The 219525-nt window shown below is 43.4% G+C and overlaps 1 protein-coding gene and 1 non-coding gene across 6 annotated transcripts; one reads left to right on the forward strand and one right to left on the reverse strand.

The window, feature by feature from the left end:
- Positions 1–33284: 33284 nt before the first annotated feature.
- LOC129403748 (small nucleolar RNA U3) lies at positions 33285–33499 on the reverse strand. The gene has a single exon (XR_008629426.1). It is a non-coding gene; the product is annotated as a small nucleolar RNA U3 (small nucleolar RNA).
- Positions 33500–35432: 1933 nt separating this feature from the next.
- On the forward strand, positions 35433–199733 carry SLC8A3 (solute carrier family 8 member A3). Of its 5 annotated transcripts, none has more exons than XM_055132015.1 (8): positions 35433–35450; positions 55394–57239; positions 181233–181336; positions 186461–186478; positions 190542–190666; positions 191228–191327; positions 193587–193862; positions 197531–199733. In XM_055132015.1, exons 2-8 carry the CDS (start codon positions 55456–55458, stop codon positions 197905–197907), a joined length of 2784 nt encoding a protein of 927 aa, XP_054987990.1. In that variant the 5' UTR covers positions 35433–35450; positions 55394–55455; the 3' UTR covers positions 197908–199733. The 5 variants fall into 5 exon arrangements, with proteins under 5 accessions (XP_054987990.1, XP_054987989.1, XP_054987991.1 ...); XM_055132014.1 differs by lacking the exon at positions 35433–35450 and adding an exon at positions 35474–35578; XM_055132016.1 differs by lacking the exon at positions 35433–35450 and adding an exon at positions 35628–36595 and having other exon boundaries at positions 193590–193862.
- Positions 199734–219525: the final 19792 nt, after the last annotated feature.

Here is a 219525-nt window from a genome sequence, read left to right on the forward strand (position 1 = left end):
TACATTAAAAATAATAGACTACTATAAGTACTTTCAGTATATGGAGCCTTTCTACTCCACTTTTCTATCATTGTATTCACTGGTCCTACCCTGAACTGTTTCTTCCATCTACCCCTCACATCTTGCTCAGTTTGGATCTTGACTCATTCTGCAACTAATTTTTACCTTCCGAATTTGGTGCTTAACTATGCAAACATGACTATGACTCTTCTGTACAACAAAGCTACCTTGGGTAATATTCCTCTAAGATTAACATGACCACCAATTTTCTCCCATCACTCACTCTCCCTTAGACAGTGGTCCTACCTGACTTTTTCTGATTAAGCTAAGACTGTGATAAAAGTGTACAACAGGTGAGAATGGTGAGGGTGCTAGTGCAGGTGAGTAGAGAGAGAGAAAGCAAAAAAAAAAAAAAGGATTTGAAAGTTGACCTAATCAGATATGATGTGGAAGTGAGAGAGAGAAGAAAAAAGTAGAGTTCTAAGGTTTCTGAATTGCACGTGTCCATCAGTGTGAGTACGGGGGGACATGAGACCCAGAGGTTGATTTACACATCAACTGTCTGTGTGTCAGATATTCTGCTAGAATCTGGAAATTGAGTTGCCACTAAGAGTGCAGAGTCAGCTGAGTCTTCATTTGAGCCTCACAGTACCTATTGACTCAACTCCAGACGAGCATTTATATTTAATGGACAGGCTCTCGAGGCCCTGAAATGTTCTCACAATGAGCTAATGATGAATCTGAGAGTCAGCTAAAACCTTTTGACTTCAGGGCTTTTCCTCCAACCAAATGAGATGAGATGGAGATGGGAAGTGTGTAAGGCCTTGGAGGAGTGATTTCCCCCACCCCCGAGGTATTAGCAAAAGCCAGAGACTCAAAGAAAAACAAAACACATGAAAACGCTTGGTTCACTATAGCCAAGCCACGATTACAGAATGGATGGTAGACAATGTCCACAAGTTAGCTTTCCCATTTTTTTTGACTGGCATCTAGAGCAGCTAAGCACCAACTCCTATTTTTAAAAAATGTTGTTACTGAGGTCACATGGTTACAATATTGTTGATGATTTTGGTGTCCAAAATCATTTTGGGTGCAATAGTGATAATGCTTTTGGTGTACGTCCACCATCACCGAAACACCAAAGACCCACTACCACTGTCCTTATATCGCCTTTTATTCACCACTTCTCTTTCTGTCTCAAAGTACCTCTGCCCAACTCGGTTCTGTTGTCAAAGTTCAAGGGTTTATTTTCATTGGACGCTGTATATTCCTTTGCTTTATTTCTCTATATATCACATTGTATGAGATTATCCAGTATTTTTACTTCTCCCTGACTTCACTTAATGTAACATACTCTAGTTCTAGCAAAACAAAACAAAACAAAACCTTGTAGCAAAAAAGAAAAAAAAACAAAAGCAAGAATTAATATTTTCTTATGGCTGAGTAGTATCCACTGTGTATCTATACCCCAATGTCTCTATCCATTCATCTGTCATATAGCATTTCTGTTTTGTTTTTGCTTTTTGGGGTCACACCCAGCGATGCTCAGGGGTTAATCCTGGCTTTGCACTAAGGAATTACTCCTGGCAGTTCTTGGGGGACCATATGGGATGCCGGGGATTGAACCCAGGTTGGCCATGTGCAAGGCAAATGCCCTACCTACTGTGCTATCGCTCCGGCCCCTGTCATATAGCATTTCTATAGTTTTCAGATCTTGATAATTGTAAGCAGTGCTGCATTAAATGTCAGTGTGCATTGTATAATTATAAATTAACGCTTATGTGTTTGGGGGATAGATGCCAAAAAGTGGAACCATCAGCTCATATGAAAATTCTATTTTTTGAGAAGTCTCCATGCTTTTATCCATAGATACCAAACCAGAAGGCATTCACACCTATAGTGAGTGAAGTTTCCTTTCTCTCTGCATTCGTGCTAACACTGGTTAGTTCCCTTATTTTTGGTACTGGACATTCTCATTGGTGTAAAATGATATCTCATTGTTGTTTTGATTTGCATTTTCCTGATAGTGATGATAAACAATTTTTCATGTGCCTCTTAGCAATCTATATAACTTATTTGAGGAAGGTTCTGTTTCCCAAATGGGAAACATTCTCTTCATTCTTTCCATTAAAAAAAATTCTTTTAATTTATTTTAATGTAGACAAAAGCCACAGCTTGTTGATACAATTCTAGAGTTGAAATTGATCAGAAAACAAAGCTCCAATATTAAAATCAATAAGTATTAAAAAAACAATTTTTATGTGAAAATTGTTATAAAATCTGATCACGAAGTTTTTAAGTCCTCATCTAAGAATTTATTAAGTGGTTGTTAGAGCCTTCTGTGTTATTGTTCTTGTTTGTTGAGTTTAGTTAGCTTCTACGTTACTGTCCCATCTAATTTGATGTCTTCCTACTGGAATTTCAGTATGGAGCAAAAAGGTATCCAGCCATGTAGTCCGGAAACTTCAGGGTCTCTGGTCTGATGAGTTGACATGACAGGGTTGTGTAAGGCGGGAGTGGCTGTTGGGGCTTCCAGAAGCTGGGCTTCCAAGGCTGCCTGTCCCCACTCCCAGAAGACATCCGATTAATATCCTAAACACTGGGCACCTGAAATTATTTGCAGTCTGGCATCTCTGCAGAGAAGGGGTGGAGTTGAGCTGCTGATGTTGGCTGCAGCAGTGGGGGGTGGGGGTGACTGCCAGGGCTTCAGCGGCTGGGTACTTGGCCTGCTCGCCTCTTGAGAGACCCCAGAATTTTCAGCCATATCAGTGTTTCCATGAATTTTAGCTGCTTGATATGAACCTACTTGAAGATTTAGTTGGAATCGGTAAATCAGAGCCAGTGGGTGAACCAGCCTGGTGGCGGCTGTGGGAGGTGAGCCTTCTCCCCATTTTTTGGATGAGGTTACTTGCATTTTTGTTGTTGTGTTTTGTAATTACATTATATGTGTGTTTGTGTGTGTGTGTGTACAAAAAGGATACCCCACATGCATAGAAGAAAATATTTGCACACCATCCATCTGGAAAGAGTTATAGTCCCATTTACATATTGTGTATGTACACACACAGCAGAGATGTGGGATTTTAATTCTTTCCAGATGGGTGGTGTGCGAATATTTTCTCCTAGGCATGAGGGTATCTTTTGGGGAAGAGGCTTTTCAAACTGTTTTTGTGTTATTGCTGTTTGTAGGTTTCATTTTGTTTAAGCTCAGCTACTAAATGCGATGATTTCTTCATGTATGTTTGGATGAGGTTTTTGTTTTATAATCTTTTACAATAATTTCTTGATTCCATTGAATACCAAAGGAATTGTTGCTTTGAAGTCTTCCTCATATAGTTTAGAAAGTTCTAGTGTGTTTGAAGACCTTTCTGGACTTTTGCCCCAACCCATTTAAGAAGCTCAATTTCTCCATTTTTTCCATCATGCCTGTTGTTATGTGAGGTCTCAGAATAGTGATCCAAGTACAGGCTGGCTTGAACAATCCTCAGATACACAGGTTTTCAAAAGTGACTGGTATGCCTCTGGCTCTGAGTTAGGGTAGACCTATATGGCAGCTGGGGGTCTGTGATCAAACATAGCCCTGTAACTGCTATCACACAAAAGTCTATCTAACTTGGTCATGGATTGCTGTTATCTGGTACCTGATGTGGGTCAAAGTCTGACCTGAGTATTGTGGTCATTAATGATAGCTGCTGAGTGATACACACACACACACACACACACACACACACACACACACACATATTTGTAGCTACTGAGGGATGGACTGGAGTGATAGCACAGCAGGCAGGGCGTTTGCCTTGCATGCAGCCGACCCGGGTTTGATTCCTCTGTCCCTCTCGGAGAGCCCAGCAAGCTACCAAAGGCATGACAGAGCCTGGCGTGTTGAAATATTTCCCCTTTTCCAGCTGCCTTCTGGAGTTTTGTCACAGAAACCTTTTGTCACAGAAACCTAGCTGATCTTTGACCCGCAGATCTAAGGTGCTAGCCAGGCTTGACTTCACATTGTAGATTCCAGGCTCTGGCCCAGCCTAGTCTTTGGGATGTAAATTTCAGGTGCTATCTAGTTTGTAATTGACATGTAGAGGACAGAGAGTGTATAGAGGGAAGACTGGAATAAACTGCAAGTGAGACCAACCATCATGGCTCCGTTCCTTCCTTCGCCTGCCACATCTTCGCCATCAACCTCCCCGGGGTGGGGGAAGTGGCCGGAGGCTACCGAACTCGGTGGTGGGAGAGACAGCTGCTGCCCTAGGCCCTGTGCCTGGCTCGGTGCGGTGAGGCATCCCTTCCCTGGCCCACGCCTTTTCTTTTTATTTTTATACACTGGCGTATATGATATGCCAAAAACAGTAACAACAAGTCTCACAATGGAGACGTTACTGGTGCCCGCTCGAGCAAATCAATGAACAATGGGACGACAGTGCTACAGTGCCACTGGGGGTTTTGCCTTTGTCTGTATGGGCCACAAACATTGAGTCAAAGTTTCACGGACCTCAGTAGCAACTCTTGGTGTAATGTTTGGATAAGTCTGTGGTGCTAGAGTGGCTTTTTGCTTTTGTCTGGTTAACTAATTCATGAGTACCCCCATAGGCCTGAGTGATACATTAATGTAGCACTGAAGGATGACTTGGGAGACACAGTTCTATGTTGAGTTTGGTCAGGTCTATTGAGCTTCCTAATATTCTATTTCTTTAGCAGCCTATGGTGCCCTTTTAGAAGTTTGGGGGATGTGGAAGTGGTGACCAGAGAATATAGGCTGGTGCAGTACTCATATTAGCTATGAGCCAGATTAATTCAGCCTTGGTAGGTCACACAATTTAGAAATCTGTGAATATTTGAGCCTTTATCAGGAGGACCTGATTGGGAGGGGTTCTTTATTACCAAATCTTGGCAGACTGGCATCTGTCCTGCTGTGCTACATGGGACTGAGTGCAAGCTCCTTTCTTTGCTGCCAAAGTTTTGAGAGACCTAACCAGCTCGCTAGCTGACCCTATGGGCTGGGTGGGGTCAGATTAGTAGCTTGGTTAAGGAAGTATCAGTGTGCAAAGACCTTGCTTGCTTCTGACCTGAAGAACAGGGTTCATGTCAGGGATGGCTGTGCCCAGCCACTGTCTGCTGACTTTGACCAATCTCTTTACCAGTCATCAGATGCATCCACAAACCTTCTGTAAAGCCTAAGCACTCAGCACACCCCTCTCAGGGCAGAGGTTTAAGTCTGGTGACGATTTTAATAAGCTTGTCCCTTTCCTCAGTGCAAAGTTCTGAGCTTACATAGTCCATTCTTTCTCTCACCCAATCCCCACTCTCTGGGGACATGATTTTTAACTCTGAATCGGCAACAGTTCTGCATTCCACAGCAGCAAATGTCCCAGAGAGAGGTTTGGGTTCTCCAGTGCATTTTCTCATTGAGAACCCGTGTGAGACTCTGTGTTTAATCCAGATTTTGTGCGTCCCTTTGTGTTGTTGGTGCCACATAAGCAATCTCAGATCTTGTCCTTGATGCCATCTTGACCCCACCTCCGCCATCAGCTTCTCTTACTACTCCCAGGGGCCTGGTTCATTCAAACCTTCATTTCTCTTCTCCCCTCGAAGAGAAATTTCTTAGCTCTTAAGTGGGGACACTGAGGTAGGTATCTGAACCACAAGGAAATCAGACACATTCTGTTCTCTCAAGAAACTCTCTATCATGTAGATAAATGCAGATGTATAAGCCACTGAGTGAAATACAAGATTATGGTGTCATTGAGAAATGTGAGAATGTGGCATCAGGACTACAGAATAAGGAATGGTCGGTTCTCTTGGTATTCACTGTTTATTTTATTTTGGAAGCCATACCTGAATCACTCCTAGCGATATTCCAGCATGCAAATCATATACTTCTGCTCTTTGACGTTTTTCCCGGCTCAGTATTTGTCTTTAAAAAAATAGTGTTGCTTTTAGGAGGATAGTTGAGCAGCTATTTAGGAAAGGAAACAGCCTGAAATAAGCTAGAGAGCAGATAAAGTCTGTAACGGTGGAGAAAGCTTTAGGAAACCTTGCTGGTTTTATAGTTGTATTAGTATGCAGGTGACTATATTGATATTGAAGCCAAACGCATCCCACTGTCCACTGCATCACAAAGTTAAACACTGTCACACATGCTTATGCAAGAAGTGGAAGGTTATTTATTAGTTCATGTCTTTGGGCCACACTCAGTGATGGTCAGAGCTTATTTTTGACGCTGTACTCAGGACTGACCATATGTAGGGCTGGGACCACACCAAGGTTGGTTGTGTGCAAGCCAAGTGTGTTATCTCTCTGGCACCAGGAAACAAGAGGCTTTATTGCAGTGTTGAGTACACGGTGGCAGAAGCAGTGCATAAATCTGCCTCCTTGTCTCTTTGTTTCAAGGAACATTTATAAAACAATATGGTTACAGCCCAATTCCAGGCATAAGCCCTGGTAATATTTTTCCTATATATCTTTGAGTCACACATGAAACACATCAATGACAGCTAGAGAAAGCTTAGTTGGGAGGTCTCCTCCAACTTACAAATTTCTTAACCTTTGGGTCTCATTTTCCTTACCTGATGAGGATAGACAAGGATGCATTTCACATTTCATTCAGAGCTGACCTCTTAGCTCTGGTCTAAAGAAGGGATGTATGTGTGTGTGTGTGTGTGTGAGTGTGTGTGTGTTTGTGTGTGTGTTCACATTTATATATGCCTCAATCAAACATTGATGTACATGCACAGCCACTTCAGTGGACAGATATTTATAGAACTGGCACTGAAAGTTAAACAAAATTTAAATGTTTTCAGATATCACTTCTCTCATTTAGTTTTCTCCTTCTGTCAGCTCACAATAAGAAATATGAGTGCTACCTCATAGGAGCATTCTGCAAGAGAAAGAAGACCTGGGACACTGAGTCAGGAAAGCCCTCTGAGAAGGAGAAGCAGGGAAGAGTTGTGTGCTTATTGCCTAAGATTATTCTGTTTGAGATTGTCACGTACTTTGGACAAATTTGCTTTTTGCACATGGACTCCATATGGTAAGAATAACGAGGCTTTTCAAAGGCAGACAAATGTATGGTAGACAGCAAGAGAACCCTATGAGGCAGAGACTGAACAAAAAGCATCTGTACGTAACCAAGGAAACAGCACTAAATAGCCCCATCCGGGGCTTACTTGCAAGAGGAAGAGAGATAGAGCTAGAGTGCTGGGGAGAACAGAGAAGTGTTTATAGAGTACAGACACTACACTTTTTATTTGCTTATTAACTCTTGTAGGGATGAAGGAAACTATGGCCTGGGGAGATAGTACAGCAGGCAAAGCATTTGCCTTGCATGCAGCTGACCTGGGTTAGATGGTTGGCACCCAGTATGATCCCCTGAACCTGCCAGGAGTGATCCATGAAGGCAGGGCCAGGAGTAATTCCTGAGTTCCACTCGGTGTGGCCAAGAAACCAAAGGGATAAGGAAAGGAAAGAAATGAAAATTGACTTGAGTATATGGAGGGGGAGAGGAAAGGAGATAGGGAATGGAAGAACAAGCTGGGGTGATTTGTCATTTTAAGTATGGCTAAGACTGATAAAAACACTAACAAATCATCATAGTTTCTTCCAAAGATTTATTTGAATTTATAGAAGTGCCCTTCCCTCAGGACCCTCCGTGACTCACACTTCCTCTTCCTCTGAATGCATTCAATTTTTAAATTGCTTCCGTATCTTCACCAGTTTACCTAATTTGCAATCCAGTTTTTCCTTAGTTGCCATGTGACTTTGGACAAACTACTGAACTTCTTTGTTTTCCTGATGCCTCACTTAATAAATGATGGGGGAAAAGTACTGTTTACATATGGATTTACTGTATTATTAAATAAATTTCTGCAAATAATTTAAATATACATGTAAAGGACTAAGAATACCACTTGGCACAAAATAAGCATTTTGATAGTTATACCACTATGGTCATCTGATGTTATTCATCAAACCAAATGTTACGTTTGGCTTTCTTCTTTCTTTTTACCCCAGCTATGTCTACTGCAAGTGTGTGTGTGTGTGTGTGTGTGTGTGTGTGTGTGTGTGTGTATGCGTGTGTCTCTGTGTATAAGACTTTACTATAGATTGGAGATAGTCAGAAATTTGCTTTCAGTTGAGCTAACAAGTTACATTTTCTGGGTATACAATTAAAAAATCCTTAAACATTTTCAGGTTGAACATACGCTTCACTGATCCTTCATGCCAAATCTTCATCAATGTAAAGTAATTTGGTTATTTTTTTTACACCTCTAGGACCACTGATGTGTGCTCTAGGGTTTTATCATACTCACCCAACCTGTTTAAGAATTTTCTTAAGCATCCATCTTTCCTCCTGTGTTATGCAGAAGGTATCGTTACTAATGGTTCTCATAAATGTTTAATATTGAAGCCTGTTGAAAGCAATCTGATTATTTTATCACTTGAACCATCAGCCTAGCAGCAGGTTTTCTGTAAATTCATTTCACACATCAGACTACAAGAGTAATATGAGACTGTAAGTCCCTAAAGAGCAGAGATGAAATCTTTTCCATCTTTATGTCTATAGCTGTACCCAGATAGATGGATTAAAAATCGATGTACACTTGTAATTTATTGTCTGTATCTTTTCAATAGGAATGAAATAATTTCTTCTGGGAGATGGCTTGGTGGTTTGCAGTTAGTGGGTGTAACATTGCAAAATTTCTTCATTACCATGATGGTAAAGCAAGAGATTTCTCTTAGCCTCTGTTAGTAGCAAAGAAAACTTTTTTAAAAAGTATTTATTCTTATGCATGCTCTCAAGAACTCTCAAGCACCACAAACAGTTCTCATTCTTTTCACATTACATAAAAATTTGTGTTATTGTAGTAAGCCTTCATTATTCATTTTCTCCTGTAAAATAGTACATATCATAAATTTTCTACAAATCTAATAATTTGACCATAGTGTCCCTCTAGTATTTCTGGAAGAAGAAAGATAAGAGAAGTCTCTAAAACAGGAGAGGTGACATTCTTTTTGTTTGGGGGCTTACCTGGTGGTGCTCAGAGGCTACTCCCAGTTTGGTGTTTGTAGGTCACTCCAGGAAGTGCTCAGGGTGCAAAGTGATATGGGGAGGGGTGTCAAACCTGGTCCTTCTGCATGCAAAAGAAGTGCTCTAGCTATTGAGCTCTCTCTCCAACCCGTAAGTGACACTTTTTATTCTGCCAACCGGTTATTTTCAAAACGGCAGCTGGACATCGAGATAGCACAGGGCTTAAGCCGCTTACTTTACAGTCAGCTATCTTGGGTTCAATCCTGGTGCATATGGTTCCCTGAGCCTAGACCAGGAGGGATCTCTGAACACAAAGCCAGGAGTAATCCCTGAGCACTGCTGGGTGTGGCCCCCAAACAAAAAGCAAATAAGCAAAACCCTTCCCCAATTATTTTTTTTTGAAGTATCTGATTTTTAAATTTATTTTAGTTAAATGAAGTAAGTGAAGAAAACAAGAGGCTGGAGATGCAGGCTAAAAGAGTTCAATCTTGTTTAGATAATTTACAGGTAAGGTTGCTCAATCTTCTATTGCATCTCAAATGAATTTTAAAATGATTGTCTTTGACAGTTATCAACATGCTTGGGGCACAGAACATTTCCATTCTCACAGGGATCCATAATATAACCCTTTGCCATATCCATTTATTTCCATTTACATCCCTTAAGTTCTGCAACCCTTAATTTGCTCTATATATGTAGTTTTGTCATTTCAGGATTATGTCAGTTCAGTCACACTCTATATAAGTGGGATTTTTATTTTATTTTGTTTTGTTTTTTGGGCCATGTTGTCTCAAGCTTACTCCTGGCAGTGCTGAGTGGACCATAAGTGGTCAGGAATTGTACCATAGTTCCAGGTTTGGCTATGTGTCTTAACCCTGTACTATCTTTCCAGTGCCTGGGATTTTTTATTTTTTTAATTTTTATTAGAGAATCACTGTTATGTACATTTACAAACTTATGGACTTTTGTGTTTGCATTTCACTCAAACAGTGATTGTTTACCCATCCCTCTACCAGTGCCCATTCACCTCCACCAATAATCCCAGTATCCCTCTCACCACCCCCACCCCATCCCCCACAACCCCACCCTGCCTCTGCAGCTGGAAAGGGCATTCCCTTTTGTTCTCTCTCCTTTTGAAAACCCTTCCCAAATTAACCAGACTTCCTTTTCTGGACTTGCCTAGACTAGCAGTTAGTAATGCACAGCTTTTCACTCAGTTTCCTGAACAGCCTATTCTGAATTCAGTCAGAGTCATTTTCTCTATTATATTGGCTTCATTATACCAGAATAGCATTTTCCTGGTGACTGGGGCAATAAGGAGGAAGGGACAAGACAGAGGAGTGTGTAAAAAAGGGAGGAGGTTGTGATAGCCTCGATGCTTACGTGGAAGCATTTTATTGAACTGCCCTGAAATAAACCTCACTTTTTTTCCCTCATTTCAGTATTTCTATCTAGTGTACTTGACCCCTTATTGACAAGGAACTAATCTATAAAGACAATAGAAATAAATGGATAGGCATTTTCGGAGGACTATAAACTAACTTCTACAAGTTTAAAAAAATGTTGCTGCTGGTAGGAAATAAAATTTCAAGTACCACGTTCATGCGCTTCTGTTGAAGTCACATTTTTAAAAAATTATGAGCGTAGAGATAGTACAGTGGATAAGGCGTTTGCCTTGGATGCAGCTGACCTGGCTTGGATCCCTGCACTGCATATGGTCCCCTGAGCACCACCAGGGTGATGCCTGAGCTCAGGTGTAAGCTTTGAGTTCAGCTGGATGTGGCCCAGAACGATTCCACCTCTTTGTATCGTCATCACACTGTCAAATTTCCATTGCCATCCAGTCACTCAGACAGAATGCCTCTGCTCTCTCCTCCCAGCACCTCGAACCGTCCCTCTGGTAATTGCCGAGTTTTTACAGTCTAGGAATTCTGTTTTGTATCAGTTCATTTGCTTTCGTTACTCATGCTGCACATCTGAGTGAGCTTATCTGATAGGCTCCTATCTACTTCTTCCTTATTTATTTTACTTAGCACCTTTAGATGCTTTGTACCAAATGGCATGATTTCATCTGTTTAAGTGGCAAAGTAGTTTTCTATATATCTAGTCATTTGTTGATGGACATTTAGGCTGAGTTTATGTTTTGGCTATTGTGACTAGTATTTTTATATCTTTTGGATAAATGCTTAGGATTGGTATTGTTAGAACTTCCATATTTACCTTATTTTAAGGAATCATTTTCCACAGAGGCTACACTAATTTTCATTCCAACAGTGTACCAGGGCTCCTTTATAAGATGACATTTAGCTTGATTTCAGCACATTAGACTGATACCACCACATTCAGTTTTACCTTTACATATAAAAGAAAGTATCCCAGGGGCTGCAAACAGTCTATAAAAGTATTATTGAGAAAGGGAAGAAAGTAAAACTATAGTTCAGAAAGAGATGGCATTATTATTTTAATTAGACTTAGGTAATATTAATAAAATTAGTCCTTTTGATTTACATGCATGGTTTAAGAATTCTTACATTTATAAATATTTGAATGCACAGAAACAAATGCAATCCTGATCAACTACTTTGTTTTTGGGAGGTGGTGATAATTCAATCTAGAGCTTTCTACATACAAGGCGAGTGTTCTTCATATCGTCAGCCATTCAGCTTATATGGGGGGGGTGGTTGTTAAGGAAAGTGTTGTTGACTCAGGGGGCATTGCCCAGGGCTTACTCCTGACTCTGTGTTCAGCAATCAGTTCTGGTGGAACTCAGAAGTCCATGTGCAATGGCAAGGATCAAACTGGAGTCAGCCATATGCAAGGCAAGAGCTTCTGTAAAAATAGTTTTTTCAACAAAGGTCCCAGGATAGTTGCATAGCTGTATGCAAAAGTGGAGTTAGACCATTATTTCACAGCTTATATAAAAATAAAACTCAAAATAGACCAATATATTAAATGTAAGAGAAAAAACTATAAGACTATTAAAAGAAAATATAGAGATAAATCTTCATGAACTTTGCTTGCCATGTGATTGTTAGACATGATACCCAAAGCAAGAATAACAACCAAAAAATCAAATAAGTTTTTTGTTTGTTTGTTTGTTTTTTGCTTTTTTTGGGTCACACCCAACAATGCACAGGGGTTACTCCTGGCTCTACACTCAGGAATTACTCCTTGCAGTACTCAGGGGACCATATGGGATGCTGGGAATCGAACCTGGGTCAGCTGCATGCAAGGGAAATGCCCTACCTTCTGTGCTATTGCTCCAGCCCCAAATAAGTATTATTTAATAAAAATTTAATATTCCTCCCTCTTATCTTCTCTTCAGACTGTTGTAGTTCCCAGGGGTCTACCTATTTGGTGTAGGTCTCAGTGTTCATACACTTCGCTATGGTGCTCACTGGGGTCACACTCCTTTACTTGTGGTGTGTGCACACTTTCTGGGTGTGGTGCTTGCTGTGGGCCCCATTCTTTTTTCTTTTAATTGAATCACCTTGAGATCAGTTACAAAGGTTTCCTGATCAGGTTTCAGTCATACAATGTTCCAACACCCATCTCTCCACCAGTGTGCACTTGCTGCTACCAATATCCCCAGTATCCCTCTTGCCACACCCCTCCCCAGTTTCTATGGCAGGCATTTTTCTTCTCTTTCTTTTCTTTTCTTTTCTTTTCTTTTCTTTTCTTTTCTTTTCTTTTCTTTTCTTTTCTTTTCTTTTCTTTTCTTTTCTTTTCTTTTCTCTTCTCTTCTCTTCTTTTCTTTTCTTTCCCTTTCTCTTCCTTTCTTTTCTTTTTTCTTTCTTTTCTTTTCTTTACTTTTCATTTCTTTCTTCCTTCCTTTTTTCCTTTCTTCCTTTCCATTCTTCCTTCCTTTCCTTTCTTTCTTCCTTTCTTTCTCTGTCTCTCTGTCTTTCTCAGTCTCTCTCTTTCTCTCCTTCTCTCTCATTTTGGGCATTATGACTTATAATACAGATACTGAGAGGCCATCGTGTTTGGTCCTTTGCCCCCTTTTGGCACACATCTCCCATCCAGAGCGATCCCTTCCAACCATCATTGTCATAATGGTCTCTTCTCTATCCCAACAGCCCTGTCCCCCAGCCCTTGAGGCAGACTTCTAACCGTGGACCGTTTGTCCTGGTCCTTATTTCTACTGTCATTGAGTGTTAGTCTCATACTATGTTTTTTTGTTTCTTTGTTTTTTTAAATCTGTGGGCCCCACTCTTTAGCTGCAGAGCTCACACTCACTTGGCTGCCGTGTGACTGGAAATCACTGTCAAGGGGATAACAGATGGCAGAGTTGCCAGGGACAAACAGCAGAGCTGTTAGGATTGTGCTTGGTACATGTTGGTGGGACCAGGGATTAAACTTGTGGCCTTACCTTGCAATACAGGTGCAGTAATCACTGAGTCATCTGTCAAAACCTAAACCCCAAAATTTCCGTGCTTCAAATTACATGACAAAGATGTGAAAAAGACAATCCACAGAATGAATGGGAGGAAATATTCACAATGAATCCATCAGACAAGGAACTCAGAATTTGAAAGGACATAGTTAAATAACAAAAAAAAAAACCCAGATCACCCAATTTTGATTTTTTTTAACTTAAAAATAACACTGTGATTTACAGAGTTGTGTATAATATAGTTGTTTCAGGTATTCAGTGTTCTGGCACCAATCCCATCATCATTTGACTCAATCAACTATCATTGTCCCTAGTTTCCCACCCACCCCTCCAAGCCTGCCCGCCTCCCTCCAGCAGGCACAAATTAATTTATATTCCTCGTTACAACATATAACTCACAGTGGTGTTACTAAAGTCATTGTCTGAGGATTTGATGAGCTGTTAGGTGCTGCTTGCATCTTCTGTGTCATTATTCTTGCTCACTAAGCTTTGTGGGCTTCTGCACAACATTCCCATCTAATTTACTTCATTTCTACTGAAATAACCCAGTTTTAAAGTGGGCAAACACTCAAATAGTTAATTTTCTAAGAAAGCAAAATGGCCAGTACAACACATGAAAAGATATCTGACATCATGTTATCAAAGAAGCGCAAAACAAAACCACAGTGTGATGCCACTTCATACCCCGGGCATGGCTACTAGACTCAGGAAATCAGAGAGTAACAGTTGGCAAGGATGTGGAGAAATCAGACCCCTCAGGTCCTGCTGGTGCAAACACAAAACAGTTCTGTGCTTTGGAAAACAACCAGGGATTTCTTCAAAAAGTTACGTCTATTTAGATGGCAGATTTCTATTCCAAGTTGGCTGTCTAAAGAGTTCTCCTGGGGCAGAGAGATAGGTCATTCAAGTTGCAAAGCACATGCCTAGCCTGGGAGAGGCTTTGAGTTTTACCCTTGGCCACATGTGGCACTCTGGCACTGTGGTTCCCAAGCCTTGAGCTGTAAACGGAAAGGTCTTCTCCAGTGGACCTGGAAATTGCTAGACCTATCTGGCCTTGGGGTCCCCACCCCTACTGGATAACCAGTTAGTTATTCTTGGGGCTCTACCACAACTGGATGTGAACCCTATAAAGCAAAGTTGGTTATCCCTACAACCTTGGGAAATACAACTATAAGCTCTCCAATTTATAAATGAGAAGACAGTTTCAGATATTAACTTGCTTAAAAAACTGCAACATAATAAATGTTAGGGGCTTAAAAAAAACTTCTCTTCAAATTAAAGGCCATCTACTCAGTTATCTCCTGTTTTTAGGATAACTGAATAATGAAATGCCCATTCTGTTTGATATTTGGGTTTAGAAGTTAGCATTCCCTGAGAGTAAGAGTACATGTATATTTGTGTATACACATATGATTTGGACCAGTATTTTAAAAAAATCATTTATTTATTTATTTGTTGAATCACCATGTGGAAAGTTACAAAGCTTTCAGGTTTAATCTCTGTTATACAATGCTCGAACACCCATCCCTTCACCAGTGCACATATTCCACCACCAAGAATCACAGTTGGACCAGTATGTTTTAAAGTTAGAAACTTCAGAGCTGGAGAGATAGTATAGCAGTTAAGTTGCATGCCTTGTATGCAGCTGACCCAGGTTCTATCACCAGCAAACCCCATGGCCTCCTGAGCACAGTCAGGAAGACTCCCTGAGCACAGAGTCAGGAGTAAGTCTTGAGAACAGCTGGTTGTGGCCTCAAAACACAAACTAAAATATCACACTGTCGTCCCGTTGTTCATTGATTTGCTCGAGCGGGCACCAGTAACATCTCCATTGTGAGACTTGTTACTGTTTTTGGCATATCGAATATGCCATGAGTAGCTTGCCAGGCTCTGCCATGTGGGTGAGATACTCTCAGTAGCTTGCCAGACTCTCCAAGAGGGACAGAGGAATCAAACTCTGGTTGGCTGCATGTAAGGCAAACTAAAATATCATTTGTGTCACTAGTCATCCCGTTGATCTTCGATTTGCTTGAGCAGGCACCACTAACGTCTCCATTCGTCCCTGTCACATGCCAGTGTAGTCCAATGATATATGCTCACTCCAGGAACAGGAAGAGCCTCAAACCATTCATTCAGGGTTTTGACAAAGAAGTCTGACCATCTCGTTGGTGGGCAGCCACGAGGTCTTTTGACATTCCGTGGAATCCAGTCGGTAACAGCTCTAGTCCAGCGGTCGTCTCTGAATTGCATTACGTGTCCAGCCCATCTGAGTTTTGACGCCTTGGCAAATGAGACAGTGTCCCTGATTCTTGACCATCGATGGAGGTAGGAACTCCAGATTCCTTCTCTCACTTGAGTGAAACATGATACTCCAAGCATAGCTTTTGATTCCTCTTTAGGAGACCCAAATAGTGTTCTCATCCTGTTTTCTTAGGGCACAGGTCTTTGAGGCATGTTAGTGCAGGAAGAAAGGTGGAGTCGAAAAGATGTGCCCAGATCCGGAGGTTCTTCATCCTCTTAACCACCTCTTCAATGCTCTTGAAGGCGTTCCATGCTGCTCTCTTCCTCCTGCGCAGTTCTGGCACCAAGTCATTCCTCATGTTGAGTTCTCAACCCAGGTACACATAGCTGCTGCATTCGGAGATGTTTGTTCCGAAAAGAAAATAAATAAAATTAGGAATTTCGCATAAAAATCCAGAATTCTTTTCTGACTTGAAAACTTGGATGATCTAGAAACACTGGTCTCACATTCTTCCATGGCAGCAAAAGTTATCTGGAAAGTGACTTGCAGCTTTAATCAGGATTTTTACCTCCACTTGTCTAGTTCCCCTTTCTTCCTTTTATGTCTATCCCTGCCCGATTTCATTCAAAGGGCGTTATGCTATTCACAAGCCTGGCTGTGGGGTCAGCCTGGGGTTCACATCTCATCTCTGCTATTTGTTGCCTTGCTGTATCTGTGCATAGGTTCTTCAATTTATGAAACTGCGCCAATAATAGTATTTTCTTCAAAAGAAGATACTTCTTCCTAAAAGTGCTCTTAGTATTTAAAGTAATAATTTAAGTAAAACTCTTAGGATACTCCTGGCCCTGTAGAACTCTCTTTTTCTTTTCTTTTTTTTTTTTAAATGAGACACTGTTATTTTACAAAGTTGTTCATAATAGAGTTATTTCAGGCATACAACATTCCAACACCAACCCCACCACCAATGTCCCCTTCCCTCCACCTAATATCCTCAGGTTCTCTCCCCCCCTTGACAGGCATATAACAAATTTATTTCATATTACTTGGTCCAATAAAACTTTAAGGAACAGCAAATAGAATTATCAGAAAATAAAATCAATGAAAGTCAATTTGTGATGATGAATTGCTGCATCTTTTTAATTGAATCACCATGAGATACAGTTACAAAGCTTTCATGTTTGAGTTTCAGTCATACAATGATTGAACACCCATCCCCCCACCAATGTACATTTTCCACCACCAATGTCCCCAATATCCCTCAGCTCCATCCACCCCCACCCCGCCCGCCTCTATGGCAGACAATTTCCCTCTTATTCTTGCTCTACTTTGGGACATTATGGTTTATAATACAGACTCTGAGAGGCCATCATGTTTTGTCCTTTATCTACTTTCAGCACACATCTCCCATCCCAAGTGATCCCTCCAACCATCATTGACTTAGTGATCCCGTCTCTATCCCAGTTGCCTTCTCTGGGATAGAGTTGAGTATAGCTGTCATGAGGGTTCAGCCTCCCATTCCAGATTAGGCCCAGTGATACCAGCCAGAGACAAGCCTCACCTGGGATGGTGGAGCAGCAAGCAAGTCAGGAAGGAGCTGTGATGTAGACCCTTAAGTATGGTGCTGGTCAGATTGTGCAAGCTGCTAGAACTATTTCTCTATCATCATTACTGCCTGTTACTATTAAGTACTTTAGTTTATATTCATGCTGAAACTCCTCCCTCCACTCACTGAGATACAGCTTCAACCAGTGAACTCAGAACACTAGCAACTGTGCTTTCTAGCAACTGTGCTTTCTGGATTATTCTGTTTGTCCTAAATAACCCCATGTATGGCTGTCAATCATTCCACCCATGCTGAGCTCAACCAGGCCTGGCCAATGATTTCTACAGTCTCTATTTTAAAAGGAAGAACCTTCCTCACCTCCTTCCTACAGTGTTCTGTCTCCAAGATATAAATGTCCTGCACAAAATTCACTGTATCACTGTATCACTGTCATTCCATTGCTCATCAGTTTGCTCAAACGGGCATCAGTAAAGTCTCCATTGTGAGACTTGTTGTTACTTGTTTTTGGCATATCGAATATGCCATGGGGAGCTTGCCAGGCTCCACTCTATGGGCCAGATACTCTCAGTAGTCTGCCGGGCTCTCTGAGAAGGACAGAGGAATCAAACCCGAGTCAGCCATGCACAAAGCAAACGCCCCACCCGCTGTGCTATCGCTCCAGCCTGCCTCTCTGAAGGATTATCATCATCATCATCATCATCCCGTTGATCATCGATTTTCTCGAGCGGTCTCAGTAACGTCTCCATTCGTCCTAGCCCTGAGATTTTAGAAGCCTCTTGTTACTCATCCTTCCCATTGGTGCCGCATTAGAGGCTCTTTCAGGGTCAGGGGAATGAGATCCATCATTGTTACTAATTTTGGCATATGAATACTCCATGGGGAGTTTGCCAGGCTCTCCCATGTGGGGAGGAAACCCCCGGTAGCTTCTCCAAGAGGGATAACTAGGCTATAAGAAGTCGAGCTTCTGGAGGAGAGCAGCGCAGAGTCTCTTGCCCCTGTGCCTGGCTGTCTTTGCCGGGGCCCCTCGGATGGGGGTGGGTTGAGTTTCCCTCCCAGCCTGGAGCAGGGCCCCCGCAGCTGAGGACCTCTGGAGCACAAAATTAACCAAATAAATAAATAAATAAAAGGAAATGGCAATGCTGGACAAGGCACTGCTCTCTGGATTCATACAGGCAAGCACCAGCATCGTTTCCATCTTCCCCTTGTACTCCATCCTCCAAAAGCGACCAGGTCTCAGAAACTCAGTACTGCTGGAGTACAGCTGAGAAGGTCTGTGAGCATATCAAATTCTTGCCTCGATCTTAATTATCTGAGCTGCCTCTAACAGTGAAATCAACTCTTTATTTCTCATGGTACTGAACACAAGCTGAAAATTTACAAAAGGTCCCCAAAGAATTTTAAATGCCTGGCTTTAAATAATTATATGTAGGCAGGAAGTGTATCATGAACATAACATACATACTTTATTTTTATCACCATTTTGTTTTGGGGTTTCACGCAGCTCTACTCAGGGCTTACTTCTGATTCTATGCTCAGGGATCACTCTTGGTAGTGCTCAGGGGACCAGGCACAGTGTCAGGATTCAAACTGGGGTCATTGTCTGCAGGCAACTGCCTTAACTTCTATACTGTCTTTCCAGCCCATATACATAGAATTTTAGCAAAATAACTCATCTTGAGAACTGTTCATTTTATGAAGCACTATCACTGTATCACTGTATCACTGTTATCCTGTTATTCATCGATTTGCTCCAGCGGGCGCCAGTAACGTCTCCATTTGTCTCTGTCACGTGCTAGTGTGGCCCAATGGCGTCTGCTTGCTCCAGGAACATGAAGAGTCTCAAACCGTTTATTCAGGGCCTTGGTGAAGAAATCTGACCATCTTGTAGGTGGGTAGCCACGTGGTCTTTTTGACATCCTGAGGAATCCAGTCTGTAATAGCTCTAGTCCAGTGATCATCTGTGAGTCTCTTTATGTGTCAGGCCCATCTGATTTTTGACGCCTTGGCAAACAAGACAGTACTATATGAAGCACTATAGTACTAATATATTCAATGTTAATGCACTTAATAAAATAAAAATTTTAGAGGTCAGAGAGATAGTACAGTGGGCAGGGCACGTGCCTTCCATGCAAACAACCTGGGTAGATCCCTGGCATCCCAGATGGTCCCTCAAGCTCATCAGGACAAATTCCTGAGTGCAGAGCCAGGAGCAGCTCCTAAGAAAGCTGGGTGTGGCTAACACCCTACTCCCATTTTTTTGTGGGTTTTGGGGTTTTTGTTTGGGCCACACCATCTGGTGATACCCAGGGGTTACTCCTGGTTCTGCCCTTAGGAATTACTCCTGGTGGAACCATATGGGATGTCGGGGATCAAACCTAGGTTGACCGTGTGCAACAAGTAGTTGCCCTACTTGCTATATTATCTCTTCAGCCCCTGAAGCTTTATGTACTTATCCTGGAAATTTTCTTGGTGTAGTTCCCTTAAGGCCTCCCTACCTGTGGAAGCAATTCAGTATTTATGGGGGAAAAAACTGAAAATATTCTAATTTAAATGTTTCATCTATTTTCTGTGGGACCTTAATTTACACAGAAGATATTACCACTGTGTACTATATAGTTTGTCATTTGCCTTCTTTACTTAAGTCATCCACTAGCCTTTTGTGATGATGAGTATCACTAACCTTATTTCCTACATGAGAGAGACTCGGCAGTGATGTCAGCATCGTGGCAGCATAAGCTCTAAGGTCAAAACCTCCCACTTAAAGTCAAACTAGCTGTAGAGCAGCCAGGTTCCTCTGCTTATATCAGGGACCCTGGGGAGATGCGTATATCTGTGTGATTTGGGCTCTTGGTGGAGGTGGATGTTGGGAGAACAAAGACCTCTGAATGAGACAGAGAGAGGAGAACAGAGGTGGCTCAGACTGACACACTCCACTTGAAGAGAACTCATGAGTAGTGGCGGAGTGGCACAGAATTCAGTGAGGTTCTGAGTGGGAATCCAACGACAGAAGCGAAACACAGAAACTGTCCTGGGAGCTGCTGGTATTGCTCTCTTCTGTCCACTAGCATTGGAGCTGGTGCCCTGGGCAGTGGGCAGAGCTGACTCTCATTTGGGGACCCCAAAGAAGAGATGAAGCAACAGAGCAGCAAAGGCAAGTTCAAACCTACTACTACCCACTGCAGAGACTAGATCCTTCCATCCCACTTCAGCCCCTCCCCTCCAGCCCCACAAACACAGCTGTGAAAACAGATTAGTGGGACCACCAGGTTATCGACCTGTTGGAACCACCCAGAAATGCAATGGGCAACTTCAGAAGGTGGCCATAGTGACCTTAGAAACCAGTGCAGACACAAATCTAAAGCCATAGCACCACCTAATGGGAGAAAAAAGGAAAAGCGCCTTGTTATAAGAACTGCTGTATTAAAGACAAGTGAGCAGTGAGCAAGCCCACACCCCCAGATCTGCAAACAGAGAAATAGATTTCCAACAAGCACTAAACTTTATGAGATTATATTAAAGAAAAGTAATGCTAATTCCTCAGAGAGAAAATCTAAAGGAACAAAGAGTGAGGTCTACTGACTGGACATATAATTTAAAATATGTATCATGAAGAAACTAAAAAAGATACAAGAAAAGCTCAGAAAAGCATTCAGTGAAGTCAGGAGTAAACCAACAAACTGAAGGAGACCTTTACAAAGGAGAGTGAGTCTGTAGGTAAGAAACTAACAGATTCTAGGGGCTGGAGCGATAGCACAGCGGGTAGGGAGTTTGCTTTGCACGCGGCCGACCCGGGTTCGATTCCCAGCATCCCATATGGTCCCCTGAGCACCGCCAGGGATAATTCCTGAGTGCAGAGCCAGGAGTAACCCCTGTGCAGAGCCAGGTGTGACCCAAAAAGCAAAAAAAAAAAAATAGAAAGAAACTAACAGATTCTAGATGGGCAGAACTCAGTAAATAAGATCAACAGATCAATAGAACGCTTTGGAAATAGAATAGATCCAGTGGATGAATAAATCAGCAACCTCAAAAATAGAAAGAGAAGGGCTGGAGTGACAGTACAGGAGTTAGGGCATTTGCCTTGCACATGGCCAATCCGAGTTCAATCTCCGGCACCCCAATGGTCCCCTGAGCCCACCAGAAGTGATCCGTGATCATAATGAACTATTGTGAACTACTTTGTGAAAACAAAATGGGTGAAAATCGCAAAAAAAATAAGGCTGATGCAAAAAATATTCCTACCTAATAAATTTCATATATATATATATATAAAATGTTAAGGTATTTTATATATAATGTATTATATATAATGGGGGCTGGAGCGATAGCACAGTGGCTGGGCAATTTTTTTTACATTCTATTTTCCAGGCAGTTATTGACAAACAACTAATATTTAGAATATTAATTGAATACATAACAAATTTAACAAAAAATCAATTTAATTATTTACTTGTAATTTTTCGAGATTTCTAAGCATACAAGAAAATGATTTAAAAACAACAACAAAAAAGAAGTGAGCCCTGATCTTAGAGCAAGGAGTAAACTCTGAGTACCACGGGGTGTGGCCCCCAAACCAAAACAAAACATAAAAAGAAGTGATTTGAGTGGAAGAAGAAAGAAATAATATAAACAAAGCACTGCACTATAGCACTGTCGTGGGATACTCTCGGTAGCTTGCCCGGCTCTCCGAGAGGGATGAAGGAATCAAACCGGGTCAGGTGCATGCAAGGCAAACACCCTACCTGCTGTGCTATTGCTCTATAGCTATCCAATCTCATTAGAAAAGGCAGCATAAGAATAAAAATGAGTAATGGCTATACCGGAAGGTAAGGAGAGGGAAAAGGGAGCAGACAGCTTATTCAAAAAAATATTATCTGAGAACTCACCAGATTTAGGAAAGGAACTAAATGTACAGGTCTGTGAAGTTAACTGAGCACCTAGTCACCTAAGAGAACCACAACAAGACACAGAAGTGAAACTGTCCTATGTTACTGTACAAGAAAGAATATTCAAGGCAGTTAGGAGGGAGCATCTAGCAGAGAATTCTGTTCTCACCAGCTATCATCAGACTTCTCCATGGAAACTTTACATGACAGCCCTAGAGAAAGTGAAGCAATATATTTAAAATTACTAAAGATGAAAGTCTTTGGCCATAAACACCATGTTATGCAAATCTCTCTTTCAAATACACTGAAAAAATAATTTACTAGACCAAATAAAGCTGAAGTGGCCTACTACCATTATACCTTCATTACAAGAGATATTGAAAGGAGCTTTTCTGTTTGAGTCAGAGGCTGGGGGATTATGAAGAAAGCTCACAAAGTGTTAATAAGGTAATAAATTGAATCAGGAAGTTGTAGCTTTCTCTGAGAAATATGTATTAAGAACTATTTTATAAAATAAGATTAATAGGAAGGAAGCATCAAAAATTATTATAGATGCTCCAATTTTAAAAATATCTTGCAGTGAAAGGGTATAGGGAAAGTAAAATGACATCAGCAGAGAAAAGAGATAATCTATGCAAACCCGTGGTACCCATAAAACAAGTGGAAATAGAGATGCAAACCATCAGTAAAGGAGAAACAGGAAAAACAGGAATCCATAAAAATAAAATTGCAGATAAAAGGAAAAGGAAAAAAAACAAGGAGGACCAAAAAACCCATAAAATAGAAGAAAAAAGGGCAAAACGTAGGCCTTATATTTCAATAATCCCCTAAACACAAATGGAATGAATTTACCAATTAAAAGGAACAGAATGGCTATAATGAATAAAAATCAAAGCCCACACATATCCTGTTTATACGTATAAGTTTATATAAATTCTAAAGATAAACATGAGTTGTAGTGAAGCAATGGATAAAGATCCAACAAGTGAACAGCAAAGAAAAAAATTTTTCTTATATCAGATAAAAATAAACTGTTGGGCAGAGCAAATTACATGGAGATGGGCATCATACAATGATAAAGGATTCATTACATCAAGATATTTATAAGAATAGTGAATAATGGAGCTAATATAGGAGTACCAAAGTATGTAAGACAAACATTAAGATATCTAAGAGGAAAAATAGGTAATACCACATTGAACTGCATGTTCGAGAGGGTGAAGAAATAGCTAAACTGGCTAAGCTCATAATTTTCATGCAGGAGTCGTGGATTCGAGTCCCAGCCCCATATGGCTTCTGAACACTGCTGGGAGTTAGCCCCAAGTACTGCCAGGTGTAGCATCCCTCAGAAAGAAACAAAAAAATTGCACATTAAACCAATTGGACACAGTAGGCACTTGTAGAATATTCAATCCCCGAAGCAGCATACTGCACATTATTCTCAAGTGCTCAAGCAGCATTCTCAAGTTGAACTATATATTAAGACACAAAAAAACTTAGTAGATTTATGAAAGATAAAATATCAGGCATATTTTCAATTCAGAATAATAGGAAACTAGAACGCAACCATAAGAAGAAAGCTAAAAATATCACAGACATGTGAAGACTAAATAACATGCTACTGAACAACTATTGGATCACTGGAAAAACAAAGAAGAAATAACAAAATACCTGGAGACAAATTAAAACAAAGACATACTTTCTATGACCTATGGTAGGCAGCAAAATTGACATTAGGACAGAAGTCTATAGCAATTCAAGTCTACCTCAAGAAATAGGAAAATTATCAAATAAGCTACCTAACCTTATAACTAAAGGAACTAGAAAAAAAAACAAGGGTCAAACAATGGTAGAAGAAAGATAATAAAAAGTACAGTGAAGGGTGAAAGAGATGTCAGGGTCCTGGCCAGTCGACCCTGGCAAACTGTGGTAGGATTCCCCAGCCACCGGACTTACTCCCTATAGGAGAGAGAGTGGGAGAGGGAGAAGCCTCTGCCCTGACCCTCTGCGCACCGTGGTCACCTGCACCGCCGCCACCGAGAAAGAACCACACAGAGGGGGGAGAGGTGGAGGTCAAGCACCTCTCAGTTTATTAGATCTTACACACTGATATTTAAAGGCAAATTTTCAGGGAGGAGTGGACACTATGGATACCTGGTTATCAACTCTTGAGTAAACATTTTGCTGGGCCCTTTACAGATGTTAACTAATGATTTATGTTCCTCACCTCTCAAGGTAGGGTATGCTAGCTCAGACAGGTGGTGACTTTCAACTTTCATCCCATTATCTCCTCAACCAGGGAGCCTTTCTGGATGGAGTGCTGGCACAGGCCCTCAGGGCCCTGTTTGAAGAGAGCCTGCTCCTGTTTCTAAGGGCAGGGGATTTGGCCAGGGTCTCAGGCTGGCTGCTGAGACCCCAACAGGAGATAACTCAAGGGCTAGAATGCATGCTTTGCATGCGGGAACCCAAGGTTCAATCCCTGGCACTGCCTACTCTGCTAAGCTCTTCGGGGAGTGAACCTTGAGCAATGATCCAGGAATAGTACCTGAGTACTTCTAGGTGTGATTTCAAAACTCTTAGTGGAAATAAATGAGGAAGCCATAAAAAGATAATATTAAAGTTCAATAAAATAAGGAACTGGTTCTTTGAAAATATAAGGAAAGTTGACAAAGATTAAGATAAAAGGAAAAGTAAATAATAAAATAAAAGACAAAGGAGGAAAATTTACATTTTCCTAGGTTTCAGAGTCTTCCCCATCCTCTGTGTTTGCTGTCCTAATAGACCCACAAAGGGGAGAGGGGCCCATAAAAACAACCACCTTCTACATCATAGCTTTTGCCAACTCCAACCCTTCCCTAAACTGTGTCTTTTGCTCTCAATAGCAACTAGAACCTAATTTTGGAAATTTAGAAATTATGTTAACTGGAAAGTTATTACTCAACAATGCTGAGTTTAAAATTAGGATACAAAATGATAGTCACCTAATAATCACAGTATACCCCAATATATTATATATAATTATATAAAATCAAAAATATTAATACTAGTTATATCCAGGTGATGATACTTGGTTGATTTTCCCATACGTCTCTGGTTGTCTAATCTCCCAGCAATAAAAATAATCAGGTAAATCTAATGACCTCCCCCCTTAAAAAATATGTCAGCAACACCCAGGAAGCTATGGGTGAAGCAGTTGCTGCTGTTCGCCAGCCTAAGGTAGGAGCATACATTCAGAGAACTATTTTCTTTCCATCACGGAATGAGTTTTTTACTGGTGAAAGGGAGAATGAGCAACAGATGAAGACCACAAGTTTCATGATGATCTCTCACGGAGAGACTGCACAGTGTGCCTTGGACTTGTTCTATCCGGCTCCCTGCTATTCCTGGCTCTCAGCTAGAATCTAGCTGGTTAATCACTGTGTTCCATTCCAGACTTTGTTATTTTTAGCTCTGTTGACATACAGTAGATACTACTAAATGCACAGTAGATAAAGAATCCTGCAGGTAGGGAACTGAGCCTCAGGGAAGGAAAAACAGCCCTCCACTAGATAGAAAGCTACTGAGACCAAAAGGAAAAATGAAGTCAGATCTCCAGTGACGAATATGTAAAGAGGATGAAATCAAGATAAAAGCCAGAGGGCCAAGTCGGCTTGGCTCCCCCCGGCAACCAAGGCTGCAGATACCGTCTCACTGCCACTCTGCTGTCCACAGCCTCCAACAGGACACTGTGCCTCTCCCTGTGAATCCGCAACACTCATCCCCTTCCTTCACGGAACGCACTGCTTGGATGATGGCCTCATGCAAACCTTGCTGGGAATACAGACATTTAACCTGCTGCCTGCTTTGAATTTTCTTCACATCAATTTTTTAAATTTGAAATTAATATATATATATTACTTGTTTTTTACCCTTTTCTCTATTGCATTAGAAGCACAGTAGGAGCAGGATATGTGTGTGGAGGGGAATAACCACATCTAGGACCCTACTGGAGACAGTGTCAACAAATAATTGTGTTGTCAGTGAGCAAATGAATAAGTCATCCCACCTCGCCTAATTATGAAGGGGATTTGAAGGTGCCATTATAATATTCACCGATAACTGCATGTCTAATTTCGAAGTTCCTTCTCTTGTCCTCATTCATCATGTATCATTCTCAACAGTACAACCTTTACTTTTTCTTACTTCTATTCCTTTAAAAAATTGTTATTTTTGGTCATGCCCAGTGGTACTCTATAGCTATTCCTCACTCTGTGCTCAGGAGTGGTCTGTAGTGGTGCAGGGGACTCCAACTGGGTTATAGTATTGCTGGAATTATGGAAGAAGGGAGCATAGGCAAGGAGGCAATGTTGAAAAGCTGGGAAGGATTCTCCTCCATAGCCTTCAGATAAGATACAACCATCCCTCTGTCCATATCATCCAAAGCTTTGCTCCTACACAAAATAGTTTACATTGTTTGTAATATCAAATAAGTGGTAAACAGAAGTAAACATGGTAGGAATTTGTTTCTTTCTTGATTTTAATGGAACTGCTTTCAATAACTACCCATTGAATGTGATGTTTGGAGACTTGAGAGAAAGTAGGTGGGTTTAAGCTATGGCTTGTGATTTTTTTTTTATAGTCATAGAAAACTTATCATATTTTAGTAAAGAAGGTGTATGCCTATTTGAAAATTCTTCTAACACTAAAAAAAAAAACCTCTCCAGAGACAGATTGGTTTGTCATACACATTTTTTTCCTAGACAAGTGAGGAGGGATACTTCCCGAGTCATGTGGTATAGTTAGTAAAGCTTGACATTAGAATTTGACAAGGAAATTACAAGGACAGAAAATTTCTATCCTGAGTATGGATAATGAAATCTTCGACAAATTATAAGCAAACAAAATCCAGTCACAGACGTTAAAAGATAGTACATCACAAATAGTTTTAGGAATGTAAAGTCAGGTTAATATTAGAAAATAAATGCAGATAATTTGTCACTTTAGCAGATTAAGGAAAAATTCATGCAATTTTTATGTAAAATGGGTGCATGTATGCAGGAAAATAAAATATTTTTTAAAGGTAGAAGTGCTGTTATTTATTCAGCCATTTGATTAAGTTGATTGAACTGGGAGTGAACTCCACATTACTTTTTTAAAAAAATTTTAATTAGATATCCATGAGATAGACCATTACAAAGCTGTTCATAATTGGGTTTCAATCATACAATGATCCAGCACCCATCCCTCCACCAGTGCATGTTTCCCACCACCAATGTCCCCATTTCCCCACCATCATCTCCCAGCCCCCCCCAACCCCCAGTCTCTCTCTATGGGAGGCACTTTCCCTCTTGTTCTCTCTCTCCTTTTCCTTTCATGCATCATGGTTTGCAGTACAGGTGCTAAGAGGTCATGGTGTTTGTTTAGGTCATTCGGTATTTTTATCAGGATGGTAAGGCTGGAATAAGTTTTCAGCTGGGTGGTAGCTTTAGGGTATGGATGTGACTGCTGAGGCTTCTGGAAGTAAGAAGAGGTGAGGGGAAGTAGCCCATCCTGACCCCAAGAAAGCCTGGAGATTTCGATCATGAAACCCACATACCAAAATTTTCAGCAGATTTTATGTTGGCGAATTCCATTCTGAGATGATGGAGTCAGACTGGAGGTATGGTGGTGATTTTGGGTTGTGGAAGCAAGTGGCTGCCGGGGGTTCTGCTTGGGCAGGCATAGGGCCAACCCGCCCCCCTCCAGTTTACCCTGGCTGTTCAGCCATCCATAAGTCTGAACTAAACTGCAGCTTTTGATCTCTTTCAAGATTTATTTGTGGATCTCTGAAGCAAGGTCGGTAGTAGAGCTTACAGGGTGGCACTGGAGTTGGTTTGTGGGAGTGACTGCCAGTGCTTCCATGAGTATTGAGAAGTAGGAGTTCCAGACTCTGAGAAAGTCTGGAGATGTCAGTCACAAAACCCGCATACCAGAATTTTCAGCAGATTATATCTTGGTGATATCTGTCCTGAGAGTCAGGCCAGGGGTATGGTAGCAATTTTGGATTATGGAAGCAAGTGGCTGCTGGGGGCTCTGCTTGGACAGGCCACCAGGTCAACCTGGCCCCCTCCAATTTACCTCAGTCTTTTCAGCCATGTGCAGGTCTGAAATTAACTGTGGCTTTTGACCTCTTTAGAGATTTATCTATGGATCTCTAAAACAAGGCCAATAAATGAGTTTGTATAGCTGAGCTGGAGGTGGTTTGTGGGCATGCCTCCCACATACCTAACTTTTGTCCGTTTAATTTCTTGGTAAACTTGTCCCAAGTTGTTGGGGTCTAGCCAAAGGCACAGTGGCAATTTTGGGGTGTCAGGAAGTCTGAAGGCACCATCAGGCTGCTGATGCACTCGCCCCACAGGTACAGGTTGACCCGTTGGCAGCACCATACCCCCAAATCAAAGATTTTCTATGAAAAACATTTAACAAGCATCATATTTGTGAGAGATGGCAGAGCACAGTGGTTGCTCAGGAGGCCCACGGTGCTGCTCAGGTCCATTGGTGCTGGGGGTACCTGGGACACCCAGTGGTGATTTGGGGGCATGCCTCCCAGGCTAAATCCAACAGTATTTGGGGACCTCCTGGCTGTACCCAGTGATACTTAGGGATGGTACTGGAGTCAGCTGCATGTGTATACTTTAACCCACCCACTTTCTCTCGAGTCTCCAAACTTCATATTCAGTGGGTAATTATTGAAAACAATTCCCTTAAAATCAAGAAAGAAACAGTTTCCTACTATGTCAACTGCTGTTTACTATTTATTTGATATTATAACGGATGCAAAATAGGAAGACATTTGCTAACATGGTTTTGTTTGAGAATGAACAAACAAAACCTACAGCTAGTAAAGAATAAATTTAGCAGTTTCACTATAATCGGTTTACAAAAATCAATTTTATTTTTATTTACCATTAGAAGTATTTAAGCATAAAAGTTTTTTGTCACAAATATAAAATAATATAATTTAGTTGGTATCCCAAGACTTAAATGTATATGAATAAATCTCAAGAAATATGTAGAAGATCTATACAGTGGAAATTTTAAACCTACTGAGAGAAATAAAAGACAAGTAAAAAATAGATAATTCATGTGTATGAGTTAAAAAACTCGATTATAAAATATTATCTTCAGATTGATTCATAGATTAAATGCAGTCTTAAAATCCCAGCAGGGAATTTTGTGAAAACTGATGAGATATTCTGTATGTGTAATTGCAAAGTGCGAATAATAACCAAAATACTTAAGAAAAAACAAGGCAAAAGCACTCCCTCTACTAGACAAGATTTCTTATTAGCTACAGTAATTTAGGTAGTAGTAGGTGAATAAAATAATAGAAAAATCAATAAACAGAGTAGAAAATCATAAACAAATAAACCACAAACAGCCCCATATAAATATTGTATTATATCAAGTATGGCAGCACAGGTGAAATAATGTTTTACAATGAATTATACTGGGCAGTTTGTATATACATATGGAAAAAAATGAAGTTTTACCCCCATTTATCATTAAATGGTAAAGTTCAGTTCCTGGAGAATTGTAAGATTAAAACAATAAGAATTTTAGTATATAAAGTAGAGAAATATTTTGATGTCCTGGAAAAAATAAGGAACAGCACTTAAGATAAAGAAAAAATTAGATAACTATATTACCTTGAAACCAAGAGAATTAATTCATCAAGAGACAAAGTTTTAAAAAGACAAGTTACAAAATGAGTGAAGACGTTTGCAATGAACGTAACAACAGACAATTCATACCCAGAATATGCGAAGGCTAACTACGGGTTAATAAGAAAATGACAATCACATGGTAAAGTGAGCATCAGACCTGAACTGACACTTCATGGAGGATAGCTAAAAGCCAACACAGCCTCTAAATGGTTGCCACTTTAATACTCAAGGAAAATGCAAATGCAAATCACAAATTGAAGTTAAATGTACCTCTACCAGTATGGCTAAAATTTAAAAATCTGACAATTAGAAGTGCTGACATGAATGTGAGGCACCAGTGTTGGGGCAGGGAAGGTATAACTTGCTAGTACAACTGACAGTTGTCAGTTTTTATTTCTTTTTCTTTTGGGGGTAGAGGGGGCAGGGGAGAATTGGGTCACACTCTAGTGCTTAGGGCTTACTCCTTGCTCTGAGCTCAAGGATCTTTTCTGAGGGACCATATGTGGTGCCAGGGATAGAATTAGGATGCTTTGCATGCAAGAAAATTTGTCATTTTCAATTAAAGCTTAATATGGGTATACTTTTTGAATCATCAGTTCGGTCAAAGAAGATATACTGAAGAAAAGTAGGTATGTGAACCCAAAGACATGGATGCAAAAATGTTCACGACGGCATTATATTAACCTGAAATAATAAATTGGGATAACTGATGAAAATAATAACCTGGAAACAACTTAGATGTGAATGAAGAGCAGAGCAAAAAGTTTAATCATGGCATAGGCAATAGAAGCTCTGAAGCAAGGAAAAACAACAAATTACTACCATATGCAACATTAACATCTTAAAAAAATTGTGCAAACACGTTAGTACGTTTCCAGTTCCATAAAGTTCTAATCACATAAAACTCACATATGATTTTAGAAAGCAGGCACAGTTATCCTTAAAAAAGAGGCAGAAATATGATTGATGTACACCAGAGGAGAACCTTGGATATTGGTAATATCTATGGTTCTGAGAGATGAACAGATATTCTCAACTTTGCAAAACTTCATGATGCTATGTCTTGTTCACTTGTCTATTTTTATCTTCTACTTTAATAAACCATTAAAGAAAAAAAATACGTTGTCAAGCCTTGGAAATACAATTTGTGAGAGTAAAACTTATCCTGTCGGGAAGAATGACATCTTACAAAACTTGCTTCTCAAACCTTGATGGTTGAACATCTGTCTCTCCTAGACAGCTCTGTTCTAGAGCTTCACCGACTGCCTATTCCTGCTTCCCTAGATGCTCTCAGCCTGTAGAGTCCCAGGGCCATGGCATGCTGGCAGCGGGGAACAGCAGCACCCGTGACATGGCGCACTTTGGCTTGTGAGGAAGGCAGAACTGGTAGCTGGTGATAGTACCGGCAGGCAGTGCTGTTCCTGGTGAAGTTTGGAAGCCCCAGGACAGAGAGACTCCCTGGGGAGGATGGTACATCAAGAGGCATGATTAAGAAGCCATGTGGCCTTTTCTCATGGCTCACCTCGCTCCATTGAGCTGCTGGCTTCTGGCAAAAGAAGGGTAGCACCACCCATGTGAGACCCTACTCTAGGGCTCATATGCACTGTTCTCCAAGGAGTGGAGGCCTAATTAAATTACTCCTTTTGCTCAACTTCGATCTGAAAAACTGCTGCTTGGCATTTGTTGTAGTGGAAACTTCTTCCCTAAGACACTAGCCTGGTTCCCTCCACCTTCTCTCTTGGGTTGTGCTCAACACTCGCTTCTCAGTGAAACTTGCAGGACAAATGGTAGATTCTGTCCCTGTTAACCTTCTTTCCTGCCTAAATTTTTCCCTTCATGATACTTCCCCTTGGGCATGCTCTATGCATTTTGTCATGTCTCTTCCTTTTAGAAGGTATGTTTCACAGAGTCAAAGCAAACACTCATGAATACTATTTTGTGTTGAAGAAGAGAATTGGTTGTAGAACTAGTAATGGAAAAGAAGCAAGGTTAGGAGAGAGAAAGAGAATGAATATATCTGTAGCGATTACACCAGAAGCTGTATTATTGTTGATTTCCTCCATTTCAATACTTAGGACATGGAGACCATAAGTGCAGAGTCAGTTTTGTTATTTCAGTCTCCCTAAAACTCAGAAAACCACATAGCAATGTAGCACAGTCTCTTATCCACAGTAATCTTATGGGTAGGACTGTCTGTTAGGACCGTTGTCATGTCCCCCTGCACAACCAGGGGTGCTCTGCTTGGTGAATAGGAGACTCCTGCCAGGTTTTTTGTAGTTTAAAACAAACAAACAAACAAACAAACAAACAAACATAAAGACAAATTGTTCTTTATTGTTGCTGTTGTCTTAGTGAATGGGTAATGCCTCATTGAAGAAATACCAAGAGGTAAATCAACCCCAAAGAAGAAAATTCTAGAATAAAAAAATACCAATCTATAGAGATAGAAAACATATCTGGAGTTGCTTGATAGAGTTGCCAGGCGTGGGAGGGTGGAGGTAGAGAGATAGCTGCTAAGGGCCTGGAGAGAACTTTGGAAGAGAAGAAATAGTCTGCAACTAGAGTTGGCTTGTTAACTGGCATATACTTTTTAACTTATAAAACCCAGTACCCTGTACACTTAAAACAGATGAATTTTTATATGTAAACTGTGTGTCAAATGATTAATTTAAGCAAAATACGTCGCTAATAACATGCCACTTCCCCAAAATAACCCTCATTACCATCTTGGTATTTGTGTGCTAGCAGGGGATACTCACACATATAGAAACACTCCATGTTCTGTTTCTTTTTCTCTGTGTCAGTATTAGATCTTTTGTTATCCATACATAGAATGATGCATGGGCATTTTGAAATGGTCAAATACACCACCATGCTAATGCCACATGATCTACTCAATCGGTTTATTTAAAAAATTTAGATGTTTGCTATTTTGACTATTATAAGCAGTACCATGAGTTTCTTCCTAACTAAACATTTCAGCATACCCTATTGGCATCGAACAAATGCCTTCCAGTAAAATTGAGTTACATTAAAAAAATAATAATAAGGGACCACGCCCACAAATGTGACCACACCCATACCAGGGCTAACATGAGTAATTCTAGGAGAGGGGGCAATATGGAGCTGGGGATCAGACTCTGGCCTTTGCACATACTAGGCATGTTCTCTACTACTTAAACTATTATCCTGACCTTGGAGGCACATTTTTGTCAGTTTGGTTGTTGGACTCCACCTGATGATGCTCAGTTTCTGTACTCAGGGATCACTCCTGGCAAATCTGGAGGGATCAACCATATGGGGTGCTGAAGATTGAACCTGGGGTGGCCACATGCAAGGCAAGTGCCCTACCCACTGTACTGTCTAGCCCCAAGTTACATTTTTAAAGGAATATGACCCATCTTTTAAAAATGCCTTCTCAGAAACATGGTATCCATTAAAAAAGACACACCAGCTATCTTTTGATCTTTTTTCTCCTTCAAAACCACTTAGACTGTATCTTCCCCTCTCCCTCTTCCAAGGGAGGAGAAGAACCATCATCAATGGTAAAAGGCAGTTGCAAAAGCAACACCTAGAACTGGCTTCACACTCGGGAGAGGGTGTTCTGGCTCCTCCTTGTGGTTTTGGGTGCTCTACATGATCAGAGAAACTTCTCTAGTGTCAAACTATAGAAATGATCCCTGAGAACATCCAGACTCCACGCCAGTCTCTCTTCATGGGGCAACTCAGAGGGGCCAGGTTGAGTTTCCCTCCCCACCCCAGCAGAACCTCGGCAGCTAAAAACCTCCAGAATCCAACTGCACAGCCATGCTCAAGGCTGCTCTCCACAGGCTCACCCACAAGAGAACCTGCAGAAAAACCCTGATATGCGGGATCCATGACTGAGATCTCCAAGCTTGCTTGGAACAGGACTGAGCCTCCTCCCCCCAGCTCCCCAGTTTTCCAGTAGCTTGGCAGTCACACCCACAAACTGCCTTCGGTGCCATATAATCTCATCAACGGCCAAGATCCAGAGACTATAAAATAAAGCTCCCGGAAGAGAGCAACACAGAACATCCTGAGTGCACAGCCACAAATGTGGTCTTGCAGCCTCTTATACTGTAGCCCACTGATGTACCAAAAGCAGCACACAGTTGTTTGGATTTAACATATATGTTTGTAATCTCTTATACAAGGGCTTAAGTGGCTCCAGGGTGAAATGCAACAATCTTCACACACTTTCCTCTTATGGTGGTGGGAAGGTGCACTGTGGTGGGATTGGTATTGAAATACTATCTGTAATCAACCATTGTGAACAACTTTATAAATAAAATAAAATAAAATAAAATAAATGATCCGTGAAAGTATAGTTTTCCCCACCAGATGTCTTTTGATTTTAACCATAGACACAGGTAAGTTCTATCAGTGGACATATCCCGACACTCCACAACTTTCAGAAGTTATGGAAATAGATTTACAGTCTTTAGTCCTAACTTGAACTGAATTCAGCGCCCACTGAGGTTCAGGGGTACACGACCATTAGGTAAGGAGCATCCCAGGGACTCAACTTTAGGACAGCTACTGCCCTTTGATCTGTTGAGGGAGCAGGAGTCAAGAGACCAGGAAGGAGCTCAGGCCACCACAGCCCAGGTGCTCTAGGCCCTCTTGATCCTCTGTTTGAAGGCCGAGTTTTTCCTCTTCAGTCTCCCAAGAAGCCAGGAGTCCTAGAAGCTGGCCAGACTGTGGTGGTGATCAGCTAAACTCCCACCCCCCATTTCATTATATTCTGTCCTGGAATCTGCATTGTGTCTCTACAGAAGGCCCGTACTCATGCTCTTTTTATTTCATTTTTGGGTCACTCTGGGGATGGGGGTGCTCAGGGGCTACTCTCAGCCCCATGGCTCTGTACTGGGGTGGGGTGGGGTGGGGCGGTTGTGTTCTGTGGTGTTGGGGGACCCCTCCAACATGGTATGCAAAGCAAGTGGTGCGCTTGTGCCTCCCACCCAGACTCCCTGGGGCTCATTTTAAACCATCTTAATGACACCAATAAACTAGAAATGCAAACCGGTGAAATCCCATTGGAAAGAGGTCAGGCCATCCCTCAAGCCTCCAGCACCCAGTCTGACAAATATAGGCAGCAATTACAGGCATCTGATTTAAGGCTACTGTGTGTACACTTCGTCTGCATCAAGCCCCAAACCCTAGTTCTGTTGCTGCATCAAAGGACCATCTCTCTTCCAGGCTCCAGGCTCAGAATAAGCAGCAATTTGGAAGGCAGCCCCCTCTTATTTTTAGCCTTTAAAAAAAAAAACCCAAAGCCAACATACCAGAGCTCACCCAGGCGTCTCTCACAAGCTGTTGTTTGATTTGGGTTGAGAAAATGACAGAGTTCTGCACCAAGAAGAGAAGGAAAAAAAGAGGGGAGGGGGGAAGGAGTTTTATTTTCTCTCTACCGCCAACCCCCACCTCCCTCAACTCCTCCCCCTCGGCCTGGGTGGACCCTGCCTGGGTAATAGTCCCCTTCTATATTTAAAAACCACAGATGTGTTTGGTGGAGACTTAATTTCGGAATTGCAGGCGGCGTCTCCTGAGGACAAGGGGAAAGCCGGTGCTGCGCGCCCGCCCGCCCGCCCGCCCGCCGCGCGGGGCTGGGGACTCGGCAGAATCCAGGTCAGGACGCGCCGCCGTCTCGGAGCTGCAGCTGAACCCGGCGGCGCCAGGCGCCAGGCTCCAACGATCGTGGCCAGGGGGTTCCGTCTGCAGTCAGACCTGGGGGGCTCTGTGGATGCGAGGCGCAGGTTCGACTTCCCGGCTGTTGGTCGGCGGCTGGCTCTCTGAAATTCCTCCCTGGGCGCGCGAGCATAAATATGCGCGACTTGTCATTGCGTGCAATTCTCTCCCTCCCAGCTGATAGGGTGACGTTCGGGTTGGAGGCTTGGAGATTGGCCTTTTGATTTGGCTTCTTGCTGCAGCTTAATGGGCAAAGCTCACGGCTCGCCCAGAAACCAGCCCCTCCGCGCGTCCCCTCGGTGCTCGGCGAGACCAAGACGTCTCCCGCGGTGACGGCGTGCGAGGCGGAGAAGCCTGCGCGCTCCCAGACCCGGGAAAGCCCCGGCGACGAGACAGCGAGCCGGGGTCCCTCCGAGCCGCCAGGGCGCGCGGGACCGCTGGTCCTCCTGGCCCTCTCGGCAGGGATCTCCCCCCCACCACACACACACACACACACACACACACACACACACACACACACACACACACACACACACCCCACACGCACACGCACACACGCGCGCGCGAGCGGGCACAGACACACGCACACACCCCACGGGCGCGCACACACACACACACACGCACACCACCACGGGCGCACACGCACACACACACGCACACCACGCGCGCACACGCACACACACACACCCCACTGCGGGCGGCCAGGACTCCGGCCTCTTTTCGGGCTTAGTCCGGAGCCCGCGCCCCGGGTCGGGATTTTCCGCGGGGCCTTCGGGAGGGCTTTCCCGGTCGAAGCCAAGGGAACCCTCCCCAGGGTCCCCTGCCCCGGGCCCAACCCTCGCGCCCCAGATGCGCTGCCCGGCAGCTCGGTGAAAGCTGCAAACCCCCCGAGCCCCGGCTTGCGGGCAGGCGGCGGCGGCGGCGGCGGCGGCGACTGACATGCCCGGGACGCTGCTGCGGCCAGCGGGCAGCCCGCGGGGGCGATGAGCCGCGGCGGCCGGTGAGGAGCCGGGCAGCGGGGGCATCGCGCACGTCCCTCACTCCCCTCACTTTGCCCACTGCGCTCGGGAGACTGGGAGGAAACGGTGAGTAACGGGGTGGACCTCCGGCCCTTCCCCCTCGGCGGGGCGGCCCAGCCGGGGGAGACGGAGGTTTGGGAGGCTTGGGGCTGTCCCCAAGAGGGTTCCTGTTGTCAGTAGTGGTGTCCATTAAGTTCTGTCTCAAAGCCGTTTCTTATGCACCGCTTTCGTGTCGGTTTAGAGCATGAAGTAGTGTGTGTGTGTGTGTGTGTGTGTGTGTGTGTGTGTGTGTGTGTGTGTGTGTAGGGGGGGGGTGCTCCGGAAAGTGTACGTTGTGTCTGCGGTGCTGGGGTGGAGGGGGTGGGGGATTCCGGCAGAGTGTCTACCGCGCTGCTGGAAAGGGGGTGCCGCAGGGGGGCGCAGAAAGCCGCTTGGCCCAGTGTGTGCAGTCAGTCGGCTGGCGGGTTTGCTGGGTTAGATCCCGGCGGGGCGCCGGGTGCATGCGTGTGTCTGCGTGCCGCCTGCCGGGGCACGGTGTGCTCCTAGGGGTGTGGGGGGTGGGGGGCGGTGTGAGTACCCGCCGGGTTTGGGGGTCGAGGGGGGGTGGAGATCGCGTTACTCACTCGGCGCGCGCCCGCGTGCACACACGCACGCGCACACTCCCACCTCGGGACTCCGCCGCCGCGGCGGGTCGGGAACTGCAGCCCCAAAGCGCCAGCCGGCCACGGCCCAGGGGGCGGCAGTGAGAAGAGGGCTTGGTCCTGGGCTGCGCTCTGCGGGAGGCGGCGGGGGTCCGGGCCGTCCCTGGCCAGGGGAAGAAGAGCCAAGTATGTAACTACGCCCCCCGCCGCCTTCACCCCCGACACACGCGCACACACACAGGGACTGAGACGCGCGCGCGCACACACACACACACACACGCACGCACACTTTCCCGTGCAAAAGGCTAGCGCGGCTCCTGCGGACCCTTCCCTGCTCTACCTGAGGCCCCAGACACTGGGGAAAATGAGAAAGATATGAGGGTGGGTCGGGAGGGGGCGGGCAAAGAGCAGTTTGGGGTGTTTATTCATTGTTCTTTATTTTTAATTCTGGAGGAAGGTGGGGGTTAACTAGAACAAACGCCAAATGCAGTGCCATAAATTTACCGAGTCCCTGCGCTCCTCTCTCTCTCTCTCTCTCTCTCTCTCTCTCTCTCTCTCTCTCTCTCTCTCTCTCTCTCTCTCTCTCTCTCTCTCTCTCTCTCTCTCTCTCTCTCGATACGTGATAGGAACGCTTCTGTCCTCCTGGAGGTGCCCAAAAGGGAAGCCTGGGGCCTCTGGCGACCTGGTGACTCTCGCAGCCGCCTGTGATTAATCTCCACAGCTGTTATGCCCCAGCCACTGGAGCTGAGCTCTTGTTTACCTCTATTTTCAAATATAGCTGCTGCGCCATGCTCTTCCTGAAGCAGGGGGATCCGTTCACTTTGCATGGGCGCTGGGCTGGACTGCAGACATCTTTGGAGCCAGGTTTGAATGGAACCTGCCCCTTCGTCCTCCAGAATGAGGAAGGTTGATGGGGCAGAGTTTGCGGTGGTTAGTGGGGAGGTGATCATGCCAGCCCTTCATGGAATCTAAGCATGCAGTCGCTCCTTGTTCCTTAACGGAAATGCAGACAACAGCCGAGACAAGGCAGATGGAACTGTGAATTGAACTTAGTTGAAGGGACTCCTTAAGGGGGATGGGAGACTGCTGGTGTGGTTTCCTTTACCTGGGCCGCTTACCTGTTCTTCTAACACCCTCGTCTTTGTGGTTCCTTCAGTTACTCCCTTCAGTATAAGCCAGATCCCGCCCCCCTTCTTTTAGACACTGTAACCAGAACACTTGATTTGATTATTTATTTATAAGTAATTTAAAGATGTACAAGATGTTTATGTAAGATATTGAGTAATGCCAAACCACACACAACTTTCAGTTGCACTGACAGAAGGAAGATAACAGTTCTTTATGGCTATCATCTTGGAGTGAAAAAGATCTTCTCTCCTCCCCCCTCCCCCACCAACAACCCAACTTCTGCACAGTGTCAGAAACCCCCATTATCCTCTCTTCATAAAGCGACCCCAGATGCCTTCTCCTTCACCACCAGCCTTCTCCCTTCAATCGTGCATACACTCAACAAACCCTACTCAAAAGAGAATACCAGTTATCCAATTCACTTGGCTCCATTCTCCCATGCCATCTTGCTTTCAATGAAATCTTGCCATTTTGGAGGAGCCATCTGTCTCTATTTTCTCACCACTCATTCATTTGTTAGCCCCTTACTTTGCCAGTCACACCCACCTCTGCTTGTCTGTCATCTACCAAGGAATTCTCTTCCCCCAAAATGTAATCTTAATATGATTTCTTCAGAAATGCTCTTGACTTCTGTTTCTCCCTTTCTTTTCCCTCCTCCTCTTCTTTCTCCTCCTCCTCCTCCTCTTCCTCCTCCTCCTTCTCCTCCTCCTCCTCCTCCTCCTCCTCCTCCATCCTTTCTCTCTTCTTCTCTCCCTCCTTCCCATCCCAACCCCATCAGAGAAAATTGGCCATTAGTTCCTTAACACTTCCTTCTTTTGAATCCTAACACACTGAATTCTCCAGTTCCAGGTAATTGGATAGTTCACCTTCTACTTCCTCTTCAAGATCCTCTTCTCCCTCATATCCTCATACCCTCGCCTTCTCTGTGATCCATCCCCTATTCCCACCCCCACACAGCTCTGCAGTCTCCCCAGTGATGTGTACTGGTACTCCAGTCTGGATTGCTTTGAGTCTGTGATTCTTGAAGCCCAGTGTCTAGTTTCCCGCTACTTACACCCTATATCCCACTTTTTATTCCTACTTTCGTGAATGTGAACAACATAAAGACTTGATAACCTCTTAAGTAACCATAATGATAGTAACTGTAATTAATCACACATAAAATAATTTATCACACATGATACATTATTATAGCAGTCAACATTTTGTGCTTGCCATCTGTCAGTTTCCTGTGACAAAGGATACAAAGATTTTCCTTATTCAATTCATTCCATATCTCTAGAGAGTAGTCACTGCTATTACTATACTATAAAAAGTAGCTTTCTTGCAGCTTCCCTGCTCCGACTGCCTCTGCCTTCCATTCACTCTATTGTTCCAAGCTTCTGATCTTTCTAGGCTTACCTTTTTTTTTCTGCAGGAAAATGTGGAAGGGCCTCTCATGTCTTGTAGCGGTCCAGTTCCTCATGTTCAAGGCCGTCTGTGGCTGGCTTTGCCACTCATTGTCTGGTCTCACCACTTGCAGTTCCTGTTTTGTCAGCTCAGAAAACTTGTCCTTTTCTTTTCCATGCCTTTATGGCTTCCCTTTCGCAAAGAATCCTGTCTGTTCTTCAGGGTCCAATTCAGGGTGGCTTTCACCTGGGAAGGCTGCATGGACAAACAGCTCCTCCCTTAGAATTGTCACAACAGAGCCCTTGTTTCTCACGAGGTCCTGATAATGATTGAAATGCAGGTTCTATATTTAATTTTTGCTTGTGACTTACCTCCTCACCCAGACCAATGCTCTCTCTCCCTCCTCCTCCCTGTCATGTGATGCTGGAAACACAGCGGGAATTCCGCAAACCACTGGAAGAATGAGTAAGTGAGGCCTGTGGAACAAGGCCAACAAAAAGGGTCTGCACCATTTATCTTAAAAGAAGTTGGGTGGAGGCAAAGATCAAAACAGGAACAGGTGTCATGGTCTCATTAACAAAAGAAGACCTGAATTTATGGTAAGAGGTTTATGTTTTAGTTGTTACTATGTCTCAAGCACAGGTAAGATCCGATTCTGCTTTCAGGGCCTCATTACTCATCCAAAATATGTTCCTTTGGATGTGTTGACTTTTTGTTTGTTTGGGGGACACACCTGGCATTGCTCAGGCTTTACTTCTGGCTCTGTACTCAGACATCACTCCTGGCAGGCTCGGGTGACCATATGGGGTGCCAGGAATTCAACCTGGGTAAGCCTTGTGCAAAGCAAGTGCCCTATCCGCTGTACTATGTGTTGACTTTTACGCATTTTCCCTGACCTGGTGATTCTGTGTTCTGTGAGTTTATAGATTGTCTCCTGCTAAGAATACTTTTAGTGCTGACAGTATCTATCATTTCAGAACTGTCCAACTGCAATTTGAAGCCTTGAGTGTGTCTGTTATCACATCGGGTCTAGAGAGGTCAATGTGATCAGCCGGCTCAACTCTCTGGATCTCTAACCTACAAGATGTTCTGAGCTGGAGGGTCGCCCTGCTTGCCCTTGGTTGGCACTCCTGTGTGGAGTCACCTCCCTCTGCAGCCTTCTGGAACATCACAGAATAGCTGGTGGTGGACTAGGCTCTGGAATGCCCCAGCCAGTCCTGATTCAACTCCTATGCTTGTACTTCCTGACCTTGACAGGATGTGTTTAATAGTCCCGTAGGCTCTGTTGAGCATCTGTGAGTCAAGTCTGTTCAGCAGCTGCCCAGAGACTCCACACCATCCCTCTGTACCCACTCCCCTAAAAGACAGGAAAAATCACTCTGACCAGCATATTCCAGTTGGTCGGAAGGAGCTAAATAAAGAATTCACTTATAGAGTGATCACTAGGAAAGAGAAGGGAAAAAGAGGGAAGGGGAGGGGAAGGAAGGGGAGGAGAGGAGAAGGGAGAGGAGGAGAGAGGAGGGTCAGAGAGGGGAAGGGAGGGGAAGAAGAGTGTAGCAGCCAAGGCTGCATCTAGATCTCTCAGGATAATTCTCCCAGTGTTCTCTAGTGAAAGAAGGACCCCGTGCAAAGTCCTCTACTCTCATTGGGTTGATTATACAAAAGACAGATCACCCCCCCTTCCCCTTCCTCTAATCCAGGTCTCACAAAGACGACTTTGACTACATTCAAGAGTCCATTTGCTCTTCATTCAGGCAGTGATGTGGTTTAATTCCATATTTCAACATTTAAGAATGAGGAGAAATTAAGTCATTAAAGTAAATTGCTCCTGGAGAATGAGCTGAGAAGAAGGTACTTTAAAAAATTCACCAGCTTTGCTTGGAAGGGTAGGAAGAGGAGCAGAGGGATGTCAACCTTATCTCCATGGGTAACCCCAAAATCTTGACCCCTACAGAAAAATCAGGGGGCAAAAATAAGGCCCCTCCTAAGGCAGCCATCAATTTCTTGTCTCCCTTAACTCAGCTCACATTTCCTTTAAAACAGGGGGTGTTTTCTCTTGTTCCTTCTGGACATGATACCCCTTTGGGCCTCATGCGAGGAGGCATGTGCAGCTGGGAAACTAAGCTAGATTTTCGTTCTACTTGCTTATTCATTGGCCTAGAAACTCTTGGTTATTAGCAGAACTGTGATTATCTATTGGTCTGGATATCCTCACAAGAAGACTTTAGTGGGATCACTGGAGTGAGAAGAAAGGCCTTTGTTAAGTACTGGCAAGTAGTCTTGTGCATCTTAATGTTTGTGTAACAAACAATGCACGATATGCTATCCTTATGCTTCACACTCTGCAGGAAAGTGGGGTCCAATGAGAGATGAAGAGGAGAAACTGTATTTAGAAAGAGTCTCTCAATTGCCAAATATGATGTGGACCTGTTGATTCTTTCTGAAGAACAGCCCTACCTGCTCTTGGAAACCATTGATTTTAACCATTCGCTGCTTTAGTCCAGAGCTTCCTGGGAGATTTAAAGTTTCTCCTTACAGTTGCATCTTTCCAAATCCTCTCAGTGCTGCAGAGTCATCACTGGCCCTTCCAAGAAACACTGAGCAGTCACTATGTTTAGGTTCAAGATAAGGCCCTGAAAATACCATGGTGACCAAAACGGACAAGTCTCCTGCTACTGTGATATTTATTATCTATTATAAAACAGAAAACGCACAAAGTCAGTGTTCATTTCAGTAAGTGATAGGTCCTGTGAGGAAAAAGCCAGTGGATGTGACAGTGTTAAATGAGGGTAGCATAGGAGGGGGGAGATTAGATAAAATGATGGGAAAGCCTCCGAGAAGGTGGCATCTGAGACCTGAACTAAACGTAACTGGGATAGTTGAGGGTCTTCAGGATAAGTGTGGTCCCCTTGTACAGGGAACAGTCATGGCAAGGTTCCCAGGGCAGATGCATGAACAGTGCAGCCTAGACCCTTGATTGAGCTTTACTCTAGCCGAACTGGGGTGCACAAAGAAAAATCTTGTATTTAAAGGCAGTGAGAGGGGATGAGGGGTTCTGTAATAAAGCAAAGAACATTCTTATCTGATATACTTTTAAATGAAATATTTTGTGCAGTTGTATGGATAGGTGGTTCTAAGTGATGGTGCACACAAGTGTGCGTGGCACTGAGGGTATGTAAGATAGAGAAGGGACCAATATGACAATAATAGCTGCAAATGATCACGCTGGACAATATCTGAGGGTTAAAAGTAGGTAAAGGGATATTCAGTATCAATATTGCAAACCACAATGTCCCAAAGGAAAGAGAGAGAGGGAGAGAGGGGGGGCGGGGAAAGTGCCTGCCATAGAGGCAGGCAGGGAGTGGGGTGGGAGGTAGAGGGGTGATGGTAGGGAACCTGGGGACACTGGTGTTGGGAAATGTACACTGGTGGAGGGATCGGTGTTAGAATACTGTATGACTGAAATCCAATCATTAACAACTTTGTAAGGGTCTATCACAGTGATTCAATATAAAAGTTAAAAAAAATAAGAGATGGTGCAAGATGGGCGTCTATTTCAGTAGCTCAGGTAAGAGATAGGATACTGAATCTCCAAGAACAGAACAGAGTGTGACACATATTTGGCACTCAAGAAATTTGAGAAAACATCCAGACTGAAATGATCTTCAAAGAACTTATAGTGGTGATGGGCACACAGGGAGGCTCCATACATGCTTTCCCCATGAATCAAAAGGCAAAGTGAAGTTTTTTTTATTTTAATTTTATTTTGGTTGTCACTCTAGGATTTAAATGCATCTGGATATTTTGGATCTTTAAAAAAACCTTGTATTTTTTTCATAGTTAGCACTGTCTTGTAGGGAAAGTGTCTTCTAAGAGTTTATTTTCCTCTGTGTGAAAGTTCATTCTCAGTTGAAATGTGAGAAGTCCATCTTTCCCACCTCTGTAATGCTCCCAGTGTTAAATGCTCCTTCAATCCTTCTTCGACATAGAGATGCCAATCATCTGTACTTTTGTGCATTTCTCCATGACAGTCACCAAGCCTGTTTCATTAGTGCATCTACAGAGCCTGTCACAGACTGGACAATTGAATCAGCAGAATCATTGTTTGGCGAGGCTGAGCAGAATTCTAGGTCTCTTTGTTGTAGTTCAGAGGCTTCCTAATCTCATACTGGAGAGCCCAGAGCTCTCTCTGGCTTCCTTGATCTTAAATATTCTTCAGGATGTCCCCCAAATAAAACATTTAGCTGTGTTTGATGGTTTTGTTTAAATTTACTTAGTTTCCATTTCTCTGGGCCTGGAGATCCAAGAATCAGGAGGACCTTGGCAGGGTCAGTGAGGTTGAAAAAGAGTCTGATATGATTCAGTCCTTGATGTGCCTCTTCATTCCTCTTTAACCACCATCTTTGTTTTGTCCGGTCTCCACCATGCATTGATCTGATCATCAAAAGAGCTATTCATTTCACATCTTCCTCCGCAGGCTTCTCTCCCTGCCTCTGTTCAGGTTCTGATCATGTCTTATCCAAATGCCATCAGAGTCTCTGAATAAGTCTTCCAGTCTCTTCTTGCTCTGCATTTGTTTATTTGTTTATTTCCACATTGTGATCACTCTAGGTCTTCTATTTACAGGAAAATATTGTTCTTGTCCCTCATGAAAAACAATCTTCAGTGGTTCCTTACTGTCTACAAGATTCCTGCCCTCAATTCCTTGACTGAGTGTCCCAGGCCTTTTATGAACTATTTTTCACTTCTCTCTGCAGCTTCTCTCTAGTGATCTGACCTGAAGCTACACTGCTTGACCTCCTGCTCACTCAGGCTGCCGTGCTCTTTTGCCTGGGCTTCCTCTTACTTTAAGATGTTCTGGTTTTCATCTAGTTAACTCCCTTTCACTTTTCAAATCCTAGATCTGTAGTTGCCTGGCTCGTGAAGCTGGCTCTGGGCACCTTGATTTCTGTGTTTCTTTGGCACATTGTGCATCCTTCCAAATCTAGTACTTGTTTTGTTGTGGTTGCTTAGTTTTCTGTTGCTTTTCTTCAGTGAAGTGTGTGCTCATCAAAGGTGACTATATTTTGTTCAGATTACTCCATTTGAAAAGCCTTGCTTACTACATTCCTGACATGAGGTGTTCCATTTGAATACCGCCAAGAGTGGGAGAAATCACTGGATGTTATGCCTTCTGTTTTTGCATGTTTATTCAATGTATCTACTCATTCAACAAATAGATACAGAGCACCTACGCACAAAGAAGGCACCAGGGATTCAGAACTACAGAATGTTTAAAAATATCTACTTGAGGGGCTGGAGCTATAGCACAGCGGGTAAGGTTTTTGCCTTGCATGTGTGCGACCTGGGTTCGATTCCCAGCATCCCATATGGTCCCCCAAGTATTGCCAGGAGGAATTACTGAGTGCATAAGCCAGGAGTAACCCCTGTGCATCGCCGGGTGTGACCCAAAAAGCAAATTTTATATATATATGTATATATATATATATACATACTTGATAGGAACTTTTAATACTAATGTCCTTGAGTGTGAAAAAATGAGTGGGTTCAAATCAGAGTAACTTTCTTACCATATTTAGGTAAAAGTCAACCTGTGGCAAGACACATAGACTGGGTTTTATACAAATTTATTTTATACAAATTTATTTCCTAAGAATCCAGTAACGTCTCCCTTGTGAGATTGTTGTTATGTTTTTGGCATATCCAATACTCCATGGGTAGCTTGCCAGGCTCTGCTGTGTGGGTGGGTTCCTCTCAGTAGCTTGCCGGGCTCTCCGAGAGGGATGAAGGAATAGAACCCTGGTTGACTGCGTGCAAGGCAAACACCCTACTTGCTGTGCTAACTAAGATTGGGCTGCTGTGATAGCACAGCGGGTAGGGCATTTGCCTTGCATGCGGCCGAGCCAGGTGTGATTCCTCTGTCCCTCTCGGAGAGTCTGGCAAGCTACCGAGAGTATCCTGCCCACACGGCAGAGTCTGGCAAGCTACCCGTGGGGTATTTGCTCGAGCAAATGGATGACAACAGGACAACCATGCAACAGTGCCAAATTTATTACCCATAGGAATGAATGAAAATCCTAGATCTATAGTTGCCTGGTTCATGAAGCTGGCTCTGGGCACCTTTATTTCTGTGTTCCTTTGGCACATTGCACATTCTTCCAAATCTAGTACTTGTTTTGTTGTGGCTGCTTGGTTTTATGTTGCTTTTCTTCAGTGAAGTGTGTGTTCATCAAAGGTGACTATATTTTGTTCAAATTACTCAATTTGAAAAGCCTAGCTTACTACACTCCTGACATGGGGTGTTACATTTGAACTGCCAAGAGTGGGAGAAAATCACTGGATGTTATGGCCATGAGGGAAAGTAAGAATAAGTCAACCTGTATTATCACCATTGAAAAGGAAAACAACTAAAATATGTCTTGCTAGAAATGGGGAGCACTGTAGCACTGTCACTATAGCACTGTCGGCCCGTTGTTCATCGATTTGCTTGAGTGGGCACCAGTAACATCTCCACTGTGAGACTTGTAACTGTTTTTGGCATATTGAATATGCCACAGGTAGCTTGCCAGGCTCTGCTGTGCGGGCAGGATACTCTCAGTAGCTTGCCGGGCTCTCCGAGAGGGATGGAGGAATCGAACCCGGGTCGGGCGTATGCAAGGCAAACTCCCTACCCGCTGTGCTATTGCTCCAGTCCGAAATGGGTAAGTCACATTATTTTCCACCAAAATAGAAGGGACTGTGTGTCTTTTATATTTCCTTAGTAAAAGTGTAAACATCAGGTTTAGGGAATGACAAAGGGAAAATCTACTTCTGAGGGTAGGGAATTGATGTTGACTATCCTTGGCAAGGCATGAAAGTAAGTTAGAATTCAGTAGGACGGGATGTTTGCCCAGGGCATAGAAAGGTTTTGTAGTACCTACTTGTGAGCCAATTCATGATACACGAAGAGATATTCTTTTGGTCTGAAGAAAGTCTCTACTAGTTAGACTCCCTGGGATGAAAATATCATTGTCAACTGTGTTCTTTGTCTTCTCTCCTAGGATGCTTAGTCTTACCTCAAAGTCAGCCACTTTTTTTTAAAGAAGGAACTTTATAAAATAACTAGGCCACAGAGAATACAAACTGAAGTCTGGAATAGAATCCAGACCTTTGTATTTTTCAGAGCTCCAAAGTTATTCTGATGCACAGCAGTCTGTAGCCTCTGGTCCTAGTTTCATAACTGCCTCCACCTTGTGGGAGTGACTGAAATGCATGTGTAGATCCAGCAGGGAAAGAAGAAGAATGTAAATTAAACTGGACAAAACCCTTCCTCTTCTTGGCTGTCTAACCCATGCTTATCATTTGTGACTCCAGATCTGCCAAGAACTTGCAGAGGGCAAAAGCCTCTGGATTCACAAAGTCTGGTAGATGTTATGCATCTTTGAATTACAGGATTTTTGAGGCACAGAGAATATCAGATGTCATGTACCTCTGGCTTTATCAATAGAGTTTCACTGAGTGTGACCCTCCCGTTGTTGCAAAAAATAGACAAATTAAGCTTCCTTCCTTGTATTTAGTTGAATCCCTCAGGGAACTTTCATCTGAATGTAGAAGATGGGACACACAGACAAATAAGTCCAGCTTTAGTGTGAAAAGTGTCTCAGTGGTGATTGAAATGAAAGAGAATTACTGAGAGCCATGGCTTATTTTGAAGGTGGGGGAAATGGGTATTAATAGGGAAGACACTTGCTGCATTGAAGCCATTGAAGCCCTCATGAATGCTTTGGGGAATGGGGATGAGGGCCTAGGTCCATGAGTAGGATTATTAATTCCTGTACTACTTTTCCATCATCTCTTTCATCCCTGGGATTAAAGAGTAGATTTCAGCATTGGTCATACCAAATTTCATATGTATGTGAAACTGTGCCACCTGCTCAACTAGTGGGTCTTAGGTGAATTGTTAATCTGTGAGTCCAATTCTCTTCATGTCAAAAGCAGTTAACACTGTCTGTTTCATCTTGGGGCCCCGGGGTATTGAATAGCAGCTGTAAAAGTGAAGTGCTGGCCACAGAGTAGACACTCAACAAACAGATATGACTGTTGTAGCTCTCATTCCTTTCAGTCCTTGGTTTAAAGTACATGGAGAGTAAGCTGCTGGTGCCCCTCTCTGTGTCTCTTTTTCTTCCTGTGCCTGGAAGAATGTCAACAGGGTTCCATGAAATTATCATCTGGTTTAGGTGTTATCAAGGGCTTAAGGGGCTTTAGAGCCCAGCAAGCTAACCGAGAGTATCTCGCCTGCATGGCAGAGCCTGACAAGCTACCCGTGGCATATTCGATATACCAAAAACAGTGACAGCAAGTCTCACAATGGAGACGTTACTGGTGCCCGCTCGAGCAAATCAATGAACAACGGGAGAACAGTGCAGTGCTACAGTGCTATGGGAGGCAAATTATGACAATCAGATTAGAGAAGCAAGAAAGGTAAAAATGCCACCTCATGTACTACTGCTCACTTTTCCTTTATGACACCATGCTGCAATGCAGCCACTGCAACATGGTTTGAGGCAGCTAGGTAGCAACCAACCTGAGAGCTTAGAGCAGAAAGCAAGAAAGATATTATTTTCCATGACGTCAGCAGTGTAATCAGTTCTCATAAGTGCTTGCTTGTTTTATCTTTCATCAGAAGGTAGATTCATAAGGTTGGGTTTGTGGCGTATTTCATTCATGGCCATACTCCCAATCACTAGTCCAGTTCTTGGTCAAAATTGGGCACTTCCTTGAAGAGTTGTTTTTTCACAAATGCATTTTATCCAATTGCTTTTGGAAAATTTTATGGGCCCATCTAACCACCTCCCCCCACTTAACTCACTCTTACCTGCTGAAGTGTCCTTAGGAGTTTAAATGCATTGTCTGACTTTTATACATATAGCTCTGGGTCAAACTAACAGAAAAATGCCTCTTCACTTCTTTGCCCCTTCAGATTCAGACTGCCTGAAATCAGAACATTGACAATCACTCATCCCCACCTGAATGTTCTGAATGAGGAAACTCGGCCTCCATGAGGGCCACTGTATCTTCAAAACTCGTCACAGTTTTACTGGGCACAGCTTAAAGGAAAGTTCTTGCCTCCTGCTTTCACATGTGGGACTCAGAACTGCTCCAAGCTCCATGAAAGTGTGTAGAGCCTCCAAGTTTTGCCCTGTCCTTGATAAGCTCTGGGATCCCTTATGGGAATCCCTATAACTCAGGGTACACAGCAGGTATCATATTGAATACCAGGACTATGGAGTCATACTGCCAGAATTCAAGTGCTTCTTTTTTTTAACCTACTCACTCTGATCTCAGACAAATTGCTTAGCTTCTCTGAGTTCTAACTTGCTATATGTAAAATGAGTAGGGTGATTCTACTTACCCTTCTTTATTGTGAACGTAAAGAGATACTGATATATGAAAAACAGTACCATTTTAATTTCCTCTCAGGATCCAAGTTCCATTTTGACAATGAAGCTACTAAAGTAGCTAAGGCCACAGCTTTCCTCTTGTGTCTCTGGGAGACTGTTTGCCATGGAGAAGAGTCTGTGTCAACTCTCATCTTCTATAAGCGGAAACGTACAGGAGATGAGACAGTGCTCTTGGGCTAGGTGACATGTCAAATCGAATGTCGCTTGGCTTCACCTTGAACTTTAATGCAAATTGGATCTGATGCATGTGCAGGGGTCCAGATTTAGAAGAGAAGATGACTCTACCCAGACTGGTGACAGGCCCAGAAGTGTTCCCGTTGAGAAAGTGGAATGTGTAGCAGAAGGGTTTGCTCAGTCTAGCTTGGTGGCACTGTTTTATTAATGATCTGGACGAGCAGAGGAACAGTGACTTTAATTAAATTTGCCAGTGATATTAAAAGATGTCAGGAGCTACTGCTGAGGACACAGACACCTCTGCAGATGGCCCCAGGGGCATTAAGAAAATAATACAAGGAAAAAGTGAGAGGCAGTGGACTGGACATCATCAGATCAGCTGAGAGAGGGGAATATAACTAAGGGGTCCTTGCATGTAGAAGATGCCCTAAATCTACCACACTCCTCTTTACAAAATACCTGTATATGTTCTGTTTACACTAAATTTCTACCTTTATCTTCCTTTACCAGTCTTGTTCCTATTGCAGTCAACCCAAACCCTTTAGCCAAATTAGTTTTTCTGAAGTACAAATCAGACCATGTCATTTCTCTCGTAAAAAAATGTATTCTTGGCTTCTCCCTACCCTTAGAATAAAATTCCCCTCTAAATTATCTGGCACACATCTAAAACCGGCCATGAATTGAATTCTTCCTTCCTCTCTAGCCTTGTCTTTTGTGCTTCTCGCTTCACATGGATGCCTTATAATCACATGCACACACCTGCTTTTCATGTCTCTGTCTTTTCTGGAGTTGTTCTCTTTGACTCAAATGTCCTTCCCACTTTTTTCTCTCTTTTATTGACTATAGCTCACTCATGCTCGCAGACTTATTTCAGAGACCATTTCCTTCAGAATGCCTCCTTGAATCCCCAAATTGGCACAAGATCTACCTCATGTCCCCACAGCATTCTGCCCTTACCGCCACTCATTGTAGTAAAGGTGTGTCTGTATAGCTGTATACCTAGATAGTCTATACCTTTGAGGGAAAACCTTGCATACTATTTTTTTTAACCTAACAGCATAGAGTCTCAACAAAATAATAGGTTTTTGTTAATGTTGGTCAAACTGAATGGATGGGAAGAATATTTGGGTGTGAGACTGAGCACTGATAACCAGATGACACCCCCATTTCCCTGCCCATCTCAGATTAACCTTCCCCAGTAAGCCTGGGGACTAGGCAGTTGACCAGATGACCACCCTCTCCTGTGTGGGTTTTTAAATGTCTTCATTTTAAAATGTCTGTTTAAGATGTTCTGGCTCTGCAACTTCTTTCCTTTATACTCTGAACGTCTTAGCTAAGATTCACTTTTCTAACAAGTAAAATAAGAATAAAAATAGTAATGGTCTCATAGGGTTGTTGTGAAGATGAAGTGAAGATGTATTTAGCAATTTTCATGCAGTCCATAATTAGAAGTGTTATTATTATTTTATTAACATCTTAATTATTTAGGGTGGTTTGGAGAGTCTCATGCTGAGTTATATTCTTGAATAAGCCCAATGGGATAAAAAAGCCTTTTTAGAGCCACAGATGACCATTTTGGTCTCTAAGACACTGGGTCAGAATTTAGAAGATTGAAGTCAGTCTCAATTGATCGCTAGAATTGGTGCAATGGAATAGAAATGACCACTGGCTTGTCATGAGCGGTGAACTCTCTGCCTCTAGCTTCTTAGTCAGAAACTGTTTCCTGGCAGGATTGGAAAAAAATGGTCACAAGTCATTTTCTATGTTCTATTTTAAAAAAACTTGGTGGAGGCATATCTTAGCTGCCTACTTGCCTTGTTTTCTGTTATCCTTTTCTCCAGTTTATCTGTTTACTACGGGAACAGTCTTTCTAAGCTCACCACTAATTCTGACTGTATGATTGTACATCCTCCATAAAAATCTCTTGCCACTGGTGTCTGCAACATTGAGAAGAATAAAGACTACAGCCACAGCCTTCCTTCATTCCGTTGGTAGGTAAGAGAAGTGAAGCGTGCCCCTCCTCTGTTAATCAGGTTAACACCACTTTCTCAGTGTTTCATGTCCTTTGACAGCCCTTTCTCCTCACTGTGGATATCACACTCCATCAACCTGGACTGGCCTATATTGCTGCTACCTCCTGTCACTATTTGGTTCTTCATTAAAGAACTGCTCCAGCTGTGCCCACCTTCTGTCTTCTGTGTGGGACTTATCTGAATCCACACAGCGTCAGGGTTCTGAGGTTGAGGCCAGGAGTCAATCCTCTGATGATCCTTCTTTCCTTCTTTCCTTCTCTGTCCAAGGTGAAGTGGTGATTGTCAAATCTGAAAATGGGGTTTTCTATCTCCATGGAATTGTGAGAGCTCTTCCCACCTTTGAACACTACTGTCTTCCTCTCAACGTTTCCTTTGAGTGTGTTCAAAGTCCCATGTACCTGCTGTGGAGGTCTCTAGAGCCCAGCCTCCTGGAGTTTGTGGGCTCAGCACTTGGCTGGTATCCTAGGGAATAGGAAACCAAATTTAATTAACAGAGCCCTTGGGATTGCAGTATATGTCGGGTGTGCTTTGTTCCAAAGGGACTTTCTCTTTGAATAGAAGCCTTGTGACTTTAAAGAAGTCCCACATGGCCACTAAAATTTAGTCAGGTTTTATCTGGGAAATCTATATATTTTTCTAAAGCAAATGGCTATGATTCAGAACATAAATTGACTTTAAAGAAAGCTAATGTTGGAGTGTATCTGTCAGCTTGGGCTACCACAGCAAAATAATGATAGATTGGGTGGCTTAAACACTAGACATTTTTTTGGTCACCCCTGGCTGTATTCAGGACTCTGCACTCAGGGATCACTCTTGGTGGGATTTTTTGAAACCATATGTGGTGACAGAGAATCAAACCCAGGTGGTCTATGTGCATGGTACTACCTCTGTATTTTGTTCTATATCTCTAGCCTAATAGACATCTATTTTTATCACAATTCTGAACACAGAGAGGTTCAAGATCAAGGGCCGTGTCAACTTAGTTTCTGGTGATAGCTTTCTCCCTTGATTGTGTAAGGTTTCTTTCTCACTATATTCTCACATGCATAGAGAGATCGCACTTCCTCTAGGGTCTAGAGCCTAACCTTTTGGCCTCATTTGATTTTAATTTCCCCACCAAACCTCTATTTCCAAATAAGTCACATTTGGAGTCACAGTTGCTTCAGTATCTGAGTTAGTTCCCAAGCACCACTAGAATGGTACTGGTGGTTCCTGGGAACAATGAATTCAAGACGTCCACATCCTTGTGTCATACATCAAACTGTCAAATCTTCTATCTCTGAAAGTAGTCCATAGGACCCCTCAGCACTTTTTGGAAGCTTCTACAAACCATATAAATTCGGAGTGGGGTAACAATTTATTTCAGGGGCTGGAGTAATAGAACAGTGGGTTGGGCATTTGCCTTGCATGCGGCTGGCCTGGGTTTGATTCCCAGCATCCCCTGAGCACCACCAGGAATAATTCCAGAGTGGAGAGCCAGGAGTAACCCCTGTGCATCGCTGGGTGTGACCCAAAAGGCAAAAACAAACAAATGAACAAAACCCCAATTTATTTCAGAACTCTAAGAATGCTTCCTCAGTGATTGCATTATTAACTTTAAAAACATACATTTGCTGAGCACCTAGTCACTGCTCACATGATAAACCAATAGTCATAGTCCTTTCCTTTTGTCACTCACAGTTTAATGGATAATGAGGCAGTAATTCAATATCACATATAAACATGAAAGTTTAGCCAGAAGGAAAAGTACAGTGTGAGAAATGGATCTAACAATGTTTCTAGGGATGAAGGAAAAATTTTCTGAGGTAGTGACATGAACTGAAGTCTAAAACATTATGTATAATAGAGGGATGCGAAAAGGAAATACTCATTTCTGGCCTGGATGCTGTTATGTGCAAAGGTCTTGAGGTGTAAAAATAGTATGGCATCATGCAGGACCCAACATGAAGGCCACTGTTGCTGACACGGGAGAGGGAAAGTGGTAGGAGAGGAAGGCTGAAGAGGAAGAATGAAAGATTTCACAAGTCACAGTGGTCACTTTGGTCTTCATATTAACAACAAAAATAAGTTGACAAAGGGCTTTAAATAGGGAAGTGATAGCATAGCTTTTATTTTCTCTTTCTTTTTTTATTTGCGTCACACAGGGCAATGCACAGGGGTTACTCCTGGCTCTACACTCAGGAATTACCCCTGGCAATGCTCAGGGGACCATATGGGATGCTGGGACTCGAACCAGGTCAGCTGTGTGCAAGGCAAACGCCCTACCTGCTGTGCTACTGTTCCAGCCCCATAATAGGTTTTATTTTATTTATTTTTTGCTTTTTGGGTCACACCTGGCGATGCACGGGGGTTACTTCTGGCTCTGCACTCAGGAATTACTTATAGCGGTGCTCAGGGGACTATATGGGATGCTGGGAATGAAACCCGGGCTGGCTGCATGCAAAGCAAATCCCTACCCGTTGTGCTATCGCTCCAGCCCTCATAGCTTTTTAAAAGAATTCTTAAAGGATGGTTATGATTATATGAAGAAAGTAGAATAGAGAATAGCAGAAATTAGATTAGTTGGAAGTTACTGCCACTGATGCATCAAATTAGGAATAGCAATAGCTGGGCTGAGATGAAGAGGGGTTTAGTGCTTGATTGAATAGACAACAGGAGGGAGAGAAAGTATAGACTAATATCTGTTACTGAGTGAGAACTAGGCGGATGGGGTGCTGTTTTCCAAAATGGGAAACAGTGGAGAAGGGAGAGGCAAGGACTCACTTCAGGTGCTGTGTGGGTGCAGACCAGCATTTCACTGGTCCTAACAGAACCCCACATGGTTGTAGCAGAGATGGAAGATGATGCTTTATATTTTCTTCAACTATTGCATAGGCATTTGCAATCTTATTCTACCTGAATGAGCTTGTGAGTCAAAATATAAGTCTGTGGTTTCAGTTGGGTTTCTTCCCGTTCTTATGAATTCATGCTCAGCTTTTGATTGAGGTCAGCAGGCAAGGCTGCATGTCACCTCCTAATCTTGTCAACAGCTAAGAAAGACTTATTTGAAAGCACTTGCATGTTTTATTAATAATGACTTCTACCCCTTGGCTCTCTAAGTGTTTGTGTTTGGAATCTGAGAGGCTGACTGACTGATCTTCACCTTACTGTAAGAGGATGTCTAAACTTTCATAAGCGTGTTTTGCGGGAGGGCTGAGGACTGCTTTGGATTGGGTCAAGGGCAGAGCTTATGGGGCCTCTTTTAGCTACTCTTCAGACAAAACATTTGCTACAGAATCACCTCTCTTGGCTTCATAATTTTCAGAATTACAGCTTGTCTCTTGAAGTTTTTTGTTTGGGGATGGTGTTTTTCCAAAGTTGTCTCAATTGCACACAGAGCCAGGTGTTCTATTTGGGGTAAGTGGCTCTTATTAAAGGTTTAACTCAATGTGAAGACTTGCCAAGCTGTGGTATATGAGATTCTTTAAAAATGTTTTGTTTGTATTTTGGGCTATACCCAGGGTGCTTAGAACATTCTCCTGGACTTACATTTAGGTATCACTCCTGGCAGAGTTGGGGAACCAAATGCAGTGCTGGGGACTGAACTTGCATCTGCTGCTTGCAAGGCCAGTGTTTTTACCTACTGTACTATCTCTGTTAAAATTCCTGACTATATTACATAGGGTGGAAGGGAGGTGGAAGAATGATGGAAATTCTAGAAAAGGTTTGAATGGGCATGAAGATTTAAGTCGTACTTTGTCTATTTTAAGTTAATTCTTGAGAACTCTTACAGACAATAGTGGGGTTGGAAGATAGGGCTGGAAGAGTCTCACTTAGGTTTTATTACTAGTATTCCAAGCTATTTTAAGTCATTTTTAATGGAGTCTAAACCAGATAGTTCTGAGGACAGAGCAGCACCTTGTAACTTCCATTGTTATCTGTTTTTTCTATTTTGAAAGGCTGCCCCATATGTTAATGGGACATGGCATTCGAGGTGAAACATCAGGTTGCATTGGTAGAGCAGCCATCTGCTGCCTCTATCTTCCTCGTGCTTTTTCCTGACTCTCTGGTCTTTTCTAGGTGTCTGGCCCATCAGGAGGACCATTGGTGCTGCCGTGGAAGCCAGCGGCTAGATCTCGTGTATGGCGTGGTTAAGGTTGCAGCCTCTCACTTCTGCCTTTCTCCATTTTGGGCTGATTACTTTTGTGCTCTTCCTGAATGGACTTCGGGCAGAGGCTGGTGGCTCAGGGAATGTGCCCAGCACAGGGCAGAACAATGAGTCCTGTTCGGGGTCATCAGACTGCAAGGAGGGTGTCATCCTACCAATCTGGTACCCAGAGAACCCTTCCCTTGGGGACAAGATTGCCAGGGTCATTGTCTATTTTGTGGCCCTAATATACATGTTTCTTGGGGTGTCTATCATTGCTGACCGCTTCATGGCATCTATTGAAGTCATCACTTCTCAAGAGACAGAGGTGACGATCAAAAAGCCCAATGGAGAGACCAGCACAACCACAATCCGGGTCTGGAACGAAACTGTCTCCAATCTGACTCTGATGGCCCTGGGCTCCTCTGCTCCTGAGATCCTCCTCTCTTTAATTGAGGTGTGTGGTCATGGGTTCATTGCTGGTGATCTGGGACCTTCTACCATCGTGGGCAGTGCTGCTTTCAACATGTTCATCATCATTGGCATCTGTGTCTATGTGATTCCCGACGGAGAGACTCGCAAGATCAAGCACCTACGAGTCTTCTTTGTCACTGCTGCTTGGAGTATCTTTGCCTATATCTGGCTCTATATGATCCTGGCAGTCTTTTCTCCTGGTGTGGTCCAGGTCTGGGAAGGCCTCCTCACTCTCTTCTTCTTTCCAGTGTGCGTCCTTCTCGCCTGGATGGCAGATCGGCGAATGCTCTTCTACAAATATATGCACAAAAAGTACCGCACAGATAAACACCGAGGAATTATCATAGAGACAGAGGGTGACAATCCCAAGGGTATCGAGATGGATGGGAAAATGATGAATTCCCACTTCCTAGATGGGAATCTGGTGCCCCTGGAAGGGAAGGAAGTGGATGAGTCTCGCAGGGAGATGATCCGGATCCTCAAGGATCTGAAGCAAAAGCACCCAGAGAAGGACTTGGATCAACTGGTGGAGATGGCCAATTACTATGCTCTTTCCCATCAACAGAAGAGCCGCGCCTTCTACCGGATCCAAGCCACCCGTATGATGACTGGTGCTGGCAACATCCTGAAGAAACATGCAGCAGAACAAGCCAAGAAAACGTCCAGTATGAGTGAGGTGCACACGGATGAGCCTGAGGACTTTATCTCCAAGGTCTTCTTTGATCCATGCTCTTACCAGTGTCTGGAGAACTGTGGGGCTGTGCTCCTGACCGTGGTGAGGAAAGGGGGAGACACATCCAAGACACTGTACGTGGACTACAAAACTGAGGACGGTTCTGCCAACGCAGGGGCTGACTATGAATTCACAGAAGGCACAGTGGTTCTGAAGCCAGGAGAGACCCAGAAAGAGTTCTCTGTGGGCATCATCGATGATGACATTTTTGAGGAGGATGAACATTTCTTCGTGAGGTTGAGCAATGTTCGTGTAGAGGAAGAGCAGCCAGAGGAGGAGATGCCTGCAGCTGTACTTAACAGTCTTCCCCTGCCTCGGGCTGTCCTGACGTCCCCTTGTGTGGCCACAGTCACTATCCTGGATGATGACCATGCAGGCATCTTCACTTTTGAATGTGACACTATTCATATCAGTGAGAGTATTGGTGTCATGGAGGTCAAGGTTCTGCGGACATCAGGTGCCCGGGGCACAGTCATCGTTCCTTTTAGGACAGTTGAAGGGACAGCCAAGGGCGGTGGTGAGGATTTTGAAGATGCATATGGGGAGCTGGAGTTCAAGAATGATGAAACTGTGTAAGTAACCTTTGCATACTCTACATCCCCTCCATTCCTTACCATCTCCTTCTATCCTTCTGTCCCACTCACTTTTCCTTGTATTCGTGTTAATGTCAAACTTTGGTTCCATCACAGGTATACAGGATCAACAGATACTGCTGGCAGGTTCTGATTCCAAACCTTCTTTTCATTTTTCTCTCTTTAAATTGTTTTGGGGCGAGGAACCTGGTGGCAGGATCTAAGGACACAGAACATCTTGACCATTGAACCTCACAATGATGGCTGGTGGAGGTGTGAACTGACTGAACTTTTAATATCAATTTTTGGCAAATTCTTGTGACTAATCAAGAACTAGGTGAACATCTGGTCACTCCTTCCTTTCTTCATGCTAAGGGCTTGCTTGTGTGTGAGTTTTGAAACTGATTAATATAATTTTGAGGCACCAATGGCCCACTCAGGATGCAATAAAGCAAATGACATTAGCTCCCATCCCCCCACCCTTCATTACTGTATCATTGTTGTAGAAACAGATTTCAGGTCCCTTTCCTTCCATCTGAAAATTGCAAAATTGATTGAAACTCTGAAATCTCTTTCAAGTGCCCACAGGCTATTTTTCAGTGTAAGACTTACCTAGCCTAGGTAAGGTGAGTCCATATGGCCTGGGTCTTTACAGAAGCAAGAGTTCCCAGGTCAGTTGCCAGCTGTCTCTAGTCTTAGGTCTAAGCACCATAATCTGAACACGCAGTGAGGGAGAAGCCTCTGAGGAATCAGGAGAGGAAATATATTTGCATTTTTGTAGCCCAGAATTCTCCTGGATTATTTCCCAGGTCATTGCTTATTTAGTCCTTCGAATTCTGGGGGGTTGCATGTATGTGGCCCTTATCCCCCTTGGAGTGAGTACTGGGTGTCTTGTCATTTTCTCATGTAGGCAGCTTTGAAGAAGAAATCAGAAACATTGTCCTCCAGGTTTGCTACTTCTAAGATAATTTAGAGCAGATCAACTAGGGTGGCCAACCAGGATGTGAGTAAGAGAAGAGAAACTTGGCTAAGAATTGCTGTTTATGTCCACAAACAATAAACACTAGTAGAAGAAAGTGTGAGTAACAGAAAGGCAATATAGGCAGAACATGTCAAGTTGCTCCAAGAACTCATTAATAATACCCTTAGTGGGAAAAGAAAGTATGCAACTTCTAGAAAAGCAACAAAAAGAGCTAGTGGAAAAGGGGTTTATGAATCAGAGGGAGGAGGAGCACCATAGATATGCTTCTCTCCAGGTCTGGCCATGTGACAGAGGTCAAAGGGGTTTGATTCTGCTGACAGCGATGAGTGAATGAGTGTGTGAGTAAGTGTGTGTGAATGAGTGAGTGTGTATGAGTGAGTGTGAGTGAATGAGTGTGAGTGAGTGAATGAATGTGACTGAGTGAGTGAATGAGTTTGATTGAGTGAATGAGTGTGAGCGAATGAGTTTGAGTGAGTGAATGAGTGCGAGTGTATGGGTGAGTGTGAGTGAGTGAGTGTGAGAGAGTGAATAAGTGTGAGTGAATGAGTGAATGAGCTAGCCATTGTGGACTTGCTACTTATCCTTTCTTTATCTCTTCCTAATAATGTGACGTTGGGCACGTTATGGAGTCTTTCCTAAACTAAACTGAACCGTTTCATTTGTAAATGGAAGTAGAAATACTTTCCTTGCCTGGAGGCAGGGTAAGATCTCTCTGCAACTCTTGCCAGCTGAAGTATTTCCTGAGCTATAGACACTGGTGTTCAATGTTGGTTATATTTGCACTATCCAAAGATGGAACAAGGGATATTGTCTCCTAAAGTAAAATAGTCATTGACAACTTGATTTATTAGAGCTCTGTTTAGTGATTTTGCTGGGAGGGGTAATCATTTGTTAGTATAAGTAAAAACCCGTGCCTTCCAGAGGATACCATCTATTTATATGTGCTCTGGGGAAAGCGCTTATACATACAGATGAGGGACAGATCTTTGCTAGGAAGACAAACTCTATGAAGTTGTATAAACATTGATGGCAGTGACATTATATAAGAGATTGTTGTCAAACTTTAAATTGCATCAAAACCATGCCACGGGGAAGAATTTGACAGATATGAGGGATCTTCAAATTAGAATTTATCTACCAAGAACACTGGAAGGTAGTTTTTGAGAGACTAGAGACTTGACTCTTCCCTCCATACCATAATAACCTATTATACACTTATGATCTATGCATATGACTAAGCCTTTCTCTGCCATTTTAGTTTTTAGCTTGAATCATAGCTTCATGTAAAATGACTGCACTTCTGGATGATACTAGTTTTATTTTAGCTTCCTCAAATCTGAACTTCTCGTCCAGGTAATCAGGTTTGATGAACCAATTTATGTTCCCATGTATTCCTTTGCATGTTTTCTTTTAAACTAATTAAAAAAATCCTCAGCATTGATTTACTCCCTGGTCTTCTTCAGTACAGACTACTGAGTTGAAGAGGTACTGACCTATACTCACATGTAAGTCCTGCTCTTAATACTTCAGCAATTGTAATTTTACATCTAGAGGAAGTGTGATGTAGCATACAAAATAGGTACTCTGGATTAAAACTCTGGTTCTTCAGCTGACTTACCTACGCAGCATTAGAACATTTTATTAACTTAGAGATTATTTTCTCATTGGCACAATTGCAGGACTGTTATGATAATTTAAGATACTGATTCAATGTTCCTAGTACATCATTTATGCTCATTCAATAAGGCAATTAATAGTAATATCGATGGATTAACAGTATTCTTCAGAAGACATTATTGGACAGATCAGATTATTTGGATCTTTGTGTGGCCTAATTCACAAGCATGTAGTTTTTTGTTTTAACTTTTTGGTTATCTTTAAGATCCCTAGCCTAAGTTCATAACATATTAGCCATAAAGGCCCTTAGAATATTTTCTAGAAAAGTGTTTCTCAAATTTTAATATGCTTAGGAGTCATGCAGTGAGTTTGCTAGAATGCAGATTATTATTCAAATGATCTAGAAAAGTAGGGCTTGAGATGCTGCATTTTTAACAAGTTCCTGATGCTGTAGTCCTAAGCAATCAAGCTCTTAACTAAACCATTAGACCCAGTCAGGAAAGTGGCTTTCCAAGTGACTTGCTTAATTGGATCACCAATGCTTGCTTTCCATTCCCCACTTTCAACTCCAACTTCTATAGATCTCTGCTCTTACATGAGACACTGCTAATTGCAATACTGATCTAAAAACTGAAGTTGAAACCTCAGGGTATTTAGGCAGAACTTGTCTTATACCTGGAACACAATTTCCACCTTATTTTTGTGGTTTGCAAAAATACTACTCTCCACAGTGCTCAGGGGTCTCCAGAATTTCGCAGAACTGTTCTTGGGCTCAAACCCAGTGTTTTTCACATATGAGGCAGTGCTCTGTGCCATCTCTCAGGACAAATCTACTTTCTAATTCTTTGCTCTTTGTGTAGCTTTCTTTGCCTTCTGTTCCTGGTAGCAGTGGCAATTTTGCTGTTACCACACTCCTGTAAATCAAATCAGGCTAAAGCATGGCCTCTGCCCTGTCATTAATATTGGGTCTGTAAATTCACTAGCCTGATTTTCTGTTTTACTTTTTCAAAGGTGTCCGCAGTGCTGTGGTAGGATGGAAAAATCTTGCAACTTGGAGTCTAACAAATAGATGTAAATCCATCATTAACCAGAGGTTTAATTTTGAGTAAGTCACTTTTCTGCAATGAGTCCCAGATACTTTGTTGAACTGATAGGAATAATTTTAATATATTAGAAATATAGGGCTATGTTAGAAAATGCATCTATAGCATAGTGTCTGCTCATAGAAAATGCTTAATCATTCAACACTTATAGTATGCCTGCTATGTAGTATGTACATGACTAAGTGCTGGAGATAGATATGTGAATAGACAGGCTGACACTTCAGCCCTTAAGGACCTAATTTCCCATCTCAGACAAATCAAAACACCAGTAGAAAGGGGTATGGTTCAGAAAAGTTCTATAAAAAGAGAGTAAAAACTCCTTGCTATGTGTGACAGCTTTTAAGTTTTAATTTTTATTATGATTGGAGGTTTTTTTGTTTTGCTATTTTACAAAAGGGCCAATCCCAATGTGCTTGGGAGCTGGGGCTATACTCAGTGATACTTAATGTAAAGCTGATGATTCAGTGCTTGCGTTCTAGCAGTGCTCAGAGACCACCAGGGCACCCCTGAAAGTGCTTAGGGGGTCATGTAGTACTCAGAATCTTAAATGTTTTAGGATGTGCTCTCATCACTCAAACCATCCCCAAATATCCTTTATTTTATCTTTAATTTTATTCTTCTTCATATTTCCCCTTTCACTCCATTTTGTTGTTTCAAGGATCATGGGTCATGCATGTTTGGCTTTGGGACTTGCACACTTGATTGTGGTGCTATTTATGGCTTCACACATCTGACTGTTGTACTTACACATATATGTGGGCACTTTATCTGTAGTGTTTGAATACATCTTAATTGTCGTGCTTACTGGGGGTGGCTGGGGTCACACTCTTTAGTTGTGTTGCTTGCACACATATGGTCACTTTATTTAGTTGTGTTGTGTGTTAAGGGCAACTATTGTGCTCACACATGCTTCTGGGAGGGTCACATTCTTAGCCATAGTGTGTACACATCTTTAGTAGCAGAGACCGTAGTGTCTGTTGTGGTGCTGGGAAGTCCAAAGAGCAGGGCTGCTGGGAATATGCTTGGTATGTACAGGAAACTCTGGGGATCAGGTGTGTTTAGTCACTGAGCCCTGAATCAAGCCCCACTGTTCAAGTTTTTTAAGGTAACCTTCCTTTAGGATATAATACTGAAACAGATGATGTGAGAATGACATTTTAGTGTCAGAAAGAGAGGGACAGACATAGAAGGACTGCACTCATTTGTGGAGTATAGAATAACATCACATGAGGCTGACACCCAAGGACAGTAGAGACAAGGGCCAGGAGGATTGCCCCATAGCTGGGAGCCTGCTTCATGAGCGGAGGGGAGAAGGCAGATGGAATAGAGAAGGGATCACTAAGAAAATGATGGCTGGAGGAACCAGTTGTGATGGCAGATGCATGCCGAAAGTAGATAATGGACCAAACATGATGACCTCTCAGTGTCTGTGTTGCAAGCCATAAGGCCCAAAAATAGAGAGAGTATGAGGAATATTGTCTGCCATGGTGGGAAAGGGGGGGTATACCCGGAATATTGGTGGTGGGGAATGTGCACTAGTGGAGGGATGGGTGTTTGATCATTGTGAGATTGTAACCCAAACATGAAAGCTTGTAACTATCTCATGGTGATTCAATAAAATAAAAAAAAAGAATGACATTTTAACATGACTAATTAAAACTCAGGCTATTATAAATTTAACATCAGAGAGACTGCATACTTTGGACAGGTTCATGTCAGTAGAAGATGCCTTTGCTTTGTGAACACTACATATCACTTGGGCATTTTGCATCTTTTTTTTTTTTTTTTGCTTTTTGGGTCACACCTGGCAATGCACAGGGGTTACTCCTGGCTCTGCACTCAGGATCACCTCTGGCGGTGTTCAAGGGACCATATGGGATGCTGGGAATCGAACCCAGGTCAGCCACATGCAAGGCAAATGCCCTACCTGCTGTGCTATCGCTCCAGCCCCTCACTTGGGCATTTTGTAAACAATGTAAAACCTTCCAAAGATATGGCTGCTGCCAACGTTTGAGTCTCCTCACAAAATGTGACTTGCTTCTGTATCCCAGGTTTTAGAAACACATCTGCAAAATAACATTATTGAAGCTCGGGGACCTCTGGGGTTTCTGGTAATAGAGCTTCAGATATCAAGCTTTAGATATGCAATTGCTATGGTTTACTGTGTTCAATTAGCATAGGCTTTATTCAAAGTAGAATTTTTTTTTTTTACTTGTGCTACCACTTCTCAGCAGTTTTAGTGCTTTAAGGCTGAAAGATAGCTGACCTCTCATTTTTACAAACCATGAACTGAGATTTAGAGAGAGAAAGTGACTTTACAGTTCAATATGAAAGAGTAGGAAAGGATCTTTTAAAGGCAACTGAATTCATTTTGCTACAAGTTTGGACCTTTCAATTTTAATCTACCAGAAAAATGTTAAGTTTGTAAAGAATATCGAAATTCTTGAGTGAAAGATGCTTTGGAAGTACAAATCTAGAAATATTAATGTGCTTAATGGAAAGTGAGAATTGGAAGTGAGAATTTCCAATTGGTTGAAGATATAGCTGAGAACTTTCCAAATCTGAAGATTGAGTCAATACCTAGTTCCAGGAAGCTGAGAGTTCTAAACAAAATAAACGTAAATAGAAGAAATTTAAGACACATTCTAAGTAAAATGACAAAGGTCAAAGTCAGAGGATCCTGAGGTCAGCAAAGGCAAAAAGGAAATTTAAATATAAATGAATCTCCTAAGGCTCACAGCACAACTATCAAATGAAATTCTACAGGCCAGAAGAGAATGATTTGACATAATAAATACATCAGATGAAATAAACATCCCGACAAGAATAATCTGCACAGCTAGGTTACATTCAAATTCAAAAGAATAACACCAAGCCTTAAACAATAAAGGAGTTCATGGCCATTACATTGCTTTTGAAAGAATCACTAAATGATCTTCTTTATAAGGCAAAGAAGTCTTTTGTGGTAAACTAAATTATAAAATGGAAGAAAGAAGGAAAGAAATAACAAAGTCTCCTATGATGCACCTGGGGCTTTCTTGATTTGAATTTAACAAGGGATACAGACACAGAATTTTAGAGGTGAATTACACAGTAATCTCAAGGCAGACACTTAAAGGCCATTACCAAGTAGACACTATTGAAACCTGTTCAGTGCATATGAGTTAGATATCTAAATTCAGGGGAAGAAAATAAAAGTTGACTAAAGAAACAAAGACCAACCTCACAAACGATCATAATATATACTAAATGATGGCAGTGAATCCATTTCAATAATCTTACTTAACATTGATGGTCTGAATTTGCCAATCAAAAAAGGGCAAAGAATGGCCAGATGAATCAGAAAACTGAATCCAACCTTTTGCTGCCTATGAGGCTTCTGAACAGTAAGGATAAATACAGGTTCAAAGCAAAGGGCTGAAAAGCAATAGTACAGGCAATTGCTTACCTAGCAAAAGGTCAGATGGCCATATTTTAATTTAAAAAATACTTTAGGCACCATGATTTACAATATTGATAATGGCAGAGTTTCATTCCTAAAACATTTCAACACCAGACCCTTCTCCAAAGTGTCAGTTTTCTCCACATAAGACATGAGACATCAGTGATCCCTCCATCCTCCTATACTTATAGAGATATACTCTCTTCTAAAGTCCAGTTTTGAGTTTTTGTTACCTGTAGGCATTTGCTTTTTTCCTAACTACATTTCTTTATATCCAATATATTAGGGAGGGTATTCTGTATCTGTTTCACTCCTTGTGACTAACTTCACTCAGCTTGATGCTTTCTAGATTCATCCACATAGCAGCAAATTTTATGATTTCATCTTTTCTTATGCTGAGTAGTATTCCATTGTATATATGTACCATAGTTTCTTCATCCAGTCATCTAGTCTTCAGATGGCTATACTGTATCAGACAATATAGACTTTAAAGTTTTAAAAGACTACAAGTGAAAGAAAAATGACATTGTATAATTATCAAGGATCATATACATAAAGAAGACTTAACACTCAACATACTTGCAACACAATAGTTTCAGAAGATTTTTAGTGCCCCTTATTACTACTGTATAAATCAACAGGGCAAAAAAAAAATCAATAGAGAAACATCAACTTCAAAGGAGTAAATGGAAGGGTTGAACTTTATAAACATCTGGAGCTCCCCACCCCTTAAAACTCAAATATACATCCTTTTCAAATGCACATGGGAAATTCTAAGATAGACCAGATATTGGTACACAAAACCAGTCTCCATAAAATCAAGAGGCTAGAAATGGTATCAAGTATATTCTCAGATTACAATGCTTTAAAGGTAGAAATTAAACACATAAAAAACTGGGAAAAACTCAAAGACTTGGAAATGAAACAGTACTGAACAACCAGGGGGCCAAATAGAAAATTAAGGGAGAAATCCAAAGATTCCTTTAAACAAAAGAGGATGAAGATATTAATGAACAGATCATATGGATCACAGAAAAGTCTGTCTATAAGAAAAATTTATAGCAATGCAGGCAGTCATAAGCAAACAAGAAAAGGCCCAGATATAAACCTAATTATACCTATGAAGATATTAGAAAAGAACAAAAGAAGCCCAAAGTAAATAAAAAAAGAGGGAAATAATAAAACTAAGAGTGGAAGCCCTCAATATCGAAACAAACAAACAAACAAATAAAAATTCTCAAAGAGGTCAATGAAAACAAGAGCTCTTTTTTTGAAGGATAAATAAGATTGATAAACTCTTAGCTAGACTTATAAATATTAAACAATAAAACTATAATAAGTTAGATTTGAAATGTAAGGGGAGAAGTGACAACAGGTAGTACAGAAATTCAAAAGATCCCACAAGAGTACTATGAATAACTTTATACCATTAAATTAGCAAACCTAGAAGAAAAAGATAAATTTTTGGACTCCTGTAACCTCCCAAGACTCCATCAAGAAAAAAGCAGAATATCTGAACAGACCAATTACTAACATGTAAATTAGAATAGTTATCAAAACTCTGTCCAAAAACAAAAGCCTGTGCCCAGATGGTTTTACTAATGGGTTCTTCCAGATCTTCAAAGAACTTATTCTATCTTTTCCTGACTCTTAAAAATAAACCCACAAAAAAAAAACAGGAATTCTCTCAGTTTCATTTTTTAAATTATTTTTATTTTATAAAGTAGTTCACAATATTTGATTACATTTAATATTCAAACACCAATCCCACCACCATTACACCTTCCCACCACCGTATTTTGGATGCTTCCATCCCAAACCTCAATCCCTGCCCCAAGGAGAACCGAAATAATATATTTTTGTATTGTATATTTTGAAAAACCACTGAAAATGCTACAAAAAATTATCCTTAGAGGAAAGAGTGTGAAAATTATTGTATTTCACCCACGGACCTTCCATAAGAGATCACTAACATATTGTTAAAGGCTGAGAATTCTTCCAGTTTCTTTGAGGCCAATAATGCCCATACCAAAAGAATAAAGAAACATCGTAAAAATTCACAGATAAATATCCCTAATGAACATATATGCAAATATCCTCAACAAAATTTTAGTGAAGCAAATTCAAGAATACATTAAAAGGATAATATACCATGATAAAATGACACTTATCCCAGGGATGCAAGGATGGTTCAATACATGCAAGTCAATTATTGTGATATACCATATTAATACAAGGAAATATAAAATCACATGGTTTATTAATATATGCAGAGAAAGCAGTTGATGACATTCACACTCACTTATGATAAAACTCAAACAAAATGGTGATTGAAGGAAAGTTCCTCAATATAGTAATAGCCATATATCACAAATACACAGCTAATCTTATACTTAATAGTGAAGAACTGAAAGTCTATCCTCGAAGGTCAGGCACAAGACAAAGATGTCCATTCTCACCAATATTATTCAATATAGTACTAGAAGTTCTTGCCGCAACAACTAGGCATGAAAGAAATACTCAAAGATTCAAATTGGAAAATAAGAAATCAAACAATCATTATATGCAGATGATATATTATGTATAGAAATACTTAAAGACTCCACCTAAAAACTCCTAGAAGCAATGGCAGTACAGTAAGGTGGCAGGTTATAAAATCAACACACAGAAATCTATTGTATTTCTGTATGCAAACAATGAGGTAGAAAAGAAAGAGAAACATTAAAAAAATCTCATTCACTATTGTGTCCTAAAAAGTAAAGTACATAGGATTCAATTTAACAAAAAATAGGTGAAAGAACTATACAAAGTACAAGTAATAAAAATAAATCTAAGGATACATAAAGCAATGGAAATGTACCTGTTTATGGATTGGAAGAATTAACATCTTCAAAATGACCATCTGCCCAAAGAAATATGCAGGTTAAATATAGTCCCCATCAAACTTCCCATGGAATCTTTAGAAACACCAAATGCTACTAAAATTTTATGGAGTACTGAAACTTATAGAGTAACCAAATTAATCCTAGGACCAAGGAGATGGGAGACCTTTATCTCCTATAAGGCAATAGTATCAAAAGAGTTGGTAGTGAATTAAAGTTGGCTCTTTGATCAATTCTCAATCATTGAATTAAGAGCCTGAATGTAAATCCTCAAATGCATGACCAGTACATTTTTGACAAAGGAGCGAGATCCGTGGAGTGGAGCAAGGAACAAATGGTAGTGGGAAAATTTACTAGCAATATGCAAAAAAAGAATCTCAACTCCTATCTCAACACATATACAAAAAGTTATTTCAAAATGAATAAAAGATCTCAATATTAGGTCCAAATCTATAAAATACATCGGGGACAAAACATAGGCAGAAATCTTTATAATACTGACTTCAGAGTCTTCTTCAATGGTTAAATACCATTGACCAAGAAAACAAGCAAAAATAAACAAATGGAACCACATCAAACTTAAAAGTTTCTACACTGTGAAAGAAACAATGACTAGAACAAAAAGATACTCAACAGAGTGGGATAAAATAGTCACCCTATCACACAACAGATATAGGGCTAATACCCAAGATTTACAAAGCACTCCTCAAAATAAGCAACTTAAAACTAACCACATAAAAGATAAGGAGAATAACTGAACAAGCACTTCCTCAAAGACATACAGATGGCCAATGAGGAAATTAAAAAGTCCTCTTTATCACTCACTATGAAAATGCAAATCAAACTGACATTGGATATCACCGTGTACCAGTGACATTGACCTGTCTCAAAAAACCAGAAACAGTGCTGATGAGGATTTTTGAGAAAAGGAATCCACATCCACTGTTGGTGGGAATGTCATCTGGTTCAGCTTCTATAGAAAACAGTGTCGGGATTTCTAAGAACATTAAGAATTGAACTTCCATTTGTCCTAGTGATTCTACTTCTTGGCATCTACCTGAAAAGCACAAAACCATTAACTCAAAGAGATAATTGCATCCTTATGTTAATTGCAGTTCTATTCACAATAGCAAAGATCTGAGACAATCTATGTGCCCAAGAGTAGATGTGTAGGTAAAGAAATTGTGTTATATGTACATAATGAAACACTATTGAACTTAAGAAAAGATGAAATCCTGTAGTTTGCTGCAACTTGGATGAAACTGGAGGGTATCATGCTTAACAAAGAAAGTCAAAGAGAGAGGAACAAATATCAAATTATCTTTCCCGTTTACGGAGTATAAAGAAACTTAGTAAGGTTACGAACAATGGCCAATGGTAACAGATCCTGAGAATTTGCCTATAGAGCCGAGTTTGCTGAGTGTGAGGAAGGAGGTACAGTGAGAAGGGACCCAGAGACAATGGTAAGAGGTGCTAGTACTTTGGTGTTGAGTGTGGTGTAGCAACATTTTATTTCTAACACATTAATATAAATAGTATTGGGAATAAGAATGTCTAATTTATTTTAGGAAAACTGTGTAAACATCTGGGCTGCTCTATAACACAATTACACTTTTTGGGTTTTTTTTTGGGGGGGATCACATCCAGCGGTGTTCAAGGATAACTCTTAGTGGGGTTTAGGGACCATATGGGGTATCAGGGATTGAATCCGGATTAGCTATGTGCAAGACAAATGTTCTTCCTGCTGTACTATCTCTCTATCTCACAATTTCATATTTTTTACATTCTACAAAAACAGCAGATTCTTTTTTTTTGTGGCTCAGTAAAGTTTTAGGTGGTCGTTTTTCAAGCATCAAGAGAAATGATTGGGCTCTAGAATGCTTTTTCTGCACTTCAGGTTACAAACTATAAGCTTAGTGAGGGTAGGCCTGGGAAAGAGGCAGTGCTAATTTCCTTAGCTCTCTTCTTTCCCTTTCTCATTTCTTCTGCCTTCAGTGCCTGACACCAGTAATAAGATTTCCTTCAAGCTTGGGTTAGTGGCTGGCTCTCCTTTGGCTTTAAGAGATTCACAGTGGAGCTGTATGCTCAGCTCAGAGTTGTTCTGAAGAAGGGAATCCATTTAGAAGTCAATCATTGAATAGGGATGCCTAACAGGACAATGGAACATTTTAAATAGGATTTTTAAACTACATTTTTCCCTCTTCAAGACTTGCAGGCTAAATGAATATGAGTGGAGACTTTAGAATATATATCAAGATATCACTGTATCACTGTCATTCCGTTGTTCGTCGATTTACGTGAGCAGGCACCAGTAAAGTCTCTATTCCTCCCAGCCCTGAGATTTTAGCAGCCTCTCCTTACTCATCTTTCCCAGTGATTGGAGGCTCTTTCAGGGTCAGCGGAATGAGACCTATCGTTACTGTTTTTGGCATATTGAATACACCATGGGTAGCTTGCCAGGCTCTGCCCATGTGGGCAAGATACTCTCAGTAGTTTGCTGGGCTTTCCAAGAGGTGTGTGTGTGTGTGTGTGTGTGTGTGTGTGTGTGTGTGTGTGTGTGTGTATTACTCTCTATGATTTGTTGCCTACTGTCTGAACTCCATCAAATATGGTGTGGTAATTATGGAAAATGGGTAGAAAGTGTCTGATAATGTCCAGAAGGCGCCTGGAACATCGCAGCGGTTGGGTAGTGGAGGTTGGCTGCCAGAGCTGGGTCCCTTGGGGTGGGGAAGGTTCTCACCTGCCCCCCACTGGGGCACCCCAAGTGAAAACAGCCTGCTCGGATTCCAGTGGCATGGCTATGGGGCCTCATTTTATACTCCCGCCATACTTGAAGTTTCTTCAAGTATGCATATGAGTAATGGAAATGGATACTTGGGTAAATTAAAGTAGGTGGGAGGGTAGCTCATTCTTACCCAAATTCAACTCCTCAGATGTATTTGGATGACACATGAGCATTTATTTCTTCTCGACCCTTTGGCTCTGCCCCATCAACTCCATGAGAAAGACCACAGAGGTCAGAGCTGTGATCTTCAGCTTAGTCAAAGTATTGCTGTTTGGATTATTTTGCTTATATTTTTGTTTTAAGAAACTAAAATTTTCTACTACAGTCCAATTGAAAATCCTGGCATAGAGTCAGGAATATATAATAGCTCATTGTAGAGTGGGACTCTTTGATCTACAAAGTCTTATATTTAAATTCTGTATAATATCATAGCATTTTATGGAAATCAAATGCTTTGAGGAGTTTTCTAAATGACCATGAATAAAGGCACCAGTAAACATTCTCAGGTGACATGCTACTTTTCTTTTATAAGCATAATGTCTCCAAAAAAGGCAGTTCAGATAGAGAAGGGAACATCAAGTAAGCTCTGGTTGGAGGACCCACTCGAGAGGGGAGATGTGTGCTGAAAGTAGACTATAGATTGAACACGATGGCCACTCAGTACCCCTATTGCGGACCACAACACCCAAAAGGAGAGAGAGAGAACAAAAGGGAATGCCCTGCCACAGATGGAGGGAGGGGGGGTGGGGGGAGGGGGGATTGGGAGGTGGGAGGGATACTGGGTTCACTGGTGGTGGAGAATGGACACTGGTAGAGGAAGGGGTGCTCGAACATTGTATGAGGGAAACACAAGTATGAAAATGTGTAAATATGTTACTGTACCCTCATGGTGATTAACTAATAAATAAATAAATTAATTAATTAAAAAAAAGAATAATGTCTCCATTCCTACAATCTACCCAGCACCCAAGATTGAAGTTACCTGGATAAATAGTGATGTTAATGTTGGTAGTGGAATGACTGTGAGAACATTTCGTTTTTACAGCACTCAGTGACTGCTAATCACTGTTTAAGTTTAGTGGTCAATATGCACCATCTTTCCCCTCCCTAGGGAAGTATCAGTACGAAGCCTGATTAACAAATCCCTCCCTGACTCCGGTTCAGTTACCACTTGGTGCTCAGGTTCATGAAGAACCAACTATGCACAACCAAACAAATCCCTGTACTAGTTTGTTTAGTTGGACTTTCAAAACGAATGACATCTTGTTAGTGACTTTATACTCAGAGTAGGGCAGCAAAAAATTATGAATTCTGAAGACTGCCATTTCTCCTTCTTCCAGGGTCATATTCTTTCAGGTTTATCTTTTTGGTCTTGATTTATCAAGTTTTTGCTTTTTTATTCATTTATCAAATTTTTGTTTTGTTCCTCCTTTATCCTACACTTATCCTACATGGGCTCAGCTATCCCCCACCCTTGTCTTTTTGAGCTGTGGTGCAAATTCTTTTGCATGTGCTCACTTTATTTCTTGCTTTGCATGCTCTTTTCTTTTAAGCATATCTCTTCTTCCTTCTTCCTCTACTGTGTATGCTCCAGACATGAGATGCTAGTGCTCTGGCTTACACATACTCAGGGCCTTTCATTTCCATTTAGTGCTCTCTTCCCATTTCCTTTAACTCAACTCCTCACTTGCTTGGTTGTCTGGTTCCCCTTCCTTTAAGCTATTATCATCTATACTGGGTTGCTTTCTGCTTACTGTCTCAGCTATATATATATTTTTTGTTGTTGGTAATCAAGAAGGAATTTACATAGAAAGAACTAGCTTCACAATAATATCCAGAAGACTGGTAATTCATAGGAAACAAACTATGCATGGTGGTGCTCTTTTCTTTCTTTTTTAAATTTTATTGAATCACTGTGAGACAGTTACAAGGTTTCATGTTTGGGTTACAACCACACAATGATCAAACACCCATCCCTCCACCAGTGCACATTTCCCACCACCAATATCCCCGGTATACCCACTCCTTTCCCACCCTCCCCTGCCTCCATGGCAGACAATATTCCCCATACTCTCTCTCTCTCCTTTTGGGCATTATGGCTGTTAGGGTACAATTCTGGATCTCCGACCGCAGACAAGGACCACACAGGGATGCAATTAGCAAGCGGGTAGTTTATTAAGCTGGCTAGCCAGGGTCGTGCACACGCACATAGCGACACGCAAGTCCCATGTGCAGAGCTTAGTGAAAACCCGCGCGTTCCCTAGCCAATAAGTTCATAATTCGACATGCCTCTCCCTCCAATCCCATTAGGTCCATCTGCTTGTCCAGCCTATAGATTTACAGGTCACAATTGCATAAGCGCCTGCACGGGTCCGAGGGCTGACCCCGGGCCCGGGAGGCTATCTGTTTATATTATACCCTTATATGGTCGTAGCTCAGGAGCCCGCACATTCCTCTTGGAGCAAGCAGATAGCAGAGGCCTGAGTGGAAAATATACGGTTTTCATTGTCTTTGGCCCCGCCCAGGGCAGTCCTGCCCTAACAATGGCTTGCAGCACAGACACTGAGGACATTGAGAGGTCATCATGTTTGGTCTATTATCTACTTTCGGCACACATCTCCCATTTTGACTGATTCCTCCAGCCATCATATTTTTTTTTAAATTTTTTATTGTGGAAAGTTACAAAGTTACAAAGTTTTCAGGTTTAAATCTCAGTTATACAATGCTCGAATACCCATCCCTTCACCAGTGCTCATATTCCACCACCAAGAATCCCAGTATAGCTCCACCCCGCCCCCTCACACCCCAAACACCCCCACGCCCCTAGCCCCCCCACCCTAAGCCCCCCCCCCCGCCTGTGTAACTAATAAATTTCACTTTACTTTCACTTTGATTGCATACAATATTTCAACAAAACTCACTATTATTGTTTGGAGAGTCTCTCCCCTAAAGTCAGACCTGCTGAAAAGGAAGCATTAGGTAATTTGTTTTCCATTGCTGAGGATGAAGAAGTGTGAGGTCGAGTGACCACACTTAGCGGCCTCTCAGTTTTGGGTTTCTGTAATTTAGTATTTTAGTAACTAAGTCCAGAGAGATATCTGCCAGAAGTTGCATCGTTGCTAACTTGTACTTCTCAGTTACATTATATTCCACATATGAGTGCAATCTTTCTATGTCTGTCTTTTTCTTTCTGACTCATTTCACTCAACATGATACTTTCCATGTTGATCCACTTGTTCCAGCCATCATTTTCTTAGTGAACCCTTCTCTATTCCATCTGCCTTCTCCCCTCCATTCATGAAGCCTCCTGGCCCTTGTATCTACTGTCCTTGGGTGTCAGCCTCAGTTGGTGCTCTTTTCTTTCCTTCACTACAAAGTGTTCATCTGATGGCATATTAAGACATAAATATTGAATTTTAAGGATACTCTATACTGGCTTTCATATCAGAAAGTAAATACAAACTGGGGCAGCTCTGGAGTCTTCCTTACCTTCCTGATACCTCCACCTTCTCCCTCCTGAGTCAAGAGCTCTCTAGCTTCTGCTGCTCCTGCTTCTCTCCATGACCTTTCCCCTTGTGACTTTCAGATCACAAGGAGAGCTCACAGACTCACAGTTCTATCTCCAGGGTTCTTTCTCCATATTTGCATTCAGCGCTTCTATGGAAAGAACTTTCTAGTCTTCCAGCTCAAATCCTCAAATTCTCAAACAACGGAATCTTATATTCCCCCCCAACACCCCTCCCTCAACTGAGTTGGACTATATCAGAGATCATGGGCCAAATATGAATTGACTGTCCAGTGTCAGGCCTAGTTTTCCCTGACCTCCACCCCAATAGCCAATCTGACATAAATGGATCTGGGGAGGAAAAAAAAACACAACCAAGTTGTTATAGAGGGTCTATGGTAAGTTACAAAAGCAGTTGTGTCTATAAGTGTTGAATAATACCACTTAGAAGGAATTTACAGGAGAGTCACATGTCATCCCCGAACTGACACAGAATATGTGAGAATACATAAAGTTCCAAGTGCTCCAGAGATTCTATGGTGGTTTGTTCTGGTGAAATAGATGAAGAATGGGGAAAACAGCCATTTCTGGAATCTGCACCTCTGTCAGATGCAACAAAATGACCACAGACCCATCAACCAAGAGCCGTCCAGATTAATAGAAGATATTCCTGCTAGGTGATGGTCAGTGGCACAAATCTCTAGGTGGCCAGGATCATGTCTTTCCCTTTATCCCTTCCTGGTCTGTTCTCCCCAGGAGACCACAGTGCAGAATAAACTGCTGTCATCTTCAGATATACTCTTTGAGGTCCTGAGTCACTTTTAAAGTCTCTTTCTGGCTTGGTTTCCAGAAAAGCCCTACACTCCAGACCAAAAGCCCTACACTCTTTGCTGCACGACTTCCCTAGGAATAGAGTGGCAGCCCTTCCCTCCTCACCCTTCTTTAATTGACAGTAAGCTGGGCTTAACCAGAACTAGCAAGTATCCTCTCTCATCTCTGAAGATGAGTTTGGTGCCTTTCCCAAAACTCCCCCAGAAGCCAGTGTTATCTCTTCTCCATAAGGCTTATGGTGTATGTCTCCCAGGTTGCCCAGCCTGGCCTAGTTCTGGGTGTAAAATAAAGCTTCCTTTGTGTCCACTCCAGTCAATTGGTAGTGGCTATTGAGGGATATGCCTTAAAAAGGATTTTTAATGTTGTACTTGGGTTTAACTCTACTAAATGTGAGAAGAGAAGGTCAAATATTCCACCAAAAGTCGTACTAGGACTAGAGATGGGAACAACTTCAGGGGATACGTAAACTGAGTGTCATTTCACTGAGAAACATTAGCTGCAATTTCCACTCTCTTGTACAGACTGGGCAAAACTTAAAGGCAGGATCCTCCCAGAATTATGTTCTTCTTCATCTTACATTGGACAGAATCTTCTTATTTTCCCTGCATGAATCCACAGGAACAAAAAAATTGACCAATGGACATATGAGACAGATCATTTCCTTTTCATGCCAGAGCCTCCCAGAACCCCTACTCACCTTGTGGGTTTTATAAACTAAACAAGTAATTCTCAGCAGGCTCCCTGTCACGGACCATTTCAATTATCTGTGCCTCCTCACAGAACCCATGTTTTAGAAGATTGTTAATGGAAAATTACTTTCTTTCTCCCCCCATAAAATACTACATATGATAACCAGTATTACTAGAGGGAGTTAATGTAATTCTAATCAAAGTAGAGAGAAATTACATTTTAATTAACCCATGTGGCCTGTTGAAAGAATCTATGCTTCCTGTTTGAGGGGTTGGGAGAAAGGAGGCTGAATACGAGCAAGGGCTGACTTTCAAAGGAACTTACTGATATAAAATGCTTTGGAAAAAAATTAATCCCTAATTGTTTCAAATTGTTTCGATGAGAATGACCCTGTGGAGAATGTTAGAATATTCTAGAGATTATATCAAGATACAAGACATAGTATTAGATACCTAGGTTTTACCACTGTTCAGACCTCAGGCAAACACTATTGTTATTTTCCTTAGAACAAAATGTCTGCTACTTGTAGGAAAATACAAAGCTTCCCTTTAAAAGCATAAGGATTTTGTCATCTTCTTAGAGCTCCTATTACCTACTTTCTTCAGATTAGGGAGTAGAGTGGAAAAATGGGAAGTACTTCATCCTTACAACACAGGATTTTTATTGTTGTTGTTTTTTGTTGTTTGTTATTTTTGTTTTTGTTTGGCACCTGGCAGTGCCTTGCTTGCACTCAGGAATTACTCCTGGCAGTGCTTGGGTGCCAGGGATCAAACCTGGGCCAGCCACATGCAAGACCAGGGCTCTATCTGCTGTACTATCGCTCTGGCCCCAGGACACATCACTTTTAAGATTAAGTTTCAAAACCCAAGGTCTTCTGACTTTAAGCTACAAGCTCTTCCCACTAAGTTCCTTGTTTTAACATCAGAAGGACACTAAACATAAAGCCAGTTTTTTTTTCTCATATGGAAAAATGCAAAGTGCACAGCCCACACCTGCTTTCATAAATGAGGCAAAAGTTGATTTCTTTTCTGTATAATTCAGCTACATATGGACCAGGGGTATTTGGCAAAAGCCAAATAAACTCTTACCACCCAATCTAGTAAAATGGATTCATTTCCTTTTACTGAAGGCTTGGATCACCTTTGCTTGAGCTGGAACACAAAGGATTCTGGTTTGGGTCACGTCGCTGTAAGAAACTGTGCACAGGTGATGTTATAGTCTGCTGCCTGGGAACTTGGGTGGGGCTGATATGGACCATATGTTCACTCCAGAGAACCTTTTCTGATACCCTGTGTCTGGTCCGTGCACCCAGGACCAACGGTTAGAGGACTGATCAGGAAAGAAAACAGGTGGGCCTCAGCTGCAGCCCCCTCCCCGCCAGGGCCCTCCAAATCAATGATGCCTGAAGCAGCCAGCTAATGGAAAGGATCAAAGCATGTGAGGGAGATTATCATGGAATCTCCCATTGGCCACATTTGGTCCTCTGTTTGGCATTTTGTCACTTTGCACTCATTCACCTTGTATTCACCTTGTCAGGTGATTTGCACATACACTCCAGTCAATTCAGAAAGGCTTGTTAGGAAAAAAATAGCCAACTGGCAAGATTTTATTTTGTATGTGTGTGTTGTGGAGGGAGGCAGTCATACCTGGCCATGCTCAGGACACCATGCGGTGCCAGGGACTGAATCTGGGACTCTTACATGCAAAGCTTGTGCTCTGATCCTTCGAGCTATTGGCTGAACCTAAAATGCACAGTTGGCTTCAGCTTGTGGGCACGAATAAGAGTTGTCTCTAGAGTAAATCGTCCTCAAGCCAGCTATATCCTCATTCCTGACCAGCACTGCGTTTATCCCCATATCTAGCTGAGTGCCTCACACATCACAGCGACACAGCACTTGCCTGCTGAATGAAGGAGTGAGGGAGTGAGAAGTGTGAGTTCCTGGCATTCTCTTTTTCTCTTGATACCTTTCAGGTTGCTGCATCCCAGACTAGCCTGGGTCTAGAAGACACTCTCAGGGTATATTGAAGACTAGAGAGGGCCCTTCACCTCCTACTCTCTCTGCCTGCCTCCTCTTTTCCAGTTTCAGCGAGATCCACAGAGCCATCTGGGCCTGAGCAGCTGTGAACCCCTCCACAGCCTGAGCCCTGCCTGGGGCTGGCTCCCGAGGTCTGTTTCTGGGTTTCTCAGCTACCTCTGAGCCTGGGCTGCCTATTTTGCTCAAGAGACACCCTGTAATTCAATTAGGCGCTCCCTCCAGGGAGCATGTAATTATGTCCTATCGGGGCCTTGTAATGACAGCCCCCTGCCACCGCTCAGGGAGCTGCCCTGCTCAGCTGTCCACAACCTTTCACGGGGAGGAACTAATCTGCTTAGCCCAGCTGGACACACTTCTGGCTAGCTCTCCCCCCAAACCTCAGAAATGAAAAATGCCATCTTTTCACTCGCAGAAGGGCTACTTCCTGGAGGAGCCTGAGGGTTTATCCCTCCTGCCTGGTCTGTGCCCTGAGCCCTCTGCCCAGGATTGTTCTCAGCTGAGAGCTTCACTCTCTTCTCATGTCCAAGTCTTCTCATCCCCTAGCCTTCTTGGGCGTTAGCAGGCACATAAAAGGATATTGTAGTCAGTTGCCTGTTCTCTGTGTTAGCTCGAGGGAAGAGGCATTGGTAGAAGATAGACTGAGTTATCTGGCATATTGGATACTTCAAATGCTGGTTTTTAAGGGGCAAGGAGTCTGCTCTGTTTGGAGGGAAGTTGCTCTGGTTCTCTATGTGACTTTGCTCCTTTGAGCTGGATTCCTGTGCGATATTTTAGAGGCAGGGCAGAGTCTCGCTTTAAGAATAAGACACAGCTCAGGGTGTTCGCCTCCGTACCCCCACCCTCCATAGCTGGCTACATGGATTACTTGAGCCCACCCTGAAGGATCTCAAATCTTTTCTTAGTCATTATTGTGGAACCTGCTTAAAATACCATTGGCAAGCCATTGGGTTGAAGAGTGTCCTTGCTTTTAATTTCATGTTCACCCAGAACCTCAGAGATCACTTGAAAATAGTCTCTGCAGATATAATTAGTTGTGGTGAGGTTATACTCTATAAGGGTGGACCCAGATCCTGTGACAGGCATTCTGAGAAGAGGGCTACGTGTTGACAAAGATGAAGACAAGAGCGAGCCACATGGCCAGATATGCCCAGGATTCCCTGTCAGCAGCAGAGGCTAAGACAGAAGTATGGAATCTCCCTCAAACCTCTGAGCAAGGAACCAGCAGCAACTACACTTGATATCAAGACTTTCTTCTCCCAGGCCTGTGAGAAAATTCACTTATATTTGAAGCCAGTAGGTTGTTGGTACTTTGATAGAGCAACCACAGGACACAGAAGCCCTGTCTGGTGCCTTCTCTAGGCTTGAGTTATTCTTGTGAGGGGCTCACACCAGCAGTCCAAGGTTTAGCAGAGAGGGCTGTGTGGCCTGAGAGCTTCCCTGTCCTCAGACACTAGACACTTAGAGACTAACAGTGTTTCTGAGGCAGAAGGAAGCTAGGACCTCACATGATTTGCTACATATATGCTCTAATCATAGACTTTTCAATTCCTGTTTGCAAATTAGGTAGGGGTCCCCCCAAACTTAAACACCCCCTTTTTTCTAAGCCACAGATTCAAATCTATTCTGCTACTTTTATGACCTCCATCAGAGACTCTTCCAGCTCCCAGTCTCCTTAAGTCCTGGTTCATTGGAAGTTGATAAACGTCCCACCAGCTCCATGATGCTCCATGGGAAGCTGACACATGTCTTCTTTCCTACCCTTCTTGGGGCTCACTTCTGCATCTTTGAAAATAATGTCCCATTGTGTAGTTTGGAGTCTTTCATCTGGTGACTAAGAGAAGGACCCATTCTCCAGACCTTCTCTCCCTCTGGATTTCCCTGGTGCCTCACACCTATATCTACAATGGATAGACTTGCTTTCTTCTTCAAAGGGAGGACAGGAATGGCTGAAGTACAAATCAAAATACTCTGAGCAATCTAAAGGTCACCAAACTAGGCCAGTCTTCAACAAAGGAGGTAGGCAGTGCCTGGGTATCAAGGCTGGAAGACAGCATTTTGCCTTATGTAGCAGGGCTGTGAAGAAGTGACCAATAGCATCATGAGAGGTGGGTATAAACCCATGTCTGCATATCAGGTAATAGAACAGCTAGAAGTGGCTGTGTAGAGCATGTATTAGACTGACGGACTTGGAGTCCTAACTCCTCTGCTGATCAGTGATGTGATCTAGGAAAAGCTACTGAATTTTTTTTTATTTGACTCATCTATGTAATGTAGATAATCAGTTTTAAGCTATCTTTTAGGGTTATTGTGAGGCTTGAGGATGAATATGAAACCTTTAACATGGGGTTGATTCTAAATTGCTCCTCTGGTGGATCATGTACTAGTTGTTTGTTGAGCAGTTCATGGAATCTCGGTGCCAGGTTGCAGCCATTGTGATCATGTGGGCTGATGTTTTGCTCAGGTTCTCCCCATCTGTAATTATATTCCCGCCATGAGTCCAAGGTGAGCTTTCAGGAAGAGACAGATGCTCTAAAGATAGATAGTCAAAGAGTCTTGTGTGAAGGAAGGTGGAGGGTAAGGGAAATATTATCTGGGATTTCTTTGAGGATGTCAAAAAACCTGACAGGCTGGTCTCCAAGGAGAGAGCAGCCCCAGGCTGGGGCAGAAGGTGACCTTGGGGTTGATTCTCCTGCATCCTGATGTGGCCTGTATTGGACTTGTTCGGGAGATGAAGGGAAAGAAAGAACCTATGTAGAGAGAAGGAGAATAAAAGGAGAGGGAGGAAGAAGGGCTGGGAGGAGGATGGGCCACATCTTTCTTGTCTTGAGGATAATTACATGTGAAATCACTTGCCTGTGGGACTCTGGGGCTAGAGCAACTGCAGTAATTACAGTACCAGCTCCTGAGGGCTCTTGGGCATGGCTCTCAGCAGCATGTAGGCAGTATTGAAGCCCCTCCTGCGTGAACAACCTCCTGGATCCTATACTATTCCTCCACCCCCAGAGCCTGTTGCTGATCAGGAAGCTTAACCAGAATGATCACTGTTTCAAAGTAAAGCCCCATCTCTGTATTTGTGGACTGAAAACCACAACCCCCCATACCTAGACCCCTTCAGATGAAGAACTTTCCCTCTGATGACCAAGCAATCTAGATCAAGACAAGCTGCACCTCCTAACCTGCCCCCCGCCATGCTTTGCTAGGTGCTGTCCCTTTCCCCAAAGTATCCCAGAAGAGGACATTGAGTGTCTAATAAATCAAATATTTTCCATCCTGGTTCTGCTTTTCACATCTAGAGTCTTGTATCTGTTGTTCTTAATCTTATCTGGAGATGACTTACCATGTCCTCATCTTGCTTCAAAAGCAAGGAGGCTTTCTTTCGTTAAACAGAATACATATTATTATTATTATTATTATTATTATTATTATTATTATTACCATTAATTTGGTATTTGCCATGTGCTGGCACAATGCCAGTTGTGTTATATACATGATTTATGATCCTTAGACTATGGATGGCATAGCCCTGATGACTCTGTCCAGTACTTCCCCTTTCATGGCCGAGGATGATGCTAAAACAAAACCAGGGCATTGAAGAATTAGGCTTGTGTCCAAACTTCCCATGGTGGTGCTGATGACTTGATTGGTGCAGGAAGGGATCACTGCCATTGCTCCTTTTGACTCTGAATATTACACTGCTTTACACCTGCCTTGACAATATCCACATTCACACCCCTCTGTACGGGAGAAGTTTTCTTTGTAGACTGCTTGACTTCTTCCTTACTTCTAGTTTCTAACCTGGCACTTGATAACCATTGGTCTTGCAGATACTGGTTGAATTGTGTGCAATTGTTATTTCTGTATGTGATAAGCAATCAAATTGAAAATTTCTTGTGGTTCATCCAACACACAGGGCCCCGCTAGTTTTTAGGTTGTCCCTGACACAGCTGCCTTTAAATACCTATAACTTATTTTCTGAGAAAGCGGAGAAAAAAGTTCACCTATTCTCATCCTTCACCTCCCAACACTGAAATGCATCTCACCCTTTTTAAATTTTCATGCCTGAAGAACAACCTTTGTGTTCAGACTCATTTCCTAAACATTGTACCTGAGTGCCTTTCACTTCCCCTCTGCTAATACGTTTCTTCCCTTGCCAACTAAAGAATCAAAAGTAAATAAATAAAACACCATAAAAACCAATGAATAATATTCCAACAAAGCAAGGTATTACTTTGTGTAAAGAACAGGATCATCATATTTAGAGGGAGGTGGACCTGTGTTCGAACCCTGATTCTGCTATTTCTTAGCTGATGTATTAGTTTTCTATGGCAGTCTACCACAGACAACCCTGATTTATCTCGAAATTCATTTGGCTCAAAATCTCTTTGAGGTGTCAGCTGAATCTGCTGTTTTATCTGAGATGCAGGGTCCTTTTCCAGGCTCAGATGACTGCTGTCAGGATTCCTTCCAGAAGTCTGGCTGACTTCTTGAAGATCTATCGTAGCACTATCATCGCACTATCATCCCGTTGTTCATCGATTTGCTCGAGCGGGCACCAGTAACATCTCCATTGTGAGACTTCTTGTTACTGTTTTTGGCATGTAGAATAGGCCACGGGTAGCTTGCCAGACTCTGCTGTGCGGGCGGGATACTCTTGGTAGCTGGGATCTCCGAGAGGGATGGGGGAATTGAACCTGGGTCAGCCACGTGCAAGGCAAATGTCCTACCCAAAAAAGTCCCTCTTCTTAAGTGGTTCACTGGGGCTTACCCAGGAAAATTTCCCTTCAAATCAAGGCTTATGAGTCAACCTAGTAGGGACCTTAATAATATCTTAAAAATCCCATTACCTTTGCCTTGTGCTTTAAAGAATATGCATGCAATACAGCCATACTCATCATTTCCTTTCACCAAAGGGAAGAGATTAAACAAGGGACGTTTTCAGTCTTAAGGCCTTATTAGAATCCCATCTACCATGTTGTGTAACCTCTGGAGTTTCCTTAACCCTGAGGAAAAGGGCAATAAACCCAGTCATACAAAGTCATTTCAGAGTCTAAATGACTATATTGAAAATAGTAGATAATAGACACAAGTATATAATAATTCCCTACTTCTCTTTTTTTGTTACCACCTACCCTGCAGTCTCTGTGATCTTAAATATTCTTGAAAACCATTCCAGGTTGCCCAGTTGCCGGAACATGTAATTGACTCCCACTGTTTGCAGGAGTTATGGAACTTGTTTGCATTGAGTTACTGCAAACATGATTTAGGGAGTACTGAAGCACTGAGGAGGGGAGACATAGGACTAGTTTTCTAAGAGCCTCTAGTCACAATATTTTATCAACTTCTCAAGACATAACCTTGTTTAATGTGTGTTTTTGTTTAAAAAGGGCTTTAATATGTTGTATTGATTTATGAACATTAAGCTCGTGGGCAACTGCAGTGTAACTCATGCCTGAAAAACATTTCTAGCCTGTGCATTTTTCTCCAGGAAGCACATCAATTCCTCCTTGTGCTTGAGAACACTGGACTGCTCTTTAACACTATGCTTGGGGCCCATTTTATTTTTTAAATTTTTATTAGCGATTCACAGTGACGTACAGTTACAAACTTGTGAACTTTCATGTTTGCATTTTGTTTACATCTTTGGGGGCCATTTTAAATGGCAAATTCATTATCAAAAAATAGAATATTAGGGAACATGACACTGAATAAATTGCAGGAAGGGTACAGATATGCAGACAGCATGACACTCTTTAACCTCATTTGGGACTGTGCAGTCACACACATGTATGTATATACTTGTGTATGATTATGGGCCACTTACATGTATTTTATATATAAATGGTAAGTAATTTTTCTCTAATTTTTTCTACCATTTTTCTCAATGACTACATCGAGTCGCTCAAGAAGCAAGGTATAATTTATCCCTTTTCCTTTGCTGGGCCTCTGGATAACATTCAACCCCTCAGTACATCTCACAGCCCCTCTAAGATATGGTTGAGAGTGTGGAAGGGAATAGCCACAGATGAAAATCACCTTTGCTAAGCCCTCTCTACTAAGAGGTGAGCTAAGCAGGGGGCTTTTCAGATGTTGCGGACTCTAGTCTCCAGCCTTCTTATAGACCAGGTGCCAGTCAAAGGTAGTTTGGCTTGAACTTCTGGGCCATGGCATTGTGCAACCAAGTCTGCCTGGCAAGGGCTCTCAGACTCACCATTTTCCAAGGGACACCATCCACTGAGCCTTAAGTTCTAACAGTTCAGGCCGACTGTTTGGGGGTCTTGTTGCTTTATTATACTCATCCACTTTAGCACCAGCTTCCCTAAGGTCTGTCTCTGCACCTCCTGGGTACTATTATTCTGTGCCATCAGGGCTCTTTCCTTATTCCTACCCTGCTAATTGCTGCTTCTCATGAATACTCAGCAATAGCTATGTGTGCTTCTCTGGAGATTCAAGGCTGGGGAATAAGAGGTAGAATGGTTTGTCTGGGGCAGGTGAATTTGTTTCTTTCCTTCTCTTTCCTCCATCCCCACCCCCATTTCTACTGCACCAAAAGAAGACAGAAAACAATAATCTGTTTGGCAAAGCAGCTATTTTAGGGTACCGGATCTGCCATCTGTGGGGAACCCTCTGTATAATCAGTCAGCAAAACAAAGCCTTGTGTTTTGTAGCTGGTTCGGTGGGGCAGCATTTCTATGGATGGGACAGAGACATCATTTCCTTCATTTAAAAATTAAACAGAAGACCTGATTTCATATTTATAAGTTGCACATGGGTAAAAATGTGGGTGTGTAGGCAACCAACCCAAGCCAGCTGGAACTACTGTCTTTTCTCTGTAATGACTTGTTGAATGTAATAGCAGAGATGTCTGAGATCCACAGTGATTTGAACAGAAGGTTTAGGGGCTTTGTGTGGGATTGACAGGTGCAGGATTTGGAGGTGGATGATGGATTCCTTCCCAACGTTTCTTCTTCCATTTTGATGCCAAATAACCCAGGTTATTTTTTTTAAAGCAGTAGAGAAATTGAAAGAGGGTTTAATATGAAAATTTCTGTGCCTTATACATGCCATATCTGATTATAAAGAATCATATTCTGGGATTTAGAGTTAATACAGAGGTTAATGCACTTACCTTGCATGCTCTTGACCCGGGTTCTATCCCTGACACTGCATACAGTTCCTTGAGCACTGCCATGAGTGATCCCTGAGCACAGAGCTAGAAGTAAATCCTGAGCACCCCAAAGCAAAACAAAACATTTATGTTTTTTTCTAAATTTCATACTCAGCCATCATATATGATTTGTAAGACCCAAGTGAGATCAGGCCTCAGAATGTCTTTATCTAATCAAGTACTACTGAGTTCCTCAATATAGCCAACAGCCTGCCTGGTGCCACCATTTAACAAGTAGCATCAAGCCCCGTGGAGCTAACATTATCAAGAGATGTCACATAAGTAAACTAACAAAGTCACCTACCATCTTTGGAGTCATCTCTTAATTTAGGGAGTCTAAAGTCTTGTTAGAAAGGCAAAGTATGCTTTTAAACATTAAGACAAAAAAAACCACCATTGAAAATAGGAACAGAAGAATGTACCAAAGAACTGAATTAGACAGACTGTAATGACTGAAAAATTTCCTGAAAGAGATCATTACAAATTGGGAACAATCCAAGAGACTTGCTCTTGAAAATATGTTTCAAGCCAAATCTTGAGGGGTGAATTACTTTTCTTGCTTCCTATAAAAAGCCTTTGAGTCACATGGTGGTAGATGGAAGGAGAGGTGACAACAGAAATAGAAAGGTTTCTCTAAGGATTTTTTTCTGATATCAGAATCCAGCACTGCCACCCTGGCTGTATTCTTTCATTCAGTTTCACTCCATCATCTATCAAGTGCTCTGTCACACAATGGGCAGATGGGGCAGTTCAGACTGAGCTTTTACTTCCCATGCAGCTCACAGTTCAGTGAAGGAGACAGACTTATGACCATATGTGACTTACAATAAGATAGCACTGTAAGAGTCAGAGGATCATGGTATACTCAAAAGAGGGCATGATTACCCATGGGTAAGAGTTAGTAGGGGGTAATCGGGTGCAGAGGAGAATTCATAGAGAAGTAAGCTACTGGGTACTATGAGGTACACACCTAACTGGGTACCCATCGAAAGGCCGTATGGTATTTTAGAGCTCAGATAGCAGAGGTTAGAACTGCTGGTTCTGTGAGGAGGTAGGCAGAGGAAGGCATGAGAAGGTAGAATAGCAATAGTAAAGCCTACAAGTTATAGGAGAGGTATAGAGCTCAGATCAACTAATGGGATTGCAAATCTGAATACCCTCTGAGGTATAAATTTAGTTCTTTCCTGTGGGTGAGTTGTTCTCAGTTTGGTGTATTATTAGAATTATCAGGAAACTGGAAAATTGCTGATTGATGCCTGAGTCCTGCCTCCAGAGAGTCTGATTTCATTGGCCAGAGGTGAGGTCAAGGAATCAGAACATTTTTAAAATCTATCATGTAACTACAGTTGAGATCCATTACTCTGGATCACCTGCTTGTACTCTAATTGTATTCCAATATCTGTCCCTTCGTGAGTGAACAGACATTTTACAGAAAACTAATAGAACTCTATGCTAAAGTTCTGGAACCAAGGGTATCTGAATTTAAGATTTTATCCACACCTCAGTGATCTTGGACATGATACCAAATTGTCTCTACAGATTCTTAATTTGTGAAATGAGGACAATGATAGTACCTTCTCATAGGCTAGGTTTATGGAATAATTGCAGCTTGAAAATAAAGCACCATGACAGTCCCATGGGCTAGATCCTCAAGACTTAATGCTCCAAGCACACAGGGCACAGGAAAATGTAAGAAATTTTATATTACTATTACTAAAATGTATGAATTTGAACTGAAGAGGTAGAGCACAGGGTTTAAGGTACTTGCCTTGCACGCAGTGATCTCTGGTTCAATCTGTAGTAATGTAGCACTGATGTCCCATTGTTAATCGATTTGCTTGAGCGGGCACCAGTAATGTCTCCATTATGAGACTGGTTGTTACTGTTTTTGGCATATCAAATACACCACGGGTAGCTGGTTCAATCTACAACACAATATATGGTCCCTCAAGCACTGCCAGGAATAATCTCAGTGCAGAATCAGGATAAGCCTCTGAGTACCATCAGATGTGGCCCCCAAATAAAACATCAGTGACCAATCTTGAGAAGTGAAAGCCTACAACTCCCATTGAGAGAAAGGAGTTTTAAAACCCCACAGGGGAACCTGGGAGTAGCTGGGAGCAGAATGAAGCTCTGGAATGTCTCTTATATCTGTGTCCAATGATTAAATATTGAACTGTGCACAACTTCTGGTCCAAAATTCTGTTGGTGACGCAAAGGCAATAAATTAATTGGAAATCCGTTGAGGAAAAAACAGTCTAGAGTCGTGACTTCTGTTTTGAAGGAAATGGAAGAATTTACTATATTTAATCTAAATCATTGCATAAGAATAATGCCTTCATCCAATGGATAAAGCCAATGATAGAAAAAAAAAAGAACTCTTCATCAAAATCCTAGCATTCAGATCATTGCTCTTGAGTTAGATGTCCTGGAAAGTAGGTTCTACTTATAAATGAATTGATTTCTTTCTGGTCCTATCATTTTAAGCAATTCTGGACTTAAGTATGAGTCCCCAAAGAGGAGTCAACTTCTCTGTGGCTTCTTGTGTTTATCTTTGAGGAAAATCAAATTGCTTGCAAGATTATTTGTATCCAAGAATGCAGCCTTACCCGAATTCTAGCAGGAAATTAGCTGAATGCCTTATTTTACATAAAGTTACTAGTAATCCTGTGACTGTCACACCGTATTTCATGGAACTCTCTAGTCAAATAAAGCATCTTTTAGTAAAACTGGTGCTCATTCGTCCCATCCCAGTCTCACATGAATCTGGGTAATAACAATCAGTCTGATTCTTTAGGGTTTCGGCTGCCTTTCTAAACTCTGCAAGGAAAAGCTTAGAAAAATACAGTTGGGAAAAAAATCCCAGGATTGATTACATGGGAAAGAAAGAATAAAAGCCCATTCACTCAAAACAGCAATGAAAATTAGTTGAAATTCTACCTTACAATCCTATCTGTTGCTCTCATGGATTTCTGCATCCATCTTGGTCAGGTGATTCACCTTCTGCTTTCTCACTCTCCGCTCTTGTGGCTGCATCTGGACTCTGTAGAGCTAGACTATTGGTGAGTGGAGGGCAGCTTTGAGGTAGACCTACAAATTCCAGGGAGAGCAGTGAGGTGGTCACCTTGTCAGAAAGAAGAACAGATGACAAGGTGAGAGAAAGGCACACAGTGAATTCAGTCAGGAAGCAAGAGCATCTTCATCTAAGAGGCGTATTGAGTCCCCAGGGTGTAAGAGGAGGGTATTGGGGATGGCTCTGCTGGATGGCAATAACCCTAAAATTATAGCATTTAACTTCTGGTGATGTACATGATAGGATTTATGGTCAATTGAAACTGGGTAGTATTTCCTTGGTGTTTCCCCAGAGTCTTACTATTCTTCCTCCTGAGTCTAAGGAGAGATAATTCTGTTGCCAAGTACAAGAGTTTCTAAGAAGGACCTATGAATTTATTTATCTGCTAAAGAGGCTCCCAGAGTGTAATGTACAAGCACTGCATCTGTGAGCTGTTGCTTTGAAGTTTGGCTCTTGTTTGGACTGGATGTCAGGCCCGATTCATCTCTAGAGGCAGGAGTGCTAGTTCCCAACATTTCATTTATTAGCTCCCTATTAACAGCTTTGGCAAGTTTCCTAACCTGTTAACACCAGAGCACAGGAGTTAAGGGTGTGTTTTGGAAACATGTTCCAAGGATTCAAATCTTAGATCTCTCATTTCCTAGCAACATGGCAGTCATCAATCTACTTATGCTTAACATGTACATTGCTCTATTTCTCTGCCTATTAAGTGGGCATATTTTATAGCTTTGTGATAAGGGTTTAAAGGGAGTAAAATACATTGACTATGCTTTGGAAATATTTGTGTATATGGTAATTTCTTTTTAAATGTTAAGATCAACTAAATAACAAACCAACAAAACAATTTATGCAAGGTTGATGGAAGGACCAAGTACCAGGTCTAGACTAAATTGAGGACTAATGAATCATTTATCATTACTGTCAGTATCATCATCACCATCATCATCATCATAGCAGCATCTTCCTCCTCCTCCTTCTCCTCTCTAGTCCTCAGATTCCCCCACTCCCCCATAGCTTAAAAGAGCAGTATTTCAGCAAAAGTATGGATTTCACTGAGCCTCTACTGTATGATGGACTGGGTGCGCCAGAGCATACGGAGATCTGTGAATCTGGCCTCCCCTTAAGTAACTTATTTCTTTTTAAAAAATTACTTTATTTTTTAATTAGTGAGTCACCATGAGGGTACAGTTACAGATTTACACATTTTCGTGCTTGTTTTTCTCATACAATGTTCGAGAGCCCATCCCTCCACCACCAATGAACCCAGTATCCCTCCCACCCCCCCAACCCCATTTCCCCCACCCCACCCCACCCCACCCCACCTCTGTGGAAGGCCATTCCAATTTGTTCTCTCTCTCTCCTTTTGGATGTTGTGGTTTGCAATAGGGGTATTGAGGGCCATCATGTTCAGTCTCTAGTCTACTTTCAGTACGCATCTCCCTTCCCGCACAGGATCTCTTGGGATTTTACTTGGTGTTCCCTTCTCTATCTGGGGTGCCTTTCTCCCAGCATGTGAGGCCAGCTTCCAAGCTATGGAGCCAACCTCCTGGTATTATATACTATTGTTCTCCTACTCTGTTATTTTATATTCCACATATGAATGCAATCTTTCTATGTCTGTCCCTCTCTTTCTGGCTCATTTCACTTAGCATGATACTTTCTATGTTGATCCAAAGTTCATGGCTTCATCTTTTCTAACTGGGGAGAGATGTAATCAGACCCAAACATTTGCAAAGCGGTTTGTGGAAAGTGCCAACTGCTGCAGATACAGGGTTCCTTGAGAAGGTCTTGCAAATGATGTAAGGGATCAAGGGAGTAGGTGCACTTTTTGCTCACTATATGTATAAGAAAAGAGCTGAAAGAATTTGTAAATTGATGTAACCCTAAATTACCTCCCAGATTACTATGTATAAGTGCTCTTATCAAATCCTCATCACACCTCCATTGGTAAAAAAAAAAGTGTGCTGGAGCAATAGCACAGTGGGTAGGGCGTTTGCCTTGCACGTGGCTGACCCGGGTTCGATTCCCAGCATCCCATATGGTCCCCTGAGCACTGCCAGGAGTGATTCCCGAGCGCAGAGTCAGGAGTAACCCCTGTGCATTGCTGGGTGTGACCCAAAAAGAAAAAAGAAAGTGAGGTTATGACTCATGAAGCCATTGATCCAGAATCCCAAGGTGTGAAAATTGTGTATCCATGCCACAACACAGATTCATTATTGCCCTGCCCCCTAGCCCACATTTTAAATCCCCCCGTAGCACCTGCTTACAAACACAGCTGGAGCCCACTCCCCAGGCAAGACTGAGGGAGGTGATGCTCTGCAAAGAGTTTTGTATCCTGCTGCTGTGCAGGTTGTTTGACGTCTTTCATCCTCAGTTTCTATATCTATTCTATGAGGATTGAATATCCATAACTTACAGGGGTCAGAGAGAACAGGGTAAGGCACTTGCTTTGCACATAACAGACCCAGGTTTTGATCCTCAGCACCACATACGATTCTTTGAGCATCGCCAGGAAGGATCCCTGAGCAAATGTCCTGAGGAATAAGGCCTGAGCACAGACAGGTGGGATCCCCAATTAACAAAATAAACAAATATGACAATATCTTACCTTAGGGCTGGAGCGATAGCACTGTGGGTAGGGCATTTGCCTTGCACGCGGCCGACCCAAGTTTGATTCCTCCGCCCCTCTCGGAGAGCCCAGCAAGCTAACTGAGGGTATCTCGCCCGCATGGCAGAGCCTGGCAAGCTACCCATGGTGTATTTGATATGCCAAAACAGTAATAAGAAGTCTCACAATGGAGACATTACTAGTGCCTGCTTGAGCAAATCGATGAGCAAGGAGATGACAGTGACAGTGATACAGTGAATATCTTACCTTAAAGGGCTGCTGCGACTGTGCAATGATATAACAGTAGATATAATTACCTCATTAGGTGGAGTTGTTGGATTTTTTTCCCTCTAGTCACTGTCTACCAAAATGGTGGGCTACAGAGCCCCCACCATTCTCTAGAGCATATACCTAAGCACATACTTTAATGACACGAGAACCAAATCCATGATTTCCTGGAAACCTCTGCTTTTCAAATTATTCTATCAACTAGTTTAGAAAACCAATTTCAAACCTAATGAAACTTCCTCCCCTAGTGCTAGCCAGATTCGTGAATCAAGGGGATCTTTAGGCATGATTCACTGCTTGGTTCCTTTCCCTACTCCCTTGCTTAGTGTTTCACCAGGAATGTGTCGTCCACCTCTGGGACACTTCCACCCTTAGCCCTGATGCTGTAAGTCAGGGGGAGGAAACTGGAAAAAGTGTACAAGATTGTCACTCTCCCTCATTCATGCTGGTCACTTGGGGATAGCAATCAGTTGACCCCAGCTCTGCAGCCAGTGTGGACCTGCTAAGAGAGAGGCAGCTCTGATCTCCTTGGGCCAGGTCTGTTCTATTCTGCAAATCCCTCTCCCACGGTGCCTCCCATCCAAGGTCTTCTGTGGAAGCCTCATGCTCCGCCCCACCTATTAGCCCTTATTTTCTGTTTTATGGAGCCACGAGAGCCTTCGGTTTCCTCTTCCATACTCCTGCAGACCCAGGAAGGAAGGAGAGGGTCTTCATTCTTTCTCTGCTTTCCATCCCTGTATCCCTTCTGAACTGGCTGGCTCCAACAGTCCAGATGGGACAACAGTAGAAGTTAACATTCTGTTAAACGTTGATGCGATTAGCACAGAGCCTGGCACTGTCGGGTCTGTTTGGGCTGGGAGCAATGAAAGACTTGTGGGTTATTTTCCTCTTTCCTTCACTTCTGAGGTCTCCTTCTGGACAAGAAATAGTAAGCCCATGTCCCTGTGTTCTCAAATACTCCCAGACTCTTGGGATCTCTTAAAAATCTCTCACCTGCTCACTTTCATGACAGCACCAAAGGGGTCAGGGAGCAAAATGTCAGTGCCCCTTTATTGGAATAAACCCTAATATTTCTGAACAGCGCTCTTGGTACCCCTTTGGACATGGGGTGGAAGTGAGAGGTAACATTTCTCTGCTTTTTTTCATGAAATCGCTGTGCCATTGTCATCCCACTGATCAACGATTTGCTTGAGTGGGCGTCAGTAGTGTCTCCATTCATCCTAGCCCTGAGGTTTTAGCAGCTTCTCTTTACTCGTTCTTCCCAGCAGTGCCTCATTGAAGGCCCTTTCAGGGTAAGGGGAATGAGACCTATCATTGTTATTGCATTTGGCATATCCAATATGCCACGGAGAGCTTGCCAGGCTCTGCTGTGTGGTCAGGATGCTCTCCGTACCTTGCCAGGTTCTCCGAGAGGGAGAACTAGCTTTGAGCATGGCTGTAGCTGGGTTCTGGAGGTTTTCTGCTGTCAGGGCTCTCCTTGGGGCAGGGAGGGAAACTCAACCTGCCCCCCCCCTCCCCTGAGGAGCTCCGGTGAAGACAGCCAGACGTGGGGGCAAGAGACTCTTCATGAAATAAGAAAGAGAATCCAAAGTCTCTACTGGTCAGCAACTGACTGCTTCTCCTCCCACCTCTGTTTTATAGAGCAGGAAGGGAGGTTGCTGGACTTATAGGTCAGGGGTCGGAGGTGGGCAAAGCCAATTCAACAGCCTTTGTAAAATCCTAAGGGATATTTCTGGTTTCAACTGTTGGCCTCACTGAAGTCTGGGGAACTTAAGGCCTCTTTGCTTCAGCTCTTCTCTCCAGTTGCCAATGCTGAAATAACAGGAAAAGTTCCCTCCAACATCCTGTTAAATATGTATGCATGTTAGCACAGAGCCCGGGGAGGTGTTTTCTGAGCAGTAGAGATGGGAGAGTGACTGTGCTATTTTTCTCTTTGCTCACCTTCCAACGTGGCTAAGGCCATTTGTCCCCACATACCAGGATAAACAGAATACTGAAACGGTAGTGTTCTCTGCCCCATGTCCTTATCCTACCCGAGAGTCTGGAGAGCAAAGCCTAGACATGCTTATTTCACAAGTGTTTTTTGGTGCCAGCTCTCCACGGAGCACTTCCCTAGGCCTCAGAGCCTGTCTTTCCTGAACTTCAAATCAGGGCATGTGACTGGAGAACTTCAAGACTGGGGACTAAGGGTAGCAACAGTGGTTTGAAATAGAGTTCCAGGTTCCATTTTGTCTGTTCTGTGATGGGAGAGTATTCACTTAGCCTCCGCTCTGCTTGATTTGCACGGGTGGTGCAGTACAGAGCCACGAACTTGGAGCAGAAGAAGCTTCACATCTAAGGTTGGCTACTAGGAAACGTGTATGCTCATTTATTCATTCTATATTCCCTTCAGCCAACAAAGAGCTGGAGTCCCTATTATTCTTGGTATTGAAGATGTGAACAGAACAGATAAAGTCCCTGTGCTCTCTCAACATAGTCTAATGACAAAAACTTCCTTTTCCACAGCTACTTTCTGTATTAGAAAAGCTACAGGCTGTATTTCATCCCTAGGGCTGCTTGCTCCATAGTCACATGGTGGCCCCAGGAAACTGTCAACTCCTCACTTCTTGAGGGGACCAGCTGCCAGCAGTGTGAGGAGGGCGCTCCCTATCTTGCTGCCTCCTCTCTCCTGAACACAGTGTCTCAGGAGACATCAACCATCCATTTTATGTCCCTGAAGAGTGACAGGAAAGGCCTGTGAGGGCATGGAGAGGTGTGATGGATTGAGGCACAGTGAAAGTGAATCATTGCCCAACACAAGAACAAGGAGGCTTGCTTAAAAGACAGGCCTTGCTAAGTCATCCATTGTTCTCTGCAGTGGAGGTGGAGGTGAATTGAAGGGCCCATTCATTCAGACAGCCAAATTAACAGCTGGGGAAGGGGATTCCAAATTGATAACACACACACACACACACACACACAACTCTCGATCAGACTGAGACTGAAGGGAGAGAATTTTTGGGAGGGAGCAGATTATTGTCTTTGGCATCCAACCCTGAAAACAGAGTGAAGACAACAAGTTTGTACTGAAAATTCATCTGGCTCTGAGCAGGTGGTACAAATAAACATCTTTGTGTTTTCAGAAACAGGATTCATAATTGCATCTGAAAACCAACTCCCTCAATAATCACAAAGTGGAATGTTCACAAACTATGACTTAGGAAAGTATTCATCATTTTACAAGTTGGTTTACCTCACAATTTCTTTTTTTCTTTCTTTTTGGGTCACACCTGGAGATGCACAGGGGTCACTCCTGGCTCATGTACTCAGGAATTACTCCTGGCGGTGCTCGGGAGACCATATGGGATGCTGGGATTCGAACCCAGGTTAGCTGCATGCAAGGCAAATGCCTCACAGCTGTGCTATTGCTCCAGCCCCTACCTCACAATTTCTTTTAAGGGGCCAACTTCCTTAATACTTTTAAAATATGAATTGATTGTAAATATCTGATACACAAACAGAGTTTTATGATATTTTCAGCATGAGCTAGTAGGAAAGGCTTAAGTTTTGAGTCTTAGAGGTCTGGTTTCCAATGCTATTTATGACTCCAATAAAGCTGTGCTATCACTACGAGGATGTGCCCTTCTGTGCTTTGTGGAGGGTGAACTTTCAACAAAGGAAGCTATAACAGAATGTGCTTCCAGCATGGAATTCATTCAAAACATACTCGTAGGTACCTCCTATGTGCCGAGCACTATGTAAAATGCTCAGGATATATTGTTGCCTGATTTCTGAAGATTTCTGATGCTCATCTTCAAGTTTGCTGATTCTGTCTTCAGCTGTAGACATTCTACTGTTGAGGGCACCTACTGAGTTTTTAATTTCATCTATTGTAACATTTCTTTTTGTAGTTTTCTTATTTCTGGTCTCATTTCTTCCTGTATTTTCTCAGCTATCCATTCCCCCATTTCTTCCATTTCTTCCTTTTATTTTCTGTATGTCTGTTCCATTGATTCTTTGAGTTCCTTGAACATCATCAGCATTTCATCTCGGAATTCTTAGTCAGAGAGATCATATTTGTGGGTACCCCCTGTTGAGGATTCGGGACTCTTTTCTTCATCCTCTACTTGTAGTGGAGATTTGTGCCGGTTCTTCATGTTGTTTTGGACATGTAGAGGTAAAACCTTCAAGTTCACTGGCACTGTTCCCTCTTATTGCAGGAAAGAATTCTGAATAAGCTCGGTCGAAGGTGGTCAACCTTCTCCTCATCAAGAGTACATTTTTTTGCCTTCAGCCCAGTAATATTGGATTGGGGCCCTCTCCCTCTCCACTGTGCTCACACCAAAACCTAACCAATCATCTCTACAGCATCCTCATTCCAAATAAGGATACATTCTGAAGAGGGTCTCAACCTCTACATTTCAATGGGATTCAGTTCCAACTCATCACACTATGGTAAGGAGTTCGAATTGTAGATGATTTACAAGTCCTGCGTGGTCTTAAGCAGGTAGATGGCGTGCTTTGATGTGTGTTTTAACACTCTGGTAGAAGGAAGGCTGATGGAGGAAGAGTGGTAAAGGAACAAGTTGGTGACATGTAGGTGACTTTTTAAAAATTTAGTCATCACGATTTACAGAGCTGTTGGTAATAGAGTTCCAGGCATATGATGCTCTAACTCCAATTGTAAATGACTTTTTTTTAACCCAGCACCCACCAAGTAAATGACTTTTTCACCGTTTCATTAGGTACCAAACCAAACTTGCCTGGGCTTTGTTGTCACACCTAGAAGAAAGCTCTCCTCTCCCTCGTTAGCTTCTAAAGATGTCTATTTATTTGGGGAGTTTGAAAGAGGGTGTTGTAGTTGGAGAAAGAATTTCCTAACTCATGTCTTCTTGACTTTTACTGAGTGTCAAACCTGGCAGTAAATTAGAATCAGGAAACAGTGCTCCGTGATAAGCAGAGGTGCAGTCAGGGTCAGGCAGCAAGAGAGAGAAATTGGGATTTGAGGCTTTTTATTCTGTAATGTGGTGAATCCCCAGATGCCCAAGGATGGGCTGTGATTACCTGAGCTCCTATATCCTCTATCTCGTCTCACCTCCCTGGGGACTAACATGTAATACACTCTTGCTCACACAGGCCAAGTATTCAGCAGCCAAGCAAGGAGCTGAATTGATCTGGTTAATCTGAATTGATCTGATTAACCCCTTACTGAACCCCATGTTGTCAGGATTTTTTGTCTCATAAGACTGTCCTGAGATGCACTAGAGAATGAGACTGAGGCGCGCGTGTGCACGCGCGCGCGCACACACACACACACACAAACACACACACACACACACATATACACACTCCATAGCATTACAGAAATTCTACCCTCTGCCTCCTCTCCTGCATCGTTTCAGCTCTTTTCCCTCTTTCACCTCCACCTCCCATTCACTTCTCATATTCAAAGGTCTCATTATCCCCAAGCCCCTGTCCCCTGCCCTGTGGTTCTTCACAGTCTCTGCGCTCCTCCAAATATCCTTTGCCCTGTGGCTAGTGCTGACAGCTGGCCTCTCTGGACCCCCTTACTCTCCTGCACTGCAAGATAGCAACTTATTGATGATCTTTTCTTTCTCTGAGTCTAATCAGTAGCTTTTCGCTATGTCACATCTTTTCAGTGATGGTGCTCTAAAGGGTCCCTCTTATGGTCCACTCTATCCTGATAGTACAATCTCCTTCATCTGTTTCATCCTCTTAGGGCTTGTCTACAAGCTAAGTGCTGGGAAGACCGACGCCACATCTTTAGCCATTTATCCCGGGGCCCGCTGGGCATCTCTGCCTGAGTGCCATACAGCTATGCCTCACAATTACATTCCCCACTGAGCGGGTAGTGGGGAATTCTTTACCTTACTCGTGGAGCCAGTAACCTGGGATTCCTTAAAGCTGCCTTTGCTCTGCTCAGTATCCAGTCAAACTCCATGTTCTTCTTCCTCGAATCTTTTCATCCCTCCTCCACCCTTTTGTTTTTGCAATATTTCCTTCCTTCCTTTACTTATTTATTTGAGGAATTTGGGGCATACCTAGTTGTGCTCAGACATTACTCCTGGATCTGTGCTCAGAGATCATTCCAGCCAGTGCTTAGGGGATCATATGTGTTGCTATGGTTTGAACAGGGACATATAAGGCAAGAACCTGAACAAGGACATATAAGGCAAGAACCTGAACCCCTTTATTATCTCTTCTGCCCACAACTTCTGCAATGCCCCCTTTTTTTAAAAAAAAGAATTTGTTTTTTTAATTGATATTATGTTGTTTACAATACTGTTACTAATGGTTTATCATGCACATAATTCCAACACCACACTCATTACCAGTATACCCTCCTCTCTACCCCAAGAACCCCAACACATTCCATCTTTTTCTTATAGACAAACTCACCTCCCTCTTACCATTGAGTACTACCCCTACATTAGGTCTTCGTCATCTCTGTTCTTTTAAACTGCACTCATCTGTCTGAAATGATTTCTGTCTATAGTCCTTGTCTCTTCAAGTTCATTCTTCACTTGTCCACCAAAGTAAACTTTGCTCTTGAAACTCTTTAGTAGATTCTCCTCACTGATAGAATAAAACCAAAGCTCCCCCTCCTCCTCCTGAAGAAAAATGTCCTCTGCTTCCTCACCCATGTCTGCCTCATCAAATCTCATCTCTCTCCGCTTGCCTCATGTTTTATGCCTCCACAGTGGCAGACTCTGGTTCTTTGCCCAGACCTGGATGTTTCTTATCTCTGTACCTTTGTGATAGTTCACTTCCTTTGAAGACCCTCACCTCTTTTCTTTTTTTTTCTTTTTGGGTCACACCTGGCAGTGCACAGGGGTTACTCCTGGCTCTGCACTCAGGAATCACTCCTGGCAGTGCTCAGAGGACCATATGGGATGCTGGGAATCGAACCCGGGTCGGCTGCGTGCAAGACAAACGCCCTACCCACTGTACTATTGCTCCAGCCCCTCATCTCTTTTCTTATCCAGAACCACTACCTATTATTTAAAAAAGCAGCTACAAATTATCTTGCCTGGGAAATCTCTGTGTCTCTGTCTCTCCCTTCTTCTTCTTCTTCTCTGTCTCTGTCTCTCTTTCTCTCTCGTATTCTCTCTGTCTCTGTCTCTGTCTCTCTCTCCCCCCTCCACTCCTCCCCACACACATTCTCCCCACAATCCAGGCCACTAAAAGTATCCTTTTCTTGGTTTCCCCTGAAATACTTTGTACAAATTTCCATTCTTTCACTCTACATAACAACCTCTTCATGTGTCTGTCATCCCTGTCAGAATAGGAGGAAAATGAGTCATTCACCTTGGTGACTGTCCTAGAACACAGAAGGCACTAAACAAATCATCTGTACCAGGTGCAGAATCAGTTTTCAACTTTGATATCAGGCCATTATTTTATTTTCCTCCCTCCTTTTAAAAATCCTTTGTTGTCTCATTCTAATAACCCCAAATGCCTAAGATGACAGGACCTCACTCCCTTGAGAATCAGTCTTCAGAGGAGAAAGGCTTTAAAATGCATTAGGCCTGGGAGACTATACCAACTGTTTTTTTTTTTTTTTTTTTTAGTTTATGTGAGGAACATTTCTAGAGCTTAGGTTTTTTTTTTATAAAGATAACTTTTATTTATTTAAGGTATTTATTTATTTATTATTTTTGTTTGGGAGCCACATCAGGCAACGCTCTGGGTTACTTCTGGCTCTGAACTTAGAAAGGAATTATTCTTGGCAGTGCTCAGGGAACCATATGGGATGCTGGGGATTGAAGCTTGGTCAGCTGCATGTTAAGGTAAATGCTCTACCCACTATATTATCTCTCTGGCCTCAAGCTTAGGTTTTCTTAAACTCATTTTTATTTTTTTTATTATTTTTTTAAAATTCTTTTATTGATTCACCATGTGGAAAGTTACAAAGCTTTCAGGTTAAACTCATTTTTACATAATACCTTCTTGGGATACAGTCGTTTCCCCACCCATCCTCTCATGGTGAGATTGACAAGAAGCAGAGAATAATAGTGATAATAGCACCAGTAATAAAAATTAATCTGTATTTATAGTATTTACATAAACTAGGCACTGTTGCAGGCATGATATGTTGATCATGATTATTTACTCCTCAGAACAACCAGATGAGTCTTTTATAGTTCCTGCAGGTGACTCCTTTATAGTTTTGTAGATGAGGAAACTGATACAGAGAAGTGTTATTGCTTAATTAAGGAAGTGTGACCAGTAATTAGCATGCAGAGCTTACATAGCATTAAGTGCTATGTGAACAATTTTGCAGGGTGCTGAAGAATGAAAAGGAAAGAGAAGGTGAGATACTGAGCGCCTATTAGGTATCAAGAGTCACCTTACTGGTTTTACAAAGGTGGCCTTATTTATCTCAACAGTCTAATGAAATGGATGGACTTATATTACAGACAAAGAAACTGAATCAGAAGGGCTAGAAGACCCGTCAAGCTTACCCAATAAGAACCAGAACCAGAACTGAATGTAGACCTCGCTGATTCATTAGTATTGCTCCACTGCTAAGGGTGTCAGGGCTAATACACAGGATCATATCAGGTTACCAAGTACCAGGACACACAATTCCAAGAACCAGCACCAGAGATGGTGGTTATGTGGTGGTTCAGGATAGGCTTCAGACTATGGTAGGAACAAAGAAGCATGGGAAATCTCAGTAGCTTAAGTAAAAAAAGTTTTATTTTTTATTCACTAGAATACAGAACCTATGTTGCTCTTCTTCATCATCTCATAGGTACTCCAACTGGAACAATGAAAGAGAGAGAGAGACAGAGACAGAGACAGACAGAGACAGAGACAGAGAGGATCATAGCATCATAACCACCTTAACCTTGAAGTGATGCATTTCACATTCAGTTACATAGCCATGCTCTCAAGCTGGTCACGTGGCTTCATCCAGTGGCATGGTGGCTGGGAAATAGCACCAAAGCCTGGGTGACAAGTGAACCCTGGCTCAGTGGCATCTGCCTCTTATCCCCAAGCACAGGTACAAATTGTTGCTTTGTTCAAAGAGGCTGATGTTGTGAGCTTAGAAAGTGTGTCGGCAGTCTTTGCAGCACAGTCCTCAGAGATCCTTCTTCCATTATAAAAGTGAATCTTGTGTACGAGAGAGACCGGAACATTCTCAATAGGACAGTTGAACAGATGCCCTTTGAACCCACTGTTCTCTGGTTCTAGTCTTGTGAAATTCAATTTATGCCTTTGCACGACTCCCAGGAGGGAAAATGTACTGCCGTGAATTCTGCCCATGAAAATCGCTGCCTGGTCTTCATTGCCCAGCAGGCAGGCAGATGTGGACGTGGAGAGGGGCAGGGAGGAAGGGAGGGGAGTGGGGGAAGTGGAAGCTCTAGCCACCCTCCTTCCACAGCTGAGTCCAGACTCTGCAAGCAGAGAGCTGTCCTCCTCCTATTAAGGCATGGTGCCTCTCTCAAAATAATTTACAGCACACAACCAAGCCTGCTGTGCGGCATTACAATTTGTCATTAAAACTCCATTCCTCTTGCCAGAGGAAATGAGCCATTTACAGCCAGGGCGCCAAGATGGACTGTTGTTATTTTTTCTGCCTTTGTTATTATGAATGTTCATAGCACATCTCAGACCAGCCCTTGGGAATTCCCTGAGGATTGCCTTGTCATTCAGGTCAATTATGAACTTGGAGGTGGTTTCCTGGATACAGGTACCACCCGTGTAGAGCACTGCTGGAAACCAGGCTTGGACTCTGTCATTGTAGTTGGGGAATCCTCAGAAATATAACTTGCACTTCAAGGTACTATTTCATGTACACACATGGGTGCTCACATGTGTGTACACAGGACAAGTGGACACTTGAGGGATGAGACCAGCATTTCTCCCTTTTCTCCCACCCATCAGCATTTCCCCCCTCCATTAAGAGACACACGATCAGCAAGGGAACTTCAGGAAAGTTCTGTTATTATTAAAAAATGTTATAGGGGGAAACAGGCAGAGGATCTGGTGACCCAGGAGTCATGCCCATAAACCACCTCTGGCTGGCGCCAAATAATCTTGTCATCAGCCACCATCCAGATCTCATGTCTTTCTCTCCCGGAAGGGAACATAACATGACGCTCGCCATAGCCATGCCACTGGACCTCACGCCAGGCTGTTTTACTTGGCAGGTACCAAGTTGTTTCACTTGGGGCGCCCCCCCAGAGGGGCGGGTGACAGCCCTCCCCATCCCAAGGGACCCACCCCCAATAGCGGAAAACCTCTAGAACCCAATTGCTGCCATGCTTAAGGCTGCTCCCCACATGCTCGGGCCAAGCCTCACAAGTGAACCTATTCCTGGACCGTGTGGCCGCATTCTCAGTTGCATGACACATCATAAGACACACCCTACCTTCTTCTCCAAGAGTACCACTCCACATTCGATGGGGTTCAAACTGTAGGCAACCAATCATAGAGGGAAATATATATATATCTATATATACACACATTTATATATATTTACAGATACATATATATACACGAAAGTTCACAAGGCTCAACCTTTAACAACATGTTAAGTGATATCTTATAGAAGGTCTTAATGGCTCCTACCAAAATAGAACAATCTTTACACTCTTTCCTCTATGGATACTTTTTTGTAGTATTTTCAGTGGTTTTTCATAATAAACAATACAAAATATATTATTTCAGTTCTGCTTTGGGACAGGGGTTGGGGTTTGAGATAGAAACATCCCAAATATGGTGGTGGGAAAGTGTAATGGTGGTGGGATTGGTGTTTGAATATTAAATATAATCAAATATTGTGAACTACCTTATAAAATAAAAAAAATAAAGAAAAGAAAAGAAAAAAAGAATGTTCTTAAACTCCAAAAAGCCTGCAGTCTCAGTAAGTGAGCTCCGAATATTCTTCCCCCTGGTGTTTCAGGCCCCAGTGTTGCAGCCCTGGATAGAGCAGAGCACAGTCAAATAGGCAGGTCCATCTCGTATTCATTGAGGGAGGGCGTGAAGGGTTCTTTGGGCAATGAGAGGACTGAGATGGAGGTGGAGGAAGAGCTTTGTCTGTGTTGGAGCAACGTCTTTATCTTATCTCTTATAGCAAAGCCTCAGGTACGCTAATATTCATCTTACTTCTTTGTAAAATAAGGATGATGATGACAACAATCACATTCTCAGGAAGGGGAAGTGAGCTTATATATCTACAAAGTTCTAGCACAGGCACCTTGGTTCCCAGTGGTCATAATTACTGGCATGGAGGCCTCTGGGATGTGTTCTCTGCATCCTTGACTCTCTTTTGCAGTCAGGGTCCAGATCTGAGAGGTTAGAATTCAGAACACCACCTTTTTTGTACTTTTTTGTATTTCCATAGGAAGTAAAAGTACATATTGTAAGTTTATTTGGAAGTATATATCAAGCTATTCAGGTTCGCCCCCTGCTCTGGTGAGTTTTCTTCTTCACACACTTTCCTCCCAACTTTCTTCCTTGGCCTTTTCAAATCTGAGAAGGGTTGAATCTAAGACAGATATGGATGTAGAGAGAAATTTAGTTTTTCTACTCTACCTACCTAGATTTAAAAAAAAGTGTCTTCTCACAGTTTGTCTGACTTTGTGTGAAGAAGTTATGTCTATGTATTGTGATTAAAGCCCATGCCCGTCGTGAGGCCCACTTCATTCACACAGCCAACTCCTCCCATCACCAAGTCACTGTGCTCACAACCACAACAAGACTGATTGACAGTGCAGGTAATATTGATGGACATTAAAGCTCCTAGGTTCAGACTCTGGGCCTTTGTATGAGTATTTTAGTGAATGGGAAGTAACACTTTTAAGCCAATAGTTTTCAACCTCTAATCCAGGGAATCATAATGCTGTAAAATTGGATGTAAAATGTTAGAACACCTCTATTTTAACCAATTCTTATCCTGAGAAGGTAGATGGTAAGTGTTATGTAGGAGGCACAGAGTACAGTGTCAGGGCGGGAGGATTTTTAAGTTTTAGTCTTGACCCGGTCATCGGTGGGAAAGAGGTAAAAGAAGTCTCCATCTGATTTTGAGGCCTGACTTGCTCTTGTTTTTACAGTGCGTCTTCTAACATCCTATTATTGTCATAATATAACCATTAGTTTAGTTTCCAACTGCAGAAAAGGAAGATTGTAATTCAAAGAGCTGGAATGCATGCCTCTCCTGTGTGAGGTCTTGAGTTCAATCCCCAGCATCACACATCCCTTAATCCCATTCCTCCCCCTGCACCACCAGGCCCAGGCACCAAACCATCAGGCCCACACAGCTAGGTTGAGTAGTATGAGCAGTGGTCTCTGGACCCTTGAGTACTGCTCTAGAGGCTCCTCCCCACCCCTCCAAACTACTAAAAGACAGAGTACTCTGGGAGAATGAGTGGAGTGGAAGACTGCTTCATTAAATATAGGAATCTTAAAGAATAAAGGATCTTGTCAAGGTAATATCAAAAGGAAAACATTTCTGGCTAATAGAAGGAATTACAGGACCTACTGAGGCAGGAATGAGGAAGGAATAATGAAGGAAGTGAAATGTGGCAAAAGCAGCATACAGTGAAAGAAGTTCCCAGTGGTGGAGGGTCTTGGGCACTTTGGTACATAAATGTCAAAAACTTCAACACTGTTGTAATCAAACTACCTGCATTATGACTTAAAAATAAAGACCTTCTAAGTATGGCCAGACTTTAGATAGCTCTGATGAAAAACTAAAGGGTTTTGGCATGGTAAAGTGACCATACACACTCAGTTTAAATAAAAGAATGGCATGGCATCAATGTGCTTGAAAGATTGGTCAGAAAGAAATATGTAGGATTGGTAGGAGGAAGGATAAAAATCCTGGAAGAGTTAAGGAATTGTTTCAGTAAAGCAGGTCAAGGAAGCTGTGGGCCTTGACTGTGTCCACTGAAATAGAAGGAATAGAGGGCATGAGGTGTGTGATGAGAAGTAATAGTTTTAGAGGTTGAGTGACACTATAGAGGGAAAATAAAAGGGTAGGGTCAAAGATGAATGCCCAATTTCAATCTGGTATGACAAAACAGATAAGCTTGTCCATAACTAAGATGGAGAATCTAAAAGTGGGAACAAGTTGTGAGGCATTTGGGGTCGTGCCACTTGGGGCATGTTGTTTTTGAGATATAAATGGGACAGCTATGTAGAAATGTCTCAAGAAAATGAAAATAAAGACCTGCTGTTCAGGATGAATTCAGGGTGAGGGACATAGATGAGGAGGTCATGCGAATGAAAATGAAATTGGGGGCATGAAGGTAAATGAGTTCACCAAAGGGAAAACTTTAGATTAGTGAGGCCAAAGGATTGCTTTGGTGTTCCTTCTCTTTATAGTCCTCATCAGATCTGGAGCACCAGCCATGGTGATGCTCACAACCCCTGGTGGGTGACCATGGGAAAGTGCCCTCTGTAGAAAGGTCTCATCAGTATGACATTGAACAGGATGGCCTGCATTCAAGGAAGCCAATGTGACATGCCAGCTACTATCAGAAAAGTACATCCCGAGGCTGAATGAAGTAGAGGAGGCCTAGAACTGAGAAGACTCTTCCCCGTACTGGTAACAGGTGGCAGGATGCAGCACAACTTATCACCATCCATACTAGCAGTCTTTAATTGATATTGATCATGTTCACCGGGAGATAAAAAAATTATACCTTAGAGTAAGCATTTTGGAGATGACAGAACACTGGTCTGCACAACCTGTGTCAGTACAGCGTTGTCATGCCTGGGCAATTCAAAAAGTCTATTCAGTACAGCACCTGGTGTCTCACCTTTAGCATTTCCATTTACCATGGACTCTCCGGACCTCATGCACCATTCTGACTTTGTTTCCAAGGAACAGAGTATTTGTCACTTGTAGGTGACTGGAATCCGGTTTACTCTCTCTCTGCCCCTACCTCCCCAATCCTTTCTGCCTCCTCTAGTCTCATTTGCATGTAAATGACTTGGGAATGAATTTGGGAGCCATTACTAGAGGAATACAAGGCAGAGAAGATGGGAAGGGTAAAAGATGTTTTTTTCTGTTTCCTGCTGTGCTCAGCAATTAAGAGGCTTCCTGGAAGTCCTTTCCCCTGGCCAGAAAGTGGTCATGGTGAGAATAAACTTGGTAGTAGGTTTGGGTTGATACTAGCACCATAAGGTCAAAGAGCTCTCGCTAGAAACATGTATTTTACTTCCCTGGGTGCCTTCTGCATACTCTTAGTGTCAAAATTCAGTGTTTGCTTCTAGATTATTTTTGTATATGTGTGTGTGCGTTTTATTATGTGTTCCTCAGCTATAATCTAAATTTAGTTTCTGTTTATTTACTGCAGAGTCCCTAAACAATACTAAGAATTCAATAAATCCTTGATGTTAAGCAGCTTCAAATTTTCTATGTGGGAGTATGAGAGGCAAAAGTCCAATTGTGAAATTTAGGAAATGTTTCTTTAGTCACATTTCATAAAGATAAGAACATGTCACATATATATGTATTTAAGAATGAGGAAGGCTTAATGTTCCCCAAGTTACTCCTTTTCATCATCAATTAATTGATCAGTTTATTAATTTAGGAAGCAATGTTTTCAATGGACAAAGCAAAATGAAAAAACAGTGTGTGAGATTAGAGTACATACTAGATTTTCCATGTCTTCTGATTTAGGAAACAAATGATAAAGACCTTTAGATCCCCTCAAATAAGAGCTATACTCTACTGGTAAAGAAACTGCTTAGAAAACGAAAGAGAAAATTGTTAGAATTCAATGCACTTTAGACATAATGAGGTAGAGCCATTTTATATTCCTTTCCCCCACTTTATGTAGGTTTCACCCCTGTAGTACCCCACAGCCATTCCTGCAAAGCTTGGTTCTGAGGTTTCATTTTCTAAGAGGTGAAATGGAGACCCAGTTAAACACAGTGATTTATTCATGATCACACTGATGCTTAGTAAAACTAGGATCTGAGAGTCACTTTCCTTCTTTTTCTTAGACCAGTGAGTGGTTCTTTTCCTGGGGATGCTTTGACAAAAAAAAAAAACAACAACAACAACAAAAAAAAAACCAAAACTGCTATTGCTAGTAATAATTAAATCCAAACCTCTGGGATGTCTGGCATGAAACACAGACACCCATATATTTTTTAAAGATGCTCAGGTTTGAGAGCATATTCTCTGGGGTTTCTGCTTTCTCGTATCTCACACTGGCCTTAGAAACTTTTTGGATGTTGTATAAATATTCACTTAGTATCTACTGTGTGCAAAGCACTGTGTTAAGTGGCTATAGGAAACTTATAATGGATAAGAAAGATTCTGGCCTACTTGATCTTTATACTAATAGAAATGCTAGGATTAGAATGGAATACTTCCCTCTTCCTCCCGCTTCTCTCATCCTTTTGACAACTGCAGGTACTGCTAATGGATTCTAGCAACCTTTTCTTCTGATCCAAATATGGTGTCATAAGTCTTTTCGACCCAGGGCTATCGGCAGACAGAATCTTTTTACCTCTTGGCACCTGAGAATGAGCCCATTTGCTGCTCTTGGACAAGTTGTACATACATGATTAAATCGAGTGAACAAAGAATAAGAACTAAAGCAAAAATGATAGATTCAGGAGATAAAGGTCTTATATGACAATCAGTGATTTTGAGCTTTATTCTAAAGGCAATTAAGAGCTGTTAAGATTTTTGCTTAAAAAACTGTAAACAAGATTAACTTGATTACTGTGGAGGAGAGAGATGAGGGAGTTAGTGAGACCAATAGGAAGATTTTCACATAGTTGAGTTATTAGGATATATATGAATATATGAGGCAGCAGGGACCTGAACATGAGGGGTAATGATTAATAAAGGGGTGGAAAAGAGAGAGCAAGAGATCAGACGAGTACCAGTCTAAATGAATACATAAACAGGAGAGTCATTACTCAGAAAAGAGGAATTCATGGAGGAGTCACAAGGTTTAGTGGAGGGATGGGGACAACTTTGATTGTCCAGTCATTTTACCTTGAGAAAGTCTGTCTGGGATGCAGGAACTAGGAACTAGAAGTTTGAACCCAAGTATGTCCATGTCAAGTCTAAAGTGGTCTGGGCATACTTGGGTTCAAATTCCTAGTTTCACTACTTATCTGCTGACCAAAATAGAAATAGAATAGGCAAATGTTTTAATTTGTCTCAGTTATCTCTTTTGTGAGATATAACTGTACTATTAGCAGTCTTATCATAGGGTTATTTTGAGGATGAACTAGGACAAGTGTGGCAGGGCTTATAAATAGTAATAAAGCACAAGCGGTTGATTAATCATGGATCTTTCAGGCTCATCCACACGGATGTGTGCCGGCCCAGAGGGACTGGAATCTGGGAGGGAGGCCAGGCACAGAGATAGTGACTTGAAAATATTCTATGTGGAAAAGATAATTAAAGCCAGGCAGTGCTTTTTGCACCTCCTTATGGATATATATCTCTTTAACATATACCTCTTAAGTATATGTTAAAAAAAGAAATAGTTATCACATAGAATGTTGAATAATACTACTCTTTGAAATACTGTATCTCTTTGTGACAGAGAGATATTATAGCAGGTAAGGTGCTTGTCTTGCACGTGGCTGACCCAGGTTCGATCATACAACACCCCATATGATCCCCTGAGCTTGCCAGGAGTGACAGCTGAGCACAGAGCCAGGATCACTACCAAGTATGGATGGCAAAAAAGGAATAAAATAGTATGTCTTAATCTCAAAATAATCCATGGCATATTTGATATGCCAAGAACAGTAACAACAAGTCTCACAATGGAGACATTACTGGTGCCTGTTTGAGCAAATCGATGAACAATGGGACGACAGTGCTACAGTGCTCAAAATAACGAAAGATACTCCATAGTCTCTTACTACTATATAGTCTATCTTAAAAAATTTTACTGGGGCTGGAGCTATAGCACAATGGGTAGGGCGTTTGCCTAGCATGTGGCCGACCTGGGTTTGATTACCAGCATCCCATATGGTTCCCCAAGCACCACCAGGAGTGATTCCTGAGTGCAGAGCCAGAAATAACCCCTGAGCACTGCTGGGTGTGACTCAAAAATTTTTACTAAATTTTCTTCCTCTTTAAACTTTATTGAACACCATCATATACAAAGTTGTTGATAATACAGTCACTTCAGGTATTCAGTATTCCAATACTAATTCCACTGCATGTGTGACTTTCCCTCCACCAATGTCCCAAGTTAACTAACCCCTGCCCCTAGCCTGTCTCCTTAGCAGGAACAAAATACTTTTCTTTATAGTGCATGTTACAAGATATATCTCATAATGGTCTTACTGAACTTACTGTCCCAAGACTTGCTGAGCTGTTAGGTGCTAGTTGGGCCTTCTGTGCTCTTGTTTTCACTGATAGAGCTTAGTGAGCATCTACACAACTATCCCAACTAATTTTTTGTCTTTCTACTGGGCTGTCAGTACTGGGAACTTTAGAGATACTCAAGCACCTATTGCACTCGGATGATTAGGCACTGAGGTGCCTTGGGCCTTCCAGGTTAGGCAGGACTACAATTTCCCTCTGAGATGGGTTTCGGGGTCTAGTCACTAAAATGTGAGTGGAAATGGGCATGGCTGAGTGGAGCATTGGGTCTTTCAACAGGGCATGAACTCAGCCTATCCCATCCCAAGAAGGCACCCCATATGGTCCACCTTTAATTGTGTTTCTTTCTTCCTTGTTTTTTTTTTTTAATTATTATTTGTAAAGGAGAGAAAGAACAGAAGAGAATGAACAAGACATTTAAAAAAATACTTGAAATGCATGCCTCATGATATTACTCATCTGTGGTATAATGAGAAACAAGACAGGGTCTCAAAAGCATCAAATGAAATGATGGCAAACCCTCAGACCTCAATTATAGAACTAAAGAGTTCAAGTAAGGAGGGAGAGGGAGTGATGATGAAGTGCACCAGATGTAACATAAGGTCATTGGTCAGGATTTTGGACACTTAGGAGAGGTAAATGTATATCTCAAAACCAAAGCATTGAAACTGTCGCAAGCATAGGATCCAAACTATATTAATTAACTTTTAAAAGAAAATTAAAATAATGCTGGGACAGAGGATGATCTTAACTTACACCCTTCCAAAAAGTGGGTAGAAATGACAAAATCCTATAATTAGGAAAAGTGTTAAAAGTCACTTAATAATTTTTTTCACCAAATCTAGATTTATCCATTATGTAAATTCATGAATTGCTTAAAACATATGCAAATTAAGCATACATTACATCCTAGGTTCTTGGCTAAATGCTATCTGAGAAATAAGTCACATAATAATTCCAGTTGCCCACTGAACACATGAGAAATCTAAGACTGTTTCCTGGCTGAGGTTACAGAGCGATGCACGCTGACATGAGAGCTCAGGCCTTTAACCCTGGGCACTCTAAGCCCTCCCACTGGCCTTTACCCAGGAAAGCAATGTGGGGGATGTGGCCCATCTGAATCAAAAACAGCTGGGATGAGAAATTAGTGCTCATAGAAAAAGAATACAAGAAAAGAAATGCATCTGGTGACGCTAGTTCTTATCAGTGATGTGGGGGGCATAAAGGATTGCAAAGTCATACAGGAGAGATGTGCAGCTGCTTGCTGTTTCCTTTTACATACTTGAAAACCACCCTCCACTCCCCAAAATCTTCCCAGATAGGGTTCCTTTCCTGGTTATCTCTGGTTTCTTGGTCATGACTCCCTCTTCCTTCTAGCCTGGTGCAATAGGAAGATAGATGATTGTATCAGGAGTTGATGAAGAGACAGCTCCTCGGGAGTTTGGCTCTTGGAACAAAGAACCTTTATCCACATCCTTTGGAGTGTTCCTTGAACCAGTACCCCTTTTCTTGTCAGTTGAGTAAAGTTATGAAAAAAAAGATGCCCAAGGGCTAGAGATTGGATTACCTCTCCCAGCTCAAGGAGCTGGGATGTCATGTACTAGAGATGCTGATGTCATTGCTTTTTACACCCAAGAGCTCTCCTGCCTGGTCAGAAAGAAAGCCCTCTCCCCAGCTCTGCTCCAAGGCAGCCTCCTGCAGTGCATCTCTACCATTGCCAAGCTGTTCCCATGGTAACAGAGGAAGGGGCTTTTTGTTTTCCTCAGAAGGTTGCATCCTTTCATCCAGAAGGTGGCTGTTGGCTCTTCCCAATAATCCACACTCCACCCCCTGCCCTTGTGTGGCTACATGACTCCTTTTGCAATTTGATTTTTAAAAAATATAATCGAAATGGGTGTGATATGTGGAAACTGAGGCTGAGAGGCTAAAGGTGGTCAAGAGATTTCATAGCAGCTGCACAGCACAGTTGTGGCTGTCAGACAGGATTAGAGCAGATCCATCCATAGGTGTAGAAGAGACACTAAGAGGCTCCCAGCTACTTCGTTGGTGTCACTCAAGGCAAGCAGACATTTTCTACATAAGGAGTCTGCAGGGTTCTGCAGTGGGAACACTCACCATGTCCCTCTGGGAAGCAGTGACTAGAAATACTTTATTAACTTTCCCTTCTTTTCCAAGCCCATGACACTGGATGACTGACTTGGATTGATATCATCTTTGGGTAAGTGACCTCAGATGAGCTATTTAATCTCTCTGCACCTTGTTTCATTTGCAAGAGGAAGGAATATGAGGTCATAGGCTCTTTTTGGTCTGAAATGCAATACTCTTTGGATTTTTAGGAGGAAAAAACTTACATGAAATGTTGCCATGCTATTGATTATGAGCTACTCCAGGAACACCTTTTACCCAGGTTCTTATGTCCCGATGTAGTTCTTATCCCTCTATCCCTTCCTCCTGCATATTTACACAGAGGAAAATGAGGTCTATAAGTGGCCAAAGAAACAGAGAACAGAGAGGCACAAAGACTGCCTCCATTGGGCCTGGCTTCAGGAAGACACATCCCCTCCAGAATGAGCATCTTGATGTCAGAGAGCCTAATCTTAAAGGTCTTATGCTTCCAGCATCCAGTCTAGTGCTCAATAAAGGTTAGTTGATGTTGAACTAATGAACTTGTAAAAAAATCCCAAACCATTAAAATGGAAAGAATCTTTGGAGGTCTATTAGTTCCTCACTTTGTAGATGAGAAAACTAGGCTCAAGACATGCTTTGCTTTAGACAAGGTCATAGAGTTTAGCTAAGCTGAAGACAGAGGGAAAAATAGGTTCTAGCTATCTCAGAACCCTGCTGCTATCCTTCCTGCAATGTTCCTAATTCTCTGACCATTCTTGCAAGGGATTTTACAGAAGCCTAATGCCAGGGCTGAAATCATTCATCAGGAAAGCTCTGACAGCACCAAGCGAGGACAGAACTAGCCTGGGATGCTGCCTCTGCTGCTTAAGAGCAGGAAAATGTGTGCCTTCGAAGCCCACATCCCTCAAGTGTGAGGATTAAAGTGTTAGGGATGTTGCTAATGCACACCTTTTCAACCTTTCCCACGTTAAATCCAAAAGTTATAGCCAAGAAAGCACTCCAATTTTCCTTTTATTTCTTCTGCATATTCCTTACCATAGCAGTAATAGCTACAGCATGTTAGGGTACTTCATGGAAGCTGCTATAACAAGCCCCACATCTCATTACTTGATTAGAATGTATTACTGATTCATGTAAAGTTTAGCATCCTACTCAGACAATTCTCCAAGCTCTTGCTCCCGGACAGAGGTTGCTTTCATCTTACAGCATCACCATCTTTGGACTGCAGAAAGGCTCTGGCAGGTTTCCACCAAAAAAAAAGTGCAGACTTCATTTCTGCAGCTTAACTGCCTAGACCAAGAGGGGTCCTCCTCACTGCTATCACTCCTCTGGGGAACACTCACTTGTGTGTCCCTCCAATATGTGGGGGGTCTGGGTAAGGTAACCCCCTCGCTGATCATCCACATTCCAGTAGCATCTCTGCATTGTGGCAGGAGTGCTTGAGTTTTAACTATCTCCACCACAAGTACCTAGCATTCGCCAGGCACAATGCTAAGTATTATTTCACTTCATCTTCCCAACAACTCTACAAGATTACCACCATTCTCAATGTTCAGATGAAAAAATAAATTAAATAAAGCCTTATTTTAGAGAGGTAACAAATCTAATAACTCATAACACATGGTTACATAAGGAGTTTGTAGCAAATCAGACATTCAAGCCAGAAGCCAGAGTCCGGGCACACACCTGCTCCATTCTGCTGTGTGGACTTCTGGCCTGAGAAAGATACATCATCTCTTCTGCCCGTTTGATCCTCAGCAATATACTTTTCCCTTCAACACCTTGATTTCCTCCTCTGGAAAGTAAGAATATTAAACTTGCGAGATTGAGGTAGCTTGCCCACTGGGAAATCATGTAATTCTTGGGGTGAAAAAATCAGATATATATCTCCAGGCCAGCCTGGGCTGCTAGAACAAAACATAGATTGTGTACTGTGAGGCTTACACTGGCATTTCTCAGCTGGGGTCCACATTGTCTGCGCTCCCCAGGATATTCCAAAGGGACCACAGGTGAAAATTCTGTAAATAGGGACCCACAGGGCGAGACTAAAGGACAACCACTAGGATGGGGGTGGGGAGCACAAGGCGTAAACAAAGACTGGAGGTGTATTAAGAAACTCTGGCAGAGAACGACAGACAATTTCTCTTATTTCTGGCAATGGGAAGTCCAAGGTTAAGATTTAGGTTTAATAGGTTTGGTGTCTAGAGAGGGCCCGGCCTCTTTCCAGATTTCTCACTGTATCCTCACCTGGTGGAAGAGAAAGCTCTGAAGTCTCCTCTTCTTATAGCCATTTCCAACAAGGAGCTCTGTTCTCATCACCTCAGGTGTCCCACAGCAGTGAAAGCCAAGGATTTGCTCAGGCCCTCTCAAAAGGGTTCCTAATTCCCTATGGAAACAAGGTTCATACCATCCCTATAGAGCAGAGGCTCCAGAACACTTGATCTACGACCCCTTTTCAGAAAAAAATACTTCTCAGGGTCTCCCTGGAAATCTATTTCCTTTAAACAAACAAAGTACCCCTCCAATGGTACCCCAGGCTACTACTTTCCCTGGAACAGTCCAGCGCCCTCCAGGGGGCAGTATTGTCCACTTTAGGAAAGACAGTGGCAACAGGTCAAATTACTCTCATTGAGCTCATATAGAAATCAATTTATTAATACAGAAAGTGATTACTTCCTCCCTTCAAATTTCAGAGTGGCGTAGGGTAACCTACGGAAAAGGACTTTTTATCTAGTATTTTTTCCCTAGATTGTGGGAAAGTATTGCTTTCCCCCCCCAAATGCTGAATTCCTGAAATTAAAAAATATCACACAGAAACAAATTATTCAGGAAGACACTTGCTCTTAAAGGAAAGAGAGAAGCTACAGAATACTAATGAGAAATGTTCTGTAGACTTCCTGTGTTGACATTCCATTGAAGGGCTCAAGATACATGATCCAGAATTACTTCTCCTTAGAGATTTCATATAGTAGGAGTCTGAGTTTCACATACAGTCTAGATCCAAATATTTAAGGAAAAGGGCATCTTTGAATGGCTGTGTACAGCAAAGCTAGTTTTTACTTTGTGTGTGTGTGTGTGTGTGTGTGTGTGTGTGTACACTTGCATATATCTCTTTCACCTAACATGTTCTTGATGTATCCTAAAGTTCCAACTTCCAACTCAGGCGACTCTTGCAGTTCCCAGACATGGGGATAAGAGAAACTCAAAAAGCCTCTACAATGTCCTTTGGAAGCTTGATTTGGTGACATGTTATGTTGTTAAGGAACAGAAAGAATGTTGTGAATGAAACAACTTTCATTTTATGTGGGGATATTATGCACATGAGCACTAAGTCCCTTCATAAGACTAAACTATGATTCTAGGAGAATGATACCCTAAGAAACAAGGCAAGAGAAATAAGAACTTGAGCTTAGAACATGTAAGTGACCAGAGCTCAGAAGACTGAGTTTTAGGCAGAAGAAATTCAAGAATAGTTTCAGAAGACCCAGGAGCTTATTTGGGTCAGTTCCTCTGCAGTAAATGGTTCCTTTCCCTCCTTCCTCTGAAACAAGCTAAGCATGTGATGAGTCAGGACATGAGTCAGTCGGTCAGGCTGGGTCATCTGGTCTTCATGGCAAGATGACCCTCCACACAGCACAAAGCCATATCCTCCACATTAAGGAGGCATCACACTTTCTGGAGGTCAAGTTCTCCATCTGGGTCTCTTGCTGGACTCCACAGCTCATTCCATCCAGCCTGTACACATATACACACATGCATAGACATTCACATATGCACATACTATATGCACACATACACTCGCACACACATTCTCAATGCTTAGCCTTTAGTTAGTATGCACTAAACATATTTGGCATTTGGTTTCACTCCTGGATTTGCATTTTCTTTCTAGATCTCTTTTATATATAATTCTCCAGATACCATTACACAAGATATGAAAAAGTTTCAAATTCTGTTATCTCTTTACTAACTTTCCAGCATTATACTTCTTTAGGGCTGGGGTTGGGGGCTGCTTTTCTTCCTTCCCCACTAAAAAAATAAATATAAGCCTAGGAATTCTATTGAGAAACTTTGACCTAACGTTAAAAGTTGTCTGATACATGAAATTACTTAAGAATGGAGGGAAGGAAGGTCTGAAAAATATCTCTTCTGATAGCATCAGACCTCCTTTCCCTTGTAAGAATTAAGATTTCTATATAATTCCACAATGGTAGAGTTAGAGTGAGCCTCATCTGCACATTTGAGACTCAAAGAGCTCTGGGGACTTGCTCCAGTTCACAGAGTTAGAGCTGGGAGTGAAATATTCAAGTTCATTTGACCACTCATCCATGTACAGAGCAGTTAAATCACACATTTGTCCCCACCTATTATTTTGCGACTTCCTTAGAGAACCCCTTTTCCTCCTTCTAATGGAGTTCCTTATTACTGTTTACCCCTTCTCCTGATGTGCAAGCTTAGTAGAAATAATAGCAACTTGAATGTGTGTCAGGAATTGTGCTAAGTAATGTACTTAAATTAATCTGTCACTGTCATCCCGTTGCTCATCAATTTGTTTGAGCAGGCACCAGTAATGTCTCCATTGTGAGACTTGTTACTGTTTTTGGCATATCAAATACGCTACAGGGAGCTTGCCAGGCTCTGCTGTGTGGGCAAGATACTCTCAGTAGCTTGCCAGACTCTCCGAGAGGGGCGAAAGAATCAAACCCAGGTCGGCTGCATGCAAGCCCTACCACTGTGCTATCGCTCCAGCCCCAAATTAATCTATTTAAAGTTTATATAAGAATTAATCTATCTACACATTATATGGACTTCTTGTTATTTCATCTGTCATACATATGGAAACCTGAGGTGTAAGGCACTGGGATACAAATCCTTGCTTTAAAGCAGTGCAGTACCCCAAGCAAGTAAAGTCATAAAAAGCTGGGATTGGATGGCTCTTTGTAAAAATCTTACCATTTTCAGCACCTTTTCAGAGGAAGGGGCTTGTTCCTAAAATTTTTGGAATAGAAGTGAAAAAGGGTGATGATTCTACCACCTGGGTTCAGTCTAAGGAAAGTACAATGGACTCAGAGGTTTTTTGCCTTGCAGTCTAAGGAAGTAAGTCTGCCTCTGCCTTGCTGAGCATCTCCTGTATGTCACTTTGTCTCATGGGTCCTTGGGTTCTTCATAAGAGAAAATAAATTGCAGATATTTACAGACAAGAACTTTGAGTGTCCTTAGAGCATACGTGTTTTCAGAATCTATGGTTCTATATCTTTCAAGCAATCTTTTTGTAGAAATCCCTGGTCCTATCTCAGCGGAAAACAGACTCTCATCCATCAACACCCCTGGGGGACGGCAAACAAAGCCCACTTCTTTTATGAACCCACTGCCCTGGATGCACAGGGAGGGTGAGATAAGGAAGCTCCATCTCTCTTTTTCTCCCTCCCTCCCTCTCTCTCTCTCTCTCTCTCTCTCTCTCTTCCTTCCCTAATCCCTAGGCCCCCCATCACCACTTTTTCCTTTCTCTTTCCTCTATCCCTCCCTCCTGCTTACTTGGAGAATCTGAGGTTCCCAGCAGGGATTTGGCATAGAAAGACAGTGCGTCCCAGGGGAGTCATCTAGATTTTGCTTAGTATGATGATGTGTTCAGTTGAGGGCTTACATAATTGTAGTCAATGATGATCTGCAGCCAATTTCAAGTCAAAGTTGTTTTTAATGGAATTGCCACAGGATGGTAGAAAGAAGAGATGTTTAGAGATTGCTTTTTTTCCCTCAGCCAATGAATCTCTCAAAATATTAGCACTTGTATCTCTAAACCTGAATTTTCAAGAGGGGATTGAAAAGTGCCAACTAAATTTTAGCAGATATATGTGAAAGCTTGGTTCCCTTTCCTGTGCCTTATTTTCCTTTTGGATGCTATTTCATATAATAGATGGCCAGATTGAGAGTCAACACACTTCAGTAGATCTCTTCTCAGCTCAGCTAAAAATCACTTAATGAGTCCTTGACTGCCTCTATCTGTTTACTCATTTGTAAAATGAAGCTAACTAAATGATCATTACATCCTTTCTATTTCTAAAATTCTAGATGATGCTTAGATGTCAATTGTGCTAGAATTCCAGAACTGTGACACATTATATGGTCTACGTAGGGCTTCCTGCTTAAATTTTTTTCTCCTCCCAAGACTTCTCACTTACCTTTGTGTCTTACCTGTCTGCCCTTCTAATGATCCAGAAACCTAGGACTTTCTTTTACAAACTTTCTTGGGCAAGAAGCTAAAGGATTTTTTTTCTGAGTTATAAATGCCATCTAGGAAGGGTATAGTTTGAATTATTCTTAGTTCATGAAGTTAATTGTCAAATCTTCAGAGAAGAAAATTCTATCAGCAATTCTATCAACACATGAAAGCTATGTTTCCTGCTAAAATAAGGGTAGGTTGCCAAATTCGGATTTGACCTTGAACCTGCCATAACTGAGCAAGATAGATAAGTGAGAACTTACAAAATGTGCTGCTTCCCTTAGGGTAAAAGTGCATTTATGAACCAGTTTTAACCAATACTGGCTCTACCCATAATTGTTGATTTAGCAAGTGATTGTAACACTAATAATTTAGTTATTCACCTCATTTTTAATCTCCCTTTCCTTTTAGCAAGGTAATTTTCACTAACACTGTGTTAAGGGATTTACATTGAGGTAAGAGTGACTAAATATCAGCTCTTTCTGGAATACAAATGGCTTTATGAAGAAAGGAATATAAAAGGAAGAAGTAGGAAAAATTCTTAGTGCAACTACAGTTTAAAAATGCCTTCTGCTTTCTCCCCTGTGACTTGCCAAACCCATCGTGGCATTATGAGTTCAGTTCTAGACACTATATTTCAAGATCATCTTCATTCTTGAGTCTCTACTGGGAACAGAGACCAATAGTCTTTATTGAATAACTTTCCTCAGAAGTTCATGCGCAGAAGAGAGATATTACAGGATTTAAGGCACTTGCCCTGCATGTACCAACCTTGGCTAATCTTGCAGCAGAACCTAGCAAGAGTCATTGCTGAAAATTAAGTCATGAGCACAGTTGCCAAAATCTTCTGTCCTCCTCACATTTGGAATCTTATTTAGAAATGGGGTCTTTGTAAATGTCCTAAATTGAGATCATTCTGGAGTACAATGAGCCTGAAATCCAATTACCAAAATCCTTAAAAGAGGATAAGAAACAAAGACACACAAGTGAGGAGACTGGGGAAGCAAAGATGGAGACAGAGGTTGAAGTGATGCCCACCTGTCTTGTGTATTTGGTGCAGCAATCCTAGTGGACAGATACAATCTAATGGCCATATGAGAACAAAGTAAGAAAACCAGAAACCCCCACCTTGACTTTCACTACCCATGTTCTTCATTCCCGCTTCCAGGCTTTGAAAACAAAAGGAGTTATGAACCCCTACTCGCCATGATCTTCAACCAAAATCCTGTTCCCTTGTCATATCCTAACCATCATGGCTGTGTAGCAAACCTTTCCTCTGTCTTATCCCCTCAGGGATACTTTCAAACATTTTTCTGCTTCTCTCTCTCTCTCTCTCTCTCTCTCTCTCTCTCTCTCTCGCTTTTTTGGGTCACACCTGGCAATGCACAGGGGTTACTTCTGGCTCTGCACTCAGGAATTATTCCTGGCAGTGCTCAGGGGACCATATGGGATTATGGGAATCGAACCTGGGTCAGCCATGTGCAAGGCAAATGCCCTACCTGCTGTACTATCACTCCCGCCCCTTTTCTGCCTCTCTTAAAAATTCAAGCCCATCTCACTTGCCTTCCCATCAGTGAATGTTTTACTCTAGAACATTAATGAGTGCACTCTTTCCCCCTCACTCCAGAACCCCTTGCTTTGGTCATTCCTAGGGAATCCTCCAGGGACCTCATGCTTTATCACAGATAAAGGAAACTGTGTTCTTGACTTGAGCCGGCTTCTTGACCCCAGCCCTCCTGGGCCTCCTCAGGGACCTTACTCCATTCATTCTTCTCACCCCAACTGCTGGACTCAATCTCTCTCAGGTTCATCATCCCTCCCCATTCACAATGCCTGTCTGCCTATGCTGGCCTTGGTACCTGAATAAAACCAAAATAGACCAACAAGTGGATTCCGCCAGATGACTGTTGCCTCTTTCCCTTTCCTATCAGATATCTTTATGGAGTTGTTAACAGTGACTTTGTTCCTCTAAGCAAGTGGTTACAGACAGAAGATTCACCCCTAACGCGAAGTCCCCACGGACTTTCCAACTCAACAAATTCAAAGGTCTTCTCACTGTTAATATTGAAGGCATCTCAATTACTAAGTTTAAAGAATCACAGGTAATTTCGTACTTTTTTTCTTGCAGTTTGTATTTCACACACATTTTTATGTGGTTAAGTAGCCTGCATATCTCTGTGACATTCATCAGTTTTGATCACTCCCTTCTTGAAATTCCCAGTCTATTTAGACCTGGTTTTCCTCTAACCTCCCCAGCTTTTGTTTTCTTAGTACCTTTTTAATTTTATTTTTTATTTATTTTTATTTATTTTTTATTAGTGAATCACTGTGAGGGTACAGTTACAGATTTATACATTTTTGTGCTCATGTTTCCCCCATACAAAGTTCGAGAACCCATCCCTTCACCAGTGCCCATTCTCCACCACCAGTAAACCCAGCATCCCTCCCATCCTCCCCAGTCCTGTCTTACCCCACCCCACACTGCCACTATGGCAGGATATTCCCTTTTGTTCTCTCTCTCTGATTAGGTGTTGTGGTTTGCAATAAAGGTGTTGAGTGGCCACTGTGTTCAGTCTCTAGTCTACATTCGGCACTCGTCACCCTTCCCCCATATGACCTCCGGCCACATTTTACTTGGTGTTCCCTTCTCTGAGTTGCCCAGGATGGGAGACCAGCCTCCAAGCCATGGAGACAGCCTCCTGCTTAGTACCTTTTTTTGCCTCCTCTTCCTATATCACATTTATTTGGCCACTTTTTCTGCTCATTTTATAAACCACACATGGATAATCACATTAGTCCTATAGTTTCAATTTATACCTGCATGACAGAGGCTCATAATTTCTTCATCACAAACCTTCCCACAGAGTGCAGACTCTTTCTTAACTACCTACAAAGCAGCTTTGTCTTGATGTCTCACTGACATCTCTTTTAACACCCAAAGTTGCATTCATTCTCTCTCTCTAGACACTCTTCATTTTCTGTCCTTTTTTCTGTCCATGACATCTTGATCCACCACACTCCCCTCCTGAGTGACCGGACAGGTAGCCTAGGATTCTCCTTCCTCTGTCTTCTAACTTTACCTATTTGTCCATTATGGTACCACTGCTTGGGTTTAGACTACTTGCTAAATTTCCTTGTTATAGTTAGAACCAGGTCATGGGATGAAGACAGTATTTGCGGATTATCAGAGAAGCTTGGAAACTTAGTACTTTGAACTCTGATCCTTGGAAGAGCTGAGAGTTGGCTTAGTCTAGGTGTTCCAGTGTTATTAAACTAAAACTGGCCAGAGGACTTTAGAGGAACTGTATTATGGACTTGATAGAAAAAACATTTCGAGCACTCAAAACAATCAAATTCTGAACTGTCACAGGTGTGGTGGGCTCTTTATTTCTGTGTCAGGCATATTACAGAGGCCATTTTTGCACTGAGAAGAAGGAACAGGGAGATGCCAGGAAGGATAGATTATTTCTTTCAAGTTAGTGGTTAAGAATCATCAATCATCTATTTGGCTAAAAACTCTGGGGTGCCCTTGGGAGACCGAGTCCCTGCCCTACTGAAGCCCCCAGTAGCTGCACTAAAACAGCTGCCTCTATGCCAACGGCCAGTGTTTCTTGTCTGACAACCAAGCTCTGCAGATATGCCTAACTGCAAAAATTTTAGGTACACAGGTTCTTTGGCTGAGAACTCTGGGATCGTCTTGGAGTGGGGACAGACAGTCTCCCATAACCCCTGTGCTGTTGGAAGCCCTGGAAGCAACACGCACATCCCACAACCGCCCTGTAAGCTCACTGCCCTTTAGAATATTCTAGAGTTTCTGGAGTGCATGGCCACATATATGGCTAACATCTCCAAACTCTACAATTCTGACGCCCCAGTAGGAGCTCTAGATTAGATGGGAAAGTAACATAAAAAACCAAATAGGCTCATTTAACAAAAACATTAACACAGAAGGCTCAACTAGCAACAATCGCTTTAGTAAACCCTCAGACAAGGATTTAATGTCCCCCCATGGTGAGATAAAACAATTTTCACAACTTCTATTTACTGAAGTATTTTTGATAATTCTGTTAGTCATTAATTGTAACACTGTCACTATCACTGTTATCCAATTGCTCAGCGATTTGCTTGAGCGGGCACCACACCAGTAACTTCTCCATTGTGAGACTTGTTATTGTTTTTGGCATATTGAATACGCCATGGGTAGCTTGCCAGGCTCTGCCATGCAGGTGAGATACTCTTGGTAGCTTGCTGGGCTCTCCGAGAGGGGCAGAGGAATCGAACCTGGGTCCACCACATGCAAGGCAAATGCCTTACCATTGTGCTATCACTTCAGCACAGTTGTGACAAGCAACATAAAATAAATTATTTTGGGCCTGCTAAGGGCTTGAGGTATAGTTGGGAAAATAATAACAATGGTGGAGGGAAAGTCACAGTCATGGGATTGGTATTGGAATATTTAATTCCTATAACAAATGTATCATTAACAACCTTGTAAACCAAAAAAAAAATTAGAAAAGAACCATATATTTGCGGTAACTGTGCTAGGTGAGGAGAGTACAATGGTTATCAAAACAAAATCCTTTCCCATGAGGAACCTTGAGTCCAGTGAGAAATCTTGATTTAAATAAGAAATTGACCATATATAATTTGTGAAGTTATACAAATAAAATTAAAGGATATTAAGATAAAAATGATGAATGTGCTCCATATTGAGATGAACTCTGAAAGCAATGGATATAGAGGTTAAACAGATATATACTGGTGAAAGAGTGGTCTAGACAGAGAAAACATGAGACAGAGGTGGAGAGAACCTGGATAAGTGTGAAGGAAGGAAGGAAGAAAGAATGAAAGAAGGAAGATCATTATTGGTAGAACTTCGGTTAAAGTAAGAACTACACAGGGCCTCTAAGCCATGTAATTTAGATTTTGCTTCTCAATGCAATAGAGAACTATAGGAAATTATAAGGCTGTGTTATATTCTAAAATATTATGACTGCTATTAAAAGGTAATTTATTTAAGGACAGCAACTCCTTAAATTAACTCATACTTGGGCTATACCACCATGGCAGTAGTTGTACTAGGACACAGTAGGTTTTCCTGCCAAACACTGTGTGTAAGAACAGAACTCTGATTCCTAAAGGTAGACCCAGCCATCTGTCTCTAGAAATACTTCAATCTCAGAGGAGATCAAGCATTAAGGAATGACAACCCTTTGAGACAGAGATTTAAAGGATGAAGAGGAAAAGAGGTACCAGATCCTTTTCCTTAATCTACAATCTTCATTTGGGTCACGCAGAAGAGCCTGCATTTGTTGTTTCCATTCAAAATCAGGGAAGAACTTGAAGAGAAACTCAGAAATAACTTGGGCTGCTCATTCAGTTGTCCAGTCTATTTTTATTGAGCATCTACTACATGCCAGTTTGTACAAAGCATTGAGGAAATGACAACAAACTAGACAGCATATCTTTGACTATCAGAGCCTACAAATCAGGGGAAATGACAGGATAGAAAGCAATCCTTTGAGAGGTGGGGGCAGGAGTCATTGTGAGCACATCCAAAAGTACGGAGGGTAAGGGCAAACATCCATTGATGCCAAACACTTATCAGAGGAATGAGAGCAAGAAAGTAATTTTAATTCCTTATCTGAATAATAAAAGGTTGGGAGAAGGGAAAAAGAGTAGAGGACAAAGGAAAGTGTCCAGGTGATGAAATGAGTATGCTGTCTAACTCTTTGCCACCCCAAAGTTGAGATGATTTGCAGGGAATCCCGGAATGAGGAAATGTGCAGAAATGAAACTTCTGCCCTTAGTTTGCAGACTTCCCTATTTTCATCCCTACTGTAGAAAGCAACTCATATAAAAGGATGTGCTCGGTCCCTTTGAGTTACTGTAATAAAGTTCGAAACTCACTGACTAGCATTGACATGAATTAATGTACTGCAGTATCTCTACAAATCAAGAGGGTGACTTCTCCTGGAAATGTCCCAAGGCTTTGTGCACATAGCATGCCAAAAGTCTCCCCCACACTGAGACTGAAATACCCTGGGTGCCCTTGCTGATAAGATCGGATGTATGGAAGCATGTCCGCAGGCCCTTAGCAGCTGCCGGCAATATTTATTACAACCTGAATGTGAAAGGTGCTATTCTATCCTGGGATCCTGATAAAATTTATCAGCCAGTAGACGTATAAGGAACCTAGCTTCCCTGTGACTGATTCAAGTTGGATTATTTTCTGTTTTGATACCACTTTTAGTCTGGGGAGCAAGCAGGAAGTTGCTCTCCAAATGCTGTCCCTTCTCTGCCAGCAGGGATTCCTTGGTTTTTGTTTTTCTGTAGTACAAGATAGAAAGCAATCAGATTAAATCATGTCCTGTAGCTGGTGGGGCAGCGCCTGTCCCTTCCAGCCTCAGCTCCTAACTGTTCCTTGTTCTTCTTGTGGCTCCTCAACTTATCGGCTGGGTTCTGTCTGGCCATTTTTCTGGAATGCTCTCTCTTACCAGGGGAGTTTTCTCTCATCCTTTGTGATTCAGTTGGAAAACTCAAAGTCTCTGATTTTCTTACTGTCCTATGAGAGAGTTTTTTCTTTGAGGTTCTCCTCAGTCAAGTCCTATGGTTGGTAGTGGGGATTCAAAGCTAAGTTCTTATGTCCTCAAATCCTCACAATCTGGTATGGAGGCAGACACAGGTATGGACACATGCCACATGCAGCTTCCTGTAGCAAAAGCATGAACAGAGAGGAGGGGATAGATAGAGATTGAGAAAGATAGATAGAAAGAGAGAGAGAGAGAGAGAGAGAGAGAGAGAGAGAGAGAGGAATCAATTCAAGTCCAACATTAGCTTCCACTCTGAGCAACCTCTCACTGTGAAACTCCATTTACTATAGGGCAATATTTTTTAACCAGGGACCAGAGGGCCTCCTTGTGGACCACCAGATTATTCCAAAGGAACCACAGGGGGGAAATGGCATCAGTAAGGACCATGGCAGAAGACTATGGGGCCACAGTAGGAGAGGGGGGCAATAGGAAGTAAACAAGGCCGGAAGAGGATTGAGAAACATGGTCTAGTGAGTTGGTATTCTAAAATGCTTTAGGCATGTCAGCCTCATAAAGACAGACACCGTGCTCATCAGTTACCTAAACACCCTCAGAAGCATAAAATGACAAAAGCAGAGTGGGCCATGTGTGAACTTTCCAAAACAAAACATATGGGATAAATCTTCCAAAGCAATGTATGGGATGATTATAAAGATTGATTAATTCATTTAATCCTCTTTTTTTTTTTTTTTTACTTTTGGGACTGGAGCGATAGCACAGCAGGTAGGGCATTTGCCTTGCATGTGGCCAACCCGTGTCTGATTCCTCTGTCCCTCTCGGAGAGTCTGGCAAGCTACCGAGAGTATCCCACCTGCATGGCAGAGCCTGGCAAGCTACCTGTGGTGTATTCGATATGCCAAAAACAGTAACAACAAGTCTCACAATGGAGATGTTACTGATGCCTGCTCAAGCAAATCGATGAACAACAGGACAACAGTGCCACAGTGCTACTTTTGGGGCCACATCCAGCAATACTCAGGGATTACTACTGGCTCAGTGCTCAGGAATCATTCCTGACAGTGCTCAAAGGACCATATGAGATGCCAGGATTGAACACAGGTCAGCCGTGTCCAAGGCAAATGCCCCACCCACTGTACTATGGCTCAGGCCCCAGGGTTTTTCATTTTCTGAAGGCATCTCTGAATACTGAAATTTCTGCTTCAGTAAAACAAGTTCAACTTATGAGTTTTGAATATAGTCCACTTTCCCCCAAGAGTATATACTTGATAAAAAAAAATGTACACCTATGTATTAGAATGGGAATGCCAGTAATGATCACTGTCATATCCATAATATTGACGGTCTCTAATTGGTATTTCTATTCTTTATAGTATTGAGCCACAATTAGTACACTGCCTTTTTTGCTTGCCCTGCATTAAAGGTTTTCTTTTATACTCCAGGTGACCTAATTTTCTTAGAAAAATTTGAGGTGAGGGACCAGAGAAATAGTACAGTGAGTTTAAGGGGCTTGCCTTGTGTGTGAGCAATCCAGGTTTGGTCCACATGGCCCCTTGATCCATATGAGCCCTGCCAGCAGTGACCCCTGAGTGCAGAGCCAGGAGCAAGCCCTGAGCATAGCAGGTATGGCCAAAAAAAGAAAACTTTGAGTGACTGTGAATCTTGTCTCAGTAAAAATAGAAACTCACCCCACTTTTTTTTAACATTGGTTTACTCTACCTTTTTGCCAATACCATACTGATTTAATTACTGTGGCATTATAAGTAGTGAGTTCCCTCAAACTCTGCTGCTCTTATTCAAAGATTTCTTCTAAGCTAGAGACTCCCAAACCTTTTTTGCCAATGCCTCCATTTTCAAAAGAAAACAAAAGGCGACTACTCAGCATACCTCTGGGAATTGACCTTTGTAAATAAACAAATAGCATCCCCTAAACACACAATTACACCCCCAGACTGCTAACAACCCCTGAATTGTTCCAGCATACCCACAGGGCAGTGTTGTAAACTTTGGGAAACCCTAAGTTAGGTCTTTGCAGCTCCTTATACATTTTAGAACTAGCATATAAATTTCTTTAAAAACAGGCACCACACTTAGTAGTGCTGGGGATTGCGGGGAGGCTGCGGCTATTCCTGCCCTTCTTGGCCCCAGGGTGTGGGCCTGACAGTTTGATGTTTAGTACCAGTGATGCTCAGGGATCCCTAGGGCTATACTCATTGCACTGGAGGGTACATGTGATGTGAGGAATTAAACACAGGCTCTCGTATGTGCTTGCATGTGATCTACCATTTGAGCTATCTCTCAGGCCCCAGCTTATTCATTTTTGTTTCATTAAAATTTTAGTTGACTAGAATTGGATTTATTTTAATTTAATAATTTCATGGGCATATATTACTGCCCATTTTTAGGGTTGCACATATCCATTCTATAGAGGTACTATAATTTATTTTATTTTAAATTATTTCTTAAGTTTTTGGTTTATGATACTATTAATAATGGATTCTCATGGCATAGTTTCAACACCTCACATAGAACCAGTGTACCCACCTGCCTCCCCCAACGAACCTATGAATATATGCACACCTATATTCATTGCTGCACTTAGAAAAATAGCAAAGATATGGAAATAACCCAACTACAGATGAATGGGTCAAGAAGTCGTGGTATATATACACAATGGAATACTATGCAGCTCTAAGAAAGAACAAAATCAAAACCATACAATTTGCAGTAACATGGAGGAAGTAGAGTATATCATGCTGAGTGAATTCAATCAGAATGAAAGGGACAGGTACAGAATGAACTCTCTCATATGAGGTAGCAACGAAGATCCAAAGGCAACGTAATGAGAGGGCAGACCCACACAACTGAGTTGGGTGGGTGAGAAGGAGGGAGATGAGTTCCCTGGGTTAATATTTTTTAAAAAATAGTTGTGATTATAATTGGAAATGTGATGTTGAATGTACAAGTCAATGTTGGGATAATTGACATCTTAGCTATGTTGAACTTCTACCGTGAATATGATAAGACATACCTCTTTATTTGTATAGAGCGTTAATTTCTCTCAGGGATTATTTTATAACTTTTGGTATAGATGTCTTACACATATTTTAGAAAATTTAGACATAATTTTGGTTTTGGTGCTATATTAAGTAAAAATATTTAGAAGACTATACTTAGTGTTCCAATTGTTTGCTGTTAGTACATCAAAATGCAAGAGTTTTGTATATTAGACTGTAGTTTAATGGCCTTTTAAACTCACTTATTGTCAACTAATAGCTGCTTTATAGCTTTCTTAGGACTTGTTATATAAACAAACATGTCTACGTTTTTTAAAAAATGCTTTACTTTATTCATTTTTCTTGTTTAATTGCATTGGTTAGGACTTCTAATATAATACATAATGAGAGAGCAGAGAGTGAACATAAACCACAAATGTGTTTTGTCATTCTCACTCCCACCTATTGAAGTAATCATGTGGTTTTACTTTATAAAGCTATTAGTATGATTTAATTAAGTTTGATCAGTTTTCAGAATTTAAATAAACCTTATATTACTAGTATTTATTATTCTTGGTCATTGAGACATTATCAATTGTATTACAGATGGATTCAACCATAATAGTATTTTAAGGACTGTTGGTTTATGGCTTTCTTCTTTTGTGAAGTTCTTGCCAGGGGTATGAGAATGAGGTTTATTTAGGTCTTACAAAATGAATCTAGACATTTTATTTCTTATATTTTTCTAAGATAATTTGTATAGTTTGGGGATTGTTTTTTCTTAGATGCTTGATAGACTATACCAATAAAACCATTTGGACCTAGAGTTTCCTGTGGAAAGCTTTTTTATTGTAATAACAAATACAATTTCTCTAATTAATAGGACTTAAATTTTTTCTATCATCTTGTGACAGTTTGGTAAATTATGATTTTCAAGGAATTTATCCATGTCATCTGAATTTTTGCATTTATTAGCATAAAATTATTTGTAATATTCTAATGTTAACTTTTGAATGCCTGCAGAATTTATAGTGATGTGCCTTCATTTTTTTAAAAAGAAGTCTTGCCTGAAGCTTATTAAAGTTATTTATCTTTTTAAAATACTACCTTTGGTTCTATTTCACCTAGTGCTTATCTCTTTTTCATAATGCAGATTACTATTTTTTTATTATTTTGTTCCTTTTACTTCAGGTTTACTTTGTTCATTCTTTTTTAACTTCTTTTAATGGATAGTTGTAGAACACTTGTAGGAGAGAAAGTTGAATGGTCTGGAGTTTAGGCTTTGCACGTGGAGGCCCAGGCTCAATCCCCAGCACCTCATGGTCCTCCCTCCCATACCACTGGGAACAGTCCCTGCGCACAGAACCAGAAGCCCTGAGCACTGCTGGGCAAGCCCTCCCACAACAATGAAGGATGCGTGGAAACACATGTATCATTAATTTTTAACTTTTGTTTTTTTTCTAATTAAGTGCATCAGATTTTATAAATTTTTCTTTAAGTTGTAGCTTTAGCTGTAGCTTACAACATTTTTATAGAAGCCATTCCCAGCAGTTCTGGTAATTCTTGGTCTTACTGGGTTAATGATTAATGGTTTGATGGTGAATGGTTAATGAGGGCTTACTGGTTTGGTGCTTTGGGCAGCATAGTGTTTAGGCTTAGCAACACTGAAGAACCACCCACCCTCCGCCCCCCCACCCCCACTGCTGCTGGGAAGGCCTGTGGTGCTAGGGATCAAACTCAGGGCCTTGCACATGCTGGACATATGCTCTGCTGTTTGAGCTATCTCTCTGATTCTCACAAATTTTATTTTATTTTATTTTTAATGTTTTTAAATTTTTTATTTTTTATTGAATCACCATGTGAAAAGTTACAACGCTTTCAGGCTTAAGTCTCAGTCATACAATGATCAAACACCCATCCCTTCACCAGTGCACATGTTCCACCACCAAGAACCCCAGTATACCTCCCATCCCACCCCCACCCCCATCATGTGGCTGATGATTTTCACTTTATTTTCTCTTTACTTTGATTACATTAAATGTTTCAACAGAAAACTCACTATTATTATTTGGAACTTTTCCCCCCAAATCAGACCTGCTGAAAAGGCAGCATTTGACAATTTGTTTTCCATTGCTGAGAATGAAGAACAAATGAGGTTTTGGATTTCTGCATTTAAGTATTTTAGTAACTAAGTCCAGAGAAATTTCTGCCAGAAATTGCGTTAATGCAAGCTCGTACCGCTGTTTAGTGGCCTCTGGGATCATGGGCCTTTAGCAACAGAGGGGCAGCACATGTGCGGCCGCTCGGGTCACATCTCGGTGGAGAGTGGTGCTGGTAACACCCTCCGTCCAGAGATCTCCCTCGAATCCCGTCACTGCAAGTTCGTCCCTCTCTTTAGTGGGCCTTATAAGATGGCGGTCGCCATGCCGCCACCAGGGAAAGGAAAAGCCGAGAGAGAGAACCTTTCTCCTCTTGGGGCGGCATGGGACCCTAGCTTAGTTCATAGTCTAGAGGCATTTCTGCAAGAAGCTGCTGGTGCCAAAAGTAGGTAGCTGGCCTCAGGCATCATGGGCAGCAACGGAGGGGCCGCACATGTGAGCCTGCTCAGGTCACATCTCGGTGGAGAGATTCTCACAAATTTTAATACTGTATTGGCATTAAATCCAACATTTCCAGTTTTCTTCTTTGACCCATGGGCTATTTAGAAGTGTGTTACTAATTTCCATTTATTTAGAGGATTTTATGGGTATCTGGTTGTTACTGATTTCTCAGTTTAATTCTCTTGTTGTCAAAGTACATACTCGATTTAAGCCTTTGAAAATTTAGTGGGAATTGGCTTCTAGACTAGTAGAGCCCTAACCTTAGCAGAGAGCTTATCATGGTGAACATTTTATATGCATCTGGAAAAAAAAACTTAGTTATTTGACATAAAATTTTATAAGTGGCAATGAGAAGGGTTTTTTAATATTGTTTAAGTCACTGTTTATCAATTGCCAATCTGTGATAGATACACAGGCTGATATCACTTTGCAGGTGTAAAATGCTTGAAAACCACTGGTTAAATCATATATATATCCTTAGTAAATTGTATTTGTTTCATGAATTGCCAAGACAAAGGTCTAAAAAAACTACAAGTATGAGTATGGATTCTGCCATTTCTCTTTAGTGCTGACAATTTTGTTTCATTCAATTTGAAACTATTAGACACGTGTATATTTATGATTATATCTTCTGATGAAATAAATGAAGCATTTACTCAAGGTCCCTCTGATGATTTTTCTTGTCCTGAAGATTTCGCCTGTTAGTAATACCTCATCTTTCTGATGCCTACTATTTAATTATTAAGTTTTCCCATCATTTAACTTTCAATATGTTTGTGCTTTTGTATTTAAATTTTATGCCTTGTAGACAGTATAAATTATTGTGACTTGATTACTTTTACTTTTATCTGACAAATTCTATCTTTGCATTAAGATACTTATTACTTTGGTTGAATTTAAGTTTGCCTTTTATTTGTCTTATCTTCCATCTTTTGGCATTATTCATCATTTTATTGCCATTTTAAGTTAATTTTTTTATATTTTATTTTGTTTGGTTTTAAAGTTATTATTTTTTCATCATTTATATTGGTTGCTCTCGGGATAACAATATGCGTCTTTGATTTATCATAGTCAACTTAGAATTAATATTACACTACCTCACATAAAAGATAAGACTTTGTAGCAGTCTATAACCATTTATTTACAGCTCAACAACCTTTGTGCTCTTGTTATCATCTATGTTATAACTACATAGATTTGGGGGTGGGGGGAGGCTCCTAAGCATTCTAGAGTTCGTGGGCCTCATCAGGGATTCTCAGCCAATGGGGCCATGGATTCAGCACAAGGGTCCGAGGATGCGGTGCTACTCAGACCCTGCAGTGCTCAGAATACCCAGGCTATCCCGGTGGTTCTGGGGCCTCTCTGGGTGGTTCCCTGGGACCTGCAGTTCTGCAGAGATGCTCAAGGGACCATGTGGTGATGGGAATCTAATGTAGGCCAGTCATGTTCTTCTTAACACTGTATTATTTCCAGACCCACATGCATTTTCTTTTAATAGGAGCCATCCCCAGTGAGGTGTAAGGGACCTGGGCCGCTCCTAATGATGCTCAGTCTGGCAGTGCTCAAGACTCACGGGCTGCATCTGTCTGTACTTGGGTGGTGTGCTGCGGATGGAACTGTGCTTGAATACCTATCTCTCCAGCCCCATAACTACAGTTTACATCCTAATGTAACCCATAAAAAAATCTATGGGTAGAAAAATGTTGCATTCTGTCTTTACCAGTAGAATTGCCATTTTTACTGTTTTTCATTCCTATCTCAGATGTACTTCAAGTTGGTGTCACTACCTTCAGTCTGAAAAACCCTCATTCACATTTCTATGGAGGACTACTGGCAACAAATTGTTTGCAGTTATCTTAAAATGTCTTTACTTTGCCTGTACTTTTGAAATATATATCTTATTGGACGTAGGCATCTAGGTTGACAGTTTTTTTCCTTCTCTTGGGCTCCATTATCTCATGGCTGCTGTTGTGTATGAAAAGAAGTTATCCATTATGTGTTGTTTCCCTGTATAAAATGTGGTTCTTCCCCTCCCTCTTTGGCTGCTTTCAAGATTTTTCTTTTTATGTGTGGTTATCAGTATTGTGAATATGATGTGTCTCAGTGTTATTGCATTTTATATATCTATTCGACATGGTATTCTCTGAGCCCCAAGGCTGTGTGAGTTAACTTCTGCAGAAAATTTGGGAAATTCTGAACCATCATTTTATGTGCTTTCATCCATTATCTCCACCTTATGTTTTTGGAACTACAGTTGTACATATTGGTTATATTAGCTTTACTTCTTACCAGTACTAAAGGCTCTTTATCGTCAAATGTTTCCCTCCATACACTTTATATTTAGACACCTTATCTTGATCTTACTCTATTTCCAAGCATTCATAGCCTTTCTTACACATTTCCAGTATTATAGTAAGACTGCTCATATCTAGAAAGACTCTTAGGAACTTCTTTTTTGAGGTAGTTTCCATTTCTCTGTCAAAACTCTTCCCCTGATCATTACTAATGATGCATTTTTTTTTTTGCTTTTTGGGTCACACCCAGCAATGCACAGGGGTTACTCCTGGTTCTACACTCAGGAATTACCCCTGGCGGTGCTCAGGGGACCATATGGGATGCTGGGATTCGAACCTGGGTCAGCCTGGGTTGGCCGCGTGCAAGGCAAGCGCCCTACCCTCTGTGCTATTGCTCCAGCCCCACTAATGATGCATTTTTAAAGTCCCGAAACACATTTGTGTGTGACATATTTGTGATCATTGTTTTCAAGCTTCGTCAGCTCATTTAAACAACTATCTTGTCTATTGGTCAGATTTTCCTGTTTCTTCCCATACTGTTTATTGTTTGTTAGAGTGAAGTAAAGTATGGTAAACAGTCTCAAGAATGTCATCTTGGGGCTGGAGCAATAGCACAGCAGGTAGGGCATTTGCCTTGCACTCGGCTGACCCAGGTTCAATTCCCAGGATCCTATATGGTCCCCTGAGCACCGCTAGGAGTAATTCTTGAGTGCAGAGCCAGGAGTAACCCCTGTGCATTGCCAGGCATGACCCAAAAAGAAAAAAAAAGCAAAGAATGTCATCTTCCTGTTAAGGGTATTGGACTTTGTTCCCAAAACAGCTATATTACTGTGTCAATTGCTTGCTCTGTTCAAGGATGGTCTTGTGTATCTTATGTTAGGGGATCACTGTATCACTGTCATCAAGTTGTGTATTTGATATCACTGTATACTGTCATCCCATTGCTCATCAATTTGCTCGAGTGGGCACCAGTAACATCTCCATTGTGAGACTTGTTGTTTCTGATTTTGGCATATCAAATACACTACAGGGAGCTTGCCAGGCTCTGCTGTGCAGGCAAGATACTCTCGGTAGCTTGCCGGGCTCTCTGAGAGGGGCAAAGGAATCGAACTCAGGTCGGCTGCATGCAAGGCAAATGCCCTACCCACTATGCTATCGCTCCAGTCCAAATGAAAAGCACAGGACAGTAGAGGCCCCGCTGGGATTAGGGGAGCCTATTTTAATTTTCAGTGCAGTTCTGGAGCATGACCCTGGCTCTGGGCAATGATTCTTTTTTTTTCTTTTTCTTTTTAAAAGATTTATTATTTTTTATTAGTGAATCACCGTGAGGGTACAGTTGCATATTTACATATTTCTCTTGCTTGTGTTTCAGTCATACAATGCTTGAGTACCCATTCCTCCACCAGTGCCTGATCTCTGGGCAATGATTCTTAACTCTCCCATGTTTATTTATAATGCATAAGATGCTTGAGAGGTTTCTTCACTCCAAGGGATGGGGTGGTTCCAGAATGGGAAAGAATATTTATGCAATACCCATCTGATAAGGGATTAATATTCAAGATATACGAGACACTTGTAGAATTGTATAAGAAAAAAACCTCCAACCCCCTCAAAAAATGGGGAGAAGAAATGAACAGAAGTTTCCTCAAAAAAGAAATACAAATAGCCAAAGGCACATTAAAAAATGCTCCACATCCCTAGTCATCAGGGAGATGCAAATCAAAACAACAATGAGATATCATCTCACACCACAGAGACTGGCACACATTCAAAAGAACAAAAGCAACCAGTGCTGGTGTGGATGTGGGGAAAAAGGGACACTCCTTCACTGTTGGTGGGAATGCTGACTGGTCCAGCCTTTCTGGAAAACAATGTGGACAGTCCTTCAAAAACTAGAAATTGAACTTCCATATGACCCCACAATACCACTTCTAGGAATATATCCTGAGGATGCAAAAGAGCACAGTAGAAATGACATCTGTACCTATATATTCATTGCAGCACTGTTTACAGTAGCCAAAATATGGAAACAACCTGAGTGGTCTAAAACAGGTGACTGGTTAAAGAAACTTTGGTACATCTACACAATGGAATACTGTGCAGCTGTTAGGAGAGATGAAGTCATGAAATTTGCTTATAAATGGATAAACATAGAGAGTATCATGTTAAGTGAGATGAGTCAGAAAGAGAGGGACAGACATAGAGGGACAGCACTCATTTGTGGAGTGTAGGGTAGCATCACATGAGGCTGACACCCAAGGACAGTAGATACAAGGGCCAGGGAGATTGCCCCATAGCTGGAAGACTGCTTCATGAGTGAAGGGGAGAAGGCAGATGGAATAGAGAAGGGATCACTAAGAAAATGATGACTGGAGGAACCAGTTGGGATGGGAGATGTGTGCCAAAAGTAGATAATGGACCAAACATGATGACCTCTCAGTGTCTGTGTTGCAAGCTATAATGCCCAAAAGGAGAGAGAGAGTATGGGGAATATTGTCTGCCATAAAGTCAGGGGGAGGGTGGGAAAGGGGGGTATACCTGGGATATTGGTGGTGGGGAATGTGCACTGGTGGAGGGATGGGTGTTTGATCATTGTGAGATTGTAACCCAAACATGAAAGCTTGTAACTATCTCACGGTAATTCAATAAAATTAAAAAAAAATTTAAAAAATACACACACAAAAAAAGAGGGAACGGGTGGTTCTCAGCGTTGGCTCCCTACATGGCCGGTTCTCCTGTGTCCTCACTCAGCTCTCAGTCCTACAGAAGATCTGTTCTGGGCCTTGTGTGTGTGTGTGTGTGTGTGTGTGTGTGTGTGTGTGCAGCCTAATTTTGAGCCAAAGATGGACAGAGCATTTCCATGGCCACTGCTGAGCCTTCCCTCTTTAATCTAGGTATATTTTTCTTCTCTGAATATTTTGACCACTGTAGCACTCTTGAACTCATATCTCTACCTCTTCAGCACAAAGCTAAATTTGACATCTACGAGGGCTCCATTTTCCCACACTCCAGCAAGAAAGTCTCTCCAGTAAAGAAGGCTGGATAATTGTGGCAGGATTGTAGCTGCTTTTATTTTCTTCCTCCAGACATTCTCATTATGCACTGCTTTTTATTCAATATATCCAGATAGTTTCTTTGAAATGTTCCTTAGTTTAAGGTTGTTTTCCATGAATGGTCAAGTCTAGGGCCAATGACTTTTGTGGACAGAGGCATAAGTTCTACTTGAATTTTTATAAAAATATAATTAGTAATTACTATTGAAGAGATAGTACAGTGGTAGGGTTTGAGAGATAGTACAGCAGTAGGGTGCTTGTACACGACCAATCCACGTTCGATCCTCAGCACTCCTGTGGTCCTCTGGGTACCATTAGGACAAATTCCTGAGTGCAGAGCCAGGAGTAACCTCTGAGCATCATGGGTGTGGCCCCCCCAAAAAAAACCCCAAAATAAATATAATTAATAATAGTGTAAAAGTTGGCTCCTGACCACTCTCTGCTCAACCCTCTTTGGTGGCTTCCTCTTAAGGTATGTTTGTGGTCTGAACTATTCTCCCACAAAGCCCTGTGAGACACAACTCTGCCTTCGCTACTTTTTCTCTCACCACCTATTGGCACACACACTACCTTCTTAGTAGTTGCTTCTCTTTTCTTGAGCTTCTACCCCAGGATCATCTCACATGTTGCTCCTTATACCTTAAAATATGCTTCACCTTCTTGCTTGTTCAGCTTCAATTGATAGGTCATTTCCTCATGACAGCCACTCCTTGACCCAATAAGTCAGGGTTACAGCCTCATTAAATTCTTTTGGTTGAATTTGTATTTTCTTCAAAGCACTTTTTGTGGGGGGTGTAGTTGTTTTGGGGATACACCCAACAGTGCTCCTTGCTTGGAAATCACTCCTGGAAGTGCTCGGAAAACTGAGTAGCACCAGGTATCAAACCCAGATTTCCTGCATGCAAAGCATGTGCTCCATGCTCCAGCCTTTTGAGTTTTCCCTTGTCTTTCAAAGGATTTATAAAATTGATACTTATGTGGGGCTTTGTCCTATGTTTCTCTGTCCCTCTAAAATGTACAACTCAGGATCAGAGAGCTAGTACAAGGGCATTTGCTTTACATGCAGCTGATCCCTATTGTACCTATAGCACCCTATAGTCCTCTGCATTGCCCAGAGCAGCCTCCAAATACAGAGGACAGAAGTAGCCCCCAAACACTGAAAAGTGTAGCCCCACCCCAAGTGAAATGAATAAATAAAATGCACAACCCAGCACTCAGACAAGATGTCTTTTGTGTTTATTTCACTTTCTTGGTTTCATTAGTACTTAGTAGCACCTTGTAGGCACACAGTAATACATGTAGAAGAAATGATTCCAACTCTTTTTTTATAGCTCTACTCATTTTTTAACATTGATAATAAGCATATTTTCTTATATTCAAATTCTATTTTACTTTTCAAAGAGACATGTCCTGCACCAATCCCCTGAGCCATATAGAGCTTTCTGTGGGAAAGGTTTTTGATGACCATCAGAGAAAGATTTGGAGATCTAGAAAATCCAGAAGCTGTGTCAGAGCTCACACAAGCAGAGGGAGACCTAGAGAGCTCTGCTGGCATCTAACCAGTAGTTCTTTCTTTCACAGACCCTTTGCTGCCCCCCTTCCACCCCCCACCCCATTCTTTGTGGATTCCCTCTAATCATAGAAAGGAAGACATGTGCAGACTCTAATCCTCTGTGTAAAACTGATTTTTAGCTCTTCAGATTGGAATCATGTTGGATTCTTTAGGCCTTTCAAAACACCAGGGAGTATAGAGGAACTGTGTGCGTTCACAATCCTTTTGTTCCTCTTCGACTTTGCACTGTACCGTTTCCCCATTTCCTTTTGTTACAGTTGCTTGGGCCTTTTTCTTGCAAACTTGTATGTCCAAAATTCGAATGCCTCAGTAAGCCAATAGACTGCCCCAAATCAGTCACCAGTCTCAAAGCCTGCAGGCCGGTGTGCGCCGATGTCCCTGGGGTATGAATGCTTTGAGCTCTCTAGACTCCATGTAGCTGCTTCCTGTGAGCCACATGGATCTTCCACAGACGACAGGCCGAGGCTGGGAGCATCATCTGAATTTTGACCACATCAGGCCGGCTGGCTGAGCCAGGTTTAATCTTGACCACATCAGCACTCCCTTCTCAGTCCCACTTTGTCTCGGCAGCTCAGTTCATCATTCCAAGGGATGATTGAATGCAGTGCTAGTGTCTCTTCGGGACTTGTGAACTCATTTATCTCTTCCATCTTGTATAAAAGATGTATGAAAAAAGAGAAAAGGGTAGGCCGGAGCAGTTTTGTCCTATGAAGAAGGATGGTCTGATTTCTGGATGATTGATTCTTCGCCACTTTTGGACTGTTCCACGAGTCTGAAGCCCACAGGGGAGTTAGCCTAGGGGATCTTAACAGGGTGGCACCAGCTCTATGGGTCAGTAGAATCAGGGGATGGAACTGAGAAGCACAAGCTATGAGGTAGTGATGCAGGCGGGGGGCGGGGGGAGCAGATTCATCCTCATCACAGCTCCTATCAAACTCCTTGAGGTCCAGGACCCTTGCACCTCTGGAATGCCTTAGAACTTTTGGGACTCCGTTTCTGAACCAGTCATTAGGATCCATATCTGATGCTTAGTCCTAACTGAGGGCGAGGTTTGCAATCCCAGAAGAGGAATTGGGTGGATTTTCTGCCACCTTCAACTGTACTTGCCCAGACCTTTCTCCGTGGCAGTGCCCTGTTTGATTTGCCACTGGGCTCAGCTGGTAGCCTCCATTGTCTCAGAGCTAGGCACCATAGACCCGATTTTATAGCTGGGAAAACTGATACATGCAGCTAAATTCCACAAATTCACTGCACTAATCAGTGAAGATGCTGAGATTTGAATCTAAATCTGTCTGAGTCTGTAGTCTTTGCTTTTGACCTGGGTTGTCAAACTATCTCTGAGAGTGCAGAGAATAAATGCCTGCCTCTCTGCAGGCAATATACAGTCTCTGTCAGGTATTCTTGCTTTCTCCTACAACCCTTCAGAAGAGTAAAAAAAAAAAAAACAAGCCACAGAAAAAAAGGCCAACGGCCCCAACTAGCCCTAATTTGGCCTGTAGGCTGCTGTTCGCTGACCCTGGCTTTTCATCAGCACACACACTGCTCCTCAGCATGAGAAAACCCAGTGCTTCCACTGGAAAATCGCCAGGACAATGGGAGAGTCCTGGAAGAAGCCTGGATTGTCATAGGCTGACACTGCTCCCGGGGGAAGAAGCAGGGCTTGCTGGAACCCCCATGGCCACATTGGTGGATGGGTCTGGCTTTTCTCTGAGATTCTTTTAGGAGCCTCGAAACTGCAGTAGAGCACGGAAGGGAATTGCTCTGCAGAGGAGCAGGCCCCTGCCAGGAAGAACTCATCTTCATGGCCCAAACATCGCTACCTTGGTCTGTGAGCACTGCTGGGGGCTCCCTGGGATGGTTCTGGGATCTCTATCATGTTCTAAGACCCTCACATTGGAAGTGTCCCCTTGACCCGCTACACACACCTTGGGAAGGTTCCCTCCCCCCAACTTTCTCCTCTGTCCTCCCTGGATTACTAGGGAAGACTCAGAGAGGAGACCAAGCCTAAGAGTGAGAGTGAAGAGAAGAATCCCATCAGCAACCCTAAAAGGGCCAAATAAGAACCCTTGACTCAGCAGCTTTTTATTTTTCTGGTTAAAAAAAATTTTTTTTTCAGCTGCCAAGTGTTTGAGTGTTGCGGGGACTCCCTTGGTAAATATTTATCTTCAGCCTGGAAGAGCTGAGCTGTGCTTCCTTGGCCCAGTTCACACAGTGTGCCTCTTAGGAGGCTGCTGACCAGGAGAGCCACCGGGCTCCAGTGGGAGCAGCCCTCCAGCTGCGAGCTGAATCCCTTCCAGAAAAGGCTGCCAGGCCAAGAGGTTTCCTGTGACTCCCTGCTGTCCCCATCCCAGGACCAGCTCTGTCTCCACGCCACGTGCTTCCCCGCCTACCCCCTTTCCCTGGCGCAGACGGTCCTCTGCCTGGCACAGGGAGCCTGGTTTCCATGGAAGCCTCATTAAATCTGCATCTTGCTCAGTTTGGGTTTGATCACGACTGCCAGAAGTATTTTTAGCTTGTGCGGTTTTGTAATGAGATAGAGATTGGGGGAGGGGAGGGACAGTAGGGACAGAGAGATTTACCTCCTCCGCTGCCTTCCCTTCCTCCCGCCCTCCCAAAAGGAGAAGAGGTCTGCCCGGAAAGAGCATCACTGGGGTTTCACTGAAGGGGTGAAGGCTGAGCTGCATCTATGGTTCCTGGGGAGCCCCACCCGACTCTATACCCATGGGCATTAGACCTGGCAACTGTCCTGGTTCCCGGTGCGAGGAGCCTCTCCCTTCGCTTTCCATGGCCTCTGCAGGAGTGCGCTAAGGCCAGGGAGTGAGTCTCCCCCATGTCCACTCACACCCCTAGGAGGGTGCTTGACAGAGGGCACACGGAGGCATTAACAGCTGAGCCGAGGCTGGTGTTCAGCGGGTCCTCTGAGTGTGATGGCCTCAGAATGAGAGCAGGGTGAGAGGCTGGCTGAACCCATAGGCACTATATCCCCCAGCCAGGATTTTAGAGGTGGCGTGGGAATACGGTGCTGGGTGTGGGAATCTGACACCAAGTCCCCCTTGACTGCTGAGGATCTCAGAACTTTCCTTCTGCCAGACTGAAAAAGCCAGACTGTGCCCGTCTATAACCCGACCCCTCTACTTGACCTGGTTCTTGATAACTGGTTGGTAACTGGGTGGGTTGTTTGCTTTGGCATTGTTGGGTGCATGTGTGGGTGTGTGCACGCATGTGTATAATGCCACATAGCAGGGATGATGGATGATGTGGACTGAGTCTTTAATGTAACCCCGGGTGTTTTGGGGTTTTTTATTTATTTATTTTTGTCATTGTGTATATGCTGATTCATTTCCTTCTCCTAATCCCGTGGACTAGACCTTTGCCAGCTCCATTCTACAAACTGGGAAACTGAGGCACAGAGAAGTTGAGTAAAACCACTCAAGGTCATCCAACTAACTAGTAACAGAGGCGTGTTTTGCAGCCCAGCAGCCTGACCTGAGAGTCTGCAATCCTAAATCTGTTCGGCTAGCATTGCCTGGCAGAGATTCTAAGCTACTCTCTGTGCAGGACACCATTTATAGTAACTTGGTATTGATGAGCTGAAGACAGACTGCAGATGTGCTGCTGGGATTTCATTCATCCTCAAAGAGGTGGGTTTTTTTCACCACTGCCCCCCCCAAAGGATTTCTGAGGGCGGTATCTGGATTCATAAAAATCTTCATGATCAAGATGTTCCCAAGCCTCATTCTAATTCTCCTGCATTGCCTTTCTTCCCGCATTTCCTACTGTCTTTCATTGAGCTCGCATTGCTTCCTAATGCTACAAATAGGACAGAGCTCCCCCCTTCACCTGCTTAGGTGGCAGGGGTCTTTGCTGCTGCCTCTCCTTTCTCAGGACAGCATTTCACTTGTCCACACTTGACTTTGCCTCCCCCAGGGAGAGATCCGAGGGCTGTTTTCACACTTAGCAGTGCTTCTGATCTTTGCCCACCAGTCTCTGAGGATCTGTTTGACTATCACCCTATCCAAGGCCTTAGGTTTCTCTGTAGTTTCCTCCTCAAATCCGAAGTGGAGAAAACGGGATCAATTCACTGGTTGGGTCTGATGATGCAGCATTGCTCAGGCCCACTGGTGCTGGAGACCACCAAATCCGGTGGTTCTCAAAGGCTCCAAGCAGTGCCAAGGATGTAACTTGGGTTCCTGTGCAACTTGGGTTGCTCTGACCACTGAACTATCTACCTGGCCCTGGAACCCCATTGTTCCTTTCATTGTTTCTTTCTACATTTTGGCTTTGTCCCCCACCACATACACACATCTGCCCCCCACCACCTCTCTCTTTCTCTCTCTCATGCGCGTGACTCTCCTTTATTGATTCAACCTGCATACAGAAAAGCCTGCCTCAGCAATCCCCACCTTACATATCCTCGTCCCAGGCAGCCACAGTGTTCCAAAAACATCCCGTTCTAGAGGCAAAGCAAGTCAGGAGCCCTGCTGAAGGTCAAGGAAACAAAGGTAAAGGCAAGATAACTGGTCTTGAAGTGCCAAGTCCATGGGCAATGGGTGAGGAGAGAGTAGGACAGGAAGCAGTGGTCATGGCTCAAGAAATGCTTTATAGAAGATCAAAGCAGAAAGTCAGCCACCTCCTTTGTATGGTGGGGAAATTGAGGGACAGAACAAGGCTGGCTGGGGACAAGATCTCTTGCCCTTGTGGATTTTTGTTTGTATTTTTTGTTTTGGGTCATACCCAAAATTTGGGTCAGATTACTCCTGACTCTGCACTCAGGAATCATTCCTGGTGGGCTAGGGGGATCATATGGGATGCCAGGATCAAACTCAGGTCAACAGCGGCTGCTTGCAAGGCAAGTACCCTACCCACTATACCACTGCTTCGGCCCTGATCTCTTGCCCTTGTGTCAACACTAGATACCCTGGATATGATCCTGATTTTGGCAGGAAGTATCTGCTTTCTCTACACCATTCCACAGACCTCCACCTGGCAACTGGATTCTCAGAGGGTTCTTGAGCTTTCTGAGGATAGATTCAGCTCAAGAACTCTCCGAAAAATGTACCCAAAGTGGAATTAGGGGAACTGGAGAGATAGTGCAATGGGTAGAGCACTTGCCTTGCACAGGGCTGACCAGGGTTCGATCCCCAGCACCACATACTTTCCCCCAAGCACCACCAGGAGTAAACCCTGAGCTCAGAGCTAGGAATAAGCCCTGAGCACAGTTGTGTGTGTCCCCTAAATAAAAATAGATAAATAAAGCCAAGTGAAATTCAGGAAGAGCTTTGACTCTGAAACAGGACAGAGGAACCCTTGAGCCTGAGACTGATGGTTGCCTGGTGGCGCTCATGGAGCTGACACGGAATGCACTGGGATGTGAATCTAGGAGCCCTTCTAAAGTGGCCCTTCCTACCACCATGTAACAAATCCTCATAACCCCCCCTCAACAACCCAAGGCGAAGGGGGCGAGTGCTCTCAGGCCCACATTACAGATGAGCAAATGGTGCTGGTGGGAACGGAGGGGTGGGCTGAGGGTGAGCCGTTAGTTCAGGGTGGCAGAGCTGAGCCAGGATGGGAACACAGCTTTCTTTTATTGGTGAACACAGCCACTCAGGATCTCAGCCCTCTGCTTCATTTCCTCATCTGTCAGATGGGAATGATAATGCCCGTCTCACATGGATATTGTCGGGTAAACAGATGAAAAGAGAGAAAGCTCTGAAAACAGAAGCAGCCGCCTCTGCAGATGGGGAATTATTTTTGTGGTTGTCGCACTCTGCCAGCCCCCCGGGCTTTGCTGAGCCGTACTTGGCACAGAGTTCCTCCTCGCCAACTGCAGGGGAAAGGGGAGTGTGTCTTCATCCTGAGAAAGCCTGCAAAGTGAGACCCCTGCACCACGCACACACACCTTTCCATTCCCAGGAAGGAGTGTAGCCCATACTGTGTTCTCCATGGTCGCCAGGGAAATGGAGCACCTATTAGAATTCAGGTCTCCACAAGCTGAGAAGATATAAGGAGATAACAATCCCCCCCACCCAGTATTTAGTTTTGAATACTTTTTATTTGTATATTCAGGTTTGCTTATACATTTATCCCAGAAATATAAGTCATCTGATAATGGAATTTTTTTGTGAATTGATGGATGGCAAAGGGAACATCAGTTACTGGGTTTCTACCATATTCTGGGTAGTGACATGACTATTGGTCACCATTGCAATGTGAAAGTCCCAGGCAACCCCATTTTACAGACTGAGAATATGACCTAAAAATGTTGTGTTTTATGTGCAAATAATTTCTCCGTGAAACACACATTTGCTGCATAGATGGACTGGAATTTGAAGCCAGGAGTCCAAAGCCTCTATTTTATGCCACTGTCTACTATTGTAGGGGAGGCTGAATGGATATCAGACATGTCCATTCCATAAAGCGGACTGGAAGCCTGCTAGAAGCTTCTTAATTGAAGGTCAGCAAGGAAGGGAGTAGAGTGAGAGCTTGATGAGAGCCCCCAGGATACTTGCCCATGTTGGTCCCACTGTCTGGACAGTTTCCGTTACCAGAGCTTGGACAAGGCTGGCTATGTTCTCCAGAGACATCCTGAGCTGCACAACCAGTGGAAGCCTATACAAGACCTATCACGTACATCAAGATGTGCCCGACTTGATAGCTAGGACAGCCACCTGATGGTGTGCCCCAGGGTGGAATAATAGACAGGAGAGTCAGGATTTATCTTCATGACAGAAGGCTAAGTTGAGAGACATGCTGAGCAGGGCCAGAATAGGAAGTGTCCAGAGTTTCGTGTGACAGTTGAGAAGAAAGGAGGAAAGAAAGTCAAGGTTGGGGGGACTGGAGTGATAGCACAGTGGGTAGGGCGTTTGCCTTGCACTCGGCAAACCCAGGTTCGATTCCCAGCATCCCATATGGTCCCCCGAGCACCGCCAGGAGTAATTCCTGAGTGCATGAGCCAGGAGTGACCCCTGTGCATCGCTGGGTGTGACCCAAAAACCAAAAAAAAAAAAAAAAAAAGAAAGTCAAGGTTGGGGGTTAGGAGAGGGCAGAGAGATGTAGCAGCAATTAAAGCACCTTCTTGCATGTGCCCAACCCTGGTTTGATCCCTGTCCCTCAAGCACTGCTGGGTGCAGCCCTGAAGCCTCCTGAGCGCCACCAGGTGGTCCAATCAATCTCTAGCACTGCAGGGCACGGAAGCACTGCAGGGCATAGAAGTACTGCATCCTCAGGCCCTCTCACTGAACTGAGCAGGCTGGGTGGTTGAGAATCACTGGGAGGGGCCCACAGGCCTTCAGAGCATCACTTAGAAGCACCTGCCAATGAACTAGAAAGAGGACATGGGGCATAGTAAGCCTCAGCTTCTTGAAGAAGGTACAGCGGGCCAGCGCCTGAGGCCATGCATTTTTGTTAAAGGAGATCTGTCAGCCTTAAATCAGGTTTGTCAGCCCTTTGGTGGCCTCTGTGTTTAGGAAAGAAGCTGATATGAGTCCCCTAGAAAGGATTTGACAACAACGAAATGTGCCACCATATGTGTTCTCTCATCTCATCTTCTCAATAGCCCTGGGAAGTATGTGAGGTAAATCTATGCACTCGGTGAATGGGTGAACAGTACCCAAAGAAGCTAGTTAGTCTTTCAAGAGCCACACAACTAGCATAAACTCAGTTGTCTTCTCCCCAATATCAAGTGGCCTGCAAATAGGAACCAATGTGTACCATACAAATCAAAAGTCAATTGAGTAATGTGACGACCTGCTGTTGAATACGTGTCTATGCTGCTCTTTCTCATTTTGATTTTCAGGGCTGTACCGTAGAAGAGCTATTTATTCTTGGTTAGACAAGAAATACTTAGACAAAGCTTCTGTAGGATTTTTAATGAAACAGCAACCAAACGAGCTTAGACCCAAACAGATGCTCAGCACATATGTGGAGTCACCGCTGCACCCTCCAGTGGGATGCTCATCCTGAAATGTTTTTACGTCCTCCACAGACCCTGATTCCCTGTTACAACTAACACAGTGTCAGCCTTTAAACTAACAATGGTTAAGTCTATCAAGTCCCCAGTGAGTGCCAACACCCAGATCAATAATTAGAAGAACAACAACTAGAAGAAGCCAGTCAATGATTACTTTGCCAATCTTTTGCAGAAAGCCAACTTTCCTTAGAAAGGAAGACTAATTGGCTCACTTCAGTAAGGCATGAGGAGGGAAGTCTCAGGATTTCAGGTGTATCCAGTATTATTTTTCTTCTCTCCCATCAGCTTTCTTCATTCAGACTTTCTCCCTCCACCAGACTGGGAACAAAGACTGCAAGCAGCCTTCAGTCTCATGTCTTTAACCGGGTGTAGAGATGTTTACAACCACCTAGACCATTTGCTTTGGCAGAGAGGATGTATGTATACTATGACAGCTCCTATTTGACCCATGTGATCAGAATTAAAGGCGTGAACTTATCCCAAAGTAGAAAGTTGAAGGTAGAGTGGTAATGTTGTAGGCAATGGACAATATCTAGTCCCTGACCTTAAAGAGAATCAGTTGAGTGGGAGTGTGTATTTGAACATAGAAGCCAGCACCTAGTTTTGTAAGCTCTAGGACACAGAGCACTGAGAGCCAGAGGAGGAGCATCTGTGTGGTCTGGATGGCATCAGGGAAGCTGAGGGACACTCAGCGACTGGGAAGCATCCAGGTGGGCAGGGAGGAAGAGTATTCTAGAGAGAAGCAACCATAACAGCAAACTTCCAGAAGAATGTGAACAGTTAGGAAAGGCAAGTAGTTCAGTGTTGTAGGAAGCCAAGGTTTAAAAGGAAGGGTAATATGATGCTAATAGAAGGACAAAGCTTCCTGTAAAGTATTTGTGAAGTAAGAAACCTAAAAGGACTTGATTAGATAGTATCAAAGAACCGTCTAAACAAACCCTATTGTTGCCAGGTACTAGGTAGCAAATGACATGGAGGGAATTGTTGGCTTGAAAACTAAATGATGGTGCTTCAGGATTTTTCCTCTGGGAAGAGAGAAAAAATTCTCATATTGTTCTAGTGACTAATGAGCTTCCCTGTACATACAAAATATTAGTAAATGCCATTATGGAGTTAATGATGAGATCAACAAAGTGGGTCATGGGGCATTTTGTAATTAGTGGTTAATGAGCTGAGGTCAAGTGTTTAACACGATTTTGAAAAATTAAAGAGCAGTTACATTTGGAAAAAAAATGGAAGGAGAAATTATATTGCTTCTAGTTAAATAGGAACATAGGAGAGAGTGATTCAAATGATCAAAAGTGCCAAGCTACCCCTTAGGATTCCAAGAGATGGTGTGTGACTTTGAAATGAGCTACTTGAAAAATAGTATAGAGCAAGATAAATTCCAGACATTCAAAAGATTGGAAGCGATATGGGATTTTTCAGGCACCAGCTTCAAGAAAAATGAAATGAGTCCTAATAAAAGCTTATAAAAGTCAGGGGAATGCAAGGATTAGAGAAAGTAAGAAACCAGGGCTTTGTGGAAGGAAGGAGGAGAGGCAAAAGGATCAATCAGTTCTTTTAATATAGGATCTTCCTCCTCACTTTTCTTTCCTCTGGCTAAGAAAACTGGATTTAGTTGAAATAACTGTAAAGCAAATTTTTGTCTAAAAAAGGAACTGGTTTGTGCTGACTTACATCATAAAATTAGAGCTCTGTTGCCGTTAAATAAAATCTCATAATCAAATGAGTAGAAAATTTGGTATCCTGCCAAAGGAAAGATGGCACTGAGAGCTGTGCTGGGCAGGATGGTACACAAGCCATGCCTTGCCTGCAGGGAGCTCGAGTAACCAACCAGCAGTTCACATTTTCATTGCAGCTCTTTTCTACACATCCTGAGGTTGCTGAAATCTTTCACTCATGAACAATTGATCAAAAGTCTCTAGAGGTTATTAACTTGTAGCTCAGGGTCTTTTAGAGGATCAACAACAGATTTTTTATAGGATCTATAAACTCTATGAAGTTTTATCAAAAATAATATCGTTGGAGCATATATTTTTCAAGTGAAAGTCATTTGAATTAATAAAATAGTCACGCTCCCCTTTTCCCTCGCCAAAATACATCAGACTCGCCCCTTGGGTCAAGAGAGGTTTTTGCTGTATTAGAGATTTCCAGATCTGACCAGAGAAGTTCATACACCAGGGATACAGTTACAAACTTCAAGATTAGGCCTGCTTCCAGCTGTACAGATTCATCTTGGACGTAGTATGGTCATTCTATGAGAATCGGCAATTTAGGGGCTGGAGAGATAGTACAGTCGGTAGGACACTTGCCTTGAATCTGACAACTTGGACTTGATCGTCAGCATCTCATAGGGTTCCCTGAGCACTGTCAAGAGTAATTCCTAAGTAAGATCTAGGAGTTAACACTGAACATCGCCAGATATGACCCCCAAACAGCAACAACAACAACAATAATAATAATCACTGTCATTCTGTTGCTCATCGATTTGCTCAAACGGGCACCAGTAATGTCTCCATTGTGAGACTTGTTATTACTGTTTTTGGCATATCAAATACACCACGGGTAGCTTGCCAAGCTCTGCCATGTGGGCAGAATACTCTCGGTAGCTCGCCGGACTCTGAGAGGGACGAGGAATTGAACCCAGGTCGGCCATGTGCAAGGCAGATGCCCTACCCACTGTGCTATCACTCCTGTCCAATAATAATAATAATAATAATAATAACAATAAGAATAATAATTAAAAATAGAATCAGCAATTTAGTACAGAAATTTATTTAGAATGAGGATTGCTATATATACATTCTTTCCTTCCACTTCTCCTCCACTCCCCTGAATTAAATGACCTCAGCCTGTCCTCAGATTGTAAGGTTAGAAAAAAGTGCTGTGGACAGTGGTGGAGAGATATGAGTACTCTGATGGTGGGTGTGATTGATAACAGTGTGCCCCTAAAACATAAACCAATGTTGATAAAAAAAAGTGATCAGATGACCTTCTTTTTCTATTTCAGCCCTAAAAAATAGCTGTGATTACTAAATAAGGATATTTATTCTTGGGAGTCAGAGCATTAGCACAGTAGGTAGGGGGTTTGCCTTGCATGTGACCAACTTGATTTCAATCCCCAACATCCCCACCCATATGGTCCCCTGAGTCTGCCAAGAGTGATCCCTAATTTCAGAACCAGGTGTAAGGTCTGAGCACTGTGGATATGTGGCCCCCAAACAAAAAATATTATTCTTAAATTAGGAAAATGTTGGCTAATATTACCTCCTAGAGATTAAGTGTAGCAAATGCATTATACTTTCATCCACTGGTAGGTCCAAGCTTTTGAAACTGACAAGGAGGCACAAAAATAAGCCCCTTTTTTTAAAATGCAAAAGGCCTTCTCCGCTGGGCTGCTTCAGATGGGCGCAGGTGCTGTCCCTCTGCCTGCCCTCTAAGAGCTCCAGCGGTCGCCATTTTCTAGAAGCCAGCAAGTAGCACCAGGTACGAGTCACGGTGAGGGTAAATCCCAAGTCTCGGGACAGGGGAGGAGTGGGCCCTCCTTCCCGCCACCCCGATGGGACGCCAAGATGATGCCACATCTACTCAGCGTCTACTCAAGCTCCCACGTGGCTATGATCCAGAGACACACAAACGAGTCTCGGACCCAAGCAACTTGCGGCAGCGATTTCTTCAGACCCTAATTATTAAAATCTCAGAATTCCTAGAGCGTGCAGCTGCTCTCATGGCCGCGCAACATTATATTATATCCATAACAAACAATATAAAAGACACTGTCTAGCAATTTCATTTTCGGCAGGTATGAGAGGTGGTAGGACTGGTCTTGAAATATTGAAGGTAACTAAAGTAGAGAAAGAATATTCTGCAAATTGCCTGCGACACTGGCAGAGGCCAGGGGATACTGGAGATTTTAGTGGTGGAAAATGTGCACTGGTGAAGGGATGGGTGTTTGATGACTGTATGATCGAAGTTCAAAGATGAAATTTTTGTTACTGTACCTCACGGTGAATTAATAAAAATGTTTTTAATTTTAAATGCCCATTTTTGATACCTTTAAGAATACACAAATGTTACCTTTAATTGGAGAGGGAAAAAAAACTCCAGAAAATTGAGTTTCTGTTGAAAAATTAACTTAGAGGAAACAGAAGAAAAGCAAACAAGAATATTTCTGGTAAAATGTGGGTGCATCACTAAGCAGCCAATGTGCAGATCAAAAAATAATATTGGGTGTTGGGGGTGGGGAGTAGTAGTAGAAGTCAATTGAAAAAGGAAGTATAGGCATCATTAAAAAATGCCAGCAGGAGTCACAACGATCTGATTATTAGTAACTTGAGTAGCAAAATATGCTCCAAAAAGGCAAAAAAGAAGTTAGGTGCCAGAAATAAAATAGCAATCTTGAAACTCTAAACAATAGAGACAATTATGTAGAAAATTACAGAAAAAAACTCACTTTGACCCGAATTATTTGAAAAATTGGTAGATTCATTGGTCTTCCATTCCTTACAATTCTGAATTGAAGATATATCCTATGCACATAATGTTGTGAATAAATCCCAAATCACTGTCTCCTGGGTTTTGCTCCCTTTTGTCTAGTCATCATCTCCTGTCAACATACACAAATTAAAGTGTCATTTACCAAAACAAACTTCTCTTCTTTGAAAGTTTTTACCTTTACTCTATCATCCCCACTTCCTTTATCCAGTATGAATCCCAAATTTCTTTGCTTTGTCTCCCTTTTTTAGATTCAGAATTTATCTTCTCATGTATGCCAGCATTTATTTGTTTGTTGTTTTACAAACAGTACAAACTATGAATATATAAAGTATGAGTGATGAATATATGTTTGGTGTTGGAGATGGTCTTGCAAGCAATTACAGCTGAGTGCTTTGCATGTTCTCATAAGGGCAAGACCAGGGTGATGTGAGGATATGAGAGATTCTCTAAACCAGACCAGAGAGGTAGGAAAAAGTTTTCTTCAATAAGGTAATATATAAGGGTGCGTGGGAACTGGATGGAAAATAGAGAAGATAATAGTAGTCCAAAAAGGGATCTTTTACAGCATACTTAGAAGTTTGAGGGACCGTGAAGATCTATTAGAAAGGGGAGGTGGTACTTAATGAAATTTGTAACCAGAACAAATGATTCCAGCTGGCTTGAGAGAATGACATTGAGCACAAGTGAATCACTACAGGGATGAGTTAGGAGAGTATTACTGGAATCCTGGTCAGAGGTGATGGCATCCAATGAATACGAGTTTTGAGTGATAACGAATAGAAGAAATTGTATTTATATCTGTAAGTCAGGGAAACAAGAGGATTTGGTGCCTGACTAGAAATACCAGAGGGGGCCTGGACACAAGAATGAATGAATAGACCCACTGATGTGAGGATGAGTGGAGGAGAACCAGCTTTGGATAAGAAGATGGTTAAATTCAACTTGGGGCATTTGAATTTGATATTTCAGAGGTCAAGGCATCCTAGCTGATGGTAAGATGACTGCAGGTGACTAATACAGGGGTAAGAAATCCTTGGACGTGAGAAGGTCAAGAGAAATAGGAGCAAGAACTTTGGATTAATCATCTTGGAGTCACTAATATCACCCAGGAGGCAGATGGGAAGATTGTTAGCCAGGTATGAGTGTTCAGTGTTGAGGCAAGTGACTCAGATATCAACTGACTGTGGCAGAAGCAGCGGGGGAGAAGGATATATAGCTTGCTGGGTAAGAACCATTACCTTCCTCGGGAGCATAACAGGGAGGACAGAATTAGCCTCAGCTGATGCGTCTCTAAGGGATTGTGCTTCGTAGTAAGCACTTGGGAAAGAAACAGCATCAAAATCACCACTATAAATTCCATCCCCAAGATTCCTATGTAGCCAAGAGGCTTTGTTAGTTTTTAAAACATCACCAATCAGACATATATATCATTTCTTACTCGCTCCCCCCCCCAACACAACCCTCTGCTCTGGCCATGTAGGTCTACCTATTTTCTATTTACATTCTGTATGTTCCTCTTTCAGTGTCACAGATTGGCACCTTCTTCTCCCTTTTCATTCACATCACCCACCAGAACCTTGCATTCTTAATAACCAACTTCATCCAGCTCTTCTAAAAATACTTTTAATAGCTACCAAGTAATTATCCTCTCTACTGGATGCACTTTCTTTCTTTCTTTTTCCTTTCTTTCTTTTTTCTTCCTCCCCCTCCCTCCATCCCTCCCTCCATCCCTCCCTCCATCCCTCCCTCCATCCCTCCCTCCCTCCCTTCCTTCCTTCCTTCCTTCCTTCCTTCCTTCCTTCCTTCCTTCCTTCCTTCCTTCCTTCCTTCCTTCCTTCCTTCCTTCCTTCCTTCCTTCCTTCCTTCCTTCCTTCCGTTCCAGCTATGCTCAAGGCTTACTTTTGGCTCTGCACTCAGCAGTCACTCCTGGCAGGCATATGTGGCACCAGGGATCCAACTCTGGTTGACTGCATGCAAGGCAAACGACCTACCCGCTATATACTGTCTCTCTAGATGCACGCTTTATATAATTTCTTTTCCAACATTATCAAATTCTGTCTATTAAGTATCTATACTTTGTATACTGCAATCTCACAGAGAATTCAACTTACAATGCATTTCCTTACATATATAGCTGCACCGTGAGTATTTGGAAAACCGATTAATCTACTATCTGAAAATTGCATGGGCTATAAAATTCTAGCCTATGTGCATTTTCTGTGAAGTAGCAATAATAATACTTGGAGCTCAAATTCTATGAAGCAAAATCATATAAGAGATTGTGCTTATTTTTTATTTTTCCCCTCTTAATGTGTGTAATGTAGTTTCAAATATGACAGATTTGCCTGAGTTAAAAGTGTGAATGATATAGCAAGTGATTTATACATACATACATATGCATGTATATATATATATATACATGCTTATCAGAGACCAGTACTCCAGAAACCTTTAGCAGATGAATAGAATTTTTTATTGAATCACCATGAATTACAATGTTATTCATAGAGCTTCAGGCATAAAATGTTTCAACACCAGTCCCTTCATCAGTGTCCACTTCCCTACACAATGTCCCTAGTTTCTCTCCTGTCCCCCAGCCTGCCTTTATTACAGGCACTTTATACCTTATTACGCATGCCATTCTACTCCAGGGTGACCCCTTCCCTCCACCAATGTCGTACTGTGCCTTTGATGACCTATTTCCACCCCCCCAACCCCCACTGGAAAGCTACCTACTGGAAACTAGTTCTCATGTTCTTTGTTTCTATTTCCTTTGGGCATTTGTTATTCCCCTACATTTATTTATATTCCACATATGAGAGAGATCATTCTGTGTCTGTCCTTCTCCCTCTAGCTAACTTCACTCAGCATGATATTCTCCAGATCCATTCATGGAGCAAGATGGATGGAATTTTCATAGCAATTCAGAATCCTCCTAAAGGAGGTGGTGCTTCTTCAGAGGTTCCATCTACCTGTTCTTTAAGCTGTGTTATACTTTTCTCATTTTTATGATTATCCTAGTAATTCTCTAGCCTGAAATTTGGTGAGGGTATCTTGAGGTAGGAATAATCTTGAATTATTTTTCCTTTTGGATAATGGAATGATTTTTAAGACTTGTTTTAAGACTGGTAATACATGAAGAATCCTTGTCCTCTGGAATAGTTGTCAAAGATGGTGTAGCTGGTATTTTGAATGGTGGCATTATCTGAGGTCACCCGGCTCCTGCCTGTCAAGACCTTGGGAACCACAAGAGGTCCATCCTCTTCTCTCTAGTTTTCTCAGCCCAGAACTGTCACTGTGTAGTAGAGGATCTGGTTTTTGGACTTGGATTCCATTTCAGCAAGAGGACTCAAATACATTCTTAGAGTGGAGTGCCTGGCACGGCTTGTCTTAGGATAAGAAAATTGGAAAAACTGATACTACTGTTCTTAACACCTCAAAATTTGTGGGGGACAAACATTCAGTTCACTTTACGGGGCATAATGCCAGCACCTGCCTTGTTGAGTTATAATGAGGGTTAAATGAGACGTGTTGAAATCACTTAGCACGGTGTCTGGCACATAACGAACACTTGATAAATGCTGGTTGTAATGAAGCCAGAGAGACTTGAAGGTGACAGTGGATGACAGGGGCCACTACTGCTCTCTCTCTTGTTGAAAGGAAATCTGTGTTACCTCATTTGAGAGGTGGTTCTATACAGTGGTCAAGAACTTGAACTCTGGAGCTAGACCATTTTAAGGTCAAATTTCCTCTCCCTCCTATCAGCTGGATGATCTTAGGCAAGTGACTTAATCTCCCTATGCCTCAATCTTAGCATCTCTAGAAGAGTATAATTGGCCAAAAAATTAGCTTCTCCCCTGGTGGCCTGTGGGGTTCTTTTGTTTGGCTTTTGAGCCCCCAAAAACTTGTGCTTAGGGATCACTCCTGGCAATGTTCAGGAGATCAAACCAGGGTTGCTGAGTGCAAGGCAAGCACCTTAACCTCTGTACTAGCTCTCTGGCCCAAGATTTGATGAGTTAATTGATGTGAAGTTCTTGAAACATTACCTGGGACATACTGAATGATATGTAGGAATTGGCTGTAATTATTATCAAATGATGTATGGTTTCCAACCTATAGGAACCGTAACATCTTTGAGGTACTTCCCAATTTTATAAATCAGATGGAGTGTGCTATGTAAGTTCCTGCTTCCATGTCTTCCCACACGGGACTGTGGGAATTCTTGATGAGTTAGAAAAATTTGCATTCGTGCTATTCAGAACTGCAACTTACTATGATTCCTGGTGTTAACTAGCTGCCAAATGAGCACATTGGAGGTATTTAGTCATAGGGGGAGGTAAGAAGGTATGCAAGTCAAAGGTTGAGAGGAGGAGTAACACGTTAAGTAGTCACCAATGCAAACTCAAGCATTGTTATCCAGGAGAATATTTTGCTTTTGTTATTGACACCAAAAGGGCCCAAAGAAAGAAATTATGTTCTTCTTTACATAGTTAAATATTATTACTACCACTATTACTGACTCTATGTGGTGGTGAGTATATGTTTTGGGATGTATGCAGAATAAGATACTAGTACAATCTCCTGCCAGGAGCTCAGAAAAAGTTTTCACAAATAGGTTCTTTTGCCAGGCATATGGCTCACCAGTAGGGAAAGAGAAAGGGGGGCATGCAGGTAAGCACCTTCATGTTCTCAGAAGCCCAAAGTCTTCTAGGTCATGATTTCTCGGCATCTGTGATAGCTGGCATGCCAAAGTTCTTGAAGTAAAACAATGTTTTTACTTAAGTATCTGATTCCCTCAACCCCTAAGTCTAGCACATACTTTACCATAGATGTTCAATAGACATTTATAAATGAAATCAACTTTCTTTTTTTTTCTTTTTGGGTAACACCCAGCAATGCACAAGGGTTACTCCTGGCTCATGCACTCAGGAATCACCCCTGGCGGTGCTCAGGAGACCATATGGGATGCTGGGATTTGAACCCGGGTCGGCCGCGTGCAAGGCAAATGCCCTACCCGCTGTGCTATCACTCCTTCCCCATGAAATCAACTTTCTGAAGTACAGGAAGGCAGTCAGTTTTACCCAGGTCTCCCCTCCTTCTGTTTCTCTAATATTATCTCCTAAAGTATTGTCCACCTTATAAACAGATTATGAAATTGAACCAAGCATCTTTCTCCCATGTTATTGCACTTAAAACCTCTACTGTCCCCCTTGTCTCCCAAGTCAGAAATTACAAGTGCTATTTGGGAAACAGAATTTTCTGAAAGTCCCCAAATCTAGACCTCTTCGGTTTTCTGACCTGACTTGGGGCCCTCGTTACTCTTCCTATCTTCATTTTGCCTCTTTTTTAAATTAATATTTTCTGGGTCTGTTAGTTGCATGACAATTCCAGGAAATACTCCATGTTTCTCTCTTTGAATGCCAAGCTCCTAGATAACAGATCTCCTCTTGAGACAAGAGAGAGAGAGATGGAAAAGTACTTTGAAAGTGTGTGTGTGAGGAAAATACTAAGTATTCTGTCTGATGGCTTCAATGACACATTCGCTTCTTTAGGAACTGGACTAGACAGCATATGAGGGGGGAATGAAAAGGCAGAGATGTGTTCAGCTTGGCTGAATAACGACCAGCAGGGTAAAAAGACAAGATAACTGCCCACCCACAAGATTTCTTTCCTCAAAACCCCAGAAGGTTGAAAACAACCAATATTGAAACAGTTTTTAAGGGAGAATGTGCAAAGAAAAGGCGGGGAGGGGGGCGGGGCGGGGGTTACTCTACAGTCACTTTCAGGAAACAAGAGAGGAGAGCGTGTGAGCTGGAGACACAGGAGGTCTGTGCATATGGGATTCCATCTTGGAAAAGAACCAAGATGAAATGATCTCATTTAGGGTCATTTCATTGAAACAGATAAGTGATTAGTATTGCTGCTGTCAACGGTCACAGGAGCAGTGAGTATCTATTGACCAATTTGTGCTAAGCAATTTGCAGGAGAATATCTTACTTAATCTTCATGTCATCCTTTTACAGATAAGAAAATTAGGACTTAAGAGGGTGATTTCCCTGTGTTATTGGCTTTAAGTGGCAGTGCTGTCACCCCAACACAGGTAAACCCACCTGCTTTTCTCTCCTATAGTATGATGCATCTGGTCTATTAAAATGGACCATCTTTGTACACTGCTTCTTTTGTCTTCAGAATGCCTCAGTATAGACCCGGTAACACTTCCAGGCAGAGTGGAAGATTATTGAAAAGATGTATGACCTTGTTATATAAAGGTCAAATTGGTTACCAGCTATGTGTAAACAAGAGGCTCCCAGGGGTTTTGGCTCTCTCTCCCTTTCTGGTGTTAAAAATTGGTACTAGGCAGTAGGAGTGGGAAGGAGGGTCAGTTGTCTCCAGGTTGGTGTGATAGTTAATTCTGACTTGTCTCTTCTCCCAAATTCCCCAAATTTATCATTTGCCTGTCCCAGAGGATTTCTTTCCTTGAAGTGAGAAGAAATAGATCAAAAGTGTACCTCCCCCCCATTCCACCACCCATTAATTTTATTCTCAGTAATAAAATTAGGGTCCCTGATAACTCCCTTATCAGGGGAGTTGGAGAATGGCGGGAATGGAATGGAGATGTTACTGAGATCGCTCGAGAAAATCGACGATCAATGGGATGATGATGATGATGATGATGATGATGATGAGCCAAAAACAGTAACAAGTCTCACAATGGAGATGTTACTGGTGCCCGCTCGTGCAAATCGATGAACAACAGGACGACAGTGCCACAGTGCTATATATAAAGATTTGGTACTAAAAAAAAAGTGATTTGATATATTTTCAAAACACTTACTATGGGAACCTAGACTTAATATATATATATGTATATATATATATTATATGTTAGTTTTGGGTAGAGTGTACATCAGCTTTGAAATCAGACAATTGGGATCAATTCTTGCATTTATTACTACTAGCCGGGTAAACTTGGGCAAAATTACTTAATTTTTGATAGCCTCAGCTTCCTCATCTTTAAAGTAAAGTTGATAGTAGTACCTTATAGGATTCTGTAAAGGACTAAATGAGTTACTTGTATAAAGCAAGTGCGTAGAGTGGAGGGTGCTTAAGAGGAGAGGTACCAGTGAGATTTTCAGAATGTTCATAAGCTAAAACTCTTAGTCGAACCCTAACTAGCCCCTTGAGCAGCTTCTTCAATACCCCCTTTCTTTGCCATAGTTTCCCCAACTCTTTTCTTTGGTGGCACGGGAGGGCATACCCAGCAGTGTTCAGAGAATACTCCACCTCTGAGCTCAGGGATGACTAATGGTGGACTCAGCGGACCATCTGGGGTGCTACAGATCAAACCTGGTTGGCTGTGTGCAAAGAAAATGCAAATAGTCATTGCAGCACTGTTCACAATAGCCAAAATCTGGAAACAACCCGAGTCCCCTAAAACAGATGACTGGTTAAAGAAACTTTGGTACATCTACACAAAGGAATATTATGCAGCTGTTAGGAGAGATGAAGTCATGAAATTTGGTTATAAATGGATAAACATGGAGAGTATCATGTTAAGTGAGATGAGTCAGAAAGAGAGGGACAGACATAGAGGGACTGCACTCATTTGTGGAGTGTAGGGTAGCATCACATGAGGCTGACACCCAAGGACAGTAGATACAAGGGCCAGGGGAATTGCCCCATAGCTGGAAGACTGCTTCATGAGTGGAGGGGAGAAGGCAGATAGATAGAGAAGGGATCACTAAGAAAATGATGGCTAGAGGGACCAGTTGGGATGGGAGATGCATGCCGAAAGTAGATCATGGACCAAACATGATGACCTCTCAGTGTCTGTGTTGCAACCTATAATGCCCAAAGTAGAGAGAGAGTATGGAGAATATTGTCTGCCATAGAGGCAGGGGGAGGGTGGGAAAGGGGGGTGTATACCTGGGATATTGGTGGTGGGGAATGTGCACTGGTGGAGGGATGGGTGTTTGATCATTGTGAGATTGTAACCCAAACATGAAAGCTTGTAACTATCTCACAGTGATTCAATAAAATTTTAAAAAGAAAAAGAAAATGTGAATAGTAAACCCCCCCCCCATTGTACTATTGCTCTGGCCCCAACTCTTTAATGAGTAAGAAACCAAGCATCGTGTCTCTGAATTTCTTTCAAACTTTTGTCTTTGAGCAGTCAATATATTTTCAGTCCACATCTCATATGCTCCTCTGGGACTTAACACCTATAAAAAATAAAAACCCTTCTATTCTCATGAGTATAATGCTTCTTTATTGCCCCAGAAGAGATTCCTTGCATTGTTTTCTGCTCTGTTAGTCACAATGCTCACCTTGCCAGAGACAATGACTGTATCCTCATCTGAACCCTCAGGATGAGTTTGTATAAGAGAACCCAGAGTTCAATAGCTGACCGAGACCCAGAGGGCAGTTAAAAAGCCAGGACCAGTCCAACCTGATTGCTTTGGGAACTCAAGTTGATAACAGTGAACTTGAGGAATAACACAGGGAAAGAGAATGAGGCCATGTCACTATATCCTGTCTGCACATTTTGTGGTTTAAGAGTTGTTAGGTTACCTTCAGTCAAACAAGTGCTTATCAGAGTCTACTGAGGTGATTATCCAAATGCAATTTCTTCCATACCACCACATATTTTACTGAATCAGAATCTAGGACTGGGATTTAGGACTCAGCACTTCTCTTGTGATCCCAGATATTTCTAATGTGGTGTTTCCCACACCTTGAAAAGGGATTCTTAGAACTCTCTGGCAGCTGCTGTAGTTGGGAGGAGTGTTTGTCCAAGAGGAACCTTCCACTTTCACCTGTAATCCTTCTCTTCCTTTCTGCTCTGCTTTCTTACAATGTTGATGTTTTTGTTTGGGTTTGGGTTTGGGGCCACAGCTAGCAATGCTCAGGGTTTACTCTTAGTTCTGCACTCAGGGATCACTCCTGGTGGGCTCAGGGGGCCATATGAAATGCAGAGGATTGAATCCAGGCAAGTGCCCTACCTGCTGTACTAGCTCTCCAGCCACTACACTATACTTTTGCTTCTTCACACATTTCTCCAGCTTTAACTAATTATTCTTGGTATCCACTGGTTCCATTGGTATACTGGAAAGAACACTGAACTTGGAGTCCAGGTGGCCTGGTTTCAAAGCCCTGCTCTGCTGTTCACCAGCTGTGTAAGGTGTCAATCTCTCTCTGACATTTTTTTACATAAAGATAATACTATTCCACCAGACTATTTTGAGGTGTACGTATGTGTGTGTAAGAGTGAGAGAGAGTGAGAGAGAGAGAGAAAGGGAGAGTGAGAGAGGGAGAGAGGGGGTGGTGGTGATGAAGAGGTGTGAGTAACAGCTTTGGGAACACTAGATTATTCCAGTGTGAAAATTTTTATCATAAGCTTGGAGTCTGCTATACCATATTTAAATCAGCGAAATTTAGGGAGTTCTGAGCACAAGGTTGTAAGTTCTGAGACAGTGCCTTTTCTTCTGTCTTTGTGCAATTCTGGGTTCCCCTGTGGACTGAATCCATGATGTGCCTATGTTAGCAGCACTAGTTTCCCTTGTTTCTTCCTCTAAGAACTCAATTCTGAATAGGACAAGAGTTTTCTCATGTTTTTTTTAGCTGGAAAGGGAACTGTCGGGGCAGGAGTCTGGTCTGAGCAACCTCCAAACTCCAAGCATCAAGATGTTTTTCCTCCACCCAAATTCACTTGCTGTCTCCTAATGTAATTCTTGAGAAACTGTTTAAGAGAGCCTCTAAGAGCTCAGACGTGGCTAGGCCGATAGAGTGAATGTTTTCAGCAGTGAGTCATCCTTATCATATGCCCCCACCCCCGCTTCTCCACACCACTGACCCTTTTCTGAAGACCGTTGACTCTGAAGCACCTCCTCCAATCTCTTTACTGTGTCTCCAGATGGAATGCCCAGGTACCTTGCAGGACACCAGGAACAGTTCCCAGCCAGATCCATCAGTCTTCTTAGCTGAACACCATCCTTCCTTTCAAGCTACCCTTTTCCCCTCTCTCCCCACATCTCTATAGCAACGCAGTGGTGTAGAAAAAATAAAAAAGCGAAGGCACCTAAATATAGCCTGAGTCTCAACACTTCCAGCACAGAGCCTCCAATCGAGGAATGACAGATAGAAACATCCAAAGGATGAGCAGCAGCCAAGGAAGAGGACACGTCAAGGGAAGGTCCGAGAGAGAAAGGAAAGATAGGAGGGAAGGATGATGCAGTGATGCCTGTGTCTTCTCATTTAATCTTACCCACATAGTCTGCTGCCTCTCCCTGATCCTGCTGAAGAGACAGAAGCTCAAAGAGGTTTCAGAAGTTGGCCAAGATCACACAGCTGTAAACATGTGTTCATACTTTCACTCTCACCTCTGAGACCCCAGAATTTATGTCTCCTCCCCCCGCCCCCCACACTGTACCACCATCTAGATGCAGTTGAGAAGGTTTCCTAAGAACTCTGGGCATTTGGGGAAAGTTAGAAGGCTGTATCCAGAGCTCATCTACATTTAAAATATATACTCTTACCTTTTCTACGATCTAGGGATCACAGTAATCTAGGTATATCCCCACCTTAGTGTCTTGAAATCCCTTGCCCTGTTATTCTATATATCACAGATAAGTGAGATCATATGTTCATATTCTTCTGACTTACTTTGTTTAATATGATATCCTTCAGTTCCATCCAAGTTGCAGTAAACTACATGATTTCATCCTTCTTTACAGTTGCATGGTATTCTATTGTGTATACATACCACACCTTCCTTGTCTATTCTTCTATCATTGGGCACCTAGATTGATTCCATATCCTAGCTGTTGTGCTAAGTGCTGCAATGATTAATGCTATGCATATATCATTCTGAATGATTTTTTGTGTTTCCTTAGGGTGGATACCAAGGAGTGGAATTGCTGAATCACGTGGCAACTCTATTCTTACTTTTCTGAGAAATCTTCATACTCATTTCCATAGGAGTTGAACCAGATAATGGTCCCATTAGCAGTGGTCCTTTGTGTAACATGTCCCCACCAATACAGATTGTTCCAAGTTGTTTGAGGTTGTTTTGTTGTGGTAGTGATGGATTTTGTTTGTTGTTTGTGTGTTTTATATATGTCATTCTCACTGGTGTAAGATAAGAGCTTATGTTGTCTTGATTTTGTTTTCTTTGATAAATGATAATGAGTACTTTTATTAAAAAAGTGCCTATTGGCCATTTTTTTCTGTCTCCTTCAGGGAAGTGTCCATTTATTCTGATTTTTGGATAGGTTTTTTAGTTTTGTTGTTGTTCTTTGTGAGTTAGTTATATATTTTGGGTAATAAACCTTTATCTGGTGTGTTGAGTACATAATTGAGACAAAATATTTTCTCTCATTCAGTTGGGTGTCTTTTTCTTTTAGCCTATGTTTCTTTTGCCATACAGAAACTCTTTAATTTGATGTATAGAGCATTAAATTATGACAACCAAACTTAAAATGTGCCTGTCACAGAGGCAGGCTGGGGGAGGGGACAAGAGGGACTGGGACACTGGGAGAGAGAAGTTGACACTGGTAAAGGGACTAGTGTTTTCCAGAAATTCAAGTATGAATAATTTTGTAAATCATTTTATTAAAAAACATTTTAATAAAATGTTTTTTAAAAATTTACCATCCTTACTGAGATATGGAGATTTACAATGCTACTTGTTATACTTTTTGCACATACATCATTCCAGAGTGCCTACCTCCTTTTACCAGTGTCCCAATTCCCCTCCTTTACACTCTCCTATATAACTTCAATCCTATAGATAATTTTTGATCATTTATTGTTCCCTTACTATGGTTCTTTATAACCCACATACAAAAGAGCTTTTAAAATTTGCTATAGATGTGGTGATACCTATACATGTATCTCAAAATCACGTTGATCATTGAATTTTTCGAGTGGTCTCAGTAACCTCTCCATTCGTCCTATCCCTGAGATTTTAGAAGCCTCTCTTCACTCTGCCTTCCCAATGATGTCGCATTGGAGGCTCTTTCAGGGTCAGGGGAATGAGAACCAGCTTGTTACTGGCTTTGGCATAAGAATACGTCATGGGAAGCTTGGGAGGCTCTCCCATGTGGGCAGGAAATTCTCAGTAGCTTGCTAGTTTCTCCCAGAGGGAGAAGTAGGTTATAAGATGTCGCTTCTGGGAGCTTGCTTTTAAGTCTCTGGATGTTGGCCGTTGATGGGATAACACACACCTGGGTTCCTCTGCCGGTACCTTCATGCGTGAGGCTTGTCTGAACGTGTGAAGAGGGGCCTTCAGCATGGCTGTGGCTAGGTTCCAGAGGTCTTCGGGAGCTCTGCTCAGGGCGGGGAAGGAAGCTGGAGCCCATCCCCTCCGAGGGGCCTTGGGGAAGACAGCCAGGCGTGTGGGCAAGAGACTCTCTGTATAGATAGATGAATAAAGCCAAACTCCTAAAATTTCACAAAACTGAAAAATCAGTAAGTTAATTTTTTTCAAAAGCTGTTTATCTTACTCTATTTAAAGGTATAAATTTTTAAAAGTAATAGTATTAATAAGTCTATACTGATACATTTTGAATGTACAATCTAGGAAAAATGAGAAGAGAATTAAGAAAACTTTAAGAGAATCTGAATGGACCTATAAAAGCCTGAGTATATTTTTTTCCTAAAAACAGAATATTAATTTTGTGGTAGAATATATTATAGATGTTTAAGTGTCTGCACTAACAGGTAAAAGGATTATAATAAAAGTGTTACAATGTAAAAATCACACATGAATTTATATAATATATTTAATGTAAATGAAACAATTCATTATTGAAAAAAGTGAAAAACCTTTAGCAAAATAAGAATAGTCAGACCTTTTTTGTTTTTGTTTTTGGGTCATATCTGGTGGTGCTCAGGACTTACTCCTGACTCTGCATTCAGGAATTACTCCTGGTGGTGCTTGCGGAACCATATGGGATGCCAGGGATCAAACCCAGGTCACATATTAGGCAAGGCCCCTCCTTACTAGGGAGAGCTTTCTATTGTTCTATTGTTCTATTTCTCCAGCCCCAAGCAGACCTTTCTTGATCTGGAAGAGGGGAGCTACAAGCACCATGAGTAAAAGTCATATTCACTGGCAAAATGCTGAGAAAGTTGTCTTGTCTTTTAAAGAAGCTCCTTTAGTGCTTTTCACAAAACTGATTTTGCGCTATAAATTCCAAAGCCTATCCATGAAGTGTTGTATCATCCCTTCAAATCTGAATGTCCAGCTAGATAGAGTTTTCTTGGTGAGATGCTCATTTCATTGAGGTTTTTTCTTTTACTGTATCTCTCCATTCTCTTCTGGCTTACAAAGTCATTTGATAGAACTGCTTTGAATCTTATGGGATATTCTTTGTGTGTAGGTTCCTTTTTTGATCTTGCTGCTTTCAATATTCTGTCTGTCTTTGCCTTTTATCATTCTGATTATGTGTCTTAGAGTTTTTCTATTTATGTCTACGTTCACTGGGACCCTGCGGGACTCTTGGATCTTGGTTCCTGTACTCCTCAACTTTGGAAAGTCCTTAGCTATGATTTATTTTAACTAGTGATTATTCTGTGAACTTGTCTTCCTGATATTCATGGACATCAGTGATTCTTTTATTGTTCTTCTTAAACTCATTCCATAGTTCATTTATTTTCAGTTGTTTTTCCATCTTCCATTGCTTTCTAGGGTTTTTCTGGATCTCATCTTGGAGTTCCTTAATCTTTTCTCAACTGCTAACAGTTATTCTGCTGCTCAGACCTTCTATTGCTTTTTTAAATACCACCTACCATACTCGTTCATTTCTGGTTATAGTTTTTGCATTTCATCTCTTATACTCTTTCTTGAGAGTATTTTCTGATACCTGTACCATCATTTCTTTGAGTTCATGAAACATCCTCAACATAATGTCACCAAAGTCATTCTCTGAAGATTACAGACCTGACTGGTACTTGCAGAGCCTTTTGTGTTGTTATTTTTATTCACTGAGTTTGGTGGAAATCTACACATCTCCCCCATTTGGGTGTGTTGTACTCCTGATGTGCTGAAAGTGAATCTTTGTAGTTAGCCTTCCTGGGAGTCTCTGAGGGATTAGGCTGGATGCTGTTCTTTACTACCTGTCTAAATCCAGTGGCAAGAAGGATGAGTGTGAGTGTTGTGAGGAGTGATGCGTAGACTGTTGGTTCAGGAAATGTGTACATGCGTCTGCTGAGATGGTGTGGCATGGGCATTGAGATTGCTGGACCCAGCTAGGAGGGGAATCCACTTCTCATTCCAAAAACTCAACTATTTTTTGAAGAGGCCCGGCCAGGTGGGGTGTGTGGAGGGGTGGGGGAAGAGGGTACACATATATCTTCTACCTTTGCAATCCTTGTGTGTTCTTCCAGGGCTTAGGGTAATGAAGGGCCATGTAAGTGAGAACCCATTCAGGGTGCATAATACTATGGAGTACCCCAAGAAATCGAACTTAGATGAATACAAAAAGGGTGCAATTAGAAGCCCTAAGTCAGAACATATTCTCTGTGACTCACATCTTCACTCATACCCTCATCCATTCAGTCAACCAATATTTAATTAAAGTGTCTGACATGTATTCATCTCTAGAAACCCTGTAGACACGGAGATCATAGGAACATCCAGTCCCAGCCGTCACTGGGTTCTGGACAATGGAGGAGACAAATAAGGAAATAATTGCACACTTGATTGATTCCTTACAACCAGGACAGATCTTGCATGTACATAACAGAAGAGCTGCACCTCCCCGGTGGGAGCAGTGGGAGGCAAAAACTCTTGCAAAGGTATAAAAGCTCGCCATTGTAAAGGGGATGTGTGTTTTCATGGCGGTGTCCTGGCTGCTGCCTCCACCCTGGGCCTGTACCATCTGCATACTCTGCTGACCCTTCCCTACCCTATGTCTTCATCATCAGGGGCCAGGGCATCTGAGAGTTCCACAAAGAGGGCTTTCCCAGCCTAATCAATAGACCCTGTGGAACTCTGACGGGAAGGAGAAGCACTGAATTTACTTCCTGCAGCCCTCTCTAGCCCTGGCATGAAACCCAACAGATGACATGTAGATGAAGTGAGCCAGATAGTAGTCTTGACTACTTCGTCTGGGTCGGCAGATACAGCCCTAAGAAGTGCCTATGAATTAAGCAGGAGTGGGAGGGAGAAGGCATTAAAGTTGTGAATTACTGTGGATCCAGAGCTTCTCCAAAATACCTGCGAGGTGGCAAATATGGGGGCTGCCATATGAATGAGTTAGAATTAGATAATATAATGTGTGTGGAGCCCTTAGTTCTTCAGAGAAATGCTGTCTAAATACATAGTGTTCGCATCAAAGATAATGATACGCTATTCTATTTATAGTGCTCTGCTACCTACCTGCCAGCTCTTTCCCAGGGAGGTGGTACAGATGAATGGGCACGCGCTGGGGATGTGCTTTGAAATTCTTGATTAAAGGCCCTCCAGGCAGACATGGAATTTTAAACGTATTATATGACTGTCAGCGTCATTGTGTTTTCTTTTAACACCCCCCCATCACCCCACCCCCACCCCAGAGTGCTACCGCCTTCCATTGCAGGGGATCAATTCCTCCCTGCGGCTGTTGAATGCCCTGAACAGCATCAGAAAAGCAGCAGCTCACAGCTGTGCAGTCAAAACAAACATGTTTTTAGCCAAGAGTTCCAGGGGCTTTGGAGGCTGGCTCCTGTCAGCCTTGCCCTTACCTCTCCACAACCTCAGGCCCTGCCAAGTGTTTTGCATTTCCACCTCCTACAGGACAAGAATATGGAAATACTAAGCCTGGTAAAAGCATTGAGGTAGACATCCAGTCCAGCCAAAAGTGTAAGTGACCCAGCTGAGGGGAAGTCATTGACCGCAGGGATGGGTGGGGAATTAGCATTGATTGGGGCTACAAAATCCAATTCTTGCTGAGGAAAGGGTATAGAGGGTGACTTGACTGTCCAGGAGGTCAGCTAGAATCAGCCTAGGAGAAAGTGAATTTAATACTGCTTTCACCCACTTGATCATCTCGTAGAGACCTTTCTCTAACCCAAAATTCTTCAGCTGGACAAGTTGGCACCATTGCTGACTTCTCCCACATCTCCCTCTCCCCATGTAGGTAAGACAGGAGTCTTTTTTCTTTTCTTTTTTTTTTTTTTACTTTTTTATTAATGAATCACCGTGAGGGTACAGATACAGGTTTACATATTTTCGTGTTTGTGTTTCAGTCATGCACTGCTTGTGTACCCATCCCTCCAACAGTGCCCATTCTCCACTGGTGATCCCAGCATCCCTCCCAACACCCCCCCATCCCATCCCCCCACCCCACCCTGCCTCTGTGTCAGGGCGTTCCCTTTTGTTCTCTCTCTCTCTCTCTCTCTCTCTCTCTCTCTCTCTCTCTCTCTCTCTCTCTCTCTCCTTTTGGGTGTTTTTTTTGGGTGTTGTGGTTTGCAATGGAGGTATTGGGTGGCTATTGTGTTCAATCTATAGTCTGCTTTCAGCACGCCTCTTCCCATCCCAAGCGGGTCCTCCCACCACACTTTACTTGGTGTTCCCTTCTCTATCTGAGCTGCCCTTTCCCCCACATGTGAGGCTGCCATCCAAGCCATGGAGCAAACCTGGAACTTATTTCTACTATTCTTGGGTGTTAGTCTCCCATTCTGTTGTTTTATATTTCGCAGATGAGTACAATTCTTCTGTGTCAAGACAGGAGTCTTGAAGGCCCTTTTCTAGCCAAAGGGATTAAAATAAGCAGATGAAATGTTTTGGTTGCCACCATCCCACCCCTAGAGAACAAAGGGGAATTCTGGAAATTAGTCATGGTTTCCCTCTGAAAGACAGGCAGCTAACTGGGAGGCAGCGTGGGAAAGTGATGATTCTCATTTCCAAACAGACTTGTGAAGATGGCAAAATAAGCAGAGTGACTATGTAATGGCATGATGAAGAGAATGATGCAAAACCTATCCTAGTACACCTGTTGTCTGTAATTCATTGTCATGTAACCAGACCTAGGAACTCCCAGAGTCCCCTGCTTGGTCCCAAACCAGCACGGGTCAAATTCCCAATTATCCTGTTGCTCTCTTTTCTTTTTTTGTTGGAGGGCATACCTGGTGGTGCCCAGGGCTTACTCCTGGTTCTGCACTCAGGGATCACTCCTGATGGATTCGGGGGACCACATGGGGTGCCAGGGATCAAACCTGGGTGAGCCACGTTCAAGGCAAGAGCACTACTCTCTGTAGTAGCGTTTTGTAGTAATGCTTTGGCCCCATTTTTCCTTCTTCTGACCCTGTCCTGGAAAATAGGGAAAGGATGATCCTTTAATTGGTTTTTCCAGTTATAACTTCAATAACGACCGTAAAATGTTTGTGACATTTCTAACTACATATTATATGCCACTTACTATGCTGTGAGTTTTACTTGAGTTGTTTCATTTAGCCTCTTAGGAACTTTAGGATAAAGGTTTTTACTATGGCCTGTCTCCAGCTAGGGACCTCACAGACCATATCAATGAAGTAATTGGCCAGGACTCCTAAAATTCTCAAGTAATCCCATGTGAAGTCTAAGTGTAGATGCTATACTCAGATCAAGGTTCACAATAAAGTAAATATCCCAACAAAGTGAGTTACCAGAATTTTTTGTTTGCCAGTACATATGAAAGTTTATGCTATATGGTAGTCTGTTAGGCGGGCAATAGCATTCTATATTAAAATATACCTTAATTACACACGAAAGAGACAGAAAGTGAATACACTGATATCACTAAAAAGTGACGCAAATAGACTAGCAAGATACAGAGCTGTCACACAAACCCTAAGTTGTAAAAAAAAGTCTATTATTTGGCCAGAGAGAGAGCTCAATGAACAAAGGCACATGCTCTGCATTTCAGGAGCCCTGGGTTTATTCCCCAAAACTCCACTGGGAGCAATCCCTGAGCACTGATCCGGGAGTGATGAGGCAAACATAACCACTACAGTATGGAAACTGCTTGAGTTTCCATATCGTAGTGGAAACTGCTTAAGGAGTGGTACCTTATCCCCAATTCCCACCTAGTACCAGAGTGTGTGGCCACCCCCCACCCCTCCCCTACTTAGCCCCAAAAGCTTAGTGTCTGCTAGTACAATAAAGCAAAGCACAATAAAGTAGAGTGTGCCTGGCTTCATCAAGCATTCATTCATTACTTGAGCAAACATAGAGTGGGGTCTATCTCAGTGCCCAGAGACTGGTAAGCGAGACAGTCAGTTTCTGCTTTCTTGGTGGGGGAAACGGATCATGCACAAATAAGGAAATATGCACGGTAAAACCAACAAAGGGTGATGTGATGGTGAGTAGCACGAAAGCCAAGCAGTTTGGGTAGACCAGGACATCTTCTTCCACAACCAGGAAGTATTATCTACATGGAGATGCTAAGACTGTCCATGAGACTTTCTGCAGGAGGAAGGTCCAGACAAAGGAAATAGCTTGTGCCAATGCCCCACGTAGGAAAGAGGTGGATGCACCTGAGAAAATAGCAATAGTGAAACTTGGGCACTTTGACAAGGAAGAGTGGCGGGAGGGAGCAGGGAAACAAGATGGAGCTCTGCAGCTGAGCAGTGAGGTTCTGTTAAAAAAAAAAAAAAAGCAGGAGCAGCATCACCTGGGAACTGGTTGGAAATGCAAATTCCCAGCCCACAGCCTGACCTCTGGAATCAGAAACTTTGAGGATGAGGCCAGAGTTGCGATTTATCAAACCCACTCACTGGTTATGAATATGCTACAGTTTCAGGATTTCAGGGGCAAGTTTAATCTTATCCTAAATGCAACAAAAATTACTTAAGCTTTGAGCCAGGGAGTGTCATGTTATGATTAAAATGTTTTCTGAAAACACTGGGGGGAGGCGAATGTGTGGTCACAGGGCATAGGCAATGGCTTAGGTGGCATTTGAGCATGCCAGGGAGAGACTTTGGTTTGAGGAGGGTGGTGTGGCAGGGAGGAGAGGAGGTAGAAACTAGGAGCACAGGCTGCCATCTGTCTAGAGCAGTTCAAAAGCAGTGTCTTCAGGACAGTCCACCCTCTCCCACTCCCTCCCTGGTCTCTAAAAATAGAGAGCTTGCTGGAGATCCTGCCTGGATGGACACTTGGGAGCGCAATTCTCCTAGAGGCAGCTATGTGTTCTGGGGGCAGGGGGCTGGGAAAGGATGAGAGGGGGTTAAAGCAGAAGCCTTGGTTTATATCATGCGCGCGCGCGCGCGCACACACACACACACACACACACACACAAAATGGCTTCCAAAAACAAGGGTTGTGTTTACCTTCTATCATTGCCCATCAAATGCTGAGAGAAAAATAGGTCTCATATTCTCCCTGATATGAGCACTGAGAGGAAAAATGACTTGGGGGTAGGCAGCAAGGAAGTAATAGCATCAGGACTCACCTATGTCTTTTTCCTCATGGTTTAACATCCTTTCCACTAAATCTCAAACAGGGCTGGCATGTGGCTTATGTGGTAGCACACACACTTCGTACATACAAGGCTCTGGGTTTGATTCCATGGCACTGCATCCCCCCCACTGCCCCCAACACACACACACACAAAAAAATACCTTCCTCCTGTACCACTTGGTGTGACTTTGGTGGCCCTCAAGTACTGCTAGGAGTAATCCCCTCCAACAATAATTATAAAACCCCAAAACCCTCAAGGCATCACATGGCTACTAATGTGGATGAGGAAAAAGATAAGATCACACAAGGGCAGGATAGAATCCTGTCCATTGGAAATGAAGTTCTTTTGTTCATCTGGTTTATTTTACATTGATTCTGATTTTTAAAATATTTTTTGGGGGCCAGAGAGATAGTACAGGTGTTAAGGCCCTTGCCTATTAGGAAGCTGACCCTGGTTCAATCCCTGGCACCACATATGACCTCTTGAGCACCTCCAGGAGTGATCTCTGAGCACAAAGTTAGAAGTAAGCTCTGAGCACAGTTGAGTATGACCCAGAAAACAAATAAAATCTTGTTTACTTTGGGAATACCCTTTAATTTTGTAGCTGCATTCCCCTTGCCTCTAGTCTTTTCTGGCCCTGGCCACAGCTTTATTACACTATTCTTTATGAGCCTCTTCTATTAATCAGAAGCAGAATTTTAGACCTTTAAACACATAGCAAAAACTATTGCCAGACTCCATCCTTGTGAAGCTCTCAGCTTCTGTTCTTAGTCTTGGCTCCCTAAGAAGTTTGCCTTCTAGGTTCCTGCCAATATTGTCAAGTTCTGTGAAATCAGCAGCAGGTTTTCTCACAATATTCTCACACTGCAGGGCAAGCAAGTGAGCTGACAAGACAACGCTCAACACCCCTGCTGCTGAGTGGGGACCAGAACCAGGGCCCTGGCTCTAATATTTTAATAGACTGAACCTCATTTTGTCTCTACAAAGCAAGAACTTGGCATGGGGGGGGTGGTCAGACAGATAGTACAGCAGGGAGGTCATTTTTTCTTGTATCCAGTGGACCCAGGGTCGATCCTCAGAACCCCATATGGTCTCTTGAATCTGCAAGGAATGATCTCTGAGTAAAGAGCCAGGAGGAAGCTTTGAGCAAACCTGGGTATGACCCCGAAACAAAATGAAGCAAAAACAAAGACAGAGAAAAGAAAAAAATAAAATGTCTGTAGCATCAACTAATCTTCCCTATAGTTATCTCCAATTGAAGGATTTTTTTCCTCACCAAGCTCAAGGACAGCAATTTTTCCTGGATTTGCTCTAAAAATTATCTGCCAGTAATGTGGGCTTTGTAAGAGCTCCAGTGGGCAGGAAATTAGGGTGGGAGGCAGGAGCTTTGACTGTTTTTGTTTGATCCTGGGCCTTAGAGTCTGCTCCTCTCCTTCCGTAATAGAAGGTTTTTGTTGAACCTCAAGTTTTTATGTTTACACAATGCAAGCTTCTCTCCTTATGCTTGGATCAAAATCATTCTTAGAAAATAAGATTCCCAGCAGAGAGAGAAAGTACGACAGAGAGACGCACCCTCTCCAAAGCCATGAATCAGATAACCGGCCACTTTTTCCTCTTCAGTGCTGGGAGCAGGCACATTGTTGATCTTATAGATTATTCTCAATGCCTCACCAAGGAGAGTATTTATCAACTTCAAGGCATAGCAACCATTTATTCCCCAATGATTCTGTTTCTTGTTTGTTTGGGGGTTCTACTTTTTTACGTTTCCCTCTTGACTTAGAGAGGGAAAGAATTAAATCTGAATAACCCTCCCTGTAAATCATTTCCCTGCCCCACTCCATTGAGGAAAGGTAGGGAAAGCTTGGGATTTAAGTAGGGCTGGAAATGAAATATCTCTATGAAATGAAATAAAATCTCTATTCAGGCCCACTGCATGAAGATTAGGATTACTACCTCTTTCAGAATAAGTAGGTAAGGCCCCTACAGACACTGTTTTCAAGAAGGCAAAATTCGCCTTCTCCTATGTAGTGAAGTGTTCATACCCCTTATCCTACTCCACCATATTCCCACTTATGTACATACTCAGAAAATCAAAAATATTAAACACTCCCAGCCATAGGACAACAGAGAGGGAAGAAATTTTTATAATAGCTTAAAGATAAGAGCACTTTCATCATGAAAGTGAAAGTGTAGTTAGACTGTTGATGAATAGATTCGTTTTCCCATGTGTGTCAGCTCCCCCACATATACACATACTTTTGTCTTAGTGTGGTGGAAATGAAAAACAGTCAAGCTTAGGAGCCTCCCTGAGGTTTGTGTTACATTTAAATTTGAGCTGCACAAGGAAAATGACTTGATATCCTCCACAGAAACAGTAAATATCCTCGAGCTTAAAATGATGCCCTACTTTGTGGAAATTCGAATGCTTCCTACATATGTTCATATCACTAGATTATAAGCTTTGTGAATAAAAATAACATTCAGAATATGTTCCTGATACATAACAAGTGGATGGATGGATCAATAAATGAATCAGAGACCATCTTTCCAATGAGCTTTTCAAAGCTCTGAATCCAAAGCAGAGCTAAACACAAAAAGAAACCAAAGAAGTAAATGGAATTAGACCTATTCTAATTCTATTCTAATTTGTCTTGCATGCTGCTGACCCAGGTTCAATTCCCAGCATCCCATATGGTCCCCTGAGCACCGCTAGGGGTAATTCCTGAGTGCAGAGCCAAGAGTAACCCCTGAGCATTGCCAGGTGTGACCCAAAAAGCAAAAAAAATAAAAAACAAGAAGGAAGATAATTTCATGAGAGGTAGCCAGAATGTACATCAGTCATTACATGATTTATTTAATACTACTGCCAGAAACTAGAGAACTCTGCATGGGCTGAATAACAGTGACATCCTTCACATCTAGTTGGTACCTAGGATTTATTTTAATTGGCAGGCAGGTCTTAGTTATGTAGAGAAGAGAGCAGTCTATTCTGAACTTCTTAGCATAGCTTATAGTAATCTTTATGCCCTAGCTTGGTCTCTTCTGCTGACTCATCAATTTCCATCCCCCTCCTGCCTCACCCTTTTTTCTTGGTGTGTGTGTAGGGGTATATCTGGTCATGCTATGGGGCTAGTCCCAGATATGTGCTTGGGGATCACTCCTGGCAGGGAAACTATGTAATGCCAGGGATTGAAACTGGATCTTCCACATATAAAACCTGCACCCAGCCTATTGAGCTATCTCTCTAGCCCAACCCTTCACTCTTGATATTCTAGCCTAAACTGAACTAATTTCATACCCCAGAAGCAACCATTATTTTTTCTGACAGGTCTTATGCACACCCTGCCTCCTGTGTCTAGCTTTATCCTCTTGGTCAAACAAATTTGACTGATTATTCAAGTCTCTAAAAAATGGCTTCACTGGGCTTGCTCTTCAAGCCCGTGTTCTCCCTTGAACACACACATATCTCACTTGCTTGTCTCTATGTATCTTTATTTTTCACTCTGGAGAACATGTGCTTCCTCTTTTTCTCCCCCCTCATATCTTTCTGAGTAAATTTTGTTAATAAAAACTGTCTTGCTGGGCCAGAGCATTAGTGCAGCAGTAAGGGGCTTGCCTTGTAAGCAACCGAGCTGAGTTCAATCCCTGACACCATATAAAGATCCTTGAGCCGGCTGGGAGTGTTTCCAGAGTGGCAGAGCCAGGAGTAATATCTGAGCATGACTGGCTGTGGCCCCCAAACAAGCAAACAACAACAACAAAAACAAAACCATCTTGCTTCACTATTTTGCCTCCTCCTGAAATTCTTTTCTGCAAGAGAAGTCTGTGCCAAGGTTAAGACTGACTTTCCTTTCCTGCAAAGATCAAATCCTTGCTGCAGCCTGAGTTCCATGGCTCCCTGAGAAATGGGGTGGCAGGGATCACCTCCCACGCAGTGCAGAACAAGCAGACTTCAGGTGCAGCTTGACTGCAGCCTCGTGGGGCTAGCGGAATGTCCGTGTAGTGCAGTTGCTCACAGCAGACTTTTCCAGTCCTGACCCAAGCCAGACATTTCCCCAGGTGACAGAGGCGGGTGGAGCAGAGAGGTGGGAGCACTGTTTCCTCAAGTCTACCTCCCTCTCCCTCCCCACTTTGCCAAGCCACTTGCAACAAAACAAACCCCCCCAAATTCATAGTCACATAAATATTGGTTATTGTCAGATGCTGGAGAAGACTTAAAAAATATTACCTTATTCAGTTCCCAACAAAACTAAATACATAAATATTCCTTCATCCAATAGAATTTCCCTGTTCTCCTTATTCTAGATTACAAGGTTCCTCATCCAAAGCTCTCGTCATATCTACCACATTTTACTATGTTGGTTGATTAATGATCTGCCTCCTCACTATACAGAGATTTTTTTGAAGGTAGAAATTGTCTTTCTTGCTTGACAGTCATGCTAGGCATGCATTTGATGCTTAATAAATATTTATTGAATGAAAATAAAGCAGAGAGAAGGGTGGATGGATGGACAGGATGATGGATAGGTTGGTGGGTGGATGGATGGATGATGGCTGGCTGGCTAAGATAGATTGATAATGAATGAATGGCTAGATGGATCAATGAATGGATGGAAGGAAGGGTTGAAGGATGGATGGACATATATAACAAAGTGCTTCAATTCCTTGGATGAAGGGTTCTGTATTAATTTCACATTTCTGTAGTTTAGTAATTTAAGGATGAAGAGACTGACATTTCTGCTCAGGAATTCTCAGAAATGGAATTAAGCATTGGGTAGTTTGGATTCTTATGGCGAAGCTCTGGTAAGCCTCTTAACTTCTCTGGGCCTCTTGTTCCTCATCTTCAAAATGGGGTAAAAAATTAATATCTCCCTCACCGGTTGTGCTGAAACTTAAATGAAATAAAGCAGACAAAGAGCAGCTTACATGACATGTTCCTACCTCACCAGTTTGTTGTGAGCATTGAATTGTTATAAAGTGCCTACATAGAACTACATATAGAGAGGTTTATATATACATACCTCTCAGAGAGCCCAGCAAGCTACCGAGAGTATCCCACCCGCACGGGCAGAGCCACAGAATACACCATCTCTGTGTTGTATTCGATATGCCAAAAACAGTAACCATAGGTCTCATTCCCCCGACCCTGAGAGAGCCTCCAATTGTTGGGAAAGAGAGTAAGGAGAGCTGCTAAAATCTCAGGGCTGGGAGGAATAGAGACGTTACTGGTGCCTGCTCAAGTACATTGATGAGCAACGGGATGACAGGGATACAGTGATAGAACTACATATTTCTATGTAGTGTCTGACACAAAGTAAGTCATATAGATATTAAACAGTGAATTTGCAACGTGGTTTGCAGATTCTTCACCATCCCTCATCCTGGTAGATGGGAAGCAGGGAGTGGTTTGGGCCATACCCAGGCGTACTCAAGGGCTTTTCCTGGCTCTGTGCACAGTAGTGACCACTGGTGCTCAAGAGGGGTGCTGAATATTCAAATCAGGGTTGGTAGGATGTGAGGCAAATCCACTTATTATCTCTCCAGTCCCCTCTTACCTCAGTTTTTAATAGCAAGAGAGAGACTTCAGAGGAAGGGTCAGACTCTGGGCCAGCAGCATTGCACCACCTGCCAGCTTGTAAGAAATGCAGAGCCTTGCATGCCATCCCCGGGAGACTCACGTGCACATTCAAGGTTGAAAGGGCTATCTTCTGTATCCTGATAACACATATCAGTAAGAGCATCAGTTAGAGCATCCTAAGGCTTCTCGTGGGACAAGGAGCTTGTCCTTTGGACTTTGGTGGTGGCGGGCCAGGGTGGGGATGGCAGAGTGTAGGTATGGGCAATCAGGGTGGGGCTAGGAGGTAAAAAGGGCTTTTATGTCCCAGACAGAGCCAGAAAGAGCCAGAGCCAGAGAGGAGGATTGCATGCATCCATCTGGGAAGACTAAAAGGAAAACCCAGCAGAGATGTGAGGCCTCTGAAAACTCCCATAGCAAAGCCGGCAGCCCTGCCAGCAGCTCGGTCCTGCGGCCCAGGTCATGGGGCCTCGGTGAGCATTAGCTGGCCTGGAGCAGCAGGATAAATTTAGAAATGATGAAAAAGAGCCCTTCTTGATCTGATGGAGAGTCATTTAGGAGGAATTGGGAAGGGAGAGGTCACCCAGCCAGTGATTATTTAGAGATTATTTCTAGCAAGAGAAGGCCAAAAGGGTGAGGAAGCCACCTACTCACAGTGCAAAGCAGAGACTGATCCACCATTCCCTGTTTGTGCTGCCTGAATTTAAATGAGAGAATTCCCTGCTTCCTCACTGCTGCCACCCATTGCTGGGGAATGGCACCAGGTTTGCGCACCTGCTCGTACAAAAATAGCATAAAGAATCATACTAGCCAGCTTTATTAGCTGTGTGGCTCCAGGCAAGTTACTCAACCTCTCTCAGAGGTTAATTATCATCTTTAAAGTGGGAGCAATAATACTTGCATTGCCTGGCTAGCAAGGGCAAGTTCTTATGATGCTAGCTAGTACGTAAACGAATCTATCATCTTAGATCTCTCCTTTCCTGTAGCACTGTAGCACTGTCGTCCCGCTGTTCATCAACTTATTCGAGTGGGCACAAGGAACGTCTCCATTGTTGAGACTGGTTGTTACTGTTTTTGGCATATAGAATATGCCACAGGTAGCTTGCCAGGCTCTGCCGTGTGGGCAGGATACTCTCGGTAGCTTGCCGGGCTCTCCAAGAGGGACAGAGGAATTAAACCCAGGTCAGCCGCGTGCAAGGCAAATGCCCTACCTGCTGTGCTCCAGTCCTGTATGCAATGAAACTCACAGGATCCTCCTCCAACTTGATATTGACACATGTGACAAATAAAAGCTATCTTGACAAAAAGAACTATCTTGACTTTTACCTTAAAGGAACTCATGGGAAGGAACTCATGGGATAGAGAACCTCCATCCCTTTGCAGTACCCCGAGGACCCTAGGTTTGATTGGAATTGGGCAGAGAAGGCCAGGGATGTGTTTCCTAATTCCTTCTGGGTTGCTGTTGGAGAGTTTCCAGGAGCATTTTTTTTCCAAGTGACACAGCTAACACATAACTGGGTATGCTGTATGCCTGGCAGCCTCACTCTATAGATGACTGAAAAGGAACAAATGCAGAAGTCTTTGAAAGCACTGATGCACCAGAGAAACAGCTTAACAGCTGAATGCATGGTTTGCATGTGGGGAGCATGGGTTTGACCCCCAGTACCACATGATCTCCCAAGCACTGCAGGCAGCAACCCTTGAGCACAGAACCAGGAGTAGTTTCCAAACATCACAGGATATGACCATCCACAAAAATAAATAAATAAATAAAGCATTACTGACTCTGGGAACAGCTGCTCAGAGAGAAGCTGACTCTTCAGTCTACTGAAGAGAGAAGTGATCATTAAGTAGCTGCCACTGACCCAAAGGAGGAGCTGGAAACAGAAGAGATATAGGACTGGAAAAAAAAACCTCACTGAAACCCATAAGTTAGACCCTGGCTTACCTTTGGAGAGCTCTCCATAGACTGGACAATCAGAGCAGGTTAATAAACAGATGGTATCATCCAATGACATTGAGCTTCTGCTCTCTCCTTAGGTTTCCCATCAAAGTAGCCCTCAAAATATAGTTTCCCCCAAATCAGTCATATTTTTACTGTGAAAAATGGAAGAAGGAGATCTGTTTCATGAGCCTGCCAATGCTAGAAATTCACTCTCAGTCTCTCACTCAGAAAGTCATGACAAGGGTCCCCTCCACATGAGGTACAAGAACTGTCTTGCCTCCTGTAGCTATTTTCCAATGTGGACAGACCATCAACCAATCTCAAGCAATGACTAGTGTGTAAGGATGGGAAGGAGCAGATGCAGGGTGGTGGAATATTGGGGGAAATGACTTATGGTGGAGAGATGGAGATGGTGGGGACGGGTACCCAAGGGAGCACGTGGTATGGAAGGATTCCCCAAGGAGGCAGCGTTTCTCTGGTGGCCCAAAGTATCAGGGCGATCACAGAGCCAGGCAAGAAACAGCATAGAAAGTTAAGGATGCTGTTCTCAGTGGGAAAGATAACTTGGAGGACAAGTACAGAGAGTGGACTTTCTGGTATTTAGGAATGAAGGCAGAACATTGATAATGAGGTCAGGGCTCAGTGTAACTGGAATATGAGATCCTTCAGGCTTTTGCATTTGTTCTTAATACAGAGCGCATGATAGAACCTATTTTGTATTTTTATTAGATAACCCTGGATAAACATTTTATGGGGAAAGGGTTGAAGGAAGAGGACAAAATGGGGGGGAATCAGGAAAATATATTATAAGGTGATTGCAAATTCTAAGCAAGAAGTGGTGGGATTTGATAGAGGTCTGGAGAGCGTGAGAACAGATTGTGGAAACTAAATATATTGGGGGCAGTCATGAGAGTAGTAAGATAAGGTAAAGGAAGGAATGGAGTGGGAGTGGGGTGGTAATTTTAGGTCTGAGGCTTGAGCAGCTTGATGGATGATAGTATACTTGCCTGAAATGAGGAAGAGCCAGTTTGTAAAGGGAGCTCAGGATCTGACAAGCGACCCTACTAAGTATCAATGCTCTCACTGACTCCTTTGAGATCTGAGCAGAACTGAGATTATCTCTCCGTTTTCAAGAGTGGAAAGGGAGTTCTCTAGCCTACAGGCAAGGTGACATAGGACACGCAAGCAGATAGGCCACTTTCTGCAGAATAATCTCAAGGAGGGAATCGTGTACCCCATATGCTCTACTCACTGCATTAGTGGTTGCAGCCAACTAACCAAAATGCCTCTTACCATGGCTTCACATCTGTTCTCATCCCTGTCTCCAGCCAAGTTGTCCAAGGCATCTATTATTCTGTTTGTCTGCTCACCTAAAATCAAAACAAACACAAGCCTTGCTATGTTTTGTGACATGTGCTCTACCTTGCCCAGGGCTCGTCACTGACAGAAACATCAGACCAGATGTAGGAGAAAATGAGAGCATCTGTCTGGGCCACCCCCTTACATTTCAAGCCCTTCTAAGACCCATTTGGGATATTTCATCTTGTTTTAACTAATCCTTTCTTAACCTGACTTCTCTTATAACCTATATCACCTCATAGAGCTCCCAGTTTTATTTATTTTCCCTTACTTTCTCACTTACTACATTTCACCATATAAGTGTTGCAGATTTTGTGATTGGGGGGGAGCTGAGGTGGGGTTCAAAAAGCTGTTATGTGACCATTATGTGAAGCTTTTTTTAAAAGAATTGTACCAGGGGCCGGAGCGATAGCACAGCGGGTCGGGCGTTTGCCTTGCACGTGGCCGACCTGGGTTCGATCCCCGGCATCCCATATGGTCCCCCAAGCACTGCCAGGAGTAATTCCTGAGTGCAAAGCCAGGAGTAACCCCTGAGCATCGCTGGGTGTGACCCAAAAAGCAAAAAAAAAAAAATTGTACCAGTTTTACTTTAAAAATAGGAAGGGAAAATTATGTACTAATTGTGAAATACAATAATGACTGGAGATGATAAAATCCCTCTCTACATATTACTCTCCCCTTTATATACATCAAATTGAGTTCCTATTACTTTTAGTAATAATTGGTTCTCTTAAACTCTTGCTAAGGAGTATAGCCCTACCAGTCACTCCACATGCTCAGTCTCATTTAAGAACATGAGAAAGTCAGTATTATTATTATTATTATTCCATTTCACAATGAGACTCGAAGCATTTTAGCAGATTAACAGAGGTTCCCTAGAGAGAGGTAGGCAGGATTTGAACTCTGGTGTTTGTGTCCTGCCCACAGTGCCACTGCTTAGGAAGAAAGCAGACCAACCTGGAGCCCTCACACTTTCTATGCTGTCTAGACAGATTTTTCTGACAGGGGGTGGGGGCGGGGGCGGGAGTAGGGGAGTCTGTGAAAAGTAACAAGATACTGGAGATTAGCTTCTGAAGCACTGAGGAGGTGGGGGCCAGGCTGTGTTAGTAGTAACTGTTTTACATTCGCTTCCAGGGCAATGGTCCCTTGTCCAGTTCTACAGATAGACTGGGCAGAGTGGAGTACAGAAGCCCTGCAGATAATCAAAACTGCAACCACTGTGGAAGCTTAGGAAGACAGAGAGGCTTCCCCACGTCAGACTGTAAAGACAGTCCCATGTTATGAATGAACTCTCCAGGGAGGAGCGTGTGTTTCTTCACAGAAGGCAGCTGTTGAGGCAGCAGCGTCTGTGGTACCCACGGCAGGGGAGGCGGCTCCCTTTCCTTCTGAGGGCTCCCTTTGCTCCACTGTTCAGCGTCGTGCCCATTCCCATCCTGCAGTGCCTCACACCAACGGGGAGAGGTTCAAACATCTTGATGGTTGTCGGGTCCCGAAATGTATTTTCCTCAGGAAGCCAAGGCGGAGAGAGGCCCAGGCTCACTTCTGTTTTTGGAAGTTCCAGGTCTTATCTTTATAAGAAGTAACAATGCAAAATAAGGTTTCTAACCTGGTTCACATATTTTTAAATGTTTGCATAAGCAAAATAACACTTTAACCTTTATAAGTATACGCTTATATATGCTTGTGTCAGATCATTGCAAGAAACTGTAAACTAGTCATGATTTAGCAGAGCACCCAAGACTTAACAGGCTCTAGACTTTGGCCCCCTGCGACTGCAGACACTCCTCTGGAGGGGGAGGGGCTCTGAGGCTGACAACAATTTCCCAGAATGTGAGGCTGAAGCCTGCCAGCCCTCCCAGTTTCTCTGAGTTGTGCAGGACCATAGAGAAATGGAGACCTTGTACTCCATCCAGGCCTCACTCCCACTCCCACAGACTAGCTCATTGTCTCCTCCCTGGGGATCTGACTCAGGCACAGGACACATGACTTGCGAGTGTGAGGCTCTGGGTTCAACCCCTGGCTCTGTAAAACCAATCTCTCAAAGGTCAAAAAATTCTTCCTTGGGGATGGACAAGACAGTACAGCCAGTAGGGCACTTACCCTTGCACACAACCAACCCACGCTCAATCCTTGGCATCCCACGTGGTTCCCTGAGCACCACCAGGAGTGATTCCTGAGTACAGAGCCAGGAGTAGTCCTTGAACATTGTCAGGTGTGGCTCAAAAACAAAGCAGAACAAGATTCTCCTTATTCTGAAGGCAAGAGAAATAAGGAAGCAAACAATGAATGCCCAAGTCAGTGTGTGGTGTGTGTGTGTGTGTGTGTGTGTGTGTGTGTGTGTGAGAGAGAGAGAGAGAGAGAGAGAGAGAGAAAGAGAGAGAGAGAGAGAGAGAGATTACATTAGTTTTGCAACTGACCTGGGAAATGTGAGCATTATTCAACATATTTGTGAGTCACTGAAACTTCTTGTCATGGCCTATTCAGAATTAGAACCCAGATCTTGAGCTATAAGCCTGAGCCCCTTCCACTCTGAGAGTGACCATTACATGGAGCCCAATAAAAAAAAATGAGGCTGGCAAGGAGCGGGGAATGCTGTTCTCAGGCTCAGGCTCAGGACTGTGGGGGCAAACTTTGACTTGTCTTGTCTTTCCTCCGCCTCCTCCTTCTCCTCTTCCTGTTTCTTCTCCTGGCTGGCTAGGCTCAACTCTCCTCCTTGCTTATGACACTTATTTTTCCATCCACAGCAAAACTATTCACATCAAGGTAATTGATGATGAGGCGTATGAGAAAAACAAGAATTACTTCATTGAGCTGATGGGCCCCCGCATGGTGGATCTGAGTTTTCAGAAAGGTGTAGTACCCGGCCCTCCTCACTAACATTAACATTCTTCTCTCCTCAATCTTTCTTCCTTTCTTCAGCCCATTCGTCTCATTCTCCTACCTTTTTTTTCCTGCCTCCCTGGTTCACTTTCACGCCTTTCCTTTCTTGCTCTCTCTTCAGCCCTCCCCTGCCACTCTCTGCCCCCAGCTCTCTCCTAACTAACCTGCCAGCCTGTCACATGGTTCCTGCAGGGGGATGCTCAAGAGCCAATGGCATGAGTGGGTGGGCAGATGGGTCTTGTAGAATCAGGGGGAAGGGGAAGTGAGGGGGAAGTGAGGAAAAGAGAAAATAAGTCCAGAGAACAAAATAGAGGAATCCCTTGGCTTCTGCTAGACGATTTGGTTTCCAGGAAAGGTGAAGACCAGGCAGCATAGCCCCAAGCAGGAGGGCAGATGTGAGAAGGTGGCCCAGGCTCTTAACACTAATCTCTAGGAAGCATGTAGTCTCAGGATATTGTCCTGAGATGACAGTCCAAGGATGCAGAGAATCAATGCTTTGGGACATAGGTCAATGTGTGCCTCAGGCCAATCCCCAGAGCAGGCCCTAGGAGCCTTCTTAACTGATATATCCTTGCTCTTAAGGTGTTTTTCCCCCCCTAGGATCCTGCCTGAGCTGAATGTTTCTGTTTGAGTTCCAGGTATGGGCCCCAAACCAATGAGCTATACTTTATTTTCCAAAGGATCATCTATGTAGAGAGACTGAGAACAGGAACAGTGGGATGGTGGGTTCTGACCTGCAAGGAAGCATCTCACAGAAGTCACAGGGTATTTGCCTTCCACAAAATGACTCCACATGCCTCAGGCCTCCTCTAGGCAGAAACCTCTAGAAAATTATTTGGGTTAGAATATACTGGGGACTGGGGACTGCCCTTCACTGGGTGCTTTTCCTTCCTTGTCCCAGTCATCCCCTCCTGATCATACCCCGTCACAGAGAACCCCATTTCCATCCTTCTGCAACATACTGGGTCATGCATAAAACAGACAGGCAGCCCACAGGTTCCATATCTAGAGCCAAGAGAGAAAGATCCAGAAAATGCTCCCTGAAAATCATTGGCCTTTATCTTTTGTCCATTGAATAAGGCATGAAGTAACCCAAAAGATGAACAAAATTTATTTATAAATACATACACACACACACACACACACACACACACCTCTCATAAGTGCACAGGAAGTTCTACATCCAACAGTCACCTCAAATCAACCTGCCACTTTACCAAGAGCAGAACCGAATGTGCCTTTGGTGTATCAGAGTTCTGAGGAGACATTTTAGGTGACCATTTATCAGCACCTGTTTGCTCTTTGAGGCCATTTAGCTCCCAGGCCAAAAAAAAAAAAGAAGCAAAACAGCCATAAAATAGTGTTTTACCTGACTATTACACTATTACTCTGTAGAACATGCTGATACCCTGGTCCGTGAAGGATGAGAAGCTGTGCAGGAAAGTCCAGGCCCACAGAGCAATGTCCAAACTGACTGTGGGGTTGAGCCAGCCATATGCCAGCTTTGATGCGAAGTGATTCTGGAGGGGTGCCTTCCTGAAAGATCTGACATGAGATCATCAGTGATCTGTCATGCATCTTTTTAAGAAGCCATGCTTTGTTGAGACACCCAAACCCGAATCGGAGCCTCCATTATCTTGCTAGTCAGTACTGAAGATGATCAGCCTGGGATCCATTGTCCTTGAGAGCAGAAGTTCAATGGAGATGTGCAAGTTGATGGTTTACATTATTTCACCTCACACTTGCCCAAGAGAGTATCAGCTGTAAATGTTAAAAGAATTTTAGGTCATGTTGTGATTAATGTATATTTATTTTAACTCCCACCAACAATGCCCTCTGAAATAAAAATGAGCAAAGCAATAGAATTATGCCTGCCTGCCTGCCTGCCTTTCTTTATCTCTTTCATTTCCCTTCCTCATAAAAACTTTCCTTTAAAAACTTTCTTTATGGGCCGGGGATATAGTTCAAGTGGTATGCAAAGTTGGATTCCCTATTCCACATAACCTCTCAAGCACGGCTAGTAGACTCAGGTCCTGAGCACCACCTTGAGGCCCTCTGCCCCATTGAAAATAGTTTCTTTATGAGGTACTCTAAAGAAGTGGGTACAGACACAAAGAAGGTAGATAAACCCTTATCTGAGTTCTATTTGCATGTTTTCTGGGGTAGAAGAGCCATTGGCCATTCCCAAGAGCCAGTGAGATATCAATTACCATGTGACAGCCAATGGAATGAGCTGCCCAACTCACCTCCTACTAACCATCAGCAGGCTCTAAAACCACTCCTCCCCTCCATCATCCCCTTCCCTTCCCACTCCCCACCCCGCTGTCATCCCAGATTCCTACTTTGCCCACTTCTCCGTGCCTCCTGGCTCTCTCCCCCTTTCACCCATAAGGACGACTCTGACCACGGAGACAAGAAAAGAGCCTTTTTTCCTATAAGAACAAGCAATCTGCCTTAGTCCTGCCAAAAGCCACCGTGGTGGGACTGGGCTGCATGTGTGAGAGTGATGGGAAGTGATTTTAAAGGCTGTGCTCCAAGTGACCAACCAATCTACCGACCCCGTCGACACACTCTCTCTCTTGTTGTCCCTACAGGAAAACCATAAGGGTTAAAATAGTAGATGAGGAGGAATACGAAAGGCACGAGAATTTCTTCATTGCCCTTGGTGAACCGAAATGGATGGAACGTGGAATATCAGGTGTGAGATTCTTTTAAAAAAACAAACAAAAAAACACAAAATAAAACAAGAACTACAAAAGGAAAGAAAAAATAACTAAAAGCAATAACGAAAAGCAACTATTTTCTCCACCCTTTTCTTCCCTTTCCTCCTTCTTCCTTTTGACCAATGGACTTTTTTTTTCCCTTTCAATTCTTTTCCCTCCTGTATTCTCGCTCTCACCCTGTTTCGGTATCATCTCTGCCTTCTTAGTCTTAGCTTATTTCTAAGTCTTCCTTTCCCAACTTCAGGGCAGTTCGCAATTTTGTGACCTTAATGAATTCCTTCCATCTTGCACTCCAACGATCTGGTTACCACTGTCCCCTGCACTCTCCCCTCATACCCACCTTCGTCTCCCCAGCCACCAACCCCCACACAAATTTAATCTGTAAATGTGGAAACTCCTTGGTGGGTGGGGAGGAGAAGAAAAAGAAAGGAATGTGATGCGTGCATGTTCATGCCCCTTCCCTGCCTTCTCCCTCTTCCCTCCTCACTCTCTGACCTGGGAGAGCGTGGGGTGGAGAAGGGCCTGGGTTATAATGCCGCTTTGACAGTTTTATGCTGCATTACCTTCCTTAAGTGCTTGGCAGGTTATTCACTTGCAGAGTGCCCCATAGGTTCCTTTGCCCTTCATGAAGGTAAGTGTTTTACCTGACTATTACACAGTTGGGTAGACTGGAGCACAGGAAGGTTTACTGTTTGCCAGAGGCACAGCTTCTGAGAGCAATCTGAGTAAGAGCTGGTTTCTGAGGAAGTCACACAATATGGAATCTTCCCCTTGGCATCCTACCCCGACCCATCCTAGCTCCTATTCCTAGCTCAAGTTAGGGAACCTTATTCAAGTCACTTTAAGATTGTGCAACCTCTAAAGCAGAAAATTGAGAATCTATAAAAGGAAGTAATTGCACATGTAGAATGCCAAAGGCCACTGGAAAAGGATTGACATTGGGTACTGAGTATTCATTTAAGAGCTTTCTAACGGGAGAAGGGACTCCAAATGGTGTAGCTGATATTGTTTCCCCCAAAAAAAGAATTGGATGTTTTGTGCCTTTCGCTTAGCATCTGCAAGCAACCCTCTCACCCAGATCTCAAAATAACTTTTGTCCACACCAGACAAATGGCCTTATTTCCTCTGGTCCTTGGAACACGTCTCCTAGACTAAGTGCTCGAGGGAGCCTAGAGAGATAGTACAATGGGTAGAGTTCTATCTAGCTTTGTATGTGGCCAACCTGGGTTCAATGCCTGGCTTCCTATATGTTTTCCCAAGCAGTTCCAGGAGTAATTCCTGAGTGCAGAGCCAAGAATAACCACTGAGTATTGCTGGGTGTGCCCACTTTTCAAAAAAAAGTGTAAGTGCTTGAGTTCAGTTCCTATGGGATTGATTGTGTTGCATCCAAATCTAATGTAAGGAAAATATCTCTGTCCTTGAAGAAGATGGTGTAAAGACGTTGAAATTCTTAGAAGGACTTGTGTGGGGGATAATAAGGATGCTTGTAGGAGAAAGCAGAAGAGGAGCCTCCACACCCCGTCAGAAGATATAGATGGTTGGAGCTTCATGGAAGATGAAAACAGAGAGACCCATCTATTGTCCTCAACGCGGGTGATTTCTTTTGCAACTACTACATATTCATGAGTCAAGTGGCAGCACTGAAGCCTTCCACTCAGGGATAACTAGCTGCCCTCCCAAAGGCTCATCAAATGGTATGTCCTGACCTGTATGATTGATCAGTTCTCATTATCTCCCTGGGACTCTGGGTGATTCTATGCCTGCACTGGCCTGGATAACCTGTGGGGAAGAAGAAGCCCACGACTCACTGTCTTCCATGAGCCTTATGGAGGAAAGGTGCAGGGAAAAACAGAATATCTCTGCTTCCCAAGAACACTTCCCAAGAGCTGTTCCTGCCAATCTTCCAGGTCCCACCACTGAGGATATTCTCATAAATGTCTTCATGCCTCCCCTTCCTCACCTCCATCTCCCTTTGGCATTTATCCCACATCCTTCTGATTGGTTCCATCACAGACAGTGAAGGTTATCCTAAACTAACTTCATCAATTTCCGTAGTCCTGTCCACTGAGGTGCACACGAGGCAGCCCAAAGTATCATCTGGTGTGGCTAGAAAGAAAGAAGTGCTTAAGACAAGAAGAATGATTTTGGTATAACCATAAAGCAGACACTTTTCTGCCTCCCTAAACATTCTCCATCAGAAGATGAACATAGGAGAGAAATTAACATAACCCCTGTGTTCCTCAAGAAGACCAAGCATAAAACCTTTGGCTGCACCCCTTTCTTTAGACTCATGTTATGCACTGAATTCTTTGTCCAAGATATCTACAGAGCACATCCTGGATGAGAAGACAAGTATTTCATCAAGTTACCGATGTGATCTGCTTGAGAATCTTCTCAGTGACTAGCATGCCATGCTGAGAGGCACCAATAGGGAATTTGTTCATATTCTGGTTTCCTGTTATCTTGTCTATCGGCTTAATCTTCATCCCCTCATTTCTTCCCAACTTTTAACATCAGAGCATAAGGTGAAAGGTCATAAAACTTGATTGCCTAGACTCTGAATCAAGTGAAAACCCATTCAGTTCTCCAGCGTTCCCTGCTGCTCTCAGAGTGAGATGCTGTACAGTGGAAATTGCTTTTCATTATCGCTGCTGCCTGTGAGAGTTTGGGGCATTCAGAACAGTATAGGCTCTGCATGGCCAAAATGACAATTGCATTACAAAGAAAGAAAGAAAGAATAATGAGCTTGAAATAGGAGATTTTTCTTCTTGGCAAACAGACTTCAGACTCTGGGCTTGCTGCGGGAGGGGGTGGGGGGAGGAAGTGGAGAGAATGACCAGGAAACATGGCTGTCCAGGAGTAGAGTTGGTGCTGAAGTTCGAAATGACAACCTGGAAGAGCAACACGGAATCGTAATCGTACAGTCAAAGCCTATAGTTAGGGCCTTGACCTGGAAACAAAGTCAGGACCTCAACCTGAAAACAAAGCTCCAGGTGGAAAAGGAAAGCCCTCTCTCACCCAGGAGCCCATTTGTGCCTCCTCTTACCACATCCATGGTAAGCTGCTGTGATAGTTCCACATACACACAGAGCTATGTTGCTTTCTGCTTGTATCTGGAGGGGGTTTAAGCAGGGATGAATGACTCTCACAGGATCCTGGGGGTCAGCACAGCAGGAACTACAGCTCTGGCATCTCAGCAACAAGAGTCAGTAGAGAAATAACCTTAAGTATCATGAGAGTAAAAGCCTCAAGGTACCATGTCCCTCAAACTTGGTCTATCTACGTGGCACTGACACATCTCTAAGTGCTAAGTGCACAGTCTCAGACTCCTATAGACAGTGACTAAAGAACGATAAAGCCCCTGTTGACTTCAAGCCCTCTCCCTGCCAGAAGGGTCACCTCGGGGTGGGAGGGATTGCTGTGCACAAACTAAGGTAGCAGATGCATTTTTGGAAGAGTTGCCGTCAACTCAAAGTTGGCCTATCGGAGTACACTAATGTGTTTGAATCTCTCATCTCAACTGCAATTTGGAGGCTAAGAAGGGGGCTTGCCATGCAGATTTGTAGAAAAAGCAGAATGTGCAGTTCTCTTATTATCACCCACCTACTTACTTATCTGGGTGATCTGTGTGTGTGTCCTCTCTTTGTCATCTGTCACAATGTGGTAAGAAAACTCAGTTCATTGTACCTTGGAATGCCAATGGACGGTATCAGAAAAAGTGAACTGATGATAGAAAACATAAAAGTACTGGATTCATATGTCTTCAGTGGCTATGACTATGAGTGGTTGTATCACAGGCCTAGATCGCATGCCTAGAGATTATTAGAGAAACAGTTTACAGAGATCCCCTACCCTGATTCTTTCCTCTGCATCTTCAGGCCAGGAGTATGTGGCAGAAAGTTCTCACAAGAGTTGGAGAATGAGAAGACTATACCAAACAATAGACAGATGAGAATGTGGTCACAAGAAATCTTTCTTTTAAAAATTATTTTTGGACCTCAAACTCAGAGAGCTGAGCATAAATACAAATTCAAGAGTTGGGAAGCACCTGTGCTAAACACACCTTTAATTCAACTTCCCAGCCCATTTGAGGGCCTTGCCTTTTTCATCTCCCTTCCATGTATAACTTCCAGTCAGAGCGAGTCTCTCAGGTCCAGAATGTCTGGATTTATCCTATCCTTTCTGGAACACAGAGACCATCCCCCCAAGAAGCAATGCTATAGAATCTCTGGGGGGAAAAATGAAATTGCCAAAAGAGTCAGCAGACAGCTGCCCTTTATTGAACACCTGCTAACTGCAGTGACTTCACTGAGTATGGAGGAGAGAAACTGGCCAAAGTTCATGGCCCCATTCTCTGGGTTTTATCTATTCAAAGGACTTTTAAATGTAAGGGGAACGTTCCACAGAATTTAACTTTTTTTTTTTACTAGATTATTCTTTTTAGGGGAACTCAAAATTCAGATCAGCATCATAGCTGGGAACATATTTGTGGCTTGGAAAGGTGGGGGGCACTGGAAACCCGAGTACAGTCTAGTCTAGTAATGAGGTCAGGGATAGGAGCCCGAAGGAGACACTACCCCACTTTTGGACACCGTTACCAGGTGCCTTCTGAGCTCCAGGTGCTTTCAAGCACCAGGGTCTTTATCACTCTCCACCCAGCTGCTCGGACTGCGCAGCAACCTTGAGTCATTTCCGTGGTCGCTGGATTCTTGCGTCTTCTTTACAGAACGAATGGAATAGCCTGATCCCCTGGAGGATGGCAAATGGCTAGCTCCGTTTCTGCTCCACCCACGCTCCTTCCTCTCTTGCCCAGAGAGTTGCAGGGAAGCTGTGAGGGAAAACCCTGATGACGGCAGGACCCCGGGGCTCAACCCTCTCTCCCGTGGCTTATCCCTCTTGCTGGTGCTGCTCGGGCAGCGGCTGCTGCGCATGCTCCAAACGCTGCCTTCTGCATGTGGCTGTGGACCTCTCACTTAGCGAGCTCGCTGCTTTCCTTGCGCTGCCAAGCAATCACAAAGCCTGGGGACACTTTCAAGATGGAACCCTTAATGTTCTTTCCTTTTCTTTCTTGCCTTTGTCTGGTATCCATTTGCCAACAGCGCTCCTGTTGTCTCCAGGTAAGAGGTGTCTCGCCCCCTTTTCCACTCGCCAGTGCCATGATTAAGCTTAAGACCACTGTGCTTTGATTTGTCTAAGAGGAACCACGGGCTGACATTCACCTTACAAGTTCTCCCAAGGACTGGGAGATTGATTTGCCCGCTCACAGTTATCTTGAAGAAGTCGACAATGCCTTGTGCACCGTTTCTGTGAACTTGGGTAAAGGCATACCTGTTCTCTCTGGGACCAGGAAGAGAAAGAAAAGGAGAGGAAAGCCTTCCCCTGAGTTTTAATTCATATGCCCTCTCAGGGGCAAGGGAGGACGTGAATCAGAGCTCAATATCCTAATAGAATCGTGATGGGATTTGAAAGAAAACACTTTGAGCTCAGTGGATACCGAGAAAATAATCAGCCACCGTGAGAACATAAAAAGAAAATCTTTGACGATATGGAATTTTATTTATCCTGAAGATTTTCTATTTCATCCCAGCCAAGATTGCTGGAACTTTGGTTAACTTGTAGTTGACTCCCAAAGTCAGATGTGCCATAATAAAAAGAGGAATTTGGGGTCTTATGGGGGTATTATGATTAGATATTATGACTAGGAATAGAAAGTTAAGGAATTTATTTGGAGATTCTCATGCAGAATCTTGATCCTACCTTGAGAGTATGTGTATATACATACAATCTGGTCATAAAATATATCCAGCTTTGTGAGCCAGCAATTATGAAAGTATCTACAGTATATTAGAAAATACTGTAACTCTTTGTACACTCATAGTGAGCTATACAAGATATTTCAAAATATTTATAGAAAAGTTTGCATTTCATTGGTATTTTTAACATATGAGAATGAGGTCTTTAAGAGGCAGACATCTTAGAGAATTTATGGGTGTTCAAAGTCACCTATAGGTTACCCCTGGGTTTAAGAAAGGTGTGCAGTGTCCATAGTAAGAATATTTGTCTCCTTGGAACCTCAAATGAAAAATGTTGATAAATTCCTCATTTTCCCTTTCTGAAAAAAATTAGTGCATCTTCCTTCCTTGGCCTATTGCTTTCTTCTTCTACCAACAGGATAAAACTATTTCCATACTATATATTCCACTATTCTCCCAGGGCATTGAAGTCAGAGAATTGGGTGTTCCTTCACTAGCCTGAGGAAGACAGTATTCATTGTTATAGCTCTTGCCTCTATTTCTCACCAGCTGCAAAAGGCATTTGATAAAGATTGTTATTGTTACTTAAGGGACCGAGGCAATAGTATAGCAGGTAGGCATTTGCCTCGCACACAATCACCCTGGATTTGATCCCTGACATCCCATGTAGTCCCCCAAGAACTGCCAGGAGAAATTCCTGAGTGCGGAGCCAGGAGTAACCCATGAGCATTGCTGGGTGTGACCCAAAAAGAAAAAAAAAGATTGTTATCCAAGTTTCTCTATACTTCAAACATTTGCACAAATGTCAGTCAAAAATAACTAGGAAAAGATGGAGTGATTTCCAAGATCTTTCCATATGTAAGCATTTCAAGTAGGAATTTTTAGTTAGAACTTAAATTCACTGGAAATCTTGAATCTTTGAATTTCCCTGGATGGACAGGTGAATATGATAAACAGTACTCTCTCTTTCAACCTGATGGTGAAAGAGAGAGAGTAAGAGTATTCCTTCTGAACTGTATCATGAAGCCCAGGAATCTGGAAGGGAGATCCTGGGCTGTACTTGCTCTATGTTTTCCTGAGGCTGCCTGTAGAGTATACATGGCAATCTATTCTGCCTGGCCTGGCAAGCTCTTTGTTTATCCAGTGTTTGTTCAATCTCCCATCCTGTTCATATTCTATCTCCCTCGCTCTCCTCGCTCATCTTGTTCCTAGATATGAAGGGTGTGTTTAGTCTGTCTGAATATCAAGCTCACCTGTTATTTATTCTCTTTACTTGAATATCTGAAGACTCACAAAGAATCAGAATTACTATGTTCTTCTGGATTTGAGATGTAAAACTTCCTCAAGAAATTAGCTTGATTTGAATGTAAAGGGATGATTTTAAGGAGAAAAAAAGTCAGGAATTATTCACAAACCATGATACTAAATTATAGTTGATTTAAATGAGTTATGTCTGTGTACATATGTACATATAGTAATTCTCAATATTACATATACATATATATGTGGATAGAGAGAAAGAGGAAGAAAGGGAACTTCTGAGGGACTAAGTTCCAAAGATAGAGAATGATTATTATTGAAAAAGATTTTGCAGAGAGCTATATGGAAAAACCTGACTGTCACCACACAGGTCGGCAGCTCAGTAGGTAGATCAATATTCTGACAGATAGATATAGTGGTATATTGATAGTTGGACAAGGGGTTAGGCAGGTACATTTATATGTCACTGGAGAGCTCATTATATTGGTATGAAGTTCTTGTGATACATGCAAAGTATGACAGGGAAATTGCAGACAGAGAGGAGTGAAATAATTCTGTCTCTGTTAGAAAAGGCTTTGTGATATGGTGCCAGAATATGCAAGAAAAGGAAGAGCACACACAATTTTAAGGAAACTCTGCATTTTTCCAAATATTTTTCAGAGTGATTTGTAGTCTGACTTCTAGAATGGCTGAGTTCACAGGCAGGACCTTGGAGGTACCCAGATTTACCTTCAGAATTAACTAGTAAGGGGTCCACGATTCATGTATTAATTAAAGTCAGAATACCAGAGGGTGTTTACTGATTTTGAAATACACAGAAGGACATAGATCTTTGATCTGTTTCCTAAAGTGATCACCAGCACTGAAGGAACGACAGAACCACGGACAGCTCCCAGACATGGGATTTCCCTCCCATGTGAGTCCAGAAGCAAGTTAAGCAAGCAGCTCAGGAAGCCTCCTCATCCTCCTACCATCCTTACTCAGGACAACCAAGGAAATCCTTGCATAAAGTAGACTCCCTGCTTGACTTTTACATGTTTAGTATATAGTCTTCAGTGAGTTCCTTTTCTTTCAACCTCAAGAGCTCAAGTCTCACCTCTCCTTCACTTCATCAATTCCCAACATAGAGAGAAAAGACCTTTTTGGCTTCTCACCCATTGTGTCCTTGAGATTATCCAAGCACTAGAGGATTCCCCTAGGAGATTCACTGTGTGCAATGGAAGCACTTAAGGCAAATAAAAGAACTAATTGCACATAAGAATGTGGACTTGGATGGAAAGATGTTTAAGCCAGCTCTGAAAGAATCAGGCTGCCAAGAGCAATTTTCTAATCAAAGGGAAATAAAAAAAGATTCCATCTCTGTTTAACTCTAATCCAGAAAATATGTCTTCATGGTGAAGTGGTCTTGAAATGGATTCACCAGCTGAAGTGGAAAAAACTCTAACCATTCAACATGAAATGGGACCATTGGTAAATGAGTCAAGATGTCAAGAAACACAGGGAAATCCTCAGAAAACATAAGCATTCTTTTTGTTTTCATTTTGAATGTGCTTTTGTGTTCCTGAAGAAATTTGCCTTTTCTTATAGAAAACCTGAGAATCTTTCATTGGAAAGTCTTAACTTCGGGGGTGAAGTCTTTCAAGGTTTTCACAGTAAAAATAAACATTCACTTAGAAAAAGTAGATATTCCTAAAACATCCTCCTTTTCTCCTTTATAAACAGTGCCAACAGTATTAGAAGCATGAGTTATTGTAAATAAGCATTTCTTTGGATAAAATGTCCTTTTCACTACAAATAATTTTTGCATGTAGTTGAGTAGTCAGGCCCAATCATTCAAAATAATTCAAGAGCTTTGACTTTTGCCCCCAGATTTTTAAAATCTCCTTAAATGACTTGGGGAATGAACTTGGTGCTCCTAGGTCTTTGGGGCAGTCTGCCCATCCAGGTATAAAATGCAGAAAGGAATGCTTATCCGAGTTCTCAAGGAACCTTCTCATGGTTTGACAGTTCTAAAGTTCTCAGCACTTCAGAGAAAAAAAAACAAATACACAAAACCCCCCATGCCCAAGAGCTCATTGCCTTGTGTCTACTCCCATGTCTGATACTATGACCTTTAGACTTCCAAGGAGCTGAGAATATGTAATTGTCTGATTCTGTTTTATTGCAGAGGTGACAGACAGAAAGCTGACTGTGGAGGAAGAGGAAGCCAAGAGGATAGCAGAAATGGGAAAGCCAGTGTTGGGTGAACACCCAAAACTGGAGGTCATCATTGAAGAGTCCTATGAGTTCAAGGTCAGGCCAACCATGAGGTCTAACTGAGTGAACAAGTCGGGGGTGGGGGGAGTTAGAGAAACTAGAGTTTTGTTCTGATTTTATCACTGACTGTTGAAAATAAACAAATCTCTGACCACTGAACCAAACATAAGTTGAAACTAAGCACTTTCTCATTCTCGTCTGTTTTCCCATTTATAGAATGGAGCAGATAGTGCTGTATATCGTAAATTCTGTGAGGAATCATTGCATAAAATATGGGATAAATGAATTATACATCCTTTTGATGTACCATCACTATTATTATTTAATTATACTTTAAAACAAAGATACTGAAATTCACTACTCCAGAGCAAAGAATTTATTGCCATCCATTTTTATTATTTTATATTGCATTGCCCTGTATTGCCAAAGCCAGCAGTGCAACCAAAGAAAATAGGCATATTCTCCCAGAAGGTGTCACCCAAGGGCATTCCATATGCAGTTTTGTTAACTGGCATCTTTTATGTCCATAAGGCACCAAACCCCTCAGTCTTTAGAGCACTCTAACCTCATAGTTCCAAGTTTTTATTTTCTTGACAGAATACAGTGGACAAACTCATCAAGAAGACAAACCTGGCCTTGGTTGTGGGGACCCATTCCTGGAGGGACCAGTTCATGGAGGCTATCACTGTCAGTGCAGGTAAGAGGCTCTCTGGGGGTGGGAGGCGGGAGGCGGGGGGCGGGAGTCTTTCTAGAAAAAGCAGGCAACACACAAGAAGGAAGAGCTTAGTCACATTAACAGCTCACCAATGTCTGGGCATGTGTCCAAGCTCCCTACCACTTGTCTTTGCCATTTCCCCATCTGGTGGGGTCACTTTGGAGGAGGCTGATAGGGTAGCTAGAGAGTGTGACTCTAGTTTCCAGTCCTGGGTCTCTAGAGTTCCATCCTTGTGAATGGGGACTGGTCATCCTCTCGATGACTCAACTTTCTCCTTCCCAAAGGCATCTGCATTGGCATTCCCAGAACAGTAAAAAGGAAAATAGATGGATGGAAAAGAATGGCCTAGAAGGAACTGAGCCACAGCCTTGTAGGTTTCTCCTTTAAGAACCAAGGCTCCATCAGCCATGGTTAAGCCTGGACCACGTGCTGGAAACCCATTTCCAGACCTAACCCTGCTGCTATCAGGGGCACCTACCTTTTAACTGAAATGACTGTTCTATTCTTGATGTTCTTATTTTTCTTTTGGGCCCTCCCAATCATGTTCAAGTATCCTGGGGGTTCCGATCATAGATTCTTGGCCAAGTAGACTTGCAGCCCAAGACAGAGGCCCGAGGGTGCAGTGCTGTTCAAGCCCTGCAGTGCCAGGATTACCTGGAAGTGCTCAGGGGCCTCCTCAGCTGTGTCCAGCAGTGCTGGATGGACCATATGGTATCAGGGATGAAATCTGGGTCAGGTGCATGCCCATTACACACCCTAATCACCATACTATCTCCTGGGCCCTAAAATGACCAGTGTACCTCTTCATCCTGCTTAAGACACTTCCTGTCCTGTCACAGAATGATCTCTCTCCTATGCAATATAAGGAAATATAGCAGGGGAATAACAAATGCCCGGAGGCAATAATCAGGGAAGGGTATAATCCAACACTGGTAGAGGAAAGTGGGATTCTGGTATCAAACACAAGCTCAATAAATGCTGACAGCCACTCTCCCTTCCTATCCTTCATTGGGTGTGCCTTGCTGTGCAATGGGGAACTGGTCCAATTTTCCAAGTGTAAAGTTTGCCTTGACTCTGACAAGCCACTGCCCTGGATGTTCCTGAATGTGGCCTTTGGTTCCGGTTCCCTCTGTGGTGATCCAAACACAACCCGTGGCCCTTAGGCTTACAGACAGAGGGTTGAAAAGGGGAGACAGAACTCCAGCCACCACTACCGATACTCCTCAGCACCACTGAAGCCTCCTTGTACTGCTGAGGGCTCCTGGCCTTGTCTCTTCATGAGGCTTTGTTGGCATAGCAACCCACAGGATCAGATCCCTGGGGCCCAAAGTCCAAGCAAAAGGAGAGTCCAACAGAGAGGGCTGCTGCTCCACTTTTCACATCAGCTCCTTCAGAAACTACCAATTCCTGTGACCTGACTTTGCCCTTAAAGTGACAAGAAATGGAATGTAGGTCATGGGCTCTAAACCGCCACCCCCCTCCTCCAAATGCTAGCTCTAAGATTCAGAAGCAAGCGGTCATTCAGAAAGAAGCAAGGGACAGATTCTATACCTTGATAAAGCTGAGCTGAGTGCCCTGTCCAGACACCAGCTTCCTGCAGTTGAGTCAAAACATGATACCGGATGTCCTTGACATGGCCCCCTGCATGCCTCAGAGCATCCCATCCTCCCAGACTGCTGAATGGACACATCTGCCCATGTTTCCTGACAAGGACAAACAGGGTCCTTTCCCTCTCTGTCCCGTGCACTATCTGGAGGATGTCACAGGATCTCAGGGATGCCCACATGATCTAGAATGACAACCACCCCTCTGGAGATAGAGAATCACCAGGAGGACAAGGTTATTGTAGCCGTGGCATCAGGAAAATTAGAGAGGAGTCCCACGTCCAGAGAAAAGTGGTGCTCAGCTGATCACACTTCTTGTCACCCCAGCAATCAAGTGCCCCCGGCCTCCAACCCCCTCCACCCCCTTGACCCACTGGGCTCTCCAACCCTGTCTCCAAATCTCTTTATCTAGCATCTTTCTTATTCCTCTGCCCTCTCTCTCCCTGTGTACCTGGTGACCTTCATTCAGATTGACCAACAGGACAACAGAAATTATTCCCTAAATGTTTTGCTGGGTCTGCCTCCTCGCTGTCCAGGGAAGGGCTGGCATCACCTTCCTGCTGTGGTTGGACTCAATGTGCTTGGGCCTGGGGAACTGACCTGGCTACCCTTGCCTGGACCTCTTTCTTACCTCCAGCAGGAGATGAGGATGAGGATGAGTCGGGTGAGGAGAGGCTGCCCTCCTGCTTTGACTACGTCATGCACTTCCTGACCGTCTTCTGGAAGGTTCTGTTCGCCTGTGTACCACCCACAGGGTACTGCCATGGCTGGGCCTGCTTTGTCGTGTCCATCCTCATCATTGGTATGCTCACAGCCATCATCGGGGACCTGGCCTCCCACTTCGGATGCACCATTGGCCTCAAGGACTCCGTCACAGCTGTTGTCTTTGTGGCATTTGGCACCTCTGTGCCAGGTGAGAATGGGGGTGGGGGGCTTGGTTTGCGGTTAGCTCGAATGACCCCTATACCATACTTCCTTACCAATTCAGAAGTGAGCTGAGTTGAGCCTCCATCCCTGAGGGAAACAGGAACCAATCAGAGATGAATGATAATTCTGCTAATAATCTCTGCATTTCAGGCACCAGAAACTCTTAAGCAATGGACATGTTTTATCTCTATAACCTACCCCATGTCCTATTCAGTTATTTCACTTGGTAGATAAGGAAACTGAAGCCCACAGAGGGTTAAGTTCCAGTTTAAGTATGTAGCCCAATTTGTTTCCCTTTTTGTGGGGAGCCGTGTTCCCAATATGTGCTCAGGGGCTGGGGGTGGGGGCTACTTGGTCAACAGGGTGGTGGTTGAGTGCTAGGGCCTGAAGCTGCAACACTGCCCAGGCCCTGCAGTGCTGGAGACTACCAGGGTCACCCCTGGTGGTGTTTGGTCATTGTCTAGGGCCACACACAGCAATACTTTGGGGTCTCCAGGACTGCACTCAGCAATACGTGGGGACTGATGCTCTGGGAAAATCCTGTGGTGCCAGGAGTTGCACCGGGGTCAACTGCAGCTGCATGCAAGGGATATGCCTTAAGCCCTGTATTATCGCCCTGGTTTCAAGTGGCCCAATTTCTTAACTCTCACATAATAAGAATGGACCATAAACAGTGTAATTCAAAGACTATTGGCCCTGACTCCCACTGGCAGTCTCTGAGAGGCTCAAAATGAGCCTATTTGAAGATGTCACAGTGGACGTGCCTGCAAGCATCCTCCTCCTGCTGTGCAGAGGATGTCTGTGAGCACCAGGTCTCCCAGAAAGACAGGTGAGGGGAGCCTACATGTTCGTCCTTTATCTAATGAATTACATATTCTTTTTTACAAACTCTGAAAGAGAAATGTAAATAGTCTTTCATTAGGAAAATATTCACCGAACCAACCAATACCAACACATTTCCCTTTTTATATAGAATTTATAATTTAATGAAGAAACCCACATTCAGTTGCTCTAATTGAATTCATTTAACAAAGTTCTAAAGAAAAAATATGAGTGCTGTGCAAGTACAAACCAGGACCCAGGACTAGGTTGGGCCAGGAACAGTGTTTAGAGGGAATGTGTGGCAGCTTGGCTGGATCGACAAGGAGCAGTTAGCAGGAGAAGACTGCATCTTCCCAGGCTTCTTTTTCTTTTGTTTGTTTTGGGACATACCTGTCAGTACCCAGGGTTTACACCTGAACTCTGCACTCAGGAATCACTCCTGGCGGTGCTCAGGGGACCATATGGGGGGCCAGGGATTGAACCTGGGCTGGCCATGTGCAGGCTAATGTACCTGCTGTACTCTCCCTCTGGCTCCCCCAGGCTCCTTTTTCAGTCAGATCTCCAGGGTGCCTGGACCCTTAGTGGAACTGGCTGTAGGAAAGCAGCACCCTCCTATAGCTGACATGTCTTAGTAGACAGGACTGCAGGCTGGACCGGAAGAGCACGGGCTTCTGCAGAGGAGCTCATGGGCCTCACACTTCAGGACAGTTTTGTCCTCAAATCCTCGTGCAGACTGGTGGGGTGATTTGTAGGCACATGGGATGTGGGAGGTTTGGCTGTTATGCAAACAGATGGGTTACCAGTAGGAGATTCTCTGGATAACACAGGAAAAGGCTTCATGGAGGGCAAAGCTATGGTCTCTGTTCTCCACAACTTGAGGGATCTACACTTATCAGAGAGGAAAGAACAGATGTGGGGGCAAAGAATGGGGAGAGAAAGAAATTGGAGAAAGGGGGACAGAGAGATCTCTCAGGGGGTCGGGGGCCGTTGCCTTGTAAGAGCAAGAGCCCAAGTTTGATCCCTGGCACTGAATGACCTTCTTTGAGCACTGCCAGGTGTAGTCCTGGTGGCCCTTAGTACTGCCAGACCTGAGCATTGAATCATCTGTCCCAGTTAGCCAAGTTCCACTTGGAGTAGACTCCAGTGTTTCCAAAGCACAGCCAGGAAGCACCACCCCCTCCCCCAATGAAGAAACTGCAGAGGGGACCAGAAACAATAGAAAAAGAGGAAAAGAAAAAAGCAAAGTCACCGACAACAAAAAACAAATAGTTTCCCTTGGTGGTCTGATAAAACTGGTGACAAGGAGGCAAGTCCAGGGCAATAGTGACATTGAAGCAAGTAAGGCGCTTGGCATGCGTGTGGTCAACTTGGGATCAATCCCTTGTGCTTCATATGGTCCTCGAAGCCCACCAGGAGTGATCCCTGAACACAACCCGGTGTGTCCCACACCCCCAAAAGAGGCAGATCAGGAGGTATCTTGAGGGGCCTCTGGCAGATGGGGAGGTATCTTTATTTTTTAATTAATTCTTTTATTGAATCACCGTGAGATATACTTACAAGCTTTCATGTTTGAGTTTCAATCATGCAATGATCAAACACCCATCCCGCCACCAGTGCACATTCTCTACCACCAATGTCCCCAGTATACCCCCCCCCTTTCCAACCCTCCCCCTGCCTCCATGGCAGACAGTTCCCCCCATACTCTCTCTCTACTTTGGGGCATTATGGTTTGCAATCCAGATACCGAGAGGTTATCACGTTTGGTCCCTTATCTACATTCAGCACACATCTCCCATCCTGAATGATGCATCCAATCATCATTGTCTTAGTGATTAGGAAGGTATCTTGAGGGCCTCCAGATGCTTACAGGTGGCTCCACAGCACAGCTGGGAGCAGGAGAGGACGGCAGGCTATGCTATGGCTCGCTCGACTGGTGGAAAGGCTTGGCTGGGATTTTGTTCTGTTCATGGGCCACACCCAGCATACTCCTGCTTACTCCCAGCATACTCAGGGCTTACTCCTGCCTCTGCACTCAGGAATCACTCCTGGCAGGCTCAGGAGGTCCATGTGGCATGCCAGGGATTGAATTGAGGTCAGTTTCTAGCAAGGCAAGTGCTCGTCAACCCACTCTACTTTCGTACCAGCCCTTGGCTGAAAGGTTTTGGAGGGTAGGTCAGAGGCTGGAAAGGGTCTTATGGGAGGGCTTTAGGAGCAAAGCCCACTTGCCCACTTCCTTCCTCTGAGACCCTGGCCCTCCTTTGCCTTGCCTGTAAAATTAAAAGGCCGGCTTCCTTTTCCTTCCCTATCCCAGACAGTCCTTTCTCTACATGCCCACACCCCACCAGGCCCCACGCTCCAGGCGCCCACTGCCCAGCCTCTTCCGGAGACCCAGAGAACTGCCCATGTCCTTCCCTGAGCACCTAGCACAGAGCCTGCAGGCAGCCAGGTGGAGTGAGTGAGTGGTCACCCCCACATGGACTGTCAGTAGAGCCTTGGGATACTCAGAAGTTCCCTGGAGAGGTGTCACCGCATAGCAGCCTCCTTAGGGAGAACAGTAAACCTACTCAGTTTGTCTGCCACCCGGAAAGGCCCAGGGGAATTGAGCAGACTCTGGCAGAGGAGGGAGGAGCCCAAAGCCCAGAGACGCAGCTTGTTGCGGACAGAGTTTGCAGGACCAGGAAGGGAGCCCTCAGATTCTGGCCTCTGGCCCGCGCTAACCTTCTGCACACCACCCCCCATCCTCCTCCCCCCACCCCACCCCGCGCCCCAAAGCAGGGTCCTGCACCTCTCAAGCCTCCCCGCAGCTCGGGTTCCTCTGTGCTCTCTCCCCAGATACGTTTGCCAGCAAAGCAGCGGCCGTCCACGACGTGTACGCCGACGCCTCCATCGGCAACGTCACGGGCAGCAACGCCGTCAACGTCTTCCTGGGCATCGGCCTGGCCTGGTCCGTGGCCGCCATCTACTGGGCCCTGCAGGGACAGGAGTTCCACGTGTCGGCCGGCACGCTGGCCTTCTCCGTGACCCTCTTCACCATCTTCGCTTTCGTCTGCGTCAGCGTGCTCCTGTACCGCCGGCGGCCGCACCTGGGCGGGGAGCTGGGCGGCCCGCGGGGCTGCAAGCTGGCCACCACGTGGCTCTTCGTGAGCCTCTGGCTCCTCTACATACTCTTCGCCACGCTGGAGGCCTACTGCTACATCAAGGGGTTCTGAGCGAGGGGACGAGCGAGGCCCCTGGGACTTCTCCTACGAGAAGGGCGCGCGTCCCCCATGGCGGGGGCACCTCTTTGGGCAGGGGTGTGGGGGAGAGGCCACCGCAGCACACACACACATACACACACACACACACACACACACACACACACACACACACCCCTCCCTGCCCGGGGACTGTCACCCGGCCTTGGCCCTGGCAGTTAACTGAAAGCGCAGTCTTCATCACGCCAATGGAATGGAAGAAACACCCACCACACAAAGCTATTTAATTCAACACAAACCAACAGCAACGCAACCAACCTCCACTCCATCACCCCTCCGGGTCCCTGACCCAGAGCAGAGGTCGAGGGGGACCCTCTCTCACCACTGGCTTCTGCCTGGCCTGGGGCTGGGGGCTCCCTGGTGTGTCCCATTCAGCTCCTCCATGTCTCGTACTCAGCTGCCAGGCCCAAGCCCCGTGGTGGTGGTGGTGGTGGTGGTGGTGGTGGTGGTGTCTGGGCTCTTTTCCTTCGTGACTTTGCTTGTTTGGTTTTTTTGGTTGTTGTTGTTGATGTTGATGTTGATGTTTGTTCTGTCTTTTCTTTCCAACGTTAGTGATAAAGGTGCTGTGAAGGGACTTGAGGTCTGAGCTGACAGACATTCTCATGAATTTTATTTTCAGATCCCTCCACCCCCTCCATCCCCGCCACCTCCCCACCGCCAGCCGCCACCTTCCCCACCCCTCATCACTCTCACTGGCTAACCGCTGCTCACTCACTCTGGCTCCATAGAGGTCCTGTCCTCAATTTCTTCCCCCCTCCGCCCCCCCAATACTTTAGAGGGCTGACAGTATGGGGAGTGGGGTGGGAGTCAGTCTGCATACACCATCTCCCTCCTCTCCGCCCCCCATACCCCAAGTAGGGCATGCAGGAATGGGAGCTGCCGGTGGATCCTGTATATGCGTACGTTGAGGTCAAGTGAAAAACAAACATGTCCTTCTTGTTCTCCCTGCCCAAGCCTCCTTGTGTCTGTGTCTACGATGACCCTCCTACCTAGAAGCCCTTCAAGTGGGAGCGAGGGGGCAAAGAAGGGAAAAGGCAGCTGGAGGGAATATAAGGCAGAGATGCCCCTGGAGGGTAGAGCTGTCTGGGCAGGAAATGTTCCATCCGTGGGCCAGGAAAGGCAGGTGCTTCGGGGAACATCCTGTAGCTCCCCGCGCCCTTCACTTCCCTAGTGAGCCCAGCGAAGAGGGCTTGAAGTCACATGTAAACTCACTGGCTCCTAAGAAAACGGGGAGGACTCCTCCCACCTCTGCTGGCCCACATTCAGGAACACTTTCCTGAGAGAGGAGCTGCAGCGACTCACCTCTCTGCCCCATTGCTGCTTCTTGTTGAACCTCATGAAGCCCTTTTTCCAGTCTGAGGGCCAGTTCTTGCCCCCAGAAAAAAAAGGGGGTTTTGCTACCATAAGCTCATGGAACCTGGACTTGTAGAAAACAGTCTTTTGTGCCCTATTGACCTTTTCCCAACAACTTTTCAAAGGACCTGGCTTTAACACACACACACACACACACACACACACACACACACACACACACACACACAAGCTCACTACAAAACTGCCCACAAATCTCTAGGCTTTCTGCATTGACATAAAAAAAAAACCCACATTTTCTAAGGGAGAAAAAAATCCAAACCACCTGTTTAATTTTAAATGCATTTTTTAAGAAAAAATAACCAAAAAAGAAACCGTGCTCATGTCATAAGCTATGTTGACAGTCGCCAGTGGAAATGTTGGGTTGGTTTAAAAAAAATAAAAGCTATACTTATATCTCTCTAAATGCAGCGTGTTCTCCCCAGGTTTCTTCAGTGTAGGGGGCTACTCTGGGCCCTTCTGATTGGGTCTGACTGAGGGAAAGACAGTCGGTCTCTCTCTCTCTCTCTCTCTCTCCCTCTCTCTCTCTCTCTCTCTCTCTCTCTCTCCTCTCTCTCTCTCACTCTCACTCTCTCACTCTCACTCTCTCTCTCCTCCTGCTTGCCCCTGAATCAAGACACACACAATCTGGGTGGGGTAGGGGTGGAGGATGCAGTAGAAACTTATTTTAAGCAAGATTCTTTGTATTACACAAAGTACAATATGACTCACTAAACTAAAGCAAAAAATGGGGGAGAGACCCTTTGAAGACCTGGGAGAGGGGGCCCTGGGGAAGGATAACTGAGGCAGGGGCGCAGCAGACCAGAGTAACCTGTGCATCCTCTCCAAACTCCTAGTCTCCCCTGACCTCCCTTTCCTCTTCCCATCTCCCTCCCTCCCCTTCCTGGAGCTGCCTCTGTGTTGCTGACCTCAGCCAATGTGGTCACAGGCCTGACTTGACTATGGCCTCTCCACTCCATCCCCACCACTTGCTGAACCCTTTCTTTGTCTCTGAGTCTAAATTGCTAGTGGAGAGAACATCACTGGTTCTCCATCATCCCGCTGGGGCCATTCCCAAGAGCAGAAGGCTTTGTAGGAGGTGTGTCATGGGGAAGGGGCTGCCTTCTGCCTTAGTGACTTTGTTGTTAGTGGATTTCCTCCATTCCTAGTTTGAATGATTCTGGTCAGAATAAGGGTTACACATAAAACCTCAGTAGTGCAGTGAAATCTTAGTCCTCCTCGAAGTGCTCCAAGACCAGGCCACTCTGAGGCCCAAGAATAAAGGAAGAAACACCCCACACCAGAAGAACTGGGGAGACATCACTGAGTACTAACTTCAAGCTGGACCTTGACGGGCACGTAAGCAGTGACTGGCTTTGACACAGGTGCTTTTGGGCTTGTCTCTATCTGCCAGGAGATCCTGAGAGGGTTTTAGGGCAAAGAGAAGTGACAGGCCATGTCAACGACTCATTCTGCTACTCTCTTTTGGCTGTGGTTTATGACTTCTCACGTGGGATCAAATTTGTTCCCAGTGGGGCTGAGAAAGCAGCCTCAGGAATACAAGTCCTGCCACGGAAGATCACGAAAGACAGTAATGGGGTCTGTAGGCAAAACAACTAAAAACAAAACAAAAACAAAAACAGGGGAGAGAAATAATTGACTTTAAAAGCTAGTTTTTGTTTCCACCAATCATTAAAGTTGAGAATTTTAAAAAAATACCTTGAGTTGGAAAAATAGCTCAGTTTTTGTATTGTGATTTGTATACAAAAGACCTAGGCTCAAACAGCAACATTCTATGGTTCCCTGAGCACCACAGGGAGTACCTCTCCATCCCCCACCCTCAGATCAGAGCCAAGAGTATTGCCGTAATACCTGCAAGCTTATCCATCAAACTAAATGAATGAAATGCCCTTTTGCTAATTTAATGGCAGATGCAAAACTATGAAATCCATTTGCCACCATCTCTCCCCTTTATCAAGTGACTCTGGATTATCCAGACATTAGGCTTTGTTGAGAGAGAAACTGGTGTGGATCATAGACAAGGAAGGTTTCCATTGATGGCCCCTGAAACTCATTTTGTGATTTAATATTAGAGTTTTAATTTTAAGTTTATTAAATAGGGTAGAACATATGGAGGAAAAAGAGAGAGAGATCAAGCTGCTTGTCATCTTTAGCCAATCATTGCAGTGCAAAGTGCACATGTCTCTTTGCAATGCTGATACCACAATTTGTGACTTCCTCACATGAAAAAGACATTGTGGGGTCAGAGAGAGCAGGGGAGTTAAGGCACTTGCCTTGCATACAAGGCAAGCCAACGGACTGATGTTTCACTGAGCCAAGGTCAGACAGTGGAAATTTCCACCAGGGAAATTTCACTATGATCAAGTGATGTGGGTGGAAGAATCTAATTATAATTAATGCTGGAGAGTTATCTGGTCCCGGGGTCGAGAGTGATTCAAAAGACATCTTCTTGGGGAAGGGCATCCAAAAAATGTTCCTGGGAAACCGCCTCATAAGTACACTATGTAACTTCGATGAGATTTTCAGAAGAGAATAATCAAATTGTCTTTATAGAAAGCCAAGTTAGCCTTTACTCATAAACTCAAAGGGAATTTATCCTTCTGTGTTAAAAATCCGGGAAGGAGAGAATCCAAGCTAAACTATGGTGCTGCCTCAAAATCCTTAGATTCTGTTAGACAAGGAGTTAGTACAGGGGGCAAGATGTTTGCCTTGCATGAAGCCAAAAGCTCTTTGAGTCTCAGCACTGCACATGGTCCCTGAGCAGCTCTGCGAGTTGCTGGATGTGGCTCAACTGCCCCCCATAAAAACAATCCTTAGACTGTGATATGTAATCTCAGCCTTTCGTGCTATATCTCAGGTTCTCCCCAACTTCCACAACAGCAGGAATGAAGTAGGAACTGTTGATTCCAAGTTGATCCCCAGCTTTAGTAGGACTACATATTTCAAGAGTGGGATCATTGCCACAGGAATAAAAATCCATTCTTGTGCTATGATCAGTACCCCTGACCAGTCCTTGTTCATCCATTCCTTTTCCCATGACTGTCTATTAGAAGTTGAGATCCAGTGGCCAGCAGCCATACTATGTCTAATCTATAGGTGCTTTTTATTTCATGGAATAATTTTCAATGCTTTAAAATGGAACCATTTTATGTAGAAATATGGATTTCAGGCTACTGGAACCACCCCGAGTGGCACAGTGCCAATTGGCAATGGTGCAGGGAGCGGATGCATGGTTGGTCACCTTGCACGGACAGTCTCACTCACGTGCTCCACAGGTCCTGCTATGGCACCTGTTACAGGGGGAAGTCTTGAAGTTCAGCATTTGGCCTTTCCCAAGCAAGAAATGGCCTCCACCCTTAGGTGGGGACATGAATTCCAGGCCTGTCATTTAGACCACTTGTGAAATTTTAAACAAGCGACTAACTTCCCCAAGCCTAAATCTATCCAATCCAAATGAAGTTGTTTCAAAGACGAAGCAGACATTATTTCTAGCAATGTTGCTTTAGAAATGTTTGTTCCTTTCATCCCACAAGAACAGATTTGTGGGGCTGGAGCGATAGCACAGTGGGTAGGGCGTTTGCCTTGCACACAGCCAACCCTGGTTCGATTCCCAGCATCCCACATGGTCCCCCAACACCGCCAGGAGTAATTCCTGAGTATAGAGCCAGGAGTGGCCCCTGTGCATCGCTGGGTGTGACCCAAAAAGAAAAAAAAATTTTAAAAAACAGATTTGTGACGACCCCTTAAAACTTGTGCCTGAAATAGGAGAAGCCCCACAGTGCTCCAAGGAGATAGATGATAACTCCCTACCCTATTCACCATCCCTCCATACATTGGGCCCCACGTGTGCAGCTTCCCAAGGGAAATGTGAAAATATTCTTCATAATCTGGACTTAGTGGCAGAAGCAGGCCTCCAGAACCTAGACTTGCATGGAACACAGACATTAAGACTGGACCTCTGGCCAAGAGGAACCAGGACTCCACACCCCATATCACACAGTCCCTTGATATGGAGATATGATTCAGGTATGTTTGGTACTAAAGAGGGGCCCAGAAAAGAACATGACCATATACAGTCCATACTAAGAAGTAGGATAGAACACGATGGGCAGGAATATTCATAGGCTTATAGAAGGCACTGATTACTTAAGAGATAAAAAAAAAAAGCTAAATCTTTCAAAGTCATCTCATAAACAAGCAAAAGAACTTGACTTTAACACTTTGGTCTAGCAGATTCCAAAGCAACTGCATACTGTATTTGCTTATGTCTGCTGGGTACATAAGACCTCCAGGACTGACCTTCATAGTATTAATGAAGAAAATGAAGAGCATAAAAAAGGAGGACTTGTCCTGAGTCTCCCAGGACTTCTCTGGTTTTGGCACTAAAATCCCCATGGACTAGGAATTTGTCTCAGTCCTGAAAGACCAATACGGTTGGTCACTGTCAATATTACACAGTAAGACCCCTCCATAGCGGAAATAATCCAGTGTAATCAATCTGACACCAATTGGATGAACTTACTGGGAGATCAAGGACACTTCAATTGCCTCTTCTATTAGCTAATGGTTCCCTCATTAGTGGCAAAAGACAGAAGAAACTTGGTGAGGATGCCCAAGTTGCTGAACTCATACACAGCCCCATCCTTCTCTCCAGAGCCATTTTATACACAGGTCCATTAAAGGAGAATTAGCATAGCAAAGAAAAGTCCACTAAGAGTCACAGCTTGGGTCATCCTGTCCCTCTAGTTATTAAGAGGCTCTACCCTACTGCTTTTAGTTAAATTTCAAGAAATTATCCTCAGCTGCTCAAACATATGAGCCACCCAAACCTAGAGTAGCAGTTTTTGAGTTTCCTTGAATCACTTCCAAAATCACTTCTGGATCAGCCTGAATTCCAATAAAAACAAATTGTTGCAGATAGATAGATAGGGGACCCTGGTAATGAGTTTTGAGAAAATAATAAAACTTAGGAGAAATCTCCTAGCCCTGATGTAGCCCAAAGGCCTGAGGACCATGTGCCTTTGAGATGACAGTCCTGAGTTCTTTGGAGATGGAGAAACTGAGGCACCACTCAGAGAAGGATGGAACCCCTCAGAAAAGGAGAAGCTTCTAGAGAATCTAACAGTTGTGATAAGACTATGAAATGACTGTCAAGAGCCCAAGATATTCCTGTCACAATGCCCAGATTAACTTTAACATATGCACAGAACTTCAGGCCAAGACAATGGGGAGAAATTTTATAAAATCTCCCAAATGCCATTCTCTGGCTTTTTTACTCTGGAGAAGCTTCTCTCAAACATGATTCTCTCTTTCTCTCTCTTCACATTTCTCTAAACTTCTTTCAATAAAAAATATTTTGCTTCATTATTTCACTTCCTCCTGAAATTCTTTTCTGTGAGGGATGGCAGCAGGCCTGGAACACCTTACTTTCATTTTCCTGTAAAGAGCAATTCCTCACTCCAGCCTGAGTCCATGGCCTCGTGAAGACTTGTGTAGTAGGGACCAGCTCTTGTGCCACGTAGGTGCAGGAAACTTCAGCTGCAACTTGGTAGCTCCTCGTGGCTGGGGGTATGGGGGCATCAGTGCTATGTAGGTACTCGCAGCAGTCCTGACCCATGCTGGGAATTTCTGCAGATGGCTGAGGAGGGTTGAACAGAGAAGCAGAAGCACCTATTTTCTTGAGGATATGTCCCTTGCTCCCTACTTTAACCATCTCACCCACCACATGATAGCATATTCCATCTGGGTTATCTGAAGGCATGAACAGAGCTGTCGATCCAGCAATGGTTGCAGTGGAGTTGGGAGAAGCCCTAGGTCCGTGTTGCAGGGGGAAAGTCTGAGGAACTGTGTGGTTGGGACAGATAAACCCCCAGAGAGGAGCAGCATTAAAGAGGAGCAGTGTCTGTGTGAACACACAGCCTGCCCAAGGCAGCCTCGAAGGTGGAAGAACCAGGCGAAAGCAGCCCCTTATCTTTTCTCTGCTCATACCCTCCCATCTCCTGCGGGGCTTCCGGGTTATCCAGAAGGCAGATGAGCTCCTTTAATGCCCTTCATCCAAGCCAATCTCCCATGACAGAGGAGTAGGATGGGAAGGGGGAAGAACTGATTTAAAGTACTAGGAAGATGCCTCAAAGGGCTGTAGCACACGTTTTACACACGGGAGCACATGTTTTACACAAGGGAGCCTCAAATAGGATTCCTGGCATGCATGGTTCCCTGAGCATAAAATCCTGAAAGGTGGGGGGTGGGAGGGGGGATACCTGGAAAATAATAAGAATTGTTGCAGTGGTTCGGTGAAGTGGCAGATTCAGGTAAGTGCTTGATTGGTAATAAGTGAGCATGCACAGGTGAAACAACTTGAGAGACCAGAGAAGAAATGTTAACTGTTGAAGGGCATGTGGCTGGCTTACACTGAGGCCAGGGGGCCTGTCAGTATTCTCCCCACGGCCCTTCCCAGTGCTGGTGGCCCACACGGCATTGGTGCTATTAAACTTTCCCTTCACTCTTTGCATTGGGAGGCACAGCTCCTCATTCTTTCATTTCAGCAATTATTTTTCATTCTTCACTTCTCTGAACATCTAACTTTTTAAACACATGATGAATTGCTCAGTACTGGCACAGACACACTTCATCCAGATTTAATGGACTTTTCCATTCATAGACACCGCAACCCTCTTTAGATGTACCCAATTAAGTGCTATTAATAATACCAAGTTGAAGGCCCAGAGAAACCAATTCTAATTCTGGCTTGGCCACAAACTAGATGTCTTGTTTGGGAGAAATCCACTTGACTTGTTCAACTTGGTTTTATTTAAATATTACAGCTGGAGAGAGGAGCAGGAGGGCAGAGGAGAGATACAATAGGCATGGAAGAGTGGGGGTGCCAGGTGAATTGAGTCAGTCGCTTTAAATCTCACCCATGGAACAGGTAGCCATTTAGAATAGATAATGGGATAGTTGTGGGTGGGATATGGCACTGTAGCCATAGTCCAAGAAGTAGCACTGTAGCACTGAAGCACTGTCGTTCCATTGTTCATCGATTTGATCGAGCGGGCACCAGTAACGTCTCCATTGTGAGACTTGTTATCACTGTTTTTTGGTGTAACAAATATGCCACAGGTAGCTTGCCAGGCTCTGGCGTGCGGGTGGGATACTCTCCGTAGCTTGCCGGGCTCTCCGAGAGGGAGGGAAGAATCGAACCTGGGCTGGCTGTGTGCAAGGCAAATGCCCTACCCACTGTGTTATTGCTCCAGTCCTTGTAGGTGGGATATGGCAGCAGATTTAAAGGAAGCCCCAAGCCACAGAATTCTCTCTCTCTCTCTCTCTCTCTCTCTCTCTCTCTCTCTCTCTCTCTCTCTCTCTCTCTCTCTCTCTCTCTCTCTCTCTCTCTCTCTCTCCCTCTCTCTCTCCCCAGCCCATTTTTTCTTTTTTTTTTTCATTTTGGGTCACACCCGGCTATGCTCAGGGGTTACTCCTGGCTCTGCACTCAGGAATTACTCCTGGCAGTGTTTGGGGGAACCATATGGGATACTGGGAATTGAACCCTGGTTGGCTGTGTGCAAGGCAAACGCCCTACATGCTGTGCTATCGCTCCAGCCCCAGCCCACTCTCTCTTTCTGGACCAGCCTCTCCCTCTCTTCACAGGCTGTAGAACCGGGTAGTGCTGAGTGCCCAGACAGATGGCCAGATACAAGCAGACCTCATGGGCCCAGACAGGGGTGGCATACATACTGGGCCCAGGAAACCTCAGATTCAGGTAGCGCTAGATGCCCAGGTCGTATCAAGGTGCTGAGCACAGGAGTCTCACCCTTGTGCGCGTGGCCATGCCCGGAGACAAGGAAAGCTGAGACAGGATCACAGGAACTGCTATGGTAGAGTTAGGGCCCAGGGACAGGTACAGAGCACAGGGATCTCACCCTTGCACATGTAGCCATGGCCGGAGACTAAGGAAAGTGTACATGGGATAGAGAGAAACTCAGGGACAGGACCTGGCTAGTGAGGCCCGTGGACTTCTTGGGATGATAGTGGACTGGAGGCTATTCACGGGAAGCTAGTGGACTGTGTGGGATGAGATAAAGAGGTTGTTCATGGGATGGGGCAGGGATAGGGCCATTGACATCATTCATGGGTCATGGAGAGGCCTGGACATCTGGGGAGGGACCTACCTACTTTATCTGTACAATGAACTCTAAGCTGTGATCTTTCAAGTTTTGCATGCAAATCTTTCTATACAATTCTCGAGTATCCACAGCGCCAAGAAAATCTGCTTTGATGCCAACAATAGCACAGAAGCTATGGCACTCACTCGTTCAACCCCCAGCACTACGTGGTCCCGGTGGGTACCATTACAAGCGACCCTTGAGCATAGTGCCAGAGTAGCCTCCCAAAGCACTGCCATGTGTGGCCGCAAAAAATAACCATAACAATAAACATTAGAGCAGGTGATTTCCAGGCTCTTTCCAGTACCCACGTTTAGTGATGGAAGAGGAGCAAGATGACCCACAGAGATCAAGCCCCTGCCTAGTATCAGGGTCCTAAGCCCCTGTGAGAAAGGATCATTCTCCCCATCTTACAAATGAAGAAACAGAGTCAGAGCAGAAAAGTGCTTTGCCCAGAGCCATGACACTGCTTCATAGAAGCACCAGAATGTGGCCTTTGGATGCATCTGACACAAGGAACTAAACTCTCAAATCAACAATTTTCAGATTGTAATTCTTTAATGAACAGCATCACAAAGGAATTTATTATAAATGCAAATGCTTCGGCCCAGTGAATTCTTGTTAGTGAATCTAAATTATGCTCCAGTGACAGAGAAGCAGCCTCCAACTATTATGCTCTGCCACCCCTCTGTCTTTTCCCCTCTGTGGTTATCTACCTGCTCTTTCTCTTTCCTCATCCCCTCTCCCACCCTCCTCTACATATCATTTCATGCTCAATCCTGCAAATATCAATACTGATCTTTAAACAGCCCCAGCGTGGTTCTAGTCTCACGCAGCCAATTTTAGCTTTTAAATGTGTCGATTGCATCATCCTACCCACAAAAAGATCTCGGTTGTATGTCATGCATCTTTAAATCTTTTACTATTGCTGGCTTTCTTCATATTTGCAAGGTACCCGAAGCTTTAAGGTGGTGGTGCCAGCCAAGTCGAAGGAACAGACTTGAGATGTAAAGGCGCTAGCACAGGCTAGATGCCAGGACGGATGTATGAGCAGGCGGCAAGGGACTGGAAGCAGCAGCAGCAGCAGCAGATTCTAAAGCAGTACATGACAAACAAAGAAGTTGGGTATTCCTCCTAAAAGAAAGTGTTGCTTGGGTGGAGTTTCAAATCATAACCAGAAGGATAATTATTGTGTAGTGGCAGGTTTATTTGCATCTTAATTTTGTTTGCAGGTCAACTTGGATAATGTGGGGGTCAAGAGGGGTGGTGAGGGGCTGGAGCGATAGCACAGCAGGTAGGGCGTTTGCCTTGCACACGGCCGACCCGGGTTCAATCCCCAGGATCCCATATGGTCCCCTGAGCACCGCCAGGGTTCATTCCTGAGTGCAGAGCCAGGAGTAACCCCTGTGCATTGCCGGGTGTGACCCAAAAAGCAAAAAAAAAAAAAGAGGGGTGGTGAGGGAATCAGGAGAGGTAGCCTCAGAAAATAGTGCTTCTACCTCTCTGCTTGAATCACTTCAGTCACCCAGGGAAATGCCTGGTGTGAGTCAGGACTAGTAAAGTCTGCTATGACCACCTATGTGGCATGGTGCTTATGTCCCGCCAGTCCTGCGAGGCAGCCATTGGGTCTTGGGGAGGAATTGCTCTTTGCAAGAAGGGAAAGTCAGTCTTGACTTTGACACAGGCATTCCAGGTCCAGCACCTTCCCTTGCAAAAGAGAATTTCAGGAGGAGGTGAAATAATAATGAAGCAAAATTATGTTTTTTTCTTTTAAATTTTATTAAAACACCATGATTTACAGTGTTTCTCATAATAGATCTGTTTCAGGCACACAATGTTCCAACACCAGTCCCACCGTTAGTGCCCTCTGCCTTCACCAATGTCCCCAGGTTCCCTCCGCCCCCCCTTCTGTCTCATTGGCAGACATGTAACAAATTTATTTCATATTACTTGCTTCAACAAAACTTAAAAGAATGGCAAATGAAATTATCAGGAAATAAATCAATGAAAGTCAATTGTGATGATTGATTGCTAAGTGATTTTAATAAATATAAATAAGATGTTATACACTACTGAAAATGTATCAAAATCCTTTAGCAAGCTAAGAGTAAACATACCTTTCTTAATCTAGTAGAGGGAAGTCATAGGCATCATTATTTATTGTCATACTTAATGCCATATGTTGGAGAATTTGTTCTGTCCTTTGGAGAAGCCCTTTTAATGCTTCTTGCAAAAATGATTTCAAGGCTATGGATTCCCTAAGCTGTTGCTTGTCTATGAGGCTCTGTATTGTTATTTCAAATATGAGCACTAATCTAGCTGGTTAGAGTATTCTTGGTGTGGAAATTCATTTTATTGAATTTTTGTACTATACCATTTCATACTCTTCTGGCTTATGAGGTTTTATTTGATCTGCTGTCAATATCTTATGGGCTTTCCTTTGTATGTAAGTTTCTTTTTTGATTATTCTCCTTCCAGTATTCTGTCTCTCTTTGGAATTTTCCATTCTGAGTACAATGTGTCTCAAGTTTTCCTAGTTGAGTCTATTTTTCCTGGGCCCCTTAAGGTCTGTTGGATCTTGGTTCCTATAATCCTCAACTCTGGGAAACTATTACTGATTTCTTTAACTATTGTTTCTTCATCACATTTGCCTTCCTAATTTTTAGGGACGACAGTGATTCTTACACTGTTTTTCTTGGACTCATCCATAGCGTGAGTTATAAGGTATGCTGTTCACTTCTTTTCAGACTATTTTTCACCTTCTGCTATTCCGTAATAGTTTCCTCCTTCTCATCATGGAGCAATTTGATCTTTTGCTCACTTTCTGCTACTCTGCTGTTCAGAGCTTCTATTGGCTTTTTAAAATATATATATTATCTATGATGTGCTTCATTCCTTCATTTCTAACTGTAGCATATTTTTCATTTCTACTTTCATACTTTCTTGTGCTGTGCTGACTACCTGTGCTTGCGTTTCTTTGAACTCACTGAACATCTTCATCACAGTGTCACTAAAGACATTGTTTGAGGATTTGCTGGTGTTATGTCTTTGATGACACAGTTTTCACTCATTGAGCTTGGTGGGTCTTTTGTTTTGTTGTTGTTTTTTTTTTTTTGCTTTTTGGGTCACACCCCGAGATGCATAGGGGTTACTCCTGGCTAATAATGCACTCAGGAATTACTCCTGGCGATGCTCAGGGGACCATATGGGATGCTGGGAATCGAACCCGCATCGGCCTCGTGCAAGGCAAACGCCCTACCCACTGTGCTATCGTTCCAGCCCCCACTTGGTGGGTTTCTATGTGCTTTCCCCGCTGGTTTTCTTGTGTTCTTGCTATGCTGGGGGTGAGTCATTGGAGTGAGACCCCCAGAAGATGCTGAGGGTTTAGGCTGGAACTGCTCTCTTTCTTCTACGCCCAACTTCACCAAATGACAGGAAGAATAACTGTGATCAGTGTGTAAGTTGTTGAGTAGATCTGTCACATGTGACCGGAGCTGTGGCATAGAGCCATTTATATGCCACAGATTGGGTGTGGAGGCTGCTGGGACCTAACTGGCAGAGAGGGGCTCTGCCTCCCGTTCCGGATGAGGCCCAGGGATGTCAGCTGGGGGCAAGCTTCACCTGGGATGGTGGAGCAGCAAGCAAAAGAGCAAAGTAATTTTTATTGAAAGAAATTGACTTAGAGAAATTTGGGAGAAGAGAAAGAGGAGAGGAAAAGAGGGGAGAAATTGAGAAAGAGAGAAAGAGAGGGAGGGAGAGAGAGAAAGAATGTTCAAGAGAACCTAGGCTTTTCCACAGTAGAAAAAAACTGAGACTGGCTTTTTGAGAGAAGATTATCCCCACTACCTTGGTTTTGTTGTTGTTGTTGTTAGTTGTTTTTTGTTTGTTTGGGGGCCACATCCAGTGGTGCTCAGGGCTTACCACTGGCTCTTCACTGAGGGATCACTCCTGGTGGGTTCTGGGGACCATACGTGATGCTGGGGTTCAAACCTAGGTTGATCACATGTAAGGCCAACAATCTGACCAACTGTACTCCAGCCCCCATGATTGTTTGGGGTTTTTTTTTTGGGGGGGTGTTGACTTGACTCTGCTCAGGGCTTATTTCTAGCCTTCTTTCCTGGAGGCACTCAGGGGACCATATGTGGTGTTAGGGGTTTCCCCCTTGCAGACAAGTGCCCTCCCCACTGTACTGTATCTCTGGCCTCTCCAAATACTAGGCTTGGAGTTCTTGACACACACAGAAACCTTGGGTTCCTGATGGTCTTATCATGACCTCTAGATTCTTCTGGAGTCTCTCCATTGAGGGGCCCACCCCAATCTGGGTGAGGACTCAGTCTCTCCAACTCCAAAGAGCTCAGAATTTGCATCTCAAAGGGAAGTGTTCCTCATGCCTTTGGCAACTTCAGAGCGCCTCACTTTTTTTTCCTTGCTTTTTGGGTCACATCTGGCGATGCACAGGGGACCATATGGGATGCTGGGAATCGAACCTGGGTTGGCCGTGTGCAAGGTAAACGCCTTACCAGCTGTTCTAATACTCCAGTCCCCTCCTCACTTTTTTGCTTCTTCTGTTTGGACTGGAGCGATAGCACAGTCAAGCGGCCAACCTGAGTTCGATTCCTCCGCTCCTCTCAGAGAGCCCGGCAAGCTACCGAGAGTATTGAGCCCACGCGGCAGAGCCTGGCAAGCTACCCGTGTGTATTGGATATGCCAAAAACAGTAACAATAAGTCTCTCAATGAGAGACGTTACTGGTGCCCGCTCGAACAAATCGATGAGCAACGGGATGACAGTGACAGTGATTTCCCCCAAACTCATAAACAGGATCCCCCTTACCTATCCACCCAAAACAGCTTCTTTTTTTTTAAAAAAAAAAAAAAGCAAACAAGGGCAAAGCCAGGAGTAATCCCTGTGCATTGCCAGGTGTAACCCAAAAAGCAAAAAAAAAAAAAAAAAAAAAAAAGCAAACAAAATTTTTCATCAACTCAAAATCTGTGCTCGACAATTCCTCAACAATAAATTTTGGGTTACAATCTCACAATGATCAAACACCCATCCCTCCACCAGTGCACATTTCCCACCACCAATATCCCGGGTATACCCCCCTTTCCCACCCTCCCCCCGCCCCCGCCTCTAAGGCAGACAATATTCCCCGTACTCTCTCTCTTCTTTTGGGCATTATGGCTTGCAACACAGACACTGAGAGGTCATCATGTTTGATCCATTACCTACTTTCGGCATGCATCTCCCATCCCAACTGGTTCCTCTAGCCATCATTTTCTTAGTGATCCCTTCTCTATTCCATCTGCCTTCTCCCCTCTGCTCATGAAGCGGTATTCCAGCTATGGGGCAATCCCCCTGGCCCTTGTATCTACTGTCCTTGGGTGTCAGCCTCATGTGATGTCAAACCCATTTTTTTCTCCCAAACTAACACTTCTACACATGAAGCCAGGGCTAACTCAGTTTTAGCAGAAGAACACAGGGCTAAAGTAGTGTTGTAAAGTTTTTTTTTAATTTATTGAAGAACTGTGATTTACAAAGTTGCTGATAGTTGAGTTTAAGGCATATAATATTTCAACACCAATCCCACCACCAGTGTCAACTTCCCTCCAGCAGTATCCCGTATTCTCTCCCCAACCCCGACCCCAATAGATGGATTCAAGCATATAATTGACATTATTTATGTTTACTGGTATATGTTTATAAAGGATGCACGTATCAATGGCATCAGTGTATAAACTCTTGGTGTCAAGTATATACACTCTCCAGAGAATCTGTGATGACTCAGGTTCCCATTGATGTGGGAACAGGGGTTCTGGAGGTAGAGGAAAGGTGAGAGCATTGCTTGGTTCATGGCTCCAAGTGGTGCCCAGTATAAGACTTGGAGACAGCTGTGAAGGTGTGGGTGGCAGGGTCTTGCTGGATGCCCACCAGAGCCATGCATCTAAAGCCCCCAAATGAGACATGTGCTTTTGTGGAGAGGTGTGCTTGGGAGGAGTGGGACAGACCCAGATCTGATCAGGAAGCCTAACTTTGTGAGCTACGCTAAGAGAACCCTATCTGTACACTCAAGGCTGTCATATCTGCCTTTTCAGGCAGCCATAACAAGATAACCAAGGCCAAGTGGTTTATACAACAGAAATGGGTCTTCTCACAATCCTGGACGTGAGAAGTTCAAAAGGAAGATGCTGTTAGTTTGGATCAGCCTCAGCTTCTCTTCCTGGCTGGCAGATGACCACTCACTGATCTTCAAATGGACTTTTTTCTATGGAGAGAGAGAGAGACAGAGACTGAGAGACAGAGAGTCAGAGAGAGAGAGAGAGAGAGAGAGAGAGAGAGACAGAGACAGAGACAGAGACAGAGACAGAGACAGAGACAGAGACAGGGAAAAGAAAGGATGAGAGAATATAGAGAGAAAGAAAAGAGATATCTGTTTCCTCTTCCTCTACTGATAAGGATGCCCGTGCCCATGATCATGACCATTCCCTTAAAACTTCATTTACCTTTCTTTTCTCAAGTACAGTCACTCTGCAAGTTAGAGTCCCAAAGAAGAACGGGGCAAGGAATACAGTTCAGTCCTCCCCCATGTAGGAACCCAGGCAGCCTGCCTTGGAAGTCAGCTCTGTCATCTCTCTGTATGGCGGAGGAGGGGGTGGAATGGACGGGATGGGGTCCCGAGGTTTCACAACTCCCCTACTCCAGGAGACAGAAGACTGGTAAATGTTGGGATGGAGGAGGGGTAGAGCCACTGCCCAAGGCAGGAAGCACGCTAGAAAGAGGAGCCAGGGAGACTCTGGGGTCCAGACCTAGGGAAGTGGCTGGCTGGGGTAGCCATGCTGTAGAGAGGGGATGGAGGTCAGGAGTCCCCATCTCTGCAAGCTTCGTGTGCAGAGGGCGGGTGACACCCCACCCCAAGGGAAATGTCCAGGAGCCTCTGGACCTAGCAGTGACCTGACCTGGAATCTGAGCTTGAGAAAGTCTCGGTAGCCAATTTCCAATTCAACCATAGTTCTCTGGAGCATCTCTTTGATCCCAAACAGTCTGAGAGGGACAAGGGGATCAGGCTGGCTGCAGGCCTGGCCTCTCATTGTCCCCTTGGAGCTGTGTGACACAGCAGGCTTGGGGCTCAGCAACTGTACCGTGCAAAGCAGGGCAGAGTAAAGAGAGAAGCAGAGCCAGGAGATGCGGCATTCAGGTTCAACCCACACCCCACCGTTTGGTGTAACAACGAAGTGTGAGTTTTCCAGGGGTGAACGGACACCCCAGAGGGAGCCAGAATACAGCCAGAATACTCCAAGGTCCAGACCCCAGGTCCTCAGAAGGAGGCCTGCATGGGTGCAGGGAAACTTGGGAGGGCGAGGAAAACTGGGTTTCCTACAGAACGGCCCTGTACGCGGCCCGCAGTGGGACAGCTGCCACCTAGTGGGCAAGCCAAGCCAGCGCTGAGCTGACAAGCTGCCTGGAGGAAGAGATTTCCATCCTTCTCCTTTCTCTCTCCTCTTACCCCATCACCTCTGCAAAGCAGGGTCATCTCCAAGCCAACCTTCACTTCCCTCTGCTCTCCTACACCAATGCCGGCGTAGGGAGGGAGAGGCGGGGATTGAAAACAAGCAGGAGCCTGAAGTTTTGTAACTGGATCAAACGGAGTTTCTTGCATCCCATTAAAAGGAAGAGGCTGGGAGAGATGTAGCGGTTTGGTTTCAGGGACCACGTGGCGCTTTCAAAGCTTGAGCAGTAGCAGCTCCTCTGATCCTTGCCCACTTGGGCAAGAATCACAAATGCTCCCCCCCCACCAAACCTTCTGAGTACTGCTTTGGAGTCCCATCCCTGCCCACCCCTACCCCCCAAAAAGAATGGAAGTGACCCAGAGACCCACATATCAGCAGTAGAAAAGGCGGCTGCCTTGCAAGCATGAGGCCTCAAGTTTGAGCCCTGAAGATCTCCAGGGCATTACAGTCAAGGACAAGCCAGCACCATACCGGAAGTGTGCAAGCACCAAAACTAAAAATAAACAAGCACAGAGGTCAGGGTGTGACTTCAGCCCCAGCCCCTGAAAGCACATGAGCAAACAGCACAGCTAAAGTGTGTGACTTCCAGTCATGGCAGTAGAAACAGCAAAGGGAGAGAAGGAAAGGGGAATTTAAAAAAAAAAAAAAAAAGAATGGATGTGACCAGGAAGTTTTGAGAACAAGGGATCCACTCCAGGACAGAAGCCAGGCTGTAGAGCATGGCCTGGAGAGATAACACAGCTGGTAGGGCACTTGCCTGGACACAGCTGACCCAAGTCAATCCCCAGCACCATATGTGGTCTCCTGAGCACCACTCAGAGTGGTGGTGAGCACAGAGCCACGAGTAAGCATTGAGCACTGCTGGGGGTGGCCCCCAAACAAAAAAAGTACAGAGGAGAAGGGGACTGTTAGATAATATTGGGTTACCCTTGCTCCTCCCGCAGGGAGCTTAGGTTTATTGAGCTACTCCCACAACAGTGCCCTGAGGCACACCCAATTCTATCAGGCATTGATAATCCTATATTGCTTTTCTCTTTCCTTTATGTCCTTTGCATGGATTATTTAGCAATGTCCTTTTCGTATAGACACAGGAAGAGAGTTGATGCTATGTTTTGAAACATGGGAGTTAATTGACTCCAAATAATATTTATTCCTGGGCATCCATCATATTTACCTGACTTCAATCTCAGTTGCCTTTACTTCCTAACACCCCCAAATGGAGGGTCCTGATGAAGGAAGTGGATGGTAGCTGGCATTGAAAATGGACATGCTAAGCACCATCACACTGTAGCACTGTCATTCCATTGTTCATTGATTTGCTCGAGCGGGCACCAGTAATGTCTCCATTGTGAGACTTGTTGTTACTGTTTTTGGCATATCAATAACACCACAGGAAGCTTGCCAGGCTCTGCCCTGCAGGAGAGATACTCTCGGTAGCTTGCTGGGCCCATAAGTATAATTTAAGAGCATGGTCATGGAACAAACTCTGTCCTAAATAAGGACCCTGTTGGGGTTAGGAAAGACTAAACTTGCCTGAGGACTGTAGTCTGGGATATATATAGCGAGATGTCTCTAGGAAGAACCAACCTTTAAACTTAATATATCTCTTACTGTGTTCATACAAAATGACTAGAAATATTATAAGAAGTAAGTTTACTATGACTGGTTAAATAGATTACTAGCTGAGAAAAGACTTGTGAGACTTGTTACTATTTTTGGCATATAGAATATGCCAGGGGTAGCTTGCCAGGCTCTGCCATGTGGGCGAGATACTCTCAGTAGCTTGCTGGGCTCTCCAAGAGGGGCAGAGGAATCGAACCTGGGTCAGCTGCATGCAAGGCAAACACCCTACCAACTGTGCTATCGCTCCACAAGTCTCACAATGGAGATGTTACTGGTACCTGCTCGAGCAAATCAATGAGCAATGGGATGACAGTGACAGTGATACAGCTGAGGAAAGGAGAAAACAATACACCCTGGATGGAATCCCACCCTTGAGAGGATCTCCTAGTAATCTAGAGTGCTGAACCCTCAGATGAGATCTTGTCCTTGAGTTCATCTCCTAGAACTTCCCCTGAATGAGTGTTTTTACCTCTGTTTATTGTTATGACAATGTTCAACCCGACCTCTGTGTACCCCACCCTTCTCGATTTCTATATAACTATGCTGTAAGGGGTGAGAGGGGTAGAGGACTATGATGAAGATAAGGACTAGTAGAGGACCTTGAGGTCTACAAGGAGACTAAGACGATGGAACTATGATGACTGGAACTATGACCAAAACTACAACGATGATTGTGCTGTAAGGACTATGCTGGGGAGGAGAGAGAAATAAACTGACTACAGACCAGCCTGGGGTCCTGTCCTCTGTTCCCTGGTCCTTCCAGTTCCAGGGCCTCCCATGTTCTCTCCCGCATCCCGAGCTCTGCAAGAGAGATGGAAGTGGTTTCCGGGTGGAGGTTGGCAGCGTGCTGGAGGTAGGCTGCACACATGGATGACTGTACTGAACTGGAAGAGTGATAATTGCCATAATGCCATGAGAGAGATCAGCTTGGGGAAAAAATGCACATAAAACACACCAAGTAAACTGTGGAAAGCACATCTTTTTGTTTCTGAACAAGGTTAAAATTGTGACTTTCAAAAATAAATACAGAAAAAAAGTCACAGATAATTGACATGTTGAGCTTCAGCAGTTACCCTCCAAATAGCTCTATCTACTTAAAGAGGCTTCGCCCACTAGCTGGGAGGCTGGGGAAACCATATTTATTTGGCTGCTAAAATGGGAGCAAGGTGATATCCATCACTTCCAAGGTGGAAGCCTTAAGAACCAGGATGCAATTTTTTTACGGGCTCCACCCACTCCTTTTGCCCCCTCTGGGTGCAGGATGGAGCCTGGGTGAGGGCACAGAGAGGAGCGCCCCCTGCTGGCACAGGAGGAAAGGTTGTACTGGTCAAATGAGAACTCGGTGACTACAGCCTTCGGAGGTTAGGGGGCCGGTATGTGACTGCAGCTTCCCCTGCATGCTCCTAATTCTTCTGAGTGCTTTGATAATGTGCCTGTGCCCTGGTGACGAGACCACATTCAAGTATTCAATGTCCTTCTCCTGCCAAGTGCCAACACTGCCAAGATCAGACGCGGGATCATGCACCGTTAGCTGAAGTCAGCACTTCGGCTAGGAGGAGCCTGGCGGAGAGGTCTTCGGCACGTGTGTCTTGGTAAAGGAAAAAGAGGTGAGGCACTGGGCTGACACCAAAGAAAAGGAACTGGCCAGAGTCCTGGCCCAGAGGTCATAAGAAATGGCAAGAGAACCTGCCTGTCACATGCCGAGCACCGGGGCCCAGTGCAGACTGGCAGATACTGGGGGGGTGAGGGGAGAGTGACCCTTTTGTGGGTGGTGGAGGGGGGTGGAGGTCGGGGCTGGAGGTGGGGGCTGGGGAGATCAGCGTCCTCTGTGGGCATCACTGAGCCTTGGGGATCACTCAGGAACAGGGGGACAAATGGGCAGAGGGCCAGTCTGGCTCTCTCAGGGGTAGCTGGGGGATCCACAGACCTGGGGACCCTTCTCTGCTGCTCTCTGGGGCCCTGGCTCCAGGCTGAGTCCAGCAGGTCCTCTCCACATCCTGCTGACGAGAACCGTGTCCGCAGCCCCTGGACCCTGCCCGGAGCTGCCTCGGAGGCCTCGAGGGAAGGAAGCAGACAGAGGCAGTTCACCTTTTCCCTTGGCCGCTGGGCCTGGAGAAAGCAGAGGCAGGACTGGGGAGGCGTGGGGAGGTGCTCGCTGCCCCTCCAAAACCACCACGGGGGTCTCCGCTGGAGACGTGGACCACCGTAAGTCTCCCGGTGAGGACCCTGCTGGCGAATGCCCCCATTTCTCACCCCCCCAACTCTCCAAGTCTCGGATGAGACCCTGCAGTTGAAGGGCTTGTGCCTAGGCAGAGAACAAACACCACAGGCTCAGCTGCCCTGGGCATCGGCCAAGCTGGACCCCAAAGGCAACTTGGAGGGCAGAGAGCTGGGGGCGGTGGGCCTGGGGCTGACCCCCAGCCCAGAGGGCAACTTCAGACCACAGGGCCTCCTGGTTCCCTTCTGGTGCAGCAACTTGATCTTCCTTAGATCAACATGCAGGGGCTGCTCGGGCAACCACCGCCCACCTCCCCTCTTTTCTTTTTCGAGGGGGGTGCGGTGGGGGAGCCCCTCTCCCTGCAATGGGCAGCAGGAGAGAAGCAACTGGCGTCAGGCCCTCCTTTATTTTGTATGAAATAAGCTACAGATGGCTCCCGCCTCACAAAGGTGCCCAGTGCCACACGGCCAGGGTGCAGAACCTGAGCATCTCCCAGGAGGTGGCTGTGTGGGGTCCACGAGCTGGGGGAGGGGTCCCTCGGGCTGCAGCAGGGCCCACTTCCGGTGCAGGCTTGTCAGGTGGGATGGAGCTTCAGGGTCCAGTTCAGGGTCCAGCGCTGCCCCGCCTGACTGCAGAGAGCTGCACCTCTGGCCCCAGGCCCACGGTCTGTCCGTCCTCTCCACGCAGCGGCTCTGGAC

The sequence above is a fragment of the Sorex araneus genome, chromosome 3 (genome assembly GCF_027595985.1).
Source record: "Sorex araneus isolate mSorAra2 chromosome 3, mSorAra2.pri, whole genome shotgun sequence".
NCBI classification, from domain to species: Eukaryota; Metazoa; Chordata; class Mammalia; order Eulipotyphla; family Soricidae; genus Sorex; species Sorex araneus.

Excerpts from the sequence above, each read along its gene's own strand:
- SLC8A3 (XM_055132015.1), top strand. The coding sequence starts at position 55,456 with ATGGCGTGGTTAAGGTTGCAGCCTCTCACTTCTGCCTTTCTCCATTTT. Across the intron at positions 190,667-191,227 it reads AAGAGTCCTATGAGTTCAAG|AATACAGTGGACAAACTCAT; the intron begins GTCAGGCCAACC and ends TTTTCTTGACAG. Across the intron at positions 193,863-197,530 it reads ATTTGGCACCTCTGTGCCAG|ATACGTTTGCCAGCAAAGCA; the intron begins GTGAGAATGGGG and ends CTCTCTCCCCAG.